The 243063-nt window shown below is 38.2% G+C and overlaps 11 protein-coding genes and 2 long non-coding RNA genes across 15 annotated transcripts; 7 read left to right on the top strand and 6 right to left on the bottom strand.

Annotated features, from left to right (window-relative positions):
* Positions 1 to 12871: 12871 nt before the first annotated feature.
* Positions 12872 to 14911, bottom strand: LOC134815153 (germ cell nuclear acidic protein-like). Its single transcript, XM_063823657.1, has 4 exons — positions 14671 to 14911; positions 14421 to 14471; positions 14088 to 14258; positions 12872 to 13774 (listed from the first exon to the last, which is right to left on the bottom strand). The coding sequence occupies exons 1-4, from the start codon at positions 14690 to 14692 to the stop codon at positions 13173 to 13175; spliced, it is 846 nt and encodes a 281-aa protein (XP_063679727.1). The 5' UTR covers positions 14693 to 14911; the 3' UTR covers positions 12872 to 13172.
* A 2377-nt stretch (positions 14912 to 17288) lies between these two features.
* On the bottom strand, positions 17289 to 31989 carry LOC134815103 (coiled-coil domain-containing protein 146-like). The gene is made up of 19 exons (XM_063823580.1): positions 31804 to 31989; positions 31236 to 31318; positions 30928 to 31048; positions 30457 to 30604; positions 30204 to 30346; positions 29963 to 30072; positions 29589 to 29816; positions 29206 to 29409; positions 28714 to 28963; positions 28414 to 28502; positions 27798 to 27962; positions 25261 to 25381; positions 25060 to 25119; positions 19999 to 20107; positions 19200 to 19363; positions 18866 to 19090; positions 18573 to 18692; positions 18130 to 18300; positions 17289 to 17542 (listed from the first exon to the last, which is right to left on the bottom strand). The coding sequence occupies exons 1-19, from the start codon at positions 31909 to 31911 to the stop codon at positions 17339 to 17341; spliced, it is 2823 nt and encodes a 940-aa protein (XP_063679650.1). The 5' UTR covers positions 31912 to 31989; the 3' UTR covers positions 17289 to 17338.
* A 2510-nt stretch (positions 31990 to 34499) lies between these two features.
* On the bottom strand, positions 34500 to 36397 carry LOC134815825 (uncharacterized). Its single transcript, XR_010160305.1, has 4 exons — positions 36275 to 36397; positions 35976 to 36107; positions 35115 to 35250; positions 34500 to 34980 (listed from the first exon to the last, which is right to left on the bottom strand). It is a non-coding gene; the product is annotated as an uncharacterized LOC134815825 (long non-coding RNA).
* A 7828-nt stretch (positions 36398 to 44225) lies between these two features.
* LOC134815823 (uncharacterized WD repeat-containing protein alr3466-like) lies at positions 44226 to 56905 on the top strand. Of its 2 annotated transcripts, none has more exons than XM_063824409.1 (17): positions 44226 to 44361; positions 44597 to 44775; positions 44932 to 45073; positions 45346 to 45530; positions 45742 to 45847; positions 46649 to 46750; positions 46933 to 47066; positions 47324 to 47426; positions 47705 to 47787; positions 49025 to 49141; positions 49308 to 49389; positions 49624 to 49728; positions 54794 to 54930; positions 55172 to 55313; positions 55532 to 55674; positions 55868 to 55938; positions 56199 to 56905. In XM_063824409.1, the coding sequence occupies exons 1-17, from the start codon at positions 44274 to 44276 to the stop codon at positions 56380 to 56382; spliced, it is 2103 nt and encodes a 700-aa protein (XP_063680479.1). In that variant the 5' UTR covers positions 44226 to 44273; the 3' UTR covers positions 56383 to 56905. The 2 variants fall into 2 exon arrangements, with proteins under 2 accessions (XP_063680479.1, XP_063680480.1); XM_063824410.1 differs by having other exon boundaries at positions 44272 to 44361; positions 44597 to 44671.
* On the top strand, positions 46032 to 140999 carry LOC134815824 (cytochrome c1-like). 2 transcript variants are annotated; one of them, XM_063824411.1, is made up of 3 exons: positions 46032 to 46052; positions 138078 to 138121; positions 138350 to 140999. In XM_063824411.1, the coding sequence occupies exons 2-3, from the start codon at positions 138098 to 138100 to the stop codon at positions 139265 to 139267; spliced, it is 942 nt and encodes a 313-aa protein (XP_063680481.1). In that variant the 5' UTR covers positions 46032 to 46052; positions 138078 to 138097; the 3' UTR covers positions 139268 to 140999. The 2 variants fall into 2 exon arrangements, with proteins under 2 accessions (XP_063680481.1, XP_063680482.1); XM_063824412.1 differs by lacking the exon at positions 46032 to 46052 and adding an exon at positions 121312 to 121321 and having other exon boundaries at positions 138074 to 138121.
* Positions 60657 to 90252, bottom strand: LOC134815220 (tyrosine-protein phosphatase non-receptor type 9-like). Its single transcript, XM_063823737.1, has 16 exons — positions 90158 to 90252; positions 88456 to 88599; positions 87411 to 87500; positions 86417 to 86547; positions 75623 to 75728; positions 75145 to 75255; positions 74736 to 74907; positions 66867 to 67031; positions 65363 to 65457; positions 64652 to 64791; positions 63492 to 63582; positions 63126 to 63233; positions 62582 to 62770; positions 62240 to 62381; positions 61912 to 62086; positions 60657 to 61705 (listed from the first exon to the last, which is right to left on the bottom strand). Exons 1-16 carry the CDS (start codon positions 90194 to 90196, stop codon positions 61561 to 61563), a joined length of 2043 nt encoding a protein of 680 aa, XP_063679807.1. The 5' UTR covers positions 90197 to 90252; the 3' UTR covers positions 60657 to 61560.
* LOC134815826 (uncharacterized) lies at positions 124127 to 131252 on the bottom strand. Its single transcript, XR_010160306.1, has 4 exons — positions 131138 to 131252; positions 130716 to 130776; positions 124680 to 124889; positions 124127 to 124548 (listed from the first exon to the last, which is right to left on the bottom strand). It is a non-coding gene; the product is annotated as an uncharacterized LOC134815826 (long non-coding RNA).
* Positions 141000 to 141444: 445 nt separating the features above from the next.
* LOC134815988 (uncharacterized) lies at positions 141445 to 146956 on the top strand. The gene has a single exon (XM_063824638.1). The coding sequence runs from the start codon at positions 142407 to 142409 to the stop codon at positions 144606 to 144608; it is 2202 nt and encodes a 733-aa protein (XP_063680708.1). The 5' UTR covers positions 141445 to 142406; the 3' UTR covers positions 144609 to 146956.
* LOC134815989 (autophagy-related protein 13-like) lies at positions 145391 to 146956 on the top strand. Its single transcript, XM_063824640.1, has one exon. It carries the CDS (start codon positions 145391 to 145393, stop codon positions 146564 to 146566), a length of 1176 nt encoding a protein of 391 aa, XP_063680710.1. The 3' UTR covers positions 146567 to 146956.
* An 18511-nt stretch (positions 146957 to 165467) lies between these two features.
* On the top strand, positions 165468 to 175884 carry LOC134816034 (DELTA-alicitoxin-Pse2b-like). Its single transcript, XM_063824724.1, has 12 exons — positions 165468 to 165653; positions 165792 to 165897; positions 166233 to 166395; positions 166620 to 166685; positions 166832 to 166993; positions 167139 to 167207; positions 173680 to 173778; positions 173969 to 174133; positions 174369 to 174455; positions 174705 to 174818; positions 174993 to 175094; positions 175384 to 175884. The coding sequence occupies exons 1-12, from the start codon at positions 165536 to 165538 to the stop codon at positions 175498 to 175500; spliced, it is 1368 nt and encodes a 455-aa protein (XP_063680794.1). The 5' UTR covers positions 165468 to 165535; the 3' UTR covers positions 175501 to 175884.
* Positions 175885 to 180552: 4668 nt separating this feature from the next.
* Positions 180553 to 186949, top strand: LOC134816032 (uncharacterized). The gene is made up of 9 exons (XM_063824723.1): positions 180553 to 180710; positions 180911 to 181343; positions 181615 to 181776; positions 182080 to 182300; positions 182585 to 182720; positions 182955 to 183004; positions 183214 to 185851; positions 186051 to 186207; positions 186335 to 186949. Exons 1-9 carry the CDS (start codon positions 180605 to 180607, stop codon positions 186611 to 186613), a joined length of 4182 nt encoding a protein of 1393 aa, XP_063680793.1. The 5' UTR covers positions 180553 to 180604; the 3' UTR covers positions 186614 to 186949.
* A 22093-nt stretch (positions 186950 to 209042) lies between these two features.
* On the bottom strand, positions 209043 to 214714 carry LOC134815512 (uncharacterized). The gene is made up of 2 exons (XM_063824052.1): positions 213304 to 214714; positions 209043 to 209068 (listed from the first exon to the last, which is right to left on the bottom strand). The coding sequence occupies exons 1-2, from the start codon at positions 214712 to 214714 to the stop codon at positions 209043 to 209045; spliced, it is 1437 nt and encodes a 478-aa protein (XP_063680122.1).
* Positions 214715 to 221978: 7264 nt separating this feature from the next.
* On the top strand, positions 221979 to 232877 carry LOC134814876 (uncharacterized). The gene is made up of 15 exons (XM_063823179.1): positions 221979 to 222165; positions 222307 to 222478; positions 222627 to 222728; positions 223811 to 223964; positions 224093 to 225150; positions 226130 to 226278; positions 226961 to 227042; positions 227210 to 227355; positions 227505 to 227568; positions 227693 to 227802; positions 227957 to 228112; positions 228224 to 228428; positions 228559 to 228705; positions 228917 to 229048; positions 231925 to 232877. The coding sequence occupies exons 1-15, from the start codon at positions 222035 to 222037 to the stop codon at positions 232141 to 232143; spliced, it is 3027 nt and encodes a 1008-aa protein (XP_063679249.1). The 5' UTR covers positions 221979 to 222034; the 3' UTR covers positions 232144 to 232877.
* The last annotated feature ends 10186 nt before the right edge of the window (positions 232878 to 243063 follow it).

Raw genomic sequence — 243063 nt, 5'->3', positions numbered from 1 at the left:
CTGCTCCCAAAATTATCCAATCCCTAAATTTAATCCTGAATTTAAACCCTTGCATGACAAAAGCGTGCATTGGGCCGGTCCGGTATATTATTATTTTGTCAACCGGTCAAAGCACCGTATTTAAAGGTTTGGTTAACCACAGCAGAAGTGCAACTCTCCCACATGCCATAACGTCATCACAACCCCGGTAACGGGAACTAAACCCCAAGTCTAGCAGTCACGTGACACTATAAGTTAGTAACTAAAGTATGTTACAATTTGCCAGGCTGACAGTCTGATAGTGTAGACGACACTGCGTTCCAGCTAGCTCTCAATAGAACTACACGTCGTAGAACTGACAAAGGAAACTGTGAGCGGGGGCTTACACGTGACTGTTTGTTCGGACGGGACCGCGAATACACTGCTGCCGAGAGAGAGAGGGATTTTGCCACATCCTTGTCGAATATAATTCGAGCGTATGGAGACCAGCAGTTTGAATATATGCACATAATATCCGTGGTGATGTCGAGCCCTGATCTCTCCCATGACTATCCAGGTGTCAGTGGCCGTGTGGTGGCCGTCGTAAGTACTGTTAATCAAATGCTTGCAAATTCCTGCCGACATTTTTGATCATAGCATGAAAATATGAAATGGATTGTGATACTGTCATCGGGAACCTCCCAATTCTCAGACGATCGATTAGCTTAAAAAGTTTGACGACGGCGGAACACGCCGTCTGAAATTCTTGCATATATGTGCTAAATTCATGTGTTTTGTGTGAAAAGGAAACTCTGGTTGCATTCCGCTCCTCTAGGCGTTCTAGAGAACGATCATATCCCCTTCAAGTTCAACCAACAAAAATCATGAGGTAGCAAACGACATTATCTGAGTATCTAGTAGTATCACTAAAGGGCGCAAACAATGTTAAGTTATAATTTGTATATGGTGTTGCAAACAATGCAAGGATGATAGGGAGAATAATGAACTGTCAGCACAAGTCACATTCGAGCATAAAAATCTGAAAATGGAGCTCATCATCTGCCATCACCCGACTTCTGATGAGTGATTAAGATTAGGGTCTAGGAATTAGATCTATCGGAAACTCAATCTTGTGGATGATACTGAAAGTTTATAAAATCAAGGGAACCCGATCAAAAGGTTCACCATTAGTAGGCGAAAGAATATCAAACAGATCGATTATCTAAATTAAATTTCAGCTACTTAAGCTGTGGGAAAACTACTTTTGCTGCTGGCGGAGTGGGAATGTGAGGCACAGCGTGTAAGGAAATATGCTCAACTAACACTGCACAGATAATTAATTAATTAATAGCAGGGGAACTATTGGTCGATGAGCAATAATTAAGTGCCAGGTAGGGGCTCGGATGTCATTAAGAGTGCTGGAGCAGTTGTTCCTTGTGGCGGGTGTTAGTTGAGTCCATGTTGGGTCATATGATAAGATGTTGGGTCACGTGAGATGAGATATTAGAGGAGCTGGAGGACAACCACACGCCCTGGTGATGAGAGATCTGTGAGCAGGTTGTAGAGTGAGAGAAAGAGGGAGAGGGAGAGAGAGAGAGGGAGCAGCGGACTAGTGAGCAAACGCGTGAGGTAATTACAGAGAGTAGAGTAGGATGGAGTGTGATGCGTACTTGCGAACCTCATACAGGACACGGTATAACAACACTACTAAGTAGAACAGATCTCCTAGCCAACACGACCATCATCTCTCTCCCCATCTCCCTCACACAACACAAACTCAAATCAGATTTGGAACAAAGAGGTTGCTAGACGTTATATGATGTCCGTGCTCCCGGAGCCCCCTGAAACCCCCATTACCGGTCAGACGTACAGGGTCCAGATGTTCTCCCTTCACACTCTTTGACCCTAATTCGGTTTCCTGGATATTGCCCTAACCTGGGTTAGTAACCATCAGTTCGGACCATTCTGACCAGGGGTCTCCGGGGTCACGATCTCCAAACGGTGCTGGATGATGCACTAATGACGTGGAGTATGCTATACTGTGACCTGAAATACTGTAGTGCGACGGTGCTGAGTACATATTACACAGGTGCCACCTGGGAGATCAGGATCAGTCATCACACTGCCCCCAGCTCACTTTATACACGACTACTTATCAAAACATCCGAGAGAGAAGGGAGAGACGTATGAGTCCTTGTAATTGGAGGGCCGCTCTGTTTACTGGGTCTAATTAGATCCTGATCCTTACCTCATATAATCTAGCAGGGGAACAGACAGACGGTGAGGAACCGTTTGACAATGACAGCTCCGTGACATCAGCGTGCATATCATTGGTGCTGCTGCTGCTGCTTTGTAGTGAAATGATCACAAGAAAGAGCCGATAGTTTTTTAACTAGGAACACGTTTGTTAAAACTATTAGGTGAGTGAGACTTGGTTCTGATGAGATAGCTGTAATTACAGGGAACAAAGCACAATTATTAATCTACGGTTCCCTCTAGAATGTTCGGTGTGCAGTCGATAATTTAACTTAACAAACTTAACAAACATACAAAGAGAAATGACTGGCGCCGTCACGTTCCAATTCAGATGTTATTAAGTTTTACAACTCAAACTTTTTACAGTCTGTTTCATTGAGAAACTTTCGAGAAGAATTATTTTCCGAATCGAAACTTCTGATTGAGTTGAAAACGATAAAAAGCTGGTAAAAGTTTAACATAGCATAGTGCATGTATCAAGTTCGAGTAAAAATCCGAAATAAAACCACTTTGAGAAAAGTGACATCTTCCCAGAAAAATGTGACATTAATAATTCAGTTTCACTGCAAAAGAAAGACAAACTAGAACATGAGCTCCCAACATGACACAGTTTAACTTTTATCAAAAAATTCAAGGTGAATGACCAAGTTTTTTTGCTATCGGACACCACAAAATCCTAAATGACTGAGGATGGATATATTTTCGTGGAAGTTCTCAAAACTAGAAAAATTAAATAAAAGGTAATAAAAACTATTACAAGTTCAAACCCTGTTGAACTATCTGTACCAAAGAATTCTATTCCGTCCCAACATATAATTGGAGGATAATTTTAATTTATAATTATTAGTGGCAGGAATTTTTTTCGATACGTATTTCTAATTATTCAAGACATCGAATTCGATGAAGTTATATTTGTAACTATTTAATATACACGAAATATTTGACAAATAAAATTAAAACATGAGCAAATAAAATTAGAACATGAGCTTCCAGTAGATTTTAAAAGAAAAAATTCCAAACAGGTTGAATTTCTATGATAAGTATCAATTGTCACTGTTAAAAGAAGGGGGCCTTTTCAAGTTTAAACATGGACACAGTTTTACTTTTAATGAGATTAATTCTTGAAAAAAGAGCCAATATTTTAGTACGTTACGCTTCTCCGATTTCATTTATATGAAAATGCGAAATTTATTTATCGCTTCGTTGCTGGTGATAAAATTAAATGCATATCTTTGATTTGTACTTATCAGTAGAGATCTATGGAGGAATCTAATGTGGTCCATAGTATGGACATGTCTACATAGACTCTCGAAAGTGACTCAGTACAGAGAGTGGAGACTCTCAAAAGTGACTCCATACAGAGAGTGGAGACTCTCAAAAGTGACTCAGTAGTCAGTACAGATAGTGGAGACTCTTGAAGTTGAAAGTGACTCAGTACAAATAGTGGAGACTCTCGAAAGTGACTCAGTAGTCAGTACAGATAGTGGAGACTCTCAAAAGTGACTCAGTACAGATAGTGGAGACTCTCGAAAGTGACTCCATACAGAGAGTGGAGACTCTCAAAAGTGACTCAGTACAGATAGTGAAGACTCTCGAAAGTGACTCAGTACAGATAGTGGAGACTCTCGAAAGTGACTCAGTACAGATAGTGAAGACTCTCGAAAGTGACTCAGTACAGATAGTGGAGACTCTCGAAAGTGACTCAGTACAGATAGTGAAGACTCTCGAAAGTGACTCAGTACAGATAGTGAAGACTCTCGAAAGTGACTCAGTACAGATAGTGGAGACTCTCGAAAGTGACTCAGTACAGATAGTGGAGACTCTCAAGTGACACTGTACATCCTGATTCCTAACTCGGTACGTGTACCTGGCCGTTCTGTGCTAGTAAAAACTGGGAACCCACCCTGTGCGAGACTAGACAAACGGGCAACTGAAAACGGGAGAAGACCGAGTAAGAAAACAGACGCAAGACACACATCGCAATCAAATGGGTGATCATTGAGGGAATTCCCCGTAGAGTGGGCAGAACACGCCTGTTGGCCCTCTTCTCCGTCAAGCAGGACATGGTACTGTCCCATTACCCAATCAGACAACTCCAAATTACCGGGCAACCACTCACCAGCCAGTCAGGGGTCCTGTGACCATCCCTGAACGTCTAGAGAGCCGCGACGAAAATATAGCCGGATTATGCGATGAATATTAATCAAAGGTTTAACAAACGCGCTTCGAGAGTGAGAGAGATGAGGAATACTAAAACTCCTGAGCATCTCATATGTACCAATGATCTTTTGCATGTGAAATTTTAAAGCAAGTATATATTTGACCGCACGGACTTGCTCGGCGGATACTTTAGTATGGTGCGGGCATTGTTACAGGACGGTGCTTTTACAAGCACATTTGAAATTTCAACTGTAATACAAGGAGAACAATCGGTTTTGACGACCGCAGCGAGCTCGGCCACGGTATCATCCCCCGCGGATAAAACTCCACCACTTTAAAAACATCTAGACTAAATTTCATTCTCCATTTTCCCAATCCTGAAGGAGCCGTACAAAATTCGGTAGCAGTATATACTGACAACTATAGTCTTTCTTCTTCTTGTATGGTCACCGGTTTCTGGCCTTAAAATTCAAATAGAATTTTAACGTCTGCTTGGAAATATTGATATTGTTAATACCGCCAGTAGCCTTGAAACGTGTCCACTGTCCATCAGGGCGTTGGAACCGGGGCTTTGATAAGGCTTTTGATGGCTCGTATCTTTGACAATACGACGCGTGTTATGTAAAAATTATAGCAGACAGAAACTCTTAAAACTCTTTATGTTGCTAAATCCATTGAGTCTAATGTGTCAGAAGAGCAGTTTAATGTTGGACATTTTAACTGCCAAATCAAATCACTAAGTCAATAATTTATTGTGATTTTTGGAGTGGGCTGTCTAGACGATGCTGATTTAACCATTAAATTTTCTCAACTTTTAACATGATATATCTTCATTAACGTAAGCACGAAGTCTGCGAGCAGTAATTGCATTTTGATAATGGTAATGGACCTCAAAAAATGTTACTCACACGATCGATTTTATCAAAAAAATCCAAGGTGAGTGACTGAGTTTTTTTTGCTATCGGACACCACAAATGACTGAGGATGGATAAATTTTCGTGGAAGTTCTCAAAACTGTAAAAAAATTAAATAAAAGGTAATAAAAACTATTTTAAGCTTTCAACCCCTGTTGAATTATTTGTACCAAAGGCAAAGAATTCTATTCCGTCCAAACATATAATTGGAGGATAATTTTAATTTATATGAATAGTGATACAGCAAGAATTTTTTTCAATATTTCTAATTATTCAAGACGTTTATGTTCATTCCGAGGCGTCATTTTTACTGCTTTTAGCATCGAATTCGATGAAGTTATCATAAGCGTGAATCTTCATGTAAACAGTAAATATTTTCTCCAGAATCAATGTACAAATGTGATAATAACTAAAAGACAAATAGATTAATCAATAATTATTTTATTATAATTACAAATATGTTGGCCTATCTGAATCCTGAAAGGAACGGAAAATTGAATATAAACCTACTTTAGCGGAACTCAGAGCACGCTTTACTCGGATTTTTCAGTGTTCAATGTTCATCTAAGTATGTATCTTTAATTAAGCCTTAAGAATAAGAACGGTATTTGATTTTCCTCCTTCTCCGTTAACAGCTCATAAAGCTTATTAAATATCAAATTCGTGAACTGAGTTATTTACCACCTATGTACCACAAAACATTTTCATTTGCTGATGATGCGTGTGTCATTTTGAATAATTTCTCCTGAGATTTACCTCAGAAGTAAAAGTGGTTTTAGAAGTCTTTTAAAAGGTTTAAGCAACTTCCAGCCGTAATTGGACGCAAGCTAAAAATGATATACTTAATTGAAACTGTAGAGAAACAAACTACAGAATGTAAAACTAAAACATAGATTAAGATTATTCGAAAAGCAAGAAGCAACGATCAGTGGCAACAGCATTTTTAGAACAAGATATTGAAGTGAACACCCACCAGTAATCGGTCATAAAGGATTTAAATTTCCAAACAAAGGGATCCATACCACAATTACATCAATATACCACAATTACGTTAATATGCATAATAAGCATATCAATAACGTACTAAAATTATTAACATCATTAACATAATAATATGGAATTATGTAATAAAATTATAATGAATGCGAAGTTGAAAAATTGTCATTTTCTCATATAATACTGATCACACTTCCAGTTACAAGGCAGCTGCCTCAGTGGATCATCCCACGGATCTACAATCTTGACAATTCTGCGAATTCAAATGCTGTTTTTTTATATTTTTATCTCAACACTTATTTTACTTCGGACATTCCAACAGCCACATTGTTACACAAGTGTGTAACCAGCCAATTACAGGAAGCCAAAGGATTCAATTATACATTAGGCCAGTGACGGTTAAGGTAGTGTGTACCATACTTTCTTCGCCCGAGACTTTGCTGCAATGGGCAGCTCCTCATTTAACCCTCACACCTGATTTCTCGAGTATTTGGCTGAGTGGACCGGGGGGGGGGGGGCTGCATAGACCACTCAGAATCCTTAGCTGAGCGTCGACGACGCTCACCCCACGGCTAGTGACAGAGTCGGGAATCGAACCTGGTACCTCAAGCAATACCAGGCGGATTAACCAACTGAGCCACTAAGCCGTTGTTATCTGCAATATTAATTGCAATTCTGTGATGTTTGATCATAAAGATTTATTGTTCTCAATAATGTCATAACTACTCCGACAGGAGTCATTAATAAAAATCACCATTAATTTAAATTCTATTTCACTCCCACAAATCTGCAGCGTATAAAACTGCAGTGCTGTTTTACTGCCTATTAGTCTATGTAATAAGCGCCATGAGTTGGCACAGAATTTTTGGTCTCTGATTTTGATAAATTTGGTACCAAAAGTTGCCTTTAACTGTGAATAATGAAAATTCACCGTGTAGCACGATAACGTCAAGATGTATGTGGGCCTCCTGTGCATTGCAAAAGTGTACAAAGGACGATGGTTAATGTATTGCTTTAAATACCTATAACTCCTAAAATATTGAATATTTTGAAATAATTCTTACAGGATCGTAATGAGCTTAATCAGACGCAACTTTTGGTACCAAAATTATAATATTTAAAGCACCAAAGTTTTCGAAAATTTGTTCAAAATTTTTCACAAGGGGGGACCCTTGTGTTCAGATTAAAAACTTTTGAAAGCAAGCACATTTTTGGCTCCAATTCAATATGCACGGTATTTCATAACAGCATCAAGTTGATGATAAACTTCGGTATTGTTTGGATCATTTATTTGTTATTTGGTTCATTCAAAACATGATAACTAGATTAGAGGAGCAGAATTTTTAAATTCCTGAGTTTTAAAATAACCTAAAATTACAATAAAGAACGGTAAAATGGGAAGAGTAAATATTGCTCGATGATCAAGGGCCGGATTGATCGAAATTTTTGAAATTTAAAAGAAGGAATGCCAATGATATGTCTATCAATAATATAAAATGAACATCCAGAATTAAATCAAGCAATAGTTAATTTCTCTCCAAAACAACTGAAATCAGATACGAACTACGGCATGGCGCAAAGTCTTTGGTTAAATCAAGGCAATCAGTTATCAATCGGAAAATCTTTGTAAGTTGAACGAACAAACCTTACATTGAGAAATGCATGCTATAACAGTAGACCCCAGTAATGTACGGTTAGTTGAACAGTAGACCCCAGTAATGTACGGTTAGTTGAACAGTAGACCCCAGTAATGTACGGTTAGTTGAATAGTAGGTACTCCCCAGTAATGTACGGTTAGTTGAACAGTAGACCCCAGTAATGTACGGTTAGTTGAACAGTAGACCCCGCTTGCTTATGGCAGCTGTACGATTGGATATTTAAATGACTTCACTACGTGGTAACCGATTGAATCCCCAACGGACGGAATGACTGGATAAACATACAGAGAAGCTGAACCGGTTCAAACCTAAACACTGGCTACATTACCCGAAGAAAAGAACAGAGAAATTTGAATCTGACAAAGTTTGTTTTGGAACACTGATGAATCATCATGGAAAAATGGAGCGTACGACGACAAAGACCCCAATTTTATGATGGCTATTTTAGAAGAACAAAACCACGTATAGTATTAGTAGTAAAACCACGTAGCAAGACTACCCCTCAAGTATTTGTACTGGAGAAGGGGGACAACATAAGACCGATAACCAGGCAGCTGCTCCATAACAATAATAATACAAACATACCACCCGCTCTCCTGATTGGTTCCCTCCCTCTCACGTTACAGAAACCTTACGCTGTGATTGGGCGGGAGGTGTCCGGAAACTAGTGTAGCAATCAGGTGTCTGCTGGTGTGAGCTCTTTCAAGCCACCAGCCGGACGTTATGCTGTACACTGTACAGACTATTGTATAATATGCACATATCAAGACATATGTTAAGAGGGAGAAGATGGAGGAATGTACTGGAACTGGGAGGAGCGAGCCCCTCCCAGACCTATTGCCGAGAGAGGGTGGGTACTGGGTACCCCGATATGGGTTCCACTGACTGTTGAGACAGCGTAGCGAACTCGGGAAATGTGAAATCTTCTCAGAATATGCTGATCCAATTAGATGTTTGGGTTGAGTATCACGAAGAAAGCTTTGTCCTCAGTCCCTCCGACACCTTGCTGCTCAGTACCCTTAATTTCAAAAATTCAATTCAAAACCTTCTCGGCTCGGATAATTGAACGACAGGAAATTATGAAGCAAAATTCCTTGTGCCTGAACAGGTAAACCTAATGGATATTTTTGCTGTATAGCTACTGCTAGTTAAACAAAGAATTGAGGCTGGGAGGCTCCGTACAGACCAACCTACAGTCGAATCCTACTTTGAACCCAGATCTAGATTGAATCCGTAGTCTAGATTGTGTTTAAATAAGTATATAAGGTTCCTCCGCCTCGCTCCTCACATAAAGGCCAGCTTACATAAAACATCTGACAATAAAGAAAAAGTTATGTGTGATGAGACTTATGGTCGCCTATAAGTACTGAACATGTGCGATGCAGAGCTGGTGATGTGCCTAACCTGGTGAACCTGCAGTGGATATCCTTGCTGCACGGCTAGTTAAGCAAGGAATCGAGGCTGGGAGGTTCCGTGCAGACAAACTTACAGTTACAGTTGAAACATGAATCACAATTGAAGCGCAGATCTGTATTGTCCATGAAATAGAGGTGCTTTCTCAATTATCCAATAGAATTAACTGATAAAATTACGGAGTTTAAGAGTTAAGGTGTTCACTAATAGGTATTATGCGCCTTTATAAGTAGCTCTGCACGCTGCCTACACGCTTAACGAGCTAACAGTTCACTGCTTGGTCTGGCGAGGATCCGTCTATTGTAAGTTTTACAGTCATTTTGTAGGTTTGTAGAGTTACCTTATAGTTCTTGATTTTTTAGCCCTTTGCTAATTTAAAAAAAATGTAGCCCTATTTGACTATTTGTACTATAGCCCTGTTATGTTATGTCGTGGTGTTACGTTTTTATTCATGCGCTTTCCCCTTTCTTTTAAGTGTCCATAATGAGCAACTTGAGCGAGTTCCTACACCTTGTCTAATTCCTAGAGTCCAAAGGCGCACTGCCACTAATACTACAGCGTATACTTACAGGCTGACAGGCGTACTACAGCGTACAGGAGAGAGGCGGCAAACAGTTCCCAGTTTACATTATAAACATGCGAATGAGGAAGCCCCTAAATAGTTAAAATAGTTATCATCCTGCTCTACTCTGACTATGAAAACAAATAGAAGTACTATCGACCACCCCGTCACACACACGGCTGATGTTGTTAGTGTTGCGGAAACTCATTTTAAACAAAAAGTTTACCAAATACTTGGGGACGTGATCCCCAATTTGTCAACATCAAACCAAATAATGAGCTCAACAATGCAGCGAATTATAATATGTGGCCACCGATTTCGATAAATTCAATTGGGAGCAGGTATGATAGGCTGCGAAGCAAATAATTGGCGCCACGATGGAGACGGCAACTCTCTCTTTGAAATAGGGGGTTCAACTCGTTTAAGACAAGTTTTGACGGGTTCTTATCAGAAAACGATGAGGAATATCGTGGTAGATTTTGTTATAGGATATCTCAATTACAGACGCTCGGGCATGCGACCAGGAAAATGGGAACGCATTACTTCGAATGTAGGGCTCATTATCGTATTGGAATAATAACGAGTTTTCAATGAGATTCATTTCAGAATAAAGATTTTCGGCGACACAAACGACAATCACTGCTAACCCCGAGATTAATTAGACAATGTAGTCAGCTGAAAATTAAATAAAACCTACCAATAAGAAGCATTTAGAACAATAGATTGATGTAAATTTAAAAAACAATTATTTGCACGACTCACAGACGAGGCTAGGACGCATCTGCGAGCTGAGCGAGCTGGAGACAGCGCTCGGAAGGAAAAGAGAACAGACTTCACGTATCAGGTTGAGAAGACTCACACTCTAACCCAAATAAAGTTAGAGAATTTTAACTATTCCCGTTTATGTGAGGATGATTAAAGACAAGCAGCATGTCTCCATTCCCTGTATTTTACAGGGCTGGCTCTGTAAAAATGCTAATGACGAGGCTGGATAGTCCAGCTATCCCGTGTTATGCTCTTTAAACCCGCTCTATTTCATGACAGAGAGCAACTGTAAAAACAAATGGTTGAGCTGTACTAAATCAAAACAGTGATAAAACGCAGCCTAAGTGGTCTTTATATGTATAAACTGTATAGTGTATGTAATGCCTCTTTCAGAGGAACATATTCATTTAACTGATTCCTTTCACTGTGGCGACTCACAAACTCGATGGCATCCAGATACGAAATTATCCTGATATAAAGTAATGGCAATGCCAGACCAGATTTAATTCAATAAAATTTAAATTAGATCGGCCGTACTTCATCGTAGTCTACATTCCTCTCAATATGTTGTACAGTCGAACCTCTATAAGTCTACACACCGTGCCTCTCTATACCGGACACCTCGATATACCGTTCCTCTTCTTTCCCCCAAAACTTCACGTCAAGCTGCATCGCATGGCAATACGAAACAATACAGGGTGTTCACGATACATTGAAACGGTTTATGCATATAAGTAGATAACGGGGTTTATGAGAGATTATTTAGGAGGCTTATTCTGATACTGGGGATGGGATCATGTAACCCTCTCTCTCTTATCTATTATACCTTTTTGTTTCTATACCGTGTACTTTTCGTTTCCCCGAGATGCCTGGTATATAAAAGTTTTACTGGTATAATATGGTATAATATGTAGTTGTACCACATGAGCATTGAGCATGCATCTTTTATTAATTACAATGAATTGATTATCAATTAACATAATGGTACAATTGCATGTCAGGCTAATGACAGTATGTCATAATTGAGAACAATCCATACAAATATATAATCTAATAATTGGTGACATCAAATAACCATTCACTTAGGAAATATTTGTCTAAGACACATAATATTCATTCATAAAGATCAGTTATCCAATGATCATTTACCGACACGTTTTGGGGCTGAATGAGCAAATATCTAACCATTCTAACTTGAATGAGAAGGTAAGAATGAGAAGGTAAGAATGAGAAGGTAAGAATGAGAAGGTAAGAATGAGAAGGTAAGAATGAGAAGGTAAGAATGTGTAGTGAAACCCTGGTTTACCTCACCCCAACAGTCTTTCTCAGATCACCGGAAATTATCATATTTACATGCATCTAGTGAGATTTACTGGGGTAGCTCCTTTCTCTCGACAACCCCGTTAAATTGGGGTTTAACTGTTTTACTATCACAAGAAGGCTGACATTTAACTCTAATCCAGATAACGAACTGCAAATAACAACGCTAGCTCGCAGATATGCGCTGAGAAAAGTAATAAAAAAGTAGCTGCAGTTGCTTCACGTGACAGATAGGAATCAGATCATATCTCAGCGGGGGGCAGCGTTGAGATGAGCCATTTATTGGTATCATCATAATATGTGAGATATTCTGTTAATAGCAAAGCTAAGAGTATCTGCTGGTTCGCATAATATGCAAATCGAGCATTCTTTATTAATTATATCTGAGTCATATGCTGCTTGAAAACGTGTCAGAGTTCGGATGAGTTCTTTTGAAATGAATAAAAATGCTGACAATACTATTTTTATACATGAGCTAAGTTGCAGATCAACTATCAAACAATTCCATCGGTTTATCGCGATAATAACTGTCGATCATTGATATGATAATAACACTAATACATAGTATATAGTATTCATAATGCTGTCTGAGTAGATCAGGCTCCATTATCTGGCGGAACTCACCAAAGTCTCGCAGGCCAAAAAAGCATTAGCAGACACTGACAATCCAAAATATTGGAACATGCATACAAGATTAATGTAATATCTGGTTGGATATTGACAATGGTTCCATTTTCATCAGTTAGTGATAGTCGGTATTTTATAGTTTTTGTATTTCAACAAGAACTTTGAGATATAATAAGATATATCTTCTTTTATCATAGCACTGCCTTTAATGTTAACAGATAGTCAGCAATAACGATAAGAGATTACGCTCTAATGGACTGATATTAGCCCTATAAAACAATATCGGTCACGTTCATTGCTTTATGGATAAACTTTCAAATATCTACTAGGCTCTTACAAAGCTCACAACATTCATTATACGAATACAAATTACAAGGGTTCACTGTTATCAATTATTAAATAAATCCCAAAATGTACTTTCTTTTTTATCATCATAGGACTGTGATATAAATTGCGTAATTTACGTGGGGTTTGAAATAAACCTCAGTTTGTGCATATTTATTGCAGTTAATCGTGGTGTTAGAAGTACAGATAAAGCGTAATTCACTCAAGTGTGCTTGCCATAGATGTTTCCTCATTAACAAACAGCAGAAATATTTCTTCAAATAAGACAGTACTGTCCTCATCTTCATCATCTATATCCAAAGTTTCGGAGACATCTTCTTCATCATCGTCAACATTTACATCTTCAACAGTATCATCTTCAACAGTATCATCTTCAACAGTATCATCTTCAACAGTATCATCTTCAACAGTATCATCTTCAACAGTATCATCTTCAGCGATAGAATCGTCTTCAACAGTATCGTCAGCGACAGAATCGTTTTCAACAGCACCGTCAGCGATAGAATCGTCTTCAACATCATCACCCTGAATATCATTGTCTTCAATGCCATTACCTTGAACAACACTGTCCTCAACATCATAACCTTCATCCACCCCTTTCTCATCGATCTCATCGATCTCATCCTCAACAAAACTAGCATCATCTTCATCAGTAGAGTTCGCGCAGTCTGGATCTGTGGTTGCCGGCTCCGGAGAGATTGTTGGTGACGAGGAAGAAACAGGTCCGACCAGTCGTAGGACACAGTTACCTTGGTTCTTCATCCAACACAATTCTAACTCCGGCTGAATGACCGTGTTCACTGGGAGAGGTGGTTATTGAAAAACATGTTGCATAAAATCACGTTTAAAGCTTACAAATACTCATAACCAAAGCTATAAAGTACTGAGAAGTGAGGGCGAACATTGTTTCTACTCCGGAACTGGAAAATGACGAAAACCGGACCATAAATGGCGGTGAAACACGGAGGTTTAAATTTGCTTTAATGAGGACCGGGGGGTTTGTCTGGGGGGAGAGGGAGGTGGGGAGTTTGTCGCAGCTTACTAGACGGAGGTTGAAGGCCCGAGAGGGGATGAAAACGACTCTGTAAACTCACTAATGGTCACTAAACTCACTGATGGTCATGTAGTTGCTGACAGGAACGCAGATCTCTCTGAAGAAGTTATCAGATCCAGAGAGCTGATAACACAGCGGACACTCCACTCCGTACTCAGGGTCCGTGTCACATTCCTCCGGTGCCGTGTCGCCAGCAAACGGGTGACATAGGTTACATGTCACCAACTCTCCTGCGGTGTTCCAAGGGAGCTTTATAAATTTGGGTTATAATTTCTACAACTTGCAATTGTGGACTGATTTTCAAATAAAATGTACGACAAAATATATCCGTTAATAGTGGAGATTTCGGGTGATTGCAACAGCAGAGTAGCTGCAATTTATGTGTTACGAACCTACAGCAAAACCATTTGAGGAGACCACTAAGCTGACAGCCACAAGGGTAACTGAAACAAGATCAAATTATTGATTATATGATCGATCACCTCTGTTTTGCATTTTAAACTTTTATACTTGTAGTGGTATTATTTTCAAACGCTACATGTTGGTTGGTGATAATTGGAAGTTAGTATTGAAGTTTAAGTTTAAGACTGGATTAAGTTTATTGATTTCAAACTAAATATTTATCAACATCCAACAGCATACCTGTGATACTGATTGAGTTCATCGAATCCCCGATAAAGAAATGGTTCAAACAACAACGTCAACTAGTACAAAACGAGAATATTCAGTACAAACGGGACTAAAGTCTAGAACCGTTATTTGATGGTCTCGGTTATAAGAGCTTAGAGCATCTTACAAATGATAGTAAAATATAATTATTATTAGATTCAGAATGTACAACTTCATGTGCGTTGGAAAGAAAATCACGTACCAGAGAAATACGGCTGTATTTTACCAGCCTATTCAGTATTCATTCTAGAGCTAATTGGAGAACAAAACACAGTATGTGCACACACACACGCACACACAAGCATACAATAGTTCAACAGATTTGTTCAGTCTACGATCAGGGAGATCTCGATTGTTTGGTTGCACAATATGAGGACTGATTGACAAAGGACTAATCTGTACTTTGTTCGTACCAGGAGTCGTTCGCATATTACGTTATCACTTTTTGGACAATTTTTAATCCCCCTCCCCCTCCGTAATCAGTTTTACCCATAACCATTGCATATTGAGTCAAAATTACACCAGCGTAATCATTTGGAAACCCCCCCCCCCCTTTGGCTGATTAAGTAATTATATGTGAACGACCCCTTACTGCTAGAGATTTAGTGAAGGACAAACTTTGGGGAGGTGATCAGATATTTGATCATTGCAGAGTAAAAGCCGGATAATTAACAATTAATAGCTTATCAATGGGTCCAGAGACAAATTTTTTAATATGGATTTTAAATTGTAATGATAGTGTTTAAAGTGGAGGAAAAGTTGGTCCAGGAACTGTGGGATTGACTGGATATATGGCGACGTTGCGTGTGCTCAAAAGTTTAATACAGTGGGGTTGAAACTATGGTCGAAAGTTTGGTAGAAAGTTCGGAAAACTGAAATGGCTCAAAGTGTTCATAAATTATGCTGCTTAAGCGTGTTTCGTGTTAAAGATGTTAATGACAATAATTCACCACGAGAACTGGAGATTTAAGATAAAAAGTTGTGGTAAAAGTGACTTCAAATAATTGTGAGCACAAATCAACGAAAGTCTTTGAAATAAAACGAAGCAATCATTAACCATTTCAACTGAACTCCAAGTTGACGTGGTTTCAGGAGATCCAAGTTTTTAGTACAAGTTAAATGCCATGTCCATATAAGGATTGATACTGAGAAACAGTCAAGCAACGTCACTACATGTGCTCCATGACCTAATGACCATGTTAGATTACTTAGTCGGTAAATACAGAGTTTACAAATTTTCCGAGAATTACAAATTCTTTACAATTCCAATGTATACATAGTGTAATAAAGTGGATGAGAATATTGACCTGATAATAAATTTCCTTATTTAGCCAAGCATCGCATCAATTTAAAATTGTAGACCCCGGACCCCGTTAAACATTTAACGGGAATCGTTAAGGCTGCCCAATTAAGGTGTCGTGTCACGGTGTAACATAATCACCCAGTCAATTTTGTTAACGAGATACACAAAATCCTTGGCAACTTCGTCATTTCTAATCCGTTTTGCCTCATTTTTTTCAGATCAGATGCAACATTTAATGATCTACCGTCTCTGAAAAAATTAGGCGTCCAGCATGTTCAGAGAGAACAATATAGGTGTTTTAATATTGAATGGGCGTGGTCTAAAATATTCGAATTTTCAAATTTTGGCGACGGAATCCTCGAACAAGAAGGTACAGTATGCCATCTGCAAAGCAACAGCTCTCAAATATAAAACACGGCGGAGGTATAAGACCAAACGTTCGCACACTGATTTTTGGCCCACCCTATTTATACATATATAATAGTACATTTCTAATTACTATATTATGACTATACGGGGGCCAGAGTAAGAGTCCAATCATTTAGTATACAGTCAATTTATTATTACTTGTGCTTGCTCTAACCAGTCTGATCATTTCCTGAGCCTTAAAATTCGTTGTCACCATTTTTTAATTACTGGGAAGCGTTCTGCATGTCATTCCGCCGAATCTCTATTCTATGTTTATGAACATAATAGCCTGGGGTCCCCAGGTAAGTTCATTGCTGTGTAATTCTGTACTATTTGATGAAAGTTTCAAAATCAAATCAGTTGCAATGGATCAATTACAAGTCAGAATGTAGACTAGTCAACTAAAAAGTTTCCAATTAAAAATATCTACATACAATGTACATTTTCTGGTTAATCTTCACTATAACTTCAGTCTGATTCTTGAATATCGTAGAACAAAAATTGTTTCATCTCCTCATCTTATGTTACATCGGTTTATCTGATAAGTTCAGAAAAAACTAAATGTACAAAAATCTCACTCTTCATCAAAAGCAGCTCCAATGCGTCTAACCCGGATGTGTTTTCATTGGTCGAATAACAGGTCGAATGAATGATTGAAAGTTTGGTCGAGTCTGGATTTGAAGCGTTTTCATGTTTGAGATGTTTATGACAACCATTTGCCAAATCAAATGATGTAAATTTAACAGAAGTTATTGTTTCTAGAGATCCAGTTATCAGGTTTCGACTTAACATTCGACCATTTTTTTGAACAGTCATTCGACCAATGAAAACACATCCGGGTAAAAGTAGACACGCACCAACTGGAGCGATGTATAAAATCCTGGAATATCTGATTCTACAAACAAATAAAACAAATACTCTGTATCAGTTCTAGATTTCGATCGGTTTAACGATCGGTTTTCTGATGTGCCGCATGCAAGCTCCAGGTTCTGTGGGTTTAAAGGGAGCCAAAGCACCGTATGGTCGAGGAACGGGCAGCTCCGTGAGATCGTCAGGAATGTAAGCGTTGGGTCGCGGTTCTGCTGTAGTGGTGATTCCACCCGGTACAGTGTATTGTTCTGCTTCCTCTTCAGCCTGGAATACGGGTAAATTTTATATATGTTTATATGGGAGTAGGTTTAATATCATTTCAAGGCCGATAAAATCTCAGTGGTACACCAGTCCGTCACCTCTCTTTTTGGCATTAATATGGAAGGCCTCTCTACACTGCACTGCTCAGTGCTCAAGATGATTTAGATGAGTAGGACACATATTACCGACATTAGATCGAAAGTGTACATAGCTCATCAAGGCACTTCCAAATACATATTAGTTTGGGTTGGTGGCCTTAAGCCTTGTCCGTCCGGGAATTTAACAGTTGAATGATATGCTTGGACAGGCATGATGAACACATCGACTTAACTGCCGTCCAATTTAAGAATTAATCTTTCAGTATAATCGATGAGTGTAAATGTATGGCTGGGACTCAGCCCTCGCCAAAATGTCCCATTGTTGCAATAAAAAGCCTCAAAATACGAATCGATAGAATACACGCTGTATCAATAGATCGTTGCTAGGGAAACTGCGCGAAAAAACTCGATGTTTCATCACCATATTGACTGCGCGGGCTACGTAAAATTCCAAAAAAAAACAATTCTGCGCAAGATTGCCAGTATCAGTACCTGCTGCTTCTGAAGTATCCTGGCAGATTTCATCTCATCATCCCTCAACATTCGTTGCCACTCCATCTCGGCGTCCTCAGTTGGTGGTAGACCCATATCCAACTTACGATAAGCGTCCTCAACCTCGGATCTCCTATCAGTAGCATGTTGCTGCAACTTCATGGTTTCGGCCTGATTGATTGGAAAGTTGTTAAATAGTGACTTTAACAAGCCACAATAACAGCGAGTGATATCTGAACAGTTATAAAATACATTGCCAGACATTGATATGAATATTCAGTATTTGATATAAATATTGAGTTCAAAATATTGATTAGTATTTGGTTCACGTTGAGCTCTGAAATAGCTATGAATTTTCAGATCACAAATTTTATCTTTTTGATTTAATTGGTTCATGTCGACCTCCAGTACTGCTATGAATGTTACAAAAGGTTAATAATTACTTGATTCATGCTGAGTTCTGAAACAACGGCCATCATTTTGCGGGTAGTGTCTTGAAGTTTACGTTGATACTCATTAACTTGCTTTGCTAGTTGTAACGTATCCTGCTGACCCAAATCAACCTGAAATTAACATTGAGCATCATCTTTAACTTACACGTTAAAACATTAACTAGTAAGGTAGGTCGTGTCTTAGATAGTAGTAGAGTGTGTATCTAGTGAATGAGAAGGGGAAGTCGGAAGTGTTACGAACTTACAAAAGAAAACAAATACAAAATACTGTTTTCTAAACTAACCTTCTTTGTGACTCTATCAGTGAGTCGAGTCTCTTCCTCTAAAATGAGTTCCTTTTCCAGAAGTTTCTGTTCCTGTTCGGCTAGTCTCTCCTCCAGCTTCTCACAATCCTCCTCCAGTTTATCTGGATCAGGATCTTGTCCTTTGAGCAGCCTCACTCGGCCCTTGTTCTCGGGGGTTTCTAGCTTCTTCTCCAGATCGTACAAGTGTTCTTGTGTCGTGGCAAGCTGGGAGGAGGGGTTTTTTAGCTATTAGGAGGGGGGTGTTTTAAATATGTTCGACCACAAAGATACTAAACGATTGACCCAATCCCAGGATAAATTTCACACAACATACCTCGATCTGGGAGTCAACAAGAGAGCTCTCAATGTTAGCCTTGTCTGGAACCTGTTTTCTCAACAGATCTATCTGCCTCTGGATCTCTCTGGTCTCCAGCTCCAGTACCCTTATATTCTCATCCTGGTTCTGCATGCTTACTGCACCTTCCCTTAACAGCTGATCTGTTGTGAGAGTTATAATGGTGAGAAGTCCGGTGATTATAAATCATTATCAGAATTATTGGGCTTTTAGGCTCGTTAATATTCTTGACTAATGACTAAATTGAATTACATTATTAAATACCAGACCACCAGACGCCACTGTGGTTTATTTTCCATAATAATAGATTATTGATAACAGACTTTTAGAAATGAGTTTATGGGCTCATCAATATTCCTCTCTGATTATATCGAATAAAATAAAATGCCTAATTTTATTACCTTAGTATTCATTATTCACATGCCAACCATGACCCAAATTCGAATCACATGCCCATATAATTAAACATATTCATGAGGCAATTATAGGCACGTCCTGTGGCAACTCTGCCCGAATTATAAACATGTACAGCTGATGCTGCTCATTATCAGAGTCAGATAAATGTGTTTAAAGGGAGCTCTCAATAACAAATAAGATTCGGCCATCATTATATGAGGGATGGAGCGCTGCCTAAATTCAGTTCCTCGGATCTGAACATCTCATCCCGCTAAGGAGCTGACCTAGATGAAAAATCACTTTTCGGCAAAACTGAGCTTTTTTGTAAAGTTATGTTTGCAAGTTTCTGTGCATTGTGAAGAACGATCAGTTGATTTCTTACCATGAATGTTGACTTTTTCGTAAAAAATGCACACTTCTTCGTTCCGTTCGATCAGATGAATTCCCCTGTCGTTTCTTTCTTGAACTGCCGCTTCGTATCTCTTCCGTAACTACGGGGGATTAGACTTTTATTGCATTTATTCATTGACAACAGGAAATATTAGAACATGAGATTAACCTGGCTGGCACCTAACTTGTAATTAAAGTATCCACAATCTGTATAATCATAATATTCATCATGATTAATTAAAAGATCTTTCAACTAGATAAAGGCAGTTATTTTAATAAAGATGAGCATTGATCACCCATGTCAATTTTAATGATTTAATCTTTGTTAAGGAGCCTCAACGCCCTGTAATTAAATTTTAAAATACGAACAAGGATTATAGCTGATAAGTAAATCATCTGTTGCCGTAATGAATATTGAATAGGCGACCCGGGGCCCTGCCGGCGCTAGGATTGATCATAAATAAATAGTTGTCGAATAGTTGGCCACTCTTCAAGTCTCAATTATTTACTGTTTGAGTCTCAGCTACGTTTTTATTTTTCATTTGATCAAGATTTTTGTGATATACTTGTAAACAGGAAAACTAAATCTCGAGGGCTTAACAAAACTTTTCAAGTAAATCATATTTTGAAACAGACTCGCCGGACTTGACGGTAACACTAAATCTAGGGACTTTTTGATTTTCCTTTTAAGTGGAAGTTTCTTGTTTTCTAGCTTATACTGCTAATTTCAATTTCAGCGTAGTATGGTGTTAATCCGACGTAAAGCATTGGTTGTGACCTCTGTGGTGTTATTTGTTCTGCTGCGTCAAGCGTGTAAGTCATTTGAACTGTTTTATCAATCAAATAACAGATTTGCATTCTCAGTCCTTATACTTTTATTGCTTCGTGCACAAAATAAGTTCGACTCCTAAATTAGTGTGACAATTAATGTTATGAGTGATTAATGACCGGGTTCACTTAAAGCAAGGGTTTAGGGTACGAGGATAACGGGCTGTTTAATTCAGTTAAATCCAGCCTCAGAAATGGTCCGGTAGTGAGCTTCTAATTTACTAATTAATCACTAATTAATCAATAATTAATCACTAATTAATCACTAATCGTGTTTCAGCTTCAAGTTCAGTTAATATGTGTCCAGCTCTCTACCCCCACGCTTACAGTAATGGAAATTACTGTTGTGGGTCAAACATGGAGAAGAGTGATAATTATGACGGAGAAAAGTGTGACGGAAGTGTGATACAGTTCCACAGTAGTTGCTGTGAAGGAAACCTACTGGTCGCGTGTCCCAGTGGTAGTAACTGCCGGAATAACCCTAATCCAGGTAACCAACTACTAAATACTAATCCATATATTCAGGTGTTAATATTGGTTATATATAGTTGTAACTACAATCTACCTCTGTAGTTTATTTCATCTATAATTACCCTTTTTATCAATTATTCCGTATCTGGAGTTTAATGACATTCTCCTTGTTTCAGCTGCTAAGGGTCGATGCCCCGCCTCGCACCCTTACGTTTACAACTATGGAAAGCACTGTTGCAAGACCAACAAAGAGAAGGATGAGCATGGCAACGGAGAAAGATGTGACGGCAGTGAGCTCAAGAGAGAAAGTGGGTGCTGTGAAGGAAACAAAGTCGAGGATTGTCCCAGTGAAATCTGTCAAAATTACTTTAAAGGTAATCCTACATTGTGCGATATCAACTGTGCGATTACCACGAGCGCGCATCTTACCAACAAGTTAGAGAGCCCAGATATCAATGTGCGAGCGATGGACGGCATTTTATTTGATGCCTGCCATGCGAAGTAAAACTTTAAGCGCAAGTAAAACTGCGCTTAAACAAAAATGCTATACGTACAAATTAAGAAACTTTCTTGAATGAGTTTAAGTCCTTGACACAGATATCCAAAATGAATGAAATGTTTACCACTAAAACACTAAAACTGTCCTATTTCTATCTTTTTATATTGGAGAGAGCACCTAGAATCAATACTCTAGCTCAGTGCAGACTTAAAGAAGCTGAAAACGTGCAGCTGATCGGGTGATAATATAACTTGGCATATTATAGATCGATAGCTTTTCTAAACAACCTCTGATTTCTTTAAACTGGTAATACAAACATTTTACTGCGCAGAACCGTTACGTTCTAGCGGGACGAAGTAGCCGAAGAGATCGTACTTTCTAATAATCTAGAATAATTAAAACATTACCCTCAGCAACCAAGTTATGTTGGTGTTATAAAGCTTGAGAAAGTATTAATTTTACGCAAAAAACCGCACCAATAATTATTACACCATTCCATTATATATGACATGGGTCAGAGGTGTCCAAGAAATTCTGTTGTAGTATATTTATACAATATACAGTCGTGGTCAAATGGCACTGGGTTTTAGGCTCCCTGTTTTAGTGGTCTTTACCAGAGTAACGAACATTATGCTGATGTAATTGTTATGTTTCTCACTGGCCAGTAAGGGACAAGTAACGTTTTATTGTCTCTTAAAGACAATTCCCCCTGATGAAGTATTGTTGTCTCTTAACGGCGACCGAAACATTCGATCATACTGAACGCTTGAATAGTGGAACTGTTGTGGAACCACCCTTTTTTTTATTCCTGTCGAATTTTGAACTCCCTTCACAAAGCTATTCTGTCATAATGACTTCTATTCTATCAGGCAATATTTTACTAACTTCTCAAGTTCTCATAGAGGCAAACAGCTACTTGTGTTGTTCTATTGACCCACCTTTTATATTACATCGAATAGAAGTTGTTAACAAGTGGTTAACATTAGAGGCGGCCTTTTTGTTCTGTTTAGTGGTACACTGTACAGTGGTTACGTTTCTCTACCTTCACAATATGAACTTGGTTTTACTTTCGTTCATGAATTATTGGTAATTTTTCTTTCGTGATTTTTATATATTAGTATGACTATTCATAGAACATTGGTTCTGATATCTGTGGTGCTAAGTTTTCGATTGGTTCAAGCAGTCATTCCAAGTAAGTTGTTTCTTTTTTTGACTAAGATACCTATTTTATATGATTTCTTTACTACAATCATACTGGATAAATCCTCAATGATAAAAGCATACGGATTACGCAGGGACCAACGACCTCACCAGAAACATCCTGTATAGTGTATACTTGAATAAATTATTTCAGCTGTGAGTGTCAAGTATACGATAACCTACACGATAGCTAGTAAGGGTAATGCTAAAACTCTGAACGCCCAGTACGTTAAAATCAAAGGAACAAATGGACAAACCGAAGAAAACAAGTGTGATGCAGCTTTCGATGTAATCAATAAGGATGTGGTGTGTTCTTTTGAGAGTGAAATTGACATAGGAGATTACACGTGTGTCGCTTTAAGAACCGGGGGTTCAGATGGACTTGATCTCACACAGGTTAACACTAAATATGTAATGTGTAATTAAACGTTCTAAAATAAAAAGGCTCTAAATAGAAGGCTCTAAAGAGAGCGCACTGTTCCATCCCTAGCTCAATTCTTAAACCTTCAGGTCTTACCATCAAGGCATTACAAATAAAGGTGGCGACTTTCTTAAAAAATACAATTCCAAATAAATTATTCTTCTTTAACAAACTTCCAAAGTTCCAAAACTACCACACACAATATAACTCTGACCTCAGAGCTCAGCTAACTAGATAACGAAACGGTTTGTGCTATGATAAACACGGTAGTAATATTGTTTATTCCTAGTAGCAATCTTGAAGGTGACTCTACGACAAAAATAATTTCAAAACCACAAGGTAAAGGTGCAGATAGCGATAGACAGTACAGACACACATATAATTGTACCTGAAGGAAATGCACTCAAAATTGGTCTGGATAATGGGGAAACGAAGGAATTTTGTAAGAATGATGAGACTGGTAAGTACATAAACAAGGATTTTACCGCGTAGGTGAACAAACTTAACACTGGAAGGGTTAACAATTATTCAAATATTATTATTAACTAGATTAGGTTGCAGGCAGTTGGATGTCCGAATCTTTTCAAAGATGATTTGCTATTCTCCATTTCAGATGAAGCTCAATGCCCAGTTTCTCATCCTCACGTCTACCATAATGGAGAGTGGTGTTGTCAGTCGAACAGAGAGAACATTAACGAACCCCAAGGAGACAAGTGCGATGGCAGTGCTATCGATAGAGACAGTTTGTGCTGTGAGGGACAACATTTTATAAAATGTCCCAGTGGAATCTGTCGGAGCTACTTTCAAACAGGTAATCTTCTCTACTAATGCATGTTATTTGGCGCCGTTTACAATCTCTACCTCACTAAGCTAGCATGATCTCTATCGTTGGTGGGATTCTATAAGGGTGTGTAAGTAGACGCTGTTCTCCCCAGAAGTGCCAATACTAGCAGTCAAATACTTTTAAAAGAACGTAGCCAGACGGCACGCGTTAGAATCGACCAGTTATTATTCTTGTAAAAACTAGGAAAGCGGCTGGGAGTACAACATTTTCCTTGACACAGATATCTTAACTAGAAACGTGGAGATGTCTCAAATCATTTGTTGTCTTAAATTTTAATAATAATACGTTATAAAATACGTTATTAATATTTTTGAAGATCAATTACCGTTGAAATATCAGTTTTGGCATAGTTATCCATTACCAAATACAGCAGGAAAAACATGAATATTATTTTCAAGATATAAATCCATACAATAAATTAATAAGAGCTTAGCATTAGTTTTATAACCTTGTCTTTCGTATTTATTAAAACATAAAATATGTATAATTTTATTATCAAGTAATTTAATCGAATAATAATCTTGTCAGCTGTAAAGTGTTTGTTTGCAACATTGAAACATCAAGACCACAGGTTTAACGAAAGTGTTTTAGTTTATGGCTTGGATTTACTTTTATTGTCGAAGCGTGTATTGAATACTAAAATTCATTCATCTTTTATTAATAGATAAATAACGAGTTTCAATTGGTACAACCATTAATTAAATCTACACCAGATTTTCAGCAAAATTAGAACACAAGGTTGAACAGTGAACACACATTTGTTACTGTTTTATTGTAGAGCTAAACTCACCTTGACCATTTCATCCTCAGCCATGTTGATAATCTGGTTCAGTCTATCAATGTTCAATCTCTGAAGGGAGAAACATTCGTTAAATACTATCATATTTAAAGTGTTTAAAAGTGGTCCCAAACGTTACAGTCTACATATCACAATTGACCAGTTTAAAGACCAGTTTTTAAAGCCAATGTTTAACATGAATTCCAGACGTACCTTGCGTTCCTCCTGCTCCCTCATCCTCTCTTTCAGATACCTCTGTTTACCGAGCTCTAGTTGTAAATTGTCTCTCAACACTACTATACTGGCGTACTTTCGTTTCTCTTGCTTTACTTTCCTGGGGGTCACAAATGTAGCAACCCTTGCACTCTCATATCTCATGGGGGTACGGTCCCCCCTCTCATGGGGGTACCCCCTCCCGTGTATCAAATTTTTTTTTTTTTTTATTAAATACTTTTCAAATTTTACAGAGTACAGCAATAGATGAATATAAAATAGAATCGTTCAAAATATCGCCCCCATCTGTAAAATATGATGGGCACCCAAACACGGTAAACACATAGTGAACTATGTCCGCAGTAACTTGGACCCATTACATCGAATTAATCTAAATCCAAAAATTTATGAAAAACTATTTAATAACAAACAAATCCATGGTGAATAACTGTGGATATAGAGTCAAAATTTGTATTTCAATACGTCAAATTCCAGATACATTAGATACAGGTCTGAAATGGTCATTAATGTGTGAGAAGGTGTGCGGGTGAAGTGTGATATGATGTTGAAAGTATAGGAAGGTAGATAAAAAATTAATAAAACAAAAATAATAATAATATGGGGAGCAAAGAGACTAGGCTAGACTGTTGTTTCACTATCCAATAAACATTTCCATAGATGCTTAGTGACCTCAGCTTTGAAAAGACTAGTAGACACAATCTGTCTTACCTGTAAAGGGAGTCCATTCCACAGTATATGGGTTCTGTAGAAAAATGATTTTGCCAGTGGGCTATTTGAGGTACATGTGGTGTGTGAATTCTGACTTAACTTAGGTAAAATTGATGACACAATAGACAGACTGTCGAGGTGGCAACGTCTTAGTCGAGAAGTGCCCTGATATAAAGAGAGATAGTGAGGCAGTGATACAGGAATTAAATTGTTAAGAACTTTGTGGAAAAAAATAAGATCATTCAAGTCAAACTTTTGAGACAAAGGGAGAATGTCGACAAGCTTGCACTTTTTGACATATTGCTCAGGTGGATAACTGCGGCCCTCTTCAGACAGAATCCATTTAATAGCTCTCTTTTGGAGACTTTCTAATTTATCACTAAGTGATTTATTACAAGGGCGCCAGATTATGGAACAATTTTCGAATTGGCTACGAACCAGGGAGAGGTAAAGCGCCCGGCGACGTTTCTGATCAATGACAATATGGCCATCTCTTCTGACCATACCAAGTTGTTGGCAGGCCTTAGTATAAATTCTGTCGCACTGACTATTCCAACTTAGCTTAGGAGTAACATCGACTCCAAGATCTTTTTCTAACTCTACATACACAAGAGGAGAGCCATCAAGATTGTATGCGAATGGAGGAGATAAAGATGGTTTTCCTGAAACAATAAGCACTTTACATTTTGCTGGATGGAATCGCATTTTGTTTCTTAGTGCCCAGTCAGAGAGATAGTCTATATCCATTTGTAAATTAGTATTATCAGAAGATGAATGTATTTTACGCCAGATTTTTGTATCATCGGCATACAAAACAATATCAGTATTATCCGAAAGGCCAAGAGGAATATCATTGATAAACAATACAAAAAGTAAGGGACCAAGAATAGAGCCCTGGGGGACACCAGAATTAACTGAGAGGGTAGATGACATCTCATTACCAATAACCACTCTTTGGTAACGGCCTTGAAGGTAATTGGTAAGAAATTTGAGAAGTGTACCATCAATGTTATATAAGGTCTTTAGCTTATGAAGAAGGATATCATGATTTACAGAATCAAATGCCTTAGCAAAATCAAAATACACAACATGATTGATAATGTTTTCGTTAAGAGACAATGCCAGGCTATCACAAAAGTCAACCATATTGGTTGTGCATGACTTGTGCTCTAGAAAACCATGCTGCCTGGGATCAAGAAGGGTACTTGTCAAAGAAAGCAGTTTACGTTTAACAATGCGCTCAAAAACTTTCATGACTAAACAAGTAAGGGATATTGGTCTATAGTTTTCAACCTCACTTTTCTTACCTTTCTTAAATATTGGGACAACATTTGCAAGTTTCCATTCTTGTGGAATGTAGCCGCTGTTGTAAGATCCACGAAAAATGCATGTTAGAGGGTAAGCTAAACCTACGGAACAATTTTTGAGAATTTTACCGTGTATGCCATCTGGTCCCTGGGCTTTATTTGAATTAATATTTGAAAGAAGCTTACGAACATCCCGATGATCGAAGTCAATATCAAAATCAACATCATTGACATAGGAGATATCAGTGTCATAAAGTGAAGGATCCGAAAACTGGTTATAAAAGAAAGAATTGAAAATTAGGGAGAACTCAGTTTTACAAGGAATTTGCATGACATGTTGCGAGAATATGGCCCATGCAACTTCTGTTATACCCGTCAGTGCAGGACAAGCTTTAGAAAATAAAATATTACTTTATCCGAGAATTCTTCGGAAATTTCAAATGGCATATTAACAGTCACAACAAACTATGACCATTTCACAAAAACATGCCCGGTCTCTACCTTTCTTTGTTGTTGGCTGACTGCTGTAATATCTCGATCTCATTGTGCAGAATCTTGATCTTCTCCCGCATCTCCCCCGCACGTTGTGTTGACGTCTGGATCAGGTTCACACACTTGTTACGCTCGTTCTTAATTACATTGTACATTTTAGCAAACTCTCGTAACCTGACAGATGGGTTACGTGAATGCACTATAACCTCATTTAAACTCATTTCAATGATATCGTGTACAGGGACCTCATGAAATAGTCATGCAAATAACTACACTCATACCGGTTTATAATAGATTGGTACGAGGATATTAATATGAGGCTGGTGTTATTTAGTGCCTTATTGCATCTTATTATTCATCTCATATCCTTAATGTTATATTATTAATGTTAATAAACATCTTAAATACAGAAAATATGTAGTATCTTAGTATGATGTCAAGTTGGATTTACCACTGGCTACTGTTGAATGACAATTCAATACTAATAAATAAAGTAACAAATTTTAACGTTTAAAGCTTTATAGGTAGCTGAAAGGAAATGCAAATCAATAAATAGTTTCAAATTAAATGTATTAATAAATAAATGTATAAAAGCGGAATACAATGGAATGTTGCTGTCTAAAACCTTGTTTGCATTTCAGCAGTTTTCTTAGCTGCGTCCTCAATGGCGTGCTGTTTAGCCTTCATATCTTCTCGGGCTTTATGGAATCTCATCTGTAATCACCAGCCACAATTAGCAACAAAAAAAACGAGTATTTGTTATCTTCAGGTAGAATATTATGTGCTTTGTGGATTTATTCCGTGCTCACAGTTGTATAGAGCTAGGTAATTGAAAAGAGCGATCTAGACTCTAGAGTAACACTGAATAAGCGATAAAGAAGCAAACAATGCTGTGCATAGCAAGCCACCATCATCGGGCACAAACCTCTGCCTTGAGATACTCCCTAGCCTTGTTATCTCTCTCAATAGTCTTCAAACTGGTAATCCTAGTGATCTCCTGGAGTGCTGCTCTGAACTCCACTAAGTCCAGGACCAGCTGCCGCTCATCACTCAGACTCGACTCAATTCTCTTCCTCTCGGCGGTAGTGAGGTTAAGCTGTTTAACCAGGGTTCTCTTCAGGTTGTCAACCTCGTGGTTTAGTTCTTTTCGTTTGTCTTGTAGTTTGTCGCTTTCCCTGTCAAAATGGATTGGTAGCACATTTTTAATACGGAGAACATTTGTTGTAACATGTAAATTATAACTTTGCAGCTTGCAGCGATAGAAAATACATACTATGTAATTAATACAGTGGTCCTCTCGGATCAAAGCTCGTTTACCATGTTCAAGAGTCGAAAGTTTTTTTGTAAATTGGTCATTAGAACTACCGGCACCGTCCAGGCAACAACAACAACAAGATTACGTTTTTTTGAAAAATACCTGTTGAAGGAGTCTAGTTCGTCCTTGTAGTTCTCGTGTCTTTGCTTCTCCAGGTTCATCTGATCTTCTCCAATCTTCAGATGTTTCTCCGCTATCTGCAGAGTACGGAGTTCCTTGTCCTTGTCACGAGCACGGCGTGCTTGTAGCTCGTACTGTGTTTTGTATTCCGATTGTGCATGTTTGAGTTGCAGATCAAATGTTGCTCTGAGAGGAGGGAATTAAAGCTAATGGTGAGACTAATTGAGTGATTGACTGAGTTATTACAATTGAGATTTAGAAAGGAAAACGGTTCACGTGTTTAGCAGACATTATTCATCATTAATCGCACAAAATCATAACCTTACAGATCGGGAAATAACAAATATTATCGAATGAAAACTGACTTGTCACCAATGAGAGCAGACTCTCTTTCCTTGACGAGAGCCAGATCTTTCACGCCGTTATCATACTCCCGCTCGAAAGTCTCCCTTTGGTGCTGTGCCACCTCCACACTGTGCACCAGCGCTAACTGCTCCTTCACCAGGTCATTGTGTTTGTTACTTAGTTTGGTCGTGTCGCTTGCCAGCTCATTTCCAAGCTCCTCGAGTCCCTCTCTTTTCTTTTGAAGGTCACTGTAATGTTTTAGAGGTTAAACTAAAATCAAAAACGATAAATAAGATGTCGTGATTATGAGTACAGATAATGAATATGTTACGTACTCTAAACCCTCTAAATTTCATTGTTTACAAGTTTAGTCTGTAACTTATGATTATCTTACCCGAGTTGCTTGTTGATACTTTCAACTTGTTTTGAAATGTGTCCAGGAGCAGATCTACAGCGAACTAATTCAACTTTCAATTTTGCTTGTTCTTCCCCACTGCCTTCTACCTATATTATTATCATTTTGATTAACTGCTGGTATTTGAAACATGATAAATAGTCGTGTAATTTAAAATTGAACGCAATAATCTCAAACTTGCAGACTGATTTCTGACAAACACGTGATCTCAAGTACCTACATCTTTGATTTCTAAACCAGTCTGCTTGCTTTTGTCTCCCAGTTCCTCAGTCAATCTTCTAATCTCGTGTGTTCGCTGTGCATTTTCGACCTTTAGATCTTCTACTGCTTTCGATAACTCCTTTCTTTGTGCCTCGACTAAACCTAAAAATATAGCTCACATATAGTTTTAGACATCACCAAAATGCTCAATAACATTGTTAATTCCGTAATATTGTTTTAGGTTCATTGTTCAAAAGGAAATACTCACAAACCTGGTTTTGGACATTTCTCCACCTCGATCTTTTTGTCGGATAGCTCCTCCTGAAGTCTCTCGATCTCAAACTGCAAGGACACAGTCCTGTGTTCACTCTCGAGAAGTTTGTTTGTGTGCTTAAGCAGAGTCTGCCTCAGTTGTCCTACCTGTAAATTACCTGTCAGTCAAGCTCAACAAGTTTAAGGGATGAAAATTGAAATCTAATAAACTAATTAGCATCTTCTTAAGATCTCTGACCACTGCGGCCTGCACGGACCTCTTCCACGAAACTTGTACTTAACTTTTTACAGGACCCTAGCGACAATGGTAATAATTCATCTGTGGCTATTTGGTAAAACGTTTCCAGTAGTCTTCAGTATCATAACATTCTCAATTTCAAGCAATTGATTTGGTATTTCTCAAAACTGTTCATCATACCACATTACTTACTTAATTTGAAAGAGTGAATGATTTCAATAAATTAACTCACCTCGGTGAGATCTCCACTTGAGAGGTCCTCAGTGGTGTTCTCCAGCAGGTACTTCTGCTGACTTAACTGGTCATTCAACCTTTTGGCTTGTTGCAATAACCCAGTTTCTTTCTCCTTGGCACTAAAATAAAAATATTCGAGTAAGACCGAGTATTAGTAGTAGTTAGACTGTAAACTTCAAAGTGAATTCTGCCAATTTTCATTAAAATCAAACACTGTTGGTTTATTTTTGTAAACACGGACAGGTACCTGGTACCTGGTACAATGTCGATAAATGTTCTGTTGATAAATTTAACACTGAAACTAACCCTTTGACATGCTCGTAGAGTTGTGAATACTTAGACTTCAGTTGAGCAATTCTCTCAGATCCAACTTGACCAGCCTCTAACAGCTAAGGAATGACAGCTATCTATTATGATTTGGTGAAATTTGCGCTATTACAATATATGATTAAGCGATAACACTTTATAAAAAACCGTTTGTTAGTAGTATCCCAGATAGGATATATTAATTATATCTTATCAAAACGATAATTTAACAAGACGTTGTATCTGAAATAATTGTATCTGTACTAATAGAATTTGAACCTTTTCAATGATCCCTAGAACATATCCTGAAAGTTTGAGGGTGATTGCTCAAAAAATGTAGGAGAAGATAGATTCTTAGACTTGATTTTTAGAACGCACGATTGAAAATTGCTTGCACAAAACAATTGCACATAAGTGCTGACCTTTGACCAGCGATAATTTCGGCTAGGAATAATATTTTTTCATGGGACCAAAAGTAGCTGAAAGATATCACACCCCTCTGTCAGAAACAACTATAAAATAAATTTCGAGAGATGGAATCTGTAGTGGTATTTAATGTTTTACTTACTTCATTGAGGGATTTAAAAGCAGGGGTAGTGCTAACATCTATTTGCCCCTCTTTGGATGCTGGGCGAGGTGGTAGAGGAGCTAGATAATCTTCCTCCTTCTTTGACATTTTTGAGTCAAAAAGAAATTTCTCTCAGCTATTTAACATTGTCATGAAGGGATGAGGCACCTAAATATATTCATTTAAAAATAATATATCGTGAAATCTCTAAGTGTAGCGTGTACATAAGATTTAAATGCCAAAAGTCAGTAAACCTAAAATTAAACAACAAATGTTTTCTTTGTGGAATAAAAATTTAATAATCTCATGATTGTCATTAGATTACAAATCAAATTATATTGTTATTTATATAAGAAATCTGTAAAACATATTATATTACATTAAATTCAGTTTTCATAATATAAATCAATGGCATTGAGCGAAGAGAAAACAATAATTTTGGTAAGCTTTGTCATGAGATCACTCAAGCCTGTCACTGTTAAGATTCCAATGTTTTATTAATGGTTTATTACTTAATTGTAACCATTCATTATTTAAGGACAATATGAGTTCAAGTTTGACTATATCCTTCTAAGAACTTCTATCGTTTCATTGCATCAGTTCAGTAAAACTCACAGAGTATAATAAATCATTGAAACGTCATTAGGGGTCGTTCACATATTACGTAATCAGCCGAGGGGGGGGGGTTCAAATGCTTACGGTTGATTACAGAGGAGGGGGGGGGTTTTGGTTGTTGATTACGTAATCAAAATTTTAATTTTTTACCGATTTTCGAAATACCAATTGGACAATTTTCATTAATTATGTAATCAAAATTTTCGTTTTTTAAACCAATTTTCGTTTAGTAAGTGCTTTGCGATTATTTCATTCATTAATCCGTTGTACTTGTGATAGCTTTTAATAAATAAATGGCTTAACATGAACATGTAATAGATAGTAATAAAATTTAATCAGTAATAAAATTAAATCAACGACAAAATTACAAAATATCTATATAATACGTTTAAGAACATAGAGCTCTTTCAAAGCAGCTCTTACAGCGGGTAGTGTCTTCATGCTTGGGAACTGACCAAATTTAGTCAAAAATGGGGGGGGGGTGTCTAATCTTGATTACGTAATATAGCAGGGGGGGTTGGGTCTTGATTACGGGGGGGGGGGTCAAACCTTGATTACGTAATATAGGGGGGGGGGTTCGGTCTTGATTACGGTTGATTACGTAGGGGGGGGGGGGGGTAAAAATTGCCAAAATATTGATTACGTAATATTTGAACGACCCCTTATCCCCGTTTTCAACTGCCATGAGGAATGGACCCACTGGAAGACAAAGTTGGTGAAATTCATTGCTTCAATCACTGATGTTATAAAGGAAAACAAAGGTGATATTCTCATTAACATAGTTGATGCCGATGTTAATTCTCACATGCATCAGAAACTGCAAACTATAAGGACGCTTAGACGATATTTCCAATTCAGAGAAAAATTGTCCGCCATCTTCTAAACACATGTAAACAATAGCCATAATAAAGTAGACTCATATTTCCAAAAGCTAGCTTAGGAATCTTCTGGAGTAGATGCAGCTGTGCATCAGAGTGGAAATATTATAATCACAACCATTTGTATTCTTGGAGACAAGGAAATCTTCAATTTTTATTGTTGTTAATAGCTATAAGTCACTCGTATATTTATTTGACATTTTATGTATTGAGAATTTTAAGTGTGTTGACTTGGACTCCATAAATATAACAATACAAGCTGGTTAAACAAAAAAAACAATTGTGGCAGGCAGGTAGTCCCAGTGGGTACGGTCTGTAATCCTTACGGTATTTTCTCTCCAAGATTAATTTAATTACTATTTTATGAGTATCACCTGTTAAACAATAAAAGACCCTTTATCAGCAAAAATGATAAAACAGTAAACATTCACCTAACCATGGGTATTAGCGTATTTTTACAATATTACGGGGTATGTTATTTTATTTCATAATTACAAATTATATGTAATATTATATTACGTAATATATATATTAAGCCATACCGATCTAGCTATAAATCTACGTCATATTAAAAACTCTACGTCATATTTTTATTCACGATGTCGATCCTTTGCAGTATGTTGAGGCCCAGTGATGCATTTTACTGATTTTACCAAAGTAATTGCGAGAAGTCAAGAAATGGTTGCGAGAAGAATTATTTGATGCGCGGCGCTGCCCAGTAGTGCATCGCGCTACAACATCACCCTGCGGTTTCTTTGCGTTCGCGACTATACCCATTTGTGATTCCACTGTGTGGACGCAGGTATGACAAATCATATATTTTCGTAAAGTACATCCTCTGACTAGGAAATCACAAGTTTAATCAGTTCTGGGGACTGTTCCTGGACAGAGTTATGACAGTTTAAAGCTTCCGCGCCGCGCAATAGCCCCAAAATGGCTAAAAATGTACACCGTCGTAGAATAACTTTGCGAAGGGAATGCGCGAGCACGAGAATATGATAGTTAATATTGATTTTCGGCCCCCGGAACGATAGCTTAGTTGGCTAAGAGGGCGATTGACCGTGCTAGCTGAGGGTTCGAATCCCGGTCTGACCTTTAATTTAGTTTGAACTGAAATAAGTTGTTTACTATTTTCATCAAAAAGCTTCTCTAGTGTTAAGTTAATATTGATTAGTTAATCATATTACAAGTTGTACTATAGGATGAAATGCATAATTAGAAATGGGAAAGCAGCTATACGCAAAGCGTCATTATGCTACAATATTATAGTAATAACATTGTTTGTCTCAGATTATTTTTAATACAAGAAGCGACCAGCATCGCATCTTCATCGATTAGTTCGGAGTCGTCGCTACATTGATTTTTAATTGATGCTATATAGCAGATATGAGCAGCTTTAATCAGTCTGATTTGGTAGGTTTTGGGCTGGGCACAGTTTGCTAAGGATTCTGTTTCTATCTGTTGTAAAACTTGATGGTCTGCTGTGAAAAGAACAAGGCAGAAGGCTCTGGATTGGTCTTTTAAATGCCTTTCTCAACGACAATCCCTCCTTAGCAGTTACTTATATTACAACTTTTTGTTCGGACTATTGACATGTAGTGTCTGGAGAAGGAGGGCAACAAAGGAGCACTTCTCAGTTGTACAGTGGGCATTTCTAGACGCTGCTATCCATTACCTTCGACATCTGAAACAGATTTTAATATAAGCAACCAATTAATAATACGGGTGAGACTTAAGTTTCAGTGAAATTAAATCTGACACTTGTGTGCAGTAATGAGAGAAAATCCAGTGCATCTCAAACTGCTAAAATTGGCTAACTGTTTGAGAATCGTGACCTGGAATTGTTGAAATTCCAGCCTCCAAGATCAGAGTTGCTTTTACGTCCTCTTAAGAGGCTATCGAGATTCCACACTGTGTATGCTCTTTTCTCTGTACTTCCGGGGGTTGTATAAACCTGAGAAATTGAACAGTTCAATACCAGAGAGAATGCTGAAGACTTTGAAACTTCTGCCAAAATGTTTATTTTCTATACACAAATCCGAATTTTTCTCTTTAGTGGCGATTTTAGACAACATTTACCTTCTTTCGGACTAAACTTTGAAACTGAATTGAAGTTTAAATGATTGCCTCTAGAATGATATAGACAGCTCAGGAAAAACACCACCAGAAGTTAAGAAATGGTGGATTTTTAAAGCAATAAGCTTAGATTTTGAACAAAATCATTCGACGCGAAAGCGCGGCTTTACGCGCGCCATTTAGCGCGAGTTTAATTGTCTGAAAGGGCTGACATTTCATATTTGACCAACAGAAAGACAATGTGACCGACATGAGATACTAAAACTCTTTCGATAGACTAAAACTCTTCTAGACTGTTCTTAATGGCGGGAGTTTATGAAATTTCAAGATTAAGGTCAAATCCAGACTATCTTAAGCTTTAGAAAATGTTAATGACGCGTAATGCGTATACAATTTGTACGCGTAAAAGGGTGTTGAAAACCAATAAATACTGGTGTCGTACACTGTCAGACACCTTACTTCTTGATAATATATGTATAGGTTCAATCTTATCAGCACTGATCTGTTGAACATAATCATTCATGACCCGTATCTAGAGACATATCTAGTTACATTTTGATATGGTTGGGATATCAGTTTCACTTTCAATTTATTAAAACCCACCTGAGTTGTAGAACAAGAAAGTGTAGAGGAAATCTTTTAGCTTGCTGTTTTTAAATGGAGGATATCTGACGTCGCTAGCGAACTCCATACCAGCGTTCCGGCAGTGCACAGATTTGTAGTTTGTGAAGCGTCCTGGAGGCCAAGTGTTTAGACTTGATTCTGAGGTGAACAGTGATTGTGTGGATGAAAGGAGATGTTTGAAATAATATTTCACATTAATTTGTCTATTTCGATTACATTAGTCCAAATACCATGGCAAAGTATGCTGGTTAAATTCTTGGACCGATGCCAGGACTCACCGTCTTTATTTTGGAAGGAGACATCCACTCCTCCAGGTTTCTGATGGTGTGGCCTATTTCATGGTCTGTGAAACGAATATCTGTGAAGTATAGTTCTTATTCTGGCTTCCTCATATCCTTAACCACTGCTTCCGATCTATCTTTAGATACAAAAACAAATTTTATCAATTAAATAATATCAACATGACAGTCAATATAACTAAAAATGTTCTGATCGGAAATATGTAAAGGGAAATTATTTTAAATTTTTGTTGCTGGTTGCAACTTACGCGCGGCACCATGCGCCATGCCAAAAATTCGCGGTGCCGCGCCTGAACTTGCTCTAACCAGAGCCCTTTCGCTTGCAGTGGCGCGCGACCGCCGAAGGCGGCAAAGATTCTACTTGTGAAACAAGCGCGTCACGCAGTACGCGTATACACATGGCTATGTGAACCATAACCCCGAAGCTATTCATAACCTTGTAACACGTGACACGTCGTGACCCCCACGGCCGTTTCACTAGGTCGTCCTGATGATACAGGGGGAGCCGCACTCGTGCGCGGCGGGTCATACAACGTATGACAAGTATAACCCAAAACCCTTATAACAACCCTAACCCTAACCCGAGTCCTAAACAATCTCCAGGGAATGCTGATTCCGAATCACCCCACATGACGTAGGGTAAAAATGCTTCCACGGAGACAGGAGGGTTATGGGCAAAAAACCGTTTTGGTCACGTGACAGGCTAGTAAACCATGAATTCGATTGTTTAGGGCTCGGGTTAGGGTTAGGGTTGTGGTAAAGGTTATGGTTAGCTTCGGGGTTATGGTTAGGGTTAGGGTTGGGATTAGGGTTTATGTAAAACCGTTTTGTACGGCTGCAAAACCATAAAAACCAAAGTCAGTGAAATTTTTGGGCGAGCGAATTAGTAAGTGCCATTCAGTATATATAGTAGTGAGTAGGAGCGACCCGATTTACACCCTCTTGGGCACACATAACAAAAATATATTATCATCACTAGTGGGTGGATTGATTCCCTGGACATCACCACGCAGCCGGCAGCAGTGCAGCACTAATATGAAGTTTATTATCGAATTTAGATTTGGAACGTTGTATATATATAAGTAGAAAAATTTAATGTTTAGTACATAGTAATTTGTTATTTGACGGATGTTACTCGTCTAAATTTCTTCGAAGTAGCGCACGCCGGGCCAGATCATTAACAATGGTCAAATAGTAATCACAAATCAGTTAATAATTTAAAATAATCCATTATGTAAAGGTATTTGGTATTGGTACTACTATATAAAAGTTGAACTCAACATGACATTAGTTGATTTAAAGTCAAATATAAAATTACTTGAAGTATGGAACAGGTTCGACAGAATACAGTGACAGGAAGACGGAGGCCCGGGAGGACAATTATGCACCATACGGACAGAATACTGCAGCCGAGTTGACAGTTGACGAGAACTTGATTGAAAAAGGTTTTTGCTGCCTTCGGCGGGCGAGCGCTTCAAGCAAGTGCAGGGGCTTTGGTTGCTGGTTAGAGCAACGGCCGACAAACTCAGTACAGGGGTTTTGGTGTGCACAATCCTTTGGAAAACTGTAAACAGAAGATGGACGGCCTCGATGAGCTTATAAATATTATAAAAATTTTGGAATAGGTAGAGGCGCTGTACCTACCATAAGCATGAGCAATGTGCCTACCATAAACAATGCCTATCACATGCAATGCGTTGATTTACTTGTTAATTGTTGCTTAATAATCGAGTTGGACTAATTATAGGTTTATAATCCATCTAGACCTACCTCAATGAAACAATAAGCTACTTCAGCTAGTGAGGTAGTTATGTCCAATTTAAGGTTAAAAGTGGATGGGGGTTAGAGGTCTAGCTCTAGGACTTCTAAAAAGCTATTTATCCGATAGATCACAGTATGTTTCATTTCTCAACACTACATCAGAGACTATGAATGTAAAATATGGAGTTCCCCAAGGTTCCATACTAGGCCCTCTACTTTTCTTATTATATATGAACGACATAATAAACTGTTACAAAGGCGATGAATGCAAATTTGTGCTCTATGCTGATGACACAAATATATTTATCACTGGACCGTCCAAAGAAGCAACATACTTGAAGGCCAATAAAGTTCTTGATTTCATATGCAAATTCATGAGAAGTAATCTCTTACATATAAATATGTCTAAATGCTGCTACATACATTTTCTACCTGCATGCGAATCTGATGAAACCTGCGCCAGGGTTAGGCCATATGCCAATGAATATGACAAATCACAAGGAATATTTATAAATGGACACAAAATTGTCAAGGTTAGCAACACCAAATTTCTTGGTGTAGTAATTGATGAACAACTTAGCTGGCATGGGGCCCACATATAGAATATCTAAGAAAAAAAATTAGATCCACTATAGGAGCACTTAACAGGATTAAACATTCAGTTCCAGGGGAACACTACCAAAAAATATACTCTGCATTATTGGAATCACATCTTGCTTACGGAATAAGTGTTTGGGGCTCAGCCCTCAAAGACCAACCAAACGATAAGCTGTTCATAACTCAGAAACGTTGTATAAGAATCCTTTTTGGAGACCTAAATGCATACCTCGACAAACATGCCACTTGTGCACGAGCCAGACCTTATACAAAACAGAGGTTAGGAGCTGCTTTTTTCGAAAAAGAGCACACCAAGCCCATTTTTAATCGACTAAAATTGCTTACTGTTCAAAACTTGTACAAATACCACTGTATATCTGAGATATTTCGAATTATGAAATTTCGCACTCCATACTCGTTGTACTGTACTATAGACTCATCAAAACGTGATACAAGCAATGTCATAATCCTCCCAAGAAAAACCAACACTTTTCTTTATATAGCCTCCAAATTGTGGAATAGCATACATAAACGGATTCTAAATGAGAATGGGGAAATCCTCACTACCTCTGTATCTTTGGTTAAATTACGCTGTAAAAGTATCATCCTGGGATCCCAATCCATCAACAATAATAACACCTGGACTTACCACAACTTTCACATCGCCCCTCACTCAGTCACAGACCAAACCATTTCATCACTCACTCACCATCACTGACATTGAAGAACCCAGAAACAACTCTGACCTGACTATATCTGAACCCCACTGCCAACATTTTCTTGACATGGTTATTAATAACCAACTGAAAATTCTTAATGGGCGTACCCTCGGGGACACCACTGGAAAAATGACCTGTCACAAATATAATGGAAGCAGTGTGGTCGATTATTTTATAATCACCTCGTGGGCAAGAGATCATGTAAACTCTCTTCAAGTTAAAGAGTTTACATCATACTCTGACCACTGTCCCTTAGTCTTGAAACTCACCACATTCGAACCATTTGTTGCCAACTTCCAGCTCCCAGACTTTTCTAATTTACCGTGTGGCTATAAGTGGGACAACAACAACTCCCACTTACTATTTAAAGCAGCCCTCAACTCGCCCGAAATTGTCCATAACCTGGAAAACATTGTAGCAAACGAATTTAGCGGCACCTTGGAGGGCAATAATGAACTGAACGATGCAATTACTAACTGTCTCCACAGTGCTGCTGATATAGCATTAAAAGTGAAAAAACCTCCTAAAAATTCCGCCCAAAAGAAATGGTTTGATCCACAAGTCAACTCCTCGAGACGCAACCTGAATAGGCTAGCAAACCGGCTAGGTAGTAAACACTGCAACAACATTCTCAGACGAGAATATTATAAGCAACGCAATAAGCACAGCAATCTTGTTAACAGTAAGAAATTATCCTTTCTTAGGAAGCTAAATGAAGCTATTGAAGAGGGTCATATTCTTGACTGGAAAAAATTTAAAAGGCTAAAACAAGAACATGACACTAGTCCCCTACTAGACAAATTCGATCTGGCTAGCTTTCATGATTTCTTTGCTTCCCTCTATAATAAACCAGACCAGGAACCAGATCTCACTCACCACAATCACAGACATTACCCTGAACCACCAGATCTGGACATCCTAAACAAGCCCATATCTGATTCTGAACTTACTTCCGCAATCAAAAAGCTCAAAAAGGGTAAAAGTTGCTCAAATGACTTGATCTCAAACGAGATGCTTCAGAGCCTAACTCCGCTTTGTTTCCAAGTCATCCTCAAAACATTCAACCACTCTCTGGTCTCAGGCTACTATCCATGGCATACCAGTATTATCACTCCTATCTATAAATCAGGCAACCCCTTCAGCCCAGACAATTACAGAGCAATAGCAGTTGGCAGTTGTATGGGTAAGCTGTTCTCTAGCATCTTACTTGAACGTCTGTTACACTTCAAAAAGCTCTACTGTCCTGACCCAAAAGAACAGCTTGGATTTTCGAAAGGTGCCCAAACTAACGATCACGTTTTCACCCTCAAGACAGTAATTGACAAATACACAAAAGCTAAAAAGGCTCGTCTTTATGCATGCTTTGTTGATCTAAGAAAAGCCTTTGACACTGTATGTAGGGACCTCCTTCTGCACAAAATTACATGCCTTGGAATAACCGGTAACTTCTTCAACTGCCTAAGTGATATGTACAAAAACTCTATTGCCCATATAAAAATTTCCAAACTCTTGTCGCCTAAAATTGATATTGGCAAAGGAACGGAGCAAGGACACCCCCTATCACCAGACCTCTTTAAAATCTACATTAATGACTTTTCATCTCTCCTGAAATCTGTTGGTGACTATCCAGTTCTTGCTGACGTTCTGATATCACATCTGCTGTGGGCTGACGATCTTGTCCTTCTTGCTCTAAGTCCCGAGGCCTTGCAAGTCAATATCAACATTCTATTTGATTTCTGTAACTCCATGGGCCTCGAAGTAAATATTAAGAAAACTAAGATTGTAATATTCAGCCCTCCCAAACGAAAGCAGTCCTATGAAACATTCACATTGGGAGGTCAGCCCATCCAGCACACCGATAAATACTGCTATCTTGGCATAATATTCCACAGAAATGGATCGTTTACAGCAGCAAATACTGAGCTGAGGGCCAAGGCTCTCCGTGCTCTCTATGGCCTCAAAGGCAAAATAGTTAAGGATGCCCTCTCACACCGTGCCCTTAATATTCTATTTGACTCCTTAATAAAACCAATCCTGCTTTATGGCTGTCAAGTCTTATGCCCCCACTCAAAAACCATGAGATACCTTTCAAAAATAGATGACAAAGCCAACCCCCAGCATACCTTGAAGTACATTGCACAAGACCACTATGAAAAATTCCACCTAAAGTTTATCAAGTGGTCTTTGTCTGTACATTCAAAAGCATCAAATATAGGTTGCTGGGGCGAAAGCGGGCGCCACCCTCTATTCTTTGAAGCCTGCAAACTTGCAATAGATTACTATAGTCGCCTTGAAAACACTGAAAACGAACTACTCTGTGCTGCATTTCACGAACAAATCATGTTGGGACTTCCTTGGTATACCAACATCTCAAAGCTTCTCACCAAATACAACTTCACCCCCTCATCTTCCTCAAAATCTAAGCTCTCCACCCAAATCAGTCATAACATGAGGGAAGAATTCGTGAATACCTGGAAAGCTGCCAAGGCCTCCTCGCCAAAACTAGAATTCTATAACTTAATTAAACATGATTTCGAACCAGAGGCATACCTACGAATTATCAAAATACCGGATGTTCGAAAAAGTCTGACAAGGTTTCGTATCAGCTGCCACAACCTCTACATCGAAAGGGGCAGATATGAAACCCCCCTTGTACCAAGAGAAGAACGTTGGTGCACCTACTGCTTTTTCAGCAAAGGGCTAAAGCCTATTGAGGACGAAAGTCACGTATTAATTGACTGTTTGCTCTACTCCTCAGTTAGGGAAAAATTCAATTTCCATCCCCTAAACATTACTGACCTAGTCGGTTTGCTCTCCAACAAAACTCTAGATCCTACCACACTCACTGCCACAGCAAGAGCAATCCATTCAATTCTCTCTGTGAACGAAAATTATACAGCCTATTATAAGAGCCCAGATTTCCACTCAAATACTGGCAAGTGCATAATGCTATAGGACCTTAAAATAAGATTGAACCATACAAACTCGATTTATCTATTTTCCTAAAACTAGCATTATATAACATTTCTAAATTATCCCTACACACTTGTAAATAATTAGAATTGTGTAACTTAAATTATTTCAGAATTACAACTATTGTGTACTCAATAAAGTAATTATCACTTTTGTATCCTTGTATCCTTGTATCCTTGTATCCTCACCAAATTGCCGACCCAATATCTACTGAAGTGGCGAAAATTTTCTAGACAAATGATATTTCGATATTATTGCTGCAGCAGACACAAATACCAACATTATTATATTCCCAAACGTTTGAACCTTTAAATTAACTAGGAAAGTCAATCCTCAACTTGACTTTTACTGTTTTAAACAGATATGATGATAATAACTTAACTTATAATTATTATTATTATTTTTTTACATACTCCTTCTTAGTGTGGTGACTTGGGGTCCATAAATATAACAATACAAGCTGATAAACCAAAAAGAACAACTGGGGTCTAAGGTAGGTAGCCCTGGTGGGTGCGTAAACTTTACGGTCTGCTCTCTCCAAGATCAGCCTGCTTCTCCATTTTACCGTGAAGCCTAATTTCTAGTTTTTATAAAATATACGATGCAAGTGCAGGTTTACTAATCTTAATCTACTTAACAACTCAATAGCCCAAGTCACCATACCCGTAGTATATTCCATGGTAATAGAAGAGCTTTAAAGTTTTTCAAATTGTTGCTATAATTGATTTAAATAAAAATTTGTTGTTTTCTTGAAAAAAAAAAAATTGTTGTTTTCTTGATCAGTTTATTAACAAGAATTGCGCTCGTTGTTTCGTTTTGGCGGACGCTAGATTTCTATCCACTATAACTATAAGTATAAGCTCTAATCAGCTCATTTCATAATAATAATATTGATAAATTATGCTTTAATAGTATAGGGAAACACTTGAAATTCAATTCAATTGCCGTAGAACTTAACTTGTAATTGTTAGCAAAAGTAAACTATACTCATGTTCTATACACATCAGTACATTGGGCTTATTACCTGATACACTTGCGCCGCGCATTCATTGATCACAGGCTAGCTATACATCACATTTCCGCAAGCAACCCTTGCGCGCTGTGCAGCTCGTTGTCATGGTAACGGACGGAAGTAAGTAGGTAAGGAACACGAAATATTCAGATCTACCTACCACAATCTCCAAAATCCACGTTTGTCTGTAAAAACGACCATTCGTAACCTTTCACTTAACATTTTGAAATGGAAAAAATGGACAAGTCAAGAGAACAATCTTAAACATCGTGTCATGTTTAGTTAGCGTTTACAGAATCCAATAGAATGAAATATCAGTTCTCCATTTTTCTCCAAGTCCTGCATACAAATAATAAAAGTGACACAAATCCTAATGCCGCGTGTGTCCCAAAAATGGTCCATCAAGTGCCGCAAAAGTGGTGCCTTAAGTGCCGCTTAAGTGTTCCAATGTTATTTGAATGTTACACTGACGGTCGGTACAGGAGAAATTTCCTCATTTATGTTATCATCATGTAGTATTGTTTGAGCTGCAGTGGCAGGTGCATCACAAGGTCCCGTGCACACCTCTTCTTATCTTTCCGTTTTTGCGCTAGCTAGAAGTAATAAGGCACTTTCTGAGTATGTGATGCAGTCGTCATTCTTGAACGATGGCACATAACGCATCACTTGATGCGTTATAGGATGGAGGCTCTGTTCTAGCTAGACAGCACGTACTGCAGTACGAGATGGAGTCTTTGGTCCTAGTTAAATAGCATGTGATGCATCCCATAATCGATTAGGTGACAGGTTATGTGCGGTCTAGCTGGGGTCTTAGTTATGTTTCAAAATAATTTCAAACCTCTGATATGAAAATCCTTTCAATCCTTTCAATTTGCTAGTATGGCTACTGGCTACCCGAACATAAAAGATAGATGATATGGAACTGAAGACTACCCACAAAGAGGTTCATAGCAAACCAATTACAGCAATAACTGTTAATCCTCTTAGACGTGAGATCATCACAGGTATTAGAGGAATATACTGATCTTTCCAATACTCGTTATTGCCACATAGAACTTTTAACTAGCGGTCAAGTGTCAGTTAACATGAGAATAGGATCTTAGCAGGCCAGCTATGGTTAAAGAATCCTAGATCATTCAAAATAGAATTGTTAAAAAGTGCAATTCAAAAGTGCAAAATTTTAAACAAAATAGCGATTGAACGAGTTATAACCTATAATGTAAAATGCCACAATTTCAGGCAGTGAGGATGGCAGTATCAAAATTTGGGAAGCTGAGTCTGGTAAAACTGTTCAGAACCTTAACAAACACCAAGGTTGGGTAACAGACCTTTTCTTTTGGCAAGAAGCAAAGCTCCTTGTTTCTGCATCTAATGATGGGCTCATTATCACATGGAGCTCTAGTTCTATTCCTCACCAAGTAAGCATCTAAGACCTTCCATCTGTTTTCGGAACCAGCTTTCTTGATCACAGATACATAAACTTATATCATATATTATGATAATACGACATTATAAATTCTATACTTTTGAAATTCTTTACTTAATGTGTCGTACTTCAGTTCTGTATATTGCAGGTAATCAAGATAGGCAACCCAATCTATTGTGTATCATGGAACAGCAAAAGAGAACAAATCATAATAGGACTTAACAAATCAGTCAAAGCCTTCAATTTGGTCGATGGAACTTCCCTGTCTTCGCCATATCTCGATGAAAAATGTGCTTTCTTTTTTGATTTCATTTAAATTTCTGTCAAATCATTTCTACCTGTATTGATTACCAATATAAGCGCACTGGAAAACTTGCTGATTTTTATTTGTCCCAAGTAGGGAACAGGAATTATAATCATATCAAACGAATTTAGGCTTAAGTGGCTGATTATATATATCGGACTCTCGCTATCCGACCTCCCAGTTCTCTCACTTCTAGTCCTTCTACTCTCCCCGGCTTCTCGCCCAAATGTACTCCCGGGTTAACACTGCCAGTTTCAGGTGAGACAGTTACTCATCACACAGACATCGTAAAGTCGATAGTCTGCATAGACTCCCGGGTTTACACTGCCAGTTTCGACCGAGCACTGATTATGTACGAGACATCCTCCTATCCCAGCGATCATACTCTTCATGTTATATCTGCTTTTAGACAGGCTCATGCGGCAGCTATTACGTGTCTCACGGTAGGCTCATAAGATGTTGCTTTTATATTTGGTATGCATACGTTTCTTAGTTTAAAAAACTATTGAATCCGTGTGATTGGCAGCAAATTAGAATTCTATTTTTACATAATTCAGTGATTTATTGAGTCTATCGTCATTTACTAAAAAATATACAAGTATACTAAACTATATTATCATGCGTATAGTTTAAAGAAACTGCAGTCTGTTACAGATAATCCGAGACAGTGAGAGTAACACGTGGCAGATACTTAGTGGCAGCTTTGACAGATCTGTAAAGATATGGACACAAGACATCCAACTCATCCACAAAATTGAGGGTAAGCGCCTTTTACCATCATGTGCACATTATCAGATAATTAGGAAGTGCTTACTGCTCATGCTTATGCTAAATTCCATTTGTAATGTAAAATTAGGGTACCTTATTTACAGGAGTAACGTACAGAGAGACTTTCTATTGTTCAAAAATGTATCAGTAGTTTTAAACTAATTACAACACTACATATCTATTACATTTATTGAGGACGTTACAGAAGGAATTAATTTAATGTAGTTTGAGGAGTCCTCACTCTCCTCACGTCCAACAATGGCGTTTCTCTTGTTGCTAATATGACACATATTATAACAATTATGATAAAGTCCCGTTACCTGGTAACCAACGAATTTACTCGGGTAGAGATTTGAACCAGGGGTTAAATGTGTTGAAAATAAGTTTTAAAAGGAAATTAAAAGTTTTTGGTACTGGCATGGCGGGCACATGATTGATTGCTGGCTAACATTTCATAATCCAGTAATCATTATTGAATAGCTTTTAAAAGCACTCAACAACACACTGTACACTGTAGCCTACAAATCCCTCATTAATCAAAGAGCACATTATATATTCAACACATTAACTGTTTAACAAGCATTTCAGGGGGTCACCACCGTGTGTAGGCAACACATGTGGTCATTTTCCAATTTGCTCTATTGCAGTACTCCCTCTAATTTGATATTAAATAAGAATGTGATGTAAGTTTACAGTATGAATATATAGTCGAATGACTTGTGTGGTGTGTGATGTCACGTGGTGTGTGAACTGTGACGTCAAGTGACATTCAGTGATCTATTCTCTATTTCAGGTTTAAGCGGCACAATAACAAGTATCTGTTACATCCCCCTCACGAAAGTCCTGTGGGTTCTATGTGGGTCGCAAGATGTTTCAATGTTCGATCCCAAGTCAGGTTATCAAACACAAGGAATTATTTTAAAACGTGGTATTGTGATTGAACTCAAAGACATGTTTGTAAACCCATCACGTTCACTAATCTGGTTGGGTTACGTGATCTGTGACGTCATGTGAATTGTGTGACGTCACGTGATTTGTGTGACGTCATGTGAATTGTTACACCACTGTTTCTACCAGGAGAGAACATAACCGAGTACGTGAGCTCGCAGAAGAGTAAAGGAACAGATTCCTCAAAATACCAGCTACTATTGTTACAGTACGTACCAGAACTGCAGGAAGTCTTCTGTACTACCAACAGACGAACTGTCATGGTAAGAGAATAATGCTGCAAAAGGGTGGCCCACACATAACCCTTGTAATTGACGAATTTTTACGAAACGTTCAGCAAATCTTAGTTTTACCCACAACTTTAATCCCTGAAATGTTTGTATAATTATGAAACGGATTTCAAGAGTTATTCAAGGGTTGTGTGTGGGAAGTTACTTCTGGGCCACCCTTTACATTGGTACCATCTAATGATTTTTATAATTTTATAATTTTTCACTGCAATGTTTTTCACTGCCCCCAGGCGTGGAGATACAACTCGTGCGCTCCGGTATCCACACTGCAGTGCAAACACATTCCTGAAGGTCTGGCTTACACTGGCAAATCTCCCATCTTGATATTTACTGGTACGTACTTAAGGTCGATTATGGCGGGATTATTTTATATTCTGTTGAATACGGTAAGCTTATCACAGTTATAGCCAGCTATTTGCTTGCTACCCGAAAGTTCTCTTTGGATAGCAGATTCAAGACTCTATTGTAAACTGTAAGATTGTACAATGACAATGTAAGATTATATAAATATTAACCTGTAAGATTATGAACTGTAAGATTATAAAGTTATAAACAGTAAGCCGTAAGATTGTAGAATTTAACATTATAAACTGATCAGCTTACATTATCAGGGGACTGCGAGGGACGGATCACGAAATGGGAGCAGTTACAACTGAACAACTTTATGTACAGCAGCGACTCTTTTAATCTTCAGGTCTGATAATATGGCGTCACGTGATTGTGCAACACAGCTTAATAATAATATTTGAACTCGTAGCTCTGTTTATAAAAACAAAAATGTCTGATAAAACAGGTCACGCAACACGATCAAATACAACATCTGTTTACAGCCACCCACAAAATTACAATGAAATATGAACTGGATCTTGATGAATTTAAAAACCTGGTGTTAAATTCTACCACTTAAAAGGTCAAACAACCCACAAATATCACATGGAAGCATATTTTAACAATATGCTTCTATATGTGTCATTCGATATTGTTCCTAGCCGAAGTAATCGCCGGTCGAAGGTCAGTGCTTATGGTGATCGAGTCAATTGTATTGCGCGAGCGATTATCGAAAATCGAGTCAAAACATCTATCTTCTCCTACAGTTTATTTCACAATAATCCACGAGTATATCAGTATCTGCTAAAATATTGTTGCTTTTTTGTATCTAATTTATAAGATAGCTTTAAGATAGCTTTTATATCGTAAAATTGAGCCATCTTTGTATTAATGTTTGCAAACTGAAATAAAATTAAATTTGTATCGTCTCCAAGCAACAGGCCTCTATTAGAATTACATGCTGGACTCTCGAACTTCCAATTTCATGAATATTAGAACTCCTCAAACATAGCAACATATTCTTATTAGGAAATCAACGTAAATATCATAACCCCCAATCACTATTGCTATGGTCGTCTATAAATACTGTTTATTTATAGACGGCCCCGGGTGGAGGGGGGTCCAATATTTTCAAAATGAAATATAAGATTTTTAAAGGCCTGTCTCAAAGTTCTGACCTGATGATCTCTTTCGAGTGATCCCTAGAACACATCCTGAAGGTTACAAGGTGACTGCTCAAAAAAGTGTAAAAGAAGATAGATTTTTAGATTCGATTTTCAAGGCACGCAATCGAAAATCGCTCGCACAATTACAATTGCGCATAAGCGCTGACATTTGACCGGCGATAAATTCGGCTAAGAACAATTTTTTTTCCATTGGATCAAAAGCAGTAAAAAGACATCACTCCTCTCTTTTAGAAACAACTATTATATAAAGTCAATTTCGAGAAAATTTTAATAAAAACTCCCTACTCCCTTAACACTATCGTAGACTTTAAAGCATTGGAATTTCACAAATTCTCATTTCCAAACAAGGTCTCATTTGGCAGTATGAAATTTACGGTGACTAAAGGTAGGATATGAATATTAATAACACTCTTTCAGGATATGACAAGAACTCTCCAGTTCTCAAACTATGACGTCATAACACCACTAAACGGTTCTGAAAGAAAAAGTCGCAGTATTAACAAGATGCTTTTTGTGGAAGATCTTGATATTTTGGTGAGTATACTGATAATGAGCCACAATAACCGTCTTACTCACTTTCAAAGTAGGTTTCTGCCCAGTATTTGTCTGATCTTGTTACCAATTTTACATGACGATAGTTAAAATAGTCTTTAGAAATAGTATTAAATCAATAGTCACTTAACATTGTTTTAATTGTTAGGTAGCTGTTGCGGATGACTGTCATATCTACATTTGGGGGTTTGACGAACAAGCCATGAATGAGCTGAGAGATAGCGTACCAGGTTAACCGAGCTTATAATTTGAATAATTGATTAATTAGCTGATTTTGTTAACTATAAATTAACAACATTTCAGTGTTTGTAAAATTTCGAAAAATTCACGTATGAATATGTATGCTAAATTCCCATTGGATTAATACTTTTTTGTAAGTTAATTAAATTAAGTAATTTAACCCGATCGTCTAAAATAACATTTGTTAATTACAAATCTTAATTAATCACTGAATACCTTGTTAGGAGGAGATAACTTGTTCCAAACGATAGAAGATGGCGCTGTGACAAACAGAGTTGCTGGGTTTACCTGTAAACGAGTCCTGAACAAGCATTCACAGTCAGTAACAGGTCAGTAACAGGTCAGTAACAGGTCAGTAACAGGTCAGTAACAGGTCAGTAACAGGTCAGTAACAACTAACAGGTTAGTAACAGGTCAGTAACAGGTCAGTAACAGGTCAGTAACAGGTCAGTGACAGGTCAGTAACAGGTCAGTAACAGGTCAGTAACAGGTCAGTGACAGGTCAGTAACAGGTCAGTAACAACTTACAGGTTAGTAACAGGTCAGTAACAGGTCAGTAACAGGTCAGTGACAGGTCAGTAACAGGTCAGTAACAGGTCAGTAACAGGTCAGTGACAGGTCAGTAACAGGTCAGTAACAACTTACAGGTTAGTAACAGGTCAGTAACAGGTCAGTGACAGGTCAGTAACAGGTCAGTAACAGGTCAGTAACAGGTCAGTAACAGGTCAGTGACAGGTCAGTAACAGGTCAGTAACAGGTCAGTAACAGGTCAGTGACAGGTCAGTAACAGGTCAGTAACAGGTCAGTAACAACTAACAGGTTAGTAACAGATCAGTAACAGGTCAGTGACAGGTCAGTAACAGGTCAGTAACAGGTCAGTAACATGTCAGTAACAGGTCAGTAACAGGTCAGTAACAGGTCAGTGACAGGTCAGTAACAGGCCAGTAACAGGTCAGTAACAACTAACAGGTTAGTAACAGGTCAGTAACAGGTCAGTGACAGGTCAGTAACAGGTCAGTAACAGGTCAGTGACAGGTCAGTAACAGGTCAGTAACAGGTCAGTAACAGGTCAGTAACTGGTCAGTGACAGGTCAGTAACAGGTCAGTAACAGGTCAGTAACAACTAACAGGTTAGTAACAGGTCAGTAACAGGTCAGTGACAGGTCAGTAACAGGTCAGTAACAGGTCAGTAACAGGTCAGTGACTGGTCAGTAACAACTAACAGGTTAGTAACCGGTCAGTAACAGGTCAGTAACAGATCAGTAACAGGTCAGTGACAGGTCAGTAACAGGTCAGTAACAGGTCAGTAACAGGTCAGTGACAGGTCAGTAACAGGTCAGTAACAGGTCAGTAACAGGTCAGTGACTGGTCAGTAACAGGTCAGTGACAGGTCAGTAACAGGCCAGTAACAGGTCAGTAACAACTAACAGGTTAGTAACAGGTCAGTAACAGGTCAGTAACAGGTCAGTGACAGGTCAGTAACAGGTCAGTAACAGGTCAGTGACAGGTCAGTAACAGGTCAGTAACAGGTCAGTAACAGGTCAGTGACTGGTCAGTGACAGGTCAGTAACAGGTCAGTAACAGGTCAGTAACAACTAACAGGTTAGTAACAGGTCAGTAACAGGTCAGTAACAGGTCAGTAACAGGTCAGTAACAGGTCAGTAACAGGTCAGTAACAGGTCAGTAACAGGTCAGTAACAGGTCAGTAACAGGTCAGTAACAGGTCAGTAACAGGGCCTAACGGGCGATGTGTCGATAAAACTATTTTTGGTTCAAACCAATGAAACAGCGTTGTAAAGCGGGCAATTTTGAACAAGTATGGTCAATGACAAGCGCCCATGAGCCCATTTTGATTGGTTCAGGAGGGCTTCTTTCTTCAAGCTCAAAAATCCGTCTGTACAGTTGGGCCTAAAATCGTGTTGGCGCAGTCTCTTCTTTTGTGCCCTAAGGCCCATGTATGCTTGCTAGCCATATTCCGGGCATGGACATGTGTTGCCAGGACTCTAAAGAAGTCCTCTATGGGTTGAGATTGTCAAAATTTACTTTGGTCGATCACTTTTGGGACGAAATTAACCCTATGGGCTGCAAGTAAAGATGTGGTTTTCGCAGAAAAATACGATCTAGCCCCATCCTAACGAACCACCTTCCACCCTTTGGGATATTTTCTTGTAGGAACAACACCAGGCAAGGCTCCAAGCACTTTGATTTTTACTTGGTACCATTATAGACCATGCTAAAGCCGATAGTTTGACCTAGCCTCGATCTTTCACACGGTAAAATTTTACCCCTCAGGTTGTTTTGAGCTCAAATATCTTCTAACTGGTTTTAGCTACGCTGATGGGTGTTGAACCCTAGTCTTAAGCATACAATTCCCTACTTCTTGACGTATGGACAACAGTCAGACCGAAATACTTCTTCTCAACAATAGCAAAATATAGCGTTTAGTCAAGATTATACATATTTTCGAATTTGCTCACGACTTCCCATTTTTGGGTGTTATCTCTAATCTTAGGGGCTTTGACACCTTTCAGACAACAAACATTTAGTCATGTGACTGCCCTGGAAATATAACCGAGAGTACAGCCAAAACGGATCACCAGGGATCTCGGTAGGGTGCCGGTTATGTGGCTCACCAGCAGTTCCTATTGGGTCATTTTCGTAAGTGCTATAATACAGGATGGCCTTTTTGTCTCTGTAGCTCTGGCTACCGACCTCTGCTGCTAAAATCGCTTTAGGATGTGATAGATAGGAAGTTTAGGCATACTCTCTGCTAAAAATTTTTTTGTATGGAAGCTTTAACTACCTGTGAGGCGACTTCTGTGAACAGTGCTTTACTGTAAAATGTTTATAGGACCCCTCCCCTAGTTCGAGACCATTATCGGGGACAAAGATCAACCAATTTGATCAAATGGGGGCGGAAACTGTTCGAGTATCGTTCAAAGTAACTGGTGGTTGTGGTAAAATATCAAAATTTTGTTCAGGTGGAAGCTGAGGAATTTAAAACATGTAGTCCCATTTTTTATTCATCACCCGTTATTAAGTAACGTACAAATTTTCATAAATTTATCATTCAATGATTTGCACTACTCAATGAAAAGCAGTCGAGACTTGTGTTTAAAGTTTTTCTGTAAATTAATAATAAAATGTTAAAAGTGCTGCGCGTGTCTGATGTGGTTTGTTGCTCGATTCCCTGCAACAACTCACAACTGGATACATAGCAAGCCGACCATTAAGCAAGATGACGTGACACACATTAAAGATTATTCAAGTTTGATTTTAACATTAATAAAGTTTATTGTTTGAGCTGGATTTCGGCACGCTCTTTGCACGTCATGATTGGATCCAAAGCTGACACTACAAACATTCCTGAAGTTGCTGCTCCTTCATAATGTCTTCCGTTGCTGTTGTTGCATGTTAGGAGTTGTTTTTACATTTTACAGGAGAGTAGTTTTAACAGAATTCGTGCTTAAAGGCTCACATAACTGTAATATCAAATTGTTTTTATCAACAAATAAAACGCATGGAAAAGAGCGTCAAGATCGAGCAACGTTGGCAAAGTATTTGCTTACATAGAAAAAGCACACGATTCGTGAAAATTTAGACTTTTTAGCCGTTTCTGATAAGTTGGAGTGATATCTATTAAATTCCCCACCCAAAAGAAGTACATCCTGCCGATCGATGAGGAACCTTGTCAAGAACTCCAGTAAGCTGATTGTAAAATGCATCTTTGTCAGCACTTATAGCATCCTCCGTACTCCGTAGTAGCATATCCAATAACTACGCTGATGTTTACGTGTTTTGTGTGGTGTAAGCGAACTGACATCACCCGTTCAGATACAGGACTGTCTGATAGTAATGAATTCTTGACTTAGAAAGAACAATACCCACTCCCTGCTTGCGAACCCCATCTGATCTACCACATTTGATGATTAGATCCCCATTGCTCAATACCTTCTCGTCTGTTCCTGACCAGTGAGTCTCGGTGAGAAGCAGGACATCCAGTTTGTAATGTGACACGACTCATTTAAGTTCGTGTAGATCTCATCAGGTTAGAGGGTCCCAGATTCTGGCTTTGCCCTCTGACTGTCTTCCTGGCTCCTCGGAGTCCAGTTATTCCGTTCCCGACAGTAGACTGAGTTATAGTACTAGACGTTTCTGTTGCAAGGAATTTAAGGTGAATGAGCAGCTGACCCATTGCACTCGATCCACTGCTTTGCACTAGAGACAAACCTCCCTCTTTACACGGCCTTGGGACCGTCAACATGACAAAAGATGAAAGGCTAATAATCATGCTGGTGAGGTTAAACTCACACAGTATGTCACTATTGTGCCCTAATCTCTGAAAATGTTATTCAGTTTTCGAGATAATCGACCACATTCCGTAGAATGCACTGATTTACAAATATTTTGTTGTTTGAAGTGACATCTTGAAATTGGCACACAGGTCACAGATATTGACCCAAACTTGGACAGATTATCATGTTTTATACCAATCTTACTATCTGGAAAGTTTGAAGGAAATTTTGTAGTGGAATCTATTTAGTATTCAAAATCATTCTGAGTTATTCCTTAAAACGCTTGATTTTTTGCGACCCGCGATCGGGAACAGTTCAGTCGAAAGTCCTTCTGCAGTCCAAAAGTTCATTTATGTTTGCGTAACGCGCGAATAAATTTTTATGGAAAAAAACTCTTGTAATGTATTCACCGTGACGGCAATGCGCGCGCGTTTGGATGTTTTTAATAATTAATAACGCTGTCAAATTTCAGTAATTTTGTGCAAAAACCCCTTACACTAATTATTGTACTAGTAAATAAGTGGGCGTTTTTAATTTTAGGACTCAATCAAGTCAACGTTATATACAACTTTCACAATACAATTTCGAGTTTTAATCTGTTAATCATCTTCCTTCTTATTAAGGGGTCGTTCACATATTACGTAATCATTTTTTGGAACATTTTTAACCCCCCCCCCCCCCCCCCCCCCCCCCCCCCGTAATCAGTTTTACACATAGCTATTGTGTCAAAATTACACTAGCGTAATCATTCGGAAACCCCCCTCCCCCTCAGCTGATTACGTAATATGTGAACGACCCCTAATAGAGCACCGCACTCCTTGTTGTTTCAGATTGCCTACTTCATATTTTAAAATGAAAACGTGTTTAAGTGCACTTAAATGTTGATATTTTAATGTTGGACCCGAAATTGATCAAACAACTAAAATATATACATATTACTCCAATCGTCCGGATATAAGACATAGTCAATAGTGCAGCTTCTCCCGCTTAAAAACCCAGGTTTTGTGACGTCACCGGAGGTATAATGACGTCACGTTTAGATATGAAGACGTCACGTGAGGGTAAAATGAGGTCACGTGACTGTGTTTATTAATTGCAGGTGCAGCAGTTGTCCCCCAAGAATCGTACATGAGCACGAGTCATTTAATAAGCTGTGGGGCAGACAGGAGACTGTGCTTGTGGAACTTACAACTTGGAACTCTAGTCGGTACTTACACCAACTCTTCTGGATCAGAGGTTAGAATAATCAGAATAGATCCGATTATTCGCTTGCTCACATGTCCCATTTATGTGATGTCCGAATTATGTCCGACAGGCAACAACTGCTTGATTATGATAATTGAGGCTGTAATTTTGTTCAACTTTTGAATACCACTTGATGCTTTCAGTTTCCAACCAACTTTTTGAACATGAATCATAAAGTCACGTTTTTGTAGCAGACTACAGTGATACCACTCACGTTTACATTTAACTACAGGCAGCATCAGAAGAGGTGATAACAGATGTGGCTTACGCAAAATCAAGAAGAGAGTTTGCTTACTCTTCAGCTGACAAACTTATCTACATTCGCAAGTTCGCTACCTCTGTCAAATCCTGGAACCTTTTGCACGTACTTCAAGGTATGAACTTTAGCAATCTTATTAATGCTTTTCAAACAAAGTTAAAACGAATTCTTCAGGTAGTGCATCCTGGGTTTTGACAGGATATACCCGTTTAAAATATTTCCATCACGTTACAATTACATTACATAATCTTCAATAAATGTAATAGTTTATATTATCACACATTCACGGGTTTTTTACAATTGAAACGAGTTCTAATAATTGCACGTGGGCAGGACACGAGAGCGAGGTGTCGCACGTGGTATGGAACGACTTGTGCTCGATGTGGGTGTCAGGAAGTGACGACTGTACCCTGAGAACTTGGAGCGTTCACAAACACGGCTATCTAGAGACAACAACAACTGTAACTGACACACAGGTCTGACATTATTGTAACTAATTGGTAAGAAGTTTACATCGGTGGTTTGTTAGTTGGAATTTATCAAGTTTTATGGTTATATTTTTCGGTTTCCTTATTTTTTCGGGTGGTTTTCTCACCGAATTTCGCATTCTAATGATACAATTAGTATCATTAGTTACCAATTGGATAATTAATTTTTCACGAATTTCAGTGTCCCATTACTGCTCTAACTTGTGATCTTGTTAATGGGGCCGTGATCGTGGGTCTGCAAGATATCATCAGGTCAGTGTACTTTTGCATTCCTTAAATCCTAACTGTTTATTGTCCAAATCATGGACTTTAAAATAAAATCCATATTTTCAGTTAAATCATGGGAATCATCTATAAGTTGTAACTTCCAGTGGATCTCAAGTTTTATAACATGGTGGCGAAAATCTGGCCGCTTTAAGGTCAAAATTAAAATATAATTACACTTAAACTTGGAGACCAACTGTTCGATACTGTACTTGCACGTTTATGTCACAGTCACACATTTCTCACAGAGTCTACGAAGGAGGAACAATGAAGCGAGTTCAGACTCACACCGGACACCGGGACTCAGTCAGGGGACTGATGCACGTTCCGGAACGTTCTCAGTACATCAGTATAGCGTGGGACAGCAGTATTTGTATCTGGAACGCTTACAAATCGTTCAACAGACAGAACAATAGTCCTGCTCCAATTTGACGGATCTATCAGTAGCCTAAAATATTGACAGAACACATAGTGCGGAGAAGCAATGTTAGTCTGGTGATGATGCACTGCTAAAGGGACAAATTGGAAACCTCTCAAAAATTAGGACACTTGCATGAAGTCCGACTCCTCTAGCACATGATAGGGCGCTGCAATGGTTAACAATGGTTCTTTACTTCACTAAATGTTATAACTTGACAATTGTTATAGTGGTGTACTGTTTTATGGTGATGTCGATTTTTGGGCTCCTATGACTGCCTACCTGCACTAGTGCACTACCTTACTATACTACCTTACTATACTTCCTAATTTCTACAACTACTATTTAAAATGCAAGCATCCAAAGATACCCTTATTTTATAAGTAACATTTTTTTCCTTATCATGTGCCCATTATCATATTAATAATTACAGGCTTACAATGAGTAATGATGAAATATTATGAATTATAATTAATTATAATGATGCAATTTGAGGAGTTTATGCAATTTTGTAAAAATTGGTTATACATTTTTTTCAAAAATAATGTGTTCACATTTCCAAATTTACAGCTGATGAATGCGGCCACAGTACAGAGGAATTTGATGCCAAAGTTGATTTTATCTAATATAACATTGCATTATTGATAAAATTGACTCTATTCTAATTTATTTGAACGTATGGTCTTGAAAAACACTGTTAAGCCAGATAAGAAAGGTTATAATCTCAAGCAACTGATTTCCAAAGAGTTCAAGTAAAGCGCCCGTTAATATTTTATAAGTTTATCAATCAGTCTCTCGACTTCAATAAAAAGTGCAAAATTCATCTGAGATAAATTAAATCTCAGCAGTTTAAAATGTATACTGTAAGTATAGAATATAGTCATAGATAAGAAACCTGGTAGCCCGATTCAAATATTCAATAGTACTAATTATACTATAAAATATAGCAGTGAAACTAAAAGTGCTGCAATACTTGCCACTCCATATTTACTGGGCCGCGCTCAGCCTGTCATTCCGCCAAATCTTTATTTGTTAATGAACATAATAGCCTGGGGTCCTCAGGTAACTCCATATGAACATAAAAATGCTGTTATACTTATAGTTTTACTGCTTCCTATATAAATTACAAGTTACGAATTACGATGGAAGTACTTAAAGCTGTATATCTAGAGAAATCTTTGATGGATCAAGGAAAAATGGTTGTAAGATTTTTTGAAGAGGAGCTTTTCTGCGGGCTGCCGCGCGTCCCCTTGACGGATGTTACTCGTCTAAATTTCTTCGAAGTAGCGCGCGCCGCTTTTTTCTCGAAATGTTCTACGAAGTAGCGCGCGCCGGGCCACACCATTAACAATGGTCAACAAAGTTAAAAGTAGCGCGTGCCGGGACAGACCATTAACAATTAACATTATAGGGGTGCACGATAAAAATAAACTTGCTCGGATTTTTAAAATTTTTGTACCACTGTTTTCTAGAGACTATGATGTATGAGAATTTTCACAATACCAAATTTATCATCAATCATACCTTTTTGGAAAGATCAGTGAGTTTCGCCTAGGTGCCATATTTGATGGTGCGCGGCTTTTGGAGCAAAAGTTGAAGGTTTACAACCTACTAGGACGCGCGCCGAGTTGGACTCGTCGACGGTCCAATATATGGAACAGATATTTTACGAGTATCACCCGTTAAAGCAAAAGTAGCTGTGAAAGTCTTACTGGGCCGCGCTCAGCCTGTCATTCCGCCAAATCTATATTCGGTTATTATGTTAATGAACATAATAGCCTGGGGTCCTCAGGTAATGAAAGTCGCGCAATTTGGCCAAATTCGTTGATTTTTGTCGTATTATTCGGATATATCTTCGGTTCCTTGAATGAGATCATTCTGAAAATTGGCGACGACCTTCAATCACCAATAGGGCTTTCAATTACTTTTACTTAGTTAAAATATTGTTATGATCAAAACAAAATGGAAGACTTTTACTTGTTTTAAAATGCACTTAACTCTATTTACAGTTAAGCTAGAAATTTCAAAATTGCTAGATAATGATATTTAGACCATAAATTGTATGTTGTATTAAAAATCATACTAAAAGGATTGTTCTGGAATTTATGAAAAGCATTTAAAGAGTGCTTATAATATATATCCTGTCAAAACGCGCGAAAACGCGCAAAATACTTAGTTCGCAATTTGCGCTTTTGCAGCCACTGTGTTTCACAACTGTCCGAAAATTTGGTGGATATCGGAGTTGATATTATAGTGATCAAAATGGAGCAAAATACACTGCTTTTAGCTGGAACATAATTGACCATTGTTAATGGTCTGGCCCGGCGCGCGCTACTTCGTAGCACTTGCTTCGTAGCACTTGCTTCGAGAAGAAAGCGGCGCGCGCTATTTCGAAGAAATTTAGACGAGTAACATTCGTCAATAACATAATGTTTAATGGTTGGATATGCTTTAAATTTTTCGGACACTTTCCTTGTAAGTCTATGAGTAAGCTTACCAATTTTTGTTGCAATTGGAGGTCGGGAAGGATACTCAATATCTACAATCTATTTGTTTGAAGACAATTGTGCTGGCCAAAATTAGCGCTAAAAAACCATCCTACAGTCGGTACGCGCGGCTCACTGTCGATGTGCGATGGCGCACTACCTATTAACAATGGTCAACGCGTCCCCTTGACCGAAATTTCGCGGTTTTTATTTTTTACTGAAATTTTGACCACTGACCATGCATTCATGCAATCAGTGAGGTCGGTGAGAGTGACACAAGTCGTCATCAAGGTCAAAGGTAGTGGAAGCAGTATATATCCGGAGCTGAAAAAGTTGATACAATGAACATTTTGAATATGTCCTACCGGTAGTGGTACTGGTAGGACGTATTCGAATTTTAGCTTTCTTTAACGGGTGATACTCGTAAAATATCTGTTCCATATATTGGACCGTCGACGAGTCCAACTCGGCGCGCGTCCTGGTAGGTTGTAAACCTACAAAGCTTTCTGCGACCAAATTTCGCTGTTTTTACTGAATTTTTCTTGAATGACCAATGACCATCTTACCACTTACATGGTCACTGAGGATGGTACAAGTTACCTGAGGACCCCAGGCTATTATGTTCATAAACCGAATAAAGATTTGGCGGAATGACAGGCTGAGCGCGGCCCAGTAAGGTACAAGATACGATCGAGGTACTCAAAGTTCTACCCAGCAAACCCTACCGACTGGTGTATATCTCCAAAAGTAAAATAAATAGAACCTTCCGGTTTTCAACAAAATTTCCGTCTCGTAAATTTAAAGTTGGCTCCCCAGGAGTAGTTGTATCACGTGGTCACGTGGTGACCCCCACGGTCGCTTCGACGATACAGGGGGAGCCGCGCACTTCGTGCGCGGCGGGTCATACAACGTATGACAAAGGTATACAACGTGTAGCAAGCCATCCCCATGACCGAAATTTCGCTGGTCGGTGAGAATGACACAAGTCACCATCAATGTAGTGGGAGCAGTTCATGATTCACGATGTCAATCCCTCACAGCCGCGGCGGGGCCCAGTGCACAGTGGTTGCGAGAAGCATAATTGATTATTGGATGCGCGGCGCGGCCCAGTATTGTCATACGTTGTATGACCCGCCGCGCACGAAGTGAAGCGACCGTGGGGGTCACCACGTGATACAAGCCCAGTAGTGCATCGCGCTACAACAGGTCCAATCAACTTAATGGAAGCAGTTATATATCCGGAGAAAACGTTGATGCAATGAACATTTTGAATATGTCTTGATTGACGGTGTCAACCCATCGAGATCGTTGCTCTGCGAAGCAAGAATGCTAGTTTGCGCGGCGCGTCGAAGTCCTCCAAAATATGTCCTACAAGTAGGACATATTCAAAATGACGTCAAGTGACGCGACCAGCCGCACTTCTTTGTTCTTGTCAAATTAGCTTTTGAATTACGACTCAATCATGATGTAAACAGTATAACATTAATACTAATAATATAATGTATAAGCTGTAGTTTAACGGCGAAATACAGCTACTTTTAGTTCCTTAAATGTTAAAGTCGTAAGTTTAGAAGAATACTGCTACTTTTAATTCTTTAGAAGATTTTTGAAGAGGAGCTTTTCTGCCGTACCCTTGACCGAAATTTCGCAATTTTGACTGAAATTTTGACCACTGACCAATCAGTGAGGTCGGTGAGAGTGACACAAGCAACAAGTCGCCATCAAGGCACTGGAAGCAGTATATCCGGATAAAACTTTGATGCAATGAAAATTTTGAATATCTTGATCAATAAAAACTAGTGTTATATATAAGAAAATACTTACAAAAAGCAACACTCAATATAAATATGTGATTTCGTTTTACAGCAACTATTTTAGTTTATAAGTTTATTAAGTTCCCGTTATAGAGTGTATCAAATTTCAAATTCATATTCAGAAATCAATAACAAGCATGTCACAGTTATTCATCTTATTCAAATCAAATTTAAGTTGTCGAGTGGATTATATGAATATTGAATGTGTGTGAGTTGTTATATCTCTCCGTGACGAATGGTGATACTGATAACCGTGAAACGTACATACGAACAAAAAACATAACACAAACGCACAGATGACTTAAGAATTAATAAATGACTTAAGAATTAATTACAAAACCGTTTTTAAGCGTTAGCACACATTTAAAATACTGCTGTTTCAAATCTTGAAATTTAAAAACTTGATGAACACGGCTAAACCTACACGCGCCACACTCACAAGGATGCATCTTTTATAACAGTTAAAATAGCTGATATTATCATAAACATGTATTCAGCACAAACCCAGGTTTCTCTCTCTATCCGTGTCCCTCACGGAAATACATCTGCAGTTGAGGAGCTATTATATGTAGCATAGGTGTAGGGAGGCGTTACAGCGTTGCTCTCGTGATACCGTCCTGACAACGACGTCCACATATTTAACGTCCACATTGTGTATGGGAACCAGTCAGTGTAACATGTAGTTCTAGAGCAAGTTACCATAGTTACTTTCGCAGAGTTTGTCACGTGACTATCACGCGCCTCTCTCTCTCTCTCTTTCGCACTATCTCTGTTGAAACTGTGTCTGTGCAAAACAGCGCACATCTAATTGACAACGTTAACGTTTCTAACGAATGGTGAGTATGAAGATGATAATGATGGTTACCATCAATATTTCCTAAAGACAGCCCTACTAAAGTTCTGAGTAACTGTTCCCGTTTACTATGTTGTCGGAGAGGTCAGAGCTTGATATAGAGGACGTGTCCTCGTTAGCCATGGCTTCCCACTGTTCCACTATTGCCGTGTAGATAAAGATATACTGGTCTGGAGTCTGGATACTGAACAACAAATGGTCCGTTAGATTAAAGATTTCAAGATTTAGGTGCAAAGATTTTGAATTTTATGATGTGAAAGTTTATAAGCAATTTATGAACTTTGGGGGTTGATAAAAAACGTAATTTTCATAGCAGTTATACTACTGGTCTGGTAATCTGTGATTGAAGAGATAATTAGCTGATAATTTAGATAATAAGGTGGTAATTACCTGTGGGCTCGTTGTGATCTCATATGACGGACAGTTTGCATAACATTGACACTCTTCTTATAGTAGATACTGGACATGCAGATGTCAATTGCAGCAAATGTACCTGACCGTCCTACACCCGCACTGCAGTGTACTATGATGGGGGGCCCGTGACTTGGTCCTTCGAATGATGGCCCTGAAATGATAAGGAACTAAGGAAATGGTAAAGTATAGCTGTGGCCTGTGTGAGAATCATAGTTTCAGGAGACAGTTTTTTAAAATTTCTATTTTGACATTTAATTGTTTGATTGAAAAATAAATTATGATTTAATAAAATAATTTTGGTTACCTGCTTTAGCGAGCCGTTCTGCCTGATACTGTCTAACTTCGTGTAAGAGATCCAGCACTCCCTCCGCTGAGGGCGGGGTCCCAAAGTCAGGCCAGGTCAGATACTGGAACTGAACAATTTCTCTGGACTCTTCTGTATCCACCTTGCATGGAGGTGGGGTTAGAAAACACCATACTAAAAACACTGATATCAATTTTATAGCAGTTATAGTAAGCAGTGCAGTTAATTTTAAAGTAATAAGCCTGTGCGATAAGAACTGTATTTTTGGTGTCAAGGGAAGTACAAAATATAAAGTACGTAAATGCAATGGTACATATGAAAAAGCCTATCTCACGACAGTACCTGAGGGAAGCTGATGGTAAAAGTACGTTTAACATAATCTGGGGTCTGAAGCTCCTCGGTACAGGACACGACAAAGAAACCGTGCTGAATTTGCGTGTTCTTTTCGGGCCAATACTTCCCACATTTCGTCCTGCCTCTCTCCAGACACTTGGTGGTCATTACAATACAGTAGACCCCTTGCTCCCAAACCTGTAGGGAGAGTTGTTTTATTAGACACTTGTAGTGGAAGTCTCGAATATAGTAGACAATCCACAGAAACCATACTGTGACTCTAGTTCGATAGTTTAAGTTCGCCAGAAATCACCCCTGTAGAAATTCGGTGCGTGTCCAAATAGAGTCCAGGTAGCGTACTCTAGTTCGACAGAGTTAAACTTTTAACTTTAGGGTTTGTCGAACTATTATATAGTACATGTCGAACTAAGGTGCGTGTCTAACTAGAGTTCGTGTACCCCAAACTGTTAATACATATTGTTTCAATAAACCTGAAACCAAATCAGGATATCTTTTCAATTAAGAAAATCCCGCGAGAGACTCCGGAACTTACCATTCGCCAGAAATCCCCGATTGTGTGTGGCAAAGGTCCTTGGGTGAAGATAAAAGCTCTTTCCTGGTTGTAACCGTCAACGTAGTTTGCATTAATGTAATCCGAATACTGAGACGTAAATCTTGTTAAAATCAATATTTGAGGGGATTTTAAGGCAATGAATCGTGAACTAATCATCAAATATCAAGTTTCGCCACTCTTAAAAGTAAAAAAACAGGCAAGTTCATGAATTCCATGAGTGATGAGATCGTTGCCTGTACCATTTTCTTTTGGATTTTTTTCTTCGAATAAACAAAAAACATCAAATTTTCACGCTATATTCGCCATTACGAAAATGTAGCTTTACTTTGAATAATAAATATTAACCTGGTCGTTGGGTAGCTGTTGTAGTTTAACTCTAGTGTGATCGTACGCTAAAATATCTGAATATCTGTTTTTCCTAATGTTTGCTGGTAACCTGAAAAAACAAAACAATGAAAATTCAACGACAAAAAATCATGGTGAACAAAAAAACAAAACGTGACTTATACCATTTCAAAATGTAAAACAGCCAAAAAGTGCCCATTTTGTCTTTGGGATGATACCCGAAAGTGCTAATCAAATTAAACACGTCTTAAAAATGTTTGCATGGTGTTTTTACTCAAACAAAAGAACGATAAACAGAGAGAGAATCATTAGTCTACTAGACCACAACCAGATCACTACCCCGGTCTAGTGAGATAACAGAACCGCTTCTAGACGGTATATATCAGGTAATAGTGAGAAAGTGTATTATGTGTTCCTGGTTGTGTCACGAAGTGCTATATTGTGTTGTGAGATAGTGAGAGTGTATATCATATCATCATTGTACATATTATAATGCCATTGTAGCCAGAGTCAGGTACAAAATAAGGAGGATCATGTGATAACGGTTATTGCAGGAGGGATTTAAACTGTAAGATATGATCTCTAGGTTAGTATCCAGAATGAGGGCCTGTGTACAAAACGATAACAAAAAAATGTAGATTATACTGATTTTGTAACCGACATTTTTGGACATCAGGGGAGCCAACAAACTTTAACTTTGGAGATACTTACATTGTGGCAATTTAGCTACGGCGAAGAAATTTTCCAGGCCATAACAAAAATTAACTTTACGACGGTGAAAATAAAAAATTTGCAATAGCGAAACATTTCGATGGTGACAATTTTCACCATCGAAATGTTTAATACTAACTGAAATATTAATATTAGGAAGCTCCAAATACTAACTTTGCGACGGTAAAATACTAATATTATGTTACGATGGTGCCAATACTAACTTTGCGACAGTGAAATACTGATATTACGATGGTGCAAATACTAACTTTGCGACAGTAAAATACTAATATTACGATGTTTCAAATACTAACTTTGCGACAGTGAAATACTGATATTACGATGGTGCAAATACTAACTTTGCGACGGTGAAATACTAATATCACGATGTTTCAAATACTAACTTTGCGACAGTGAAATACTAATATCACGATGGTGCAAATACTAACTTTGCGACGGTAAAGCGGTCCATGTGCTGCTCGAGCCTGAGCCTCATGTACTCCGCCTGCAGTTCCTGCTGGGTGCTCCTAGTCAAGTGTTCCTGGAGGTCTGGTAATGACATTTCCCCTAAGTTCCCGGCTTGTGTACTCTGCAATTGTAATTAACGAGATTAGTAATTATAAGTTAATTGTTTTATTATGTTAAGTTAACCTTTATGTCGTTACAGTGGTAGGGATATACTTGCCTGTGTCCCCAGGCCCAGTGCGCAGTTGCCCACAAGAACCAGTACCACAATTAAAAACCACATTTTTAAATATAGTTCACAAAACAACAAACTGAACGCTGCTCCTAACAAATGGCACTGAACTTTATCAGTTTATAGATCAGGTTACTGCAAGGTTAAATAACCGCCCTGGTTTCGAATTTACATCATGAGTAATTGTAATTTTCTTGCTCGACGTAAAATAATTATATGTGCTGCCTCTCGATGGTGGTTGAACCAAAGATAGTGGTGTTTTGATCGTAATAAAAGTCGTGAGACGAGTAGGGACGGGTTAAAGTTCCTGCTCATGTTGCATATAACAATCATATAATTTAATAAGCGGATCACCCAACCATGTCGGTCGAAAGAATGTCCCATTATTTAAATACCTCACATTTCATGCATAATAAATCCTGTACACGGTGAGGCCGAGGGTAGTGTGTGTAAAGTAAATTACCTGGTCGGGCGGCAGAAGGTGGACCTCCAGGGGCATACGAGGTGTCGGGACTTCATTCTTTATTATTTTGTGAGGAATTGCGGGTTCTATGATGCCTGGGAGAGAGGGTATGTCAGAGTTGATATATTGGCTTGTGAGAAATGTGACAAATTGAGATAAGTACAAGTGTTCTCTGGATTGTTCCGGAGTGATACTCTCGTCATCCATCAGTGATATGAAGTAGACGATATGATCTCCATATAAACTCACAATTTCTAAGGTAAGTGAGCATTTCGTTTTTGGGATCAGGCAACTTAGGCGTACAAATGCAGTCGCAAAAGGATTGAAAAAGTGACATTGACAAATGCACGGCTGGACAGGCTAAGACACGAAGAAGAAAAGAAGAATGTACCAATGAGAAGCAGCAGATCAAGTCACGGGACTGATCCAATGCTGGATCAGTAAAGGGATAATGCGTAGGGAAGAATGGCAGGCTGTAGCACGTGGTCAAGGCACGCCCAGCCGCTAGTTAGTTCACAAATTATAGCGGGCTTTGTGATGGATTACTGAGAATTACTGCATCTTTCTGGAACATGTTCGACAGTGACACGTACCTTAGTTCGACAAACTGTCGAATTAGGGTACGCTACCTGGACTCTAGTTTGACAAACCCTAAAATTCGACTCTGTCGAACTTCAACTAAGGTACGCTACATGGACTCAAGTTCGCCACATACTGAAATTCGACAAGAGAAGTTAGACTGTCGAACCAAGGTATTGGACTCTAGTTCGACACGTACCGAAGTTTGACATGGGCGATTTCTGGCGAACTTAAGTTGTCAAACTAGAGTACGTGAATCCATCTTCCTCCGTAGTTATATTTTCAAGGGCTACTACAACTACTACTAAGCTGTTGTTAATGATGACGTAGCTCCTTTTTCACTATTAGTAATACATAACGTCTTACAAAAGTGATGGAATCAGAAGTGATGAGTTAAGTTCACACAGTAAGTGACTTATCACCAGATCAGAGTTAGAAATAGTAAATACAGCGTGACGATACTGTTAGGCAGGTTATGACAGCTGCTAAATTTAGAACGCTCATTATTTAACTTTCCCAGGCCAGTATCATCACATCCCTGGACAGGCCTTCAACCGGATCTGATACAATCGTGATATATGACCACTGTTTGATGACGACAGAGGATATAAAATAGAGTCTATTTGTAGACTTAAGATGACAGTAAGAGAGTATTTTAGTGCCAAGCCGTAGAGTTTAGAGATAAACCTTTCAGCGAAAATATATAAATAATAAAGTGTAATAATAAGTGTAACAAAGTGCAATATATTGAATTGTAATATAAACAAGCGCGCCACAAGAATTTGTAGGGTTTTCCAATAAGCCAAAATTTGATTTTAAAGGGTTTAAAATCAAGATTATAAGCGTCAACACTTGTGAGCACTTGCAAAAACCACTGCACGTGCACGTACAAAAGCACGTGCAGAAACCACTGCACTCCACTTACCCTCAACTATCTCGTGAGTAGACATGACTCGGTCCCGAGCGTGGGGAGGCGGGGAGTGTTTTCTGTTCCTTTTGAAGGGTTGGATCTCGCTGTTGAGAACTACAGCTGGCAACGAGCTTGTTCTACTTAGTGGCAACGCCTCATCACCGCACGCGGTCGACGTCTCTGAAAAGGTGGTGGGTTAGAACGGTTACTGAACTGTTACTTAACGGTAATTGAACGGTTACTTAACGGTGATTGAATGGCTTCTTAACGGTTACCAACGGCGAATTAACAGTTACTGGATGGTCCTTAGTCTCAGATAATACATTGTCTAAAATAGTTGCTAAATGGTTCTTGAGCGGTTATTGTAAGGTTCTAAATCGGTTTTTGAGACTAAGTTTATTTTAAGAACAGTTCCCTATCGGATTTTGATTGGTAGCGTACGGTTTTCTGATAATTGAAACCAATTCTAAGAAGCCAGGAACGAATGGTTACTCCACGGTTCGTGACCGGTCGTTGAGCTATATATGACAAAAATGTGGTGGCACAGACTACCACCTACTAGTACAAAGGTATGTGGAATGCCTGGCTGCTTGCAAACAAAACACTTCAGATATGTGAGGGCATTCCCAGCCCACATTAAAGTAACGTCACCCACCCACTTTACTAAATACTCATATTCACTAACCAATCTGGGTTAACTACTTGTCAGACAAAAAAACAAAAGTACTACAAACAAATATTTTAATGAAGGAGCACAGTACTTCAAATTAAAGTTCAGGGAGGGGTCCTTACGTAGGAAAGGGCAAGAATTCCATCGCATACCACGTACAGCTCCTCCGTAATACCAAGAAAAGAAAACCACAGCTTTACAGGTACACCCCTTCAGAAAAGTAAAACAACCCTCAGACAGTGGAAGGGAAGTGGAAACACAAGGAGAAAGGAGTGAGATCTGAGAGTGGAGAGAGGCGGATGTCAGGCAGACAATGCAGACAATGTGTCTTCTGGATAACTTCACACTCTTACACTGTCAGCTAGAATAATGTGCAATGTACTTCAAATATGTGTGTAGACGTGATTACTTATACTGTGCATGTTGGAAATTTAGCTGATCTAGATTCGTATTAGAAATTTCTGGGAAACATTCAATTTTAGCCTATCATGCATTGACAGCTTTTGATCTTTTCAAAGATATTTAGCATTTTCATCGAGTGGAATGAACCGTTGATAAACGTTTTTGAAGAAATACAAAGCAACACAATATGAGAAAAAAGCATTTAGCAACGAGATATTATCATATTATGCACTTATAGCCTTTAACTCCATTGTCATAAACAACTTAGCCGCAGACAAATAGCTCAACAATCAAGAGAATCGAACAACAAAAAAGAAATAAATGTCAAGAATGCAAAAGTTAGGCAAGTACCACAAGCAGGTGGTATGACCGTGGCATCTTGTCAGATCCCGGACATACCTACCAAGCATTGAGCCACATGACCAGCTACATAAGACATACTCACACGTATATAACATGTGTACACAGCCGTTGTACAATTACAAGTACATTTAATGCTTATATTTACCGCCACCACATTGTGAGTGAGCGGCGTTATTTTTGAAATTTCCGGCTATTTTCTTAATTGAAGTAGATTTTGTGTACACCTTTTAGTTAGTTAAGATGATGTAGTGGAATGGGTAAAGTTGGTTGGTTTGCCAACAGAGAGATAAGGAGTAAGATTTGGAGAGTGGCCCATAACATTAAGGACCAGGATTTGAGGACCACTGTACTAAACAGAGAATTTACCTTTACAACAATGGACAAAGTTCAATTAGAATTAGAGCCAAGTGAAAATTAGAAATGTTGTATCCTCATTATATATATATATGATTTGTGACTAATTTTGCACTACATTTTAACTGTTAATTATAATCGAACCCAAAAAATCGTCGCTTCTCCCACCTCTCTAAACCGTAGATCTAGACACTAAGAAAAGCACAATAAATTCAGATACAAGATCAACACAAAAGAAAGGATAATAAAAGACAAGATCTATAATATTGGTATGTAGTGCTCGACGAGTGTGTTACACTGCTGCAGTACTTAACATTCTGTTTCCTATTTTCAACTACTACTAACAAGCTTTACACTTAACAGTTTACAGGTGAGTACTACAGGAGAGACAGTACTCATCAAGCACGTGGTACAATCAGTTTAAAATAAAACTCACACAAGCAACGGAGGAGGAAACCACGTACGTCGTACAATGAAGTAGGTCGTCTGGGAGCAGAGGATACAGAGGATACAGACACTTTGTAGACACAGACACACTCTCCCAAACACACAAACCCACGTACACACACAAAACTATAGCTCACATCTACACTATAGTACATGTAACAGAGAACTGAACCCATATCAGCGGTGTTTAACTATCAACTTAGGTATGTAAGTGTAACAAGAGCAGAGAGAGAGAGAGAGAGAGAGAGAGAGGGAGGGAGGCAATTTATATATAATATACCAAGATTCAAGAAGAAGATATAACCTGGTTTATAAAATACTTTACCTTCTGATAAAGAGGAAGAGGCACGCTAAAACAACAATCTTCAAACTATCTTCCCTGATCCTCGCTAAAAAATACGCAAAATCATTAGATATTCATGAAATATCCGAGAGTAGCAGCAAATAGCAATAACATGAACAACTACAACTACAACTACAACTACAACTACAACTACAACTACAACTACATCTACAACAACTACAACTACAACTACAACTACAACTATAACTACAACTTAACTACAACTACAACTTCAACTACAACTACAACACAACTGCAACAACAACTACAACTACAACTACAACTACAACTACAACTACAACTTCAACTACAACTACAACACTACTACGACTACAACTACGACTACAAATTCGACTACAACTACAACTACAACTACAACTACAACTACAACTACAACTACAACTACAACTACAACTACAACTACAACTACAACTACAACTACAACTACAACTTCAACTACAACTACAACACAACTACGACTACAACTACGACTACAAATTCGACTACAACTACAACTACAACTACAACTACAACTACAACTACAACTACAACTACAACTACAACTACAACTACAACTACAACTACAACTTCAACTACAACTACAACACTACTACGACTACAACTACGACTACAAATTCGACTACAACTACAACTACAACTACAACTACAACTACAACTACAACTACAACAGCAACTACAACTACAACTACAACTACAACTACAACTACAACTACAACTACAACTACAACTACAACTACAACTACAACTACAACGAAGTTTTATAAGTTAGTACAAGTCAGACACTCCGAGAGTGAGTGTGTATGTGTTTGTGTGTGTGTGAGGGATACAATGAAACGTCAACACCCTTATTTGCGTATATCCAGCTCAGAGCCGACCTAATTAAAGGGAGCCAAGTTACCAAGGAGGATTCCAAAAATATTATGAGAGGGTGACAACTATTTCGGGGTGCAGGAATGATGATATGTTAAGAATCTGCACTGACCCCCCGGTGCGTTGTTGCAAGGCAGTCTAGTGAACTATGTAGTCCTGCGGAGAGTGAGTATTTTTACTGGTTTCAACGGAGAGAAGAGCACCAACTGAACATAGCGATCTGTATTTCTGATGTAGCATGTATGTGTTGTACGCCAATATATAGAGACATCCGATACTGGCGTTTAAACTATGTTCCGACCGAAAAATGCGGCAATTCATCAGCAATAGCGCTTACATATATATGATATATATACTCGACTTCTAAATATGCTGCACGGAAAAAGATCAAAGTGCAGAGGGGGGTCGGTAAAACTTGAAATAGGAGCGCATGCAACCGAGTTAAAAGCCGTGTTTGTTTTGTATAATTTCTAAAGTATGTTAGAAATTACAGAGTTGATTACTGCAGGTTGAAGAAGGCACGCGCCCCAGTTCAATCAGGAGCGACAGCAACGAACACTGACCAATAGCAGGGCAGCATTTCGAATGAGAGCAACGAGCGCCAGCCAATAGGAAGCCAGGGATTTTGTCAAGTGGTGTGTGAAGGAGGTGTGGTCTGTTAATGAGGCGGTTAATTGACGGTGTATAAATATACACATACAGACACAACCTCCTACAGACACAATAAAACATGTTGTTAACTTTGGGACAGACCGTTTCCAGGTTTAGGTAACGTCTCTAAAGGGGTAAACAAGGGTTCTCCAAAGGATAAACAAGAGTTCAAACGAGTATGATAAAAAGTAATTATACTATAAATCATAAATGTCATCGAGCAAAACCCTACAGCGCTACCAACCGTGTTAAAATAGTAAATTTAAAGCACAACCTAAAAAACGTCACGGCTTTGATCTGGATGTTTGCCAGGAATTTTCGTTTTTGAGTTAGTATGTATTTGAACGTACTCAACGTAAGATTAAAAGTGTGGATACATCCAAGATGGACATCAAAACATTTTTTGTGATCATTGTTAACGAAATCTAAACAAAAGTTTGACCCTCACATCAGCCCCTCGACTTTTAACCGAAAGTAATCTCGATAAACGAGACGGGACTAAGCCTAGTGATGTGGAATTGACAAAAATATTTACGAATTTCGCTCACCAACAGTCTACCCATACGGTCTGTACGAACTATGCGAGCCAACTTGCTAACGTTGGTCAAGAGAGAGAGAAACACTATTACAGCTAAATTCCTGACATTAAATCATCCCAAAAGGCTCGAGAGCTATTTGTAACTCGCGTTGAAGGTATACAATATTCGTCCTGTTATACAAATGTAGTTCCAAGAGTCAGTACAATTGTAACATATATGGGCAATTTCATGAAACATGAACAAGGAGGGAAAAAAATAAATTTCAGTTATGGCACTAGCTTTGATTGGAGTCTGAAAGAGAAGATTATAAACTGTCAGACACAAAAAACCGCTTATAAATATCTCACTTCGTTTCTGTGTTATCGCGTTTTCAAAATACCCATAAATTGTCATGTTTTACAGGCTAAAACTACTCTATAATAAAAGCTGTTTACTAAAAAGAGATTGTTGTAATATTCATTAATTCTTGATCTGTAAAGGTGCATACCACTTCACTGAAGCTGTATGCAAAATTTGGGACTCAAAATTTAAGCAGATTCGGAGCAATGCTATTCTACTTTCTCCTGTTTTTAGTGTAAATTACTATACATAAAAAACAAAAAAGTTTTCTGCTGGCCACATTTCATGTTATTTCTTGCTGAAATCTTGCTAAAACAAGCTAACTCTGATGTCAAGACATAATGTACTTGTTTATTTAGATCCATAGATATCAGATCATGTCAATACCAGCGTCAAGTAAGTTACATGTCAAGTTATTTACGTGTCAAGTAATTTACACATATGCTTTTTATTCAGTAATAGTAGTACAACACAACAAGTAACGATTGTCAAACAGAATAAAAGTTATTTAAAAGTGATAATAGATTGGTTCTGGTCAGAATTTCATTAAAGAAATCTATAAAAATGGTTAAAAATGGTTAAAAATTGACTTTTCGAAAATAATACTTTTCTTTACAGAAAATCCAGTGGCCTGCTTGAACACAAATTTTTGAGCTGGGAAACATTCGTACATTTACGCCCACCTACCTACTCTGTATAACTGGGCTAACTGTGGACCCAATCAGTGGATCAATCAACCAATTAAGGGGGCCGGGGGGTCTTCATCAAAATTCCCTCGAAATTGACTTTTTAGTTGTTTCTGATAGAAGGGAGTGATATCTATCAGATGCTTTTGGTCCCATGGAAAAATATTATTCCTAGCCGAAATTATTGTCGGTCAAAGGTCAGCACTTATGTGTAATTGTATAGCGCGAGCGATTTTCAATCACGTGTCCTGAAAATCGAGTCTAAAAATCTATTTTCTCCTACATGTTTAGAGCAATCACCCTGAAACTTTCAGGATATGTTCTAGAGATAATTTAAAAGAGATGAGCCTGACAGAATTTTGAGATAAGCCTTTAAACATATTTTATTCGATTTTGAAAATCTTGGACCTCGTTTTTTGACGATTTTTTGAGGTCCAAGATTTTCAAAAATTGAAAATCGCTCGCACAATACAATAACACATAAGCGCTGACATTTGACCGATAATAATTTCGTCTAGGAACAATATTTTTCCATGGGACCAAAAGCATCTGATAGATATCACTCCCCTCTATTAGAAACAACTATAAAGTCAATTTCGAGAAAATTTTGATGAAGGCCCCCCCGGCCCCCTTAATTGGCTAATGATAAACTGATATATCATTATTAATCATATATTACATAGTTCATACACTTAGCAAACGAATTATAGACAAAGGGGCAGCTTTAAACAGTTAAAATCAAAGGATTGTGTAACAGTGTAAACTACTTGACACAAAAGAGTAACTTACTTTACAAGGAACAAAGGCTTCTACAGAACACAGCTATTAACCATTTACCAAAACAAACCCTTTCCAGTACAGGCAAGACATTTGCCAGTGTGCATGAAAAATATTTAAATGTTTACTCTCACACCTGGGCACGAAATGAGATTTCAATACACGTTGGTCAGGAATGTCAATTTGTGCCCTGTAATTTACTTTACATTTTCAAACGTGCCTCACTCAAAATCCATAGCAGTTGGAGTAAAAATCTTAATATAGCTGTGTGTGGAGTACATAGGAGATGTTTCATGCAATTTATCATGATTCTGTTATGTTTGTGTAATGCTTGAGAGTCAGAATAAGGCCAAATTTTTGTGCAAAGTGTAATTTACTTTACGTGAAATCGCCCATATGTAAAGTCTGTTGGTTGGTGCAGTGGACATATGATTTAACGGAATATACAATTACAATATGATATACGTTTTAATCCGTCTTTGCTGTTTGTCAACAAACAGATTGTGGGATCCAACAAGCTTCTTAAAAATGATTATAACCAGTGTGCTTCTTTATAAAATCAATAATCGAAATTTCAAATTTGGACACGAGTCTTTGGACACGAATCTTGAAACACGAATCTTGAAACACACTGTACAAGTACAATAAACTATTATTCCATCACTCATGTCATTTTAAAACAGTGATGTGAAATTTTTTGAGTGTGAAAAAGGCAGGGAGGGATGGTGTGAATTACTGACTTGTAAGTGAGGTGGGAGGGGAGCTGGAGGGGTGGTGTGAAGTTCAGATTTGTAAGTGAGATCGGCGGGGAGGGGGTGGTGGGAAATACTGAATTGTAAGTGAGGTAGGAGGCGAGGGGGTGGTGGGAAATACTGAATTGTAAGTGAGGTAGGAGGCGAGGGGGTGGTGGGAAATACTGAATTGTAAGTGAGGTGGGAGGGGAGGGGGTGGTGTGAAGTTCAGATTTGTAAGTGAGATCGGCGGGGAGGGGGTGGTGGGAAATACTGAATTGTAAGTGAGGTGGGAGGCGAGGGGGTGGTGGGAAATACTGAATTGTAAGTGAGGTGGGAGGCGAGGGGCTGATGTGAAGCACTAACCTGTAAGTGAGTGGGAGGGGAGGGGGTGATGTGAAATACTGAATTGTAAGTGAGGTAGGAGGCGAGGGGGTGGTGGGAAATAATGAATTGTAAGTCAGGTGGGAGGGGAGGGAGTAGTGGGAAGTACTGAGCACTAACCTGTAAGTGGGGTAGGAGGCGAGGGAGTGAGAAATAATGAATTGTAAGTGAGGTGGGAGGGGAGGGAGTAGTGGGAAGTACTGAGCACTAACCTGTAAGTGGGGTAGGAGGCGAGGGAGTGATGTGAAGCACTGAATTGTAAGTGAGGTGGGAGGGGAGGGAGTAGTGGGAAGTACTGAGCACTAACCTGTAAGTGGGGGTGGTCGGGGAGGGGGTGGTGGGTTGTCCTCAATACTCCTCTTATAACACTCGATACACTGCATCACCCAGGCACTGTGTGAGAATTTTCTGTTTCCCCCGTACACGCTCGGTAGGTAGGACTCGGACAAGTGTTGGGAAATGTCTTCTATTAGGCGTAACTGAGAGGGAGAAGCGTGAATAAGGAGAGTTACGATGATGTAATCTTACTTAATGTACAGATGACACGTGCTGTACAGATGACACGTGGTAAGTTGAGTTAGGTCATCACGCGGCGCCACAGATCGTGAATTATTGGACGTTTTACCACGAGTTGCAGTGAGTAACGGCGTGATTTAATGTAGTGACAGATTTTTTAACAGTGACGATGATTAATCATAACACTGACAAAAACTCACCCTTTCAAGAAATTTTCTTTTAAGGAACGGTGAAACGATTTTAAGCGGGCCCTTGAACCAAAGGGGGGCCTTTAAAATGTAGATTTTCTTGAGCCTCGCGGGGTATCCATCCTGAACAGTGTATCTAGTGATAAGAAGTGAGATTCGGGATATACAATATATCTATCAAATTAGCTGTAAGTATTTTCATACAATTTATATTATCTATCTATTCGTGTTCACAAGAATTTGAATAAATTCGGTATTCATCAATACCACTTAGACGATTAACAATTGCTAATTGGGCCCTAATTTGTATTAATGAAAGCAACATTTCCTTAATACGAACTAATAGGTTTAAAATTAATTAAATAAAGCAACAGAATAAAGATTCGGACTCTGCAATAAACGAACCATTTCGCGCTAAAAAAGGTTCTAACGAATACGAAAAGCTAATCAATTAAAGAAGTGAACGGAGGGACTATGAAACTAAATGGACCTGTAGTAGTTGAAGTAGTTTGCGACTAAGAGTGTAATCGAACTGAGCGAAGCTACTCCCAGTCATATCATATATCAGTGTCAGTCCCTTTCTCTGTACCCCCGCACTGAATGGGTACAAGGTGTGTCAGCTAACTGAGCTAAAGGGGGTTCTCCAGCCATTATTCGAGCCAAAACCACACTATTGAGGTTCAAATTTACAGGGGGGGGTCCAACTACAAAAAATACGAATACGAATTTCAAATTTTAGGGGTGCGTTCGTATTTTTTCGTATTTTTTCGTATTTTTTACCAACATTTTTTTACTCTAGAAATAACGAAACATCCCAGAGAAATGGATCTATAAATCCATTGGTATTCTCCGTTGTATCTTTGTATATTACACTGTATGACATCAGAGAAGATAAATAAGACGCAGCAAAACTGGTGAACAAATGAAAATACAATACTACGATTACCTACTAATTAATAATTGGAGTTTAGCTGCTTGTCAATCTCACGTAAGCGTAAATGTCAAAATAACCGGGATATTATCACAATTCAGATATTATGATGTATTAATTGTGATTTATAAAGGTCTTTGAATGCTACATCACAGAATATTATTGCCAAATACGCATACTTTTAAAATCTAGTAAGTTGGGTCCCTAGTTCTGATGGGTAGAACAAAAGGAATTAGTGGGTACACAGCAGACAGACGACCTGTCAGCCTTGCTGAATATATGCGATGTTGACATGAACAGAGCCTGCCGGCGGAACTTGACGGCTTGCTTGAATTTTTTCTTGTCGAACCAGCCCTTGTGGTAACACGACTCCTGTCCGACAGCGACATCTGTCCGACAGCGACATCTGTCCGAATCAGGGTACCAGAAAAAAACGACATCTGTCCGAAATTGTGACCTGATTTCAATACGACACATTTCCAATTAGAGACATGATCTAAACTGTTACTTGCTAAATTGTATACGTAACATGTCCAATTTGAGATATGATCTGAGCCATAGTTTACTACCACAGTTTATTTTCATTTGATGTCGATAAATTGGACAATAGTTCACTGTGAAGAGCTGATGGAAGAGATTAGGTGCGGATTTGAAGGTACCGTCGACTACCCAATGCTCCGCGTCCACCATATGATCTGCGTTCTTAGGAGTCCCCCAAAGGAAAGATCGACGAGTCTGTTCGTCCCATCCAGAGTCCCAGAGCATCATTGGTTCGTTGTCGGTAGAGAGGATGTAGTTTGGAGGAATGGAGAGCGTTTCCAAGATCTCTCGGGTTAGAAGGGTGTCTGTTAGCTGCTTTTCTGCTTCTCTGTACCATTCTGTTGAGGGATGATAGCTGGCAGCCAAGCTTTGCTCTAGATTCGTAACCCAATCCACCGACTGCTTCAGATACGAGGTATTTCGTTGGTTGATCTCCGCCAGAAGCCTTTCTTTTCAAGTCCTGTTTGCTGACGTGGACGGTCGTTTCAGCATGGTGGACAGCGTGAGTGTGGTCAGGAGTAGGAGTGATCATTTGTCTGTCCACGGTACGGATGCGGGCTCTGCAACCCTTTCGGAAATCCGAACATTTCCAGTAGGAGGTGTCGTCTCTTCGCTTGTCGAAGACGTATCTGAAGCCATTTAGGACAGGGTTGTCCGAGCCTTGTTTGCGTCCAGGGATAAACTGAAGATTGGTTGCCATTGTGGATTGCGATAAGTGATCTCCATACTGCTGTCCTATATGTACTCATGTCCTGTGATGTGATCGACAGCTTGTTAGGGTACGGCTAGCACGATCCTGTTCTCAACTAGTCAATCACGTATCGATGGATCAGATCTTAAGCGATCACATCAGCTTTAGAACGTCACGAGATTACATGTGAGCTTGTGAAATACGAATGTGAACCGAAATTACAATATGATCCAAATTTCGGACAGATGTCGCCAAACACGACTCCTGTCCGACAACGACATCTGTCCGAAATCCCTAATTCAGCTTTCGGACAGATGTTGCTGTCGGACAGATGTCGCCCAATCAGCCCTTGTCACCAACAGATACACGTTTACAGTCTTTTCCAAGCGATTCAAATGGCTGAGAAAGTGACACCCTGGCGATACTGTAGCCTTTGATTCTCCTTTGGCGTGTATGACCTGCCATTGATGACCGACCGTCGTTCATGAACTTCTCAGCAGCAGTATCAACATGGTACCAACGGCCGTCGGTTGTGAGAACTCCAGTTGACTGGTTGTACATCTCCATTTCATCATCATCATCATTGGGAGCCTCAAGCTCAGCCTTTTCCCTGTCATCATCATCAACTAGAGTGTAACAGTCAGGTTCAGTAGGTATATCGAGTTCGCACCCGGACAGCTTTTTGTGAGCACGAATCATATCCTTCCCCATGTCGATGCCTTCCCTGAGTGCTTTCCTAAGTTTCTTGAGGCTGATGTCTCTGCCCTTGTACACCCGTGTTTGGTTGGGATCGGGAATCAGTGTCTTCCCCCGAGTGTGTGCAACGTCATGCGCAACAAGATGGCTGCCTTTCGCATCAAGCTCAAGGCACCGATTTTTCCTTGCTGCCCCGTGCACAACCGAAGCACTCGATAGGTTCGTCTGGCGTCCTTTGTGGAAGCCAGTGCGAAGGAAAGCAAACAATTGTTCGCAAGAGTCGGAAACAAAATGCCAGGGAGCAATATCACAGTCCTTGTACTTAGTTGCACATTGGACTAGATAATGAACCATCCCTTCAAGGCCAGTTATGAGGTCCTGGAACGTTGGAGCCGTGATAAAGTGTTTACCTTTAGCCTTCCACTTTTCGCAAACATGATGCCCTGAAGAGGAGGAGGAGGACTGAGGAGGAGGAGGAAAAGGAAGAGGAGGAGGACTGAGGAAGACTGAGGAGGAAGGGGAGGAGGAGGAGGAGAAGGAGGAGGACTGAGGAGGAAGGGGAGGAGGAGGAGGAGAAGGACGACCATGAGGAGGACTCAGGACTGAGGACGAGGACTGAGGAGAGGAGGAGAACTGGGGGGATGACTGAGGAGGAGAAGGACTGAAGAGGACTGAGGAGGAGGAGTAAAAGGATGAGGACTAAGGACGAGGAGGACTGAGGAGGAGGAGGAGGACGACTGATAAGAAGGAGAAGGAGGAGGAGGAGGAGGACTGGGGAAGGACTGATGAGGAAGAGGTCTAAAGACGAGGAGGACTGAGAAGGAAGACGAGGACGACTATGAGGAGGACTGAGGACGAGGACTGAGGAGTGGGAGGAGAACTGGGAGGATGACTGTGGAGGAGAAGGAGGAGACTGAGGAGGACTGGGGAAGGAGGATGAGGACTGGGGGAGGACTCAGGAGGAGGAAGAGGACTGTGGAGGAGGATGAGGAGGAGGACTCAGGTGAGGACCATGAGGAGGATTGAGGACGAGGACTGAGGAGGGGAGGAGAACTGGGGGATGACTGAGGAGGAGAAGGACTGAAGAGGACTGAGGAGGAGGAGGAGTAAAAGGATGAGGACTAAGGACGAGGAGGACTGAGGAGGAGCAGGAGGACGACTGATAAGAAGGAGAAGGAGGAGGAGGACTGGGGAAGGACTGATGAGGAGGAGGTCTAAAGACGAGGAGGACTGAGGACGAGGAGGACTGAGAAGGAAGACGAGGACGACTATGAGGAGGACTGATGACGAGGACTGAGGAGTGGGAGGAGAACTGGGGGGATGACTGTGGAGGAGAAGGACTGAGGAGGACTGAGGAGGAGGAGGAGTAAAAGGATGATGACTAAGGACGAGGAGGACTGATGACTGAGGACGAAAGCGAGGACGAGGAGGAGGACAACTGATAAGAAGGAGAAGGAGGAGGAGGACTGGGGAAGGACTGATGAGTAGGAGGTCTAAAGACGAGGAGGACTGAGGACGAGGAGGACTGAGAAGGAAGACGAGGACGACGAGGACGACTATGAGGAGGACTGAGGACGAGGACTGAGGAGGGGGAGGAGAACTGGGGGATGACTGAGGAGGAGAAGGACTGAGGACGACTGAGGAGGAAGAGGATAAGTAAAAGGATGAGAACTAAGGACAAGGAGAACTGAGGACTGAGGACGAGAGCAAGGACGAGGAGGAGGCCGACTGATAAGAAGGAGAAGGAGGAGGAGAAGGAGGAGGAGGACTGGGGAAGGACTGATGAGGAGGAGGTCTGGTGGAGGACTGAGGAGGAGGAGGATGACTGAGGAGTAGGAAGAGGAGGAGGAGGAGGAGGACTGAGGAGGAGAAGGAGGAGACTGAGGAGGAGGATGAGGAGGAGGACTCAGGAGGAGGACTGAGGAGGAGGACTGAGGAGGAGGACTGGGGAAGGAGGAGGAGGACTGGGGGAGGACTGATGAGGAGGACTGGGGGATGACTGATGAGGAGGACTGGGGGAGGACTGATGAGGATGAGGACTGGGGGAGGACGGAAAAGGAAGAAGATGACTGTGGAGGAGAATGAGGAGGAGGACTCAGGAGGAGGACTGAGGAGGAGGAGGACTAAGGACGAGAACGAGGACGACTATGAAGAGGACTGAGGAGAAATACTGATGAGGAGGAGAAGGAAGAGGAGAAGGAGGAGGAGGATGAGGACTCAGGAGGAAGAAGACTTAGGAGGAAGAAGACTTAGGAGGAGGATAAGGAGGAGGAGGAGGAGGACTGGGGAAGGACTGATGAGGAGGAGGTCTGGGGGAGGACTGAGGAGGAGGAGGATAAGTAAAAGGATGAGAACTAAGGACAAGGAGAACTGAGGACTGAGGACGAGAGCAAGGACGAGGAGGAGGCCGACTGATAAGAAGGAGAAGGAGGAGGAGAAGGAGGAGGAGGACTGGGGAAGGACTGATGAGGAGGAGGTCTGGGGGAGGACTGAGGAGGAGGAGGATGACTGAGGAGTAGGAAGAGGAGGAGGACTGAGGAGGAGGAGGACTGAGGAGGAGAAGGAGGAGACTGAGGAGGAGGATGAGGAGGAGGACTGGGGAAGGAGGAGGAGGACTGGGGGAGGACTGATGAGGAGGACTGGGGGAGGACTGATGAGGAGGACTGGGGGTCCGGGGGAGGACTGATGAGGATGAGGACTGGGGGAGGACGGAAAAGGAAGAAGATGACTGTGGAGGAGAATGAGGAGGAGGACTCAGGAGGAGGACTGAGGAGGAGGAGGAGGACTAAGGACGAGAACGAGGACGACTATGAAGAGGACTGAGGAGGAAGACTGATGAGGAGGAGAAGGAAGAGGAGAAGGAGGAGGAGGATGAGGACTCAGGAGGAAGAAGACTTAGGAGGAAGAAGACTTAGGAGGAGGATAAGGAGGAGGAGGAGGAGGACTGGGGAAGGACTGATGAGTAGGAGGTCTAAAGACGAGGAGGACTGAGAAGGAAGACGAGGACGAGGAGGACGACTATGAGGAGAACTGAGGAGAACTGAGGACGAGGACTGAGGAGGGGGAGGAGAACTGGGGGGATGACTGAGGAGGAGAAGGACTGAGGAGGACTGAGGACGAGAGCGAGGACGAGGAGGAGGCCGACTGATAAAAAGGAGAAGGAGGAGGATGAGGAGGATGAGGAGGACTGGGGAAGGACTGATGAGGAGGAGGTCCGGGGGAGGACTGAGGAGGAGGAGGAGGACTGAGGAGGAGGAGGATGACTGAGGAGTAGGAGGAGGACTGGGGGAGGACTGAGGAGGAGGAGGAGGACTGAGGAAGGAGGAGGAGGACTGAGGAGGAGGAGGAGGACTGAGGAGGAGGAGAACTGGGGGAGGACTGAGGAGGAGGAAGAGGACTGTGGAGGAGGATGAGAAGGAGGACTCAGACGGAGGACTCAGGAGAAGGACTCAGGGGGAGGAGGAGGAGGAGGAGGACTAAGGACGAGAACGAGGACGACTATAAAGAGGACTGAGGAGGAGGACTGATGAGGAGGAGAAGGAAGAGGAGAAGGAGGAGGAGGATGAGGACTGGGGAGGAGGAGGATGAGGAGGAGGAGGAGGAATACTTAAGAGGAGGAGAAAGAGGACTGATGAGAAGGAGGAGGAGGACTGAGGAGGAGGAGGAGAACTCAGAGGACTCAGGAGGAAGAAGACTTAGGAGGAGAAGAAGGAGGAGGAGGAATACTCAGGAGGAAGAAGACTTAGGATGAGGAGGAGGACTGAGGAGGAGGACTCAAGCCAATAATAAGCATGTGTCACGATACAAATGTACTTGACTATACATTTAAGGTGCTGTGTACTATAGTGATATTATGGTATGTTTAAAGACCGGACCACAAAATATAACCCGGTACCTAGTGTTGTACTAATACATAATAAGTAATAACAAGTAACAGGGATAAAATCAATGAGCAGAAACAATCGATTTCACAAGAGACGAAAGCACTCGGGTCTGGGAGTACATGATAACTCTAACTAGTAGTGAGCATACTAGCCCCTGCAGTGGAAAAACACATAAAACATACTAATGGAATGTATATGTCCAATTGAATGGACCAATTTCCAATAAAACATAAAATGGATCACAATATATCCCAAATTTTAATAAAAAAACGATAAAAAGGGAGCGAATTTCATAATTTTGTGTGGGTTCATCGTTTTTGTTGTTGCACCCCCAGGTTTTATGTATGATACATGATGGTTTACATATTATTTTAATGTTTCTTCACTGCTAAGTTGAGCTTAGATCTGATTAATTACGAAGATGTGTGATCTTCTATTTATCAAAATGACGATTTGTAAAAAATACGAAAAAATACGAAAAAATACGAATACGAATTTGAAATTTTAGGGGTGCGTTCGTATTTTTTGTAGTTGGACCCCCCCCATTTACACTAGAGGCACAACTCCTACAGCACAACTGAGATGGGTGATGGTCATGGTAGGGCATTTGGTGGGTGGTTAGTTGTGAGGTGATGAGATGTATGAAGTGGTGATGAGTTGCATGACCTGGGCCAGATATCCAGTGTGAACATACTGTTATATCGTCACTTTCCTTTTTTAAAGATCTCTCGTGAAGCTACTGGGACCTTTTTCAGGCTTTGCTAATCGATTACCTTGAGATTACCAGTGCAGCATGACATTTTAACTGAGTGTGACGATATGACATGGCTACTGGTTACTAAATTACTAGTACTGGTTACTAGTACTGGTTACTAGTACTGGTTACTAGTACTGGTTACTAGTACTGGTTACTAGTACTGGTTACTAGTACTGGTTACTAGTACTGGTTACTAGTACTGGTTACTAGTACTGGTTACTAGTACTGGTTACTAGTACTGGTTACTAGTACTGGTTACTAGTACTGGTTACTAGTACTGGTTACTAGTACTGGTTACTAGTACTGGTTACTAGGCTACTGGTTACTAGTACTGGTTACTAGGCTACTGGTTACTAGGCTACTGGTTACTAGGCTACTGGTTACTAGGCTACTGGTTACTAGGCTACTGGTTACTAGGCTACTGGTTACTAGGCTACTGGTTACTAGGCTACTGCACTGGTTACTAGGCTACTGGTTACTAGGCTACTGGTTACTAGGCTACTGGTTACTAGGCTACTGGTAACTAGGCTACTGGTTACTAGGCTACTGGTTACTAGGCTACTGGTTACTAGGCTACTGGTTACTAGGCTACTGGTTACTAGGCTACTGGTTACTAGGCTACTGGTTAGTGTTACGAACCTTCAACATCAGACCAAAGAAGATAAGTTAACAAAGAGAACGTTGTGGCAGCACACGTGGTATATTTAGACAGGATAGCATCTAGCCTAGCTTAGGCGCATGAGGATGGGGCTTCAAAACCGAAAATGGAGAGAGTTATGAAGGGAAAAAAACTGAGAGAACTGAGAACTGTGTAGCGACACAAGCGGTGTGTGAATAACTAGAATCAAGAGCAGGGAGAGAGAGAGAGAGTGACTTAATAAGCTCTCTCTCTCACTCAGGACACATTACGAGCACACATAGACCTCCCATTTTGACGAAAATGAGGTGATGAAAAAGAGAAGCCAGACAAGTTGTAAAGTCAACACCACCACACCAACAGCAAATTATAAGCCATTTAATTAACCATACTGTACGAGTTTAAAACCCGCGTCTACTACAACTACAAGCAGTGAGTGGAGCTTTTTCAGGCTACCGGAACAATCGTTGACAAGACAATATCCGGTATTAATCGATTACAACAACCTTCATCCTTAAGATAGACAAATGTTGGGGAATTTTCTTGGGCATGACCGGACATGGTCCTCTCTCTCACTCTGAGATCCGAGAGAGGGTAGCTGGAAGGCAGCAGGAGACTATGTGTAGAGAGATAGTGAGGTCATACCCTTCAACATCTCTCCGAACACACCCCGCTTTATTATAGCTAGAAAATTACCTACGGCTTGTAAAAACTCGTTAGAAAATTAACTGTGAGTTGTAAAAACTGGTTAGAAAATTGACCAAGGGGTTCTAGAAAAACCACCTCGAAATTATTAACCTATAGAACTATAAATTCATTACAGGACGCATCAAAACTCCGGGTACGAGTAAGCAGGATAAGACTAAAACCACGGGAAGCTCTAAACAATGATAGGTAGCAGGGTTTTAGATAAGAAGCAGAAGTCACTTCACAAACTGATGAACCCAAGCTGAAGTTAGACTTCCGGAGAGAACCACAGAGAGAGAGAGAGAGAGCACAATAAACACTAACTGAACAAGAACTGGAACTAAAACTGTAAAAGTGTGGGACCATCTTAATAAGCAGAGATTAAACAATAAAAACAAATAACATAGAGCCTAGATATAAGATAAGGCAGCTAAAACAACAACGTGTCGCTACCTGGAGATCAGGCCACTGAGAGAAGTGCGAGAGAAGAGAGTTAGTTATAAGATGACGGGGTTACCAGCTACCTCACTACGTGTATGACGTATCTCCTTATCACGTGACTGGTATGATAGCGTCACCATGCCAGGGCAGGGTGGCTCTCTGGCAAACACTCAGTAATAATTCATTTGTAATCCTACACTCTGAACAAGCTCCGTGGGACGGCCAGGGTCACGTTACAGTGAGGATTACATAGCATTACCTCACGCAGTAATCATTGGTATGACAAGCATGTTTGTGAGAAAAGATGAAGTGGAGGAGAAACACTCACAAACAGCCCTGAAATACACAGTGAGGAGAGAAAGGCTATTTGAGAAAATGAGTTAAGTGATAAACTGACGGTCTATGACTGACATGGTCGCTGCTGAGTGCATGTTTGCAATAATTTGTTACATATAACTATATAAGGTCATCACCGGTGACACGTCGAAATAACGATGTAATCGCGGTGTGGCAGCCAATTATAAGTTGACAGCACACTTGGGTTGGACTGGGGCGCTAATTGGGGTGAAGTAGACTGGTAATTAGCTAGGTAATACCGTGTAGGAAACTAGCAGTGTGTATCCTGAATATTATTACTAAATATTATTACTAAATATTATTACTAAATATTACTGCTCAATATTACTGCTCAATATTACACATTTTGTAGCCCCGCCTCGCATAACAAAAAACCGGGCAGAACACACAGTTAGCACAATATCACGGCAAATAGTAAGTATCGTGCGATCACCAAACCACAAGCAACAGGATTATTACACATAATATGTGTAATTTTCTCCTGTCCGATCCTACAGCTCGGCCGTGTGTGAATTGTGACGTCACAAGGTCGGAATGTGCAGGGAAACCCAGCAGCAGTGCACTTGTTACAGTCGTGTAGCTACTTTATCAGTGTCATGTCACGTGACATCACGTGATGCTGATCAGGTATCCTGATTGGAGGAGTCGGCTGGTGTGGCCACAGTACAGGGTAGGGCTGCTTCCAAGGTACGTGTAACTGTGCGTGTTTTAGGCTGAGCAGTAACTACTCAATTGACAGGAGACTGTGTTTAGGCTCCTGTGTGCCACATTGGCGCCAAATAACACCGGAAGACAATACCTAATCTCGTCAGTGATTGAGAGGAGTGATTGGATTTAACATGTCAGCGAATTTCGGGATATAAGATATCTGTAGTGCAGCAAGCCCTTGAGAATTTCTACCACATAAGAAGTATAACAGAAATATCATGAACTTTGTATCCTGTCTACTGTATTGGAAATATGTTGGAAATATCCTGGACGTGGTACCTATAGTTGCAAGGAAGCCATGCCTGTGCACTAAGAGACGTAGAAACTGTACAAACTGACTGAAGAGAGAGAGGTTAAACAAGGCCACGCCTCATGTAACCATGGTAATATAACTCCTTATATGGGCACCACGTGTTATAGCTCTTCTACACTGTCTCGCTACACCCAACTTTCGGGTTTTTAACGCTAAAAACGGAAAGTAAAAGTTTTAACAAGTTTTCTAGAGGCTTTGAACTGATCTAAGGACGGGGAGGCGGTTAGCTAAGGATGTGGCAGCAGCTGTGTACTAGTGAGTTAGAGGTCCTTCCTTCCATGTTGACATGTTGAGAGCAGCACAATGAGTGTGTGGAGATCATGACGATATGCTTTTTAAAACAGCGTTGTAACTGGATTAGATGTGCAGTATGCATGAGACAATTCACGTGAAAGTTTAAAGGTTAAAAACGGTGAGAATGAGTTGTGCCAGTGACTTTATTTAACATTTCTCTGTAGACATTTTTAAGTGTATCTAGAACACTGGGAAAATGTTTATTAACTGATTATCTGGAAGTCGTAATTAAATTAGTAAACTATTAGTGTATTTGTCAAGTATTCAATCAAATTAAACTAAGTCAATATCAAATCATTTAAAAAAGTTAAGTACTGAATCAGTTAAAAAGCGTAAGAAGTATCTTACAAGTGAAGAGCACAGTCGAGCTGGAAGATGATGCACTTCATGAGGGCCTCGTGTGAGGCTGTGTGGATGTTGTGTTTACGAGCGGTGAATATAGCTAGTGCTTGCGGCTCCTCTGCTCCTTGCTGGTTCGTCTGAAATTTATAAATAATAAATAATATAACTATTTATTCTATTTACAGTACAATCAAACCATGTGGTATAGTAAAGTATTTGTGTGTTACATATAAATTAACAAATTGGGGATGTATAGAGAAGGTATCATCAGTTCCGTTACATGCTGGTATACAATTTGATGGTTTACTCCATTAATTTGAGCTTTAAACATCCTCAACGTGTTGAATGAATTGTTCGTACAGGTTATTTGTAAGTAAAGCGGAACTATGATTTTGAACACCTTATATCGCGAGAGCCATATTTATAGTTATACCCCAGAGAGTTGGTTTTCAGAGAGTTGGATCAGGAGATTTTCACTAGAAAATAGTTGTGCTCCTTAGAGGACACGGTCTTTAAAATATAAACTAATTACATAGTGGAATATTATTTGGCGATTTCTTCAGACCCTGAGTTAACCACAGGAAGTGTTAAAGATACACAAATCCATTCTTCAAATTTCATCAACTCAGCTATATAATGCTTTACCTTTCAATGCAGTGCATGACGCAGTTGCAACCGTAAATCAGAATCCGACAGAGAGATTATATTTCTAGTCTAACTAGCTACTAGAGGCTCAACACCCTATTTTATAAGTTCTATCCTTAATCCTTATCTTGTCCACATGTCACAGAATATGTAAATGTAATTACTCCCTCAAGGTACACATTTTACACCTTCTCAGGCCCACATACAAGGCTAATGTTAAACATGGCAAATCTTAACAGTAAAACAATATCCCACATTACTGGCAGTCATGGTTAGATCCCATACAAGTTCTCAAAACCTAATGACCATAAAAGAAGTACATGGCACAGATATAATTACCCGGTAACATACTTACAATAATCGTGAACTTCCCACTGTCGAGTTCGTCTTTTAGCGGCCCAGTGACAGGGTTTATTGTTCTCAGTTTGTACTGGTCCCTCAGCGCCTGTTGGACATTTCATTCGCATTAAATTTATACACTGTTAAAAGGGTAGAGTTATACTATAAGATATCCGCGACAGCGATAAGCCCGACAAGCCGGCTCACTACAGCCTTTGGCACATGAAAAAGTGGAAGCCATACTGACACTACATACGAGATTTCTTATCCCCTCGACCTCGCACAAATATGTACACACAGCGCCCTTTGACTGTAATTTCTTACATGACACCCCTCGCGTCATTCCATCCAACGATCAATCCTTTGAGTGTGATCGCCTTGTGAGAAAAAGGTTTAGGTAAGTGTGGGGTTCGCTAATCGTTAAACAATGGTGACAGTGATTATGTTCGGTCCAATCCCATGGAATCATAAAATAAATACGGTGCCTAATGGAGATTAAATTACTTGCATGAGAAAAAATGGTATATTTTATGGGAGATTGCGCGGGATCAAATTTAAGTTTTTGTGATAACGCGCGAAATTTACTTTATTTTGTCCGCTCAAAATATCAGAAAACTAGCAATAGGATAAAAATTCTTAAAGAGACACACCCTAGTAGGCGGGACTACAGCCACGTATGAAGCCATGGGTGATCGAATTATCAAGTAGTAGGACGTGAAAACGCAAAATCGAGTTGATAACTCAATCTCCCAACAATAGTTGAACACATAAGTAATATTTAGCGCTGACGGTGCACACTGTGAAACACAGTGCTGGTTAACGAAGCGCACTGTTTTGAAACGCAATACCTCCCCCGGCCGACATGTTTCATAAATTAAAGTTATCAGTCATTAGCATTCCCCGGTAACCACACCTAATAAGAAATCATATCCAAAACACACCTGCTGCACTACTCCGTCCGAATCACAATTTGTTAGGTGGGGTGTTTTCAATTCTTACACACCGGAAGGAATTCCCTCAATTCTTTGGATGCCAAAGGGGAAACGTCAACGTGCCCTTACCTCATGGTTCCTGAATAAAGTAATGGCGCGGGTGACATCAAACTTCCGGGCAGATAAGAACTTGACAGCGCATTTCATGTCAACAGGAGGGTGCCCAACTTGTTCCTGCATCACGTTCACCCAGTTCAAAAACTCTATCACTTTCTGAAATTAAAGATAGTTATCGCTATGCGTGAGTACGTCCGTGTACGAGTTATTACTAATTTCTGTAGAATAGAACGAGATTCGTTTTATTATCCCGCCAGGCGTGGGGGCAATTATCTAAGAATTAAAATAACTTTTGGAGAAAATGTTGAATGTTGATGTTATTTCATGTCATACATATAATATTCTATCATTCACCGCTAATCTCTAAAACAATTGATATAAAATGAATGATTCTGAGTTTAAACAAACAGTTTAGTCAGTTTTGTTTTCGTTTTAGCTTTTGACACGTCGGAAGATATGGAATCATGAACAAATCTTACCGTTCAAATAAAATTCTCGAGAAAAAAGGGCTAATTATAAGTCCTCGATTCATCACATCATGTTCTATGAATAAAACGGATAGACTAGCAAGACTTTTAAAACTTAGCGACAGCACAAATCTTAAAAGTGTTCTCAAACGAAATTTCCTAAATTTATGTAAATAAATATTACGTAGTTCACTCAGCCCGCTTTCTTTAATGCAACTAAAATATTTCACGTCGTTAATTAAACTAACGTACACTTTAATTGGTCTTGATTAAGAAGTTATGTTAATTGAGACCGTAATATTTAATTACATAATTGGACAGTAAACCGCGCAAACACGGGACACACCATTCTTTCCACGGGAAACCACACGAACTATAGTAGCCTTCATAGTTCGCATTTTAAACATATTATATCTGGATTCCTAGCATATCATTACATGTTATTAATACGACTTTCTGGCTTCGGACTGTTAATGAAAGTCAATGTTATTTTTGCAGCACGGAACGGCTATAAATACATCTTGTTCCACGTGGATAAATTTTAAAATGTTACAAGTTCACGACGCTCGGAATTCTGTTCATAGGAAATTGATTCTGGGGTGAAATAGATTCTAGAACAAAGTATGAGGCAGTTTTAAAGCAGCAGCATGATATTCGAGACTATTTATTTTCTTTTCCAAACATGTGACTTCCAGCTCATTAAACACTGCAAGATAATAATATATGTCACGTAATTTTGAGTTGTTCGTACTCAAAGACAGGTTTCATCGTTAATAACACACCAACTCAAAGATTAGTTAACATGACCAGACGAGTGACTTAACTATGTGTACACTGTAGGCGCACTTTAAATTTTGTAGGTTAGTATTCTAAAAATAGATTTAAACTGTTGTTAAGGTGTGGTGCGGGTGTTTTCACTTTTTTATGGCAATAATTGTAAATATTGTACGATATAGCTGTCAGATACTGGTTTGGATTGATAAACGGGTATGTGACAATGAATTCCTTTTGATGAATTAAATTACCTTTAATAAAAATTTAATGTTTTGCAGAAGTTAAGCAAAGAATGCTTACAATTTTTCCTTAAATTTTAAACCATTATATGTGACAAGTTATCTTAAACAGCTAAAGCAACTTTCAGTTTAAGTAATAAAATTTTAGACATTTTCTTGAGAATCTTTTTCAAGAATGACCTGGAAGAATACATTTTAAGATGTAATAATATATATTAAGATAAGATAACAAACCTGATGTTCATTTGAATCGAGTTCGAGTCGCGACTCCATGGTAACCAGATGGCTAATCTTGTTCTAGTGGGCTTCCTTATTACATTCTGCAGAACAGTTAAAGTAGAAATTAATACTAACATTTTCTTAACCTTGTAATAACTTGTTAATTACAGGAAACTTTGACTACGGATGGGGAGGCAACACAAGTTTCTTTTGACACGTGACGATCTAGTCACAGTTGAATGACACGACTTGTATCACCTCCCCACCTTCAGAACATAATTAGATATAAAATGATTTAAAGCTCGTACACGTGTGTGTGACAGAGTTTACAATGGTGTTTACACGTTTTGACAGGCACGAATTGCAAGCAGAACATGCGATAAGTTGACAGTGAAACAACAGCATACATTGTAACAAAATTATTATATTAGCCATCTTTTGATAAACATGCTTTATTACGTAAAGTATTAATTTAGGATAAAAGTTGTATTAATGATTTGGACAACAAGCACAGCCAAACGTATAGCTGACTGTTTCATTCTGTAAAATCAACAATTTTCCGACTAATAAATTTAAAAATAAGTTAAGTTAAAAACCAACCTCAACAGAGAGATATAAGATTAAGAAGAGACAATTTAAAAACTTGAATTTAAAAATCGTTAACACCACATCACAAGATAAAACTTTTAGAGAATATAAGCAAAACCAACAAAAAATGGACATTAAAACTGGGAACAACTAGTAACTCTTTACAATTTACAATAATTGATATAATATATTAATGTTATGAAAAAAACACAAGATGCTAAATTAACACATCAGGAAACACGATGGAAGTCCTTCATCTTACAGCAGCTTCACATTGATAGCCTTTGGTCTGGGGTGGGGTTGGGTCCATCTAAGCTGAAACTGAATCGAGCTCCCAATCCTCACATTATTCCTGTCGCTGTTCACAATACAACTCTCATGAACAAATACACTTTGCTTCCCTTGGTCCACTTCTACAGTTGAGAAACCATAGTGTTTGTAAGGCAACCAAGCACTGATGGTAGAAGTGAAAACGGTTCCACTAGCGATATGCTCCTTCAACTTTCCAGCTTTGTCACTCTCTCTTGATGACCCCTGTGCTGAAGTTTTGGGCTGGTTCACTCGAGCAGCCTTTCTGTCTTTCTCGGCTTTGATCCTCTGTTGCCATTTTCTTTGTCTCCTTTGGTCCTCTTTTGTTTTCTTTGCTTCTTTCTTCCGTTCTCGCTCCTCATTTTCTTTGAGTAACTTTTCCAGAAATTCCTTTTCTTTCTTCATGTTGGCTTCACGGTCTGCAACTTCATCCTCGTGTCGTGAGATAACTTTCTTAACTTCAGGCAACATCGAATCAGTCATGTCTTTAAAGCTTTTGTAAAAATGAACAGTGGAAAAATCAATTGACGGGCACAGTGCACTTATTTTCAAGTCTAAACATTCCACTTCGTCAACATCAAGACCCATAGACAACTGAACAAGTTCTCGACTTTTATTGAATCCTGTCAAACAAAACTGAACATATACAGATCCATAGTCTCTGAAGCTGTCAACAATGCTTGTGCATTCATGAGCATTATCATCGAATTCTAGGTATACAATTTCTTTATCATAGCTGCTTAAGTCCATTAGAAAGTGGACTGTATGCGCATCAGCAAACCTCTTGTTCAAGAATGTATCACAATCAAAATCACATGCAGCTTCTTTTGATACAAATTTACTTTGAGTTTCATTCAGATTTTCTTGAACATTAAGAAAACCATATAAAATGCTGTCACAAAATTGAAATTCAAAACTGTTTAAATTGAGTTGAGGAAGATGGTCCAGGTGAAGAGTTAGTTCCTTCAGGAGGGTCAGATCCTTATCAAGTTCTCTGATTTGAAGGTTATTTCTCTCGTATAGAAGGCATGTTGTTATATCAGGATTGTAATTAAACTGTATTTTCCAGTTTTTTCCACATTCAAAGCTAGTTTTGCTGATAACAACATCATCTTTTTGTTCAACATCATACACATAGAGCATATTCGTTGTACAGTGCATCACAAAAGCCATATTCTTATATATTCCCAATGGTATAGCATTCGAGAAGAGAGAAAATTGAAGCTTAGGTTTCAGGAAGGAAAACCTCGATGAAAATGCATCTAAATCATGCTCAGCAATGATACACGTAGAGAATAGTTCCTCATCTTCTAAAAGTTGAAGGGGTGCAACACAAAACATCAGCTTTATTGTTTTGTCTAATTTTTTCATACCACAAATTTTGACGTCATCGACCATACGTAAGCTGAGCTTAGGCTCACTTTTCTTCCACAAGTTAGTAATTTTTTCAAAATCTGAAGAAAAAATTCCTTGCCTTTCTAAAGGTACCTCATCTGACATTATATCCCAAACAGTCAAAGTCCTCCTCTCATCCTCAAATCCAATTCCAGATACCAAACCTTTGCAGCTGAAAATTTCTGGTGGTTTTTGTGGTGAATAGAAGGCCCCTGGAACAAACATAAATCTAGTATTTTGCTCATTATCAAGACAGTCTTTATCAATGCACAAGAGATGATACAAGTCTTCTTCTCCAGAATCCTCACAATCAGCTATAAACATAGTGAAGTGATCACTTCCGTTTTGACAGCCAGCACTGGCACCCACCATCTTAAGTATGTTGAATTCATCCTGTTTGAGATCAAGTACTTGGTCAGAGTGGTCAGTTATAAATAAAGAGAATTGGTTCCGGACAGAATGAGTGATACACTTTGAAGATGGTTCTGTGGAATCGAGAAAGCAAGCATAATGCTCCATAGAGTTTGTAAATTTGTTTAAAAGCAATGGCAACTTTTGCTTTATCTTGCCTGCATTTAAGTCTGACTGTCGACTGTAGAGAACTCGGTAAATAACCCTGGTTAAATCTACAGACCTCAAGATACATTCCCTGATCAAAATTCTCTCAATGATTTGAGATTTTTTGTCTTTGGAAATGGTTCCTATCTTGGAAAGTAGGGTTCTATTGGCCCAAGTTGAGTCTGAACTGAGATGAAGGATGATGGACTCCCAAGCAGTATAAGGTATCTTAAATGGAATCAATGACTGGAGTGACTCGATAAGAAGATCGTTGCACCACACAAACCAATGATTACACATTTCATCTGCCGTGCCGGGAAGGGCTGAGATGCAGTCAACTGAACTGTTCCACATCTTCGTGATGCCTTTATTAACATCATCTGAAGCTTCACCAGAAATTGCAACCCTACCAAGTCCAACAGACATTGCATGCTTAACGTAAAACAAAGATTCCCAAAGTAGTTCAAAAATTGGGATTTCCAACTTTTCAGTTACTGACTGATATTGAGGGATTTCAGGAAATGGATGTAAAAGAGCTGATCGTATCTTTGATAGCCGCCGTGCACACTCCACGGGAAATTTCTTTGTATCAGGAAATAAAGATGGACTATGACATAAATCGTAAAAGTCGTCATATGATTGATCACTGTGACAAGTGTAATCTGAGTCATCACTATCAAGAAAGTAGTCATTGTAGTAATCATCAGATTCATATCCGCCAAAATCCAACCAATCACCAAATTCTATACCAAAACCCTCAAATCCATATTCCCCATAGCCATTGAATCCACCAAACATGTAGTGATCGTCATCATCGTCGTCACTGTCATAGAACATTAGACCCTGAGTTACTAGAATCTAGATAAATAAGTGTTGTGAGATGGACACTGCACTGTTGTATTAAAATCGATAAATATCTCTGAATGGTAATCTTTATTTCTGTAAAAAATATATGGCTGATATTGCCAGAACAATCAATATTCAATATAGACAATTTTTGTATATCATTTATTTCAAGTCACTCAAATTTAACTCGATCTGCTACCAAATGATAAGGATTGGGAGATATCGAAACACAGTTATTTTTAAAGTTAATAAAACAAATGTTAAATTTATTACCGATTATATAATCAATACATATGATAAACTCTAATATTGGAGTGCCAGTGCAACTCTGATGGGCCCAAAACACTATGATTATGAAATAAATTTACTTGAATAGAATGAGAACTGGAATTAGGATCAAATTGACAAAGGAATACAATAACAATCTTAAACAATAATCTCAGAATGTGTGTGTGTGTTTTCCGAGCAGCTTAATCAAGAAAATGGTAAGAGTTACGGGGCTGGCTCTCTCTGCACATGTAGCTGCATAAGTAATAACCTTAATTGGGTTAGCGGGGTAAGATTCACTGTCATGTTATACTATAATCTTATTAGGGGAGGGGGCACTGTTTGGCCGGGTCTGTTTGAACTGCAGAGAGAGTTCATACTTTCATAAGACAATGTTATGCGTGTTTTCAAATATAATAGGCGGGTGTGGTGCGGAGTTAACAAGGGTTAATTTCTAAAACGATTTAAATAAAAATGGAAAGCGGTTCAAGACGGGAGTGATGAGGTGTAATAGTCGGTGTTCGGACCTTATGATCATGGAATGTGGTGCCTAATAATGACTTAATTATCCACGAGAAAGAACTGATTATGAGATTATTACTGTTGGATACGAGAGGGTACTCCGAATAGAATTGCTCACCTAATGCAGGTTTTGAATCAGTTAAACAAAAATTTCAGTTAAACAAAAATTTCAGTTAAACAAAAATTTCAATTTTATGCCATTTATTACAGAGTAAACAAGTTTACAATAAATCAATTTGATATTTAAAGGAATCCTAATTCAAAGTGTAGTATGGTTGTCACTCTTTAAATAGATTAGATATAGGTTGACAAGGCAAAGGAGTGTGCGTGCTGTTCGCTATTGCTCCCACCCATGGGCACATATTAGGTGCGATGGGTGCGGGATCGCACAATTTACCGTTTTGCGCACACTTCCGCATAATTTATTGTTTTCCGCACATTTCCGCACATTTTGTAATTATCTGCATATTTCTGCATAATCTAGCATTTTCCGCGTAATTTCGCATAATTTTGAAATTTTCGCGTTAAGATTTTCGAGTGTAAAAACCAAAATATGTTAAAAGCCGGGCCCTTTTAGGACCGTGACTCAGGCCCTTTCGGGACCCTGACCCAGGCCCTTTCGGGACCCTGACCCAGGCCCTTTTGGAACTCATACCTAGGCCACGTGAGCACGTGACCCAGTTACCACGTGACTCAGGCCCTTTCGGGACCCTGACCCAGGCCCTTTCGGGACCCTGACCCAGGCCATTTCGGGACCGTGACCCAGGCCCTTTTGGAACTCATGCTTAGGTCACATGACCCGGTTACCACGTGACCCAGGCCCTTTCGGGACCGTGACCCAGGCCCTTTCGGGACCGTTACCCAGGCCCTTTCGGGACCCTGACCCAGGCCCTTTCGGGACCCTGACCCAGGCCCTTTCGGGACCGTGACCCAGGCCCTTTTGGAACTCATGCTTAGGCCACGTGACTCAGGCCCTTTCGGGACCGTGACCCAGGCCCTTTCGGGACCCTGACCCAGGCCCTTTCGGGACCCTGAACCAGGCCCTTTCGGGACCGTGACCCAGGCCCTTTTGGAACTCATGCTTAGGCCACGTGACTCAGGCCCTTTCGGGACCGTGACCCAGGCCCTTTTGGAACTCATGCTTAGGCCACGTGACTAAGGCCCTTTCGGGACCGTGACCCAGGCCCTTTCGGGACCGTGATCCAGGCCCTTTCGGGACCGTGACCCAGGCCATTATGGAACCCTCGTCGTTACCGTACTTCGATTATAGTGTATCAGTTATCATTCGTAGGTGATAATAGAAGAAGTAGGTGTAAAGGGTAATGAGCTTTATTCGTTGCAGCGTTGGCTTTATAGTGGGCTTAATGGATCTTGGATCAAATGGTTCACAAATACTGACGATCAATGCCAACAAGCATGTCACATATTTGCGATCACGCATGGGATCTGATCGACTCTATCAAGAGGCGTCTTCAAATAACTGTATCCTGATTCCTGATCTCTACCAGATCAAGTCACGGTTCTCAGATAACTGAATCTCAATATAGGTTCAATCATGGTCTTAGTAAAGAACTACACCCTCAGTAACACATAAACAGACCTATTTTTGATAAGAGCGGCGGTTATACGTTTAGAATTCCCAAAGTCCTTGAGAAAATGCAAAAAAACCCGCACAATTCCCGCACAAATTTCGAAAAAATCGCTGCACATTTGCCGCATAATTGGTAAAAATTTACCGCACCTTACCGCACATTTTACCTTTATAGTCGGGTGCGGTAACGCATAATTTCGATTTTTTACCGCACCTAATATGTGCCTCTGCTCCCACCAAACGGCAACCTAGTAAAAGTTTTGTATGGAAACCGGTCTCCATCACGATAAAAAATAAGGATTGTAGAATTTATAGTATAACTTTTAGTGCAGTGGAGGTAGCGGTGTGGTGCATTAATAGAGTGACAGCCTACTGATTTAGAGTCGTTTTTAAGTTTAACTTGTTTGTAAACAAGTTTACAATAAATCAATTTGATATTTAAAGGAGCACTCAATAAATTTAACAGTCGAAAATGTCATAGATCCTTCTTTAAAATCATTGATATCAATTCCCACTGGGAAGGAAAACCACGACATAATCAACTTATTGTTAAATTTTGTTACAAACTAATTTAATTTCAGAAATAATTGATTACAGAATACGGGTATATGCCTCACAGAATGGCCAAATAAAAGGAAGGTCTCTCAAAATCACAAAACACACTTTATTCCAGTTTTTATCTCATAAGAAGCTAAGTTGACACTCATATTTTTCTTCCCGGGGGTTGATTTAATCTCATAACCATTTTTTCTTTGAGAAAAATTGGCTGGAAAATCTTCCTCCAAAAAAACATGCCTCACAGAATGGCCAAATCTGAATTTCTATAATTTTTTGATGGAGATACTTTTTAAATTTCTATCACCACACGTTGTTAGAAAACCTATTAAGGAATGGGGTAATAACCTAAAACTCACGAAAAAACTGAGCTGTGAAAAATTATTTCACAAAAAAGAAAAAATGCCTCACAAAATGGCCAAAAAAAAAGAAAACGAGAAAATTTTATTTTTCTAAAACCTTTGGCTCTTGTTTCAGGCATGCTGCTGGTATAAATATGCCTTGTTAACACCCCCATATAGGTGAAATTTCTTAGAACTGAATAAAAAGGGCATAATTTCCTACACCAAAAATGGCCATTTTGTGTGGCGTTGTTCATATTCCCTGATTTCATGATTTATAACCTTCATTCGGCTGTAAAAACACTCCATCTGGGGTGTTATTGTATGATAAATAGCTTGTGAATACTTTAGACTTATTGTTTCATTGAATAAAAGGAGTTTTAAATTTTGGCCATTTTGTGAGGCATATTTTGGCCATTTTGTGAGGCGTTTAGCCATTTTAGCATTTTTTTCTTCCTATATTGAACAATGTTCGTTTTGTTTGATGAATACTATTCTTTAAATATCTTCTGTCATACTGGTGCCAGAAGTTCTCACCAAAATGCAAACTTAGTTCAAAAATTTGAAAACAAATTTTGTGAGGCATATTTTGTGAGGCGTGTAGCCATTTTAGCATTTTTTTCTTCCTATTTTGAACAATGTTCGTTTTGTTTGATGAATACTATTCTTTAAACATCTTCTGTCATACTGGTGCCAGAAGTTCTCACCAAAATGTAAACTTAGTTCAAAAATTTGAAAACAAATTTTCAGTGCTCAAAATTTCTACATAAACAGTCATATTTATGCCAGAAAATGTGGTCCTAGTTAATGATTTCACCACAGGAAGTGTTGCCAGAAGACTTTTGTTTCATATGGTATCCACAAAACCAACCAGTCTTATATGAAAAATTAGTTACAAAAACATTTACAAATTTGGCCATTCTGTGAGGCTAGCCATTCTGTGAGGCATTTACCCGTACCTTTAAAAAAACTTTTTTCGAAAAAATTTCTTGAAAAATGTTTGCGAAAATTTTGATATTTTCATGACATCCAAAATCATGACATTCGAAATCTTGACATTTTGTCATGATTTACAAATATCTGAGAAAGTTCACGCATATTTTTACCTGTCTTTTACAGGCAGAACTTGACATGAAAATCGTTTGCGCATATTTGATCAGATGAACGATTATTTGACATATCTGACAGGAGATACCATATAAAAATATCCTTGTGTTTGAAGAATTATATCAAAATAGTTAAGAATTTTTCAATAAATTTTTCTAGGACTCGCCTATAGCAGGCTTTGTCCCCCTGTATCAGGCTCTGCCATTTTGGATCATTGTGGGGCCCAAAAATGCCCCATCGGGTGATAAAAACCATGACATATTTCACCCAGATATAATAATATACGACATATTTTTAATGATATTGACCTGGGCTGGGAGACTTTGGGTCAGAAAACTGATCCGGCCCCCAAGAGGGGTCAGATCACGTCACCAATTAGTGACGTACAATTAGTGATGTGATCCATGGATTGAATATAATTGACACAGAAATGGGCTAGATCTGGGGTAGAGTTCACAAGTCAATTCTGTAAATCATAGCTGTACATTAAGAAGTAAACATGATCTGTTGCTTCCTTTGCTCTTCAACTTTCTCAGCATTGGGCAACATGAAATTAATCGTGTCTTCGAAGCACTCAATAAATTTAACAGTCGTAAATGTCATATATCCTTCTTTAAAATCATTGATATCAATTCCATCATAGATTTCATGAGACATGCGTAATTGGGCAAGTTCTCCATTGCTGTTGAATCCAGTGAGACAAAATTGTACCTCTTTATCAATGTAATCGTCATCTTTGGGATCAAAATCAAGGTAAACAATTTCTTTCTCATCATCATCTAAGTCAACTAATAAGTGAACCATATGTGCATCAGCAAACCTCCTATTTAAAAAAGCAGCACACTTTTCATGTTTGTCAGGTAAAGATGATTCATGCATTTCATTTTCAGTTTCTTGCAGATTTTCTTGGTTATTTAAAAACCCATACAATATCTTGTCATAAAACTGAAACTCAAAACTGTTATTGCCATTGGTTTGCGAAAAATGGTCCAAATCAAGGGTAAATTCATTCACTAGAGTCAATTCTCCATCAAGTTGTCTGCTTTGAAAATTATTGTTTTTGTACACAATGCATGAATTCATTTCAGGATTGCTATTAAACAATATTTTCCAATCTTTCCCACTTTCAAGCCATAATTTGCTGATTACAACCTCATCTTCTCGTTCAATATCATATGCACACAGCATATCTGTTGTTAGATGCATTACAAACGCCATATTTTTATGTAATCCCATTGGTATAGCATTCTTGAAGTAAGATTTTTGTAGGTTTGACTTTGAAGATGAAAACTCTTCTGGACATTCATCCAAGTAATACTCAGCAATAATACAAGAGGGCAATTGTTCACAGACTTCAGGACAGATGGGCGCTAAAGAAAACATCAGCTTTATTGTTTTATCGAATTTTGCCATACCAGATATGTTAACATGCTCAATCGAGAAGAACGTTGAATTGATTCCAAGATCAATTTCTTTCCATGAATTTGTAATATTTGCAAAACTTGAAGAAAATAGTATCCTTCCACAGTCTCCATTAGAAACATCCCAAACAGCCAAATGTTTTTGAGTCTCATTAGGACAGTCCTCAAAACCGATTCCAGCAACCAGACCCTCACAACTTAATATAATAGGTGGTTTTTTTGCACTTAAGGCTTCTGAAAAAACTTTTAAACTTGAAGTATTTTCTTCATTGTCTGTACAGTTTTTATCAATACACAGAAGATGGTACAAGTATGTTTCACCTGATTCCTTACAGTCAGGTATGAACATAGTGAAAAACTTGGATCTGTTTTGATAGCCAGTGCTAGCACCTACCATCTTAAATATGTTTGCTTCATAGTGCTCTTTTAGCCCAGGTACTATATCAAAGCAGTCACTTATAAAAAATATGAATGGCTTTTGTATATAATAGTTGATACATCTTGGAGATGGTTCAGACGAACACAGAAAGCATACCAAATACTTCATAGAGCGGTTGAACCTGTCTAAAAGCAAAGGCAATCTCCATTTCATCAATCTGACTGTTCTATGTGACAGTTCTTGGTGTAAAATTCGATACAAACAATTAGTTAAATCGACAGACTTTAAGATGCATTCTCTAATAAACATTCTTTCAATAATTTGTGATTTTTTGTCACTAGAAATGGTTCCTAAGTTGGTTCTGAGCAGTTCATCAGAGTAGGTACGGCATGTATCAGTATCAGTGAGATGAAAGATGATGCACGTCCAAGCAGTATAAGGTATCTCATATGGAATCAACAACTGGAGTAATTCAATAAGAAGATCGTTGCACCAAACAAACCAATAGGAACCCATTTCATCTGCACTCCCAGGGAGGGGTGAGATACTTTTAATTGAACTGTTCCACATTTTAGCAATAATATTAGGTGTTTTGCTGGGAATCGTAAGTTCTTTGTCAACAGCACACACTATTTCCTTGACATGATTCAGGCATTCCCACAATTGTTCATAAATAGGGATATTCAACCTTTCAGTTACTGATTAGTATGGACAGATATCTTGTAATGGTCGCATATGGGCTGATCTTATAACTGTCGCCCGCTGCGTAGACTCAAAAAATAACTTTTTGGTTTCTAACAGTATTGATGAGTAGGATGTCATAACTTTCATTAATCATATCCTGAGGAATTACATTACAGAGCTGCTGGAGACAAAACAAGAAGAAAAAAAATCACATTTTGCCATAATTTTGTTAACCTCATACCTATTTCAAGGACATTATATATCTAAATTCTAAAACATAATGTTTTTGCATGACACCCCAAAGAACACATGTGCCAAGTTTCAGCTCCTGGTTGTGGCCAGTCCTTTCCCGTTAAGGAGGATTACCTTTTTTTTCAGTTTAAGTTATGGACACGTTCATTGAAGTTTGAGGATATATTGGTAAGTTTCTAAAATAGCGTTTTCGACGATAGTGGCTTAATTTTAGCATCAATCAATCTAGTGTATTCATAAGTCCTAAATATTAGCCACGAGACCCATACTCCTATTATATGCACTGCTCAGAAATAAAATTTATTGCTTTAAGGTACTATAATGTAAAAATGTCACATTTTTGTGACAGAATGACATAAACATCCCTCATATAAATTTCTTAAATGTGTGACGGAGTTTACATGGTGCTACCATTTAACGAAAAAAGTCGCTAAATATGTAGATAATAGTCATATATGCAAAGTTATCCTATGAATTGGAAATTCGAAAATTTGGTCAAACACGGCAACAAGGGGTCCATATAAACTCTGTCACGTTTTTATAGTGTGACAAAGTTTACAACTCACTGCTGGCCGCATTTAAGCGATATTTTATTGTCTGATAAAGACATCGTTATGCGACAAAGTTTATCCTGAGGAGGAAACGATTATCCTAGGCATAGAGGGTTTATATAATGTCATAGTGTGACACATTTTACATCTTCATGCCATTCAGTAAGGTCACTAATATTTACCAATATCCTCAAACTTCAATGAACGTGTCCTTATAGTTTTACATGTAAATTACAGGTAAACCTCAATATTTGGCGCACGATATCTCAAAACACAAGGTCAGATTTATAAGGATTAGATCAATAAACGAAACAATAAATAAATCAAGTTTTATACATCACAATTATGGTAATTATTTTGCTACAGATCTAAATATAATATAGAAAAAAGATTATCTTAGTATCAGATCATATTAAATTGTATGTGATTGCTGTTCCATCACAGCTTTTTGAAATCACACCAGTTCTACTACTAATTTCTTTACAAGATTATTTTATGACTTATTTACTTTTGGGTGAAACATCTTCACAAGGATTGAAGCTGTTTGAAGAAACGCCTCAGAAGGGCCAGGGGTTAGTCCAAAAATAGCGTTTCCAAATTTCTACCCTCATCGATTATTATATAATGTATCATGATAATCCCTTGCCCAAACTCTAATCTCTTAAGCCCGAAATGATTACACAAAAGCCATGAGATGGCTCTAAAATCAGTCTTCAATTTAAGAAGGAATCTAGTACGGTCACTATTTCTAGAACCAGAGAAAATAAATTCTAGTGGCTATTGGCATTTCAGGTCATGGAGTTCTCTAACTGTCTCCTGATGACTCTTGGTTGTCAATAGTGCTCAGACTGTCAATAGTACTCAGACTGATCTACTTCCAGGGCCTGTTGGTTGATAATCCGTTGCTGCTTCCACTCTAGCCTCTGTTTCTTTTTTGCTTTCTTTGTCTCTGTTTTTTGTTTTAGCTTCTCAGCTTGTATGATTTGCCTTTTCGTATTTTCCTGCTCTTCCCTCTCTTTATTTTTACGCCCTTCTTCAGCACCCTCAATGACTTTCTCAACATCAGGTAACATCAAATTAATCGTGTCTTGAAAGCTTTTGTAGAATTTTATAGTGGACCAAACCATTTCAGTTCTAAAATCATTAAAATCAATTCCCTTACACACCTCCAGTGACATACTCAACTGAACAAGTTCTCGATTATCATTGAATCCAGTAAGACAAAATTGTAAATCTGCTAAGTTTTTAGAATGACCTTCGACAACATCACTAGAATCTACATTATCAACACCAAAATCAACGTAAACAAGCTCTTTCTCATCACTATCTAAGTCAACTAATAAGTGAACCATATGTGCATCAGCAAACCTCCTACTTAAGAAAGTGTCACACTCTTTGTCTGGTAAAGATTCAAACAATGCATGAATGTGGTCATCAGTTTCGTGCATATCTTCCTGATTATTAAGAAAACAATATAAAAGATCATCATAAAACTGAAACTCAAAACTGTTATTAAGTTGTGAAAAATGGTCCAAATCGAGGGTAAATTCATTCACTAGAGTCAATTCTCCATCAAGTTCTCGTAATTGAAAATGATTTTTTTTGTACAGAAGGCATGAATGTACTTCAGGATTGCTATTAAACTGTATTTTCCAACCTTTTCCACATCCAAAGCTGGTTTTGCTGATTACAATCTCACCTTTTTGTTTGATTTCATAAACACACAGCAGGTTTGTTTCAAGGTGCATAACAAAAGCCATGTTGTTGTGTATTCCTAATGGCAAGGCATTAGAAAAGAGAGAAAATCGAAGCTCTGGTTTCAGAAAAGAATCCTTGATGAAAATGCATCTAGATCATACTCAGCTATTACACACATCGGACTTTGTCTTGGTTTAGAAGGAAAGGGCATTGTATAAAACATCACTTTTAATGTTTTATCAAACTTTGCCATTCCAGAAATTGTGATATTTTCGTCCAAAAGTAAAGTTGAATAAAGCCTAGAGTAAATATTTTTCCAGGATTCTTTCATTGTTGCAAAATCAGAATAAAAAATTCTTCTCTTACAGCCTTCATCTGAGATATCCCAAACAGCCAAAGTCTTCTGATTACGATTAGTAGAGTCCTCGAACCCAATGCCAGCAACCAAACTTCCAAAACAATGTACAATTGGGGGATTTTGTGAATGTAAGGCTCCCAAAAGAAATGTAAATTTGGAATTTGAAGCACTTTCTTCACTTTCAAAGAGGTCAGTACAATTTTTATCAATGCATAGAATATGATACAAGTTTTTTTCTTCTGTCATATCAGCTATGAACATAGTTAAGTGGCCTGCATTATTTTGATAGCCAGTGCTAACACCTGTTATCTTCAATATGTTTGGTTTATACCCTTTCTTCAGTGTTAGACCAAAGGCTTCTTCATACTTTGAGTGGTCGCTTATGGGATATAAAATGGATTACTTATATAATAGTTGATACACCCTGATGATGGTTTGCAGGAACCAAGAAAACGTGAGAGACGCTTCATTGAGTTGTTGAACTTGTTTAAAAGCAAGGGCAACTTTTGCTTCATCTTCCTGGCCGTAATGTGTGACAGTTTTTGGTAGAGAGTTTGGTAAAGGTTTCTGATTAAATCTCCAGACATCAAGATGCATTCTCTGATGAAAAATCTCTCAACAATTTGAGATTTTTTGCCTCTGGAAATGGTTCCTAATTTGGTGAGTAGCATTCCAGATTTCTTATTTAATGAATCAGGACCAGCACTAAGATGAAGGACAATCAACTGCCATGCAGTATACGGTATTTTGAACGGAATCAGGGACTGGAGTGACTCAATAAGAAGATCATTACACCAAACAAACGAATGATTACATATTTCAATTGCAATCTCAGGAAGATTAGAGATGCAGTCAATTGAACTGTTCCAAATATCAAAAATACCTTTATCAGCATAAGATGTTTCATTGACGATTGTAACTCTGCCTAGTCCAACACAAAGAAGTTTCTTGGTGTAATACAAACATTCCCATAATTGCTCAAAACTTGGGATTTCCAAACTTTCTGTTAGATCTTTATGATTTAAAAAACTGTCTTGTAAAGGTTTTACATGAGTGGATATTATCCCAGTAATACGCCTCGCATATTTCACAGGAAATTTTTTGATGTCTGGGAATAACAATGGATTGCGGCATACATCACGGAAGTCAGAAAGGACATCAACATCACGATTGTCATGCAGCCTCATGCTAGGACATTTTCTGAGAAGTTGAGCAATGAATTAAGTTTAATTGTAGTACACTACTATTGAAATGTACCACAAGGGTATCCAACAGGTATCCAAAAGATACTTTATCTTTGGGCAGGGTCTTTCTTGAGTAACTATAGAATGGAATAGAATCAAGCTGTACTCAGATGGAGTCACTTCGTTAATTACATAAATCAATATTAAAAAGTATCCAAACAATCACCTTAATAATCTCAAGAAATCTGTGTGTGTGTGTGTGTATGTGTATATGTGTGTGTGCAGGAAATTTCAGAGCGGTTAAATATTTTATAAAAACGGTAAGAGTTACCGTACTGGTTTTTTCGGTATAGTGCCGACAAAACTCTGACAAAGCCAAAAAGCAAATTTTTTTAAATCGGCCGTTGGTAAGTGGCCCTGCTTGATTGGACCGTAAAAGACTTTGACTGCACAAATATTATTTTCCAAACATTATAACTGGCTGGTCACACACATCTAAATTAAATTACCCTAGGCTACTGTTTTCCAAGTCTTGTCCTGTGAGTAAAGTATGTGTGAGAAAGTTTTAATAAAATGAATGTATATTTTTGAATTTTTAAATTTTAATTTGAGAATGAAGTATAAAGAAATTTTTAATTAGCATTGTATAGTTTAAAATATTTATAGCTTATTATAACCATTGATAAATTTAAGCCATAATCTTTCGCCTGCTCTCCAATATCCACCTTGAAGGTGCATTTTTAATCCTTGAACTACACAATATAAAATCAAGCATGTTTTAGTGTAGACTTTTTGTCACAACAGGACTGCAACCTATATAGTAAAAACTTTAAACAGAACCCCTAATGTCTGCTAACAATTTTTCGTATAGTCCTTGGTGTGTACAAAAGCTCCCAGGCACGCGCATTCCTTGCCCCGTTAGTTACCTGTCCTTCCAAAACCAAACAAGCAGTCAAGGACAAAAAGTCATACACCAAATGGGCATTATATTTTATGAATTGTTTTACATCTTTAATCTGTAAAATGTGCTAAAATTAAATTTCTTGTTTCATTGAAATTTCTTGTTTCATTGGTTTAATTGATGGTTTTGTACCACAAATGTTACATAAAATGGCTTGAGCAGCTTAATCACGGGGCTTGCTCGCTGCATAATATTATGTAGCGTTGGTACATATATCATAATTACGTGCTGCCATGGATACTTTAAACTTATTAGGGGAGGGAGCGCTTAAATAGCGGTCTGTTTGAACTGTAGAGAGAGTTCATACTTTCATACGACAATGAAATGCATGTTTTCAAATATGTGGGTGTGGTGCGGAGTTAATAAGGGTTAATTTCTATTGATTATTGTTCAAGATACTATTGTTTAAGATACTATTTGTGTCTTGGGCCATGTAAACAGTGGTACCATGTTAAATGTGCTGACCTGAAGAAAAGAGAAGAAGAGGTGTGTAAAACATGCAACGAGAAAACCAATTGTGACAATGCAAAGCCCACTGCATCTGATGTATATGTAAATGTAAATAAATGTAATCAGTATGATGTTAATAAAACCAAAGACGGTGTAAACATACACAAAGAACCCGATGATAGTGTAATCCTTTGCCCAATATGCAGCACAACAGCTGATTGTGGAGGGGATGTTGTTGGATGTGATGGTATTTGTGGAAAATGGTTCCATGTTACATGCCTTTCAGAGGGCGATCAAGAAGTTGGTGAGGGATATTGGTACTGTTCCTCATGTTATGGTAAAGAGGCTTTCCCTGGCTTCCCAAGTTTTGTGAAGACAGCTGACATGGGGTTCGCTCAAGGGGCATGTTATTAAAGAGACATTTGGCAATGCCTATTATGAAATAATCAAGTGGAAGAAAAACCTGTTCAAGGTTCCTTCTGGTGTTCAAGGTAAAGCTTATGTGAAAGCGACCTCTAAAGTCATCAATTATTATGTTAACAACTCCCCCCTTCAAAAAGTGGCCATGACTGCACTTATGGTTATGCCTGCCCTGCTCCTCCAAAAACCTTCCAAACGATCCAAAACAAAGGACCACGTCAGATATCTTGAAGATCGCCTCAAACTTTAGGAGAAATGCAATCAAGGGCCTCATCAAAGAAGGTGAAGCTATTCAGAAGCGTTTAACATCAAGCAAGTTTACTCCCCAACATACCCACCAAGTATTCTCTAAGCTTATGCTTCAAGGAAAGTTGTCAGCAGCACTCGGATGGGTGACAAATAAAGCTTGGGGCCTCCTAGAACCAACACCAGAAACTATCAAGTTGCTAGAGAGTAAACATCCTGACCCACAGCCTGAAGAATCTTTCCTTGTAAGCAGTCTACTCAGCAAGGTTGACTTGAAAAAAGTAGACAACGTTATATTCGAGAACATAGATATTGAAGCAATCCAGAAGGCAGCAAAGAACACCAATGGATCAGCTGGCCCCTCTGGCCTAGATTCTGATGTTTGGCAACATATCCTTTGCTCTAAGTCACTCAAGACATGTGGTGCTGAACTATGTGAATCAGTTGCCCTGCTAACCAGGAAACTCTGCACTTAACTAGTTTACCCTGATCCCCTAGCAACGTTCATATCTTGCCGCCTTATTCCTTTGGACAAGAAACCTGGCGTTAGACCAATAGGGATTGGTGAAGTCTTCCGCTGAATAATCGGCAAGTCAGTTACTACTCTGCTCAAACCAGAGATCCTAGCAGCCACTGCACCACTTCAAGCGTCAGCACGCCTAGAAGGTGGAGTAGAAGCTGCTATTCATGCTCTTAGAACCATGTATGAAGATGAAGACACTCATGGTATCCTTCTTGTTGATGCAGATAATGCCTTCAACCGTTTAAACCGGAGAGTTGCCCTCCACAACACAAGTGTGATGTGTCCCGAGCTGTACAAATATCTTGTTAATACCTACAGAAAAGCAGCGAAATTGTTTTTTTTTTTTAATTTTTGGATCTATTTTTATATTGATATGATTTTTACATACCTATATATTCCTCACATAATTTCCATGTCCGCCTGAACAAACCTGGCACCATCAAATCTTACCTCTAGAAACCCCAGAACTCATCAAGCCTAGTCTGAATTCAAAACCATTTTAACAAATAAAATAGAGAATGTAGTCTTATCAGGTGTTATCGAGGAGCGGCTTGGTGAGCATGCCCCTATATTTACCTTTACCTCAGTAGAGACCCCTCGCAATACAGAGCCCCAGAAACATGTCCGATATTATGATTACTCAAGCTCCAAATTAAAAAGTTTTGTAACTGAACTTGAGGTGAAGGTAAACCAGCTGACTCCTTCGACACAATTTGATGAGTTTACGGCATGTTTTGACCAGACACTTGATAAACACTGTAAACTGGAAGTACCAAAAGTGACAAAAAGAACTCCGAAACTCAACCCATGGATTACAGACGGTATCATCCAGTCGGTAGAAAGAAAACATGAACTACGTAAGGAGTGGTCTGACAGTGTTACCAATAAGAACCCTGGTGGTAATCTCTTGTTCTACCAAGTATTTAGCAATTATCGTAGGATGCTTAAAGCCATCATTAAAGCTGCCAAACGTTCGCATTACTGCAACGAAATCCTCAACAACTGTGAAAACAGCAAGAAAACTTGGCAAATTATCAATGAACTTAGAGGCAAGAAGAAGAGACAAACCAAACCCCCGTTTATCATTGATAATCAAAGAATAGTTGATAGAAGGACAATCGCTAATGGATTCAATGCTTGGTTTGTCTCTATTGCACCCAAGCTGAATGAGACGCTTAATGACCTATCTCATGGCATGCCTATATTACCCATGAAAACTTTTTATGACTTCCTGAATAAAAGAAATGAAAAAACTATTATGCTAGAAGATTGCTCCCCGACCGAAATATTGAAAATTATAAATCAGTTTGAAAACGGCAAAGCTAGTGACATTCCAATAAGTGTAATAAAAAAGTCATCTCATATAATTGCACCTGTCTTATCAAATTACTTCAATATCCTTATGGCCGAAGGTATATTTCCAGATGTCCTGAAAACTGGTAAGATAACACCTGTATATAAGAAAGGTAACCCTGAAGAAATTGAGAACTACCGTCCTATATCCACACTGTCTGTCTTCGGTAAAATCTTCGAAAAGCTCATTTACTCAAGAATATACGGATTTGTTAGCTCTCAAGGAGCCATATCGGAGACACAGTTTGGATTTAGGCAATCCCATTCTACATCTCATGCAGTCAATTACTCTGTAGATTTAATTACAAAATCTCTTAAACTCAAGAATCATGTTCTAGGAATATTCATTGACTTAAGCAAAGCTTTTGACACTATCGACCATTCAACACTACTTATAAAAATTAGAGGGCTGTGGAATTAGAGGAGTAGCAAATAACCTTATAAAAAGCTACTTAACAAATAGACTACAATACACCGAAGTTGTGGGAGAAAAATCAGACACCCTATCTATTCAATTTGGTGTCCCGCAGGGTTCAATACTTGGACCTCTCCTATTTCTCCTCTACATGAACGACATCTCAAACAGTTCTAAACTAGGATCATTTGTTACATTTGCTGATGATACCAATATATTTGTTGTAGGAAAAACAAAACGTGAGGCCTATGAACGTGGAAATAAGCTTCTTTCATCATTGCAGTCTTACATGCGAGCAAATAAGTTACATATAAATATGTCCAAGTGCTGCTACATACACTTCAAGCCTCCCATGAAAGGTTCTAAGTCAGAGACTCTATCAGATGATGAAGTAGGACTTACTATAGACAACTTTCCGATAAAAAAAGTTTCATCCACTAAATTCCTTGGAGTTATAATTGATGAAAACCTTTCATGGGAAGAACACATTAAAGCCCTTAAGCGAAATCTAAATCATTCCACTTCCACCTTATGTCGACTTCGCTGCTCCCTTCCAGAATTTCTACATCAACAACTATACTATACAGCAATAGCAGCAAATCTGGGGAAACTTGGTGGACATTGACTTTTTTCACACAATTTGAGTATGTTGACTTCAACATTATGTTGCAGCTCATTGTGGTTAATCTCAATGTTGGAGTGATGTTTTTCTGGCGCACAAAACACTGCAGTACGGTCATGTTGAATAATTGTGGTTAATGGGTCATCTATGTGGCCACTATGGTGGTTAAAATACCAGTTTTAGGGTTAACCACCATTTTGAGATATGATATTATGAACTGAGTAGTCATTATATTGAGATCATATCATGGTGCAACTATCACAAAAGTTTTCAAACCTCATTGGGGGCATTTTGTGGTCCTAATGGTGGTTAAATTGAAGATGAACGGTGAGCTATAAATATTGCTCTGATTATAGATGTATAGTGTTGGTTGTTCATTTGTGCATGGATGATAATTTTTTATCACAAATGTGCAATTTAATAGTATGGTTGATTTGAGGTGGTTAATATTCGTAAAAAGTGCTAAAAAGATGGTTAAAATGTCAAAATTTATTGTTAACCACCAATCAAAACATTATTAATGATTTTAGTCAACATTTTATGGTCAACAAAGGACATTTGAAGGGTCTTGATAAAATTTATCAAGAAATGTTGTCATAAAAGTGGTTAAAAGGGCTATATTACTTGCTAGGCTGTTGAACAAGGCATCTATTAAAGTGAAAATTAACCACAATATGAACTTCAGATAATGGTTTGCTATCCAAATGAGTGTATAATTGTTTGCAAATGCATAATTGACCCCAAGTTCATGCATTATGATCAATGTGCAGCTATGGTGGTTAAAATGTCTCGAAAATACCCTATATTTGCACTAATTAACCATTTTTAGAGCACATATTAGCTTTGTAAAGCTATAGCTGGCCATGCTACATTATCTAGATATAACTACCTGCTCATTTATATGACCAGAAACATTGCTGAGTCCTATGTTGCGTCCATCATGGTTAATAAAGGTCTAAAATTGACCAAAATCAGTGTTTTTGGTCGTTTTAACCACCATACGGCCACACATTTTGTTGCATTATCTTTAAAATCACTTATTATCCTCCAGCTATCTCTCATAATCAAATATCAAAACAAAATAAGGCACAAAAAGTTCGGAGGTTGCTGAATAATGGTTAATTTGTGATGGCTTCTGTTGACCGAAAGTCCAAAATAAACATGTTTTAACCACATTGAGGCCACATCTAAGGTTTTATGGTATTGGGACCATAGTCAAAAGTTTTGGGCACCTGAATGGTGACCTCTGCTTTTGAAATTATGGTGATATTTCAATGCTGTGCCATACCAGGTGGTTAAGTACGCGCTAGCGCGCGCACGCGTACAAACATGGTTTTTTTGATATACCACAGTTGGTGGTTAACTGTTCTACATCAAACCTTCACTAAAAGTATTGGGCACCATAGTGGTGACATAATATATAAAGAATTTAAGCGTAGACTAAATATGTTGGCCTACAGATGGTTAAGTACCCGCTAGCGCGCGCGCACGCGTACACTATAACATAAACAAATAAACCACTCCACAGACCACATTTATTAATTTTTTTAATTTCCTTCTTCAACTATGTGTCAATGAACCATTTTTGTTCAATAATGACCATCAATATTAACTGTAGTACTTATATCTTCACTGTAGTAAGGGTTTGGGTGTTAGAGGTATAAAAAATGTCCACTAACAAATCAGTCATTTTTCGACTACTTAACCACCTAACTCAGCACCAAAATGTTCTGAGATTTTTTTCGTTGCACTATCATGAAGCTATGACATTTTTGGACCTATGTAAATAATCAGATTACTAAAATTCATAATCTTTGATTTTTAAGGGGGGGTTAAATGCTTCAAATTGGTGTATTTCAAAGTTTCCCCAGATTTGCTGCTATTGCTGTATACTTTGTTTGAATCCCATCTCTCTTACTGTATATCTGTCTGGGGTGGGGCAGCGAAGCATCGTATAAGCTCTCTGTTTACCGCCCAGAAGTACTGTCTTAGGGTTATGTTCGGTGATAGGGAGGCTTACCTTGATAAGTTTAAGACCTGTGCACGTACCAGACCAATAGGGCACCAAAGACTTAACAACAAGTTTTTCATAAAAGAACATACTAAACCGCTATTCAAACATAATAATATCCTAGCTATCCAAAATCTCTATACATACCACTGTTACCTCGAGCTCTACAAGATAATGAAATTTCGTGCTCCAATATCCTTACATGAAGGCTACACATGCTCGACAAGGAAGCCGACCCTACTTATTTGTCAGGCTGACCCACCTGATAACCATAATACAAGATCAACCAAAATTTTTAACATGATTACTCCAAAAATTAGAATGGATTACTTTACCATGAGTGTGATGTGTTTGCGGGGAAAGCTTAAACGTGCACTATTAAATAATCAACACAGCCACGCCCCGCTTGATTGGACAATCAAAGATTTTGACTGCAACAATATTGTCTTCGAAAGATCACTACTTGCTGGTCACACACATGTCAGCGAAATTCCCCTAGTCTAGTGTTTTCCAAGTCTTGTTCTGTGAGAAAAGTATGTGTGAGAAAGTCTTTAATAAAATAAAATGAATGTATATTTTTGAATTTTTAACATTTAATTTGATAATGCAGTATAAAGAAATTTTTAATTAGCACTGTATAGTTTAAGATATTTATATTAGCTTATTATAACCATTGATACAACGAACATAATTTTTCAACAGCTCTCCAATATCCATCTTAAAGTTGCATCTTATATCCTCAAACTACACAATTTAAACTTAGGCATATATATAGTGTAGACTTTCTGTCACAACAAGACTGTAACCCATAGTAACAAACACAAACAGAACCCCTAACGTCTGCTAACAATTTTCTTCTGATCCTCATATGAGCCCTGTCTCTAAAAACTCAACTGAACTAGCGTTTTGGTGTGTGCAAAAGCTTTCAGGCACGCACATTCCCTGCCCCGTTAGTTGCCTGTCCCTTCAAAATCAAACTAACAGTCAAGGACAAAAAGTCATACACCAAATGAGCATTATATTTTTATAAATTGTTTTACATCTCTTTACTCTGTAAAATGTGCTAAAAATTAAATTTCTTGTTTCATTGAAAAATTTCTTGTTTCATTGAGCTACGTACAGTTTCCTGGACAACTGGAACCTTTTGGGCCATGCACAAGCCAATAGCATGTATGGTCCTGCAGTGGGGTCTCCTTGTCCTTGGATCTGTGTTTTGATCCGTCTTTTCTTAAAATTTTCCATTTGTGTCACTTAGAATCACCTTTTAAATGTTAATCGACACCACTGGTCCTAATTAAATTTAGCCATGACACGACTACTCGAACGTAACAGTTAAATAAGTGTGACATACTATTATATTCTTATAATTATATCATATGAATTGATTACACTGCTAATAAATAAAATACTTTGTTTTACTAAATACTTTGTTTTACTGTACATACCAAACTCCAAGGGTTTGTTTATTTTATCCCAAGAAGGTACTACTCAGGGGGACAACTGTGCTTCTGCATTTTACTCCTGTAGCCTGATGCCCCTTCTGGACAAACTCCCCACAGAGCCACCAGATATTTCTCCTGTGGTCTTTTAGAACACAAAACCACCCCAGAAGCCTCCTGAGGAGCACGATAGGATTAAGACACCACCAGATACAACTCCAGATAGGACCACAGAGGTTAATAAGCCCACCAACGAAGCTGCTAAACACATATGGTTTGCAGATGATTCTGGAGCAGCAGGAAGGCTTAAAGCCCTGAAGATTTGGTGGGATTCCCTACAGGCATCTGGCCCTGTTTACGGCTATTCCCAAATCGTCCAAGACCTGGCTTATTGTTAAAGAGGAGTACCAAGAGATAGCCAAGTCTCTCTTCCCCGACCTTAATATCACCACCGAAGGTTGTCGATACCTGGGTTCCTCTATAGGTACAGAGACTGGAAAGCATAATTTTATCCAAGCCAAATGTGTTGAATGGATAGAAGAGTTTAAGGGATTGGCATCAATTGCACGGCACGAGCCACACTTTGCTCCTCCCGCAGATGGTCTTTCCTGACGAGGACCACCCCCGACATAGCAGTGAACTTGCAGCCAATTGAGGACAAGATCAGGAATTTGCTCATTCCCAACATGACAGGTCACACTATTCGGTCTGACCCTGAGCAAAGTCTGTTCTCCCTCCCAGCCAAGTTAGGTGGACTAGCTATAATCAATCCAGTAGAAATTGCTGATACTGAGTACAAGAACTCACTCATGGCTAACCAGCAGCTTACAGAACACATTCTGAAGCAACACACCACTCTCAATACCAACAGAGAGGCTGGGAAAGCGGTCAAGAGTGCCATTAGCCTGTCAAATGCAAAGAGACATGAATCTCTCAAAAACCAGCTGATGAACGATCTACCACCTTTGATCAGTGAGAAGATCCCACATGCATGTGAAAAAGGTGCATCAAGCTGGCTGACCAGACTACCTTGTGAGAAGTACGGATTTGTCTTGAACAAGCAAGGGTTCAAAGACGCTATAGCACTGAGATACGATCTACCCATTGCCAACATAGCCAAGAAATGCATTTGTGGCAAAGATAACACCTACAACCACATTCTCATTTGCAAGAAAGGAGGCTTTGTCAACAGCAGACACAACCGACTGAGAGACACCATTGCAAGCATTCTTGAAAAAATCTGCAATGAGGTTGTTGTAGAGCCAACACTCCAGCCATGCACTGGAGAAAGCCTTCGCCCTGGTACCATTCTGGATGATGGGGCAAGGCTTGACATTGCAGCTAGAGGTCTGTGGTCACCAATGGAGATGGCATTCTTTGATATCAGGGTTTTACACCCCGGAGCCAAATCCAACACTAATCACAACACCCCAGCAAAGATGTACAATAAGCATGAGAGAGAAAGAAAGGAAATATGGAGACCGCTGTGTACAGATCGAAAAAGGAACCTGCAATGGCCTTGTATTCTCGACCACCGTAGGTATTGGCCCACAGGCTACCATGTTCCTTAAACGAGTGGCAACACTTCTGGCAGCCAAGACCAGCCAGGACAAAAGCCTCATCATGGCAAATCTTAGACGTCGTTTGCGATTTGAGCTACTTAAAACAGTTGTGATTGCAGTGAGAGGACGGTATTATGAGAAAGCAATACCTGTTGACGAACTGGACCTAAATCTTGCACACATCACCAGAGATGAAGACAGGGGTGATGATGTTCATGATGAAGATTATGAAGTTGATGATGAGGTTGAGAATGTAGAGGAAGTGGTGACCAAAGTAATACGAATGTAATACGAATGTAACGTTAATGGAATGGAACAAATCTCACATGTGAACTCTTCAATTTGCTTCAATTCAAATCAACAACTTAATTCAAATCATCAACTCAATATCATGGACGATTCAATGGAAACATTTTTTGGAAAACTATTGTCGGAATGTGATCAAAAATGCAAAAACTGTACTGCACTCAAATCTCATGTCAAGTTTCTCGAGCGGAAAGTGATCATCCTAGAAGACATTGTTCAAACTTCTCAGACTATAGCAGAGATTAATGGTACGTTACATCAAAGTACCAATCAGTCAATAGATTATCGGGCTGTCCTGGATAGGTGTTCAGATGTTGCAGTTCAGACAGAATTTGAAAACGATCAGATTGAATATGACAGTGAATGCGAGGTGCCTGAATCTTTCATGCTAATCAATAGTGATGGCATCATTGAAGCACCAGATTCTATCATTTCCAACAACACAGAAAATCAAATCAGTGGGAGTACAGGATCTGTCAATCCATGGAGTGGCAAGTATTATGCTGAAATAGATGTAACACCCATATCTAGTGTGGCCTTAAGTGTAAATGACGAAAGCCCTGACATTATCATACCACCTGTTGAACTCATTGATCAGGCACCGTTTCAAAAATTCTCCTTAGACATCTTCCTGAGAGAATTGGATTTTAGCCACCAGTTTCAAAATAGGAAAACAGCTTACTTTGGGGACTTCCCATATGTGTATAATGGGGGAAGTCACGAGGCGAAGGAGATACCACATCAGTCCTATCTGGCTGCTATCTGTTCATATCTTGATGTGTTACTCCCGGATTATGTTTACAACAGTGCTCTCGTAAACTACTACAGTACTGGGACAGAATGCATGCCTATCCATAGTGATAATGAAGAATGCATCGATGAAAACTCTTATATTGTTACAGTTTCTCTGGGTGCCTCTAGGACGATGCAGTTCACAGAAATTCAAACAGGAAAAGTGGTGTCTGCCCTAGATCTAAAGCATGGGGATGTTTGTATCATGTCTAAAAAATCCCAGCTTCATTACAGACATGAAATCTGTACTCAACCATCTTGTACAAACAAAAGGATCAGTATCACATTCAGACTGATCAAACCTGTAGCTGTTGTCCAAAGATTAACAAGTACACCAACCAACATGTGCAATGACAATTACCATGACCCATATGAAAACATCTCCAACTCCAGCGGCTATGTACCTTATCAAGAAGACGAATTTATAGTTCATCCATCAAGGAAAACGAATGGTGCTTATCAGCACCGACCTCTAACCCCACCCTATACATCTCCACCACCCCATCTGCATCAATCAGGGCGGCATGTTAACAGACAACAATTGTTCGAAAAGGAGACACCCAACGATGTGAGCACAGTTTATATCAGCAGCAGCATGTTTAGGCATCTGAATGAAAAACTGTTGAGCTCTTCATCTCAGAAGGCCAAAGTATTTTTCTACCCAGGGGCCAACTCAACCCAAATGTCCCAAAGACTCTTTAGCGACAGTCAGTTCAAAGTTCTCAACAAAGAAAAGGTTAAAAAGGTTGTTTTACTAACTGGTACTAACTATGTTGATCCAATTGACCTCAACACAATGAACTTCAACAGTGCCACCAATGACATGGAAGAATTTGTTCAAAAATTGTGGGCAGAATTTAATAGTGCAAAAATATATATCTTAAATATTCTGCCTAGAGCTGTCACTAGTAAGAACATCATAGTGCAGGGACTTAATCGATACTTGGAGAATATGTGTTATAAGCATGGGCTAATATACATTAACACAGAACATGAAAATAATCTCTTTACTTTAAATTATGATAGAAAGGACAAGTATTTTGGCAGGGGCCATGACAATGTGCACCTTAATAAGTTAGGAATTGCCAGGCTTGGTAAGCATCTCAAATATGTAACTCACTTGTGTTAAACTTCATTAAAATTCTATAATCCAAGGGTATCAACATGAATAATAACAGGATTACTGTTTTATCTGGTTTAAAATGTTAGATCAGCACAAATTTCTAATAACTTAACGTTTTTATATCTCTCAAGCTATATTTATCACAAACAGAAGTGAGTTACTATTTTATGCTGTTAAATTTTATGATTTAAACTGCAGTATGATTGCTGATCCGAAATCCAATTTAAATCATATGTATGACATGATTTGAAACTTAGTCTACTTGAGGAGACTGCATGTGGATTTGTTCCCCATTAGCTTTGGTTTAACCTTATTCGTACCTCAATAAACGATAATCTCTCTCTTGGTCTATGTAATATACAGGGTGGCCTGACTAATCTGGCAAAAACTCTCGAACTACAGGAGCTAATATTTCGCGAAAAGCTTGACATAATTGGAATTAATGAGACAAACCTTAAATCTGATATAGACACTAGTACACTTAACTTCCCCTTAAACTTTGATTTTATAAGGTGTGATAGACCTAACGATAGAGGAAGAGGAGGGTGTGGTATATTGATCAACCAAAATGTTAACCACAAATTACTCAATTTAGATATAACCTACTCTGATATTTCTAAAATCGAAGCTATATGGATACAACTCAAGGACGCCAATCTTTACATTTGCTGCTTCTACAGATCACAAAACTTTTGTCATCTAGATACTTTCCTTGATTATATGACTGAATGTATGATGAAACTTCAAGGTAAGAAAGTAATATGGATTGGCGATGTTAATGTTAACCAAAACTCTTTATCTGATCTAGATTATAAAAAGTTAGATATAACAATGAAGCTCTTTGGAATGATACAGACTGTTACAGGAATTACTAGAGTTGCAAACTTAGATGGTAGAATAACGCAGAGCACAATAGATGTTGTAATGACTAACTGTTACTCTAATTTCATAGAGTGTAAAGTACTTGATGATAGAATAGGAGATCACCAAGCTCTTAAATGTGTTCTCGACTTTAAAGTAAATAAAGCTAGTAAGTTCCAGAAGGTCCTTATCAGAGACCACTCCTTAAACAATCTAAAAGCCTTAAGCTATTTTCTGGGATCCTGCAGTAACTACAGTAATATTCTAAGCTGTACTAATGTAGACCATGCGCTAGATGGACTTAATCATCACATCCAGGAATCGTATGATAATTACTGTCCACCTAAACAGATTAAATGTAATAGTAACTTTCTTTGTAATCCCTCTAAAGTACTGTTGGCAGAAATACGGAAGAAGAAGATGCTTTTCAGAAAGTATAAAAAGTGTTTAGGACAATTAAACAAATTCAAGTGTAAGTGTATTAATGGAATATGTAACCGCAGAAAAAGTGAACTACATAAGAAATGCTCTACTTCGTGGGATAACTATCGTCCCCAAAGAAACTATGTGACAAAATTATCCAAAGAAAACAGACGTACAAATATTGTTCAGGACCTTACTGCACGAAAAGTGCAAAAAACGATTTGAAAGGTATTTGGAAAACTATCAAACATGCTTCAAACTTACCTGGAAAAATAAGTAGCTCTTCCCCAAGCAACTTAAATGTTAACGGAGTTAACCTGCATTTTGCCACAGTTGGTACAATATTACAAGAATCAATTAAGGAAAAGGATTCAGACGACTTTCTAGAATATATGCCGCCTCCACCAGAGTGTAAACTCTCTGTATTCGAAGAGGTGACTGTTGAACAAGTAAAAGAATATATACTCAGTATACCATCAGATAAATCTATTAACGATATCATGCCTATTAAAGTATATAAGTATATTATTCCCCAAATCATCGATCCAGTAGCTCATATTATAAACCTTAGTATGAAAAGTGGAACAATGCCGTTGGCATGTAAAATTGCATCAGTCACTCCAATTCTTAAAACTGGTGACCCTAATGATCCAAATAACTACCGGCCAATATCCATACTCCCCCTACTTGGAAAATGTATAGAATATTTTGTTAACCAACAGCTCACAGAGTATGTTGAAACAAATAAACTACTTACCAACAATCAGTATGGATTTAGAAAAGATCATTCCACCACTTTTATAATGCTTAATCTATTTGATAAAATATTTACGTCTAAGGAATCACAGAAGAAACCTGCAATTGTATTCTTAGATATTAAAAAGGCCTTTGACACAGTAAGCCATAATATTTTATTGAAAAAACTTAAGTATTATGGAGTTGATGGCTTTGTCATAAAGTGGTTCAAAAGCTACCTTGGGGACAGAAAGCAGCACACCAAAATACGTGGTAATGTAAGCACATCACTCCCTGTTAAAACAGGTGTGCCACAGGGTAGCATATTAGGACCAATTCTATTTAGTTTATTCATAAATGATCTCAGTAGAAATTGCACACAATCTACTGTTTACTTATTTGCAGATGACAGTGCACTATATTTTGATAACATTTCCCGAAGCATATATGAAAATGTAATTAAGGATATGAAAATTGTGTATGAATGGCTTAGAATCAACAAGCTGAGACTAAATGCTGCAAAATCTTCATTCATTGTATTTGATAGATATCCTAATCTGGACACGTTGTCAATCCCTCTGGATTTGGAAAAAGAATGCCTTTTTATAGAAGAAACTAAATCTCAAAAATATTTAGGTCTCATGATAGACAATTTATTGAACTTTCAAGACCATATTGATTATGTGAAATCAAAAATTGCTAAAAGAATAGGGGCATTATACAGGTCGAAAAATCTTCTTCCACTGAAATATAGAAAAATGTTTGTAAATGCTCTTATGCTCCCCCAATTTGACTACCTGGATATAATATGGTCTAGGGCTGCCAAAACCAGACTTAATTCTCTTGATATATTATACAAGAAAGTAGCAAAAATTGCACTGGATGTTCATTGGCAGGAACCATCAGTAAATGTATATCGAAATATGAAGTGGTTACCCTTACACTTAAGACGACAACTCCATCTATCAACGTATATGTATAAAATTCTTAATGAGGCTGCACCATCATCATTCACCGGTAAATTTTCTTATGTATCCGGAGGATCACGTGATGCTGAGAGGTGCAACCTTTATATTCACAAATCCAGAACACACAAAACCTTTACATATTTAGGTGCAAAATGTTGGAATACAATTCCAGAGAACATAAGGACTATAGAATGTAGTGTAAATTTCTCACAATGTATGAAATCTAAATTTATGTCAGATGTAATTCAAGGAGTCTCATCCTATGAAATAAACAATAGTTTCGACTATTTCTACACTCTAGCTATGTGACAACTGAAACAATTTTTAAGGTGCTGGAGTTTTTGTCGGGTGGAAAGGCCCCCTGCGTTATATGACCTATTTTCAGAAGTATAGAACTTTAAACATCTCCTTTATTCGTTCCCATTTGTTATCATTGCCATTCTAATGTTGTTCTATACTTCTCTGTGTATAACTGTAAATAATATTACTTACGAAATTCCAAAGTGGGCATCTATGTAATTTTCAACATTAATTGTTACCTTCATGCCCACAGTTCACTGTTAAATCATATCTTATTTTACCACTCATTAATGTATTGCTTATTTTGTTTTACAATTTACATGCTATATCCTTATGTCCCTAGAAGGGTGTTCTGCTAACAGTTTTTGACTGACTTGAATGTCCTGCACAGCAGATTGAAGCTTCTTAAATTATTTTTTATTCTTATTGTATTGCTGTGTAAATTTGATTCTAATTCTAATTCTAATTCTAAGTGGTTTCAGCAGAGTGAGCTGAAAAGAAGACAAGATTCTATTTTAATTTATTGATTATTATATTTATTGAAATAAACATATAATATCCATTACTCCAGGAGTGATGACAGGATATATACATACAGTAGGTATAATGAAGGATAGTACAGTGACATTATCACCCAAAACGGTGTTTGGAAATTCTGTATCCACTACATCCACATCCAGTAATGCTTTGAGGTGACCAGGTGCAGTTAAGTACCGTGGACCAATTTTTGGGTTAATAGACAAACTTTAAAGAAGATTCGCTGGTCTATAGGGAGTATGTGGGACTTCTTATAGAAGGGAATCAAGTCCATAGTTCTGTCTACTATGTTGTGGATGAAACGAGCGCAACCACTGAAGGCAGCACAGGATCTTACTTGTGAAACAAGCGCGTCACGCAGTACACGTAGACTCTTGGCTATGTGAAATAACCAATTTGCATAAAAACCAAAATTTTTATAAATCAAAATTTATTTTATTCCCAAAATCAATTCATATTTTGTTCAAATATTGAAAGTCAAAATAGCTATTTCACAAAAGTGGTTTTATTAAAATAAAATAATTTGTGATATGTGTACAATTGTCATACGTTGTATGACCCGCCGCGCACGAAGTGCGCGGCTCCCCCTGTATCGTCAGGACGATAAATAGTGAAACGATAAATAGTGAAACGACCGTGGTGGTCGCAACGTGATACAAGTGTACAAGTAATAAATTAATATGTAGTAAATTAATTTACACTAAACAGTTTACAAAAAATACACGATTTTTACTTTCAACTTTGCAACTAGTTAGTCATTATTGAAACAAATTTTTAGTGGAACAAATTTAAAATTTTATCCTTTATTTTACAATCATATTACTGGGCCGCGCTCAGCCTGTCATTCCGCCGAATCTCTATTCTAACAAAATTGATAGATATTGCAGAATTACATAGCATTGTCCATTGATCGCGTTTTTGCTGTGGAGTGCTAGGCTATATTTTTGCCTATGTCTTGTTGCAATGGTAAAACTATAAGCTAAGGACAGTTTGTTCAGGGTGCAGAAGATCGGAGCGAGGGTGAATATCCGTGATTTTTGTGTTTCTGTTCCTTGTCTGCCCTATGGCGATTGGCGAACAGTAATAAGTAAATACCCTGTTTAAACTCAATTATAAAATATAATCAAATTGGCCCAAGTCACTACTTGTATGACTATTATAAAAGAAGTAAAACGTTTGGTGTTTACGTATATGACAGTGACTGCTCCCTATTAACCAACCGACCAACATTTTCGGTCGAACCCTAAAATTACTAATACCAAATTTAAACCCCACATATGCGTGTATAGTCTCCAAATCTTCTCTTATCTCTGCTCTCGGACTTTGTTCTTTTGAGTAGAACTGTTTGTAAACTTTAACAAATAGTGATTTTAACTTTGAGATAAACTGCTATATTATTATATTTTTGTACCAATGTTCACTTAACTTAACGTCTCTCACTGACACCATCACCCGGCAACCAATTTTAAAGTAAAATTTATTAACGATCTGACTACTATACAGACTGGCGGTAAACAGTAAACGTTCCCCGTATAGTAGCTCAACGGAGGGGGTAATCAGGGCACGTGTTAATGAAAAATGTACGTGTCCTTCCACAATCCCTTCTGTTGGGTCACACGTTATTGGGAAACTGAGATCGCTATCGTGTAACTAGAAGCAGTATATGTAAAGTAACTTTGGTGATAGGTGATAGGCAATATGAAATTACACATCTTACTTTAACTTTATCCCGTCACCCATGGACTTATTAATTAACGGCTGGTGGTGGTGTCATCGTTTGTCGTACTCAAAACGTTTCGCGGTTGCAAATGCCGGCCCATCGAGGAAAATCTTTTTACTTTGTATTTCAACCATTATAAAGTATGATTAGTCGGATATAGTACTGAGTTCAAACAGTCCCCGAAAAGAAAAAGCAAACATTTGATTTTTGTTTCGGCGACTGAATCGTTGATGGGCCGGCAAATATTTGTTGTCGAGTAGTGTTGAATACTCATATAAACATGATTATTGATTTAATTTAGGAATTGTATATAACTATCTTTGACCAAGTTTAATTGTTAATGAGAATGCACCCCAGCACTGGCCGCGCGCGGCGGCTTTGATGTTAGCGGCTACAAGCTTGAAGCTAGGCAGCTGCAGAGAAAACGCCGCGCGCGTTCACAGTTCAGCGTACGGCTTTTCGTTTTTGATTTTACAAATGACAAAGCAACTTTTAATGATTATTAATGGAATTATCGGATATTTATAATTCAATATGTATTGATTCTTCTGTGGAAAATAAAAATTGTATTTTACTTAAAATTGTATTTTACTTATAACTCTACTGACAACTAAACACTGATATTAAGCCCATACTCTGTCACAAAGTGCCTTCATAACGTCCATAAGGTCTACCAAAATGAGATTATAATATTACTAAGCACATCACGTGCGCGCCAAGCACTCCAGGCGCAGAAACGCGCCTGTTTGAGAGCATTGCGCGTTTGAGAGGGTTTTAATTTGTCAGGCTATGTTTATGAACATAATAGCCTGAGGTCTCCAGGTAAACAATCATAATATAATTTGATACATGCTTCGCGCGCGAAAAGTGGCATGCAACGTATGTCAAAATATAATTATGTTTATAAGCCTCCGTTTTGAAAGTTTTAAATTTTAATATATTCACATTTCTGTCTAAAATTCAATTTTATGTATAAGTTTGCGCGGCGCAGCGAAGCGGCGAAGTCCTCCAAATCTGAATACATGATGAAGTACCCAATTAATATAAGTACCCAATTAATCCCTGCGGTTTCTTTGCGTTCGCGACTATACCCATTTGTGATTCCACTGTGTGGACGCAGGTATGACAAATCATATATCTTCGTAAAGTACATCCTCTGACTAAGAGATCACAAGTTTAATCAGTTCTGGAGACTGTTCCTGGACAGAGTTATGACGGTTTAAAGCTTCCGCGCCGCGCAATAGCCCCAAAATGGCTAAAAATATACATCGTAGTAGAATAACTTTGCGTAGGGAATGCGCGAGCACGACAATATGATAGTTAATATTGATTTTCGGCATCCGGCACGATAGCCTAGTTGGCTAAGAGGGCGATTGACCGTGCTAGCTGAGGGTTCGAATCCCGGTCTGACCTTTATTTAGTTTGAACTGAAACAAGTTGTTTACTATTTTCATCAAAAAGCTTCTCTAGTGACAGTGTTAGGTTAATATTGATTAGTTAATTATATTAAAAGTTTTACTCTAGGATGAAATTCATAATTAGAAATGGCAAAGCAGCTATACGCAAAGCATCATTATACTACAATTTAATAGAAATAACAATGTCTGTCTCTGATTATTTTTAAATACAAGTAACAGACGTGAGCAGTATTGCATATGCATCGATTAGTATTCAGTTCGGAGTCGTCGCTATCAGCTATAGCATAGATTTTAAATTGCTGCTATAGCTGCAGATATGAGCAGTTTTTATCAGTCTGATTTGGTCCGTTTTGGGCTGGGCCCAGTTTGCCAAGGATTATGTTTCTATCTGTTGTAAAACTTGGTGTGCCTTTAAGTGCCTCTCTCAACGACAATCCCTCTTTAGCAGTTACTAATACTTGATAGCTATATTAATTCTGCCTGTCATGGTGGAAAAGGAAGGTCAAGACTGCTTGTTTTATAACTTTTTGTTGGGACTATTGACATGTAGTGTTTGGAGAAGGAGGGTAACGAAGGAGCACTTTTTAGTTGTCCAGTGGGCATGACTGTCCACATCTGAAACAGATTTTAATGAAAGGAACTAAATAATAATACGGTTGAGTAAAATCAAATCTGAGACTTGAGTGGCGAGTGCAGTAGGGAAAGAAAATCTATAAGTGCATCTCAAACTGCTAAACTTGACTTACTGTTGAAAAAGACTGTTTGACTACACTTCAATCCACCAGCCTCTCATAATTTTCAATGTGTGAAGCAGCTGGCGTGAGTTTCGTGAAAATCTTTCATAATCCCAGCCTCCAGGAGTTGCTTTCATTTTGGGTCCTCTTAGAGCTTTAGAGGTTATCGATATTCCAGATTATGTCTGCTTTGTTGTCTGTACTTCCGGGGGTTGTATAAACCTGAGAAATTGAACAGTTCAATACCAGAGAGAATGCTGAAGACTTCGAAAGTTCTGCCAATATGTTTATTTTATATTCATAAATCCGAATTTGTCTCTTTAGTGGCGATTTTAGACAAAATTTACCTTCTTTCGGACTAAAATTTGAAACTGAATTGAAGTTTAAACGATTACCTCTAGAATGATATTAATGAATTAGTAAATTTATCATCTGAAGTCAAGTTATGGTCGATTTTGGAAGCTTGGATACGCTAAAATTATTAATTACATCAATATGATATCAATTATTGCGCGCGGCTCGGTTATATTGCGCGTGGTTGCTAGGCGCCAGCGGAAGAATTGCTTACAATTTTTTTTCCGTTCGGCAGAAAGACAATTGTGACTGACAAACATGTAGAAAACTCTCCCAGAACTTCTAGTATATTCTTTAGGGCGGGAAATACATCGTATGCAAGGTCCGTGATTATCCCGCCAAATCCGAATTTCTTCCTAAATATATCACAAAGGCACGTTCACAATTTTTGCGCGTTATAAACCGCTTCATTTTAGGTCGTTCTATAGTTAATCTCACTACTTCAAAAGGGTAAAGCTGGTTAGAGAAGAACTCAACCTTTGGTTTCTTCACAAGTAGAAGCACTAAGAAAACACCCAAGTTGTCCATGATAGAGACAAGAAACAAAATTTCAAACAGGCTGACTGAGCTTAAGAGGTTTATTTACATTTGTATACCTATGGAACTGTAGAACTGTTGAAATCCAAAGAAGGTTATTGACATTGTTCTCTTGAGGGTGCAGGCATTTTACCTTATAATCATTCTGGAGACGGGAACGAGCATGTTACTGTTAACAAGAGTCAAAAATACCGGCAGGGCACTCATTTGAATTCCGTAAGTGTTCTGGGCGTGAAACATTGTCTTCAGGATAAGGAATCTGTTGCTCCAAGTTATCAACAGGATAAGAAAACGGTTCACTGAATTACTTTAAATGCTTTACTGTTTCGAGGAGAATTGGTATTTGGTGCACTACTGTTCTCAGGAGAAGGAAACCACCTTTCTACTACTGACGTATACATATAAAAAAAGATGAAAAATATTATAACAACAGAACCTTCTAGAAATATAATTTACATACATTGCAGGATACGTGGCCCTACAAGTATACCTAGTATATAGTGGTGTTATGAAACAATTCAAAGATATTACCATTGTCCACTCTCAGTTTTTAAACAGTTTTAAACGAAGATATATTATTTAACATAAAAATTTAAAATAGTTCTGTCTGGTAATTGATATACACATCCTGAAATAGGGGCGGTTAAATTGTGAGCTTTAATTCGAGGGTCAACATAAAATCATGGCAAATGGTATCTTACAAGCAATGGCAATATAACCGGGCTTTTTTAAAGTAATGGCTAGGGTGCTAAGTAGCTAGGGTATCAAGTAGCTAGAATACTAAGTAGCTAGGGTAATAAGTAGCTAGGGTAATAAGTAGCTAGGGTACTAAGTAGATAGGGTATCAAGTAGCTAGAATACTAAGTAGCTAGGGTACTAAGTAGCTAGGGTATCAAGTAGCTAGGGTACTAAGTAGCTAGGGTACTAAGTAGCTAGGGTATCAAGTAGCTAGGGTACTAAGTAGCTAGGGTATCAAGTAGCTAGAATACTAAGTAGCTAGGGTAATAAGTAGCTAGGGTATCAAGTAGCTAGAATACTAAGTAGATAGGGTAATAAGTAGCTAGGGTATCAAGTAGCTAGGGTACTAAGTAGCTAGGGTATCAAGTAGCTAGAATACTAAGTAGATAGGGTAATAAGTAGCTAGGGTATCAAGTAGCTAGGGTACTAAGTAGCTAGGGTATCAAGTAGCTAGAATACTAAGTAGATAGGGTAATAAGTAGCTAGGGTATCAAGTAGCTAGGGTACTAAGTAGCTAGGGTATCAAGTAGCTAGAATACTAAGTAGATAGGGTAATAAGTAGCTAGGGTATCAAGTAGCTAGGGTACTAAGTAGCTAGGGTATCAAGTAGCTAGGGTACTAAGTAGATAGGGTAATAAGTAGCTAGGGTAATAAGTAGCTAGGGTACTAAGTAGCTAGGGTATCAAGTAGCTAGGGTACTAAGTAGCTAGGGTATCAAGTAGCTAGAATACTAAGTAGATAGGGTAATAAGTAGCTAGGGTACTAAGTAGCTAGGGTACTAAGTAGCTAGGGTATCAAGTAGCTAGGGTAATAAGTAGCTAGGGTATCAAGTAGCTAGAATACTAAGTAGATAGGGTAATAAGTAGCTAGGGTACTAAGTAGCTAGGGTAATAAGTAGCTAGGGTAATAAGTAGCTAGGGTACTAAGTAGATAGGGTAATAAGTAGCTAGGGTAATAAGTAGCTAGGGTACTAAGTAGCTAGGGTACTAAGTAGCTAGGGTACTAAGTAGCTAGGGTACTAAGTAGCTAGGGTATCAAGTAGCTAGAATACTAAGTAGATAGGGTAATAAGTAGCTAGGGTACTAAGTAGCTAGGGTACTAAGTAGCTAGGGTATCAAGTAGCTAGGGTACTAAGTAGATAGGGTAATAAGTAGCTAGGGTAATAAGTAGCTAGGGTACTAAGTAGCTAGGGTATCAAGTAGCTAGGGTATCAAGTAGCTAGGGTACTAAGTAGCTAGGGTACTAAGTAGCTAGGGTACTAAGTAGCTAGGGTACTAAGTAGCTAGGGTACTAAGTAGCTAGGGTAATAAGTAGCTAGGGTACTAAGTAGCTAGGGTACTAAGTAGCTAGGGTACTAAGTAGCTAGGGTACTAAGTAGCTAGGGTGCTAAGTAGCTAGGGTAATAAGTAGCTAGGGTAATAAGTAGATAGGGTAATAAGTAGCTAGGGTACTAAGTAGCTAGGGTACTAAGTAGCTAGGGTACTAAGTAGCTAGGGTAATAAGTAGCTAGGGTACTAAGTAGCTAGGGTACTAAGTAGCTAGGGTACTAAGTAGCTAGGGTAATAAGTAGCTAGGGTACTAAGAGCTGCAACAATTAAGCAAATGTGTTCAGGATAAACTAAGGACTTCATCCCTCAATTATATATAAAGGCTGTAGTCATGTGCAGTTAATACTAACAAATAAGCAATAGGTGTGTGTGTACTGTGTACTGTGTGTGTGGCATGTGTATGAACCAAAACAGTGTTTGACAATTCAGTCAAACACTGCACTGTACAAAATAATAGTTCATCTGAATGTTAACAGGTACATTTATACAATATATCATTTTATCAACAATGATTGTAAACACAGGTACTGTTATGTAGTTATATCAAACATTACAATATTCTACCAATTACATGCCTGCATAAGTACATATAAGTATTATATTACATAAATAATTATATATCGCAACCTTTAAAAGTGTCGCATATCTTTTAAATCTAATACTCTACTAACTAGGTAAGATAACTTCTGGCATTCTGGTTTACTTGAAAACCACCAGTCAAGAACAGCAGAAAAGGTGTTAAAGTAATCAAATACATTCCCATGTGATGTACCTGTCATTGTAAATTAGCCACAGCAAGTAATCTATCCAGGGAACTTCCAAACAGGAAAAAACATATTTTGTACATTTTTGTACATTTTTGTACATGTACAATGTACATTTGGCAAAAATCTGGTGGCCACGTACAAAAATGTAGTTGGACCCCCCCCCCCCCCCCCCCCCCCCTTGATTATTTTGATGAACTGTTGTTCAAAGATACTAAAGACAAAGTAAAGTGCACAACCACAATATAAGTTAAACCTTGTAGATGTAAGATTGCCAACAAGGACGAACCTGGGAAAACAACTAAACACTGGGCACTGGGCAGTGCCTTAACTTTAAGACAATGAAGACCTAAATCTTACTTACTACATTCTATTGACATATGTCATATTATATATAGTAAGATAGTACACAAATACGTTTACAGCATGAGCTAGGCGAAGCAGAAAGATTAGATAATAGCTGATTTTACATTTTCCCGAGTATAGCTTTTGACTAGTATCTCGTACAATTACCAACAAGCAGAGGGTACCATTCAGAGGTTACTACAATTATAACGTGCTGGTGCAGTGGCAGCTGGGTAAAGATGACAGTACTATAGAGAGCACAACAAGCTATAATGAGATGGTTAGATAAATTTGAGGATTGCTGCACTATATAGGAACAGGACTATATAGTGACAAGCACTTTATAGTGACATGTGAGACGGCTGCAAATTTACAATATTTTGTACATCCATTCAGACTTATTAAACAATGATCTACATTCTACATAAATGATAGAATAATATCTCTCTGGATCATTATTAACCACCATTTTACAGCACTTCATTAGTATCAGTACAAATGAATAATGAAGCTCGTATCTTGACATGTGAGTATACAGATAGATAAACCACCTAAATAGCCATATTTTAATAAATAAATAAATAAATTCTAACATTTATTACACGCTTCGACATTAAAATATACCCAACAAAGATGTACATTTAAGTCATTCAAGCGATGATTAAGCTCTGAAATTCAACTCAGTACGTCAGAATAATTGTTAAGGGAGGATACTAGATACGTATCAAATGTAGATACGTGGTTTCATATATGTGGGTAATTGCACGTTTCAAACCAATTTAACCGCTGTTTTCAGCACATATATGGTATCTTAACCACATATTTGGTACACGAATTACAATAAATTGAATAAAATATGTGACTAATTGTTAACAAATGGTCGGTTTTGATCAATATTAACCACCAATTATCGACACCTTAGAACTTACAGTAATAATCAATTATGAAGCTGATATGACTATGGTATAGCTATAGCAATCAAATAAACCACTAAAACAGCCACTTCCGTACGCCATAATAATTGATACCAGGCTATATTAGGCTCAAAATTGAGTTTGTCAGTTTAAGATGCATTTAAAATTATCTGATAGGAAAACTGGTTCCCTACAAAATGCAAAAAAACCAAAATTAAAAATTCCTTATGTTAATGGTTTAACCGCTACGCGGCCGCGAAATTTGCGATTTTTCGCAAACCAATTTTTTGGCTTTTTGGCAGCGAAAAATAGCTCTTACTCTATGTCTGTTACACAAATGAGATAATATAATAAGTTGACTCCTTTCATATCTCCAAACAACTCTCAAATCTTAATTTATTTGAAAAAACCTTAATAGGCTATCTATAATTTAGCTGATTTTTGACATGAACCTGAGTTTTTGCCCCATTTTTAGGCAAATTTTTGGCCTTCCAGCCCAAATATAGTTGTGTTGCCGGCATTTGCCGCCCTATTCCATAACTCCATCTAAAAGCCTAGAGTATTCCCTACAATATACAAAAAAATCATCTTGGGCATTTTTTTTAAATTGCAGATTTTTTACCAATTTATCGGCTAAAGCTATGTTATTTGGGGCTTGTGCCCACTGTGCAGGTGCAAGCTTAAGTATGATGGGGTATAATAGGCTATTTCAAATGTTAAAATATGATTCCATAGGTGTTTCATACACGTTTTCGCACATTAACTGCTGTTTTTAGCACATTAGTGTTATCTTAACCAATTGTTAACCACCAAAAATAAACTATTTATCTGCATATATTGTAAAATTCATGGCATTACCACTAAAGATTAACCACTGATAGAGATCACAAGGTTCACTGTCAAAATTTAAGGCAAGTCTGGACAAGTTAGCCAATGTCCACTAAGTTTCCCCAGATTTGCTGCTATTGCTGTGTTGTTTCCAGTTACCAAAAATAACTAACTTTCGACATAACATACACTGCTAATGAACTGTACAGTTGCAATTTCAAAAAATTACTAAGTACTAACCTACAACAACAGGTAAGTCACATGAAGGAGTGTTCCAAGGCAAAACCTGTCGGTATTCATTCTGAAAAAATGTCCATTAGTATTGCAGATCAGCTGGATCAATGAAGCTATCATAAGTTCTCATTGACTCTGTTAAAGCGCTCTGTTCTTAAAAGTTTAATTTATTGACATTTCCCTGATGCCAACATTTTCCAAGAATTTAAGTTTGTAAAGACTATATTGGATTAAATACAGAATTACAGATAGCTATAGATTATGTTTATGTTAAATTACAAATTAACCAATATTTATGATATCATGTGCCAACTTTAAGTAAGGTTTAAAAGCAAATTTTTATGAAAGTAGTAACAGAGCTTTTCATAGATCGAAGTATAAACGAACTTACGAATTATAATTATAAGTTATAAGTGATTAGTAAATACCTCATGATTATCAAATAATCTGAAGAGTAAGGGTTATCTGCTGATGCATGTTATCTGCTGATGAATGCCAAGGTTGTCTTTCACCGTGTGAAGTGCCGGTCTGGTGTTCATTCTAATTGAAGATTTATTGGTTTTACAGTAAATTAAAAGCACTTAAGTTTTCTTGCCACATTGATCTTTATTAAATGTAGTTAACAAGGGCATGAATGAATTTGAATCCTAAAATAGAGTTGATCCTGTAAATTAAATCAAAACCAAACGGTTCTCAACTTTTCATAACCAGCTGCACACATACAAGGTCTGAAGATAATAAAATTACAGAACAGAGCCATTTGTACACGTTAGTAGAATTACAACTTTATTGCAATGAGTAACAGTCTTTCGACAGACTATTACTCTGTTTTACTAATGAAATATAAATTAAAATCCGTTTTATCTGGATTTTAGTCATTGAACGTTAATGAGCAAAAAACGATCAAAATAGGGAAGCTGCAAAGACTTTAAATTTGACATTCCAAACTGACCAAACACATGAAGTTCCTGGCAATAGTTTAAATTTGCACCATCTAAAGTCATTCCAAAGGCCCTGTAGCAATACTTGAAAATTTTCATAAAACCGATATTAAACTAACGTTTTGACTTGTCAAGTCAATAGAAATAATTATTGAAAAACAACAAACGCAGTTAAAATGAATTTAATCAAATTTTTGTTTGACAAAACAGGTTTTAAATTCGTTGCTACTATACAGCAAGCAACACACTTTTGTAAATTCCAAGCCGAAGTTATGCGGAGGATATTCCAAGATTGCAGATTGTAAAATCAAGCAAAACACGCGCACATCTTAAAATAAAAAACCAATCTTCGACTAAAATTTAACGAATGATACTTGCAGTTAATATAATATCGAATCATTATTTCACAAAAGTTATGAACTGGGTATAATTTATGGTATTTAAAAGGTTGTTATAATGACAAAATGCCGTACAAATCGGCGCGTGGCTTTGTGTTTTCAGTTTACAGTTTAGTGATTTGTAACCTAAATATGATTGCAGAAAAAACATATGTTACTTCCTTTTTGATGCAAAACCAGAATTATATATTTATATAATTCTAATGTAATGTAAGAATGATACTTGTGTCATATATTTAAAACCATATTACTACCATATTTATCAACACACAACATTGAATTGAACGCGTATTTGTCAATAACAAAAACAAAAACTATTATTACTCATCAATTTAAAACATAAATTGGCTCATTATACAAAAAAATCTTACAACACAATATAATATTAAATTGTAAGTGTTCAGTGTTGACACATAATTGATCGCTATGCTATTCATATTTCGCGCGGCGCAAGTGACCATCCGTTAAACACACTCGATGCTTATAATGTATGTGTCTAATGCATCATTAATGGAAGGCGCGCCGGTGAAATTTTTGCGCGCGAATTTACGATTTAAACGAAAAGAAACTGCAGGGATATAAGGCTTAAAGGCCAAAAACAAGCATTTTTGTATGAAGATCATATGTCTTTTAGCTCTCCAGTCGCAAACAGGGTTGCTTAACTGAAAAAAAATTGTCTTTTCTTAACTGAGGTGTCTGCGACTAGGGAGCTAACTTTGAACATAAGTTTTATAAGACGACCATTTTGCTGAAAACCGGAGGTCGGTATCTGTTTTACTTTTTGATATACCCTACCAGTGGAGTTTTCTGGGTTTACACATTTGTATTATTAAACATCGTATTTTTCGAAAAAAATTACTTATGCATCAAATCAAATCATAAATAATCGCAAAAAATCGAAATATTTTCGTCCCGTTGCAATTTAATATTTGTTAGTGTTCAAATTGTAAAATAATTGCACGTAATACGTAAGAATTAGCAGTTGAATTGGAAACATTACGATTAAAAATCTTTTTATTTCATATTTTTTAACTGGATTTTATTGTCGTTTGTTAATAATCGATGGTACTATGAATTTTTAGTATCAGTTGAGGTGCGAGAAAGGACTTTGTTATTATAGATAGTCTAAATTTGAACTTGGAGCCACAAAGCCAAGGATGATTTTCAAATGTTTCTCCCAATATTTGAGATAGGGAATATATCGAGTTAAGAAGGGTCGTTTTTTAAATATAAAATAGGATCATTGTGACATTATGTGTGTATTGTTTGAATAATTTGTATACTAATTTTTATGTCCCAAGTTATCTTGGGTCATATATTGGTTCAGAAGAAGGGGTAAAAGAGTTTATATTAAAGGAGACAGAAAGTTGGAAAGCAGACGTTCTAGGACTCGTCGATATAGCTGCAAACGAACCTTAGCTAGCCTACTCCACTTTCATCTAAGGAACGTCCAAAAGATGGAATTTTGTTTGCCGTACAACCATACTGCACATCAACAGCAGAGATGAAATGCTCAGTAAATGCTACAAAACAGCTACAAAACAGCTCACAGAAGCAGTTTTTCAACAGTTTACTATAAATAATAATCCTAACTCGAATTATATTGTAAATAGAGTAGAACTAGAAGTATCTGCACAGGAAAAAGATTTGGGGGTTATTACCCATAGCTCCTTGCTTTGGAATGAACAGATAAAAGCATGTATTTCTAAAGCAAATCGTATGATCTGCTGGATTGTAAGGAACTTAGTTATTAGAGAAAAGGTTGTAATGATAGCTATTTATAAAGCTTTGATAAGACCTCATCTTGAGTATTGTGTCCAATTGTGGAATCCAGTTGCGGCTCATGGAAGTTGGGGGACTGTTTTGGAGCTGGAGAGCGTCCAGAGGCGGTTTACCCGTCTTATTGATGAGGTGGGTACTCTTCCATACAGCTGCAGACTGGATATCCTCAATTTGACAACGCTGGCAGAGCGGCGAATACGTGGGGACCTTATCGAAGCTTTTAAAGTAACTAGTGGTTTGACTGAATATGGATCGGGTTTGTTCAGAATGAGCAGATCTGGTCTTAATCTAGTTTCAACCAATAGGTGTAATAAGAGTGTAACTAAAGTTAAGAATCTCCAGTCTTCTTTTCTTCCGGAGCGAGTCATTCCTTACTGGAACAAACTCCCTTCAGATGTCAAGAACTGCTCGACAGTTTTAAGCTTTAAAGTTAGATTGGAAGGATTTAAGAAAGAAATGATTTCTAAAAACAGTGTAAATGATTTTTATTTTTGGAATGTTTCGAATGAAGTTTTAGGGAAAATTGAAGAACCCAGTTATTTAAGCAATAAGGAGACACATAATGAATATCTTTGGTTTCATCCTTTTGTGGCAAAGAAGCGTTTCATAAATCTTTATTCCACTGGGAAGTATTAATGAATTATTTATAGATAATGTATTAGATTTTATTAATTAATAAAATTGAATTTGATAAATTATTAATGTTGATGGAAAAATATATTTATTTAAATTATTTTTTTATTTAGTGCAATGATATTTTGTAGACACTTGTGATGATGTTATGTCATAATCTTTACTTACTTACTTACTTACTTACTTACTACTTTCTAACTAAACGAAGAACTGCAGCATGGCATCATAAGTGAAGTAAAGAAGGGCAAGGAAGAGATTTACAAACACCAACGTGAAACTATTATGAATGGGTATCCCCATCAACACAAAGGCAAATAGATCTCCTTAGTGAAAACTTAACTGAACTAGCGTTTCGGTGTGTGCAAAAGCTTCCAGGCACGCACATTCCTTGCCCATGTATGTTATGTTGAGCATTCTCAACCAACAAATGTGGGAACTCCCACGAAAGACCAAAACAGATCGAAAGAGACACTTAACAACATTGAAAAATAGACTTCAATTTGTTTATATAATTTATAAAGCATATATTATTGCCCACGTTAAGGGGCCTGCTAATAATTTATTAAATTATTAGCTATTTTAGATTTAATAATAATGCCCCGTTAGTTACCTGTCCTTCCAAAACCAAACAAGCAGTCAAGGACAAAAAGTCATACACCCAAAGGGCATTATATTTTATGAATTGTTTCACATCCTTTTATTCTGTAACAATGTGCTAAAATTAAATTTCTTGTTTCATTGAATTTCTTGTTTCATTGAAAAAGGAGCATCCATTTGGTTATCCACACTCCCTCTAAAAACATGTGGGTACGTCGTCCTCAACAAACAAGAATTCTTTGATGCCCTCTCACTCAGATATAATCTTACACTGTCTACAGCTAACAGAAGTCCCCTATGTGTATGTGGAAATCAAAATCATATCAACCATACTCTAACCTGCAAAATCGGAGGCATCGTTTCACTTAGACACAATTCACTTAGAGATACAATAGCTGAACTCCTAACCACTGTTTGCAAAGAAAACAGAACCCCGGCTCCTCTCGGTTCCTCACACACTTGAACTATCTAATGGAACAAATAGGCAGGATGGTGCAAGACTGGACATCAGTGCGAGATCGTTCTGGTCGCTGCTGGTCAGGGCATTCACAGATGTAAGGGTACTTCACCCTCAAGCCCAGTCCAACAGTGACAAGAACATCTCACAGATGTACCAATCTCACGAGAAAAACAAAAAACGTGAGTACAACGACAGAGTCCTCAATGTGGAAAAGGCTACCTTCACACCACTGGTGTTCAGTACTACAGGAAGAATGGCAACTGAGGCTTCACAGTTCCTTAAACATCTCGCTGAAAAGATCAGCATTAAGAAAGGCCAACGGTATTGTGATGTGATATCATTTGTCAGACGCAGACTGCGTTTTGATTTACTCAGAACTTGTATAATCTCTATCAGGGGTTACAGAGGTACCAAAACTCTTCCATCCATGGCGATAAGTGATTTGGACCTTAACCTGATCAACACTCCTAAACAGGCCATGGAGTGCTTGTTAGGTGGGGGTCTAGACTGCTTTTTGTTGTGATGTGAATTTGTGGATTTTATTTATATCTATTGAATTGGTTTATTCATTTTTCGAGGGTGTCTATCCCTATAGCTAGACAATTACCATTGCTGAAATTACATGTATACTGTTCGAAACATTTTTTTTTAGTCAAAACTGCAAATCTGGATTTGCCTGTCAAATATTACATTTGACTCTGTTGTTTGTATCAAGATATTAACATGTGAGCTGTCTGCCATCCTCGTGGCTCTCATAGTACTGATAACGACAATTTCTAGCTATAATGAAGTGGATCTTTTGGCATTGCACATAAATGATGTTGGTGGGCTGTACCAACTTTTATTAATACTTTGGATGACATGCGATACCACAGTATAGTGTAGTATAGAATTCGACAAACAGGATTTCCCTTTGGTCAACCATTTAAAACTCCGGCGGATATGTGATCTCTGCACTCAATGAGTGATCTCATCACTTGAATGTAGAATGGGCTTTCAGATGAAAGGGACTGCTGGTTTGATACCCACATCAACCATCAACCCTAGGGGTGTAAGGACCTAGCAGTTTCCTGCACTTGGTTAAATCAGTAGCAGTAGCACTACTTTCTATGGCTTACGCCTTATACTACAGTGCAAGCATATTAATTACTAAGAGATACCCATACGAGACACTAGATCTTTTGGCTGGGACCCTCCTGTAAACCTTAATTTCGGATTTCCCGACCATCCGTAAGCAACCAAGGCCAAGGTGATTGAAAATGATGTAACCTAACCACTTGGCCACCCCTCAATGAGGAGGGACCCTGCCTAAAGATCTTTGGTGGTCAAGTTGCAGTTGTCACTTAAAGGGACTTAATCGAAGATTATGGGTTGGAGACTGGCTCTTGCCAACAATCCCATATGGTGCGCCAAGGACTTTTATGCAGTCTCCTAATTGATGGTCAACTCTTAAAGTCTGTTGCACCACTGCACTACAAACAACAAGTACCCATTATATAAATTCATGATCCCACCCAACACTAGCCAATGTATCTAGGCAGTTATGTTATTTCGGTTAAGTTATCTCAGTACATAAGTGAATCCAATCCATCCCCTGCAATCAAAGTATTTCCATGCCTATTAAGCTATTACAGGAAATTAGGAACATCAGTGGAAAGGTGCACTGTCAATCATTATTGCTCCATACCTCCAGTCCTCCTGTTATGTGCAATTCTCACTGCTATGTATGCTCCTCATTTGTATCAATTATATTGATGCTGCATTGTTATTGAATATGAAATAATTTTCAACCGTATTAATTTATTAACTTATTGTAAATAGCAAGTTTGACAAAGGGATTACGTTTATTTTACCCGGAGTTCGTTTAAGTTTAGTATTGTAAATAGTTAATTTGACGAAGGGAATACGTCTATTTTACCCTGAGTTATGTTTTAGTTCAATCTTGACACAATTTTAAAATTATAATTTAATTATTTTATATATATGTATTGTCCATAACTAGGGTGGCCTGCTAACAGAACCATGATCTGCCTTGATTCATCCTTCAGCACAGAGAAAAGCTCCTTTTTTTATACATTATGATTACAGAGGATCTGATATTTAGATATATATTGCTGTGCTGTAAAAATTGACTTTATTTATTTATTTATTTATTTATTTATTTATTTATTTATTTATTTATTTATTTATTTATTTATTTATTTATTTATTTATTTATTTATTTATTTATTTATTTATTTATTTATTTATTTATTTATTTATTTATTTATTTATTTATTTATTTATTTATTTATTTATTTATTTATTTATTTATTTATTTATTTATAAAGAAACTAAGGTTGAAATAATGCCCTCTTAAGATTCATGAATTACCAATTGGACTTTATATTAGACTTTCTTCTTTTTATATTACTCCATTGACATAATTTGACATGATTGATTTTTGTGAAATAATTCTTCCAATTTAGATATACTAGTACAGAAACTTCTCTTATTAGCTATTTTAGAATTTTAGATTTAATAATAATAATCTCTTACCAATGTTACCTTATTAGGATTTAAAAGCCACTTTTTGAGATGGGAAACAAAAGCTCCACCCCGGTAAGCTCCATTTGTCATAAATGATAGATATTTCACAAATTTAACTTTGTTAACCTTGTTTTAGTCTAATTAGTAATTATCTGTAATATTTATTAAATTACACCTCTAATTTCATAATTGATGATTCGATGTCTGTAGTTTCGTAGCAATGGGATGCCTGTTATCGCAGTGTGCCAATTGCCTGTAATTTATGCTACTTGAGTATGTATTGTAATATTACAATTTCAGAAAAACAAAGAAGAGGTTGCTCCTGAACCTGAAAAGGCTCCTGAACCAGTAGCACCTGCAGCTGAAGAGCCTGCACCTGCAGCTGAAGAGCCAGCCCCAGCTGCTGAAGAGCCAGCTGCTGCTGCTGAAGAGCCAGCCGCTGCTGCTGAAGAGCCAGCCGCTGCTGCTGAAGAGCCAGCCGCTGCTGCTGAAGAGCCAGCCGCTGCTGCTGAGGAGCCAGCTGCTACTGCTGAAGAGCCAGCCGCTGCTGCTGAAGAGCCAGCCCCAGCTGCTGAAGAGCCAGCCCCAGCTGCTGAAGAGCCAGCTGCTGAGGAACCAGCACCAGCTGCCGAAGAACCTGCAGCCGAAGAGCCAGCCCCAGCTGCTGAAGAGCCAGCTTCAGAGGAGCCAGCCCCAGCTGCTGAAGAGCCAGCCCCAGCTGCTGAAGAACCAGCCCCAGCTGCTGAAGAACCAGCCCCAGCTGCTGAAGAGCCAGCTGCTGAAGAGCCAGCTGCTGAAGAGCCAGCTACTGAAGAGCCAGCTGCTGAAGAGCCAGCTGCTGAAGAGCCAGCCCCAGCTGCTGAAGAGTCAGCTGTAGAAGAGCCAGCCCCAGCTGCCGAAGAGCCAGCTGCTGAAGAGCCAGCACCAGCTGCTGAAGAGCCAGCTGCCGAAGAGCCAGCAGCAGAAGAGCCAGCCCCAGCTGCCGAAGAGCCAGCTGCAGAGGAGCCAGCCCCAGCTGCCGAAGAGCCAGCAGCAGAGGAGCCAGCCCCAGCTGCTGAAGAGCCAGCTCCAGCTGCTGAAGAGCCAGCCCCAGCTGCTGAAGAGCCAGCCCCAGCTGCAGAAGAATCAGCCCCAGCTGCAGAAGAACCAGCAGAAGTGCCTGCTTCAAAAGTTGAGGGAGAAGTTATTCCCGAGGATATGGAGAAAATGGGAGTGTAATTTATTGACGATAAACTATATTTTGCTACTAGTTCGGAGGCCACTTCCAGAGCTGGACTTGAGGTTGAAAAGATAAACATAAAAATAAAATACAGTGTTCACAAGGTGAACACAGTACCTACGTTTATTGATATCTAATTAAATAAAGGACTCCGAAGCACTACAATTTGTGCTTTGTGCTCCATCTTTCAGAACATCGAGTTACTGTGAGGCTTTTATTATGATAGTTTGGATAGTTTACAATGGACAATTTCTGCACCGTTTGACCACGTAGGAGTGTTACAATTTCTGAATGCAGTATTTAGCTACCCTAAGAGTATATCTGCTTGCTTCCCGATGCTGGGTATTGTTGGGACTTGGATTTTAAGTCGTGAATTTCGAAACATTCTAAATTGTCAATGTGCACTGAAATGCTTGATTTAGGCTTTTATTGGTTGTCGATTATTTCAATCAGACATGATTGGCATAATAGTGATAGTGGATTGCTTCTTTTCATTTTTAAAGGATTATTCATGATATTGGAGTATATAAACACTAAATAGCAACGTTCCTTAATCGGCAAATTCTAGATTTCGAATGCTGTTTTCTGTAGTGAGTGATTAGTGAACGGTTTTGGTTCTTTCAACTGACGTGACATGTTAATTGAAATACCTTTAAATCTTTGGTCTCGTTTTTAGGGACTGTTGCAGAATGTTTATTATATATGTAGTATTTTTGGTGAGCACTTAGTGGTTTTAAACCAAGAATTGGCTGACCGGGTCCAGACTATACAAATTTGTTTAATGAAATTTTGAAATGTTGATTTTTAACAATGCAACCCGCAACTGGCAGTGGAATATTAACTTATATAACTATGGTTTTGTCTTTAAATTAAACAATTTTGACTGTAGTACGACTCGCTGTTTGGCTATTGCTGAAGAAAAGTAGTATTTCTGGTGATGCACTTGAGAATCTGTTTTTAGTTAAATGCATCCGGCACTCTCTTGGATATAATTATTTACATACATAGCTTCGAATTAGTAGATTTTAGAGACTCAGTCCACAGTATAGTACAAGTATAATCTTCAACACTCCAAATAATAAATCTTACTGATTGACCTTAATTAGGTTAAAGAATAAAGATATCAGAAGTTTCCTTAATGCCCTGATTAATAAGTGTTGATGACTTCATTTACAGTTTCTAAATTGAAATGTGATATTGACACAATTGAATTGTGGATTAATCAAAATTTGATAGTTCGTCAACGTTTAAAGATCGTTATGATATAGCTTGGATCGATGTGTTTTGAGTAGGGGTGTTTAGGGGTGATCTTTATTTTAATACTGACCTTATGATTTCAATTTTAGTGACTAAGTTTAAAGATGACCCTATTTTGATATTTTCATTGATATGCTATACTTTCATTTTCATTCATAATTGTAACATTTGGAGTCGTAGTAAATGTGGTTCAGTTAACAGTGATATTTTTGACCTATTGAATACAATCTAGTATATTTTATGTCATTATTACAATTTTGTAACTCTTAGTAGTGCTATTAAATGATATTAATTGTCAGAAATTTCAAATTGTATCAATGATTTTTGATTAAATCGTCATAATATGTAGTAGTAATTTTATATGGTTTTAAATCTTGCCGTGAGAACATTTAAAAGCTTTGAAAATAGATTCCTTTTTGAGCAGAGGTGAAAGTCTAAGTTTGAAATGTTTTACACTTTGAAATTGAATGTAAATGACTGTTTCATTGATTTCAAAATCCATATATATAATGAAAGTTAAAATCCAGATCATTCAATCAACTTGTGGTCACGGACGGCAGACCCATCTCCACAGTCCACATGGTGGCGCCTATCTAATACACTTTCAAGTACCATGTTGATATTATGTCAGTGAATCAGTACATGGATAATGGATATTAATATAGACCAGGCATGGCTTCTAATTTAGTTAACAATCTGATAGTTAAGTAAAGTAATAAGTTTAACAAATTTACTACATTAATTAATTAACTTTCTACTAATCTTATTGACAGCCTTAGTGGTGTACTTTTTAACAGGTCGGAGAACTAATTTAAATGTCCTTAACAAAGCTTCACCAGCATCTTAAAATTAATTAGCAATAATAGGCGTTTAATTTGCTGTGTAAATTTGTTTCTAATTCTAATTCTAATGTAGATATCAAAGTATGACTGAAGCAGAGCAAGCAGCTGAACCCAAATGCAAGCCATGTTGCGCCTGTCCGGAGACGAGGGTTCCGCGGGACGAGTGTGTCATAGAAAACGGAGAGGAGAATTGCCAGGACTTGATCGAGGCTCACAGAGCCTGCATGCTCAAACACGGATATAAAGTGTGATAAGCAACATCTGCTCTGTTGATTATTATGCCTATGGAAAGAGAACATTGACCCGCATTGACCACCATGGCACTATGGCAGGCCAGGTTTACTCTTACTCTGAAGATAACAAGTGATACATTAACAATGTCCACATCTGGCTGTTGCTTACTATTGTGCTGACAACATTTTCATACAAAAGTGGACACAAATTTAATTTATTGTTCCTTTTAGTTTTGAAACTTACAATTTTTATGTACAAAATACAGCTTTTATATAAGATACCTTCTGATTAACTGTCATTTAAAGCTCGTGCTTTGAAATGAACCACTTTTATGCTGTGTATAAGGCTTCAACTTAGTTCTATTTGTTGAATTATAATAAGGATCCTTCACATTATCGTCATTTTCCTCATAATATATAACATGTACATATCCACTTTGTGTAGTGTGTGTACTCATTATATGTGCCTTTGGTTTGACTAGGCACAGTTTCTGTAATTAGCGGGGTGATGTCGAATTATGTGAAAGATCGGGAAGGAATTAAACACATTGTTTTAAAGTATTATCGTGCATTTTTACACTTTATATAGCGTAAAATAGTTTTAATTTATTACTTTTTCAAATCATGTTTTACTGCTCCCTTGGCCGTTAGACAACAAATATTGATTTATATAGTGTAAGTATCTTGAAACTAGAAATACTTCTAGCTCTAGCCAAGAAAATTGTAATGAATTGTGAAACATCTATCTGTGTAAAACGCTTATATGCAATGGTTAATCAATTTACACGTTCAATTCATTATAGGTAATGACAAAGAAGCCACTGCTAAGCAGAAAAAGTAAAAGAGTAGCAAAACGACAAGAAGATGAAATATACTGGTTAATGCATAACTTTCCCCAGGGTATTGAGTACAGTGACCTCTGTGAGAATGCTGCTGTAACTTCCCACACAAGTCCGACCTCCTCGAAAACAAGAGATCTGTTGACATCGGGAAACGACGTTTTCAGTGACGAAAGCACCGCCAAAGTTGCCATGAAAATGCCCCGTGTTCTGAGGTCTGGTAAGTCGATTGTACTTGATAAGTCCTCCCCTTCTGACGGTGAACATTCTAGCTGTGGAGATGCTGCTTCTGAAGAAGAAGATAAGGCAGTTGACGAAAAATCTCAATCTGAAGCCGTTGACGATTGTACAGATTCCAACAAATCTCCGAAGTTAGATCTTAAAGAGAAGAATGAAGATACCCATGAAGCTCAGAAGTTAGATCAAATGGAGAAGAGTGACGATGATACACAGGACAGTAAATCGACCCCAACTGAAGCAGACAGTACAGCAGTTAGTAGGCGCATAATAACTAGGAGTGCGAGATCAAGATCAGATGTTGGAATTATTGAGATGGCAGAACTTCCACCAAAAGTTAGGAAAAGGCAATCAGCTCCTGTTCTGAGGAAATCTTCGTCTTCTGAGAGCGAGGATTCAGAAGCTGAGAGTCTTACCCCAGAAGAGAAGATTCAGCTGGAAAAGGTTGAGCTCTTGAAACAGCCGAAATTCAAAGCTGGTCCCGGAAAATTATGTACAAGGAGTGGGGCTACGTATGAATTTTCCTGGAAATCTTCTAAACGATCAGGCAGAAAAGCAAAAACGATTCAAGAAAAATTAGACCGAGTTGAAGCAATCAAACAGATGATTACCAGATCTGGAAGAACAAGGCAAGAATACACAACTCCAAAAGAAGACGTTCCGTCTGTTCCTGTAATCCCAGGACTTGAAAATGTCACTATTAAGGTAGAGCAAGAAGATGCTGACATTATATCCCCCTCAAAGAGTTTTAAGAAAATCAAAGTTGGTCCTCCAAACCCAGATTATTCGGCCTTCATGTTTCCTGGATCGAATAACAGCATTGGTTTCACAGCTCCTAGACCCAAATCACTAAATCTTCCAGCAAAAAGGAAGCGGAAACGGCTCTCCCTTCTACCCACCCAGAATAATGAAGATTATGACTTCTCTGCAACTTGGTTGGATGCTTTGAACATGAACCAATCCCCGAATTCCTCCAAGGACTCTCCCGCTTGTTCGAGATCTGAGTCCCCAGTCAGTCCAGTCAGCTCTGTAAGCTCAGATCAGATAGCAGTGCCTGCCAAAAGGAGAGGTAGGACTGCCAGTTTGAATTGTAGGGCCGTCCTTTCTGCTCTCATTAAGCCGGAGCCTTCGCGAAAAGCTTTAAGAAAGTCTCCGCCCAAGTTTGTTTCCAGTCCTAAAACAAAACAAGTCAAACTCGAGGGTGAACCTGAAAATTTCTTTAAAATTCAGGTAACCCCATCTTTCAGTCAAAAGGTTGAGTATGTCAACAACGGTTTGTCGTCAAAAATTGTCGATTCTCCAAATTCCCTTAAAGCTCACGAAGCTCGAATTCTTGCTGGGGTGGACCAAGCCAGTGTAAAGACGAACGGCTGGACCTGGAAGGGCAGTCAGGTGTGGTGCTGTTCTTTTTTCAGAGAAACTAATATCAAGACTACGAGACTTTATTTTAGCGCTATGGAACGGGACGGGGTGGAATTGAGAGTGGGAGACAGTGTGGCATTGCAAGCTAGTGATCAGGACAAGAAACCTTTTATTGGTAAGATAATAGCCATGTGGCAGGAGAACCTGGGCGAGATGATGGTAACATTGTGCTGGTTTTACCGACCTTCAGACCTGGAGAACATCAAGTCTCCGTACGGGTCCCATGAACTTTACCTCTCCAAACATACGGACGATAACAGCGCCGCAACAATCCAGAACAAAGTCTACGTCCTCAGCTTTCCAGAATATTGTAGGTTTTATGCTCACCAAGCACAGACAGAACGGAATATTTCCCAGTGCAAGGTTGTGCCGAATGTTATAAAATGGCGGGACCAGGTCATTCCTTCAGCTGTTGCTCCCTGTGACAGTATATATTTTTGTAGGGGAGTGTACGATTTTAGACTGAAGAGAACGTTAAAGCAACAGCTTTATTATACGAAGTACTTGTAAAAAATTATTTCATGCTGCCCTAAAATCTGCTGATCCTGGGTCCGATGTAATCTCAGCATCTCTCAGTTAACCTTAAAATCTCCCTCGTAAGCATCATCCACCTCAAACTCTGTCGTGGTGATGATTTCCACTTCTTGATGTTCTATTTTATTAATTTGACAGAAAAACTTGAATAATTTATTTTTAATACCGCATTTAGATTTAAAGGGAAATAGTCATGACTATGATAATGTTAATTTTTATTAAATTATGACTAAGTGATATTTTAGTAGCACTGTTTGGCTAATAAACGCGTCGTTTACCGAGGTAATAATTAATTGATTTGCCTTGCCTTGTCGGTTTTGTATTTTGATGTATTTGTGTTAAATTGTATCTATTTTCTGGTTACTCCACATTTTTATTGGGCTCGGCTGTTTTAGTGTTTTTTTCTATTTAATTTTAAACTGATTCATCATTTACTTTCTATTTCCGATCACTAGATCTTTGATGTGTTAAAAACTAGTACTATGATATCGCGTCAGGATTAATTCTACTGTCTACATTCAGACACCTTTGTGCTGTATTCCAATTGATCTGATAAACTATATTGTTTGTTTTTACGCAATGACATTGAAAGTTTTACTGCATGTTCATTCAATTTATTTGATAGTAAAGTTTTAAAATTCCCCCATGAACAATTTCCAAGATATTGAATTCCTTTCACGTTCAACTTTTACAGGAAACATTATTGGTATGTAGAGGATGGTCGAGAGCAGTAAATATCTGGGTCTTCTTCACTCTTCATGACCAGCCCCTACCCCCTGAACAGCAAAGACAAGAAAGATCTAGAGGTTTACTTAAAACAGTTTTGTTTCAAGTCCATCCAGACAATAATATGTTCTCGCAATGGCACGACCATCTCCACTGACTCCAGTTCCAGGTCCCCGAGCTGGTTTAACATTGCAATCGCTGATAGTTCAAGTGTAGCCGAGGATTGTAAACAGAAGGTTAATGTCAGTGATTTATTACACGGGAAAACTATTAACTTGACCGTTCAGCTTCATTCTCCAGACAATGAAATCATGACCCTGGAAATTTGGACGTTTTCTTTGGAGCGGAAGTACGAGCAAGTGAAGGTGACATTTACCGTGTACAATGCACTGTGTCTACTGTTGCGTAGTGTGGTGGTAGCATCACGTGCCACCCCCACCTACAAGCTTACTCGCAAGCAAACTACCGGGGGCTTCTTCTACGTTACATACCAGATCAGCACTGACGAGGCCAGGGTCGGCGAGTTGGGAGACAGTGTGAAATCAGAACGTATCGGAGTTGTGGCCACTCCCTCCGGAACTCTGACCACCAGCGTGTTCTACAGAACCACACTTGAGATACCCTCCTCCCCACCCAACAGGTCTCCGGAGCGGCCCTCGCCTAGTTTGGAGCAGATAACTGATACCACCAGGTCAATAGAGTCTGACTCTCTCCCCTTCTGTCCATTCGCCGACACCACCCTGCCTCAGTTGTCAGATTCTACCTCCAATAACTTAATCTCGGAGAAGGAGACACCATTCGCCTCTCTGCTAGAATCTGCGTTTCCGTTTTCTCAGACCACGTCTACTGAACCATCTGCAGTGTTCGGAAACTCTCCGGGACAGTCAGAGGACGTTCCCAGCAGTCCTCTCACAATATCTACAACCACTCCTACCCCTTGTCTATTTGGCTCTCCTCGAATACAAGAACTCCAGAAAGTAGACGTCATGACTTCCGACAGTTTTGTTCTTATAGCTCCGTTTGCTTCTAATTCCCCAGAGGACGTAGGGGCCTTTTTCAGGGACTGTGCTAGCGTGCCCAAGTTAAAACTCTTCTCTGAGTCTGAATCTCAGAGTTCTGTGGTGAACCCTGCTGAAGTCGAGCAAGATGTGAAAGAAATTGAGGATTTTTTGAACGATCTGTCGATTGATGACCTGTCATCCGGATGAATTTCCCAAAATATTCACAACCGATTGTCCTACATTTCCCTTGAGTACTACCCCATCCTGGGTGCTCTTTTGGTTTTATATCAGATGTTTAGAGTTTAACAAATCGGAGTTTTATTTTGAACGGTTTGTTTTTCATTTTATCTCGCAGGCTTAAGATGCCTGTCGAGCAGTTATCTTGTAAAGAGTTTTTGAATGTTCTTTGACATTCTGGTTAAACATATAAAAGTTGTACTCTAATTGTACTCTAAATGTACAAGGTTATGTATATAATAGGAACTTTTGATGTGATTAATGTTGGTTTTTGTACGCAGAGTTGAGAGAAGCTCTAACGAATGAATTATAAATTTACCTTATAATAATAATGTGATGATTGTTACTTTAAATAATATATTAACTGAATTTGATATGTGTCACTGGCATCATAATATTTGTACAAAAAAAAGTCGTTTTACTACACTGTTACCTAGTAATAAAACGGCTCGTATTACCACAATAATCCGACATACTATATGGTCGAAGGATGGCTAATCTCTACTAAACATTTCATATAGCTGCACATTATAATGGTTTACACACAATACACCCACACACACTTACAAACTGAGCACAGTATTTTATCTGCGTGTGTACTCCATGTACGTGTAATATCATTGTCCGACCTCTGTGAGTGGATAATAAAATATTACGGTACACACTTAACTATTCGGAGTTAGCTGAATATATCCCAGCTTTATGCAGGATGTTTCATAATTGCACCTGTACTTAGTTCCCTGGTGTATTTGCACATCTACCTGATTCTACCTCCCTCCTCAGACAGATTTAATAAGAGTATGGGAATGTAAGGGTTTCTCAGAAAAGGACGATATAATTCCAAGAAAAACACCCACTCGTGACAAAGGCTGTTGCAGCTACATTGTCATTTAGCTTGAAAATGTAGCTTGCTATATCCTTCATGTTCCGTAAGGTCTTCTTTAATTACTGCTTATATAAACTAATTCCATCACCCACAGTCCATCACAACAATGTTTGCTTGATCAATGAGCCGCTGCTAGTTTAGTAGTCTGATCAACAAGGCAGTCTATTTATATTATCGAGAGAGACTAAGTGTAATAGTTACTGTAGTCTACACACTCAGGTCGCTCCTCACAAAGCTACTCCCGCCTCCCACTATAACCGTACATTGTTTGTTAACAGCCACCACATGGAGCAACGACCTCGAGTTGTTTTGATGAGAAAGAGAGAGAACCAAATGTTAGTTTGTGTGTAAGATGGTGGCCCCCCTGTGCCGCCGCCTCCACCTCCTGTTAACAGTGCACCTGCAATTTTACACAGTAAAGCAGGTGTTGCCTGCTAATTGCTCGGGTATGGCGAGGAGCTGTATTATTATAAGGAATGGGGGCGCTCAATTGAATTATGTTTCCAGTTCTTGGAATATTTCTGTCGTGCTTGTCCGCATAAAGTAATGCTTGGAATGTGTGGAAGTTACGTTGGGAACATTAAACGCGAGCATTTTGGAATATCATGAAATAACGTATTGTCTCTGAGCAGTGGAGCATCTGTAAACGGTACCGGTAAACATGGTGCAGTGCAACATTTGTCGTTTTTCTATCAACCGTCATTAGTGCTGGCTAACACCACATCGAATTTTGCGTTATTTGATCAAGTACTAAGTTTTAGCAAGTTTAGGTAAGTTATTACAAAGATCCGCCGGTCATACATCACAACTCATAATTACATCTCATTCGGAGAGAGAGAGAGAGAGAGAGAGAGAGAGAGAGAGAGAGAGAGAGAGAGAGAGAGAGAGAGAGAGAGAGAGAGAGAGAGAGAGAGAGAGAGAGAGAGAGAGAGAGAGAGAGAGAGAGAGAGAGAGAGAGAGAGAGAGAGAGAGAGAGAGAGAGAGAGAGAGAGAGAGAGAGAGAGAGAGAGAGAGAGAGAGAGAGAGAGAGAGAGAGAGAGAGAGAGAGAGAGAGAGAGAGAGAGAGAGAGAGAGAGAGAGAGAGAGAGAGAGAGAGAGAGAGAGAGAGAGAGAGAGAGAGAGAGAGAGAGAGAGAGAGAGAGAGAGAGAGAGAGAGAGAGAGAGAGAGAGAGGAGAGAGAGAGAGAGAGAGAGAGAGAGAGAGAGAGAGAGAGAGAGAGAGAGAGAGAGAGAGAGAGAGAGAGAGAGAGAGAGAGAGAGAGAGAGAGAGAGAGAGAGAGAGAGAGAGAGAGAGAGAGAGAGAGAGAGAGAGAGAGAGAGAGAGAGAGAGAGAGAGAGAGAGAGAGAGAGAGAGAGAGAGAGAGAGAGAGAGAGAGAGAGAGAGAGAGAGAGAGAGAGAGAGCAAATCAGCCTCGTGATTCAAATTATTAAATGTTCTCAAAGGGTGTACTGATTATTAGTAAGTTATGTTATCTTTTAAATTTTTAAATGGTTAATCCAGTAGGTATGTCGGGTATAGTGACAGTGCAGGATCAGATTCAGGCAGATTGGGATAACCGAGAGTTGATACAAGTCATAACAACCAGTATCATGAGAATAGCCCACTTTCTCAACAACTTCGACATGAGCGCCAGGTTTGTGTGCTTCTTTCTGCAGTATTTACTTACTATGCTATCGGATTAATTTCTTACGAAATCGAATAAATACAGGTCATTTATTTTGTATTCTTACAAAATTGAATAAATACAGGTCATTCTCTTAGCAATCTTTAGTTTCTCAGAACCTCGAAAAGTTAATAAACGATGATACTAATGACAGTTAAATGCACAAAAATAATATCTCGTTACCGTTTAGTGTTTCACATAAATTACACAAGCTGGCTCCCTCAACACTTACTGACCTTGTCCTCATCACATACATAACGATACACGTACCAGGAATAAAGCTTGTTACAAGATTATCACATGACAGATAAACTAAACAGTTGAAATGATTGTTCAGGTGACTGTTTACATGACTGTTTACATTGCATGACTGTGTTTACATGGATGATCTGTTATTTACGTTCCTCTGCGTGATGGAATGTTATAATGTGAAAATTATCGTAAACTCGCGGAGAAATTATGCCAAATATCTCAGACATTCTGCTTATTACCTCTGCAGCTAGAACAGTTAGCATACTATGTGAGTAGGTACGTGTTATTTGGTATTTCCTTGAGAGAAGAGTGCTGACACTACCAACCTACCACGTAAGATAGAAAGTTCTAGAACATTGTACTAGGATAAGAAGTTGTACTGTCGCTGCCCTTAATTTACACCTTTACACGTTTCATGTATTGATTATGTGAGAGTGCTGCTATCAGTGAGTCGGAAGTGGTATTTCCAATATTTAACCGTGTTGTAAGGAGTGTACGTGTCTAACCAGGTGTAAGTTGTAAGGAGGAGAGAAAACAAATGAGAGAGAGAGAGTTAAAGAATGGTCTAATATAAAGAACGGCCTAATTATCGAGTATAATGTTAGTTAAATGTAGACATGCCGGGCAAGTTTGTGTGCTCTTAAATAATGGTCCTCTGGAAGTTCTCCGAAACCAGACCACTACAGTTAAAACTTTAAGATTAGATGCTCCCTCCCTCCCCTAATTGGTTACCACAGCTGCTCGCTTCAACATCGTGGAACATGACCCTCAGTTGTTACGCACACTGACTTTATAAAGTGGATATAAAGTTAAAATAGCGTCTGATAAGCGGGGGGCCAGGTGTGTGTAACACAGTGTTCAGGAGGAACTACCTAGTGGACTATCCGAGTAAAAGGTAATTCAGTTAGCTGGCTATCTATAAATAACCAGGATGCCCTATTGTTGCATGTGTAATAAGATAGCCATACCAGATAACCGGCTGAGTGTCCAGTTGGTTTATCACGACCGCAATTATGTTAGTTCTGGAATGGATAAGAAACTGGAATTCGAGGAACGTTTAGCCTGTATGTGACTATTGAGCTGAAGGATGCGGCTTGCTTAGCGCTCGCACATTCCATCTTGTGTGTAACAGACCTGTTTATGTTCTGTGTGTCATGCCTGTTCAGATGATTATAAATCACGTACAGGTGATAATAATGGTAGGGTTATCCCGTAAAATGGCTAAATGAAGTGCTCACAGGGGCTACTCATCATTAAGGAGATATTAGACTATAAACGTATATAAATACCAGGCCACCTCACATGCATATGATGGTAATATTGTAAGTGTAATGCCTCATTATTTACAAAGCGGTGAGATCACGTGTTCAGCAAATTGTGCAAGTCTCTGCTTTGTTTAGTGCTGTGTATAAAATACTAGGCGATGATGGCCATATGTCTACTTAGCATCATGTAGTGTTACCCGACCCCAAAATGTATCAATCTCAAGTCATGCACGTTCTCCATGGTCTAAAGGAGTCGGTCAGCGAATAACTCGAAATATCAAACATTCCTACATTGATCGCGGTACTTGGCTGTCTATAACCTTGTTTTTACATCTAATATTTTTCAGATCGCGTTTAGCTCAGTTGAACGAGAAGTTAACGACACTGGAACGGAAGATAGAGTATCTGGAGGCCCGAGTCTCTGGAGAGGATTTAAGTAGAACCCAGGCCAACTGAAGCTTAATTATCAGAGTTGTTCTTTTAGCTCACGTGACTTGTTTACTGCTACTCTATCCAACTTATTACTGCCTGGCGAAGAGAGAATCTTAAAGTTGACATGAACTGACGTCGAAGAGATAGTGAAGTTGTTATCGAGTGTCTAGAACAGTTTCAGATTGCAATTGACGTGGGTCTGGGAAATAAATGACTGTCATATGATCCCAGCACTATTGAATTTGCTTATAACTGATTAATCCATTATGTTTTGTAATATTTTGATGTACATATTTTGTATTTTAATTCATCGACATTTTTAAGAGGTTGTGTATATGTTGTCCTTTTAATTCAAATGATTAGAAAATAATGTTTTCTTTGAATGGAGAAGAAGAAACAATCAGATATCACCAAATGTTCCTTAACTTAAACGCTTAAAACAACGCTTTATCACATCGAGTGGAGGTCGACCTACAATTAATACACACACAATCACTCATGGAATCCCTACCTACCCCACCCTACGAGCTCTTAAAGCTCTGGTTGAGGAATCACGTACACAGAGTGTTCCCGCGGAACAAGAGGTACCGTGCGCGGCTTTTCAAAGTGCTGACAATTCTATTTTAATTTTATCACCAAAATGCGTAGAGAGTATAGTATTTCATGCGCACTAGCACGTCGCGTGCGTACGTACGTATATATATTATATTTAATTTAACTCTACAACTGATAAGGATGTTTCACTGCCGTTCTTTTTCTTCATTTCCGTTCCAATTGTTTCTCCTGAGAGAGAGCTCGGACTTCGCCATTAACCCCTCGGCCCTCCACTGCAGTTAAAGCTGTGCCGTGTTTTTGAGCTGCATGGTAGATTTTAAGTTATTTGTCACCTACCTAATGTTTATCCTATTAACATTGGACAGTATTTATCTTTTAAAATTAGAGAATAAGTGACACTAAGCACAGCTGATCAAAACATAGCTTCTTGTAAGGAATAAACTGTAATCCTTTACAAACCTTAATCCGTACCTTAACTGTTAATCCATTCCGTCACGCATGCCACAAAGACGGAACAATTTATACACACACACTCAGTTTGTTTCGTGTTTTATAAAGACGAAGCCTTCAAATGAAAAAAAAATCAAAGAGGCAAAGCTTTAAAATTAAAAATTTAAAGACGCCACAACAGGTTTCAAAATAGATCTGATGTAATAAAGTACATTTCATAGTTCACACATTGACCTTACTTCTACCAGCAAATTTAAAGACTGGTTGCGATGAATTAAAGACGGTGAAGCCTTCAAAATATTCAAAATTAAAGACGCTGAAGCCTTCGCCAAAATTAACCGTCTTTATAAAACAAACTGATCAGTGTACCTCCAATGGATTGTCTTCTACCGCTTAAAGCTGATAAACACATAGTTGGTTCGTGCGTCAATTTTTCGGGAAAAGTACGTAAAGTGCGTTTGAATTATTTCGTGCGTTAAAAGTGCGTTTAAGTACATTTACCGTTGAATTCACCGTTTTACGTTTTTTCGTACGTGAAGTGCGTTATGTTTTAAAAGTACGTTAAGTGCGCACGAACCAACTATTAGTCTATGTAATAAGCGCCATGAGTTGGCACAGAATTTTTTGTCTCTGATTTTGATAAATTTGGTACCAAAAGGTGCCTTTAACTGTGAATAATGAAAATTCACCGTGTAGCACGATTCGTTGAGATGTATGTGGGCCTCCTGTGCATTGCAAAAGTGTACTATGGACGAAAAATGGTAAATTTATTGCCTAAAATGCCTATAACTCCTAAAATATTGAATATTTTGAAATAATTCTTACAGAATCGTAATGAGCTTAATCAGACGCAACTTTTGGTACCAAAATTATAATATTTAAAGCACCAAATTTTTCGAAAATTTGTTAAAAATTTTACACAAGGGGGAACCCTTGTGTTCAGATTTAAAACTTTTGAAAAAAAAATTCCTTTAAATCTTAAAATATTAGTACTAAAAGTTTCGTCTCGATGAGCTGATTACGATACCATAATAACTATGTGATAATAATTTAAAATGTGAAAGTTATAGGCCAAAAACTAAAAATTTGCGCGAAAAAAGCACGCGCGGCGAACAAGCGCCGTGTAGAATTTTTTCCGAAAATTGCTACACGGTGGATTTATTTTATTCACATTTTTAGACAACTTTTGGTACCAAATTTATCGAAATCGGAGAAAAAAAGTTCTGTGCTCGCGCTTGGCGCTTATTACACTGACTATATGGATAAACATACTCCAATTGTCCTGCTTACTTGAATCCTTTTATGTAATATAGTCAGATGATTATACTCTTCCAAACAAATTGACATCACATCGGGAAAACGATTTCATCCTCGATAGCATATAATAGGGAACTTAATTAAGATCTACCGTCGAAATGTCAAATGGGCACGTACAATGCGATCGGTGTATTTTCGACTGAATTTATTTGAATTTTAGAGACAAGATAAATGCTACTGTTACATGTTAGGTGTGAAGAGGATTAGCGTTCTTCGAACTACATTAGGGGTCGTTCACATATTACGTAATCAGCCGAGGGGGGAGGGGAGGTTTTCAAATGATTACGCCAGTTTAATTTTGACACAATATGCAATAGCTATGTGTACAACTACAACTGATTACTATTAGCTGATAGTATCACCACTCATTTTCATAGTAATAAATGAAGCCGGAAAAGATGTATGATCACAATATCTACTATTGTTTAGTACATGCTGTGATGGAGCCAGGAGATCAACGCAATCAACCTCTTGGAGTTGAACATGAGCTCCTTCAATTATATACAAATACTACTACTACTACTAGCAGGTTTGTAACTCTTACATGGTTTTATTTTTTATAACTTTTGATATAAGTTACACTTACAACATATCTTATTCATATGTCGGAAATTAATAAGGTTGGTAAGCTATTTCATTCATTAAAGTTTTCATAGTTTTCTCTTCCTTTTGAAGAAACCATTATTGCCCTCTTGTAGGTGTATAACCTACCAAGAGTCCAAGACGTGCGCCGAGTTGGACTGAGGACTCGTCGACGATCTAATATAAAATTTGGAACAAATATTTTACGAGTATCACCCGTTAATTGCCTTCCACTTTTTATTCATTCATCGAACAAATGATTAAAAACATTTATTAAAAAAACTAAAATTCAAGTTTTATTTAATTCAATATAGTAAAATAAAATTTCAACATGTCATCAGCAAATATAATCCTTCAGTGGCCGACATTTTGACTCAGTGGAAAACAACATAAAGAACATGGAAAACAATAATTGTAAACGTATTTAAACATATGATTAACAATCAAAATATGTTTAGTTGTCGAACTAAAACCATGAGAAAGCGCTTCTCACATGATACATGATAAGGTAAATGTAAAAATCAAACATCGTCTAGACTAAAATTGTCTAAACTAAAATAGTCAGAGAAATTTTACTGTGTTCTTCTTTCGATAAATAAAACATTCACACTGTTAGTCGTGTTAATAATTAATATTGATTTCGTTTAAAGTTGCGTCTTCGATTTATCAATTCTGAAACTAAACCCTGAACTGAGTGACAAAGTAAAGTGCTGTCATGTTGCTATAAAGCTTGTTGATCGTCGATCCGTGTTGATCCCTCGTTTTTGAGCTCAGTTTCTACGACTAGAAATATCGTTCAGGCAATTTCAAAACACGCATGATAAACATGACATACTTATTGTTAAAAGATGTTGTTTGCAATTGTAGCTGCAAACCAAATATCATCACATAACTCAAATATTCGTAATTATATTAGCCTTAAGATCACTGATAAGATTAATTGGCTGGCCACGAAAAGTGTGGTCGTCGAGGAATCTGCGGGCTTGTTATCGGTCGATGCCTCCTCTTGGCCTCCAACTTCTATATTTCCTTCGCCATTACCCTCAGCTGTGTTGTATCCAGGATCCTCTCCATCAGTGTCGTTATCCATATTTTCAGTTTGGTTGCTCCCACTGTCGGGGCTTGTGTTGTCCTCCATGTCTTCTTCTTCATCAGCCATGTCTTCTTTGTTCTCCGTGCCATCAGTAACATCGGTCATTTCTTCTTCATCCTTCATATCCTCTCCTTCTTCGATAACTTCATCACCTTCGCTCTCCTCACTTGTTAAGTCTCCCTCAGAACCGTCATCTTCTTCTCCATCTTCTCCGCTTTCTGGCACCTCAACTTCCGTTTCATCCTCAATTTCTGGTTCATCCTCTTCTTCCATTTCATCCTCCATTTCATCGATCATGTCAATCTCATCTTCCTCTGTAGAACTATCTGGCACCTCTGTTTCAGACTCATCCTCGGTCTTTTCTGTTGGAATGATCGGAGCCTCGGTCTTCTCTGTTGGAATTATTGCGGCCTCGGTGTAATCTCGGGCAAACAAGTCTTGTCCAGCATGTGCCTTCTTGGCTAACTCAGTGGCTCTTCTGACCAGATCTTCTGCTCTGAGAACTTCATCACCTTGAACCTCTGGTCTTGGGAGAATACTATTTTCTCTCTGAGACTGGGTTGTGAAGAGAGCCACCGAACTGGAATCTAATTCAGTTACACCACTCTCTGTCCAGCAGTTGCCTGTTACCGGCTCAGACTTGAGACAAGCGTAATCTGCACTTGACTCAATGACTCCGTTAAGATTCAGAGGGCTTGCAGAGAAGTTGGCTGGCTGAGCTTGAGAATCGTTCTCAACATAAGTATACTCAGCTCCAGTGGCACACTGCTCTGCAAAGTCGGGGTTTCTCTCGAATGAGGTCTTAATATCATCCTCGATGTACTGGAGTTCGGAGCTAGGGCGTTCTGTTCTTATGAGAAGCTGATAGTGAACCTGGTCCAGGACACTAGCTAGGTCATTTATCAGGGTCCCAACCTCAGTGAGATCACTCAGACAACCTCGAGCTACATTCTTGCAAGTACTGGGGCAGGGTAGGAAGGTCGCAGTGTCTCGGTGGCACACTTGACACATACTTATTCCGAATGTGCTGTCGGAGTATAATCCGTTCCTCATGACCGCAATCTGGCAGTTTTCTGAGACTTTGTACTCTGAAACGATTTCAAGGACCCTCTTAATGGCATCCAATCCTGAGTAGATAGCTTTCAAAAAATCTGAAATATCTTTGACATACATTCCATTCCTTTGTCTGAGGAGCACTGTTTCTTCGTGTGTCATGCAGGAGTCCTTGATATAGTACCCAAATGCATTCCTTGTCAGCTCCCTGTAGGTCACCTCTCCCTCTTTTCTTACCAGATCGTTGAATCCCTGGTGGAAAACAATCGGTGCGACGGAGTTGTCTGCCAGAGCAATGTTGACTTTTGCGAGGCGAGCGTTGATGGTAGAGAGTGCGAGAGCTGTGAAGTCAGTGCTGGCTTTCTGTTTCATGTGGTACTCGGTGACAGCCCCACAACACGTGTCAGTCAGCATGTTGCAGGTCAGGAACTCTGTTGTCTTCACGGGACGCACGTTTACACGACCTGATGGAGGAGGGAAAGCTTTGTAGGCTTTCTGGCACTTCTTGGACACTTGGCACAGAGCCAGTGTAACCAAGATGGTTGAAACGAGGACAGAACGTAACATTTCCTGACGATTGTACAAAATTAGTTTAAATGATACTCAGTGCTCATGTTACTATGTTATGCTACTGTATTATTAGTAAAGACAAGTATATCTTTATCATAATTAGAATCAAATCAGCAGATAAGGGTGAATCGTAAAGAGGTTACAAAAATTGAAAGGTTCGCAATAGTAAAATTTAATAATGCGGAAAACATATGGACCAGTGTGCACGTACTAAAACTTCAAAGTATAAAAGTAGGAAAAGGTACACGAGTCTATTTGCGATATAATTTGTGTCAAGAAAGCAGAAATAAATAAATAACCAACATCTAACTTAATACTTCTTGAATAGATAGGTCTATAAACGAAAACATAGTTCTGGCAGGGCAATGACTAGCAATGACCCGATTGCTTCCACACCTTAAAACGGGTAATTTCAACGACAGAAATCATGCGTAACTCTAATGTGACTAAAATTTGCCGTACAGAATTTCGTGTGATAATTAGCGTTTCCTTAAAGTGGTGTCCTCCTGGCCCAATGAAAGGCTATTTTCCTACGCACTGTGAGCAGAGGCGCGCGAGAATTTAACACTATTAATTATGTACATATAAAAATGTGTACGAACTGCAAGTGCAACAACCGACTGTTTGCAGGGCGTATAGTAAAAAGAAAATTCGAAATGATATATATTGCACCCACTTTCAATCTGATGGGGTTGTACAGTTAGAATTAATGGACGAATGGCCGGAAAGTTAATGATGATATGAGAATTACATAACATCGAAGGAGTGGTACGTTGGTTAAAGATCTTGACTTGGTAGAGACGGCCCAACCCAGCTATCATGGTGGCCGTGTTAAATATATTTAAAACTTTCAGACTCGGAACTGATTACTACGAATCGACTCCATGACTTAGTGATCGTCAGATTGGCACATTAGTCGGTATTGATTGACAAGTAGAAATTACAGTTAATGATAGAACATTAAACTGAGTCATACTGCAACTGCAGTGCAAGGGTTTCTTTTTTCGGTGAACAGATTGAGCTGGAAAATGTAAGAAAGCAAAATGGTTTTCTGGGTGAAATAGATACACCATGAAATATCAATGTGGATTTATAAGGAAAAAATTAATTATGTAAACAAATTTCTAAAGAAATCGTCCTGTTTAAATGTGAACGTACCATGTCCTATTTTCTGTAGTTACTTAACCAAATTCCAAATTATCTACAGTACAAACTCCTTCACGGAAAGAACAAGCAGGGACAACCCTTAAATTTGGGTAGCTATCCTACAACTTAAACTACATAGCAGACTTTATAGTTTATACTTATAGGCTACCTCATAGCTTCAAGTCTGACACTTACAAATTAAAGGAATCTGGATCGACTGTATTTCGTTCGACCATACAATCGTTACTTGAAAATTGACCAGTCGATCATAACTCATAAGCTGCTTCATCGAGTGATTCCTAAAACTGCGCATTGGAATTGAATACTGAAAAGGTTCACTTTGCAAGCACCGATGCGCGATGTCTTATGTTATCAAAATCGGTATGGCGTTAATGGCTGGAGTTATACCACAGAATATTTATATTTAGTTATAGCAGAGTTCCGGCATCGATGAAGATGATCCCTCCCATGCAATGCTATGGATCAATCAGATTTCTAAAATTAAAAATGCGACCAGTCATAGGAAAGAAAATGTTATGAAAATAGTTGTGCTAATTTTCAGCGAAGAGTCAATGCTCGCATCTTAACGGTAGAGATGAAATTGGTAGGAATTAAGACACTGCTCTTCAATTATGCGATCAAAGTTGATTAGAAGAAGTGATTCCAGTTATATTTATCTTTACGGAAGAAGGTTTGCTGCTTTTTTTCAAAAAATAACCGCCACCGGTATTCAGATTGTTACCAAGCTGATGGTGATGGTGATAATTATGAGCAATTGTCGACAAACTTTACTAAAATAGGCTGTGATCAAATTTAATGCAGATTTGAACTTAATATCAAATCAAACTGTACCATTTAAAAAAATAAAAAGCTGGTCTGGCAATAAGTGATAAAAATGTAGCTGTGAATCTGTAGTCTGTTCAACTTAGTAGCCGATGCGGTCGTCGAAGTGAGGCACTTATGTTCATGGTTGTGGTAATAAACACACCATTTAGCGTATACTCAAGCCAATATGTTCGATAATACATCCGCCTTACCTAACCGCAATTGCGGAGAAGATGAAACTATATTCAGGCAGGATTTTAGTAGTGACCTGTAGTTGATCGGAGAGTTCAGCCTTATAACCGACACTTAACACGTGTGAATAATGCGGCCACAAACTGCAAACACGTTTTATTTAATTCCGCAGAATACTCAACGTTTAAAGCTGATGACAATACGGTCATTTGAATTTTCAAGACCGTCCAAAGTTATAAGATGGGGAGTTTACTGGGGATATTATTCTAGAAAATGAGAAGGTTTGAATTTTGAGGTAGTGCGAAACTAAAGTGAACTAAAGGCACAAAAATCATACATTCCTTAAAAAACAATAGTCATACTATAGAAAGCAAATTAGAAACCTATCAGTTATAATCATTCACGATATACAAGATGAAATAAGAGAAGATGAGCTCTAAAATTGTGCGGGGAGTCATGCCCTCTCTGATATCTGTCCATACTAATCATAGTTAATCTACTTTAACATTACTTCAATTACACCATCTTTAATTTTACCAAAAAGAACCTTCAGTAACCTCTGAAACAGGATAAGTGTCTATAGGTCTAAGGAGTAAGTGAAACTAAACCAAAATTTAGGCAAATCAGGGATAAAACAATGACCTAGCTTCTGTGAAATTTAAAGTTAGAAAAAGGCATGCTGCAAAATTATTTGAATTAGTCAATATCCTAGTTCTGGCACTGCTTGCCCTACGTTGAAATTATTGGACAGCACGACTGGTGCCTGCACAGTGCACCCACCGTTAGACCGGATTTCTCGTCCAATCAGAGCCAGTTTTGTGAGTCACGTGACTCTCTTCCGGCCAATCAGCGTCGTTTATCGAGTACCGTGACTCTCCTACGACTGGTGCTCAGATTAATTAAAATTGAACACTTGGCATCGCGTTTTTGAGTGGCCATACCACCGACGACAAGTATGACTTTGCCGTAAATTGAAATCGAAACGACGCTCAGACCATGAGATATACTAATTGAAATAGCCGGGTTCGAAATTTTGTCGCTTTTGTTCCGGGGTTGTTTCTACTAATTGTTTACCACTACCAGTACCAGCTGATAATTATTTGTCGGCACAGAAATTTGGGTACATCTAGATGTTTTTTAGAGCACGCATATGGTAATGATATAGTGACAGTAAGAGTCAGTTAGAGTCTAGCAGAAAAGTTAGACTAAAACAGTCTTCACCGCACCGTCATGGCTCCCAACTAAAACCAGGACAGATAATAGACAGGACAAAAGACCGGACTAAACTGAAAACTTGTGCTGGACAGTGACTAAACACTATGGTAAACCTATGATATCACAACTGTTATAATACTTTAAACATCAACAGTTTGAAATGATGCAGGGACAGCTTGAGTTGTCAACAGTAAGATCATGCAAGGTGAAACATAATGTACTGGCTCAGTAATATGAGAGACTGGGTGAAGGGTAGCCTGACGACTGTTATAGAATTCTCATTTCCTGCTATCCACGCTGCTGTTCGTGATATACATATGGGTTTATTGTTTCTGTTGAATAATGCAGCTGTGAATAGCCTGGGATACATCCTTTTACCGGTGTTACTATCAATAGGCAGCTAAAGTTTCGAACAAAACCTCTTTTTGAACCAAGCGTGGGTCTCATTATCATGGATTATTGACTAGGAAGTAGGAGGTAACTGATTTAAAATAATTATATCTCATAGTCATGCTTGATATTCGCGATGATTCTAGTAAGATAAATGCCATTGATGGAAAGGTGAAATATTGGTAATTGATTGTGTAACTGAAACTGAAAGTGTGAAATCTTCACATATTTAGTTAAGATCGCCGAAATATTAACGACTCAGTGACTGAGCGTGGCAATGATGACAACACGTTGGGAGAGTCAGCCACCAGTCGAGTTGTGGACAGTTCCCGTTAAATTAAATAGTGATGCGTGCAGTAAACCAGCAGCAGCTTTATTCAGATTAAACGGGTGGTGTGCAACAAGGAAACACAACTTCTTCTCTTGTGAAATGTATCACGCGAGAGATGGGCGGACAGATGTGAGATGTCACATACAACACCTAACCAGTTGGAAGATGTGCTAAATTCGGATAACTTGAGCACTTTCTGATGTGCATCTGCAATCTGCATATTTTAGACTGTCTTCATAGTTCATGGTGGTTTCAGACTAAAGAAACGGATAGCGTATTGATCATGTGACTCGTGATTGTTGCGACTGAAGTAACTGAACACAAAATTCAATGAAAGATATCGGGGGCACAATCATTGTATATTAGCAATGATAATGATAATAAATGATGTTTAATACCCAACTATTGTGTGAAACGAATACTCAGCACTGCGAAAAGAGCAACACTAAGGGCGCAATAATATATAATATATATGACCAAGAAAACAAAACTGCCAGTTCACAGTTATACCAGTAACCGCCGTAAATCTATATTACTTATAGCACCCAACAAAAACATTTCGCTCTATAGTATGAGCTGAGCTTCTTCGAATCATTTTGCAACAATTTGAATACGTATGTGAAGTATACTTAGTATGTTTTTAAACCAATATAAAATATAATATCCATTGTCTTGAACATTTTAACTAATGATCATTATAAAACTTAGTATATGATCCAAAAACACTAAAAGATCTTTACCCATCATAGGATGCAACATGAGGAACAATGAGTTTTAGAGAGTGTCCATGATGATTTTAAGATGATACCTGTTACAAATAAAGTACAAGCTCAGATAAAACTAAAAGTAAAACGTTTAATCTAGGATTAGAAATGGAAATTATTTATTCGGGAAAGTTTTAAGTAATAAGGAAACGTTTTTTTAAGTGTGGTAAAAATGACTTTAAGTGCCATGATACTTTTGACAGTGAACGTGAAATGACTAGTAACTAGAAAGTGTTGCACAGAAATGCCTTCAATCTTAACTGCCCCTGTAAGGAAAATTCATTAGTTAGTTAATATGTCATGATATAGTAACAAGACTTTGCCAGTTTTCAGCATTTTGGATTATTATTTTTAAAAAGCCCATAAAACACTGAATTTTGCGACTTTTCTGTTTAAAATACAGAATATGTCTCAGAATTATTCAAAGATTATTTGGATTTTGGTAGGAATACTTAAACCTTGCCCAAAATGAGTAAAAAGTCATTGATTTGGTAAAGTTTTGAGTTTAGATGAAGGGGTTGTACAAGGCCCATACTTTTTATCAGCTTGTGAGTGAACTGCAACAACTTTCAAGAAACGTTGGTCTGTACTCTGTAATAATGTAACCTAGGAAAAACCTATTGTGTGCCTGTATTCACTATTCAGTAAAAATTCACCCACAAAATTACGATTGAGTGTGTTTACATTGCAGTAGCTAGACAGCAACAAATTATAACGTTTTTCAATCATACTGCACTGTCGAGATTAAGTCTGCTAAACAGCATTCTGTTCGAAAATCAAATTAAGAGTGTGTCAGTTTCCAGTAAAAAGTCATTTTTAGGTCAAATTCATCACGATTAAAAATTCAAAAGAAATGACTCTTTGCTGAATATTGGCACTATACAATTAATGTCCGACAGCATAAGCAGGTTCATCAATATGATTCTTTACAAAATCTAACGATATTGTGTGTTCTAATTCAGCAAAAATTCATTTTATAAATAATTATTATTAAATATTTTTAGTTTAAAATCTTCATAGAAATGACTTTTTCTGACAACAATATCATGTCAATCAAGGAAATTTGGTACATACTATTGATGTTTGAAGTTCATTGTGCCAGTTTTAAGTTAGTTATAGCAGGTAATCACAACACTGCTTACAAAGCAAAATCTTTAAGTGATTTACCATTGGTATATTATGCCTAGAACAAGAAGTCACTTTAAGCTGGATAAGAGCCTGTTTTAAAGTAGAGGATCGTAATAAATCAGCCCTTTCGATTCATGCCTATGAACATCACAGTGACATTTTTACTATTGACAACAGTCTATAAATTTGCCATTTTGAAAGAATGTAACCCCAGGGGATTAAATAGGGAGGAATTTAGGTATATTGAGAAGTATAGAACTAATTGCTTGGGTTTAAATAGATGCAAAGTTGAAAGATAAGTTTCTTAGTTTTTAATTCTTTTTTGAAGCTTCATTTTTGAAGCTATATTTTTGTGTAGTTCATTTCCATTTACCTTGTGTATTTTATTTAGGTTATTTGATTCTCGATTGTTTGAGGCATTTTAGATCTTCGTATATTTAGTACAAATTAAACTAACCAACTTAATTCCTTTGTAGCTAATGATGTAATTTAACGAAGTATACACTACATTTGCGTGTTTCACTGTCTAGCCCACCAACCATAATATAAGCTGGATAATGGCACACATTGCAACAAAATTGTGCCATACAAACAAAAAAAGGCACACCGCTCCCTCAAACAATATTCTGGACTAAAAAGAGTGCCATTTAGCAGTAAGAATGACTATTTCTGTTAAATATGTCACTTTTTACTGATTTCCGGGACACATATGCTGTTTAAATTCTCAGGATACAACTAAACTAAGATTCATATCTGCAACATAAACAATTCGGTGGTTTGAGATTATTGATAATGCTGATATTGACTTACAATAGTTGGTAATTCCCACGTTGGCTGCAGCAGTCACTACAGCTTATTAGTGGCACTCTAATGATATTATCTGTTTTTGACCCCTTTATGAACACAGTACTTTTCGAAATAGATACTTAAACTCAGACTAACGTCTAACATACCCATAGATTAAGAAATAGACAATTTTTGTCTTTTTACATCATTCATCTATATGACTGATATGCTGAATTTAGGCACTCGGGACATGATTAAGTGAAAGCAGTACAGAGTTTAAGCCTTCTTTTGACTAATTAATGTCATCTTTAATTTAAAAGTCAATGAGGTGACTGAAAAAGAGAACTGAAATTTCGATACTTATTTGATCAAGTAAAAAAAGTATAATTTCAAGCTGATATATGTGTGACTTTTTAAAGACTTTTTAAAGACACAACCAAACATTATCTTGTCCATAAAAAAAACACAGTCATGCCTAGTTATCTTTTTAATATTTTGACAAGAACCATCAATAGAGCAGTCGTATTCATGTATGAAAATGACTTTTTGCTAGATTCTGTATCCTACTGGAATTGCTAATGATGACTAAAATACTGAAAACTGTTACTCACTTCTATCTACCAGTGTAATGTGAACAATTTTTGGGCAAAATGTGACGAAATCAATGAAATTAGTCATTTGGAGATTAAAATGGTTTGCTGATTTTTGGCACTCAGTTTAATTGTTTATAAGTCATATTCTGCTTGAGCCTGGAACTTCGTTCTTTCAAATCACAACTGCTGAATATTTTCACTTCATCCTATGTACAAATCTATGGTTGCACTTTAAAAAGCATTGTGACTTTTTCCTCATTTTGTGCACTCTACTTTTAAAAAGGTAAAATCAGCAAAACACCACCTTTTTTAAAAAAACGTGTCCATAATCAATTAACTATAAAAATAATTGGTGATCTTAATTACTAATTAAAACAATTCATATACTATATGAGTTATCCAGTTTATCTTGAATTTCAAAAAAACATTAATTTACATAATTACTCAAGTGATAAATCATTATTATGTCATAATCCATTCAGTCAACCAATCATACATATATCCTCATTCTTCATCGTTTATCAATAACATATTGTTTTTCATTTAAACAGGGAATGGGATTTGACTTGATGAATCATATCTAATTCAGTTCCATAAATGATTGTAAATAAGAAGGCTGCACAGTGCACACTGCACATGATACTGTAAACAGTAATGGTCGTCAGGGTGGCAGTAAGGTTGCAGTTGAACGTGTCTTCTTTTTTAATACAAGATAATTTCTAAAAAAAATATTTTTCTCCGAAATTCACGTACCGTGTACGTCAATTTTTGGAATTGTAACGTTATTAAATTCACGAGAGATGATGCTTCCAACGTGACGGGGGTGGGTGGGGGGGGGGGGGGCAATGGCATAAAATAGAGAATTACTCAAGGGTTTTTCCATTTTCTACATAGAATGATATATAATTCAATTCCATAAATGATCTTAAATAAGAAGGCTGCATAGGGTACTGTAATGGTCGTTGCACGTACCTTCTTTTTTAAACGAGATAATTTCTGTTTTTCTCAGATAAAAAAAACTTGTCTCCGAAATTCACGTACCGTGTACGTCAATTTTTGGGAGTGTAACGTTATTATATTCACGAGAGATAATGCTTTCAGCGTGACTCTGTAAAAAGCGAACATGCAATCTGAACGCAGTAACGTGATGTTAAATCGTGAGTTGAGAACATAGGAAACTAGAGTCATGTTACCGTATCTTATCAGGTCACAAGGTGAGCTCGTGATATATTTTTGCTTGCTTTTCAAAAATCAAAAGCACATCCCTCTGTATTTGTTTTATGTTATATAACCTTGACTCTTCTGCGACTTTAAAGATCGATGTTCATCGATTATTTTGATATATACGTACCCCAACATTCATAAAATTTGAAGGTTTTGAGTTTCTAAGTCAGCCATGCCTCGATAAAATTTGTTAATTTCATTCTTATTTTAAATTAAGAAAATCAAGGATGCTCGTGATAACAATTAGTCTTGCGTTCCTGATGAGCGCAGTGTCTGCGGACTCCACTGGTCTGGGACAAGGATTTTACCTTCCCGCTCTTTCTCTGGTCGAGGACAACGGTTACGGTTCGTTTTATGACATGATAGATAATTTATTAGATAATTTATTAAATAGTTCTGATTTCTCTCAGCCTTTGTGGACAGATTTTCTGATTTTAGACATCGTCATGTTTTTCTTAAGATTTACTTCTAAACTTCTCGCAGGGAAGAGTGTGTTCGAGGCTGTGCCACCTGAGTGCATTAAACCTGTTCCATCTCTTGTCAACAGGGAAGAAAAAACATTCTTCGAAAACACAAAATCGTTTTACAGGTAAACTTTTAAATCATCATTTAAATAATAAACGGATTTGGTTTCCTGGTGATTAGTAATTACTTTCACTTCCAACGAACAAATTTATTCGTATGTGATATTACCTTCTCTGGTACTTGTTTGTGATAAATGGATTATCTATATATATCCCGCAACGCAAAGTATTGATGACGTTACTGGGCAACGCTCAGCCTGTCATTCCGCCGAACCGCTATTGACTATCCCGCCTAATCTCTATTCTCCATGTTTATGAACACGATAGCCTGGGGTCCCCAGTCCCCAAATATTGATGACGCTGTGTTCGAATTTCAGAATTATAAATCTAATTTTTTCAGTAAGATGGGTGTAGAAAGCTCGCTTTCCGGCGAAGTAACAGACGGGTTCACTCTTGGTGCATCAATTCAATCAGCCAGTAATTCTATAGACAGTGAAACTCTGGATGTTAAAGGAATGAGTCTGGACGTTTATGCTATCACCGGTTTCTGGGACTTCATTCCTGTGAGATGAATTTAACTGAAATTCTAATTGAAATATTATTTAAATTCTAATTGAAATATTATTTAAATTCAACTATTAATATTATTCAACTATTATTATCAATAAATTAGATTAAAAAGATGCTGAACATCATAAATCTTACTAAGTCGTATCGTGTTTCTCTGAAGTCTATACTTATGGTTTATCAAACACATTGAACTTGAACTCTGTTCCCCAATCCTCAGGATTGTTTAACTTCTGTTCCACTGGACGACGAGTTCGTGGCAGCATTCGAGAGTCTCCCTGCAAAGGTAACATTCGTTATAATGTATATTACTATATTATTATTATAATATATGTTATTCAAAAACATTACACCTGCTTAAAATCAATTTTTATTCCAAACTTACTTAATTATTTTGAAATTGTCGCCGCTCATTGGTTTGACTTTTTACAGATAGATGATCCAGATAAGTCAAGCAGCTGGTACATGTACGATGCGTTTTTAAAAACTTACGGCTCTCACGTGACTAAGAGAGTTTCACACGGATCTAAACTGACTCGGTACATTTTCTCAAAGTCAAGTGAGAAGATCTCATCCGCGCAGTTCCTCTGCAAGGTTATTTAATCGAACTTAAATGAATAATTGTAAGACATTATGATATACTACGACTTCATAGTCATCCTTAACTGTAAGATATTAATATAATCATCGTTTTGCAAGGGACGTTTTTTAAATTTCTATTTCACAAGAGTCTATTCAGGTTTGCTCAACTGTGAAAGACCTCAAACTTAAGTACTGCTCCAACTTTACAGCTGAGGATTACGCAAAGGTAAATATCGCACTCACCCAGTTTATCTATTGCTGCGTTAACACAAATTGTATTGCTCTCATTATGGACCAATATTAACCTTGTGTACTTTTATGTGTATTTTAGCTCATAAATTTTGTTCACCAGAGCGGTACTGTACGTACTAAGACACAGAAAATAGTGTCAACAATGCTAGTGTAAAGAATGTTAGTGTAAGGAATGCTAGTGCATGACTTTAATTCGAAAAGTTGAAAGAAGTATTCTCAGCATTCTCAGTTCTTCTTTTGATTGGTCGGCGTCGACAGTAAGCCTCCCTTACGGTGGCTTTCACAACGCGTGTCCATTCTCCAACTCCAGCATTCTCAGTTAAAGAAGTATTCTCAGTTCTCAGAACTTCTGCCCAGCAGACAATAATGCAATAATGCAATTTCCGACGCATTTCTTTACTGCAGCAATCAGTGTGACTGTGCACTCGTACAGTAATTATAGTCGCTGAACTTGGAAATGTCATTGTCTAAACCTTAAAATATGTGAATTTGTAGGTTAGAGTCCTCTAATATGAAGTTAAAGTGAACTTTGAGACCGGATCGCCGGCACTTGACACTTGACCAAAAGTGACCATGGAGAGAAAGTAACTATGTAGTCGCCAGCACCTACGTAGGTATTAGAGGAGCTCATATTGCAATCAGACTGACCTGTTTGTTTTACTGATCAAGTTAGAGTTAATACCAAATATTTGTCTGCAATTCCACTGAATGTCCGGGTTAATTAGAGTAAATAAAATTACAATTTCCTTGATCTAATATAAACATGCCGCTGCAAAACTACACTTAAGCTGAGCGTGGAAGTCGTTAATTATCTCCAATATCGCTGTTTGGAGATCGTTCTTCCAATATTTATGTCTCATCTCATAGTAAAGCAGTAAAAATCATTTTCCTCGACTCACTTTTTAAAAAATAAGAAGAAAAAAAAAGGTAAATAATGTTCATTTCCTGAATGATGTTTAAAAAATTAGCCGTAGGTATGAAAATTCGTGTCAAACTCTCATACCGTGTTCTGTAATTTAGGTAAAAATGAAAATAACCCAGGCAGCACCCAATCTAACAGAGGCAAACCTTATGATATTGTTAACAAAACAGTTAACAAACCAGTTAACAAACCATTCTAACACGTACTAACCCAGGTAGCACAGCTGTTATCAAAGAGTTAACAAACCATTCTAACACATACTAACCCAGGTAGCACAGCTGTTAACAAAACAGTTAACAAACCATTCTAACACATACTAACCCAGGTAACACATCTGTTAACAAAACAGTTAACAAACCATTATAACACATACTAACCAAGGTAGCACAGCTGTTAACAAAACAGTTAACAAACTATTCTAACACATACTAACCAAGGTAGCACATCTGTTAACAAAACAGTTAACAAACCATTCTAACACATACTAACCCAGGTAGCACATCTGTTAACAGAACAGTTAACAAACCATTCTAACACGTACTAACCCAGGTAGCACAGCTGTTAACAAAACAGTTAACAAACCATTCTAACACATACTAACCCAGGTAGCACATCTGTTAACAAAACAGTTAACAAACCATTCTAACACATACTAACCCAGGTAGCACATCTGTTAACAAAACAGTTAACAAACCATTCTAACACATACTAACCCAGGTAGCACATCTGTTAACAGAACAGTTAACAAACCATTCTAACACTTACTAACCCAGGTAGCACAGCTGTTAACAGAACAGTTAACAAACCATTCTAACACGTACTAACCCAGGTAGCACAGCTGTTAACAAAACAGTTAACAAACCATTCTAACACATACTAACCCAGGTAGCACATCTGTTAACAAAACAGTTAACAAACCATTCTAACACATACTAACCCAGGTAGCACATCTGTTAACAAAACAGTTAACAAACCATTCTAACACATACTAACCCAGGTAGCACATCTGTTAACAGAACAGTTAACAAACCATTCTAAGAACATACTAACCCAGGTAGCACATCTGTTAACAAAACAGTTAACAAACTATTCTAACACGTACTAACCCAGGTAGCACAGCTGTTAACAGAACAGTTAACAAACCATTCTAACACATACTAACCCAGGTAGCACATCTGTTAACAAAACAGTTAACAAACCATTCTAACACGTACTAACCCAGGTAGCACAGCTGTTAACAAAACAGTTAACAAACCATTCTAACACATACTAACCCAGGTAGCACATCTGTTAACAGAACAGTTAACAAACCATTCTAACACATACTAACCCAGGTAGCACATCTGTTAACAAAACAGTTAACAAACCATTCTAACACATACTAACCCAGGTAGCACATCTGTTAACAAAACAGTTAACAAACCATTCTAACACGTACTAACCAGGTAGCACATCTGTTAACAGAACAGTTAACAAACCATTCTAACACATACTAACCCAGGTAGCACATCTGTTAACAAAACAGTTAACAAACCATTCTAACACATACTAACCCAGGTAGCACATCTGTTAACAAAACAGTTAACAAACCATTCTAACACATACTAACCCAGGTAGCACAGCTGTTAACAAACCAGTTAACAAACCATTCTAACACATACTAACCCAGGTAGCACAGCTGTTAACAAAACAGTTAACAAACTATTCTAACACATACTAACCAAGGTAGCACATCTGTTAACAAAACAGTTAACAAACCATTCTAACACATACTAACCCAGGTAGCACATCTGTTAACAAAACAGTTAACAAACCATTCTAACACGTACTAACCAGGTAGCACATCTGTTAACAGAACAGTTAACAAACCATTCTAACACATACTAACTCAGGTAGCACAGCTGTTAACAAAACAGTTAACAAACCATTCTAACACTTACTAACCAAGGTAGCACATCTGTTAACAGAACAGTTAACAAACCATTCTAACACATACTAACCCAGGTAGCACAGCTGTTAACAAAACAGTTAACAAACCATTCTAACACATACTAACCCAGGTAGCACAGCTGTTAACAAACCAGTTAACAAACCATTCTAACACATACTAACCCAGGTAGCACAGCTGTTAACAAAACAGTTAACAAACCATTCTAACACATACTAACCCAGGTAGCACAGCTGTTAACAAACCAGTTAACAAACCATTCTAACACATACTAACCCAGGTAGCACAGCTGTTAACAAAACAGTTAACAAACTATTCTAACACATACTAACCAAGGTAGCACATCTGTTAACAAAACAGTTAACAAACCATTCTAACACATACTAACCCAGGTAGCACATCTGTTAACAAAACAGTTAACAAACCATTCTAACACGTACTAACCAGGTAGCACATCTGTTAACAGAACAGTTAACAAACCATTCTAACACATACTAATCCAGGTAGCACATCTGTTAACAAAACAGTTAACAAACCATTCTACTACATACTCATCCAGGTAGCACATCTGTTAACAAAACAGTTAACAAACCACTCTAACACATACTAACCAAGGTAGCAAAGCTGTTAACAAAACAGTTAACAAACCATTCTAACACGTACTAACCAGGTAGCACATCTGTTAACAGAACAGTTAACAAACCATTCTAACACATACTCACCCAGGTAGCACAGCTGTTAACAAACCAGTTAACAAACTATTCTAACACATACTAACCAAGGTAGCACATCTGTTAACAAAACAGTTAACAAACCACTCTAACACATACTAACCAAGGTAGCACATCTGTTAACAAAACAGTTAACAAACCATTCTAACACATACTAACCCAGGTAGCACATCTGTTAACAAAACAGTTAACAAACCACTCTAACACATACTAACCAAGGTAGCACATCTGTTAACAGAACAGTTAACAAACCACTCTAACACATACTAACCCAGGTATCACATCTGTTAACAAAACAGTTAACAAACCACTCTAACACATACTAACCAAGGTAGCAAAGCTGTTAACAAAACAGTTAACAAACCAATCTAACACATACTAACCCAGGTAGCACATCTGTTAACAAAACAGTTAACAAACCATTCTAACACGTACTAACCAGGTAGCACATCTGTTAACAGAACAGTTAACAAACCATTCTAACACATACTAATCCAGGTAGCACATCTGTTAACAAAACAGTTAACAAACCATTCTACTACATACTCATCCAGGTAGCACATCTGTTAACAAAACAGTTAACAAACCACTCTAACACATACTAACCAAGGTAGCAAAGCTGTTAACAAAACAGTTAACAAACCATTCTAACACGTACTAACCAGGTAGCACATCTGTTAACAGAACAGTTAACAAACCATTCTAACACGTACTAACCAGGTAGCACATCTGTTAACAAAACAGTTAACAAACTATTCTAACACATACTAACCAAGGTAGCAAAGCTGTTAACAAAACAGTTAACAAACCATTCTAACACGTACTAACCAGGTAGCACATCTGTTAACAGAACAGTTAACAAACCATTCTAACACGTACTAACCAGGTAGCACATCTGTTAACAGAACAGTTAACAAACCATTCTAACACGTACTAACCAGGTAGCACATCTGTTAACAGAACAGTTAACAAACCATTCTAACACGTACTAACCAGGTAGCACATCTGTTAACAGAACAGTTAACAAACCATTCTAACACGTACTAACCAGGTAGCACATCTGTTAACAGAACAGTTAACAAACCATTCTAACACATACTCACCCAGGTAGCACATCTGTTAACAGAACAGTTAACAAACCATTCTAACACATACTCACCTAGGTAGCAAAGCTGTTAACAAAACAGTTAACAAACCATTCTAACACATACTCACCCAGGTAGCACAGCTGTTAACAAACCAGTTAACAAACCATTCTAACACATACTAACCCAGGTAGCACATCTGTTAACAAAACGGTTAACAAACCATTCTAACACATACTAACCCAGGTAGCACAGCTGTTAACAGACCAGTTAACAAACCATTCTAACACATACTAACCCAGGTAGCACATCTGTTAACAAAACAGTTAACAAACCATTCTAACACATACTCACCAAGGTAGCACATCTGTTAACAGAACAGTTAACAAACCATTCTAACACATACTAACCAAGGTAGCACAGCTGTTAACAGAACAGTTAACAAACCATTCTAACACATACTAACCCAGGTAGCACATCTGTTAACAGAACAGTTAACAAACCATTCTAAGAACATACTCACCCAGGTAGCACATCTGTTAACAAAACAGTTAACAAACCATTCTAACACATACTAACCCAGGTAGCACAGCTGTTAACAAAACAGTTAACAAACCATTCTAACACGTACTAACCCAGGTAGCACAGCTGTTAACAGAACAGTTAACAAACCATTCTAACACATACTAACCCAGGTAGCACATCTGTTAACAAAACAGTTAACAAACCATTCTAACACATACTCACCAAGGTAGCACATCTGTTAACAGAACAGTTAACAAACCATTCTAACACATACTAACCAAGGTAGCACAGCTGTTAACAGAACAGTTAACAAACCATTCTAACACATACTAACCCAGGTAGCACATCTGTTAACAGAACAGTTAACAAACCATTCTAAGAACATACTCACCCAGGTAGCACATCTGTTAACAAAACAGTTAACAAACCATTCTAACACATACTAACCCAGGTAGCACAGCTGTTAACAAAACAGTTAACAAACCATTCTAACACATACTAACCCAGGTAGCACAGCTGTTAACAGAACAGTTAACAAACCATTCTAACACTTACTAACCCAGGTAGCACATCTGTCATCAAAACAGTTAACAAACCATTCTAACACATACTAACCCAGGTAGCACATCTGTTAACAGAACAGTTAACAAACCATTCTAACACATACTAACCCAGGTAGCACAGCTGTTAACAAAACAGTTAACAAACCATTCTAACACATACTCACCCAGGTAGCACATCTGTTAACAGAACAGTTAACAAACCATTCTAACACTTACTAACCAAGGTAGCACATCTGTTAACAGAACAGTTAACAAACTATTCTAACACATACTAACCCAGGTAGCACAGCTGTTAACAAACCAGTTAACAAACCATTCTAACACATACTAACCCAGGTAGCACATCTGTTAACAGAACAGTTAACAAACTATTCTAACACATACTAACCCAGGTAGCACAGCTGTTAACAGAACAGTTAACAAACCATTCTAACACTTACTAACCCAGGTAGCACATCTGTCATCAAAACAGTTAACAAACCATTCTAACACATACTCACCCAGGTAGCACATCTGTTAACAAAACAGTTAACAAACCATTCTAACACTTACTAACCCAGGTAGCACATCTGTCATCAAAACAGTTAACAAACCATTCTAACACATACTCACCCAGGTAGCACATCTGTTAACAAAACAGTTAACAAACCATTCTAACACATACTAACCCAGGTAGCACATCTGGCTACGAGCGAAGAACTGACGGTTAAAGGAGGATCTGCCGAGACCAGAGCTAAACTCATGACAAATGTCACTCAGGAGCTACTGGAGGTAGTAATTTAACTTTCAATTTCGAGTTTAACTCTGTTTATTGAAATTTATAAGCTGACCGGGTTTAAACGTGTGTCAGACTGTATTATATAGCTTATAAATACGAACAATGTAAAGCTGACTATGTAATGCTGACTATGCTAACAACGTCTAAATTAAACTAGTTCCTGTAACAGTCGTTTCCTCTCAGACGTTTCTAATGGAGGCCAATCTTACTGATCAACCTGTGTCAATACAGTACGAGAGTCTGTGGGATCTCCTCCGATCCAGATATCTAGGTTCCAGCCATTTCGTAAAGTCCATTAATCTGGAGGCCTATTATCTCGGTATGCTTAACACTGGCTGTGGTTTCAAGGTGAGATTTGGCGATTACACCATTGTATTTAATTGTTATAGTTGTTTTAAAAATATTAATATTTAAAAATATTAATTAACAAAGTAAGCGTATAATGAAACTTCGACGTACCTAGTTTCAACAGATAGTTGCTGGACTTCGGCGAATTGCTATTTGGTAAAGTAAATTGACTCGAATTATGCAGACTAATATAATATGCCCGTTTATATGCTTTTTGACAGATGATTTGTTTCAGAGGGATGGTGGAGTTGATCTTAGAAAGTTTGTGTTGGTGGAGGACGATCCTAATGTACCGGGGTATGAGTGCCAGCTAGCTCCAATGGTACGTACCAGGGTGTACCATTAAGTTACAGGGTGTACCATTAAGTTACAGGTTGTACCATTGAGATACAGTGTATAGTGACAGTGTACAAATGCACAATCAAGATACTGGGTGTAGTGTACAGATGTTTCATCTAACCTACATGCCTGTCCTCTTAAATATATACTGTATTGCTAATATGCTTGATTATTGGGCTTGTGTTTGGGGTTATACCTCCCATTTGATTCTTTGAGTTATGATCATCTCCAGGGTTGTCGTGGAGATAACGACTGTCACATTGGTGGAGCAGGTTCCACTTGCTATTGCTATGGTAACAGTTGCGTTGACAGCAAGTCCCTTTCTGATCCTCGCCACAGAGTTCAGGCAAGACACACATGATTTGCACCCCATTGTCATTATATATATATGCTTATATGGTATCGGGTGTGATATTCAGATTTATCTATGCCAAAATTAAAGTTGCGTAGAAATTGCATTAAATTGTGATTGTATCTAACCAGTATAGATCTATCATTACATTGATGTAACCCACAATAGGAAGGACGGGACATTAAGAGGGAATATGACGGGTCAAGTTCTTGGGACGGAGTGAACTGGTCCTGTCACTACCATATCGGGATATACTGTGTCTGTGACAAGGTGAGAGGACTTTACCCCCGAGGGAAATTATTAAAACCTGATTTTATTGCAGAACCACGTACGGTCGTTGTTCATTTTCCAGTTCGTTTAAGATGTTCATCAGATTAACAAGGTTAGGTTTATGTGACCCCTCTTTCGAGTCGTTAGTAGCACTATTAGTATTTCTCCGAATATTACAGAAATTTTAACTATTTCATAACAAGTCCTTTACCACGTCTAGTTATATTTCCTTATTTCTATAATTAAAATAAGTAAACCACGAAATTTCTCACCATAACCACTGTTGTAGTCGTGGGGTGGCGACTGGAAAACAGTCTGGCCAAGCGGCCGCCATGGTTACAGGAGAAATCTGGAATCGTACCGAGAGGCACAGAGGAAACTTAGTAAGTTTTATGGGAGACACTAACTACTACAGGAGACACTAATGACTGGAATATCGCATACCTCTTCTACATTATCTTCTTCCTGCATTCCGATAAAATTGCTGGAGAGGGAGCTCGAGAGAGAGAGAAAAAACAACGCATCAAAGAGGGGATGATTTTATTTATTTGCGTACAGATCTCTAAACCTAATTTACTGCCTCAAGACCAGTTCGTTCGTGTTTGTTTGTCTATTCTCTGAGTATTCCGTTACCTACGTCCGATATCCCCTGATCAGTGGAAATATGTTTGATTGCTAGAATATCGGGTCTGTTCTGACGTCAGCCTTTCTTATTACGTTGCACCTGGTGATTTCTATTGTGAACCCACCTATAACCAATAAAGTATTATTCATTCTAACTAGTTTAGCTTAAGATGGGGGGGTACCAATGGCATAAATGGCATAATGGAGAATTGGCCAACAAAAATTTCCATTTATGCCATAAAACGTATGCCATTTATGCCATTTTTGATATAATACATTTCTATTTTCTTTATTTGTCATATGAATCTTTAACGATCATTCCAAGCGTTATAAAGCATGAAACATGTCTCTTATTCAAGTACTAATAATAATTTGCCAATTTAAAGTCAAATATGAAGACCTAAATTCATGGCATAAATGGAGAATTGGCCAATAAAAATTTCCATTTATGCCATAAAACGTATGCCATTTATGCCATTTTATGCCATTGGTACCCCCCCCCCCCTCCCCCCTTAAGATATAATATTTGCATATTTGCAAACGCTGTTCAAACTATCATCAACTATTTGAGTTTATCTTTTGTTTTAGAAAGTGCCTTTTATTTGTATTTAGAACATTATTTTTCAAAATATAAACGGTTTTTAGTTATGGTCAGTATTGCATGCTGGGATCGTGACTGTTGAAAGAGTCACTATTAATTAAATGGGAAATTGGTAGATCACCGACCGGCTATAAGCCGGTTATAAGCCGGCTATAAGCCGGCTTATAGCCGGCTACAATTTTTATAGCCGGCTATAAGCCGGCTTATAGGCGGTTAGTAGCCGCTTACATTTGTTGTTGAGCGACGGCTATTAGCCGGTTATAAGCCGGCTATTAGCCGTTTAGGTATCAAAAGTGGTTATAAGATATTAACTCAACTACATCGTACTGAGCGATAGTCAGGAGCCGGCTATGAGAAATTCAGGGAAACCGGCTATTAGCCGGTTATAACTGGCTAATAGCCGTTTTCACTGAATTTCTTATAGCCGGCTCCTGACTATCGTTCAGTACGATGTAGTTGAGTTAATATCTTATAACCGGCTTATAACCACTTTTAATACTCCCACGGCTAATAGCAGGCTTATAACCGGCTAATAGCCGTCGCTCAACAACAAATGTAAGCGGCTACTAACCGGCTATAAGCCGGCTTATAGCCGGCTATAAAAATTGTAGCCGGCTATAAGCCGGCTTATAGCCGGCTATAAACCGGCTTATAGCCGGCTATAAACCGGCTTATAGCCGGTCGGTGATCTACCAACTGGGAAATTAAATATGTTGATTTCCCATCATTCCCTTCTAATTAACACAGTCAAACTTCGTTATACTTCGTTGTAGATTTCGTATCTAATATCTATGAGTACAATTAGCTGATTCTGAGGTTCGCAAAAGTCTTGAAACCTGGACCTCTCGCCGGGATCAACTTTGTCTTCGAAGACAAGTGAGGAAAATTTCCAAACCAGTTCTGTTAGAAACATTGTCCACAAACTTCGCTCAGGATGTTTCAGCACGATGTTTGAAATTTTGAGAATTGTGTCCAATTTTTGATATCTGGTTTTAGGTCGTAAAATAATTGTCATCAAAGAAAATTAGTGCAAAATATAGCTCCTTCATGAATTAATCTACAGATGTTTGAAACCACGTATAGTCTAAGTAATAAGCACCATGAGTTCAGAGTTAGCACAGAATTTATTTTCTCCAATTTTGATGAATTTGGTACCAAAAGTTGATAAAAAGTGCATGTGAATAAAATATAACATCATGCAACAATTATTGCTAAAAAGGCTTCACGGCGCTTGGTCGCCGAAATGCTTGATCACATCTTCAAGCAAAGCTCGTCAATGAAGAATTTAAGACTCAAGAATGCTGTTATAGCAACTGACAAAAATTTGTCTGTCTCTATATAAGGCACAACAAGTCTCAGAGGTTTCGTAGTTCCATTTTGTCCGTGCAGTAATTTTATAGCGCTTGAATGACAAAACGATTTTTCAATCAGTTTCCAACATCTATTGTATACGTGGTATGAACAGTCATATCACATTCTTCTAAATGTGCCTACCTTAGGAATAGGTACGTGGAAAGTGTACTTTGCATTATCGGGAGCCACGCTTTTTTTGGATGAAACAAGCTCCATTTTCTATCCATATAAACCTATTAACATTCTGCAGGTATTTTTAAAATAAGATTGCACGTCAGGAATGGGGATTTTTTTTTCATGAATGATCGTCTCTTTCAAGTTTTACCTTATCCTGGAAGTTTAATTCGATACAGATACAGAAATTTTTATTTCCTATCTATATCCGATACAGATAGGTAATCACATACGGATAGGAAATTTGTATTCGAGATCTTGTTTGCTCGGTGATAAACGAATCAAACTCGCTTTGATATTGTAGGAATAAGTGTCAGTAGGAAATACTAATATGGGGGGGGGGGGGGGGGGGCGAATATTACAGAAATTCTAACTATTTTCTTCTTCCTACATTCCGATAAAAATGCTGGTACATCCACAGAGAAGAGAGAGAGAGAGAGAGAGAGAGAGAGAGAAAACAGCGCATCTAATTGGGGATGATTTAATTTATTTGCGTACAGATCTCTAAATCTAATTTACTGTCCCAGGACTACCTTAGTACAGAATATTTGTACGTCTCGAGTTTTGTACGGATATTTTTTATACGGCATTAATTTTATACGATTGCATCAATCTCCCAAAGAACAGAAAAAAATCCGTTTAGTGACTAGAAAATAGAAATATAGAAATTAATCAATCAGTGTAAGACGAGAAAACGGATCCACTAAGCCATTAGTGTCCATTATGTTCTGCGCGTCTCTTAATGATTTTACTGCTTTCCAAATTCCTGCAGCTTTCCACCCTTGCAGAATGTTTTGTTTGCCTTCTGGTCCCTGAAAGTAAGCAAACGCTTTCGTGATAGTCTTTGCGTGCAAACTTCGTAGAATAGGCTTTCCTGTGTTAACTTTAATGTCATCTATTCGCGGAGAAATCTGAAGACATCTAGTAATCTCAGCACTGATATATTCTGCACTCTTATCTTGCTCGATTCGTTTCAATGTACGGTTTACCGTCAGATCAAGAGGAGAAAGCAAATGGGTGAGGTTCTTAGGTACATCACTAGCAACTATATTCAATGATGGCAATAGGTTCTGTAATTTAGATGCAGTATGACCACGGAAATCATCCCATATTAAGAGTGCCTTTTGATTTTCTGGGAGTCCTAGTTTCTTGATAACTTGATCAACATACGGCTTGAGAATGGAAAATTTATACGACACAAAATTTATAACCCATAAATTTTATACGACATAAATTTTATACGAAAAATCGAAATTCGTATAAATATTGTGAAGTATAAATATTGTGTACTAAGGTAGTTCGTTCGTGTTTGTTTATCTTACCCTTAAGTTCCATGGGCAAATAATACAGTGAAAATTTGCCCAAATTTTATTTGCGAAATAAAATTATACGGGTACTCAAATGTGCCTACCGTAGGTACGTGGAAAGTGTACTTTGTATAATCGGGAGCCACTACACGCTTTTTTTGGGATGAAACAAGCTCCATTTTCTACCCATATAAACTTATTAACATTCTGCAGGTATTTTTAAAATAAGATTGCACGTCAGGATTGGGGATTTTTTTCATGAATGATCGTCTCTTCGAGGTTTTACCTTATCCTGGAATTTTGATTCGATACGGATAGGTCATCACATACGGATAGGAAATCACATACGGATAGGAAATTTCTATTCGAGATCTTGTTTGCTCGCTGATAAACGAATCAAACTCGCTTTGATGGAATTTAAGGAATGAGTCAGTAGAACATTAGCGGACGTGTCACCCGCTAACGATTCGATTGTAAAGTATCTATGCCCCACAGTCCCACACTCCACAGTTCTCTGTTGAATGTTTTCAAGATCCTCAGAGCAATTTGGTGACAGCACTTGTGGATTGACCATTTGACTATTTCTGCCTGGTAAAAAGACTGGATTGATGTAACGAAGTTTGTCTGTTGAACAAATTTATGCGAAGACTTAGTTGGAAGGAATGATAGTTAACTAATTTTCTGCTACCACAGCTTCATCAGAGCTCAAAATTCAAATTATTTGTTATGCATTGATTTGTTGAACTTGAACAGACAAGCTGCTAAGAAAAAAAATTTAATTCCTTAAATGTTGTTCAAGAGTCATGTATTATGGAATTTATCAGTTGACATGATAATATGATTACGATAAATATGACATTACAAAAAGTAACGTATAGATCCAAGCATGGGATATGATCTACCCCAGGAAAGGATCCCCGCTGGAATTCCTGATAGGCTCAATCTATTACAAAATATCGTAACATGATTAAGATCTCCTTTCCATAAAAGATCCTCCAGGAATTGTTTGTGTGACCTTTTTACTTGCATTCCTTACTGTGGGGTGATAATGGATTTAGATACCCTCCATACCAATTAGATAGTCTGCTGTATTTCACTTCCTTTCATCTCCCAGCTCCCTTCGTTGCTCCTCTTTGTTGTAAATTAACCTCTTCTGATTTGTGACGTGTTTATAGTGAGCGTTGTAAGCAGATTTCGCTTGTTTGTTTCACACATTTTTTCTATTTATTTGGGTTTGTCAACATTCGTATATATACGAATGTTGACAAACCCAAATAAATAGAATATATAATAAATAGAATATATAATAATCACATACCTAATTTGCAACAAAGAAATGTTTTATGACCGTCGCGTCGACAAACTTTCTTAACTTGTGTTTGGTTTTGTTGAAATATTTCGGATTAACGACGTATAATTTAGGTTGAAGGAAGTTAGAAAAAGTACCTCCAATGTTACGACACGCGGCGTTGTGTCTGTACCTGTTGGTTCAATGTACAACAGCAATTGAATGGGACGACCTGGTGGATCGTGTACAGGACCATCATGACACAATTGGTGAGCATTCTGTGAGCCACATTAATCACAATTCGCGTATGAGCACAATGTAAAAAACATTCATTAAAACGAAACAAAGAGTGCGGTAATGATGGAGCATGTATAATATGAGTTTATTGTAGACAGACCGGGAAGATAAACAAATGTTTGCTATTTATAGTCGAACTTTTCAAATACTCAAACGACCAAATTTATTTCAGAGTTCCCTGCTGAAGGAAGAGACGATTGGTTTTGGGACGATCACTTTTGGAGTTATCCCCACATGATGAGAATGGAGTGTCCCGATGGTTACGGATGGGAGGGAAACTATATGGATGGACATTGTGAGCCCTGCCATCCGGGACATTACTCCGCTTCATGGGGTCCCACCGTCAGATGTGTTAGTTGTCCTCTTGGAAGCTACCAACCAAGCTCTCAAAGTCACCAGTGCATCAGTTGTCCTGAGTGGAGCCCCCTTTCCGCGGCGGGGTCTAAGAGTATTCAGGACTGTAACAAATGGCCAAGGAGCTTGGAGGGTACTCAGACAGCCATAGTTGAAGCGAAAATAGAAGTAATGGGAGACTGGACCTTCCTGAACGATATGCTTGAACAGCTCTCTGGATACGACGCCCACGATATGTCTGCTCACGTTATGTATGTATTCATCAATCATCATCTTATAATTTTATATCACATGTACAAATTTGCAATTTTGTATCGTCCTGCCAAACGGTAAGAGGCTACTCACACCCAAGTCTGAAACAATTGCGCGTTCAATTTAGAAAAAGTCGCGACACTTCTTATGATCAGTCGCGTCAAATATTATCAAATTTGAAATTGCTTGCTTGAATACCTATCCCCACTGAGTAGCTGATACATGAACTCTGATTATTTGTTAGTCCACTATTTAAACCTTCACCTTCAGGTATGATGCTGAGCGGAAGTGTAGTATGGGCACTGTAACTCTGGTCATGGCTGAGCGTGCCGCGTTCGAAGCTCACATGTACGTCCAAGACTTGAAAACAATGATCCAACTCGTTAACGACTGGATTGGTACCGGACACTCCTACGTCAACAGAATCTTCAGGTATGAATAATTCATTTGTGAGGACTATTATAGGATATGGATGGATAGTAACTACTAAACTTCATTATATTTTCTGATAAGATTCGAGAATTATTTGTTATGTGTAGCGGTAATCATTTGTTATATTATGGTAGTGTTAAAAGTATTGAAGCTACTTTCGCAAGTCTGAGCGTAAAACAACTAATGTTATATGTACTGAACGAAAAGTTATTAATACTAAAAGAGAGTCAAGATTCAAGAACAGTTTATGATTAACTTTTTTTTCGTGGATAAATTTGAATTATCAAAACTTATTAATTTCAGTATGCTGAACCTTGCTGACTCACTGTATCTCATCGGATTAAATATGGACCCGTCTAAGATCCACAGTCAGCTGAAAGATCTTCGAGTTGAATCAATCGATTCCATGTTTCACAGAAGTTGCAATCATAATCAGATTCACTGTACGGCTGCGGATGAAAGAATTGGTGTAGATGATGCTTATCTTAGGACATTGTCCATCTTCCTTTGTATTGATGATCCAGGTTGGTACTGTTTTTTCTACTTGTTATCACTTCACTAAATATAAATTGTCTGTTCCTAATTCCCGAGATTTTGCCGGTTTATTAGGGAGGCAACATTTTCTTCCTTTTATAAATATTAGCGTGTTACAGCGAACAACTTAAAATTGCCCATTTAATTGATGATTTAGTGTTCAACACTATCCGAATGTTTTAAACATACAACAAAACAAACAACACAAACAACAAGTTTAAAATGGAATGGCCACGTTAACTTATTACCAAGATCTGAAGTTCACTTCCAACAGATGCAGGTAAATATTCGCAGTCTTATCTTTCATACTACGCACCTGCAAGTGAAGCATGTATGACCCTGGGAGGGAAAGCTCGCCTTGCTCGTCATATCAGCCATAACTGGGAAGTTACAGGCTGTGGAGAGCCACAGTAAGTCTTCATTTACAAATCTAAATTCCAGGAGACAATTTATGCGATGTCTTCAGCCCTTGATATTGCGCATAATTTTGTATTCAATTGTTATTGTCGATCCCTCATAAGTCATCTTAGATGCAAACCGATTATTGCGGTTGAATTTTGCCAAATCACGCCATTCTAATTATTTTGCATTAATACTGATAACATTAAGATGTACATTCTAGATATTAATGCCCATTTTCTTAGGGGTGATTCTTGCCACATGTCTCTTATGAGGTGCGATGTCGTCGACGGAGGTATTTATACAATAAATAAATTCATATATATTTTGTATATTATTATACAAATTTCAGCTATTCAAATACTCTGATACAAATTTAATGCCAGTCTCCTAAGACATAGATTTTTGCGAAAAGCTGTTTCGACACGACAATGATCATATTATGTCAAAAAAGTCTATTGTAAAATAATTTGTTGGTCATGTAAACAATCAATACTGTTTCAGGAGCGTGGGTAGTAATTTATGTTGCAAAGACATACGAAGATCTCGACTACAAAGCTTTCGATGATGCTAAGTTAACAGACGATAAGGACAATGAATTTGAAAGGATTGCTAGTTTCAATGCTGATGATTGTATGGGGGGGCCACAATCAAAAGAGATCACAGATGGTCGTGATTGTGATGGATGTGATACTGACAAAAAACATCTCTCTTGGAGAACTGGAAGATGCGAACCATGCCCATTTGGCTCCTATCTTGATGTAGAAGAAGATGAAAAAAATTGTCATTCTTGTGACGGTATGTTCCAAAAAGATGACAGGAAATTTAACAATTTTTTGTCAGGGACATACACTTATGGATCTGAGTATAAAGAAAACTGCTTTATCTATAATCTAGATCATGATGTCTTATTCGATTACATGAGAAATTACCAGAGAAATTACCGCATCGATAGAAGGCCTTACCATATCCCTCGGGACAACCGACACCATCACCAGGTCGAAATTGAAGCAAAGTTAGATGTGTGCCACGCTGTCCAACAGAAAAAAGAATTTAGTCTATTTTGCGCGGGGAAATACGACCTGAGAGAACTTTCCTTCGACGATTTCACGGACTTTGACTTGACTAAGTTATCCTGCCTGGCCATGGACCGCCTCGGGGACCTTTATGAAGCAAACTGCAAAGATCGTGATTATTCGTGGCCACCAGCAGAAAACTTTTATTGGTTGGACGCTGCCTGCACAGCTGTGAAACACATCATGAAAACGGAGGAAATTCTTCAACAAGGTGACATACAACAATGCCATGATGTAAACGAAGAAGCTCGCATTTTGACAATGCCCTTCTCTCTCCAGAAAGGTCTTACCAATGACATTGATTGGGGAAGTGTATTGATTCCTCTTTTTGAACATATAGAAAGCATGACTCATGTAGACTTCTCGACTGTCACAACGGCCGTGAGAGGTATGATGAAACAGTTCGGTGTCTACGAAACTTCTCATGTAACAGGATTAGAAATGGCAGACTATCTCAGAGACCTGATCATCGAGGTACCGGAGAATCTAAAAGTGAGCAATGCTAGATCGGAGCTGTTAAACAAGATGTCAGATGTGTTCTGTGACAATAATAAAGTCAAGATGGATTGTAGCAGTGCTTGTGCTATACCATACAACCAATGCTTGATGGAAGAGGGGGATAATTATGAGTTGACATGTCATGCTGACGAGTGCAACAACTGTGAAGTATCGTACCATTACACGGACGAAGGAGAGGACCAGGTGTACGAATGCATGTACAGTGAGGAAGAACACTGTAATACACAGTTCTGGAATATGAGGGAGGGTTACTTTATTACTTTGATCTCCGCTGATCCTAAAGTACACGGAAGCAAGATCTACCATGCCGAATGCGATACGGGTTTAAGATTGATAATAGAAGATGCGAATGTCGATTTGGCGAACTGTATGGAGGAAGATAAGAATGGTTTCACATGTGATATGGATAAGTATAGTCTTCAAAATTATGATTGTGAGGAAGATAAATGCACCATGCCTTCATCGATAACGGAAGCGGAACTCTTTATAAACGCAGCTCATGCCCCCAAGGACGGGTCTTGTCGATTTATCGAGTTGGCCTGTAACCCAGGTTTCAAATTGGTAGGTGATCATGTAGCGTACTGTGACCTTGAGGGAAACTGGTCTCAGATGCCGACATGTGAGCCGGTAGAGTGTGAGGGAGACGAGTCCACTATCGAGCACGGCAAACTTGTCAACCATCTGGTGGGTGAGAACATGTCCTTTTACAGGTGTGATGTTCACAATCCAAGCTACAATGGTGATAAGGACTACTTTACTGCAAAAACGTGCGGAGAAACCATTGTATGTGGTAAGCATGAAAATGACCATTGTCCTCCAATGATAGATCACGGTTACAAAGTCAGAGAATGGGAGGATATGTCTGCAGATATGAGCGAGCTCAGAGCATGGAATGCAGAGTACAGGTGCAACCCAGGATTTGAGATCGAAGACAACCCAGCACTGCAATCTATCGAAGAGGCTGGTCATGGCTGGTCTCACTGTGTGGAAGGTGAGGAACCTAATGTGCCAAGATGTGTCGAGCAACGTAGTGACGAGAATACGGATAATACGGATGATAACGATGGACAAGGACCTTGTAAAATGCCCGAAATCATTTACAATGGAAAACTCATCGAAGAATTTAGTGACGACGATGGAAAAGTGACCCACGGAAAGTACGAATGCGACGAAGGGTTCATGATGGTCGAGACTAATATGAAGGACCACGGATTCTGCAGAGAAATGGACTTCTCTTATGAGCTGCCATTTTGTGTGGAGCCCGCGGAATGGTCAGACTTACAGTTTGAGCTTGTTGGAGGCTTCAGAAAGATGCCAAATTCTGGCCGTGTAAAGTTTCGCTATGTTAGCGCTGATGGAACTGAGGGAGATTGGCATACTGGGTGTGATGACCACTTCAACAGTCCTGGTGCTGGAGCTGTGTGCAGAACACTTGGATTTAACTATGGCAAGATGATTGATCCACCCAGGAGAATGCGACCTATCCCAGATCTTACCTTTGGAATCACTAACTTTTGGTGCTATTATGACGACGTCCTTCCATCAAGGTCAGTTAGCTTTTTCAGTTTAGATTTACATTAGGTGCCAACTACAATTGGTCGTCCAACGTTAAACTGAATCGATGCTATCAGTGCCACAAGTAAAATTGTCGGAGTCAATGAAGCCCTACCGGCCTAAGACACCATTCTTTTTCTATTACGCACTGCTTTCATGTCATAATTGATCATTAATTTTTTCGGTTTTCAGTCCTAGTTGTCACACTGACGACTATGGCGAGCTGGGATATCCTATTTGTGTGCCTGACGAACAGTTAGCGGTATCCTGTTTTGATGTCTGGTGGGATGTTGAAGTTCACTTCCATATGAAGTCCAAGAGAAAAGACAAAATGTTCTGTCCTGTCATGGTATGTATTGAATTTTGAGTATTGTTTATTGACGACACCAAATAGGAAAATTTTTGAAACAATTACAAACTCTTTGTGCTTGTCATTATTCAGTCTGGATGAACATTTTTGCAACATCGTATTTCAGATCGAGAAGGAGGGAATCAAGATGAAGACGAAGAAGATGGGCCTGACTGTTGGATGGGGAGGACTGAAACAAAATGAAGGCGGCGAATACGTATGGACGCCGTTTGAGGAAGGAACCCATTACGAATCTCGTCGATTCAGCAGAAAGAAGGGTTTCAGGGCTACTTTCACCGGAAACATGGATGATTACGATTGCTTCGCCTGCAACGTTTACCTTGGAGACATCTGGCTGAACCCTGCGGCAATACAGGCGAATCATAACTGTGGAATGGACGATTAATAAGAATGAGTTTAATCGAATAATCCGCGGCTGTACCTAGCCACCTAAACAATTTGGATTGAGCCTTACTTACATCTGAAGTCAACCTAATGGTCTTAGAGAAACTTTAGCAATAAGGTTATTATAATTAAAGTGTTGTTGCATTCATAATATTGACCATCAGAGTTGAGTGTCGCCAAATTGTGTCCTACTCCTAGCCACTTTCATTAGTTTGTGCATGTTAGTAACTTTTGTGGTCGCATAAGACACGAGTCTGATAAGTTTTAAAGTTTTGATATAATTTTGCTGATTAATATTCATTTTAATTTTCATCACCAAAATTTAGTACTTTCAAAATTCAGTGTTTGAATTATATTTATATTTTTCATGAGTAACGATAATTAATTTTACCGGCGTCACTTTGAATCAAACGCCCTCCGATCCCCATCGTCTTCGAAAGTCATATTATCCCATCCTTGTTAATACAGTATAACCTAGACCAGCTAATATTTATATAAGACGCGTTTAGTTTTACCCGTTAAAATCATTCTCGTCTCAATCTGCTATTTACTTGACCATTGTTAATGATCAGGCCCGGCGCGCGCTACTTCATAGCACTTGCCATCGAGAAGAAAGCAGCACGCGCTACTTCGAAGAAATTTAGACGAGTAACATCCGTCAACTATTTACGACATAATTTATGTGTTACAGTCGGTTGTCACACTGCATCGGTTGTCACGGCTTACCTGAGGACCCCAGGCTATTATGTTCATTAACATAAAGAATAAAGATTTGGCGGAATGACAGGCTGAGCGCGGCCCAGTCTAGTAAGTCACGGCCGGCTGTATCGTGGCTTTCGCCACGAACCTAGTGACTAAAATGAAACGACAATCATGGTTGTAGTGCGATACGTTACTGCTCCGCGCGTCCAATATAATAATGCTTCTCGTAGTTGCAAGAAGCATTATTGGATGCGCATTGTAGCGTGATGCGTCACTGGGCCGCGCTGCGCATACAATATAATGCTTAGATGAGATCGGCGATATGTGCTACTGCCACTGGGCCTTGCTGAGCTGCGAAGAATTTAACGGGCTATACTCGGCGCGCGTCCTGGTAGGTTATAAACCTACAACAAAGAGTTGACATCGTACTCAATTAATCCTAATGCCTAACCCGGCCCCAAAGAGCCATCCTTAACACAACCCCAACCCGAGCCCTAAACAACCAATTTTGTGTTTTTAAGCCTGTCATGTGTCATGTGACCAAAGCATTGTCATACGTGACAATCGTAGAAACTCTATAGGGTTCCACTATTGACTATATATTTCCGTAGAGGACGGAGGTAGGTGTATGGGGTATCCATGAGATACCAAAGACCCTTCGTAGCATTCGTGTGTAAACATCTTCTAGTGCTTTAGTGTCAGTTTTTGTCAAAGTCCATGTTTCTGCGTCATATATAAAAGAACAGGCTCGACTGCAGTTCTGAAAATTTTAGCCTTGATCTTTCTAGACATGTCAGATTTCCAGAAAACATATTTAGACTTTGAAGTCCTTTCCATGCAAGGCCTTTCCTGACATTGATGTTTTTGCTGGTTGAAGCGATGTAGGATCTTAAATATTTAAAGTCGTGGACTTCTTCGAGAGGGTCGCTGTTAATGAAGACCCTATCATCCGAGTTTACAGGCCGTGGTAGGTTGTAGGACATGTATTTTGTCTTCTCGATGTTGATGAGTAAACCATACCGGGCTGCAATATCAAAGATACTTTGACAGAGGCGGCTGTTATCGCTGAAGCTGGGTGTGATTGTAGCTAAGTCATCGGCGAAGTCCAAATCTGCTATGTAATCACAACCAACTTTAAGGGGGCATACACCAAATCTGTCCAACCCAAATGACCTCATAGGCAGTTCAGTGACCATCTAGCACACCGTTTCTATATTAAAAAAAAAAAAAAACATTTTATAATTGTTTGTTACGTGTTGATAATCTAGCTCTCTTATCTCTATTTTATCGCTACATTATAACCGCCATTGTGCGGGTACTGTGTTTTTACTTTATACAAGTACAAGTACACGATGGATGATGATGAATGGGATACTCTTCGAAGATTGTCAGGTTACTCTACCTGCATTACCGAAGAGCATGAGCCATGAGGCCTATAACGCTTGGGTTACTGAACTCGCGGAAGCTATGAACTGTGACAATAAATCAGAGTTTTCAGTTGAAACGTTCAAAAAGCCAGTGAAGGCAGTTTTAGTCAAATGTTTGTATTATGCGTATCAGACTACCGATAATCATGTAAATATGTTTCTGGATATCAAGAAAGATGTGGAGGAGTTGAAGAGCGATCTTATCCGATCGCAAAGTACTGTTATCAAGCTGCAGGCTGAACTTCTGGAAATCAAATCGAACCAGTTGGAATCCGTGCACTCCACCGTCAAGACCACCATTCAAGACACTGTCCAAGCTGAGATAAAGTCATACAGTAAAGCTGTGTCTAAAACTGCACCTGTGCTTACAGAAGAGAGTTTGAAAAAGGTTGTACAGAATGCTGTATCGGAAGAGGATCGAAGTAGGAATGTGCTAATCTTTGGTTTGAAGGAGAGTGATGAAGAGAAACTGTGCGATAAAGTCGACGTGATTTTTCAGCAGATTGATGAAAAACCACGTTTTGCAGCTATCCGGGTTGGGAGGAAATCAGCCGACAAGACGAGACCAGTCAAAGTTTCGCTAGGTAATTCTAGTACCGTTCATCAGATATTAGTAAATGCCAAAAAATTAAGACTGTGTGAAGATCACAAAACTGTTTTCATATCTCCAGATCGATCACCTGAAGATCGAGCTATCCATCAGCGATTGGTCTTGGAAATGAAACAGATAGCCAAAGAAGACACAAAAAAACATTATTATATCAGAAGTGGTAATATTTGTAGTGAGGACAAGATGTTAGAGAGTGATACATAATAATGAGTGATATATGTCCATAAGTTTTTACCGTGTGTGATAAATTTTTTTTTTCAAAATGCCAAATAAGTACTTTTGGTTTTTATATTTGTTACTAGTATATTCAAATATTGAGTATCTAGTTTTGGATTATATCGCGAGGCCAGCCACTTTGACATCGGCAATCTTTATTTTTTATTTGGATTGTTGATATAAGCGGGATAAAAATGCTTTATTTCATTTCATTTCATTTTCATACCCATTTTAGTAATCGAGCATTTCCTGGTTAGAGTGGAATTTTCGGAAAAACACAATTTGTTTCGTGGAGAAGCTAAAAGTTAATCATTTCTTGCGGTATCGGGTTGAAATTTTGCTCGCCGTTTATTCACATCTATTTCAAGGCGTGTGTAAAACAAAGTAAAACAAATTTTATTTTATACCCACAATCAATTCATATTTAGTTCAAATATTTAATGTCGAAATAACCATTTCACATAAGTGGTTATATTATAATAAAATAATTTGTGATAAATTAATAAATTAATTTACAGGGTGAGACCATATTGGAACAAACTCCCCTCGGATGTCAAGAATTGTGGGACTGTGTTAAGTTTTAAAATGAGATTAGAGGCTTTCAAAAAAGAGACTATTTTAAACGGACCTGTAAATGACAGTCATTTTTGGTATGTTTCGGACGAAGTATTAGGAAAGATTGAGGGATTAAATTATGCTACTAATAAAGAGAAGCACAATGAATATCTTATGTGTAATCCTCATGTTGCTAAAAAACGCTTTATCAACTTATATAGTAGTGGAAAGTATGTAAATTAGATTCATTTTTAACTTGGTTGTTTAGGCCAATAGATTTAAGATAATTTTTTAACTTTAGTAGATATATTTTTGATATATATATATATATTTTTGATGTGTGATGATGTTTGTGTCATTATATTTTCAATGAGTTAGCCACATAAATGTTCAAATTATGTAGGAGGGTAAAGGACACAATTGCTAGTAGTGCTTAGTAGTGCTTAGTGGTGTGCTCAATGAAATATCTGATACTCTACCTGTGCTTTTTGGAGTGCCACAAGGGAGCTGTTTAGGGCCCCTTCTGTTCTTAATTTACATAAACGATCTTACAAACTCTGAAAAGAACTCTAAATTTGTTCTATTTGCTGATGACACAAATATCTTCGTCGCTGCAAAAAGTAAAAACCTAGCATACAAAAAAGCCAATGAAGTCCTAAGTTCCGTACACCGCTACATCCTTGCCAATAAACTTCACATAAACACTGGCAAGAGCTGTTACCTTGAATTCTCAAACTCCCGATCCAACAAAGATGAAGATACACCAGAGCTCGACCGGGATCCCGGCGCAGCCGGGTTCCCGGCCGGGATTTGGCGATTTTGTCCCGGTCCCGGTCCCGGCCGGGATTTTGTTTTTAGCCGGGATTTTTCCAAAATAAAGTCGGTTTTTGAGCGTATATTTGAGCCCAAATTTCACGAACCTGTGAACATTTTCCGAAAAGTTTTACTACAACAGTGCTCTACAGACTACAGTGCTTCTTAATAGTTAGATCATTTCACTTTCTCGTCGCCAAAAGTTTATTGAAAATTCAACTTTCAAGTCTTATGTGCAATGTTTATGTTACATGATCAAAATTCTATGAATTTTGATCAATGGTAGTTGACAAATTTCAAGTCAAACAAAATTTACTAATGTTCAAAATTAATTATATGTTCAACTGTTCACTTCATGAGTAACAAATTACAAAATGTTAGAAGAAAGCTGAAGTCCGAACCATGCATCTAATGATACACTGTAGTAGCATCGCTTGTCCTCGAACAGTTCAGATAACACCTCTTTAAGCTTGCACTGAACTTTGACGTACAGTTTAGGGATGAGCGAAGTTCTTATAACTTTTTCTGACGGTATGTTGAATCTTCGATAGAGAGAGATAGAGAAAGATAGAGAGAGATAGAGATTAGAGAGAGATAGAGTAGTTACTACTACTTACTGTCAATTTTAATTTGACATACCTCAGTTTGTTCTGGAAGATTTTATTTAACATATAACACTGTTTCATTTTAACTGAGATTGAGAAATATTGGAAAAATCCCGGTCCCGGTCCCGGTTCGGCCGGGATGAGGCTAATCCCGGTCCCGGCCGGGTTTTCATTTCGATCCCGGTCCCGGTCCCGGTCCCGGCCGGGATGAAGGTCATCCCGGCCCGGTCCCGGCCGGGACTAAATTTCGATCCCGGTCGACCACTGAGATACACCCTCTGATCAAGAAATCAATATCAATGGCATACCTTTGGAGAGAGTACATGAAACTAAATTCTTAGGTGTAACAATCGATGAAGACCTAAACTGGAACGCACATAGAAGGAAATTAGCAAAAAAACTAGCCAGCTGCTGTGGCATGCTAAATAGAATTAAAGATAACATTCCCACATCACTCCATAAAGATCTGTATCACACTGTGTTTGAAAGCTATCTTGCATATGGTATAACTGTCTGGGGAGGGGCATCTAACAAAAAACTTGAACCTCTGTTCAAAGCACAGACAATGTGTGCCCGCATAATGTTTGGAGATAAAGAAGCATACTTGGATAAATTTAAAACTAGTGCACGATGCAGATCCTACGGGGAGCAAATCCTGGGCAAGGAATTCTACAGAAAGGAGCATACAAAACCCCTCTTCAACACTCATGAAATCATGAATGTGCATAATCTGTACTTCTACCATTGTATTAATGACATCTTCAAGGTCTTGAAATATAGAACTCCTATATCACTATACTCCCTCTTTGAAACATCTGGCAGACTTGGCAAAGAGACACTCATTCTCACACCTAAACCATCAGACAGCTACATATACAGAGCAGGGACAATATGGAATACAGTAGGACAAAATCTCATGCTAACTACATTCACCTGTTATAAACCCAATCACCTCAAATCATCCATAAGAATCACCATCACTCACACTCAAAAGGAAGGAGAACCAAATGACTGGAACTTAGCCTTAAACAGCGTTCGACAAAATTCAAAAACTTTAAAATTGACCTTGCCTAGATTACTTAAGCTTGAAAAAGCGGTAATATCTTAGCAAAATATAACTTGCAGCAGCCCCATACCTTGTCATGAACATAATATCGAAACTACCTCTGTAACCACATCTTTCTCTGGGTGCAAAATGAATATATAAATTTATAGGTTTATTAGTTTTATAGAAATTTAAAAGTTCTATAGAATTTTATTATAGGAGGATTATAAACATTTTTTTTGTGTGTTTTGTGTTATGCATTTTTATACCTATTTTAGACGAGATTTTTATAGAATGTTAGAAGTGCAGTAGGGTCAGTTTCAGACGAATTAAGCATAAATGACATCATTGCCATGTCTGAAGTGGTTTGTAAATGGGCCATTGTTAGCCCCAAGCGTTTTGGTCCGTCATTCCTGCCACTCAGCATTGCCTACTGTAAAGTAGAAATTTTTCTGAGACAATAGAGAAACTGACCTTGTCTCACTAAATTCAACCACTTTCCATAATAAAAATACTAACAAATAAAGTTTTGAAAATAATTATATACAACCACTAAAGAATATTTCCTCAAGTTTACTTCTAGTTAACTAATTCGTGGTTTAAACTCTTATTTTATTTATGAAAGGAATGTAAAATAAAACTTATTGTTTCATTGAAAACTTATTGTTTCATTGCTTCTTTGTGCCCGTTGACTACAATGAACATGTTGCGGAGTTTCTCCAGACGGCTTTTATCGGAGTGCGTGTTAATTACTTGGTTATGCACAAGCCAGGCCAACATTTTGTTTTTGTGTCAGCCGCGCTACCAGGTTGCAGAGTATCATAAACACAATGTCAATTATACACTATACAAATTTGCTAATCACTAATACAATATCAGAGTCCGATCTAGCTGCAAACGCCATACACCACAGTTCAGCCGCCAAGTACCGTTTAAGTGAACACCGAAACACGAGGTTTAGATGTCATTTTGTAAATCACTTTATGGATGGATAATTCAGTAATTGTTGAAGAAAATTACAGTCACTGCCACTTGTAGCGTTATGTCATGGGTCTGATTAACGGCCAAGAATAAACGTATGTGTGCGCTTAAGAAACCCGCGCAAATGTTGAAGTAGTGAGTAGCTGCGGTGTAAAATCTTGATATCGTATCTAAAAAGGCTGGTGTGTTATGAATTTTTAAAGTCAAAAAGCTAAAATTGTCCTGTTCAGGCTTATTTTAACAAAAAGTCAGTCAGGGAAGATCGGATTGATTTGATGCCTGACATCAAATTGTTCTCTGAATTCTGGCGCAGTTTTTGATGCCCTCGAAAATGTTTTTACTCATTCACCTTCAGATCTATTGGACCTCAAAGCCAAACAACAAATTTAGGCACATTTTTTTCCTTTTCACCCTTTTGAAAAAAGGCAATAGTGAAAGGTTACGAATGGAGGTTTTGGCAGAAAAACGTGGATTTTGGAGATCGCGTTAGGCGGGTCTGAATATGGTGTCGTTCCGTATGTTACCAAGCAACGAAAAAGTTGGGCGCGCGCGAGGATTGCTTGCGGGGATGTGATGTATAGATAGCCTGTGATCTATGAATGCGCGGCGCGACTGTGTTTTAATGTATATGATGTAATGTATAATATTACTATTAGGTAATACGCCCAATTTGTACGTGGCACGCGTATGGCGTAGTGTATTGATGTGTACACGAGTATAGTTTACCTTTGCTCACAATTTCTTGAATTACAGATACAAGTTAAGTTCTACGGCAATTGAACTGAATTTCAAGTGTTTCCCGTATTTGATGCATAATTTATCAATATTATTATCATGAAGATTGAAGTGAGCTGATTGGAGCTTATACTTAAATGTATAGTAAATTTGAAATGGAAATCTAGCGTCCGCCAAAACGAAACAACGGGCGCAATTCTTGTTCGTTTTTAATATTTACTGATTTTTCTAAAATTTTGATAGGAATGTGCTAGTGACTTTTCGAAGGGCGCAAAATAACCGCAACTAGCACATTTATATATGAGTTATGAACAACAAAACACCCTAAAATGCTTCCCTTTGAAGTTATGGGAGAAAATGTGATTTTTTGGCTTTGCAGATTTCCACTCAATACTTGCAAGTGCATAATGCTATACAGGACCTTAAAATAAAATTGTACCATACAAACTCGATTTATTTATTTTTCTAAAACTAGCATTATCACCCTACGCGCGTGGGATGGACTCCTGGGGTGGACTTTTATTCAGCGCGTATTTTGTAGCCTGTTCAACTTGACGTTTTGATTAGTTACTATCTCAATGTCACAGATACACAGAATGTGAGGTGATCATCTTAAAGAGAAACGTCTCAGCTTTCACCTGGTGTAAAGTTTATCTTTGTACTCAAAATATAGCTCACTCAGTGTGTAATAGAAGTTGACAATACAATAACCGTCAGTACGGCCAATATCAGAGCACAAATTATTGTGAGTAAGACCTTAATGGTCAGCTATGAACCCCTCACTAAAATAGTAACCGAATCTAAAAACAAGGAAATGTTATTCCGTCAAAGCTCTAATTTTTTACTCTTCTCAGTGCAGTTACTATGAATGTACTAGCTTAGTATCGAATCGTTGATCGTAGCTGCATTAAGCAGTAGAAAGTAAACAAGGAAAATGGCTGATTAACGATGCAATTTCAACGTGAACAGTTCCAAAATACATAATCATGGCGACGATAGTTCAACTTAAACATTTTTAGTTTTTACAGTCTTATATCGCAATAAAATCATGTTAACTGCAAATCACAAAATCAAATCACTCAAATATGATACAGTCCCGTTACAGTACCCTTTCGCGACAACCTCAACGCTTAAAAAATAAATATTCTCCAGTCTTGTGACCACCGATGGCCCTAACTCTCCCTTGTCCGCGAGGAGCATCGTTGCAACCATGGGGTTTCAGTTCTTTGTTCTTCCCGCTCGGCTTCGATAGATCTAATTGGCTGGAAGTCAATCTATCAGAAAGACCTTTGTCGATCTCAGGGGCGTGGTAAATTGTGGATGTCGGAGTATAAAGCTTCCTGAAAAGATTGAGACATTCACTCGGTCTGTTGTAAATATCAAATAGTCCTTGTAGGCCGAGATTTAATTTATGTTGGGTTTGATAACTAGAGAAGGCGATTTGCTATTCATTGATAGTATAAGCATATAAGTGATAAGTTTATATACCCTTTTTATGGTACCTCGATATCAGTATTCAGTAATCACCACTCAAAATCTACTTATTAAATTTATTAACTAAACAAGTTAATGTATTACCTTCCTAGAGAGGTTTTCCTGAGAATTTGAAGTCTCTGTAGGTTGCTGACATGTCTACTAAGCTCTTCGATTGAGGAGTTTTGGACCCCTCGGCGGTCCAAATGATTTATAATGCTGTGGGCATTTTCAACATCTATCGAGCTAAACGCCCTCGCAGCATAACCTGTAGAGAATGAACATGTCATCAATGTGAAGTTCAATGATAAAAATCGAAGTGGCCGATTTCAACGGGCAGAATTCTAATATCATGGCCATGGGGAATGGACTATTTTATGTCGATTTTGCTAACCAAACTGGCAAACAATTGTTGATTTTCGTCACTAGTCTAAAATGAATGCAAACGTTCGGCCGAACATTTTCATGATTAAAAACTTACCGACCTTTCTTTCGTTATTATGTACAGACATAGCCGGGCTTGGGTTCCGCATACGATATCTTCTATCAGATTAAAGTTGAACCCACACTTTGTACTGCTCGTGGGAAGAGGAAAGCAAACTAAGACCTTTTCCATGAGCATCTCGTGTATTACCATCATCATGTCGATTCTGATATCAGCTCTGCAAAATTCGTCTATTACTAAATGCTAGCTTTTCGAACTTTGTATTTTTGAAATAACAACTTCTATGAAAGGACACACACACACACACACACACAGACATACAGACACATACACACACACAGACACACACAGACACACACACAGACACACAGACACACAGACACACAGACACACAGACACACACACATATAATATACACACACACACACACACACATACAGACATAGCCACACACACACAGACACAGAGACACAGAGACACAGAGACAGACACACAGGCATAAACACAGACACAGACGGACACACAGACAGACACATATACACACAGATACACACAGACACGGACACACAGACGGACATACAGACAGACACAGATACACACAGACAAGGACACACACACACACACACACACACACACACACACACACACACACACACACACACACACACACACACACACACACACACACACACACACACACACACACACACACACACACACACACACAAACACATACAGACATAGACACACAGACACAGGCGTAAACACAGACACACACAGACACAGACGGACACAGTTACACACACACACACGGACACACACACACACACGCACCCACAAAGACACACAGACATAGACACACACACAGAGACACACAGACACAGACACACACAGACACACACACATAAACACATAAACACACAGTTCACTTCAGTACACTACATTACAATTACAGACACACGCAGTCAATCAGAAACACACACACGATACAAAGACAGACACAGACACAAACACACAGAGTACACTTCAGTACAATCACAGACGCAGGCACAAAGACACATACAAGAAGAGCAGATTGAAGTACCTTCATTTGCAGATGTTGACGCATTGATCTGTGGGATATGTTCTTCAGTCTGTAACTGATCATCTGCTAGAACTGTCTCATCTGGATCAACCGGAGGAGTATCTTCCGGCAGGAGTCTGAGTGGGTCCATCGGGACAGCCATGGATCGCTCTCCGTACCTTGCTGAAATAAAGACAAAGGTCAACGACGGATGTCGCATGTCAGACCTATAACTAAATGTAATGCAAAATACTGAATTAATAATTTTTACATCTGAACGATTGTATGTCTGAATGGCGATTTTTAATCAATGAACAAAAGTTCAGGATTTTACCTTTTGTTAAGCTGTTAGCACTGACTCCCTACAAAACGACCATATCTCGGGCTGGAGCTTTCAACCGTCTTGCCTCAGCAGCCATCTAGCACAGTCGACCTGTCCTGTTAATTATGTGATCATCAATTTACCAAATTTAATCCTTCAATATTCAAATAATTGATTACTAGACAAAACAGAGTTTAGAGCTCGACGTATGCTTCAGGGTTTCACACTGTGCTGTAATCAAACGTATGACTAAAACCTCTTGCTACTATTACCAATGTTAGATAAACCCATATTGTTAAGGCGGTCGAATTATTTACCTGAGTTGATCGCGTCCATGAAAGGGTTAAACTGCGTTCTGTCCAGCTTGTTAATTTCCGCTCCTGCAGCCAGCAGTGCCTCCGCCTCCGTCACTCTCCCTGCTTTGCATGGCCAGTGAAGCGTAGAGCTCCCCTCTAAGCTCTGTGACGCTCCGACGAAGGATCCAGATTCCCTTCTTTTCTTTTGAGATTGCTTCAATTCTTCCTGGAGTATGTGGATTACCATTTTTATACTTCCATACAGGGCGTGTGAACAATCAGCAATGAATTATCAATTAATCAATCTAGTTTTTGAGTAAAAAGTCCACAGATTGTGATACATTGGATTTGATATTGGAAAAGACATAGCTTACCAAGTACCTTTTCATGTGCTTTTTGGAGGAGAGGGATGACTTATTCCTGCGTGCCATTACACCATAACTATCTGCTGTAACAGCAAAAATTAGAATTATGTCGGACATAATTCAAAAAAATTGGAACATTGTAGTTAATCAGTGTGGCAGTAATCGACCGGGATTCCCGGCGCCGGGATTCCACGGCGCCGGGAATCCCGGTCGATTACTGCCACACTGATTAACTACAATGTTCCAATTTTTTTGAATTATGTCCGACATAATTCTAATTTTTGCTGTTACAGCAGATAGTTATGGTGCTATTTCCTCCCGGCCCCGGCCCCGGCCGATTTTCAATTTTTGCCGGGAATTTGGCCGAAATCGGCCTAAAACTTTCATATAAATCTTAAAATGGATTTTCAATTTTGAAAGGATGATGTCCAGAGTGCCAACTTTTAATTACTGTTTCAGCTGAACAAAATTATTTTACCAAAATATATATGAAATCTAATTACCTTCTAAACTGTTGAATTGATACGGACATTATATTGTCATGTAAAAATAAGTTCAGATCCTAAGTCCTGAAAAGTTCTAACTTGGCCGTGGATTTATTAAATTCACAGCCCCGGCCCCGGCCCCGGCCAAATTCCAGAACGGCCAATTCCCGGCCCCGGCAAAATTTGGACATTCCCGGCCCCGGCCAAATCCTACCCCCGGTCGTTTACTGCAGTATGGTGCTAACAACAGAGAGCGATTTGAACGGTAGGCAATTTCACAAATTTCATTAACTGGATATAAGGACGATTGGAACAGGCTAAAATCTACTATGTGGCATTGATAACTGGCTATATCGCTGCATTAAACGATTAAAGTATTGCTAACTATGGATGTTCTAAGTGATCTAGGCAGAGGGGAACCGGCACAGCCAGATTGCGTTGTCTTCAGTGACTAAGTTTCACGATAGAAAAATTGACCTTATGTATTTTAAAAAAGGATGCACAGTTCAAGCAATAAATCGATCGGCTGCTCATATGATATTTGCATTTAAAGGAGGGCCCAGTGCAGTGACCAGTAAGTCTGTTAAGGCAACATTTAGATCTAAGATAAGCTGAGTCTTGACAAAGATAAGTTGAGTTTCGAGAAAGTGCACACGGATAAAGTTATCAAGTGACAATGATAAGACTAAGTTAGGGTCAAGTCAACAGAATGGCAGCTGTAACAGAAATAGTTCATTCGATAGGGGAGTAGGGGATTATGACGGAGTGAAATTTATTTAGCAGTGCAAACAAAAAGCAAACAAAAAGCACTGAGCAAGTGAACTGGAAAATTGAGGAACGGAAATAACTGTGGTCCTCAGCCCTTTCCGTAGCTATCAGGATTTCCCACGAGATCAATCAGGCAATCAGGATTTCCCACGAGACTGATCGAGCCGACGCGCGCACTTGTGTCACGTGACGGCCACGTGACGCTCTAATCGTTGTCACGTGGTACAGAATGGAGGTTCCTAGAGCGTCGATCTCGACAAGAGGGAGTTTCTCACGGTTTATCTTCAATAACTATCGCTATTTTTATAGTAGAGAGTTGAAATTTTCACCAAATGTTACTCCAGACATTTCTGCATGGTAACTGTGTCATAGAATTTTAATTTAGGGACCCAATTTTGTGCAACACTCCGGTATCTGACGACCGGTCGCGGACGTGGTTATTGTATTGTCAACTTCTATTACACACTGAGCGAGCTATATTTTGAGTACAAAGATAAACTTTACACCAGGTGAAAGCTGAGACGTTTCTCTTTAAGATGATCACCTCACATTCTGTGTATCTGTGACATTGAGATAGTAACTAATCAAAACGTCAAGTTGAACAGGCTACAAAATACGCGCTGAATAAAAGTCCACCCCAGGAGTCCATCCCACGCGCGTAGGGTGATTATGTAACATTTCTAAATTATCCCTACACATTTGTAAATATTTATTTTTAATTGTAGTTGACGAAATGAGAGTCTCCACTCAGTCCCACCGCTAGAAAGTCGAGAACCCAGGAACCAGGTTCTTAGCAAAATCTTGCCTAAAATAATGTTTGAATCTTCATTTCAACGTTTTTGCTAACTCTGTCACCTTTCACCTGCACTACTAAGATAAATGTCAGAAATCACGTTACTTCACACTTGGTAAAAAATAATTTGGAAAAAAATTTAATTTGGAAACTTTTTTGTGGAAAACGCGACAGACATATCGATATTAAGTATCAACTTTGGCGCAAAACGCGCATCAGGTTCCTGATGCGCGTCAAGCCGCGCACAGATTACATGTATTTTAATAGGCCACGTTCTTCAGCAAACAGGTTCCCAGGCTGAAGAACCTCTAAAAATAGCATCCACGTGTGTTTAAGGCCTAACTATGCACTGTCTGGTAAATAATGACAAAATATTTTATTTTGAAGTATCTTTTAGTGTTTTAACTGTCTTTCATCAGGAAGTGGCAATGGTTATCCGTTGTGGATCGTTTAAGAGTCTACCCTGTTATATTAATCGGAAACAGCATGACCAGAAAATACATTTTTTTGCTGGATTGATCATTTGCGGAGATACTATGGTTAATCTGAACTCAGCCTTGCCAGGTTAGTTTCTTTAAACAATCGTTTGATAATCACTTCTAATTCTTGGCTTGTTTGATGAATCATATCTATAATGTTTGTCACAAGTTGGTGATATTTTGTGGTAGCAAATCTTGGTAAGTATTCACTTTTAACATTTATCAGTAATCAACTAGGGCGGCTGTAACTTAATTGAGGGGCCGTTCATATATTTTTAACTTATGTTATGGTCATTTTAATGTCTACACTTACTACGTTATCTGTTATCAATTTAACAACCTTCTCAATCAGATACTGTGATCACGTCCGTGAAACTCCCCTATTATAGCCGTTCATTTTACGTTTTCACTATTAATGTTATACTATATCGATCGTTAACTCTCTAACAGCTCGTATTTCTCACCACCAGGTCAAAAAAAAGATATAATAATGAAAAGATTACTTTATTATTACGAATAAGGAGTACTGCCGCTTTGACATATTCATGCTAGAAACTTGATTGGCTTCTAGATTATTAATATTAATTGTCGATAAATCTCAACCTAATTTCAGGCTGCGATTATCAGAACGTTCCGCTGGAATAAACAGTATTACTTAGCTTTAATCTCTTATTGGTCAGTTTACCGACTTCAATGGGAAAAAGCCGGTTTATGAAAACGAATGTTGGACGAATAGGTCAGTAGGAACATTAGTAACAATTAGCTTATATACGAGCAAAACGGTTTATTTTCTGTATAAGTGTATAGAGAAAAGACAATTTTTTTTGTTGAGAAAAGACAATTTTATTATTTATCACCAATTCAATACATAATCAATAAATATATATCCGAATAAATTTGATTAAAAATTAAATGATACAAGTATGCTAGCAGCTAGCGCGCTTATATTTGAGAAATATTCACGCTGTTAAAATGGGTTTTACCACACCGCCACTCACATTATGCATTAGCACAGTTGGTGAACGGACCCAGGCGCTGTTAAGCTTTTATGAGCCCTGGTTGACTGCTGAGAGTGGCGAAGGGGCTGATATTAATTTTATCTTAGTTTAACCTAGATTCCAATAAAATTTTAGTTTTGTGTTATAATTATATGATTTTTATGCGATATTTAAGTTACAGCTGCTCGCAATACATTATTGCTTAAAAATTGTTAAATATGCTCGCTATACGCTTAATTTTAGATACCGTATGTATATAGGATTTCAAAGGATTTCAAGGATTTCAAGGATTTCAAAATAAAATGATCATTACAATAAACATTGTGTCGGATCTAAATTTAAAAAAATAAAGATAAAATGAAAGTCAAAAACGAAAAAACCGAAACCTGTCCTGAAAAATGCACGGTTGACGGTTATAGTCTAAAGAGTTTAAAAACCGAGCTATTCTAAAAAGGAATGTTCATGACGCGAACAACCAGTCCTTTGTGTCCATGCCTAAGATCCACACATAAATTCCACACTAAATCAAAAGTGTGAAACGCACACGTATCAGCTCATAATACCAAATAACAATAATAAATAAATCAAAAGCATTGAAGAGGTCCAAAACCAATTCAAGCATGACACAAAGTTGAATACATTTTCATCGGAAGCTGCAAGCTTATTAACGTTTGATTCCGTACGTTCATGATCCGTTATTATGCATTCACCTTCAGGCGGTGTCGACGGATCATGCGAAAAGGGTTTTTGACAGGCTGTGCCCTTACCATAATTAAACTGAACCATTGCCTGATACGATGTAAACAAGAGTGTTGGATAGGTGAGCCGCGCAAGCGCAAGCGCGCGCATTTGTGTCGCTCTGACAAATAGCACTTGAATGATTTAGCTACCAAGACGTAAATCGCGCGTTACGTAAAGTATTATTTTTACGTAAAGTATTATTTTTTATAGAATGTAACGAAATATCTAATGCGGGAGAATATTTTAAAATCTTTAACCATTTTCACATTCAGGCCGTTACTATTGAAGTAAATTAACACCTACCTGGTTCGACTGCCGATGTTACCTCTATCACCTCCTTGATAACAGGACCCGACGATCTACACTTCCCCCACCCGAAAAAGTGGATTGATCAATACCTCAACAAATAGTTATTAATCACCTGCACAATTTCTAACGTGGTTTCCATTCAATTTAAGTATTTATGAATTATGTAACTATTAACAATAATTGAATCGATGTTTTATTTAGGTAGTGATACTTATGTTAAAGTTTCTAGTGAAATGGGTCATAGCTTTTATGATTCAATTGATTTTATCTGTAATAATGTGAATATATACAAGGATACAAGGATACAAGGATACAAGGATACAAGGATACAAAAGTGATAATTACTTTATTGAGTACACAATAGTTGTAATTCTGAAATAATTTAAGTTACACAATTCTAATTATTTACAAGTGTGTAGGGATAATTTAGAAATGTTATATAATGCTAGTTTTAGAGAAATAGATAAATCGAGTTTGTATGGTTCAATCTTATTTTAAGGTCCTATAGCATTATGCACTTGCCAGTATTTGAGTGGAAATCTGGGCTCTTATAATAGGCTGTATAATTTTCGTTCACAGAGAGAATTGAATGGATTGCTCTTGCTGTGGCAGTGAGTGTGGTAGGATCTAGAGTTTTGTTGGAGAGCAAACCGACTAGGTCAGTAATGTTTTGGGGATGGAAATTGAATTTTTCCCTAACTGAGGAGTACAGCAAACAGTCAATCAATACGTGACTTTCGTCCTCAATAGGCTTGAGCCCTTTGCTGAAAAAGCAGTAGGTGCACCATGTCGGACGTCGGTCCATAACGGAACTTTCCAGACTATATAATATGTTGTAAGTTGTAGCTAACTAATTAATAGCTAATAAAATGTGTTATTGTTATTGTGTTATTGTCAAGAATCAACAACTGTCACGAATGTTTCAATTTCCGCTGATCATAGTTTTTCGAAAATAGATGTTGTTTTTTACTACCAGTTATAGGGTCGATTACATATTACGTAATCAGCCAAGGGGGGATGGTTTCCAAATGATTACGCTAGTGTATTTTGACACATTGCGTAATTTACACAATGTGTAAATTACGGAGGGGAGGGGGGGGCGAGGGGTCGAAAATTGTCCAAAACGTGATTACGTAATACGTGAACGACCCCTTGGCCTTACACCCCTTATAGACCATATTATAATAGTTTACAAATAATATCGTTTATTCTGTAACATTAAAAGTATTTACAAAAGTCAGTCAAAAGTCAAGGTAGATCTCTAATTATGTCAGTTGATAAAAGGATGTTTAATAATGTACAGCATTAATAACTATAAATGATACAGTAGTACTGTTAATAACACCACTGACTGATTAGATAAAAACTACCAGTGAATATAACAGAATAATGCAATTAATACAATCTCCAATAATCTTAGTTAAGTCTGACGTAAACAGTGTTGTTTAATGAAAGCTGTAAATTCGATTATAAGTTATCTAAAGATGATTAAATTAACATATAAATGTAATTTATTCTAAATTTTAAACTACAAATAAAATACAAACAGTTAATGCAAGTTGTACCTAAACGTAACGGCCTAATTTACGTTTAAATTCTCTAAACATAAAAAGTCAGCCTAAATGCTAAATGCAGTTAAATTTGCGATTAACTGGCACGGTAGTGATATCATGATATGTCACGTGGCTGATTATAATAACTTGTACCTAGAGTAGTATGACCTTATTAGAGCTGCACATGGTCATAATATATATAATAAGGTGATTTGAAAATTAAATCGGTGTCAGATTATAAGTTAAATATTTAAAAAACGATTTTATTTAGTTTCAACTCGACATCAGCTTGCGGCAGTGCTGAGTTCCGGGTCCTACTGCAGATGAGCCGGGGATCTCAGCTAGGCTTTTGTGTTCACTGTTCATACTTAGCTTAATATAAACACGATTTAAAATTATTGAAAGGATTGGCATGCTGAACGCCGCCCATGCAGTGTGCAGTTAACCCCGCTTTTAAAAATTTTTGAAGTTTTAATGTACAACATAAAGTGATGAAAGATGCTTCTATGGGCAAAAAACAGTAACAAACTCTGTCATGTAATGCGTAATGACTGTTTTCGGTTTAAATCAGAATAAAACGAATATTCAGAATAAAACGAATATTCAGAATAAAACAAATATTATATTCATATTCAAATTTCTTTATTCAACAATATTTTAACGGGTGATGTTCGTTATAAAATATTTGTTCCATAAAATAGTTGTCCAACTCGGCGCGCGTCCTGGTAGGTTATAAACCTACAAACAATATTATTATTACATCATTGCATTATAGGGACTTAATTTGTGACCTAATCGTTATGCTAGGGCTATTTTGTTAGCTGATGCTGACAGGCACCGCATGGGGCAAAGACTTAGGACCATTACACTGGAGGCTTACAATGACCCTTTTTGAACCCCATGGCAGTGCTAGTTTTATTATGGTACGAATTGTAAAGCGAAGTTATGAAAACGATCAATAATATGCATAAAATGTAAAATCAAAAATCGAAATAAAAAATTGGTGCGCCGCGCATATTTTAATTGATGCGCCGCGCGCTTATATAGTATTTTAACTGATTTATACCGCACTGTAAAATCGAGCGCTACATAAACAACTAGTTATGTTGAATCCCTTGTATTATCTTTTCGTGAATTTTCATATTTACCTCTAACTTTTCTGAATTTTACTTGGGGATCCAATGCTTTGCGTTTATAAACACACCGATTGAAGATAATATTAATATGACTGCGAAGCTTAAGTATTACCCTGAAGCAATTATTACTTCGAAGAAATTTGCACACAATTTTTAGCTAAGAGGAAGAAGGTTAATATCAAAGGTATTTAGTTGAATTTTTAAAAAGTTTGTAATTATATGGTTTCAAACGTAAAGTGTTCATTTTCTACGAATTTCTTTTTGAGATACCATTATTTATAATGTTATGTTATGTTATGTTAAGTTCTTTAAAACAATCTATGCCAAATTATGGCAACATTTAAAACGAACTTCGGTTTTCAGCATAAACATAGTTTTTCAGCAAAATATTGTAGGTTCCTAGCAAGTTCTCAACTTTCTGGAGATGGGCACTCAGTGTGTTAAAACATAATTCTTTGTCGACGTTTCGGCTACATGCCTTTGTCATAAACAGGACGTACTGAAAACTTACATAGCTGCTTCAAAATATTTTCAAACTCAAAGTTGAAATCACACTCACACTAAAAAGATCAATTATTTTGTAAAATAGTAAAAATTAAAAAAAAAAACTCTCGACACATTACAGTACGTAAGCATGATTAGCATCAGCATGCCTTTCATTTTATTTGTACCACTTAAGTCCCAGAACCTTTTATCTTTTAATTCTGCTTGCTATAGTTTGTTATAATATACGGCTATTCTAATTTCTAGAAATTTTCAAGCGTGACGATGAAAATTTTATCGCGAGAATTATCTTTAAGATTTTGTGCATTAAAAAGCCGCGCGGAGTGGGGTAAGGCTTGCTGTTATCAGCGCTTTGGCAGTGAAAAATATGCTGAAATATGTCAGTCCATTAAGCGAACGTTGTTTATTACTGCTCGTTTATTGTGTGTTTGCTGTCGTCCTATGTTATGTTATGTTATGATATGATGTCATGATTTAGCGATTATTGGTCGCTGTATTACTCAATCATCCGATTGGACTTCCTCAAACCAGGTACGTTGTGTAGCAGAAATGCTGGCCAGCTGTCCTCTGAGTTAGCTAGTGTTGACTGTTGCTCAAGAAGCACGCGTTTTGCGTTCGATTTGTAAATATTTATTGAAAATAAGCTAGGTAGGGACGTGATGTTCTTGTTGGTGTCTGTTAGAGCTAGTAAAGGTCCTTTAAAAAAGATGGATGCTTTGAAACATCGGTTATTGTACGTATCTAGCCATTCGCTACTGTTCTCATGATTTGAACCATGCGTGGGTATGTTATCTGGAAACAAATTTCTAATTGATACAGGTACTGTGTTAGGAAAGTGCTTCATGCGGTGCATTAATGTAAGCGCATTCTTTACGATGATGCCGTGTATTGTCAAAATCTCAAATTTGCAGAATGCTTCTCTGGTGTGAGCTGGCAATTTGCCGTCTTTGTAAAAGTAATTTACATATCCTGGCATAACCATCCGCATTCCTTGCTTTTGTTTACAGAATAATGTCTCAATGTGACATTTTGACGCGAATCCCCAGGCTAAAAATTGATGTTTTATAGTTGATACGAGCAACAAGCAACATATGTTTTGATCCTTCGGTTCTACAGCTCTTGACCTAGGCAGTTAAGCTGAACCCGACAGTTTACGATATAGTCAAACAATCTTGATAGTGTGTCAAGGTCTCTCCTCCAACTGACTGTGGTGCTTATCGTCCAGTCAGGAACAGAATAATAACATAATTTTTTAGTTATAGTATGTTGCTGTAATATGTACAGTTTGCTGTAATATGTGGTCGCGATTATCAACTCAGTGGAATTCCAAATGATGAACTGTGCTTTAAGTTTACACCAACTGGAACCAAAGGAATATACCCATGAGTGCTCCCTGACTTAACTTGGACGGTAAGTGTTTGACAATAAAAACTAGGACACGAATTCTCTGACAAGAAATGTTAGCAGGTTTAAATAAAATATACCTGCAATTAGCAGGTTTAAATAAAATATACCTGCAATTAGCAGGTTTAAATAAAATATACCTGCAATTAGCAGGTTTAAATAAAATATACCTCCAACTGACTGTGGTGCTTATCATCCAGTCAGGAACAGAATAATAACATAATTTTTTATTTATTCAAGTAGCCCTGGTCATTTAAAAAAAATCGTTGTCTAAAATATTTGCCAGTTACATTCAGTACAAGTAGAATTTTCATTCCATTTAATTTTAGGGAAGGGGAAGTTAAACAAGTAAATAAAATTTACCACTATTAACGGTTGAAAATATATATTGAACACGAAGCAGCACTACATCTGCAAAAAAGGGAACGAAGGTAAATTTAAACTAGCGTCTAAGACATGGCTTTGGCTACACAAGCAGTAAAGACGAAAGCATATGCAGAATGTTAGTAACACTAGCATCATAACACCAATAGTTAGATTTGTAGTTGTACCAAGCTCTACAGGTGATAATGTTTGCAATATATAGTAACAAAGTATCTGCATGCAGGATTTTAAATAGAAATTTTAATAGCGTACAGCAAAGCTCTAACCCATGATCCGAAATAAAATGCAGCTGGTAAACGAACTAAAGAGGGGTCCACTGAACGAACCGGACGCGGATCACGCACGTTACGTGCACAGTTAATTTTTAAGCACGGACACAGTAAATCATATATGGTAGCATGGATTCAAACAGACAAACAGTGTTATTTGCAGTAGCACAAGTTAACGATGGAGTACGTTTTCAGTTTGCGGGTCTAAATGTAAAGGACCGTCAATGTTGCCAAAAATACGATACGAATATGTACGGTACCAGCTAAAATATCTGCCAGTTACATTCAGTACAAGTATATTTCGAATAGAAATTTTAATAGCGTACAGCAAAGCTCTAACCCATGATCCGAAACCACTGAACCATTTCAACAGCGCACCTATTACCCGTTATCTATTTTATCAATACTTGAACTTCCGTGTTATCTCATCTAAAATAAACACCCCGCACACAAAATGAATTCCATTGACTTTGAGGGCAAGTGCTGCATTTAAAATTACACAAACTCTTATTACAATTGTGAAAAGGATTCCAAGTTTACATATTCAAAACGGCAATGACTAATTACACAGCACAAATTGAAATTTTGAGTGTCTAACCTGGTAAAAATGAACTGCACCATGGTGAACTAGTACTTCAACTCTGTCAGGTATAACCATGCTTGTCCTCCTGTATACTGCCTCCTCCTGGAACATACAGTTCTTGTCAGTGAAGTCGTGTCCTAGATTCTGTTTTTAAACACTTACTGTCAAAGTTAAGCAAAGCAGCACTCATGGATATATGGTCAAGTTCGGAGACAACCTGTACATAAAATCAGTCACTAATTACACTCATTTCACTGCCATAAACGGTAAAATTAATTATAATTCCTCTGACAGTCCAAGGGGTACAGGCTCTTCAGATATTATACTCCTAACCTTTCTATAATGATATCTGGGTTCAAAATTTAAATAACTCAACCTTGGTGGAGACAGTGGCCACCTGAAAATTACAAAAATAAAGGAGCTGTAAATCACTTATGAAAAAAATATTTACTCCAAATTTCACAATTTAAAGTTACGTAAGACAGGTGGGTACTCAAAAAGTGCCGGTTGAGCAGGTTTGTCTGCTCAACACAGGTGGAGCAGCTCACTGACTACATGAGCTAATATATGTGACTAGAACTAACCCTCTCATGCTTTTTAATTGCTCCAAAGTCCTAATATTTAATATTATGGGTTATACCTTGATCATATTTCATAGAATAGGATCCTCAGAATCGGCTCAACCGAGGTGGAGACAGCATAACATGCAGTTCAAAATCTGTTACTCTGTAGTTTAGGAGCTGTAGAGTGACTGTGGCAGTCCATTTGCAATACCAATGATTCTAAATCATCTACCAACTCATATTACAAGGCATCCTTGCTGAAAAGTACACTCAACATAGGTGGAGACTCAAATTTGGCAAATTTGGGCGTAAATTTGACCTCAGAATTCAAGGTTCTCCACCGCGGTTGAGTGGTTGATGGCTTGTATACATGCTAAAGGGTCACCCAATGTTATTTCTTCCAGATATCAACTGCCATAGCTTAACTCAACCCGGTGGGGCCAGTTTTAATACATTTTTTAATGTTTTAATGTTTAATCAACAATTTCTCCACCTTGTTGAGCACCTTTTCACAACTTTGATAGTTTTTTCATTTGCTAGAACACTTTGCTTTAAGACAGAAGAGGTAACAGTTTTATGATCCCCTACAGTAGCAGTTAACAGAGCAGATAAGAATTAGTGATAAAACCAATGAATTTAGGCATGTTTGACAGGCTTTTTACTGTTTCTTAATGAAAGATCTCCACCCTGTTGAGCGTCAATGGAAAAAACAAAATTTAACGGGAAGTAGAAAAGGCCGAGACACAACTCTCTAGCTAACCTAGAACTCTCTAAACCTATCTCCACCCCCGGTTGAGCAGCTTTGAAAAGTGCATTTAATTTCTCCACCTCGGTTGAGCACTTAAATAAAATATTGATAAAACCATCAGATTGCAAATTTGATGTAGTTTGTGTTACCAATAACCTTTTCCACCTTAATCAAAAGTTTCTTCAACCAGAGCCAGTCTCCACCTTAAATCTCCACCTTTTAAGGGTTTGTTTAATACCACCTGTATCTGCTCAACCGTTCAACCTTTTATTTATTTTTTTTTACTCAGAGAAAGTCCTGAAAAATGTCTTGTCAGCCATATAATCAGGGAGTTTCATTCTGTGTTGAGCTGGCTCCACCACACACTTCTAAAAAAGTAAAAAATGTACAGGTTGTCTCCGAACTTGACCATATGCATTATTCCTTTGCTTCCAGTTGGTGTAAACTTAAAGCACAGTTCATCATTTGGATCTCACTCAGTTCACAATCGCGACCTCATATTAGAGTAAATGTTTTTAATAATACGCAATTGGACAACTAAACCGAAACATGCTATAACTAAACAATGTTAATGTTCCGTTCCTGATTGAACAGTTAGCATCACAGTCAGTTGGAGGAGCGACCAACACACTATCAAGATCGGTTGTTTATCTTAAACCCCCCCCCCCCCCCCCGCGGTTTACCGCGGTGCAGATATTGCACGCGGACCTTGCCGAGCCGAGATGTGGTAGAGATAACAATGCGAACAGAGGGTCAAATAAAGATAAGGAAAGTAAACACACGATATCGATCTGCTGACTCGTCCTGTTTGTGATTGGACGGATCGGTGTCACATGACATAACACCTCTATTACAAGTGGTCGCTCGTTGAGGATGACGGAGCACATCAGGGCTGCCCGTCGTCAGAATAAATTTAATTCAGTTGTTAGTATAATTGTTATATTGTGGTGTTGGTAACCTACCTTCGTTGTGTTTCTTTTGACTTTGTTATCATGCTGTGCTCTGGAAATTGTGATAGTACCTGTCCGATTTGTTAAGGAGACGATCTCCCTAGCTGTTCATATGTTGCAGGATCAGAATGTTCGTGAGGAACAGTCACCAAAAGTGAGTTACTTACCTGCTGTGTGTTTTCGTACTCTGGTCTTCACTCAAGTTGCAAAGCTGCAATAAACGTATCGCAAAGAACATTTATATCTGAAAATTGTGTTAGTACCAGTTCGATCAGTTAAGGTTAGGATTGCCTCGATCTGTCGGGTTCAGCTTAACTGCCTAGGTCAAGAGCTGTAGAACCGAAGGATCAAAACATATGTTGCTTGTTGCTCGTATCAACTATAAAACATCAATTTTGAGGGATAAGGAAGTGTTTATAGGTTCTGAAACCTAGCTAAATCGATTTTTCGTGCAATTTTAGGTCAGAAACAGTCATCAAAATGAGTTAATAAGAAGGTCGATTTCTCGGTTAATTTTGAGGTTTCGTTCAGAAAATAATTCGGGGCCTTCAAAGGGGGGTAACAAGAAAGCGTTACAAGTGTTACAAGCCTTCTATAATACAAAATGTGTATCACCTCTTCAACCCGCAGAACATGTGCTTACCCTAAAAATGTAAACAAATGTGTTTCACCTCCTCAACCCGCCGAACATGTGCTCACTATTAAAGTAAACAAATGTGTTTCACCTCCCCACTAGTATCCACATCTATTAACCATTGAATTAATTAACCATTGAATGTAGTGAGGTAACTTTCACAATCAAGGAGTGCAAAGAAACAAAATATCTTGGCCTCATTCTAGATAATAAATTAAACTTCAAAAGCCATGTAAATTATATTATTAGGAAGGTCATGAAGAGAATTGGTGCCATGTATAGAATCAAAGCACTGCTACCCATTAAATATAGGAAAATGTTTGCCAATGCACTCATGTTGCCACAATTCGATTATTTAGACACGATCTATTGTAGAGCTGGCAAGACAAAACTTGCTGAACTTGACACTCTGTACAAAATGGTAGCCAAAATAGCTCTCAACGTTCCACAAACAGAGAGCAGCCTTAATGTTTATAGAGACATGAAATGGTTACCACTCCATCTTAGACGACAACTCCATCTTTCAAATTATATGTTTAGAATCATCCATGACAATTGTCCTACAAACTTTATGAACAAATTTAGTTACATATCAGGAGGTAGTAGGAGCGGCGAAAGCTGCAACCTATATGTTAATAGATCAACATCACATAAAAACTTTCAATACTTGGGGGCAAAATGTTGGAATAATGTTCCAACAGATCTACGAAATCTGCCCGATGTTAAAAGCTTAAGTGATTCGTATAAGAAACAGCTACTCTCATCTATAGATTTTTTAGATATCATTGAGCATAAGCAGTGATACAACGTATCTCGGGATGATCCGCAGAGTCTCGACTAGTTTCGGCTTACCGCCATCAACAGGATCGATGAATCATCTAGCGGGAAATTTGAAATCAATTATCAATAAACAACATTCCGAAAGTATAAAAGTAAAATTCAAAAGAAAAAGTCAGTAGGGAAATGTACGAAGTAGGTAATGTAAATAAGGTAACTACTGTGAAAGCATGGAGTGGGCCAAAACAACTACAAAACGTGCAGATTAAGACTGAACTGAGATAGGAAGTTAAAAGGAGGAAACACGTTCGCAAGCAAAAAGTACACTTTACTGCTAATAATCTAAGAGAGAGTGTGTGTAAGTGTAAAGGGTAAAAATAGCCAAACATCGGACCTAATTCCCGGTAACTTTGCTCCTATTTAACCCAATAATCCTCGCTTTAAATTTCTCGATATAAATATCTTCAAACATGTTAAGTTCCTCTCTACTACATTGTTTAATAATACCCAAATTAAAATTGCTTAATTTCTCAGAAAGTTTGTCTTGGTGCATTTCAGATATGTGCATGGAAAGGGCCGATTTAGTGTAACAACCTGGTTTAAAAGCTGCCCTGTGGCTGTTCATTCGTGTGCTTAAAGTCAACCAGGTTTGGCCGAAATAAAAGCCACTATCGCACAGTTTACATTGGGCTACATAAATCACGTTTTCATTACTACAGTTAAGCCGCATGTCAATTCTGATAATCTGTTTGTTAACTGTCAAAGTACCATTTGCTGTTCCACAAGTTAGCTTGCATGTAAGACAGCGAGGTCTATTGCAAGCTTGTGATGTTATGTCCGCCGTATTGATGGAGTTGGGTGCTGAGTCAGCAGGTGTTGTCGCAAATCTCCGCCTCTTGAACATTTCATCTGCGATGTTGTTGTCCCTTCTGTGAGCTATTGTTATGGATACCTGCTTACCAATGATATGCTCAATAGTTTGTTTCTTATCTTCAAGGAAGCTCCTGATTTCGTTGAGTTCCTTGCAGTACTGTGTTGAGAGGATCAAGTTGCAGTGTTCACTATTTGGCATAGACTCATTGGTATTCTCCCTCGGTGTAAGGCGTTGATCCCGGTTAACCAGACTAGCTTTGGTTAATGCTGCCTTAAGTTCTGCATCCCTGTATCCGCTTTTCTTGAAGTCTCCCATAATCTCTTGTGCTGCTTCCATAAAAGTGTCCTCATCTGAGCATATGGTTTTTGTTCTTAGAAGTTGTGAGTAAGGAACGCTTTTGAAGACATGAGGAGGATGGTGACTGTTCCTCTGTAGAAAAGATCTGTTATCAGTAGGTTTCTTGAACAGAGAGGTAGCCAGAGTTACTGGTGTGTCGTGTTCTGGATCTGTTATCCTGACCTTAACATCCAAGAAGCTTAGCTCTCTACCTCCATCCCCTGTGAACTCTATCCCGTAAGTTGATGACTCACTGTTGAGTTTAGAGACGAAATCCTCAAATTCCTCTTTCGTACCTCTCCATATACCGAAAATGTCGTCGATATACCTTTTCCATAATCTGATGAGTACATCCCACTCTGGTATTTTAGATTTGAGATGTAGTTTGAGAAATTTGAGGAATGTGTCAGCCAAAGGTCTAGATATGGAGCCGCCTGTTGGTACTCCTTTGATGGCTTTGAAATACATGCCTCTGTACTCTAGAGTAGAGTTTTGAAGACAGAATTCGATGCATGGGAGTATGCCGCTTCTGATTTCAGGGGTTAGGGTTCTATCCTCTTCCAGTGCTGCTTTGACTGACTGTAGAACGATGGTCTGGTCCATGCTCGGGTAAAGGGCTTTCACGTCTAGAGTATAGAGTAATTCGCCTTCTTCTATTCCGACTTCTTTTATTTGGTGTAGGAAATCGTTTGTATCCTTGATGTATTCATCACTAGCATAGTTACGTGAAACTTGGCCGAAGTGGTGAGCAAGGAATTGTTCAAGCCTGGTTGTTGGAGATTGGGTAAGAGCGTGTACTAATCTCGATGGGGGAATGGTCCTGTCTAGGATTTGTTGGGGGTCTAGTTTGTGGATCTTGAATAGTGGGTATGGTATTCCTGTCCTTGTCTTAAAACAGGTTTTTCTCATTTTCCCTCCTCTTTCTGTGTACCCCGTAATGGTTTCTAAAATCTTGTTGTTGAAAGAGCCGTTATTGATTAGATTTTCAATAAGCAACTTCTGGTTTTTAAGAATTCCATCATTAGGGTCTTCTGGTAGACTGCTGTAACCATCTGATTTGCTAAGTTCAGCTCTTATAGCTTTATCCACATCCTGGGGGTTCATCACAAGGACACTTCCTCCTTTATCAGCTCTTGTGAAAACCAATTTACCAAGTCGCATCATGCTCTTACACCAGTTTTGGCCTCTAGTTTCCGCTTTTGTCAGGTTGGGGGTGGGTCTGCTACAGATCTTTTCTACAGAGGAACAGTCACCATCCTCCTCATGTCTTCAAAAGCGTTCCTTACTCACAACTTCTAAGAACAAAAACCATATGCTCAGATGAGGACACTTTTATGGAAGCAGCACAAGAGATTATGGGAGACTTCAAGAAAAGCGGATACAGGGATGCAGAACTTAAGGCAGCATTAACCAAAGCTAGTCTGGTTAACCGGGATCAACGCCTTACACCGAGGGAGAATACCAATGAGTCTATGCCAAATAGTGAACACTGCAACTTGATCCTCTCAACACAGTACTGCAAGGAACTCAACGAAATCAGGAGCTTCCTTGAAGATAAGAAACAAACTATTGAGCATATCATTGGTAAGCAGGTATCCATAACAATAGCTCACAGAAGGGACAACAACATCGCAGATGAAATGTTCAAGAGGCGGAGATTTGCGACAACACCTGCTGACTCAGCACCCAACTCCATCAATACGGCGGACATAACATCACAAGCTTGCAATAGACCTCGCTGTCTTACATGCAAGCTAACTTGTGGAACAGCAAATGGTACTTTGACAGTTAACAAACAGATTATCAGAATTGACATGCGGCTTAACTGTAGTAATGAAAACGTGATTTATGTAGCCCAATGTAAACTGTGCGATAGTGGCTTTTATTTCGGCCAAACCTGGTTGACTTTAAGCACACGAATGAACAGCCACAGGGCAGCTTTTAAACCAGGTTGTTACACTAAATCGGCCCTTTCCATGCACATATCTGAAATGCACCAAGACAAACTTTCTGAGAAATTAAGCAATTTTAATTTGGGTATTATTAAACAATGTAGTAGAGAGGAACTTAACATGTTTGAAGATATTTATATCGAGAAATTTAAAGCGAGGATTATTGGGTTAAATAGGAGCAAAGTTACCGGGAATTAGGTCCGATGTTTGGCTATTTTTACCCTTTACACTTACACACACTCTCTCTTAGATTATTAGCAGTAAAGTGTACTTTTTGCTTGCGAACGTGTTTCCTCCTTTTAACTTCCTATCTCAGTTCAGTCTTAATCTGCACGTTTTGTAGTTGTTTTGGCCCACTCCATGCTTTCACAGTAGTTACCTTATTTACATTACCTACTTCGTACATTTCCCTACTGACTTTTTCTTTTGAATTTTACTTTTATACTTTCGGAATGTTGTTTATTGATAATTGATTTCAAATTTCCCGCTAGATGATTCATCGATCCTGTTGATGGCGGTAAGCCGAAACTAGTCGAGACTCTGCGGATCATCCCGAGATACGTTGTATCACTGCTTATGCTCAATGATATCTAAAAAATCTTAAGATCCTAACGTATTTTATCTTGGGAGGATTGCGGCTAATTAACACCCTTGCTGGACAATCTCTACTTTCCTTAACGTCAGCGAAAGCTTTATCAATGTACTCTCATCTATAACAACAGACCCTAATTACACCGTCCACAATTCATATGACAAATTTTACACTGCAATCATAGTCGACGATAACTAAGTATCTTCTAATTCTTTTAAATCTGAGGCATATATAATTTATGTCGAAAGGATATTCCCTTTTTGACCACCTTACCATTTTGATTGATTTTGCACATGACTGAAATGTTTAAACTGGAGAAGGGATTCGCACAGTGGTAGTTTTATAAACCACTTTTAATTTATTGACCTATTATACCTAGTGGTATTATATTACTATTGGTAGTTTTATAGACCACATTTAATTTATTAACTTATCATACTTAGTATTTATTTTTGGTGACTGTATCACCCAGTTTTAACATTTGATAATTGTACAGTTTATTGACGACACATTAACTGAAAGTTATTTTATATTCTAATTTATATTCTAGATATTTTATTTATTTTTCAACAGACGACAACTTCCTGTTTTTTCTTCTATATTAGTTACTCATATCTCTTGTACAGACTGCTTTACAAGGACATTGACAGATGATACTCACATTAGGCATTCATTATTGCATCTAAATTATTTCACTTGCATTAGGTTTAGAAATTTATTCTCTGGTTAACAGATTTCAAATGTTTAATCAATTTGTAGTATGACAGTAAGGTATATAAGAAGTTATTTAATTTTGCTTGGGCTATTATATTGACTATTGAGGTTTAATGATGATATGGAATTTGAATTCTATATAAATTTACACTATGTGGTTGGGGCATTTTGCATAGTAAATATGGTTACTACTCCTATATATCATATTATTTGATTGGTATTCGATTTCTGATTATTTCTTAGGAATATGATTATTATATCTCAATTTGGCTTTAGGTAGGGTGCCCCGCTAAAAGAACTGGATTCTTCCAGGAAGCATCCCGTGCACAGACCTTGGTCTACATATATATTAAATTATTAACCATTCATTCTGTATGTGCACGAAAATTTATTCAATCAATACTAGGAGTAAACCTGAGGAAATTTTCTGTAGTGATCATGATAGTACATAATTATTTTCAAAACTTTATTTGGTTGTTAGTATTTTTATTATGGAAAGTGGTTGAATTTAGTGAGACAAGGTCAGTTTCTCTATTGTCTAATTAGGCACCACATTCCATGATCATATGGTCCGTGCACCCTGTACCACGACTATTACACCTCATTACTCCCGTCTTGAACAGCTTTCCATTTTTATTTAAATCGTTTTAGAAATTAACCCTTATTAACTCCGCACCACACTCGCCTATTATATTTGAAAACATGCATTACATTATCGTATGAAAAAAACAGACCGCAATGAGTGGATCCCCCTCTAATAAGCTTATATTATTACTTCAAGCTAACCTAATTATGATTCATGTACGAACACTACATAATATGTAGTAATGGAAGAGAAAGCGAAGAGGGAGAAAAAGTTACCTTAGTGCAAGAAATATAGGCGGCAAGAAATTAAGGCGATTCTGACAAAATCGCCTTAATTTCTTGCCGCCTTAATATCTGACCACCGTAATTTCTAACCGCCTTAATTTTTTTTCTTGCGATTTTTTCATAAGAAATTTTCGTGTGATTTTATTATTTTAAATTTACATGTCGATTTCGTTATTTGCTAGAATTCAATGAAATACATATTTAAAATAAATTAACTTGAGTCTAAATACATTAATATATCAATTAATATTCTCGTCTTCTCCTTCTTCATCAGAGTCATATATCTCCAGCAGCTGCAATCCATAACCAAGATAGTCGTCGTCATCTTGCTCCGTCGTGTCTGGAAATAGCTTCTTGATAATATCAGCTGATTCATCCTCCAAACGTTTGTCGAAGCTGTACTTTTCGTCGACTAACTTCTTGAGGAGCGTTATTCCCTTCTCATTGGTCCATGAAGCAGTTACAGAGCACTTCACTTCTAAGCCGCCCTGTGTAAGAGGAGAACGTGCAGGTTTCTCCTCCAGGACTTTTACTTTGTAGGAGCAGCCATGACCAATCGAAAAGTAGACAATTCGTGATATTTCAATTGGCACATGTCCTACAGTTATCGGTACTAGCTTGTGCGGAAATTTCGCTTTCACTGCGACTGCAAAAGAATCGTAGGGATTATTATCTTCCTTCTCGAATGATAAAGTATCGTCTTTAGATGGTTTTGTCCAATCCTTTTGATAAAAGTGATACCCTCTCACCCCCATGACAAATGATGTCTCTGGTATGTCAATTGTCACTGTAGTAGTACACATTGTTATACCTTTATACAACAGCGAGGTGGGAGTGTGTGTGTAGAAGAGAGCATACATAAAAATTCCTTGCCGCGTACAGAATGTGCACTATCATTTTGTCAAATGCAATGAATATACCAATTGACTTGCAGTTTGCTGATGTAGTGGATGTCTACCTAATTTAAAATTATAAACTTAGACGACAGAACAGCAATCACTATAAATATAATGTGCATGCACCATTTAGTTTTTATGTGACCAATGTCCAATATATCGTATTTTTAAACAGATTTCTATGCTTTATAGACTGATAAAAGAATAAAATTGACACTATTTCGACCAAAACTATAACCAAATTTGCGATCAAAAATCGTATTTTTTCCGAAAAAAATATCGCCTTAATTTCTTGCCGCCTTAATTTCTAGCGCCTTATATTCTTGCCGCCTATATTTCTTGCACTAAGGTATCCATTTTATGTCACATTTGTGGTACAAAAATCAAGTCCCATAACTCTAACCATTTTCTTGATTAAGCCATGTCAGCAAGTTGGTTGATCAGTGTATTGGATTTCTAGAATATTCTACATTTGATTTTAGCGAAAAACATACTACATGATACTCGACTGGAAAAAATTTAAACGGCTTAAGCAAGAACATGACACTAGCCCCTTCCTTGACAAATTTGATTTAGCTAGCTTGCACGACTTCTTTGCATCCCTTTATAAAAAAACCAGACCAGGAGCCAGATCTCACTCACCACAATCACAAACATTACCCTGAACCACCAGATCAGGATATCCTAATTCCTAAACAAGCTCATCTCAGAATCTGAAGTGACCTCTGCCATCAAAAATCTCAAAAAAGGTAAAAGTTGCTCAAACGACTTGATATTCAACGAGATGCTTCAGAGCCTAACTCCGCTTTGTCTCAAAGCCACCCTCAAAAACTTGAACCACTCACTGGTCTCCGGCTACTATCCAATATCCATGGCACACAAGTAACATTACTCCCATTTACAAGTCTGGCAACCCTTTCAGTCCGGACAACCACAGAGCAATAGCTGTTGGTAGCTGTATGGGTAAACTGTTCTCTAGCATCTTACTTGAGCGTCTCCTGCACTTCAAAAAGCTCTACTGCCCTGACCCAAAAGAACAACTAGGGTTCTCGAAGGGTGCTCAAACAAACGACCACGTCTTCACCCTTAAGACAGTCATTGACAAATATACCGAGCCAAGGTGAAAACAGCTCGCCTCTATGCATGCTTTGTTGATCTAAGAAAGGCCTTTGACAACGTATGTTATAGGGACAAAATTACATGTCTGGGAATAACTGGAAACTTCTTCAATTGCCTAAGTGATATGTATAGAAACTCAATTGCTCATATAAAAATCTCCAAACTCTTGTCCTCTAATATTGACATTGGCAAAGGAACAGGGACACCCCCTATCACCGGACCTTTTCAAAATCTATATTAATGACTTTTTATCTCTAGCTCTCCTGAAATCTGTTGGTGATTATCCTATTCTAGCTGACCTCCTAAAATCACATCTGCTCTGGGCTGACGATCTTGTCCTACTTGCCCAAGGCCTTGCAAGACAATATTAATATCCTATTCGGCTTCTGTAACTCTATGGGCCTTGAAGTAAATATTAAAAAAACCAAGATTCTCATATTCTGCTCTCCTAAAAGAAAACAATCCTATGAAACATTCACTTTGGGAGACGCATGCCAGCCCATCCAACACACCGAAACATACTGCTATCTTGGTATAATATTCCACAGAAATGGATCTTTTACAGCAGCTAATACTGAGCTGAGGGCCAAGGCTCTCCGTGCTCTCTATGGCCTTAAAGGCAATATCGTTAAAGATGCCCTCTCTCAACGTTCCCTAAACATTCTATTTGACTCTCTAATAAAACCGATCCTGCTCTATGGCTGCCAAATCTTATGTCCCCACTCAAAAACCATGAGATACCTCTCCAAAACAAATAGTAAAGCCAACCCATAGCATACTCTCAAGTACATCTCACAAGACCACTATGAAAGATTCCACCTTAAGGCTTAAGTAAATATCAAGTGGTCTTTGTCTGTCGGCTGTCCATTCAAAATTATCAAATATAGGCTGCTGGGGCGAAAGTGGGCGACACCCCCTTTTCATTAAAGCCTGCAAACTTGCAATAGATTTCTATAATCGCCTTGGAGGCACTGAAAATGAACTTCTCTCTGCTGCATTTCACGAGCAGATTATGCTCGGCCTTCCTTGGTGTACCAACATCTCCAATCTTCTCACCAAATATAACTTCCCCCACTCATCCTCCTCAAAATCTAAGCTCTCTACACAAATCAGTCACAACATGAGGGAAGAATTTGTGGATACCTGGAAATCTGCCAAGGCATCCTTGCCTAAATTAGAATTCTATAATCAAATTAAACATGACTTTGAACCAGAAACATACTTAGGAGTGGTTAAGATCCCTGATGCTCGGAAAAGCTTAACAAGGTTTCGTATTCGCTGCCACAACCTTTACATTGAGAGGGGCCGTTACGAAACCCCCCTAGTACCAAGAGAACATCGATGGTGCACTTACTACTTTTTCAGCAAGGGGCTTAAGCCTATTGAGGACGAAATTCATGTTTTAACTGACTGTTTACTCTACTCCTCAGTTAGAGAAAAATTTAACTTCCATCCCAAAAATATCACTGACCTAGCCGGTTTGCTATCTGATAAAACTCTAGACCCCAGGTCAAGATTCATGCGAAATTGCGAGCTAGGCTCATCGCACAAAATTTGTAAATAAATGAGAAAACAGAAAAAGTGTATCTTAAAAGTTGAGGGACACAATAATTAGGAATTTAACGTGTATTCTATACACTTAACGTGTATTTTATCACTTGTTTATAGCGTGAAAACTTCGACGTAACGCGCGCGAGATAAGTGCCAGATTTTTGCGAGTTTCGTTTAAATCTCATCGCTAAGCTCACGATATCGTGAGATTTTCCGCGAGATTTAGGCATCCTTTTTCAGAATTATAGGTGGCCTAGTGGTTAGCGCACCCACCCTCTGCGCAGAAGGTTCAGGGTTCGAATCACAGTGTCACCTAGTTTATGGAGTAGCTAAGGATCCATTAAATCTATTCGCCATTTTGGAAGGGCGAATGTCACACATAAAAGTAATTTGATAAACTTTAATGGCCGTATCTCAAATGTTTTTATAACATTCGCCCTTAAGAAAAAAACACAACGATTTGTACTTGATTTTAGTGATCGGGAGGGACAGTTTCTCTATAATCCTAAAAATGCTTGGGGCTAATAATGGCCCATTTATAAAAAATTATCTTGAGCCAGTCTTTTAAAGAGATGCTGGTAACTCCAGTCTTGCTGCTTGCATATTTAAATGTATCATATGGCAAAAAATAATGGGATTTGATTTAGTAATGATTTCCATTATTTAAAAATCTTGCTTACCAACTGATAATCCTGACAATGGATTCAGTTATCAGTAACATTATATTCCTTAGATTACAGCGATTGTATGATATTACGCAATTCACCATTCCGCCGAAATAGTGTCCATGATGCTCATAGTTGCCTACCAAAATCTGGTGCAATCCATCGAACGATGCTACTATCAACATGGGTTATACTGCTCGTCTAATGCTTATCGCATCATATCGTTTACCTGTTTCATTATTGGGATCATGAGGTAAGTTAGATTAATTTAGGTTTTAACTTGCTTTAAACTTTTAAACTATGCATCAAAATACAGACGTTCATCCCACAATTCATTTCTCTATATAAAAAGTTGCATTTCTGTATAAAATTTCATTTCATAAAATCCCCACAGTATTGGTATATTCTACTCACCTCTCGTACATGGAAATGGCATAATTGAGTGGCGCTCCAGCTCCAGCGATAGAAAAACTTCTGAAAATCATAGTCCTCAGTGGTTACATTCGCCACCTCTTGCCTCAGTCCAGCATTTCATGATCCAACTGAAGCACAATTCTCCATTTGAGGTATGTTCCTTTCATAAGTTATTATTATGGACACTTTATACTTTACTTATAATATGACAGAAGCAAGCAATTGTCCGATAATTCATAAATACAACTTATAATCCTAATTATCCTAATTATCCTAATCAGCTAAATCAGATTCCTTCAGGCAATTCAAACAATGTTCAGTATTCAAGAGAGGATAGTAAGCACAAAGATAATAACAGAAGAAGGGTCGTTAATATTATCTGATGTTTGCTTTCAGGCAGAGGTTGATACTCATTGTACTTTGAATAATATTAGACTTTTGTTTTATATGTTTTCTAATAAAAATCGTCTGAATCGCAAACTTTTAACATATTCCACACTACAAAGCTGCATTAAATTAATTCAGTGTTACATTTAGGAAATGAAATCAGAACCTCTATTTATCACGCCTCGGTTTAAAGACCCTTGCTTAACTGGGCTGACACGTGTTAATTAATGGAAGTTCTACATATTTATTTACAGTACAACTTCATTAGAACACATGTATGTTTAATTTGTGAAATAACAGATTTTCTTATCACATTCTTCACAAATCATGAAACCAAGCAATTTTACTTTGATATTTTACGTACCTCAATTAAATGATGCCTATGATATTCTGAATCTATTGGATCATACAATAACTTAAGAACGCTTTAAGCTAGGAACTTCAAAGTTTCTAGACATATTTTGTTTGATAATTGAAGTGCTTTCCCAAAATTTCAAGTTCGTTGTTTACAACTAAGCCGAGTTATGACCATTTTAAGTTCTGACGGATGCATGATTCCGGCACTTAATCAGTAATCTCTAAAGAAAGTCATTATGAGTATTCACTTAAAGTGATCAGATCGGCATCCCCCAACATGCTCGGTACCGCCTAATGAGGCTCATTGTTGCACGATAGCGAATAACTCCCGATGAGATCACCGATGAGATCACGAAATCACTGATTAAGTGCCGAGATCACGTATCCGCAAGATCTTGAAAGGGGTCATAACTCATAAGTCATAACTCGATTAAATTGTAAACAAACAACTTGAAATTTTGGGAAAGCACTTCAATTATGAAACCAAATGTGTCTGGAAACTTTGGAGCTCCTAGCTCAAAAATTTCTCACTTTATAGTGACAATACTGAAAAAGAAGGAGTGGCGTGCCACACCCTCTGTAATTGATGAAATTTTACGAAATTTCAGGAAATCTAAGTTTGATCTATATTATCTGAAATTTCTGAGCAATTATGATACGAATTACGTGAGTTATTAAAGGGTTGCGTGTGGGTAGTAACTTCTGGGCCACTCTGTATATAATAATTATTCATGTTTCAGGGCCAGAAGGATCTGATGAGTGGACTGCCCACAAACTCAACGTGCATGTTACTGAGTCCAACACAACTGTGGGGCAACAACATGGTGGTCTTCCTCAGTGACCCAGATATTCCTGAGACTATCCTAGGAGACAGCAGCAATCCTACTATCCGAGGTTTTCTCATATATGCAACCATTTTCGTAGTGTTTCTATCACGATAATCTGTCTCCATAGCAAGGTTTAGTACAAGAAAACTTTTTAATTTATATTCTTCTTCAGTAAGTAACAATAATTTCTTGCAGCGTTGATGTTTGGTACGAGTTGGACTACACCCCCTCACCCTATAACCCTAACTCTGTTCCTCAACCCCTCTCTTTCCTCATCTGTCGTGTCTAAGTTCCGGGAAGCTATCATCAACGAGCTCTCCCAGTCTTACTCCGTATCCATCTTCACTGAGAAGGAGTTTAAATCAGATTACATTTTCATGAAGAAAAGCGAGAGAGAAAACTTGTTCGGAGTTGAAGATGAGCGGATACATTTGTTTTACAGTGATAAAGTGAACCTATTGCAGCTCCTTCCCCTGGCCATGCTCTACGTTCTGGTTTTTATCTACATTGTGATAAGTGTCAGGAAGATAACGCTCGTAAAGTCGAAGGTGGGACTAGCCTGTGTAGCTGTAATGACCATCGTCTTCTCTTTTGTCATGTCCTTGGGTTTCTGTGTCTTCTTTGACCTGCTACCTACCCTGACGGGAAGTGATATTTTCCCCTACATTTTCACGATAGTGGGCCTAGAGAACGTGCTGACTATTACACGGTCCGTAACAATAACAGCGGGTGACCAAGAGGTACACATCAGGATAGCGCAGGGATTGCAGACGGAGGGAACGAAGATCACTAAGAATGTGTGCGGACTCGCTCTGATGTTCTTGGTTGGGATTTGCTCGCCGGTGCCCGCAGCCTTTCACGAGTTCTGTGTTGTGGGTCTCGTGTGTGTCATATGTGACTTCTTCCTTCAGCTGTTCTTCTTCGTACCAGTTCTATCGTTAGATATTCGTAGATTGGAACTAGCTGATCTCAAATCAGGACCTTACCCTGCCCCCTCAATTCCCATTAATGGGAAACTGCCTGATTGGACTGACAGACCCCGCAAAACTAAAATATTCCGTCACCACGCAGCCCACAAGATCCTGACTTTGTCAGTTTTTCTCTATGTTTTATATGTCATTTATCACTCAGTATGGTTCTCTAACAGCGAGAAAAATGATAAAAAGTTGACGTTACCGGGCATGATTGCTGTGGGATCTACTCGAATTATCAATTGGATCCTTTCAATGGATTATTTACAGCCTAAAAGTCAGGTAAGCAGTGAGCGGTGAGCTAGGGTAAGCTACTAGATATTATTCTGTTATCAAACTGATTGGTAATTAGAGTTCCAAGATATCCTTATCTCACATTTCAGGACATCACTGCATATTGCATAAGTATATTATATTATGATTTATAGATTTTAGAGAATCTTTCAACCCTTGACATGGCCATGGTAGCATTGGGTTGTCACTATCTCATATTATCCAATATTCAGTAACCTGTTTCTGGTGTATTTCATTGCAATGCAATATGTAGTTCATACACACTTGCTACTTGGATCCTATTTCTGAACATGACGCGTACTAAGTTAAAGAATCACATCTACGTAGCACTGATAAAACACATATTAACATATGTTTTTGCAGTATGTCTTTCATTTGTGTCTAACATGACTTGGCAACCGTTCTATAATATCACGTCCGCCCAAAATTTAATTCACACCCACAATCATCATCCTGACATTAATTTTCGAACAAAACGTTTGGGTATAAAATAACTGCGAAGTATCCGATATCTCCAAGTTGTTTTAAGTAACGGGGCAATTTAAAATGGAGCTTTGCGACCTGGTTTATCATCTTCATGCTTATTATAATTTATATCCCATGGCCATGGTGCCATTTAATCGATTTGAATTTATATTCGGTCTCTAAACAAAGAGAAACTGCTCTGAAGAACTTAAACAATTATACCTTTTTATTCATGATATTAGGCTTTAGAGACGGGGAACATATCGTGTCCACTGTCCATATTGATAATTGTTACTTCCTGGCTATTTGAATTAAAGCCCTGTCGTGATATCGTGGATCAAATTAGTTCCACCGGGATCTGGCAGTATAAATAGTATTTACTACAAGTTACCAACGATAATTCCTGTCATCCCTCCGTTTTTACAGTTCAGAGTTCTGACATAAGGTTTACTTATATTTAAGGTTGCCTGAGGATCATTTTGAAGAATATATTATTTTACAGGGCGACAGGTCGTCTTATGAGAAGATGTTCCCCCACACCTTCCTAGCCACGGGGAGCACAGTGGACATGTTGGACCAGTCATGGAGGAGAGCTGCTAGGGACCACTGGCCTATCTTGTTTAAACAGTACAACATCATTGTAACTGCCAGGTAATCGGTTTCTTAAATCTTACCAGTGTGCTATGTTGGTAGATTTATATTGTATAAGTATCACTAAAATCCATTGTTTTCGTCCGTGAGGATTGGCTAGGGGCTTCCACCCCTGTAACGACTTTCGGGTCTGACATCAGCCTAATGTCTGAGACATTTCCGAAGAAATTTTTTGCCAGATGTTCTTCATTCATAAGTCTGTATAAAATTGATTAAAATTTGGTTAACCTTTTGAATGATTCTCCGGGTTCCGGAAATATTGTTATTCAACCGGAAGTGAAAGATTGGGGGTTCGATATCATGACTGACCTTAAATTTCAACAATTTCTGAGAAGTCGAGGTTAATCGATTCGCGAACCTCAGTCGTTGATATGATGGAAAATATATTTAACGTCGTGAAATTGGTTGTAATTTAATCTAAGGTGATAGTAAAATAAGATAATTTCATTCTTACTAAAATGGAACACGCGCTCGACAAAATGATTGAATCACCCCGCCAAATTTCCAATTAAGTTCATGCACGCGCGCATTTCGTTACGCGCGCGCACGAATCGAATAACGAACCGTGCAGTGTTATAATTTTCATTTTCCCTGAGGGTGTCCATCGATATTCGAGCCATTAGAATTGGAAAATTATCGCTAATAATTGAAATAAAATCTTTAATCGAATCTCTTCATACAGGTACTTTGATATACACAAGCCCATACACATTGAAGACAAAGGAGGACTTCGACAACCAGATCCTATTACATTTCAGTCCCATGTATGTCATATGGATTACCACGATACTCATAACTCTATTTTCATGTCTTCTATTTGAAGTTTTTGCAAGCATGCTGATTACATAAAAAATGCTCAGTGAGTGAATTTGTTTAAAATTTTGCTGGATTACGGTAAATGGTTCGAATTTTACCTTCATAACAATTCCAGGTAAGGCAATGGTTACAAATGCCAGTTACTCTTCACCTGATATCGACAGTCTTAGGGTTGATATCATTTTTACCTATCGCTATTCTTCTCTACTTGTCGTTTCTTGGGTTGTACAAGTTGCTGAAACCTCGGTCAAAACCTCAGAGGTACAGTTAGAAATTTACGAATTTTTTTGAATATTCTAAACATAGTAAAAGCTACTAATTTAGATGCTGATATGAAGTATGTAATGTGATTCTGAATATTTTTGTCATCGAATGGAATATGTAAAAAAAAGATTTCTTCAAATTCTCAGCGTCAAGCAAAAACAAGATCATCCCCTTTTGGAGGTTCCTTTTATCCTGTCTGAGCATGAGGAGGTAATTCTTATCTTCAATTTTCGAATCCTATTTTAGATTGAAAACACTTCGTCTTCATAATCTGCTCAAACGTTTTCATTTTCAGTTAATTCGAGTTTAGAAATTAATCGAAACGTTTTACTAGGATATTGAACATCTAGCAGTTCATAGTAACAAACTGCTGACAACATCATTTGATGGACTCTCTGTACTGTGGGATCTTTTATCGGGCAAAGTACTTCTCAAAATAACAAGGTTTCGAGATCAAACAATACTTTTCATATCCAAGAAATATTGCAACCAAACTTATGTTATTATATTAATACTTTAGGTTTCAATAGGTTCAATTTGCAGTACTTAAACTGCTTTATAAATTCATACGTCTCACCTTTCAACCACCAAATCCTAGTGAGACGATACCGTGGTGTACAGCTCTATCAGATAAGATCTTGCTACTTGGACACGGAGACGGATCTGTAAACGTTGTCAACTGGGGGAGCAATGATATTATCACTGTTCAGCAGCAGTCATCTGGCATCTTGTTACTCTGCTTCATCGACCAAATGTAAGTCGAAAATTCAAATATGACAGCCAAATCCCCCCCCCCCCCCCCCCCCCCCCCTTAGGATATTTAACCTTTTTTGCCAATTCCGTAATCCGTCGCCACTTCTTCCAGGTCAGTTCTGCTTTGTCATGAGAACGGAAGAGTGATAGTAATCGCTCTGTCTCCCCGAGTTATCAATCCACCTGTTGGCCAGAACAGCTTCCAGGGTCAGGTGGTGGAAGTGAAAGCAGAAGCCAGGATATACCCCAGTTCGCTGATTAAGTATTGTGATCAGTCCTGCCAGTTAGCGGTATGCGGTGGCAGCAACATTGTTAAAGTAAATCACCCCTTACTCCTTAGCTTGATATTTTTTGCTCTGGTTGCTTTATCAATTTATTATCTTAAAATTGTGGCACAATTTGAAATACTCCATGTATTAACGTTTTTACTCACTTCATAAATCCCAGGTATACGACGCTAACTCGTTGACATTGCGGAAAGTCTTACAGTTCCCCCAGTCAGTTCAACAGTTGCACTTGTCACGTGATATGCTCTTGACTTGTGATAACTTCTCTGCTGTCTACTCGTGTGATCTCAGGAATTCTGATCTTATTGTGAGTTAAATATAGGATAATTAGGAAGTTTGCTGAAGGGACCCCTTCGGTTACAATTGAACTTTAGATGACTAATGGTGTGCCTGGATAAATTCTACAAATTTATCATCAAGCAATTATGGTCAGTTGAACTAATTCAGCGTGCATGATTTCTGTTCAATTTCAAGCAATAAAGATCCAGTTTTTCAATGTTAAATCGTTTAAATTCCAGGAGGAGTACGAGAGCAAGGTTGGAGGGATTAGCAAGATTCTTTCAACCGATGACTGGATAATTGGACACTTAACTGATGGTCCAGTTTTAATATGGGAGAACTCATCCTCCTCTTATCCCCATCAACTTGATGTTAGTATCAGTTTGAGTTCCCTGTTTTAGTCACAAGTTGCAATGAAATGGTGAAAACTTTAGTTTTCATCATTTAGTTAAAATTCATTAGAACATACTGTTTTTTGTTAGACCTTCCAGATTTGAGAAAGTTGTTGTGATAAATTGTGACATTACAAAGATATTTGGACACGTTCATTGAAGTTTGAGGATATTGGTAAATATTAGTGACCCTACTAAATGGCACGATGATGTAAAATGTGTCACACTATAAAACTATATAAACCCTCAATGGTTAGGATAATCGTTTCATCCTCTAGATAAACTTTGTCGCATAACGATATCTTTATCAGACGATAAGATATCGCTTAAATGCGGCCGGCAGTGAGTTGTAAACTTTGTCACACTATAAAAACGTGACAGAGTTTATATGGACCCCTTGTTGCCGTGTTTGACCAAATTTTCGAATTTCCATTCTATAGGATAGTTGCATATGACTATTATCTACATATTTAGCGACTTTTTTCGTTAAATGGTTGCACCATGTAAACTCCGTCACACATTTAAGAAATTTATATGAGGGATGTTTATGACATCCTGACAAGAAATGCCGAATAGTCTAGCATTATTTTGTGAGCTGAATGTGTTTGGAATTGTTCACATATTTCATTGTTATAGGCAAATACAAATACAGAAGGCAGAAATAGGTAAATTTAGTCACATAAATTTGTATGATATCTCAACATGTGTGAAATTGAGTAAATATTAGTATACCAACTTAAACACCCTATATTACGTACTATGGATCAATTAACAATATTTCAACCATACGCCGGTCATATAAATTATTATATGGCAGTGATATGTTAACATTGGCAAAATTTCAACACCTGAACAGGGTAAAAATTTGTAAATTTCGTCACAAAAAAAATATTATAACTTTATTTGCTCCGTGTTGGCAAAATAACTAATTTATCGACATTGTGATGGTGATAAAGTAACATTATATACTAATTGAGGTATGATTCTTCAAAATAGGGGCAAGAAATGTAAATTTCGTCACATTAGCCATAGCATTAGTTAGATAGATTTTCTTTCATATCAACTGCCCTTATTATAGCTAGAATGGATTTATACAGGAAATATAGAAACCCATGCCCATTTTTCATCACATTGAAATTATATTGTTGGGGCAGGAAAAGTAAATTTCGTCACATTTCGGTAAATTAGCTAATTAGTGATATCAAACTCAGCATTGTTAAACTTGGGTTCTGATTTGCTGAAAAATAACCAACCAATAATTCCTGGAAGAAAATTGAATTTTAACTGAGGTATGGTTCTTTAAAATAGGGGCAAGAAATGTAAATTTCGTCACATACGTAATTTTAAAATTTAGATAGATTTTATTTCCTACCAATAGTCCTTATTATAGTCGGAATGGATTTATACAAGAAATGTAGAAACCCATGCCCATTTTTCATCACATTGAAATTATACTGTTGGGGCAGGAAAAGTAAATTTCGTCACATTTCAGTAACTTAGTAAAATTAAACTCAGCATTGTTAAACTTAAGTTCTATTTTGCTAAACCATAACCAACCAATAATTCCTAGAAGAACATTGAATTCTAACCGAGGTATGGTTCTTCAAAATAGGGTCAAGAAATGTAAATTTCGTCACATACGAGTACGTCATTGTAAAATTTAGATACAATTTCTTTCACGTGAACAGTCCTAATTACAGTCCGAAATGATTAATACAGAGATACAGGAAATATAAAAACCCCTGCCCATTTTATAATGTATGTAATATGTTAATCACAGACTATTTCATTCTATAATCATTGTTTCCAAATTTAACCTATTTATGATGTCTTATCATTTTGTGACGATGTTTACATCAACTGCCCTATACTTGAATCAACTGTATCCGTGTATCGTCCTTATATAGAGTTTTCCCGCAAAATGTAACCTATTCACGATGTCGTATCATTTTGTGACGATGTTTACATCAACTGCCCTATACTTGAATCAACTGTATCCGTGTATCGTCCTTATATAGAGTTTTCCCGCCTTCCAAACCAAAATCAGATATAAATGATTTCGAAAATTCAGCCAGAATTTCAAATTCCATATAATGTGACAGAATTTACATCATTTCCCAATAACCAAGTGCATGTATTAGCTAACTTTTCAAAACAACATATTTTAGGGCTATGATTGGCAGAAGAACCATCAAATAATGAGTTGAAAGGGTTTTGAGGACACCTCACAGTAGAAAAGAGGTCTCGTATTCTGAGTGTGACAAAGTTTACGAAATATTGCCTTAAAGCCGTTCGATCCGTGCCCTTTAACCAATGTTGTATCATAATTGTTAGATTGACCTAATCTACTATATTTCAGACCAAGGAATGATAATTGGGCAGCTATGGTAAACAATGTCACAAAAATGTGACATTTTTTACATTATAGTGCCTAAAAGCAATACATTTTATTTCTGAGCAGTGCATATGGGAGTATGGGTCACGTGGCTAATGTTCAGAACTTATGAACACGCTAGAATAATAGATGCTAAAATTAAGCCACTATCGTCGAAAACGCTATTTTAGAAATTTACCAATATCCTCAAACTTCAATGAACGTGTCGATTTAGTAATGAAACAATTTAGAGTTAACATTAAAATATAAGAACTACGGTGGTCAGATCGTTTTATAGTTAGCTGGGAGAGCGTTAGGAATTCGAACCGCTTACCGGGCCGATCGAGACATCTAATTACTCGTAACTCATATTAAATGAGAAATTCAGAAACTGTTCAGCTTCGTCCCCGTAAGTTGGTTAGACCTTAGTAGGCGAGGCTGGCGAAAATATATCTTGAATTTGACTTGTAACCATCTACAGGTGATAGCGCAAGATATCTCCCTCCTCCACGAAAGTCACATTATAATTCTGCAATCCGACAGCATCGTTCTGTGGTCACTGCGGGACCAGCAGTATCTAGATGATATCTCATTAGGAAGATATATATCAGACCCAGCACACATTCGACTGAAAAGCAGCCCCAACGTTGCCTTTGTCTTGGACGGTCCCAACGTTGTACCGTTTACTGTTTTGAATTGATTTCCTCAGTCCTTTAAAAATATCGTGCGATTAAACGTTGAATATTTATTACTGTTTATAAACCTCTCTTATTTGGGATGATCAGATCTTTTGGAGTATTCACAGACTATTAACCCAGGCGACGATTTTAGTAATTTTAATTAAATTTAGACGAACACCTTTTCACAGCTTTTTAACTTTATTGCGTCAGATATGGTTCGTTGAATTTATTTCTACCCTAAGATTATTTTTGTGCAGAAAGTATTTGTGTGTCCTAAATTAGGGCTATTGTTGTGCACCCGTTCTGCACTATGACTTTATAGGCTTTATATGCTGATTTTTAGTTTACATGATATTAAGATAACAAACTATTCTTATCTGTTATGTATTTGTTACTCGACAAAATCAGGTCAGCAACTGTTTTAAACTGGAAAAATTTACAAAAAAATGACCTGATTTTGTCCCTGAATTAAGCTCCCAAATGGAGTTGAAGGAGCGCTAGGTTCGCCAGGCTAGGTGGTAGGAAAAGGAGTTTATTAAGTTAACTGTCATTTCTGATTTTAGGCCTTAGATCCCTGATCCTTGTATAATGCACGCTATCAACAGATCAGCTCTTGCTTCAAATATTATCGATAGTCTTGACAGCGGTTCGTAGAGGAGGTCACATTATTTGGTCCCCGTGACAACGGTCCCCAACGTTTTAAATTTTGATGTCAAATATTAGGTCGTGTTACGTATCTTTTAATTTTACGTTATTTTATGAGTTTTATACATTTTAAAACCCAAAAAGTAAAGTTCTGACTTCGTTGGAACACGGCTGTGTTGATCAACGCTAGATAATTATAAATCCGGTTTAACCAGCGAGCTTGGTACGGTCCGTTCAGTTAAACTATTCCAATCTTTACCGGGCTTCTGTGAGCGTCTAACCATCACCTAAGGGCTGATTCCAACCTTTAAATTCAACAGTTTACCAGTCAAGTTTGTCTCGGTATGTATTGTTATCTGTGTACCAGAGCTCCGGTAACGCCATTAGCTACCAGCCAGCCATTAGCTACCAGCCAGCCATTAGCTACCAGCCAGCCATTAGCTACCAGCCAGCCATTAGCTACCAGCCAGCCATTAGCTACCAGCCAGCCATTGTTTATGCAAATAGGCTATAATACATAATTATTATTATGTACTATAGCCTCCTCTAGCTTAAAATTAGAGTTTAATTTCCTAATTTCGTGACAAATGACCTTTCTGCTTTTCTCATTCTAGCGACTTTCACCTTGTTCTAATATTTGTTACACACCTGCCCTGCTATTTTAGTACCTCAAATATCATTTTGGTTCAGCAACTCCACAGTCATTTGCCCTTTAATAAAAAAAAATGGCGCTACCGGAGCTCTGGTACACAGATAACAATACATACCGAGACAAACTTGACTGGTAAATTGTAGAATTTAAGGTTGGAATCAGCCCTTTTAGTTAAAATTCATTAGAACATACTGTTTTTTGTTAGACCTTCCAGATTTGAGAAAGTTGTTGTGATAAATTGTGACATTACAAAGATATTTAGTAATGAAACAATTTAAAGTTAACATTATAATATTAGAACTACGGTGGTCAGCCATTAGCTACCAGCCAGCCATTAGCTACCAGCCAGCCATTAGCTACCAGCCAGCCATTGTTTATGCAAATAGGCTATAATACATAATTATTATTATGTACTATAGCTTCCTCTAGCTTAAAATTAGAGTTTAATTTCCTAATTTCGTGACAAATGACCTTTCTGCTTTTCTCATTCTAGCGACTTTCACCTTGTTCTAATATTTGTTACACACCTGCCCTGCTATTTAGTACCTCAAATATCATTTTGGTTCAGCAACTCCACAGTCATTTGCCCTTTAATAAAACCACCAACAACTGCACCTGGAAAATCGCTGAATCATAATTGCCGAATTGTCTCACGATTGAGATGGTCCAGAATTTGATCTTTTACAGTATTATTAGTGCAGCTCCCTCTTATTTGAACAATTTTGAGACATCAGACAAATTTAGAATATTATGCAATACAGATTCGGACAGTATAATTGTTTTGTTATGGTAGTGTTACTACCTGTTAATTATATTTATAGATTACCGTCACAGCTGAGCCAAATGTAATTGTTTAATTGTTGCCTACCCTGGTCGCTTTAGTACCTCTAACCGGTAAAATGCCCAAATTGTTAAATGATTCGATAAATCATATTACACAATGCCAGTTCCCCGTTCGCAATACGGGAGATTCTAAGTACTGTCAGTGGCCGTCACTCGGGGTCATCGTGAGATTGTTTATAGTTAATATTTTGGTTGCTTTTAAATAGATAAATCAGCTGTAGGGTTTTCACAATCTCAAAACATGAGCTTAAAACCATGTCCAACTCCAACTTACCAAGAGTAAGCCAATACAGACAAAATGGTAGAAAATAGACATTCGTTCTCTTATTATTAGGAAATACCTGTGAGTGCAAGGATCACTGGATCAGTACGCCGAATAATTAATTTAGCTCGCTAACTAATTAAATTAGCTCGCAGACCATCAATCATGGTCGGATTATCTTATGAACTTCAACCCTGTGCTGAGCAGCTGTTTTTTAAGCCGTGTGGTTAACTTTTTAATTAATGAGATTTCAAATATTTCGTCACGTACATGAACAGTTGAAAGCTTATTCTCTCGTATTATGGGCCACAATTTATGACCAATCTAGCTTTGATCTCGCATAAGAAGAAGTGTGAAATTTGAAGATTGCATATTTTTTAATTGTACCTTGCATTGTATCACCACTACGATCTTGCTACTGGAGATAGGACACCATGTTATTGACTATGTCTATAGTGAGAGAATATATCGATGGATGTATCTCCCTTAGTGATATTTCATCGGCTAAACCAAATTCATGGTTACATACTCATTACATAGAGTGGCGTTCATGAATAATTCCTCATTCTTTCAGTTTCTTGATAATGATATATTAAAGATGGATTTGAGTGATGAAGAATATTATATTTAATCTTTATAAACCGATATGATTCATTTACAGAGCACACTTATTAACTTATACACTATACAAATGTTATAGAGATAAAGAACTTTTTCAATAGATGTTACCCGAGTTGTCAGGTTTTTACTATTTGATTCAGTTTATCGTGTTCCTCCAAAAGCTAATTTTTATTTATTCTCCAGCAAATTAGCAACTCTTAATTGTTCATTCTCAATACTCCTAACTGTAGGGCGACCGACACGGACCACAGAATACCAGTAACCAGATGTGTGGAAATTGAACATTCCTTGCCTGACAACACGGGTCACTTCGCCCCCCCCCCCCCCCCCTCCCACGTGAAGTGGCAGGAACCCCAAAAGTGATCTATATTAAAGTCACAAACATAATTGAGGTCTCCCAGTCCAGACTTGGAGCACAAAATTTCCGGGCAAGTGGTCTATGTCGATAAATGTTGTTGATCTCTCTAAAATACGAAAGCTGCTTCTTTGCAAAAAATTGCGCGAAACTGTACATGCTGGTACTTAGACGAGAAATTGTGATTTCTCCCTCATGCTTGAACTTGAAGGCAATCAAATCAGTTTTGTCTGTATGAACTTCGTGCGTAGAACTGTTTTATATCTACGCACGCTCACTTTCATTCTCGAGCTCCGTCTACAGAAAAATCCTGTGGGGGGGGGGCTGACCATATTACAGTATATTAAAGTATATCCCGCCCTCAAATCGGGAAAAAACCTACACTTTAATATACTTTAACAATGTTAATGTACCCAAAATAAAACAGCCAAAATTAGTCGAGCTATATTCTTCGTTTAGATTTGCAAGATAAGCCTGTTTTTGGACTAGTAGTACTAGTAGTACACGAATTTACAATTACATTCAGTTTGGTCAAAAAATGGCTGAGTTATGAGCTTTAAACCATACTAGCAGGAACCCGTATAACCCTAAAATGGTGTCAAGACTTAAGAGACTAAAATAATTATTACCTATTTAATTCGCGTTTTTGACACCACTTGGGGGTCCAAATTTTGGGCTCTAAAACTCCTATTCCTTGGCCAATTTTTTATTTTTTCATGCTGATTTGAAAAGCTAAAGCATAAAAGCATTTGACCCAGTCAAAAAAGTTTCAGTTGTATATCTTTTACGGTTTTTGCGGAAAGTCGCGTTAAAGTTGATGCCGTGGTGTCAGTAAAATGGCACGGATCCATATATATATATCGTCTCGCTTTATATATAGTAAGATGCCCATATTTGGGCATACGCACCAAATTAGAAAGCTTTTGCCCAAAATTCGATCAAATTTCAATATTTTTGAATGAGAATTTATGTGAAAGATATAGCTCAATATTTGTTGAATAGTGGATACTATAAGTTAAAAGACCCCCATCATGAACAAAATTGCACATAATATCTCGGTTCGGGATACTAGCCAAACTGACTTCATTAAAATTGAAACAACTCCATCAGTTTTCAATATTTTTGCATGAAATTTTCGGAATCGATTAAGAATTGCATTTAAAGCCTCCAAAAAGATTTAGGTCTCCAAAAAGATAGGGATATATTAAAGTATATTAAAGTATATCCCCGCCCCTAAATCGGGAAAAACCCAACATTTTAATATACTTTAATATGGTCAGCCTCCCCCCACCCCCCAATCCTGTGGATGGTGGAACTGGAACCAACTCCATGTCAGTCACCACATTGTAAATGCTTCAACTTTCGAGGCAATCAAATCAATCTTGTCTGTACGATAACAGTGTTTAGTTTACAAGAATTCGGTTTAATTGGACATAGCCATGTGTATACGCGTACTGCGTGACGCGCTTGTTTCGCGCGCTACTGCAAGCGAGAGGGCTCTGGTTAGAGCTAGGACCAGATTTTAATCTAATTCTAAATCGGCCTGATTCATGATTCTCTCCCTTCGAAATTATTGCTACATGAAATACTGTCTGGCTAATCAGCACTGTTTAGTTAAAGACCTCAGCTGCTAGAGTATCTGTCACCAAAATGTAACTAGGTCGAACAGAAAAATTAGGTCTCACGCAGGAATTAGGTCTCAAGCAGGCGCGGTTTTAAAATATTTATAATTATATACAAAATCAAATATAAATATCACGCGCCTGCGTGATCAGACTTACTGGGCCGCGCTCAGCCTGTCATTCCGCCAAATCTTTATTCGTGTTAATGAACATAATAGCCTGGGGTCCTCAGGTAAGATCAGACTAAATTCCTATTTCCTGCGTGTAGAGACCTAGCACTAGTGAGACTTAATTTCTCCGTTCGATCTAGTTACATTTTGGTAACAGTCGTCGACGGTCCTGTATTTAAAACAAACATTTTACGAGTATCACCCGTTAACGTAGACAGGTAAGCTGGATAAACACCCCATGCAGTGATACCCAATTGTGATATAGATGTTCGCGAGTACACTGATTTGTTGTTATTAAACAAAATCTTCAGTCTTGATGGTTCGATTGCTCCTTTTTGTTAAACCATTTTTTAAGTTCTTCAAAATTCTTTGTGTTGGTCACCGACAACCTTGACGGATGTTACTCGTCTAAATTTCTTCGAAGTAGCGCGCGCCGCTTTCTTCTCGAAATGTCCGACGGCGCGCGCCGGGCCAGATCATTAACAATGGTCAACGACAACCTTGTCAGAGGCGGCTCGTGGGAGGTGGCTGGCAGTTTTGTTGGGTGTCCAATCGACGGACTGGGGAGGGGAGGGGAGGGGGTGCCGGTAGGGGGACTTGGGGCCGGGCCAAGCTCCCACCAAACTACCGATTACATTACACACAGGGCCTCATGACGTATGTAATGTGTCACACTTGATAACAGACGACAGCAAACAAAAACAAAAACTTATAATATGGTTGAAAAAAGACACCACACGTGTACGATCTCAGCCGCGCGCAGTATGATAGCAGCCAATAGTTCAAATTGCAAGGTGTTAAAACTGCGCGGCTTAGTCGTCCAAACGTAGAATTGGACGACCAATGCACAATGACAAATGACACAAAATGCAAAATTTCATAAAAATCTTGGAGGACTTCGCCGCTTCGACGCGCCGCGCGAACTAGCATTCTTCGCAGAGCAACGATCTCAATGGGTTGACGTCGTCAACCAAATAAAAATCATGCGTGCGCTTTTGCATTCGAACGTTTGAGTGAATAAAGAGCTTTATATTACGATTGGATATTGCATATTGGCTCACGTTATATCTCTGCCAAAAGCACATCCAATTTGATACGTATGAAATTAAATATGTCTATAAATTCCTTGATTATGCACTAAGTTGGCGTTCTCCGACCAAAATTGAACGAGGAATCGTTTCGAGGCACCTCGACAAAAGCTTGATCTCACGCTATTGTGCTTTTTATGGGGAATACGTCAATAGCGTTTTTGAGTTTGTTATTCTCTTTCAAAAGTATTCCAAGTGATTTGTATAAGTGCATATATTAACTCTGAATACATTGCAAAATAATTTATGTCGATTCATGAAGTTTGAAAGAAGTTACAGCAATGCGCGCAATTTGGGGAGTGTGCTTTTGGCGGAGATATAAACTGCGCCTTAGATATTTCCGAACACTATTACCAAGCACTATTTCTATTTTAAGCACCAGCCATCAAATGATAATTTTAGGGCGTCCACGGACGCCTGGACTCCCTCTCAATAGCCGCCTCTGATTGACAGTCCCAAAGCAAATGTATGATATTAGGTTCAAGCTTACTGGGCGGCGCTCAGCCTGTCATTCCACCGAATCTTTATTCTTTATATGTTTGTAAACATTATAGCCTGGGGTCCCCAGGTAAGTTCAAGCGTGCTAATAATAATAAATCGGCTTTTACTAATTTGCTCGCCAAAAATTTCACGTGACTTTGGTTTTTATGGGTTTGCTGCTGTACAAAACGGTTTTACATAAACCCTAATCGCAACCCTAACCATAACCCCGAAGCTAACCAAAACCCTCACCGCAACCCTAACCCTAACCCGGGCCCTAAACAATCGAATTCGTATTTTACTAGCCTGTCGCTTGTCATACGTTGTATGACCCACCGTGCACGAGTGCGCGGCTCCCTTAGCTGTATCGTAAAAACTCTACAAGGGTTCCTGTAGAGTTTTTTAATGAAATTTTGCATTTTGTGTCGTTGGTCGTCCAATCACGTGACCAAAACGGTTTTTTGCCTATAACTCTTCAGGAAAGCATTTTAACCATACTACTACTATACGTCAGGGGGAGGTGATTCGGAATCATCGTCCAAAAATACACCGATCTAGATCACTTTCATGCCCAAAGGACCTTTTCACAAGAATTTTCTTAAAATTTGGGCGAGCGATTTAGTAGGAGCATGCTAAATCACTTTACAGTCGATCTTCGAGATTGTTGTAAAATTAGGGCCCCGACATGACAGTTAAGTTGAAACCAACTTCAATCGATGTATTTTCGAACGCTGATTCCGAATCACCCTCACGACATAGGGTTAAAATCCTCGCCTGACGAGTTATTATTGTTGACAAAAAACGGTCTCGATCACGTAATATGACCGTATACAGTATAAGGAAGTTAGTCTAATTTCTCGTTAGGGTTAGGGTTTCAGCATATGCTTTTGTTAAGGATCGGGTTAGGGTTACGATTGGGATCAGATTAGAGCATTCGAATATTCGATCAGGAGACTGGGAGACAGGACCAGCTAGAGAATGGGTCGAAAAAGTCACGTGACAGTCGAGTGTTATCATCATGTTGACATACGTTGCATGCCACTTTTCGCGCTGATATTTGGGATACGTAACATGTATCAATCATCATGCGAGTGATTAATCATCATCCTATTATCAATTATTAGGTTACCATGCTTATTTAGATGTTGTAAACACTCTCCTTTTCCTCAATTGTAGTTGTGTCACATCGCCGCGCCACAATATTTTTTATGGGTACGCCAAATAATAAAATACGCCAAATAATAAAAGGCAAAGGTCTATAATTTTACTAGCGAAATTTCCCAGACACAATATGCAATATCACGGGACATACGATATCACATGCGCGCAAAAATGCGAAATACACGATGTTACACAAGGTATATATGCAAATTGTACAATTTTTATTAAGTTTCTAGAGTTGTCCTAATTCCTCTCAACTGGAGTTTTAACGGGTGATACTCGTAAAATATCTGTTCCATATATTGGACCGTCGACGAGTCCAACTCTGCGCGCGTCCTGGTAGGTTGTAAACCTACAACTGGAGTTTAAATTTCTCAATATTATGATTATGGCACTTCATGATAGTTCATGCACGTGCTATTATATAATAAGCAAGAGTTCCAAGACAGCATACGCCTACGCTATGGATGGAAGATCCAAGGAGTGCCCTCTAAATGTGCTTGCGGACATGCAAACAGTGTCTACCACTCCCTTGATTGTAAATTAGGTGGATACGTTTGCATGCGCCACAATGCCATTAGAGACACTGCAGCTTTCTTCCTTCAAGAAGCTAAGTGTAAGGATGTAAGGATAGAACCTGCACTCCTACCTGCCCAACCAACTTCATTCTCCAGGAAGACCAACACCCAGGATGAAGCCCGTCTGGACGTAGCAGCTGTTGGACTGTATGCACCATTCGAAAGAACATTCTTTGACATCAGGGTCACTCATCCTAATTGCGACTCCAATACATTTAAGCCACTCGATAAAATCTACAGTGCGCATGAGAAAGAGAAGAAAGATCTATATGAGGAGAGAGTACTTCAGTCAGAGAAAGGGTCCTTTGTCCCACTAGTTTTTACAACATCCGGAGGTATGGGCCCACTCTGCACTGTGTTTGTAGATCGTATTTCTGAAAGGATAGCTGACCACAATAAAGAAGCTAAGAGCCAGGTCAAAAATCACATCAGAACACGATTCAGGTTTGATCTGCTACGAAGTACACTCATAGCACTCAGGGGAATCAGAGGAAGACAAAAAGCCCAGCACCTTGGACTGGATGATGTATCCTTCAATCTCATTCCTCAGAAGACGAGCTTTGAGGTCTCTTAAGTTTGTTTATGTAAATTTTATAGACAATTTATTGAAGCTATTAAAGGGGATGTACGGATAAAGTACAAACCTTATTGTGTATATTTGGTTGCAATTCCGGTAAATGATCAAACATGTCTCTTCTGAGAGTGATACCGTGAGTTGCTTCCTTTTTTTTAAAAAAAAAAAAAAAAATTATATAATAGCTTTACGTAACGTACGTAGCTAGCGCGCGTAGAGTTATAGCGCGCGCAGGGTTGACAATGTGCGCGCGCTGTAACTTTGGATACAGCTTAGAATGGTAGCTATGGCGACAAGTAGACCCTCTGGATAAATCAATCTTCTGTAAAATAAATATATAAGCTGTATTGTAGGTATTGGATTTTTCGGAAATATTCCTATGAACGTTTAAAGCTGTAATCAAATTCACTGAGACATGACATACATTTATTAATTGTTCACTTTAACTGCAAATTGGACCACTATATCAACGATGGACTGTGGAGCAGAAATCGGGACAGGAGGTACAGAATTCAAACTGAAGCTCCAGCAGCTGTCAGATTCGATACATAAGCACAGAAATTTGTGCCACTAGCTGCATGAGAACAATTTGACAGACTCAAGCGTTAAATAACAAGCAACAATTATTTTCGAATCAAACAATCAAGCATGACATTATAACAGATTACTTAAACATTTCATTCTGAGAATTCTTGGCAAGCATTGTATCGTACTGCATTTCAACATAAAAGAATACAGTCGCTGAAAGATTGGTGTCGAATCAAGAAAATTTAAGCCGTTCATAAATTCAGAACTTTTCCACATTGATTAAATAAAGGAAATGTTTTATGATTTGTCGGGTTTCAACTACAATATTGATCTCACCACGTAATATATCGTCTCCTATGTCGACAGCTTATAACTTAGTGCGGACTGCGGTCTTCAATGAACCGGAAAATGTATTTACGTCAAAGATGGAGTTAAGTTCTTTCAGTATTAATGAAGCAGGAAAATCGAATAAATTTATCAGTTGAGGTCGTAAAAAAAATCAATTAACAATCTTTGTAGACTTCTTTGTTCGAATCAAACTGTACTTATTCGTATTTTGGCGCTGATGAAGCTTCTGCTCACAGAAGACAAGAGCCTTTTCTTTGATAAGAAGCAACCCTTGATGTATGCTTTCAATGCCTTGCTCCGGGAGATAAAGATCAGTGGATTGATTGCAGCATTGAACAGAGGGACTAAACAGAATGCTACAGCAGCTGCCTTGCCATGCCAGCTCTGAGATGCCCCAACAGAGTTGAAGTGTCTCTGTAGGATGATAACAACGACCAGGATAGAATTGCAGAAGACAAAGTGAGCAGTGAGAAGGGTAATGGTGCCGGTGATGTGGTACTGACTCCGGACACTCTCCCTTTTGTTGGTGTTCACCCCACCCCTCCGTCTCCATATTAGTGTGTACACCAGGACCACAAGACACACCGTGCAGATCAGACAGGGCAGCACAAAGGGCACCACCAGATCCAGTGCTACGTGCAGATCAAAACTCAGCTCACTCTGTCCTCCTTCTATCATCTGTAGTTTCACCAGACTGACCAGTCTCACAAAGATAATGTAGTAAAAGTAACTCTCGGTGACTTGAGCGAGACCTGTGTAGCTGGTGTAGAGTATGTAGGATATCTCTGCCAGGATCATCAAGATCATGACAGCCAGGTAGCTGTAGAGAGCTCGCTTGATGTGACCTAGAGCTATATGGTGGAATGGTAGACTAATGTTGATACATCTTACCACCGTAAGTAAGGTGTGCAGGAAGGCGCTGGTGACAGAAAGGTATGCTGTCAGCAGGTAGCTGAGGAGCATGACCAGCTTTTTGTCGAGAACATGGCCGCTTTGTGGTAGTGTCAGGCAGA

Source organism: Bolinopsis microptera, chromosome 5 (genome assembly GCF_026151205.1).
Source record: "Bolinopsis microptera isolate Bmic1 chromosome 5, MBARI_Bmic_1.0, whole genome shotgun sequence".
Taxonomy (NCBI): domain Eukaryota; kingdom Metazoa; phylum Ctenophora; class Tentaculata; order Lobata; family Bolinopsidae; genus Bolinopsis; species Bolinopsis microptera.
Note: the sequence above shows the minus strand (reverse complement) of the source record. Positions and strands in the feature narration are given on the sequence as shown.

What these genes read in the sequence shown, in the direction of transcription:
- LOC134815153 (XM_063823657.1), bottom strand. Translation starts at nt 14,692, where the DNA reads ATGAACTCAATCAGTATCACAG. An exon ending in GAACTCAATCAGTATCACAG is followed by an intron (nt 14,472 to 14,670) that starts GTATGCTGTTGG and finishes ATCTTGTTTCAG; the next exon opens with TTACCCTTGTGGCTGTCAGC. An exon ending in CAGCAACTACATGACCATCA is followed by an intron (nt 13,775 to 14,087) that starts GTGAGTTTAGTG and finishes CACCTCTCCCAG; the next exon opens with TGAACACGGTCATTCAGCCG.
- LOC134815103 (XM_063823580.1), bottom strand. Translation starts at nt 31,911, where the DNA reads ATGTCAAAGAAGGAGGAAGATTATCTAGCTCCTCTACCACCTCGCCCA. An exon ending in CTTTTAAATCCCTCAATGAA is followed by an intron (nt 31,319 to 31,803) that starts GTAAGTAAAACA and finishes GTCATTCCTTAG; the next exon opens with CTGTTAGAGGCTGGTCAAGT. An exon ending in CTGAGGATGAAATGGTCAAG is followed by an intron (nt 20,108 to 25,059) that starts GTGAGTTTAGCT and finishes AATCCCCCGTAG; the next exon opens with TTACGGAAGAGATACGAAGC.
- LOC134815823 (XM_063824409.1), top strand. Translation starts at nt 44,274, where the DNA reads ATGGAACTGAAGACTACCCACAAAGAGGTTCATAGCAAACCAATTACA. An exon ending in TAGACGTGAGATCATCACAG is followed by an intron (nt 44,362 to 44,596) that starts GTATTAGAGGAA and finishes CCACAATTTCAG; the next exon opens with GCAGTGAGGATGGCAGTATC. An exon ending in CCTTTTGCACGTACTTCAAG is followed by an intron (nt 55,314 to 55,531) that starts GTATGAACTTTA and finishes GCACGTGGGCAG; the next exon opens with GACACGAGAGCGAGGTGTCG.
- LOC134815220 (XM_063823737.1), bottom strand. Translation starts at nt 90,196, where the DNA reads ATGGAGTCGCGACTCGAACTCGATTCAAATGAACATCAG. An exon ending in GTGGGAAGTTCACGATTATT is followed by an intron (nt 86,548 to 87,410) that starts GTAAGTATGTTA and finishes TATAAATTTCAG; the next exon opens with ACGAACCAGCAAGGAGCAGA. An exon ending in AACTACTTCAACTACTACAG is followed by an intron (nt 75,256 to 75,622) that starts GTCCATTTAGTT and finishes TACACTGTTCAG; the next exon opens with GATGGATACCCCGCGAGGCT.
- LOC134815824 (XM_063824411.1), top strand. Translation starts at nt 138,098, where the DNA reads ATGGGAAACAAAAGCTCCACCCCG. An exon ending in GAAACAAAAGCTCCACCCCG is followed by an intron (nt 138,122 to 138,349) that starts GTAAGCTCCATT and finishes TTACAATTTCAG; the next exon opens with AAAAACAAAGAAGAGGTTGC.
- LOC134815988 (XM_063824638.1), top strand. Translation starts at nt 142,407, where the DNA reads ATGACAAAGAAGCCACTGCTAAGCAGAAAAAGTAAAAGAGTAGCAAAA.
- LOC134815989 (XM_063824640.1), top strand. Translation starts at nt 145,391, where the DNA reads ATGACCAGCCCCTACCCCCTGAACAGCAAAGACAAGAAAGATCTAGAG.
- LOC134816034 (XM_063824724.1), top strand. Translation starts at nt 165,536, where the DNA reads ATGCTCGTGATAACAATTAGTCTTGCGTTCCTGATGAGCGCAGTGTCT. An exon ending in TCGAGAGTCTCCCTGCAAAG is followed by an intron (nt 166,686 to 166,831) that starts GTAACATTCGTT and finishes GACTTTTTACAG; the next exon opens with ATAGATGATCCAGATAAGTC. An exon ending in ATCCTCGCCACAGAGTTCAG is followed by an intron (nt 174,819 to 174,992) that starts GCAAGACACACA and finishes AACCCACAATAG; the next exon opens with GAAGGACGGGACATTAAGAG.
- LOC134816032 (XM_063824723.1), top strand. Translation starts at nt 180,605, where the DNA reads ATGTTACGACACGCGGCGTTGTGTCTGTACCTGTTGGTTCAATGTACA. An exon ending in GATATGTCTGCTCACGTTAT is followed by an intron (nt 181,344 to 181,614) that starts GTATGTATTCAT and finishes CTTCACCTTCAG; the next exon opens with GTATGATGCTGAGCGGAAGT. An exon ending in CCTTTGTATTGATGATCCAG is followed by an intron (nt 182,301 to 182,584) that starts GTTGGTACTGTT and finishes CACTTCCAACAG; the next exon opens with ATGCAGGTAAATATTCGCAG.
- LOC134815512 (XM_063824052.1), bottom strand. Translation starts at nt 214,714, where the DNA reads ATGCGACTTGGTAAATTGGTTTTCACAAGAGCTGATAAAGGAGGAAGT. An exon ending in AACTATTGAGCATATCATTG is followed by an intron (nt 209,069 to 213,303) that starts GTAAGCAGGTAT and finishes TGTAATTTTCAG; the next exon opens with GTGGCCACTGTCTCCACCAA.
- LOC134814876 (XM_063823179.1), top strand. Translation starts at nt 222,035, where the DNA reads ATGATGCTCATAGTTGCCTACCAAAATCTGGTGCAATCCATCGAACGA. An exon ending in CTATTACATTTCAGTCCCAT is followed by an intron (nt 227,043 to 227,209) that starts GTATGTCATATG and finishes TAACAATTCCAG; the next exon opens with GTAAGGCAATGGTTACAAAT. An exon ending in TCAGGAATTCTGATCTTATT is followed by an intron (nt 228,706 to 228,916) that starts GTGAGTTAAATA and finishes TTTAAATTCCAG; the next exon opens with GAGGAGTACGAGAGCAAGGT.